At 42.9% G+C, this 288,358-nt stretch overlaps 11 protein-coding genes and 2 pseudogenes across 35 annotated transcripts; 6 read left to right on the top strand and 7 right to left on the bottom strand.

Annotated features, from left to right (window-relative positions):
• The first annotated feature begins 8,234 nt into the window (after positions 1–8,234).
• On the top strand, positions 8,235–19,667 carry LOC129825762 (centrosomal protein POC5-like; annotated as a pseudogene).
• An 89-nt stretch (positions 19,668–19,756) lies between these two features.
• LOC129826468 (ankyrin repeat and death domain-containing protein 1A-like) lies at positions 19,757–29,946 on the bottom strand. The gene is made up of 15 exons (XM_055887230.1): positions 29,617–29,946; positions 28,586–28,686; positions 28,328–28,426; positions 28,101–28,199; positions 24,499–24,603; positions 24,265–24,369; positions 24,037–24,135; positions 23,687–23,785; positions 23,431–23,529; positions 23,179–23,277; positions 22,825–22,923; positions 22,618–22,713; positions 21,904–22,105; positions 21,479–21,610; positions 19,757–21,381 (listed from the first exon to the last, which is right to left on the bottom strand). The coding sequence occupies exons 1-15, from the start codon at positions 29,780–29,782 to the stop codon at positions 21,326–21,328; spliced, it is 1,656 nt and encodes a 551-aa protein (XP_055743205.1). The 5' UTR covers positions 29,783–29,946; the 3' UTR covers positions 19,757–21,325.
• Positions 29,947–30,280: 334 nt separating this feature from the next.
• On the bottom strand, positions 30,281–47,499 carry LOC129826467 (DNA polymerase kappa-like; annotated as a pseudogene).
• A 2,764-nt stretch (positions 47,500–50,263) lies between these two features.
• Positions 50,264–96,078, top strand: LOC129826464 (ceramide transfer protein-like). 2 transcript variants are annotated; one of them, XM_055887222.1, is made up of 19 exons: positions 50,264–50,373; positions 51,023–51,148; positions 51,890–52,024; positions 67,299–67,415; positions 74,626–74,733; positions 77,293–77,428; positions 77,714–77,800; positions 78,098–78,255; positions 86,354–86,446; positions 86,792–86,878; positions 87,125–87,217; positions 90,934–91,005; positions 92,710–92,805; positions 93,020–93,152; positions 93,282–93,352; positions 93,462–93,590; positions 93,714–93,843; positions 94,160–94,297; positions 94,768–96,078. In XM_055887222.1, the coding sequence occupies exons 2-18, from the start codon at positions 51,056–51,058 to the stop codon at positions 94,285–94,287; spliced, it is 1,866 nt and encodes a 621-aa protein (XP_055743197.1). In that variant the 5' UTR covers positions 50,264–50,373; positions 51,023–51,055; the 3' UTR covers positions 94,288–94,297; positions 94,768–96,078. The 2 variants fall into 2 exon arrangements, with proteins under 2 accessions (XP_055743197.1, XP_055743199.1); XM_055887224.1 differs by lacking the exons at positions 50,264–50,373; positions 90,934–91,005 and having other exon boundaries at positions 50,400–51,148.
• Positions 96,079–96,234: 156 nt separating this feature from the next.
• Positions 96,235–180,339, bottom strand: LOC129826466 (phosphatidylinositol 4-phosphate 5-kinase type-1 beta-like). Of its 5 annotated transcripts, none has more exons than XM_055887227.1 (16): positions 180,082–180,338; positions 177,317–177,415; positions 135,006–135,106; positions 130,508–130,576; positions 129,570–129,700; positions 124,402–124,519; positions 118,761–118,913; positions 118,183–118,479; positions 111,632–111,834; positions 111,263–111,346; positions 110,528–110,576; positions 110,318–110,402; positions 108,946–109,101; positions 108,237–108,354; positions 102,938–103,067; positions 96,235–97,318 (listed from the first exon to the last, which is right to left on the bottom strand). In XM_055887227.1, exons 4-16 carry the CDS (start codon positions 130,574–130,576, stop codon positions 97,316–97,318), a joined length of 1,596 nt encoding a protein of 531 aa, XP_055743202.1. In that variant the 5' UTR covers positions 135,006–135,106; positions 177,317–177,415; positions 180,082–180,338; the 3' UTR covers positions 96,235–97,315. The 5 variants fall into 5 exon arrangements, with proteins under 5 accessions (XP_055743202.1, XP_055743201.1, XP_055743200.1 ...); XM_055887226.1 differs by lacking the exon at positions 177,317–177,415 and adding an exon at positions 164,257–164,443; XM_055887225.1 differs by lacking the exon at positions 177,317–177,415.
• Positions 180,340–181,417: 1,078 nt separating this feature from the next.
• Positions 181,418–197,730, top strand: LOC129826463 (protein unc-45 homolog B-like). Of its 2 annotated transcripts, none has more exons than XM_055887221.1 (20): positions 181,418–181,517; positions 182,325–182,495; positions 182,627–182,663; positions 182,836–183,011; positions 183,152–183,241; positions 183,390–183,557; positions 183,758–183,923; positions 184,131–184,301; positions 184,509–184,680; positions 184,933–185,233; positions 185,318–185,412; positions 187,049–187,190; positions 187,321–187,461; positions 187,718–187,845; positions 188,689–188,755; positions 189,213–189,326; positions 189,565–189,680; positions 189,977–190,094; positions 190,223–190,378; positions 196,866–197,730. In XM_055887221.1, the coding sequence occupies exons 2-20, from the start codon at positions 182,325–182,327 to the stop codon at positions 197,136–197,138; spliced, it is 2,802 nt and encodes a 933-aa protein (XP_055743196.1). In that variant the 5' UTR covers positions 181,418–181,517; the 3' UTR covers positions 197,139–197,730. The 2 variants fall into 2 exon arrangements, with proteins under 2 accessions (XP_055743196.1, XP_055743195.1); XM_055887220.1 differs by lacking the exon at positions 181,418–181,517 and adding an exon at positions 181,737–181,816.
• A 2,026-nt stretch (positions 197,731–199,756) lies between these two features.
• Positions 199,757–214,648, top strand: LOC129826462 (uncharacterized). 8 transcript variants are annotated; one of them, XR_008755037.1, is made up of 12 exons: positions 199,757–200,070; positions 204,449–204,532; positions 205,038–205,768; positions 211,446–211,517; positions 211,611–211,850; positions 211,945–211,983; positions 212,121–212,153; positions 212,314–212,352; positions 212,989–213,029; positions 213,425–213,454; positions 213,534–213,599; positions 213,987–214,011. XR_008755037.1 is itself a non-coding variant. In XM_055887216.1 (12 exons), exons 2-10 carry the CDS (start codon positions 204,456–204,458, stop codon positions 213,271–213,273), a joined length of 1,311 nt encoding a protein of 436 aa, XP_055743191.1. In that variant the 5' UTR covers positions 199,757–200,070; positions 204,449–204,455; the 3' UTR covers positions 213,274–213,277; positions 213,425–213,454; positions 213,534–213,591. The 8 variants fall into 8 exon arrangements, 7 of the variants coding, with proteins under 7 accessions (XP_055743191.1, XP_055743192.1, XP_055743193.1 ...); XM_055887216.1 differs by lacking the exon at positions 213,987–214,011 and adding an exon at positions 213,235–213,277 and having other exon boundaries at positions 213,534–213,591; XM_055887217.1 differs by lacking the exon at positions 213,987–214,011 and adding an exon at positions 213,235–213,277 and having other exon boundaries at positions 199,758–200,070; positions 211,945–211,974; positions 213,534–213,591.
• An 890-nt stretch (positions 214,649–215,538) lies between these two features.
• On the top strand, positions 215,539–254,492 carry LOC129826459 (kinesin-like protein KIF2A). 8 transcript variants are annotated; one of them, XM_055887204.1, is made up of 22 exons: positions 215,539–215,718; positions 236,783–236,877; positions 237,495–237,617; positions 238,022–238,076; positions 238,203–238,322; positions 238,544–238,588; positions 239,528–239,628; positions 239,841–239,936; positions 240,036–240,090; positions 241,442–241,604; positions 241,847–241,937; positions 242,121–242,184; positions 242,295–242,386; positions 243,320–243,462; positions 243,613–243,817; positions 244,145–244,255; positions 245,550–245,617; positions 246,093–246,215; positions 247,497–247,641; positions 247,856–247,957; positions 248,218–248,353; positions 253,651–254,492. In XM_055887204.1, the coding sequence occupies exons 1-22, from the start codon at positions 215,658–215,660 to the stop codon at positions 253,737–253,739; spliced, it is 2,283 nt and encodes a 760-aa protein (XP_055743179.1). In that variant the 5' UTR covers positions 215,539–215,657; the 3' UTR covers positions 253,740–254,492. The 8 variants fall into 8 exon arrangements, with proteins under 8 accessions (XP_055743179.1, XP_055743180.1, XP_055743178.1 ...); XM_055887205.1 differs by having other exon boundaries at positions 238,019–238,076; positions 246,093–246,185; XM_055887203.1 differs by having other exon boundaries at positions 238,019–238,076.
• Positions 254,493–255,165: 673 nt separating this feature from the next.
• dimt1l (DIM1 dimethyladenosine transferase 1-like (S. cerevisiae)) lies at positions 255,166–259,014 on the bottom strand. The gene is made up of 12 exons (XM_055887211.1): positions 258,826–259,014; positions 257,934–258,007; positions 257,647–257,733; positions 257,486–257,547; positions 257,287–257,380; positions 257,135–257,184; positions 256,684–256,807; positions 256,387–256,479; positions 256,189–256,253; positions 256,024–256,087; positions 255,799–255,905; positions 255,166–255,684 (listed from the first exon to the last, which is right to left on the bottom strand). Exons 1-12 carry the CDS (start codon positions 258,881–258,883, stop codon positions 255,642–255,644), a joined length of 921 nt encoding a protein of 306 aa, XP_055743186.1. The 5' UTR covers positions 258,884–259,014; the 3' UTR covers positions 255,166–255,641.
• A 168-nt stretch (positions 259,015–259,182) lies between these two features.
• cenph (centromere protein H) lies at positions 259,183–263,489 on the bottom strand. 2 transcript variants are annotated; one of them, XM_055887197.1, is made up of 10 exons: positions 263,392–263,489; positions 262,198–262,332; positions 261,502–261,557; positions 261,356–261,404; positions 261,173–261,241; positions 260,932–260,988; positions 260,458–260,521; positions 260,199–260,250; positions 259,803–259,963; positions 259,183–259,486 (listed from the first exon to the last, which is right to left on the bottom strand). In XM_055887197.1, exons 2-10 carry the CDS (start codon positions 262,317–262,319, stop codon positions 259,391–259,393), a joined length of 726 nt encoding a protein of 241 aa, XP_055743172.1. In that variant the 5' UTR covers positions 262,320–262,332; positions 263,392–263,489; the 3' UTR covers positions 259,183–259,390. The 2 variants fall into 2 exon arrangements, with proteins under 2 accessions (XP_055743172.1, XP_055743171.1); XM_055887196.1 differs by lacking the exon at positions 263,392–263,489 and adding an exon at positions 262,653–262,761.
• Positions 262,886–265,926, top strand: mrps36 (mitochondrial ribosomal protein S36). Of its 4 annotated transcripts, XM_055887200.1 has the most exons (6): positions 262,886–262,954; positions 263,134–263,253; positions 263,469–263,615; positions 264,184–264,247; positions 264,843–265,036; positions 265,292–265,926. In XM_055887200.1, the coding sequence occupies exons 3-6, from the start codon at positions 263,511–263,513 to the stop codon at positions 265,307–265,309; spliced, it is 381 nt and encodes a 126-aa protein (XP_055743175.1). In that variant the 5' UTR covers positions 262,886–262,954; positions 263,134–263,253; positions 263,469–263,510; the 3' UTR covers positions 265,310–265,926. The 4 variants fall into 4 exon arrangements, with proteins under 4 accessions (XP_055743175.1, XP_055743177.1, XP_055743173.1 ...); XM_055887202.1 differs by having other exon boundaries at positions 262,908–263,253; positions 263,469–263,561; XM_055887198.1 differs by having other exon boundaries at positions 262,908–263,253.
• A 161-nt stretch (positions 265,927–266,087) lies between these two features.
• Positions 266,088–268,293, bottom strand: LOC129826455 (chronophin-like). The gene is made up of 2 exons (XM_055887195.1): positions 267,226–268,293; positions 266,088–267,087 (listed from the first exon to the last, which is right to left on the bottom strand). Exons 1-2 carry the CDS (start codon positions 267,827–267,829, stop codon positions 266,762–266,764), a joined length of 930 nt encoding a protein of 309 aa, XP_055743170.1. The 5' UTR covers positions 267,830–268,293; the 3' UTR covers positions 266,088–266,761.
• Positions 268,294–271,020: 2,727 nt separating this feature from the next.
• On the bottom strand, positions 271,021–280,361 carry mier3b (mesoderm induction early response 1, family member 3 b). Its single transcript, XM_055887194.1, has 13 exons — positions 280,292–280,361; positions 279,524–279,548; positions 279,097–279,242; positions 277,993–278,127; positions 277,570–277,693; positions 276,027–276,100; positions 275,716–275,788; positions 275,426–275,574; positions 275,244–275,325; positions 275,067–275,161; positions 274,770–274,897; positions 274,375–274,547; positions 271,021–274,134 (listed from the first exon to the last, which is right to left on the bottom strand). Exons 1-13 carry the CDS (start codon positions 280,298–280,300, stop codon positions 273,587–273,589), a joined length of 1,761 nt encoding a protein of 586 aa, XP_055743169.1. The 5' UTR covers positions 280,301–280,361; the 3' UTR covers positions 271,021–273,586.
• Between the last annotated feature and the right edge of the window lie 7,997 nt (positions 280,362–288,358).

The raw sequence follows: 288,358 nt of genomic DNA, 5'->3' as shown, positions 1-288,358 counted from the left end.
CAGGAGACACCGTGCGCTCTACTGCGTAACACGGCATATGCCTGTACTCCCGTTCTCCACGGTTAGCCTGGGAAGTGGGCGCAGGTCTCCTACCTGCCCTTGGCCCACTACCTCTTAGCCCCCCCCCCCCCCCCCCCCCCCCCCAAGAAATTTTTGGGTGGTACTCACGGGCTTTTCGGGCTTCCGTGCTAGACGCGTCCCCTCATAACTCCGGTTCCCTTCTCCGGTTGCCTCTGCTCTTCTCAGTGCCTCCAGCTGTTCCCATGGGAGGCGATCCCTTCCAGCCAGGATCTCCTCCCATGTGTAGCAACCTTTACCGTCCAAAACATCGTCCCAAGTCCATTCCTCCTTCTTGCGCTGTCCCTTCCTCTGATTACACCGCTGCTTGATTCTGGATTGGTGGGTGGGTCTGTGACCATGGTCGGGGGCGAGGGTCGCCACTCAAGGGACGCCAAGGAGGTGGACAAAGACAATGGTGGAGTGGTGCCCTCGTCCACCGCCGGAGCCGCCACCGCGGACAGATGCCCACCCAGACCCTCCCCTTGAGTTTTAGGGGTGCGCCCGGAGTTCGCACCTTGAGGGGGGGGGTTCTGTCACGTTCCTGACCTGTTTTCTGTTGTTTTGTATGTGTTTAGTTGGTCAGGACGTGAGCTGGGTGGGAATTCTATGTTGTGTGTCTAGTTTGTCTGTTTCTATGTCAGCCTAGTGTGGGTTCTCAATCAGAGACAGATGGTAGTCGTTGTCTCTGATTGAGACTCATATATAGGAGGCTTGTTTTGTGTTGGGGGTTTGTGGGTGTTTGTTTCCTGTCTCTGTGATTGTCTGCACCAGATAGGTCTGTGTCGGTTTTTGCACATTTGTTATTTTGTATTGTTGTTTGTAGTGTTTCACTTATTCGTTATTAAACATGTTTAACACTAGCCGCGCTGCACTTTGGTCCTCTCCTTCACCCCTGGAAGAAAACCGTCACAGCTATTGACAGAGCTCAATTTTATGGGGACAAGATTAGTACTAACAATACCTCTCTGCATGTGAGTAGTATTCGCAATACGGTGATTGGACAATAAACTAGGAATTGCAGAAAGGTTGTTAACTGTAGTTTGTTCCATATTTGCAATTGAGGAACTAATTAATGAAACTGGGAGAGGAGCATTGAACATAGTCTGATAGGGGAGCGTACAATCCCGAAAGTCAACCCCCGAGAATACACAACGTCAGGTATCAAAGGCTCTACATGAGGCAAGAGTAAGAGACATGTTGGTGGAGAGGATGCTGGAGCCATACCTGTTAAGATGTAAATTGTCCCGAAGAAATAGACCTGGTCGGTCTGTAAACGCTGCAAAGTTATCCACAAAAGGAATTCCCATTGTGCAGCAGTATCCCTTAAGCCAGGTGTGTAATTGGCGTATACGACTAAAAACCATATCCGTGTAGCGTGGGGATGGAAATGGACCGGAAACAACACACTGCTTCCCAGATTCCAGCAGCGTATTTATCAATGTTTTAAAATCGTCTCTCAATTTCTCTGACTGCTGGAGTAATGTAATTTGACCCAACATGGACAATGACAGTTGAAGCGGCGGAGTGCTTGCTAATAAGTAGCGGTAGCATGGAATCTAGGTCAGAGATCCTAGCGCCAGGGTAGCAGAAGGTCTCAGCTTTCTGGATTGAAACGTTTCGGACCATGGATGAACCCACCACGAGAACGGAAGGACTACAGATGGGTTTATTGGGTAAATGACGGGGCCTCTCCCGGGTGATCTGCCTCCTAGCAGGTTGAGGGGGGCTAGCAGCTGAGACTGACGACCTAGTGGCAGGCAAGGAGCGCAGATGAGTGTGCTTGGGCACTTCCACCTGAGAGTGAGATGGCAGCAGTAGAGATGAAGCGGAGGGACCCTGTACAGTATGATTGGAATGCACTTCCAGGTCTTCCAGGACCTTGAATCTCCTCCCCAATTGTAGCACCTCCGAAACATTTGATGGATTCCGTTTACTGGAGTGCTTTACTCCCCGGACAGCAATCCAGGCATCCTGAGGCGGAGTAGAAGGGGTGGAACAGACCAGGCCCTTCGGTTTGCTCCTAGTCTGGGCCATGGCTCATTTAAGGGAACCGAATGGAGTTTCACAGTTACAGGCTCCCCAGAAGTGGAGGTGTCGAGCCAGGGACAGGTGACGTCGTCGATTTTGGAGGTGGTTTGTATAACCATGGAGTCCAGGAGTTCTTCGTCCTCCTTGATCTGGCGCAAGACAGATACTCTCCCCTCCAGCTCAGCGACTCTCTGGCTCAGGTACTGGCAGGTGGTACATCCAGGGGCGAGCGAAGCCATGAGAGACAGGTGGGTTTGGGCCCGGAGGCTAGCAGTTAGCAGTTTGTTTTTAGCCTAAAGCCAGCTTTTTGCCGAACTTTTCCAGAGAGAAAAAACACTTTCCATCCACCGTGGAGCGAGATTCCGGGACAAGAGAGAGTGGTCCTAGCTGGTAAAAGTTAACCGCGATGCGGAATCCATGCATAAACACGTTCGGTATTTATGATTAACAAAGATTGGTTATGTTTTAGTTAAAAATAACAAACCGAGTTTTTCCAGCATACAGTGTTCAGAAGCGCACTCTGATGACGTATTGCTGATGCATGCGACCAAGGCCGCTGTGGAATGGGTAAGGGGTGTAGCTTCCCTCTGGGCAGGTGCCTAGGAGCCTTACACTGAGCGCACACCGAGCAGGAGGAAACATAAACCCTCATATCCTTGGCCAAGGTAGGCCACCAGTACTTCCCAACCAAACAGCGCACCGTCCGACCGATCCCAGGATGACCAGAGGAGGGTGACGTGTGGGCCCAATAGATCAACCGGTCACGGACAGCAGACGAAACGTACAGACGCCCAGCGGGACACTGGAGGGGAGCGGGCTCTGCACGTAACGCCTTATCAATGTACGCGTCCAGCTCCCACACTACCAGCGCCACCAGGCAGGAGGCCGGGAGTATGGGAGTGGGATCCATGGGCCACTCCTTTGTATCATACAGTCGGGACAGTGCATCTGCCTTCACGTTTTGGGAACATGGTCTGTAGGAAAGGGAAAAAACAAAACGGGTGAAAAACATGGCCCACCTTGCCTGGCGATGGTTCAGTCTCCTCGCTGCCCGGATGTATTCCAGTTTGCGGTGGTCAGTCCAGATGAGAAAAGGGTGTTTAGCCCCCTCAAGCAAATGTCTCCACGCCTTCAGAGCCTTGACGACAGCCAACAGCTCCCGGTCCCCCACGTCTTAGTTTTGCTCCGCCGGGCTGAGCTACTTCGAGAAGAAGGCACAGGGGCGGAGCTTCGGTGGCGTACCCGAGCGCTGAGAGAGCATGGCTCCTATCCCAGCCTCGGACGCGTCCACCTCCACTATGAAGGCCAAAGAGGGATCCGGATGGGCCAGCACGGGAACCGAGGTAAACAGAGCCCTCAGGTGACCAAAAGCCCTGTCCGCTTCAACCGACCACTGCAAACGTACCAGCCCCCCCCTCAGCAGTGAGGTAATTGGAGCCGCTACCTGACCAAAACCCTGGATAAACCTCCGGTAGTAATTGGCAATCCCTAGGAACCGCTGCACTTCCTTTACCGTGGTGGGAGTCGGCCAATTACGCACGGCTGAAATGCGGTCACTCTCCATCTCCACTGCCGAGGTGGAAATGCGGCACCCTAGGAAGGAGACGGACTGCTGGAAGAACAGGCATTTCTCAGCCTTGACGTACAGGTCATGCTCCAACAGTCGACCAAGCACCCTGCGCACCAGGGACACATGCTCGGCGCGTGTAGCAGTGTATATCAGAATGTCATCCATATACACCACTACACCCTGCCCGTGCAGGTCCCTGAAAATCTTGTCTACAAAGGCTTGGAAGACTGATGGAGCATTCATCAACCCGTATGGCATGACGAGGTACTCATAATGCCCTGACGTCATGCGGAACGCCGTCTTCCACTCGTCTCCCTCCCGGATACGCACCAGGTTGTAAGCACTCCTGAGATCTAGTTTTGTGAAGAAGCGCGCCCCGTGCATTGACTCAATCGCCGTGGCGATAAGAGATAGCGGGTAACTGTACCTCACCGTGATCTCATTTAGGCCTCGGTAGTCAATACACGGGCGCAGACCTCCCTCCTTCTTCTTCACAAAAAAGAAACTCGAGGAGGCGGGTGAAGTGGAGGACTAAATGTACCCCTGACGCAGGGATTCGGAGACATATGTTTCCATAGCCTCCGTCTCCGCCTGTGAGAGGGGATACACGTGACTCCTGGGAAGTGCAGCGTCTACCAGGAGATTTATCGCACAATCTCCCAGTCGATGGGGTGGTAATTGACACGCCTTCTTTTTGGAGAAGGTGAGAGCCAAATCGGCATATTCAGGGGGAATGCGCGCGGTGGAGACCTGGTCTGGACTTTCCACCGTAGTAGCACCAACAGAAACCCCTATACACCTCCCCGAGCACTCTCACGGCCATCCCGTGAGAGCCCTTTGTTGCCAAGAAACAGTGGGGTCATGACAAGCTAACCAGGGTAGGCCTAGCACCACGGGAAACGCAGGAGAGTCAATGAGGAAGAGACTGATTCTCTCCTTGTGACCCCCCTTCCGTCACCATACCCAGAGGAGCGGTGGCCTCCCTAACCAACCCTGGCCCTAATGGTCGACCATTTAAGGCGTGAAGGGGGAAGGGCACAGCCACTGGAACAATGGGGATCCCTAAACTAAGGGCAAACGATCTGTCTATAAAATTGCCAGCCGCGCCTGAATCGACGAGAGCCTTATGCTGGGAATGCGGGGAAAAGTCAGGAAAAATAACATACAAAAACATGTGTGCAACAGAGGGCTCTGGGTGAGAAGTATGCCGGCTCACCTGGGATGATGCCAGAGTGTCCTGCATGCTGCCTCGATCCCCAGAAGAACCAACCCGGCACCATCGGCAGTGTGACCTCCAAACTTTTGGTCCTGGGCAGATCGCTGGGACAGGATGGCCCCCACTCCAACATCAGAAGCAGCAACCTCTACCACAAATTTACGGGACGGGTCCGGATGGACGAGAATGGGTGGTTTGGTGAACCGATGTTTCAGGTCCACAAAGGCTCTGTCGACAGCTGGAAACCATGGCAACAGTATTTTGGGAGAGTTGAGTGCAGAGCAGAACCCCAGGAAACGTTGTAACTGCACCCTGGACGTAGGCCAATCTACCAATGCTTTCACGTTTTCAGGATCTGTTTGGATATTTCCATCACTGATGACATATCCCAGAAAGGAGATTGTAGAGCGGTGAAACTCACACTTCTCGGCTTTCACGTACAATTGGTTCTCCAGGAGGCGCTGAAGGACCAGTCTGACATGAAGAACATGTTGTCAAGGTAGGCGACAAAAAAACAGGATGTCGTAAATCTCCAGTCTCCCTACACACGGCACCTCCCAGCTCTATGGGCACCGGAGCGGTGGTGCTGGGGGATGGAACCGACAGAACCCGATCTGGACGCCCGCGGGTAGCCAGCAGTTTATCCAGCCGAATGGACAGGTCCACCAGCTGGTCGAAGGTGAGGGTGGTGTCCCTGCAGGCCAACGACCGACGGACGTCCTCGCGCAAACTGCAGCGATAGTGGTCGATCAGGGCCCTATCGTTCCATCCCGCGCCAGCGGCTAGGGTCCGAAAATCCATGGCGAACTCCTGGGCGCTCCTCCTGGGCGCTCCACCCACCCGAGGATAGAGCGGTGGGTGAAATCCTCGAAATGGTTCAGCGCCGCATCTCCTTCTCCCCACACGGCATTGGCCCACTCCAAGGCTTTCCCAGAGAGGCACGAGATGAGGGCGGACACCTTCTCACAACCTGAAGGAGCCTGGTAGAGGTCGAGCTGCAACAGGAAACCCTGGCAGCGTGCAGCCGTTCCGTCATACTCCCGGGGAAGGGCGAGACGAATCCCACTGGGACCGGGTGAAGGGGGGCGAGTAGTGGAGACCCTGGTTGTGCTGGTGGAGGCGCTGGAGGAACTCCCTGTCTCTCCCAGCGGTCCATAGTTTGGACAACGCGGTCCATGGCGGTGCCGAGATGGTGGAGCATCGCCGCGTGCTCCCGGATGCGCTCCTCTACCCCATTCCAGGGGCACCTGCTCCTGCTGACTCCATATGTTGCGGTGTGGGATTCTGTAGCGGGGTGTGTAATTGGCAGAAGAGAAGTCAGGCGCAGGAGAGCAGAACTGGGTAATAACTGGAGATGTATTAAGCAAAACCAACAGCATCCAGAATAACAAGATCACGGGGAACGTGGGAACGTGCACGCTCACAGGGAACGTGCACAAGCACTACAATAAACAATCCCACACAAAGACATGGGGGGAACAGAGGGTTAAATACACAACAAGTAAATGAGGGATATGAAACCAGGTGTGTGGAAAAACAAGACAAAACAAATGGAAAATGAAAAGTGGATAGACGATGGCTAGAAGACCGGCGACGTCGACCGCCGCCTGAACAAGGAGAGGACCCGACTTCGGCGGAAGTCGTGACAGTGTGTCCAAACTTTTGTCTAGTACTTTATAAACAAAGGTCTGTATTTTTTGTCAAGATTAATAATTAAACAATCAAACATCAGCAATATACTGACAAAAACTTGAAGAATAATTTTTTGCTTTTTCCAACTCAATCAGCTTTAGCCCAGAACATTATTCTCTCATTTCTGTCCTGTCTACCATTTCAAGGTTCTGAATAGTCTTACATACCTGAGCTAAAATGCCAGGGAGAGGAAAGTCAAACAGATTGTGATTATTGTCCTGGAACAGATTAAACTTCTTACAGGCTAGGAGAGAAGGATGTGAGCTGCATCCCATTTCAACACAGGCTCAGTTGCATTTACTCTTTTTAAAACTAAGGAGCTATTTACAAAGTGGATCTAGTGAGGGGGTTGGGGAGTAATACACTGTTTAATCTCACCCCTATCAACAGTCGTTTATAACCTCTTTCCACTACAAGAATTAAAGAGTTTTAAGATCCAAACACAGCAATTACCATTGATTTGTTGAAGGGAAAAGATATCAATCATTCCATGTGTAAAAATATATGTGCACCACAGGAACAGTGAATAATAGTGATCAATATTTGGATATTGTTTGACCCACACACAGAACCACACACACTTGCTTACTGGTAGACCATCGTATCCAATGATGACTTGTGTGTTTTAGTGTGGCTGTAGAGTCCAATCCTGAACCACATTGTCTGTTGGAGACAGGCCATACAGTCTTGGATTGGGAAGGAGGTGGAGGGGAATTTACGGCTTCATATCTCTTGTAATTTTGACATTGTGTTTCTTGTGACACTTTATTTTCCTTAGTTCACTCTTGCCACACACACACACACGCACACACACGCACACTGTAAGGATTATTTTATCATGTACCCATGCCTTGTTTTGTTATGATATTTTACCAAAGCATAACAAATGAGCAGTTGCTCACTAATGCTATCATAAAGGGCAGGGAAGCTGCCAAAGCAAGCTCTGGTGACAATATCATCTTCCAAGAGAAATTGTGAGAAACATATCCCTTTAAAATGTATAAATATGGTGCATATGTGGAATGGAAATAGGTAATCTGTGTGAAGCTACACAGTTCTGTCATTCATCAGAACATGATGCACTCCCCTCAGTGCAACAGGGATTATCCTCTCCGTGCATCCAGACAGGTTAAAACCCAGTTGTTGCTGTCATACTGTCAAGATGCATAATGATGAAATCATATCTATGTGGTTTCATTGCATACGTCACCATGTTTTATTGCCTTATTTTCTTGTAACAAAAGACATATCTTAAACAATATGTTATAGTGAACTGAAATCCACACTTCTTCCTCAACTGGAGTAGCCTATGCTATGCCAGGGGATCGGTTGTTAAGCTGCTTTTTGGCACTAGTGTTCGTCCTTGGCAGAATAGCCCAGTTTAAGATGTCAGTTTAATCTCAGTGGAGAGCATTACACTGACACAGACACATTTGGCATTACACAGTGTTTTCCCTCGTGTATCTAATTCAAAGAAATGCCAAGTCTCATATCAATGCTGCTAGCATCGTGCCTGATAGTGCCATAGCAGCCTATTCCCTGCACATCCAGGTGGTAAGGAGGTCCTAGTCCAAGAGCAACACAGGCATTTCTGCCATGGCCAAGAGGGACCATATGTCTCTGCTGTCTGTCCCGCCTCCGTTCCAGTCTGCCAGGCCTCTGCCACATATGGGGTTTAATGCCATTAAGCACGAGGTTCAAGACCTCAAAGACGTTTCTGTCTTAGCTTGTACGGGTAATGAACCTAGCTATGTGTCAGCAGTTGCCCAACTGACACGAACACTATAATGTCTAAAGGTAGGTTCTCAGGATGGTGGTATTCACCAAAGACGTATACCTACTTCAGACGGATAAGTATTTGATTGTTTTAATTAATGCATTAACCATCACAATGGTCTGCTGTGGGCTTCAAAAAAACAGCAGTAAGTAGTGCTGCTGCCACTAACTGTCATACGCTATCAAACAAGAATGTACACACACACCCAAGGTGTTTTTCCCTGCTTAATGGCAAATGATAAAGGAGCGTTGACAAATCAATTTAAACTTGCAACACTAGCTAACGTTACAGTGCAAGATGTTTACTTGCTGGAATTAAATATAACAGTAGACTAACATTACATCTGGTCAGCTAATTATACCAGTAGCAGTACTAAAGATAGCTAAAATTACAGCATGACCACTTGGATCATCTTAGATGACATGTAGTCGAAGATGGTGGACAAAGTAATATACACTGCTCAAAAAAATAAAGGGAACACTTAAACAACACAATGTAACTCCAAGTCCATAGGAACTGAGAAGTGGTCTGTGGTCACCACCTGCAGAATCACTCCTGTTTTGGGGGGTGTCTTGCTAATTGCCTATAATTTCCATATTTTGTCTATTCCATTTGCACAACAGCATGTGAAATTTATTGTCAATCAGTGTTGCTTCCTAAGTGGACAGTTTGATTTCACAGAAGTGTGATTGACTTGGAGTTACATTGTGTTGTTTAAGTGTTCCCTTTATTTTTTTGAGCAGTGTAGTTCACTCAGGCCGTTTGGGGCAGTGGTTTGGTTTGGGTAATATGGCTTCCGCCTCTGTTTGAGTTCAGTGTTGTTTCTGCCTACTGTTACCAACGAAACGCACTGCTCAATCAAAAGTACTGTAGTAAGGACCTTCGACCCAGTAACCAATCTAATCGCGCCTTGTTCTAAAGTTAGCCAGTTTGAAACGCATGGCAAGCGATTTGAAACTGTCAAATTCAACAAATTACAAACAAACAAACGCAAGACGAAGCCAGTTCGAGATACTCTAAAAAGCAGTAATTGAATAACGTTATCTAGCTACTTTTGAAAATGATGACATGATACAAGACAATTGTTTCAAAGCTGCAGTGTGTGTTTTCGCGCTAGCTACGTTACTAACGTTTGTTAGCTAGCTATATCATGTTGAACATAGTTTAGCAGTCTGCTGCTACTCATTACAAGTTGATCCAATCTATCGTTGTTTTTTTCCCCAGTCAATCACCTGCTCTTTGAACATTTGTTTGGTGAAATAATCACTGGAAATATAGCCTAAACTTTGTGCCATCACCTGACGAATCACCAAAATAGATTTTGTAGGATGGCCTTGCGAGACTACCCTCGCCGTAGCTACCTTATAAATTCGACCTGTCCACTTCTAGGCAAAATCTTTGATTAAAGTATAATAGTTTTCTTTTACATGTTAATTAACTATTTAGTATTTGTCATCATGCTATCTGACTTCATCAGCACGGGACCATTCCAAGTGCTGTTCCTAGTAAAATAACATTTTTTTGTTGTATTTTAATCTTTCCTCAGATGAAGGGGATTCGAGCAGTCCAGTTCTACCAGGGGACTGCGATCGGGGCAGCTCGGTCTCATCTGAGCTGCAGGTAACAAAGCACTTCCTTTTACAGATTTGTGGAGGGGTCTTCAAAAAGATAAATACAATTCTTCATGTAAAAAAAACTCATCAGTTGACTGTTTTGAGTGATCATTTGAAGTTGCAATGGAGACATGCAGTATCTATACAGAACTTTATTCAGGATTCAATGTCTCACTCTCTTCTTTCATTATGGACAGGATGAATATGAAGAACTTCTCCACCATGCAGTGGTCAGTCCTAAGTATGAGCCGCAGCCCAGTGCCCAACTGCAGCTTCTGAACACATCACAACTGTCTGCAGATGAACAGAGTTCCCGTGGAAACTATGACGCTAGGCCCTAACACTAAGCAGGTACAGTGGGCTGCTGCTCAACCACACACACTCGTTACACTAAGCCATTCTGACAGACACACAGCTTGACGCCCTCCACATCGCTCCCTTCAAATGATCAATTGACATAAAGGATTTGGGTTTCAAGAATTTATCCTCTGTTGTAGTTTTTTTAACCCCAGGCCCACATAGACTCGAATGCACCAAGTCCAACAAGCTGTTAAATGTTCCATGTGTATTTCACAAGCACCCAAACACTTGACATGGAGAAATGAACAGCTTGATGATAGCCAATACCTGTCCCTAAACACAGACTGAGAGGCACGTTAATCATATAACTGACAATATCAGACCATAAATGACAGGTGTGTATTGTATTTTTTTATTTTTATTATGGATCCCCATTGGCAGCAGCTACTCTTCCCTGGGTCCAGCAAAATTAAGGCAGTTTATACTATTTTAAAAACATTACAATACATGGCCCCTACTCCACCACATATCTACAGTACTAAATCCATGTGTATGTATAGTGCGTATGTTATTGTGTGTGTATGCATGTGTCTGTGCCAATGTTTGTGTTGCTTCACAGTCCCCGCTGTTCCCTAAGGTGTTTTTTTAAATCTGTTTTTTTAAATCAAATTTTACTGCTGGCATGAGTTACTTGATGTGGAATAGAGTTCCATGTAGTCATGGCTTCATGTAGTACTGTGTGCCTCCCATAGTCTGTTCTGGACTTGGGGACTGTGAAGAGACCTCTTGTGGAATGTGTTGTGGGGTATGCATGCATGGGTGTCCGAGCTGTGTGCCAGTTTAGACAGACAGCTCGGTGCATTCAACATGTCAATACCTCTCATAAATAAAAGTAGCAATGAAGTCAATCTCTCCTCCACTTTCAGCCAGAAGAGATTGACATGCATATTATTATTAGCTCTCTGTGTACATCCAAGGGCCAGCCATGCTGCCCTGTTCTGAGCCAATTGCAATTTTCCTAAGGCCTTTTTTGTGGCACCTGACCACACGACTGAACAGTAGTCAAGGTGCGACAAAACTAGGGCCTGTAGGACCTGCCTTGTTGATAGTGTTGTTAAGGCAGAGCATCGTTTTATTATAGACAGACTTCTCCCCATCTTAGCTACTAACTGCATCAATACATTTTGACCATGACAGTTTACAATCTAGGGTTACTCCAAGCAGTTTAGTCATCTCAACTTGCTCAATTTCCACATTATTTATTACAAGATTTAGTTGTCTGAGGTACTCTATTTAATATCAGAAGAACCATTCATTCTGTTACCTACCACAAGCAAGCTTAAACCAAGCTTACACCTGGTCTCAGTCTTTTCTCCAGACTGTGGCATTCTTAGTTGCGTTGTAGAGCTTAAACTGTCATGGAGTAGTGCACTGGGATGTAAAAAGCAGGCAGGATTTTGTGCGCCTGATTTGTAATGATATGCTGGCATCATGCCCAAACGGCTCTTTAGAGTGCTTTTTTCTTCCTTCTTCCGGATTTAATTAAGATATTGACATAAATGCATTTCTGGATCAGGAACCAGTCTTACTTAGCATTCTTACGGTCACACTTAGTCTCTCCGGCTCTCTCTGCCTCCCAGGCTGTTTCTGAAGCTGAAGATGGGAGATGCTCTATCAGGGGGGTGGGGTCAGCAGCAAGGGCTTCCCTTGTTATAGTAGAGCCCAGGGCACACTAATGCACATCTGAGGGTAATCACACACAGCCAAAGCAGACAGCTATATGCTTTCTATTTAGTCCAATAAAAATCATTTTTATAAAGACCATGAGACTGAACAGGCTTTAGGATATATAAAACTATAATATACTATTTTGATGCTCCCAGAGTTCTAATCAAACATTATATATATTTTTTTAAGTACCCCCTTATTCTCCCCAATTTCGTGGTATCCAATTGGTAGTAGTTACTGTCTTGTCTCATCGCTGCAACTCCCGTACGGACTCGGGATAGGCGAAGGTCGAGAGCCATGCGTCCTCCGAAACACAACCCACGCAATGCACATCCAACCCAAAAGACAGCCGCATCAATGTGTCCGTACACCTGGCGACCTGGTCAGTGTGCACTGCGTCCGGCCCGCCACAGGAGTCGCTAGTGCGGACAAACCCTCCCTAACCCGGACGACGCTGTGCCAATTGTGCCCAGCCCCATGGGCCTCCCGGCTGCGACAGAGCCTGGGCTCGAACCCAGAATCTCAGCCTTAGACAACTGCACCACCTGGGATCAAACATTATTTTGTTTATCAGGTTTGTGTGCAGAAAATAAAGCCAATCTCTTGACATCCAGGTAATGAAAAGATGGCCGGTAGGTCGTCTGTTGTCTGACAGACTGCAGACGCCGTTTGAGAGGCGCAGACACAGCAGCCTAGACCACCTGGTTACCATGGTGACTGAGATATTTATCTCTGAGGAGAACATGAACAAGATGGAGAACATCCATGACACCTGGAGCGACAGCCTCTAGTTTAGCCTGCCCTGCTTCTTTATTGTCTATCTATTCAATGTCTGGAGATTTATTTTAGCTTGGAGATGAACATCATAATATATTAAAATAACATAAAATTGATCAGAAATAGTGTAGACATTGTTAATGTTGTAAATGACTATTGTAGCTGGAAACTGTAGATTTATATTAAAAAAAAAATGGAATAACTATATAGGCGTACAGAGGCCCATTATCAGCAAGTACATTAGAGTGTCTAGTTTGAGAAACAAACACCTCACAGGTCCTCAACTGGCAGCTTCATTAAATAGTACCCACAAAACACCAGTCTCAACATAAACAGCGAAGAGGTGACTCCGGGATGCTGGTCTTTTAGCCAGAGCTGCAAAGAAAAAGCCATATCTCAGACTGGCCAATAAAAAGAAAAGATTAAGATGGGCAAAAGGACAGACACTGGACAGAGGAACGCTGCCTAGAAGGCCAGCATCCCGGTGTCGCCTCTTCACTGTTGACGTTGAGACTGGTGTTTTGCGGGTACTATTTAATGAAGCTGCCAGTTGAGGACTTGTGAGCCGTCTGTTTCTCAAACTGTGACAATTACAGTATTTAATACATCTTTCACTAAATATCTGAAAAGTAGAAAATCAAAGTTGTTTTTTGTTAATTTGTGGGTTTGAACCCTGCGTAGTTGAGTCTTTCTAAACATTTCTCCTCCTGTCCCTGGTCTATCCTGCTTTCCCCCGTGTCCCCTACCTTCTCTCCAGGCCCACAGTGCCCGGCTGGCAGAGCAGCACTACAGTCTGCAGCTGAAGAGGAAGGTGTGGGCAGGCTGGCATGCCCTGGTCCAGGGGAGGTGGAAGATGTGCCGCGCCCGGGCAGAGGTCTATGTGCACCTGTCAGCTGACTACGAGGACAAGATGGCAGAGGTAAGGAGGGAAGAGCTGCACACACTACACACGTACAGGTTGCTGCATACAGTAGGCCGATACAGTTCCAACCATGGAAACAGAGATCATATGTAATTCTAACACTCTGAAATGTGAATTTATTGTTTTTGTTGGGTGTTCTGTACTAAAATAATACAATTTACCCAGAGTTTCACATGAGCACAGGACAGTAGCTAGCTACACTAACTGGACAAACATTGTCTTATATAAATAGTTGTCACTCACCATACTGCACAGTTCCGCAGACCTGACAGCTTTTTAAATGGCAAATACACATTTTTGAAGGTTTGTCTGTAAACCAGGTTTTGTGGAGAGGTTAATGACATTGCTTTACTTCAGCAGTTATTCATCAATCACAGTGAGTGAGCTTGATTGACTAAACATGTAATTGATGGAGGCTGAAAGCCCAGTGAAAGAGAGGAGCTAGAGCAGTGATTGAGCCATAGACATGAAGTAGAGCAGTCCTAGCAGAAAGGGAGGGAGGGGGGTATTGGAATGGAATCGGCTAGAGTTATTGGCAGTACCATAGACGTGAAGAGAAAGAATGGAGCTAGAACAGAACACAGGCCTAGCTCAGAGTGAGGGAGAGCTGGTTATTACTGTGAGTGAGAGAAGAGAGGAAATGGAGCATAGACATTGCAGAGAGATTGTGGTCAGTTCAGAGTTAGTGATTTGAAACATGCTTCCCTTTAACCTTTATTCCTCAGTAACAATCTAGCCTCATGTTTTCCACAATGTTACCTTTGAATTTGAATTACAGTACGGTTAACAACAATGATACATTAATTAATCCCTCTCTCTCCTCCTTCCCCACACACTCTTTCTCATCCCTCTTCTCTCCTTCTTTTCCCTCTCCTGGTTAGTAGCACGTGGCAGCGGTGGATGCGGCCCAGGCTGAGATCCAGAGCCTGCAGGCAGAGAGGGAGCATTATGAGGAGTCCATGAAGAAGGCTTTTATGAGGGGTGCGTGTCCTCAACATGGAGGGCCTCAGCATGTTCCACACTGGAAAGGGACGCACGGTGCACAACCTGCACGGTTAGTAACACACACGGCTCTGTCAAGAAACTTCTGTTCCTGACATTTTCATTCATAGAACAGATTCTTTAAAAAATAAGTGTATAATACTACCTTTCCCAGTCCATATGATCAACCCACACATGGTTTATTAGCCTATGCTACAGTAAAACAGACACTAGTTGTCCAATAGAGTGCAGTCTGCTACTATTGACACTTTGATAGTATAGATTTATGTGGAGAGGGGGACGTTTTTCTTTCCTCTGGCTCATTCATTGGATGGCGTGATGATGCTAAATCTTTGAATGTGCTGACTGAGTGGTGCTCTTTGTGGAGGTTGTAACCTTGGTCTGGCATTGACTGATGGGCAATGACTTTTTCTGATTGTGTTTGTGTGTGGTCATCATGCGTATGCATGTATAAGACATTGTAGGGTTCAGCATAAAGTAAGAGTATTAGTGTTTCTTGTTGCTGTTTCATTTATCTGTGTAATAATTGAGCTTTGTAGGTTGTTTTAGGGGGGGACCTGGAATGTCATACAGTCATTTGTCTCATTTTACAACTGACAATGTGATTTATGTTGGTCAGATTTGATCATATTGGGCTTATTTGTTTGTCATCTTTGACCTGTCCAGTCATGAAGCTGACTTCAGGACATAAACCTGTGTACTAGAGGTCGACCGATTAATTAGGGCCCGCCTGTTACGCGAATGCTAGCTAGCATTAAACTTATCTTATAAAAAACAATCAATCATAATCACTAGTTATAACTACACATGGTTGATGATATTACTAGTTGATCTAGCGCAGGGGTGTCAAACTCAAATACCCAGTGGGCCAAAATGTAAAACCTGAACAAAGTCACGGGCCAACATTGAACAAATGAACCTTTTAATATGGACCCGAACCTTTTAATATGGACCCAAACAAGTTTTGCTTTAACATTGCATATGGAACAAGCATCGCTTATTACCATACAATATATAATTTAATAGTGGAGACATGCAAAATCGAATTTCAAATGAAAAAACACATCAATGGCATTCATTTATTAAATAAATAAAATGTAAATAAAAATGTATGCCTCTTTTCTATTTGCAGCCTTCTGATTTAAATACCAAAATAAACTTTTTCCACTGGCTAATAATTTTACAAATAAAATGATAATAAATCAATCAACCATTCAAGCCCATGCCTTGTAGCAAGAAAAAATGCACAAAGAAAACGTTAATTATTGCACACTGATCTAATCTGATGTGCCCAAGCCACATACCTGGCATCTCTTCTTGGATGCTAGTTTATCAATCTCTGGGCTCAGGCTCTGAGCTGAAGAAATCCTCAGTATCGAGTGAAGGTGTTCATCAGTCAGACGTCTCCTGTGAGTTGTTTTGGTCATCTTCATCGAGGAGAAAAGTTGCTCGCATAGATAAGTGCTGCCGAACATGGAGAGCATCTGAGCAGCTTGGGTGCGGAGCTGAGGCATTGTGTCAGGGATGAACCGTGGAAACTGTGCGGCGCCCACAGCATCATACTGTAATGAAACAGGCAGGGAGCAGGTCTCGAACCCTCGACCTTCTAGCCCGAGGTCCGGCGCGCTATCGACTGTGCCGCAAAAGCATGCTCAAGCGGCAGAGTCGATTTCCGCGCTAATAAACCCAGGGTCGTTACAATACTTTGACTTCAGCGTGTCGTTGCACTGGAGTTCAGTCAGCTCCATTTGGATGTTGGTTGGTGCATTTTCCAAATCAACTGCGAAGGGGTTACTAAGCAGTTCAAACCTACATTTCTGGACATCGAAGTCGGCAAATCGCCGGCTAAACTCAGCGGCGAGAACACTGAGTTTTTCAGCAAACTGTGCTCATGGGAACACGGCGGTAAAGATCTGCGCTTTTATGGTTTGGCAGCAGGGAAAATGGCAAGGGTTTCCTTGCAGAATCTGATTCTCCCACAGGCACAGTTTAGTTTTAAAGGCCCTCACTGCAGCGTACATGTCTGTGATGCCTTTCTTTTCGCAATTTTTGGGAAGCGATAGCGCGCTGACAGTTGTAGCGTCTATGTTGCTATGACTACTGTCACAGAGGAGAGGATGTTTCTGGGTCCTGTCCTGATTGGCGCGCGAAAACAACAGCAGAGCATTATGGGATTCGTAGTATTAGCAGTGAATGCGCTGTATAATACCGGCGGGCCAGCTCTAGTAGTAATTTGGTATTGTCTCGCGGGCCAAATATAATTACCCCGCTTGACACCCATGATCTAGCGTGTCCTGCGTTGCATATAATCGATGCAGTGCGCATTTGCGAAAAAGGACTGTCGTTGCTCCAACGTGTACCTAACCATAAACATCAATGCCTTTCTTAAAATCAATACACAGAAGTCAATATTTTTAAACCTCCATATTTATCTAACAGAAATCCAGGTTAGCAGGTGAAATTGTGTCACTTCTCTTGCGTTCATTGCACGCAGAGTCAGGGTATATGCAACAGTTTGGGCCGCCTGGCTCATTGCAAACTAATTTGCCAGAATTTTACGTAATTATGACATAACATTGAAGGTTGTGCAATGTAACAGGAATATTTAGACTTATGGATGCCACCCGTTAGATAAAATACAGAACGGTTCCGTATTTCACTGAAAGAAAACGTTTTGTTTTCGAGATGAGTTTCTGGATTCGACCATATTAATGACCTAAGGCTCGTATTTCTGTGTTATGTTATAATTAAGTCTATGATTTGATAGAGCAGTCTGACTGAGCGATGGTAGGCACCAGCAGGCTCATAAGCATTCATTCAAACAGCACTTTCGTGCGTTTTGCCAGCAGCTCTTCGCAATGCTTCAAGCATTAGGCTGGTGTAACCGATGTGAAATGGCTAGCTAGTTAGCGGGGTGTGCGCTAATAGCGTTTCAAACGTCACTCGCTCTGAGACTTGGAGTGGTTGTTCCCCTTGCTCTGCATGGGTAACGCTGCTTCGAGGGTGGCTGTTGTCGATGTGTTCCTGGTTCTAGCCCAGGTAGCGGCGAGGAGAGGGATGGAAGCTATACTGTTACACTGGCAATACTAAAGTGCCTATAAGAACATCCAATAGTCAAAGGTATATGAAATACAAATTGTAGAGAGAGAAATAGTGCTATAATTCCTATAATAACTACAACCTAAAACTTCTTACCTGGGAATATTGAAGACTCATGTTAAAAGGAACCACCAGCTTTCATATGTTCTCATGTTCTGAGCAAGGAACTTAAACGTTAGCTTTCTCACATGGCACATATTGCACTTTTACTTTCTTCTCCAACACTTTATATATTTTTTGTATCGGTGTTGAAAAATCATAAATCGGTCAACCTCTACTGTGTACACATTATATGACTGATCTTATTGGTCTTCCCTTCACAGATGCTCCACCCCTCCAGCACGATCCTGGCTCAGGCTCATTGGCCCGCCGCCTCTGTTCAGCCCACTCCACTTTGACCCCCCCGTACCATCGTCCCAGAGTGACAGAGACAGTGAGACTCACACACCCTGGTTACGGTGCATGCAACAGTTTTCACTATTACGGATCAGGTTCCGCCATCATTAAACATATCGTCACATTTCCTGCCGTTGTATCTATTCTTTCTCAAGGCTTAACATTTTCTCATTAACAGTATTTCATATGGGTGTAATTGTCACTACACAATACTGACTCCTCAAACACCCACTGTGATACATTGGATAGGCCTGTTATATTTACAGTGGATCAGTTTGTCTAATTTCTTCATCTCCTCTATGTATGGGCTTCTACGATCACTCTTAACATCTGCCCACTCACTCGCTCTCAGGTGGGTTCCAGGGCAGAGGTGTTCCACAGCACCCTACCACCAGGGGGTACTGCAAGCTCCCACAGACAGGTTTAGTGGCTTTGCAATCTCCCACAGAGCACAGACCGGTTCATACTGACATTGATCTATGGCACTGTGAGCTTATCGTGGCTATGTCCCAATTCGCTACCCCTCTCCCACTTTGTCATGGATCTACAATCATTGGATTGGTGTTATCATTGTTAAATCCATGATGAGAAGTGTTTGGGAAAAGGGTGTCAGCCACTGTCTCTGGTTACTGTTACCGTTTTCCTCACCATTTGTCAAACAAAGTGAAAGGTCCCGTATTTATTGACTGTTCCTTAATGATCATAATCTGTATCAGGTCAGTACACGGGTGATCACAGCGAGTCAACAGAAAGCCTCCAAAACCTTGACCGCATGCATCACGGCACGCTCCGACCTCTGCGCACACAGCTTCGTCCGCACTCCCAGCAACCTATAAGTCATGGGTGTGGCTCCTCCCATGACCGCTATCGTGGAGCGCCAACACCCCGTCACACAGGTACACCATCAGCACCAAACATGTCTATTTTACAATGAATCAAAATCACCAAAACAAGTAGATTAATGATCTGTAGAAACACACCTTTGCTGGATGGACCTCACCCTGTCTCCCTTTCTCTCTCCCAGCGGGTCAGGCCACCGCAGCTTCTCCTCCTCCAATCAGCAGGGCCAGAGTTCCTCCAGAACACACTCAGCCTACCACATACACTATCAAAGTGGTTGAGTAAACACACACAAACAAAACCATATCGCATAGGAACATTCCACCCACCTGCTATGCAAATACAGTCTTCCTATACATGACTTAGTCAAGCTGATACGTTTGAATATTCCCAAATATTTTAGACATATGCTACACCTACACCTGATATTTCTAACACTCCGGAATGGAAAATAGAATGGCGACTGATGGAACCATCTTGTTATTTAAATGATGACCATTTCACTAGTAGTTTTACCCAGGGACACAAACCGGTGAGGGCCCAAAAAGGTGACACTTTTTCTTTCTCCACCAAAACATGCAAAAAATCCATGCTGGGGTGAAATGCAGGTTAACTAATTAAACAACAAATATGATCGTCATGATCAGTCTGTGTAAAATAAAAAGTGGTTAATGTGAACCTAACTCACAACTAAAAAAAGTAAAGAAAGCAATCCAATGTTATTTGTTGCCAAGACTTTACTGCAAATGACACTCAAGTCTTGACAGAATAATACACTAATATTGCAGTTAGCCATGACAGCCTTTATAATAGAATGGTTGTGACCACACACATCTAAATAAAACAAAGTAGAAATAGAATTACTTGTTACTTTTATCATCTCTTATGCGTATTTTTTGAAACTGCATTGTTGGTTCGGGGCTCGTAAGTAAGCATTTTACTGCTACACCTGTTGTCTTCGGCGCATGTGACTAATCAAATTTGATTGAAAAACAGGCATTCTATTTTTGCTCTATTATAGTGGCCACTATAGTAGACATCGAGCAAGTGCACATGGCTGTGTGCAAAAATGTTCACCGAGTAAAACATGTAATAATCCCCCCTCACTCACACGTTACTGTCACATTCAACACAACAATAGCTATCTTTGGGCTACACATTATTACATTGTACACATGTTCTACAATGTGCCAGCAGAGCATGATACCCTTTGTTTGCATAATTGATCTTTCAGGCAGAGAATACACCTGGCATACCCCACAAGTGTGTGGTGTTCCTTTCACCTCTATGGTGGCATCCAGTTTAAGCCAGGCCAAGCTACACTTCATCCCTGCCTCATGTTCATCTAATTCTTTAAATTAACCACACAACGTTACTTTTGATAGTTAACATTTCACACAGCTTGCCAGGGTCCAGTAAGCAACTAACGCGTTATAACTTGAGGGAAGGCAAGGAGTAGTATACCAGTTAATACTATAGCGAATTGGTTAGGTTAGTAACGTTAGCGCATCTGATGTTGTAACGTTAGCTGTCTAATTTTCACACCATAACTGATCAAATAATTGAGTTTAAATTGGCTAATGTTGCTCAACATTTCTCTGGCTTGCTAAATTATAATTCGATTCAGCTAGCAAGATACGTAACAATACTTGTTCCACACTTTCCAAATGCCAGCTGTTTTTCGGTTACAGCTCATGAAGTAAGCTTCATCTCCTTGACCCCGTCTCGGTGGTCAGGCCTCTCAGCTACCTCTTTCCACTCTCCCGCTGTATTTCCAGAGCACGCGCTGATGCTGTAACTAGCAAGTTGGTTGTCTCTTATCTCTTAAGTCGCGTGCTGCATTCTGTCGTTATGTGAACGACTGGCTTGGCTTAGCCTTGGATACAGCCAGTATTGCTCCTAACGCGCATCACTCGTTCACTTAAAGCTAGTAGTGATCCAAAGCCCCTCCCTTCCAAACTTTTCTCATCGGATCTACATGAATCACATTTTGGATTCAAAACGGCGAATTTCGCATAAGGTGACTAGTTTTCATCCCAGGTTTAACCTAAAATTGTTGATGTGTGGAAAACACCTGTGTTCAAATTTTCAGGATTATATCAAAGCCATATGTTTATGTTTTAGCCACATTCTGCACCGTAAACCCTTAATGTAAATTGCTGGAATGATGGGACATGAATAAAACATGAATTGGAAGAAAATGGGCTCATAGAATAATAAACCATTCACTAAATATATACATAAAGATCAATTGAAAAAAGAATCTTGTTGACTCAACATATGCCCATGTCATTTTTTTCCACCTTTATGAAAGGATGCATTTCTTCATGTCTCCTTCCTCTCTGTCCATTCGTATTTTATCTGTAAAACAACAAAACACCCATCTGTAATTTGCTGTTATGACTTAAACATAAATGTTATATTTTCCTATGAGGTAAGGGTCATGGACACCCCATACCTGCTATGGTCTTGTTGCCTATGGCAAGCAGGCCCTGGTACAGCTCTTTAGCAGGACTCCTTTGGGCCAGCTCTACCCCATGAAGCCAGATCAACAGCATTCTGTTCCCATGTTCCTGGTAGCTCTGCTGCCCTATATATACACACACACACACACAGAAAGCAAACACATTCAATTAGATTATGTTCTGAGTCCACTTCCCTGGCAAAATAAAAGTTAAATTACTTAGTGTAGGTAAGGCTTTCCTTGGTAATGTCACCCAAGTGGCTTGTTTTTGGAACAATGTCAAATGAGTACAGAATCCCTCTTACCGATTTATATATTTTATCTTTACACTTGGTATTGATAAATGAATGAGTTTCAATTGATATTCCTGTGAATGATTATCCCCTGCGCTACACTGTGAGCCAAAGGTGTTGTGTCACCTGTCCACTGCTCCTCAATGGCAGCCACCTGCTGCTCAGTGAAATGCCAGTGCAGCGCCAGCCTCTTCCAGTCGCCTGGCTTCAGCAGGCGGTAGGCCAGGTGCCAGGCGCTGCCGCGGGTCTGTTTGCTCTCCGTGCGGTGGTCTAATTTAAACGTCAGCGGAGTCTGGCTGTGAAGGTTCTCATTAAGCTCAGTGTTGGCCTGGAAGGGTAATCACATCTAGTCACCTGAGAAAGGACAAGCTTCACAAACTGACAGCAGTGAGTGTCCAGAGATAAGCACACATAGTCCCATGCTTATTGAATGCCAGAGCCACTTGCTTTGACTGTCAGGTTGGGTATGGAAGATATGCTGAATCAAATTGACACTGAAATTGATTGTCAAGCATTTCAGGTCCATAAATAATGTTCCCACTGCCAGCGTTAATGGTATTACAGGGATTCATCTGGAGTTGTGACTTTAGGAAATTAATAATCTGTGATGACTGTAATCATTGATTTCCAGCTCCAGTAAATTGATTAGCAGATGACTTCTGCTACATATTAGTCTCTGATTGAATTTACCGCATTTGATCATACAGTACAGCTATATCACTTATAGGGAGGTCTCACACAACAGTAGTCTACACGTTCTACATTCATTCACAATTATAGAGGATAAACAAACACACAATGAAGTTAGTTATTTCCATTGTGGTCCTCTGTTAACATTACCATCCTCCATGTCAAATATCTCTCTGCCTTGATGATCATGTCCACGATGATGACCTCGTCTGCTCGGGCTGCCACACCCAGTGCTGTCTTACCCTGCTGCTCAAAACAGAAACAGTTGTGTGTTGAGTGGGAAGTTGCCGTGAAGAGGAGAGGGGTCAAATGAGCCTATTCATGGTTAGATCATCATTCTCGGTGTCCATGTTTCACCTTGTCTTGGAGGACTAGGTCCATCCCAGCTTTCAGAAGCATCTCAACAGTGTCCACTCTGGCAAGCTCTGCAGCTACATGCAGGACAGTCTGGGACCTCTTAGGAGGACAGACAGGAGCTCAAGATATAAGTTTCCCTTAACCACAGATCTAGGGTCAGATTACCAAACCCATAACTTCAACCATTACAATGTCTCTGTCCTACATAGTGCACTAATTTTGACAGGACCCGGGACTAGTAATGCACTATGCAGAGAATAGGGTGCCATTTGGGACGCAACTAATTCATTATAACATTAATGTGGACTGAGTATACTCTTTTACAAGTGGACTGAGTGCACGTGTTGTACGTACGTGATCAGTGACGTTGATGTTGCAGCCAGCCTCGAGCAGTGTGTGGATGACAGGGATGTGACAGTTTTTCACTGCCAGGTAGAGAGGAGCCTGGAGGTGCTGCCAATGGAGACAACCAAAATGGACCATTATATAGAAACTCTCTCTGATGTCAGGTCATACTACAGACTACTGAGTAATTACACAGATAACGGGTTGGCTTTATTCATGGTTGACAAAGACGTAGGACCAGTTCACTATGCTCACTCTCACCTGGTTTTGTAAGTCCACCTGGGCCGAGTTCTCTATGAGGAGTCTCACCAACGATGTGTTGCCTTTCTCAGAGACAGGGTGTAGAGCACTGCTTTGGTCCTAAGAGAGGAGAGGTTCCCATTGAATGAGAGGTCTAGGAGTCTATTAGTAGGTAAAGTACTGAAGTAGAATAAACTGGGTGTGATTTAGTAACTATGCCTGGTGGCGACCACTTTAGTGAATAGTTGGAGGGTGTGGTTTATGTTTACAGGCCTACCATGGTGACAATGTTTGGGTCACAGCCTGCCTCCAACAGAGCCTGGACGCAGTCCTCATGGGCAGCGGCAGCAGCCAGGTATAGAGCCGTCTCCCCAGCCTGCCACGAATACATCAGTCATTTATCAGCCATTGACCTAAAGCAGCTACTGCAAGGTGTAGCCATTGAGCACACACCATCATACATGCTGGCAATCAAACAGCTCCATTGAAAAGGAAAATGCGCAGCACTCGCTCACCATTAAAGATTATTTTTTACATTTAAGCAAAGTTAAAATATGAACATTTTGGCCTTCAATGGCCATTATCAGAATCAAACCGCTCCAGACAGCGTTTACAGTGGGACTTTACCGTATTGACTTCATTGCGAGTTTCAAAGCTCTTCAGCAGTAGCTGGACGACATCCAAGTGGCCATTGCTGGCAGCCAAATGCAGAGGTGTGTTCCCATTCTAGCATTTAGAGAAAGAGGAAAAGCAGGAGGAAATGAGGAAGGGAGAGAAAGACAGTGAACAGGAAGGGGAGATATAGGAATAAACAGTCCTACAGCCCCCTGATAGGTGTGACACACACACACACACCTGGTCTTCCTCCATGGTGGCCATATTGTACGTCTCCTCCATCAACATCTGCAGCATCTCCACAGAGCCATGCTCTGCTGCCAAAGCAAACGCTCTGTGTCCAGACTGAGCGAGATTGGGGTGGGGGGGGGGTTAGGAGATGAAGAAAAAGGGTCAGCTTATTGAACTAATTCAGCCCAATCAATATTTGAAATGGATGCAATGGTTACTGATACTGTATGTCTATGTAGTTACCAGGTCCTCTTTGTCCAGTTCTTTCATCATCAGGTCGTAGATGATGAATGTCATTATGTCAGTGTGGTTGTTGATGGCAGCACAGTGCATGATGTTCATTCCCAGCTGAGAAGTGAGAATACAACTCATCATCTCCATACAGGGCCTTCGGAAAGTATTCAGACCCCTTGACTTTTTCCACATTTTGTTACGCTACAGCCTTATTTATTAAAATAGAATACATTTAAACAAATCCTCAGCAATCTACACATAATACCCCACAATGACAAATCGAAACAGGTTCTTAGACATTTTTGAAAATGTATAAAAAATAAAAACTGAAATACCTTATTTACATAGAGTTGAAGTCGGTTTACATACACCTTAGCCAAATACATTTAAACTGAGTTTTTCACAATTCCTGACATTTCTAGTTAAAATCCTAGTAAAAAATTCCCTGTCTTAGGTCAGTTAGGATCACTACTTTATTTTAAGAATGTGAAATGTCAGAATAATAGTAGAGATAATGATATTTCAGCTTTTATTTCTTTCATCACCATTCCCAGTGGGTCAGAAGTTTACATACACTCAATTAGTATTTGGTAGCAGTGCCTTTAAATTGTTTAACTTGGGTCAAACGTTTCAGGTAGCCTTCCACAAGCTTCCCACAATAATTTGGGTGAATTTTGGCCCATTCCTCCTGACAGAGCTGGTGTAACTGAGTCAGGTGTGTAGGCCTCCTTACTCGCACACGCTTTTTCAATTCTGCCCACACATTTCCTATAGGATGAGGTGATGGCCACTCCAATACCTTGACTTTGTTGTCCTTAAGCCATTTTGCCACAACTTTGGAAGTATGCTTGGGGTCATTGTCCATTTGGAAGACCCAGTTGCGACCAAACTTTAACTTCCTGACTGATGTTTTGAGATGTTGCTTCAATATATCCACATAATGTTCCTCCTGCAGCAAAGCACCCCCACAACATGATGCTGCCACCCCCGTGCTTCACGGATGGGATGGTGTTCTTCGGCTTGAAAGCCTCCCCCTTTTCCCTCCAAACATAACGATGGTCAATATGGTCTAACAGTTCTATTTTTCTTTCATCAGACCAGAGGACATTTCTCCAAAAGTACGATCTTTGTACCCATGTGCAGTTGCAAACCGTAGTCTGGGTTTTTTATGGCAGTTTGGAGCAGTGGCTTCTTCCTTGCTGAGCGGCCTTTCAGGTTATGTCGATATAGGACTCGTTTTACTGTGGATATAGATACTTTTGGGCCTCCCGGGTGGCGCAGTGGTCTAGGGGTGGTCTAGGGCACTGCATCGCAGTGCTAGCTGCGCCACCAGAGTCTCTGGGTTTGCGCCCAGGCTCTGTCGCAGCCGGCCGCGACCGGGAGGTCCGTGGGGCGACGCACAATTGGCATAGCGTCGTCCGGGTTAGGGAGGGTTTGGCCGGTAGGGATATCCTTGTCTCATCGCGCTCCAGCGACTCCTGTGGCGGGCCGGGCGCAGTGTGCGCTAACCAAGGGGGCCAGGTACACGGTGTTTCCTCCAACACATTGGTGCGGCTGGCTTCCGGGTTGGAGGCGCGCTGTGTTAAGAAGCAGTGCGGCTTGGTTGTGCTTCGGAGGACGCATATCTTTCGACCTTCGTCTCTCCCGAGCCCGTACGGGAGTTGTAGCGATGAGACAAGATAGTAATTACTAGCGATTGGATACCACGAAAATTGGGGAGAAAATGGGATAAAAATAAATAAAATAAATTTAATAAAAGATAGATACTTTTGTATTGCACTCTTTGGGGGATTTGCACTTTTCACAGCAAAGTACGTTCATCTCTAGGAGACAAAACGCGTCTCTTTCCTGAGCGGTATGACGACTGCGTGGTCCAATGGTGTTTATACTTGAATACTATTGTTTGTACAGATGAATGTGGTACCTTCAGGCATTTGGAAATTGCTCCCAAGGATGAACCAGACTTGTGGAGGTTTACAATTATTTTTCTGAGGTCTTGGCTGATTTCTTTTGATTTCCCCATGGTGTCAAGCAAAGAGGCACTGAGTTTGAAGGTAGGCCTTGAAATACATCCACAGGTACACCTCCAATTGACTCAAATGATCAGAAGCTTCTAAAGGCATGACATCATTTTCTGGAATTTTCCAAGCTGTTTAAAGGCACAGTCAACTTAGTGTATGTAAACATCTGACCCACTAGAATTGTGATACAGTGAATGATTTGTGAAATAATCTGTCTGTAAACAATTTTTGGAAAAATTACTTGTGGCATGCACAAAGTAGATATCCTCACCGACTTGCCAAAACTATAGTTTGTTAACAAGACATTTGTGGAGTGGTTGAAAAACTAGTTTTAATGACTCCAACCTAAGTGTATCTAAACTTCCGACTTCAACTGTAAGTATTCAGACTCTTTGCTATGAGATTTGAAATTGAGCTCAGGCACATCCTGTTTACATTGATCATCCTTGATGTTTCTACAACTTGATTGGAGTCCACCTGTGGTAAATTCAATTGATTGGACATGATTAGGAAAGGCACACACCTGTTTGTATAAGGTCCCACAGTTAACAGTGCATGTCAGAGCAAAAACCAACCCATATAGTCAAAGGAATTGTCCGTAGAGCTCCGTGAAAGGATTGTGTCGAGGCACAGATCTGGGGAAGGGTACAACAAAAATGTCTGCAGCATTGAAGGTCCCCAAGAACACAGTGGCCTCCATCATTCTTAAATTGAAGATGTTTGGAACCACCAAGACTCTTCCGAGAGCTGGCCGCCCGGCCAAACTGAGCAATCGGAGGAGAAGGGCCTTGGTCTGGGGGGTGTTTTTCAGCGGCAGGGACTAGGAGACTAGTCAGGGTCGAGGCAAAGATGAACAGAGAAAAGTACAGAGAGATCCTTGATGAAAACCTGCTCCAGAGAGATCAGGACCTCAGACTGGGGTGAAGATTCACCTTCCATCAGGACAATGACCCTGAGCACACAGCCAAGACAACGCAGGAGTGGCTTCGGGACAAGTCTCTGCATGTCCTTGAGTGGCCCAGCCAGAGCCCGGACTTGAACCTGATCGAACATCTCTGGAGAGACCTGAAAATAGCTGTGCAGCAACACTCCACATCCAACCTGACAGAGCTTGACAGGATCTGCAAAGTAAAATGGGAGAAACTCCCCAAATATAGGTGTGTCAAGTTTGTAGCGTCATACGCAAGAAGGTCTGAATACTTATGTAAATGTGATATTATTTATATATATTTTTTTTATAAATTAGCAAATTTAAATTAACAAAAGTTTTTGCTTTGTCATTGTGGGGTATTGTATGTACATTGAGGGGGAAAAAACAAATACATTTTAGAATAAGGCTATAACCTAACAAAATGTGGAAAAAGTCAAAGGGTCTGAATACTTTCCAAAGGCACTGTACATGACAAGAGAACTTGACATTTTGTATTCTCAAATGGTTATGGAGAAATTGTGTTGATGGTTGATTATTGTAATTGATATCCTAGATGGCTGAGATGTCAGAGAACAGCTTAGGTCTGACCAGCAGATCGAGTAAAGGGATTTCTGAGAAATATTCAAGGCCTTCCCTGAATAGGAACAGAGGTTCCCTACCGCATTCTCAACCTTCTGATCAGCACCACCCTGCACAAGCAACTTCAGGATGGGAAGACTCCCAAACCAGGCAGCCAGGTGGATGGCTGTCACTCCATGCTGTGTGAGTTTGTATGAAAGAGATAGCTTAATTTTGACAAACCATGGCCATTCTCTCCTGAGTTTGTTGAAGAGGAGAAGCTTTAAAAGTCACCATCAGTAACACCGGAAAAGTGATGTCTTCCTACCTTGTCCTCTTGATTGATATTTGCTCTGCGCTGGAGAAGGACTTGGACGGCCTCTATGTTTTTTCCAGCAACTGCATAGTGCAGGGCAGTGCGATCATGCTAGGGTCAATGCATGGGACAAGTTATTCTAACAAGTGACACAGAACAGAATACATGGTTCTAATAAAGAAGTAACAGCAATAGTACATGAAAGTCTCATGTAGTCCCACTAACTGCAGTGCGGAGATGATGTTCCTATGGATATGAGGACTGACTCACCAAGTTCTTTGCGTCAACCTTGACTGCCCTTCCCAGAATCTTCATGGTCTGTACATCATTTATCTTTGCTGCTTCAATGTACTCCTTCTCTAGCTCCAGCACTGCAAACACATAAGACTCACCAGGTGCTTCACAATAAGTAATACATCAATATGCATGTTTTTCTTTTGAGAACATGGGGGTGTGAAATTTCAATTATTATGACTAGTATGAGGGTGGAATTGGTAAGGTGTGTGTGGGTGTGTGTGGCTAATACAAACACAGCTCTTTGCACACTGGATGTTCACATCCAGTCAAACCATTACCCATGACAGATACATGGTAACACACCTAAGGTTTTCCAACATGGATTCAACCATAAAAATGATCAGGGATTTGGTCAAGAGCATTATCATTTCTACAGTATATTATCATAACATAATCTTTGCACAGTGATTATAATTAAGAGGTTAAGGATATTCATTGCTTGCTTTGGTCTACAAAATAATTTGTTAGCATTGAATGAATATTCACCAATGTTTCTCAACATTTAATACCATAATTACAAGAACACAATTTCCGATCCTGTTAAACAGGGCAGAAGTAAGGCTCTGTTGCCTCAGGCTATTATTCTTACTGTTAAATGTGACTTTGGGACAATTCCACTGTGACAGATGATGCTGAGACACTTTAAAATGTATGTCAAACAAAAACCAGTGATTGCAAAGTTAAACAAACCCTACAACTATATGCACAAAGACTACTTTTAACAATTTCCACCTAAAAATTTTCAAAAACACATTCACTTGAATAACAGTGCAGAAGGCACAAACAGCACAAACCCTCATTCTGTTACCAAACTTTGCATCTCCACTGCATTTCAAGTAAATGTTTTTTTGTTAACGTTCAGTGTTTACTCAAGTTATGTTGAATAAAACGTCTAATGATGTTTTTGATCAAATAAAACAAATCTAAACAGGGCTTAGGTGTTACCCATTTACATGCTCACGGACACACGTTCACACTGGCACACACACATACCTGGTACTCACACATTTCTTTGTTATTGTAACTGTTGGTCTCCTCTGTCTCCATGTTCTGTATAAAGTCAGTGAACCCCTTGACTGCTTTTTTTGTGTTTTTTGGTTTTTTAGGGTTCAGGTTCAGCTCCTTCATCAGCTGCGCCCCCATCCTCTCCTTCAAGGACATTCTCTCCATGGTGAATATCTGGTGACTTCTCCCTGTATCCTGGGCTGGATCCCAGTCGGTCTCTGTTTAATACTTGTCTTGCCAAACAACCATGTAGCATTACTGAATGAATGCAGAAAGTCTGGTCAGGAACTGGACCTTTTCACTGAAGCAGATACAGAGGTTCTTACTGCATAAGGAATACAAAGTGGTGTGGAAATGGAGCAGTGTATGTACATTACCAGGGCTGGAAGGCTGACCCCTGTTTACTCTAGAAGCCCACACCCTTCACAGACTCGCTTCTGGTCAAAGTGAGTGCATAATAATACCTGCACTGCCTTATCTACACTCTAAGCCTGGAGTAGTGAGCTGTATGAGTGCAGATTTATGACAGACTCTAGTCATTCATGTGTATTTGATTATTGAGCTACTATATGTACAGTATACTATTATTATGAATCTATGCTCCAATCAAAACTCCGAAAGTAGTTGAGGCCTTAGGTGTGTTTAAATGGATTTATACTACACACATTAAATACTCATATACATTGACACAGAGACTTTACAAAGTTTAACAAGGAGAATAATTGATTGCCAACTCAGTTCATTCAGCAAATGTCAACATGGTGGTAACTTTGTGCAATATTCTTGTGGAAACAATCTTAAATACCAAATGCACATTTACATATAATCTTAAACAATTTAGATATTTAAGTTTCCTTTTGCAAAACTATAATACACTGAACAAAAATATAAACTTAACATGCAACAATTTCACAGATTTTACTGAGTTACCGTTCATATAAGGAAATCAGTCAATTTAAATCAATAAATTAGGCCCTAGTCTATGGATTTCACATGACTGGGAATACAGATATGCATCTGTTGGTGACAGAACTTTTTTTTTAAAGGTAGGGGCATGGATCAGAAAATCAGTCAGTATATGGTGTAACCACCATTTGCCTCATGCAGCGCATAGAGTTGATCAGGCTGTTGTCCCACTCCTCTTCAATGTTGCTTGAAGTTGCTCGATATTGGCGGGAACTGGAACACGCTGTCGTACACGTTGATCTAGAGCATCCCAAACATGCTCAATGGGTGACATATCTGAAGAGTATGCAGGCCATGAAGAACTGGGACATTTTCAGCTTCCAGGAATTGTGTACAGATCCATGCGACATGGGGCCGTGCATTATCATGCTGAAACATGAGGTGATGTAGGTGGATAAATGGCACAACAATGGGCCTCAGGATCTCGTCACGGTATCTCTGTGTATTCAAATTGCCATCGATAAAATGCAAGTGTGTTCATTATCCGTAGCTAGAGAATTTGCCAGAGAACACCAAGATTGGCAAATTCGCCACTGGCGCCCTGTGCTCTTCACAGATGAAAGCAGGTTCACACTGAGCACATGTGACAGACGTGACAGAGTCTGGAGACGCCGTGGAGAACGTTCTGCTGCCTGCAATATCCTCCAGCATGACCGGTTTGGCGGTGGGTCAGTCATGGTGTGGGGTGCCATTTCTTTGTGGGGCCGCACAGCCCTCCATGTGCTCGCCAGAGGTAGCCTGACTGCCATTAGGTACCGAGATGAGACACTCAGACCCCTTGTGAGACCATATGCTGACACATGCACATTTGTGGCCTGCTGGAGGTCATTTTGCAGGGCTCTGGCAGTGCACCTCCTTGCACAAAGGCGGAGGTAGCGGTCCTGCTGCTGGGTTGTTGCCCTCCTACGGCCTCCTCCACGTCTCCTGATGTACTGGCCTGTCTCCTGGTAGCGCCTCTATGCTCTGGACACTACGCTGACAGACACAGCAAACCTTTTTGCCACAGCTCGCATTGATGTGCCATCCTGGATGAACTGCACTACCTGAGCCACTTGTGTGGGTTGTAGACTCCGTCTCACGCTACCACTAGAGTGAGAGCACCGCCAGCATTCAAAAGTGACCAAAACATCAGCCAGGAAGCATAGGAACTGAGAAGTGGTCTGTGGTCACCACCTGCAGAACCACTCCTTTATTGGGGGTGTCTTGCTAATTGCCTATAATTTACACCTTTTGTCTATTCCATTTGCACAACAGCATGTGAAATTTATTGTCAATCAGTGTTGCTTCCTAAGTGGACAGTTTGATTTCATAGAAGTGTGATTGACTTGGAGTTACATTGTGTTGTTTAAGTGTTCACTTTATTTTTTTGAGCAGTGTATTTTTGTTCAGTGTATTTAAAAAATGTAATCTTATACTGTTTAGTTATTTTAACCCCTATTCTTCACATCCATCGTGCACCTTCTTTACATCTAAAATGGTGCGAAACACAAGATGCAAAAACACAGAGTCCCCTCGATTTAGCAGCAGCTAGTACATGATCAAGTAGAGCAGTACAATAAATAAATCAAGCAATTTATGACCATTATGACATTAGAGAATGAACAAAATAAATAAAAACTAACATTATAGAAATAAGAAAGTGCATCTTCAATTCTTGAGTAAGCAATCCAAATGCCCAGCAATCTAAGAAGTACTAGGTAGGTCGGTATGTTTTCTATTGAGGTCACCAGCACTCCATTCACCTGAGATCCAGGTAACAGTCAGTCTTCAGCACCGTCTGAGAATAAGATGCCATCCTCTTGGTCTTCGTGTGTGTTGTCACCTAAGGTGTGTCACCTAAAGAACTTGTCGATGGTGTTCCGAACTGGGCCCAGGGCTTTGGCCTTCTTAGATGGGGGCGGGGGAGACGAGCCTGTCCTGGAAAAGTAGCCAGAACGAAACACAGCACATTATTTAATGGCGTCAGACCGAGGCTCTGCATCTGTCCTCGTGCTCCTAGACCTTAGTGCTGCTTTTGATACCATCGATCACCACGTTCTTTTGGAGATTGGAAACCCAAATTGGTCTACACAGACAAGTTCTGGCCTGGTTTAGATATTATCTGTCGGAAAGATATCAGTTTGTCTCTGTGGATGGTTTGTCCTCTGACAAATCAACTGTGCATTTCGGTGTTCCTCAAGGTTCCGTTTTAGGACCACTATCGTTTTCACTATATATTTTACCTCTTGGGGATGTCATTCGAAAACATAATGTTAACTTTCACTGCTATGTGGATGACACACAGCTGTACATTTCGATGAAACATGGTGAAGCCCCAAAATTGCCCTCGCTGGAAGCCTGTGTTTCAGACATAAGGAAGTGGATGGCTGCAAACGTTCTACTTTTAAACTCAGACAAAACAGAGATGCTTGTTCTAGGTCCCAAGAAACAAAGAGATCTTCTGTTGAATCTGACAATTAATCTTGATGGTTGTACAGTCGTCTCAAATAAAACTGTGAAAGACCTTGGCGTTACTTTGGACCCTGATCTCTCTTTTGACGAACATATCAAGACTGTTTCAAGGACAGCTTTTTTCCATCTACGTAACATTGCAAAAATCTGAAATTTTCTGTCCAAAAATTATGCAAAAAAATGTATCCATGCTTTTGTTACTTCTAGGTTAGACTACTGCAATGCTCTACTTTCCGACTACCTGGATAAAGCACTAAATAAACTTCAGTTAGTGCTAAATACGGCTGCTAGAATCCTGACTAGAACCCCAAAATTTGATCATATTACTCCAGTGCTAGCCTCCCTACACTGGCTTCCTGTTAAGGCAAGGGCTGTTTTCAAGGTTTTACTGCTAACCTACAAAGCATTACATGGGCTTGCTCCTACCTATCTTTACGATTTGGTCCTGCCGTACATACCTACACTACGGTCACAAGACGCAGGCCTCCTAATTGTCCCAAGAATTTCTAAGCAAACAGCTGGAGGCAGTGCTTTCTCTTATAGAGCTCCATTTTTATGGAATGGTCTGCCTACCCATGTGAGAGACGCAGACTCGGTCTCAACCTTTAAGTCTTTATTGAAGACTCATCTCTTCAGTAGGTCCTATGATTGAGTGTAGTCTGGCCCAGGAGTGTGAAGGTGAACGGAAAGGCACTGGAGCAACGAACCGCCCTTGCTGTCTCTGCCTGGCCGGGTCCCCTCTCCCCCTCTCTCCACTGGGATTCTCTGCCTCTAACCCTATTACAGGGGCTGAGTCACTGGCTTACTGGTGCTCTTCCATGCCGTCCCTAGGAAGGGTGCATCACTTGAGTGGGTTGAGTCGCTGACGTGGTCTTCCTGTCTGGGTTGGCGCCCCCCCTTGGGTTGTGCCGTGGCGGAGATCTTTGTGGGCTATACTCGGCCTCGTCTCAGGATGGTAAGTTGGTGGTTGAAGATATCCCTCTAGTGGTGTGGGGGCTGTGCTTTGGCAAAGTGGGTGGGGTTATATCCTGCCTGTTTGGCCCTGTCCGGGGGTATCATCGGATGGGGGCACAGTGTCTCCTGACCCCTCCTGTCTCAGCCTCCAGTATTTATGCTGCAGTAGTTTATGTGTCGGGGGGCTACGGTCAGTCTGTTATATCTGGAGTATTTCTCCTGTCTTATACGGTGTCCTGTGTGAATTTAAGTATGATGTCTCTAATTCTCTCTTTCTCTCTCTCGGAGGACCTGAGCCCTAGGACCATGCCCCAGGACTACCTGGCATGATGACTCCTTGCTGTCCCCAGTCCACCTGGCCGTGCTGCTGCTCCAGTTTCAACATGTTCACCGGACGTGCTACCTGTCCCAGACCTGCTGTTTTCAACTCTCTAGAGACAGCAGGAGCGGTAGAGATACTCTCAATGATCGGCTATGAAAAGCCAACTGACATTTACTCCTGAGGTGCTGACCTGTTGCACCTTCGACAACTACTGTGATTATTATTATTTGACCATGCTGGTCATTTATGAACATTTGAACATCTTGGCCATGTTCTGTTATGATCTCCACCTGGCACAGCCAGAAGAGGACTGGCCACCCCTCATAGTCTGGTTCTTCTCTAGGTTTCTTCCTAGGTTTTGGCCTTTCTAGGGAGTTTTTCCTAGCCACCGTGCTTCTACACCTGCATTGCTTGCTGTTTGGGGTTTTAGGCTGGGTTTCTGTACAGCACTTTGAGATATCAGCTGATGTAAGAAGGGCTATATAAATACATTTGATTTGATTTTACTGCACAATTCTCACTGTCTTCACCAGTATCTGGAACCTTCTTGTCAACTTCTGGTCAATGTTTTAATCTACCATTTACATTACATTTTACATTTTAGTCATTTAGCAGACGCTCTTATCCAGAGCGACTTACAGTAGAGTGCATACATTTTATTACATTTTACATACTGAGACAAGGATATCCCTACCGGCCAAACCCTCCCTAACCCGGACGACGCTATGCCAATTGTGCGTCGCCCCACGGACCTCCCGGTTGCGGCCGGCTGCGACAGAGCCTGGGCGCGAACCCAGAGACTCTGGTGGCGCAGCTAGCACTGCGATGCAGTGCCCTAGACCACTGCGCCACCCGGGAGGTTACCACACAACATTTGTGTTTAATTAAGTCCATTGTGAATGTGCTGACTTTCAAGTCAATTGACAACGTTAATTGATCAATTCAAAGCTAGGGTGTCCCTAACACGATGAGTCAGTAACCATGGGTACATCTAATCAATTCTCTCTCTCCTCTCTGAGTGACACTCCAATCTCTGATATATACATCCTGAGTCAGAGATATGTCTAAGAAGATGTAGCTAGTCTCACCTTTTGCTCTTGCCTTTCTGTGGCGCTCTCCGCAGGGGCTGCTCTCGCTCTGTGGAGGGAAACAGGAAAAGCCATTAGGAAAAAAAGAATGACAACTGTCTAGGTTCGACAAGCAATTTAGTCATTTGTGTTCTTTTCAAAGCTATACAGACTGCAACCTCATAGGCAAGTTAGTTAAGAGGAAACTGGAAGAGACTTTCTTTCCATTGTCAGGATTGAATGGGTGAAGAAGTGATTTACCAGAGGCAGTGAGAAGGGCAGGGGAGGCCCCACAGTGTGAAATGAGATGTCTTCTCTCTGTCAAAGGAAATCAATACACAGCCCCCACAATACCATGTCACTGAGACAGACAGACAGACTGGCCTCACAGTGGCCAAACAAATTCTTCTAGTTTCACCCTTAGACCAGGTCAGTTTCACTCTTTCTTGGAAGAAAATATACTCAACCTCAATTCACAATCTCCTGGATTACATATGGAGTAAAAACAGGCAGAAACAGGACCCATGTAAACACTGGGGATGTGACAGACATTGGAAGCGCATTGAAAACAGGGTGGGAAAGTTCTTGGTCTATTTTAATGACAATTTGGTATTTTATTAGGATCCCCATTAGCTGTTGCAAAAGCAGCAGCTACTCTTCCTGGGGTCGTCACACAAAACATGACATCATACAGCACATTAATAGACAAGAACAGTTCAAGGACAGAACTACATGTTTATGGGATGTGTTTTTCCTATTCATATTAATACACTTTAAATTTAGCCTTGTATAAGAACTACAAGACACACATTCATGAACAATGTGCAACAACAGATCAGAACAGCCGTAGTTATAGTCCATACTGTCATTTGCAAAACTAACATGGATTGAATTGTTTTTTCCCTCATCGATCTGCACACGGTGCCCCATGGTGACATGTAATGTGTGATCAATTATTAAATAAAACATCTCTGAAACACTGACCTTTGTGGGCAGCAGGTGTTGCATTGAGGGTGGTGCGGTCCACAGACGCCAGTCCTTCAAGCTCATGCAAGACCTCCTGGTTTAGACAGAGGTTAAAGAGGGTGAGGTTATCGGTGTCCTGTGTCACCTGACACACTGGGCAGGTGAGGGCGGGTTCTCTGGGGTCATGTGACTCAACCTTGGGCGTAGTCATTGGCCGAGGGCCACCTGGGGACAACGGACGAACACGAGGGTCACTTTGAGATGAACCCTTCAGGATGTTAGGGTCTGTAACTCTAGGTATAGACACACCTCCATTTGGACAAGTGTTAAGGCAGACAGGGTTCAGGCCCACAGCGTTTAGTGAAATATTATTTGTACTAGTCTCATACAGAAGTAGTCCTTTATGATCACCTGCACTAGAGTCCAATCGAAGGCCCAATGAGTCCAACATGCACCTACTGAGTGGGTCCCTACCTTTCTCCATCAACCCCTCCTCCTTTCCCCTTCAGCTATCTCTTTCTCCTCTTGCCTCTCTTTCGCCACCTCCTCCTCACAGACACTGGAGCCTCTCTCTAGTTCTGTGTCTGTGTGAATATTGTGCTCCATAGGAATCCCACTGAGACACTGGTCAACATGTCTGTTGAAGAATGGGTGTCCTGACTCTCTGAGGTCATTAAAGATCCCATGGCACTTATCGTAAGAGTAGGGGTGTTAACCCCGGTGTCCTGGCTAAATTCCCAATCTGGCCCTCAAACCATCATGGCCACCTAATCATCCCCAGCTTACAATTGGCTCATTCATCCCCCTCCTCTCCCCTGTAACTATTCCCCAGGTCGTTGCTGCAAATGAGAACGTGTTCTCAGTCAACTTACCTGGTAAAATAACGGTAAAATAAATAAAATAAAAAAAGACTGTCAGGTCTGTGGTGTTCACCTCCCTGAAGCACACAGGGCAGGTCAGACTGTCTGTCCCTGGCTCTGTGGACCAGCACAATGAAGTAGACACATGGGCCTCTGTGCTGTTGGCTGTAGGTGCATGTGTCATGTTGTCAGAAGCTGTCAATGCACTCATAGAGAAGTGTGTCTCTGCTGATGTATTTGGATTATTCTGAATGGGTGTCTGTGTCTGTTTGGGCTTGGTGGCTGATGAGGCTGGGCCCAGTCTGGTCTCTAAGACGTTCCACTTTCCATCCTCTGGTGGGTCCTCTCTCTCAGCTTGCAGCCGCAGCCTCTGGGCGCAAGTTTTTTGGAAGAAGGACTGCTGCTGCTCCCCAGTCCTCCCCACCTCCACAGCTGGGTACCCAGGGGTGATCCTCCTGCCCCTGGCTCTGCTGTAACAGGGAAGGGCAGGGAAAGGTCTGGGTCAGGCCTGGAGGCTTAGGTTGATGCTCTTTCACAGGCTTGTGGTAGGAGATCTGTGAGGAGCTACTGGAGTCAGCCCTGCCTTGCTGGAGGAATCCCACAATGCTGTTTTGCAGGGGTTTCTTGTCGTCAGCGCTGACAAAGCTGGAAACTTGAATGCCTGCAGACACGCAAGGGTTGATTTTAATTAAAGATAAGAATTAATAACAGAATCAGTAGAAAGTACTTCATATATTATTGATATATACAACATACATGAATGGTGATATTAACTTCTTATGGCTGCAGGGGCAGTATTGAGTAGCTTGGATGAAAGGTGCACAGAGGTGCCCATAGTAAACTGCCTGCTCCTCAGTCCCAGTTGCTAATATATGCATATTATTATTTGTATTGAATAGAAAACACTGAAGTTTCTAAAACAGTTTGAATTATGTCTGTGAGTATAACAGAACCTATATGGCAGGCAAAAACCTGAGAAGTTCCACTTCCTGTTTGGATTTTTTCTGAGGTGGCAGATTTTCAACTAAGCTCTCATTGAAATTACAGCGAGATATTGATGAGTTTTCACTTCCTACGGCTTCCACTAGATGTCAACAGTCAATAGAACTTTGTCTGATGACTCTAATGTGAAGGGGGGCCGAAGGAGACAGGAATTAGTCACCACTGCCTCAAGCTGACCATGCTTTCACCATGCGCGTTCAAATGAGGAGGACCTCCGTTCCACCGCTCATGTAATTCTCCGGTTGGAACGTTATTCAAGATGTATGTTAACAACATTCTAAAGATTGATTCAGTACATCGTTTGACATGTTTCTACTGACTGTTACGGAACTTTTGGACATTTCGTCACGTTATAGTGGACGCGCTTTGTGACTTAGGAATTGTTTACCAAACGCTCTAACCAAAGTAGCTAATTGGACATAAATAACAGACATTATCGAACAAATCAAGCATTTATTGTGGACCTGGGATTCCTAGGACTGCATTATGATGAAGTTCATCGAAGGTAAGGAAACATTTATCATGTATTTTCTGGTTTCTGTTGACTCCAAAATGGCAGCTAATTTTATTATATTTCTGAGCGCCGTCTCAGATTATTGCATGGGTTGCTTTTTCCGTAAAGTTTTTTTAAAATCTGACACAGCGGTTGCATTAAGGAGAGGTATATCTATAATTCCATGTGTATAACTTGTATTATCATCTACATTTATGATGAGTATTTCTGTTGAAACGATGTGGCTATGCAAAATCACTTGATGTTTTTGGAAGTAGTGAATGTAACGCGCCAATGTAAACTCAGATTTTTATATATAAATATGAACTTTATCAAACAAAACATGCATGTATTGTGTAACATGAAGTCCTATGAGTGTCAACTGATGAAGATAATCAAAGGTTAGTGATTAATTGTATCTCTTTCTGGTTTTGTAACTGCTATATTTCGCTGGAAAAATGGCTGTGCTTATTGTGGTTTGGTGGTGACCTAACATAATCGTTTGTAGTGCTGTCGCTGAAAAGCATTTTTGAAATAGGACACTTTGGTGGGATTAACAACAAGATTACATTTAAAATTATATAAGACACATGTATGTTTGAGGAATTTTAATTATGAGATTTCTGTTGTTTGAATTTGGCGCCCTGCACTTTCACTGGCTGTTGTCATATCGATCCCGGTAGCGGGATGCAGCCATATTAAGTATTTTTTTCCAATGGTATACTCCATTTAAACCAGTGAGAGAAGGTAAATTAAGATTACCCATGAGCCTCAGTCTCAGTGGCTGGGGGCTGACGTTGTCAATCTCAGTCTTCAGCAAGTCCTTAGCGACAGCAAAGAGCTCGTCACTCGTAGCAACGGCACACGGCAATGTCCACGCTCTGGTTTTCATCTCAAAGTTGACATTTTTAAGCTTCAACGTCACCGTCTTGCCCTGGAAGAAAACAGAGCAATGACATGGTGAATTACAGGATACATCTGGTTGAAACTCGCGATGGATTCAAAGGACAAAACAGACATTGACTTGACTGATAAATGACACTAAGTGAAAAAGGGTCAAAGACATTTTCCTAAGACCGTGACGATCATCCCCAAGCAGCCTAATCCCCAGGCTGAGGATCACACTGGTCCCTGGTTTTCTCCATAATGGCTTTCTATTTCCTCCAGGTATCAAAAGAACATTAGGGCTCAGCCAGGGGGTGATGGCCGTGCCAAGGCAGCTCTCTCTATCGATTGGGAGGGGAACAGACGCTCTAGTAATTGTTTGAGATGCTTCTTAGAGACAGATTGATTCTGGGATCCAACACTGGTACTGTGATGTTCTACGACCCCAAAATACCCTCTCAATACCCTCTCTGAGGAAATATCCTTTCTGTTCCAAGAACACAGAGAAAAAATAGGCAGCCAGACAATGGCTGTTCACAATGGTGCTGAATACTAACACCGGCCATTACACAGTTCCATGTACTGGAGAACGGTTTTGTATCACATAATAGCCACAAAAAGCCAAATACTAGGGAATCGTTTTTTGATTTCAAACATTTTTACTATGAATCCAAGTGAATTTGTGTTTAAGTAAATATACTCTAAGCGAGGAGAAATGTGCTACACAACTGCACTCTATTCTAGTAATAACCTATACTATTACTAAAAGTGTACTGTAATGAACCGAGCTGTACTTTTCAAACCTCTCCTCGGGGACCCCCAGTCGTTCCATGTATTTGAACTATTCCACATCTAGCACAACTGATTCAACTTGTCAACTAATCATCAAGCCTCTGAAAAGGTGAAACAGGTGAGCTAGTTCAGGGCTACAACAACATTGTGAAACGTCTGGGGGGTCCCCGAGGAGAGGGTTGAAAACTACTGCTGTGGAGTACCTTGAGAGCCTCCTTCTGCAGGTCCTGAGCCAGGTCTTGACACAGCTGCCTGCACAGAGAGAACTGCTCCTCTAATGCACTCATCTCTCCAAAAGTCCTGACAGAAAATGAAGGAGATAGAGAAACATGTTGGATGTGTGGAGAGTATTAGAGTATGTCCATTATTTATCTATTTCACATATACAGTAAGGTCCAAAAGTATTTGGACAGTGACATTTTTTGTAATTCTGTCTCTGAACTGGATATGTGAAATAAATAAATGCATTTTAACTGAAACAATGACTATGAGGTTAAAGCGCAGACTGTCAGCTTTAATTTAAGGGGATTTTCATCCATATCGGTAGCCTAGCAAGCCACCTGATCTCGCAAGCTTACATGAATGTTCACTGCACAGCGGCAATCAGTCTGGTTATTATGAGGCGATCACATTGGGTGAACCGTTTCGAAATTACAGAACTTTTTGTACATAGTCCCCCCTGTTTTATAGCCTGACAACTCACACCAAATTCTTCCGCTGGTCTGTCGTTCGCTACATACTTTAGTCTGAGAATGCCATCATTGAAGTCGATTGTGGTGACGAGGGGTGTTGTATAAAACAAAGTCAGCAATTAGATTGTTTCTAACTAATCAGAGTATCAAAGCCAATGACGGATTTTAAAACCACCACTTTACACACGTGTTCTGGCTCAACCCATCGGGTTCTGGACTATTCAGACGGCCCCGAATGTGTTTGCATTCGGTGAAAGGTCGGGGAGGTACTCAGATCCAGACTCATTGCGGAGAAGAAACTAACGTCCGTAGGCGTGGCGTTGCGTTTGGCTGGAGCAAGGAGTCAGGGTAGCCAGGCAACCCAAATTAACTTGCGTATGTAAGTAGTCAAAAATGTAGCATTTGGTCACATATTCCTAGCACGCAATAACTACATCAAGCTTGTGACTCTACAGTTTGTTTTGGTTGCGTTTCAGATTATTTTGTGCCAAATAGAAATTAATGGTAGATAAGGTACTGATGAGTGAGAAAGTTACCCACCCAAAATGGCTAACCTCCCATTATTGGTAATGGTGAGAGGCCTCAAACTTTCTCACTCATAGTTATTCACGATTCATCCATTATTATCCATAATCATGGTAGCATCAATATTAATGTAGAAGTGTTCAGAAATAAGTATTCTATTCTTATTTAGAATAAAAGTGACTCCAAAATGACAAATTATTTACCATTAATTTCTATTCGGCACAAAATAATCTGAAACACAACAAAAACAAACTGCAACAGCATTCACCAAGTTTTTAGTCATAAGCTTGATGTAATCATTACGTGCTAAGAATATGGAACAAAATACTAAACCCTTGACTACTTTAATACACATAAGTGAATTTGTCAAAATACTTTTAGTTCCCTAAAATGGGGAGACTATGTACAAAAAGTTCTGTCAGTTCTAAACGGTTCACCCAATATGGATATAATAACCTCAAATTAAAGCTGACAGTCTGCACTTTAACCTCATAGTCACTGTCATTTCAAATCCTATGTGCTTGAGTACAGAGCCAAAACAACAAACATGTCACTGTGCAAATACTTTTGGAGCTCACTGTATGTTGCCAGAAAAGAAAAACAACTACCTCTGTGCTCATGCTTTTTCTCTCCCCGTCCCTGTAAGTAAATAAAAAACAGACAGACTCAAGTCAGATGACTTGAACTCATTTGAAGGATTCATCTACTGTATAGTTGCCCCTCTCTGCCCTGCCCACCCCTTCTGCCTGCCCGGCCAGCACCTCTCAATGTGTGTGGAGCCCAAGCCCAGGGAGATGTCGAGGAAGTGGTGCCAGGATGTCTCAGAGAACAGCAAGGCCAGCAACGCCATCTCCTGGCCAAGATGGATACAGCTGGTGATACCTAGAGCTCCCAGCATCTTCTCTGTCACTTTCCCAATGTCTGATACCTGTCACACCAAAATACCATATTTTACGCATCTTTATTTGTAGGCCATCAGCTTGCAACACGATCCATAAAAAATATCCTTAAGTAAGCATCCCTTAATAGGCTGTCTAGGTTTGGGGCTGAGGTTAGGTGTATAGCAGCCTACCTTCCGGACTGGCAGGTCCTGTATGAATACCATGACAGCCTGTCGGTTAGAGGGAGTCTGTACTGGCCGTTGGGTTTGTTCTTATCACTACACACCTTGGCCAGCATCATGTTTGGGGCAATGCCTAGAAGAATGACCAATAAAAGACACATGGCAAATGTGTTACAAGCTTGATGTGACTACATACAGAATAGGATGATGAAGTTAGACTAGGATAGTAACATATGAAATGTTCCCTGAGGTATTTTCACACAACTATGTAACCCTCAGCTCTGTTCCAATAGACACTTCATAGGGAATTTGGGCTCCCGAGTGGCGCAGCGGTCTAAGGCACTGCATCGAAGTGCTGGAGGCGTCATTACAGACCCTGGTTCGATACTGGCCTGTATCACAACCGGCTGTGATTAGGAGTCCCATAGGGAGGCGCACAATTGGCCCAGTGTCGTCCGGGTTAGGGGAGGGTTTGGCCAGTGTAGGCCGTCATTGTAAATAAGAATTTGTTCTTAACTGACTTAACTTAACTGACTAGTTAAATAAAGGTTCAATTAAAATCTAAATAGGGTGCTATCTGGGACTCAGACAATGTGTCCTCTGAGGAAAATGAACACACAGCGTCTCTCTCACCTGCGCTGGTAGTAAGGGTGGTTTTCTGCTCGATGCGGAAGAGCATCTCTCTCACCGCCTCCTCGGCACAGGCCCCAAACACCATCACATCTCCCCCAGCCCCGCCCCCAGGAGCATCCTGCAGAAAGGGGGAGGAGCTGGGGCTGTCCTCAAACAGGACAGGAGACAGACCCTCTACTGTCTCCTGTAGGCCATCACCCTGCTCTTCAACTAGAGAGAGAGAGAGGTGTGAGATGAGAGATGATTCACAGCCTCCAATTGCTCTTAAATACAAGTAAAACTAAATGCATGCTCTTCAACCGATCGCTGCCTGCACCTGCCCGCCTGTCCAGCATCACTACTCTGGACGGCTCTGACTTAGAATATGTGGACAACTACAAATACCTAGGTGTCTGGTTAGACTGTAAACTCTCCTTCCAGACTCACATCAAGCATCTCCAATCCAAAGTTAAATCTAGAATCGGCTTCCTATTCCGCAACAAAGCATCCTTCACTCATGCTGCCAAACATACCCTTGTAAAACTGACCATCCTACCAATCCTCGACTTTGGTGATGTCATTTACAAAATAGCCTCCAAAACCCTACTCAATAAATTGGATGCAGTCTATCACAGTGCCATCCGTTTTGTCACCAAAGCCCCATATACTACCCACCACTGCGACCTGTACGCTCTCGTTGGCTGGCCCTCGCTTCACACTCGTCGCCAAACCCACTGGCTCCAGGTCATCTACAAGACCCTGCTAGGTAAAGTCCCCCCTTATCTCAGCTCGCTGGTCACCATAGCAACGCCCACCCGTAGCACGCGCTCCAGCAGGTATATCTCTCTGGTCACCCCCAAAACCAATTCTTCCTTTGGCCGCCTCTCCTTCCAGTTCTCTGCTGCCAATGACTGGAACGAACTACAAAAATCTCTGAAACTGGAAACACTTATCTCCCTCACTAGCTTTAAGCACCAGCTGTCAGAGCAGCTCATAGATTACTGCACCTGTACATAGCCCATCTATAATTTAGCCCAAACAACTACCTCTTTACCTACTGTATTTATTTATTTTGCTCCTTTGCACCCCATTATTTCTATCTCTACTTTGCACCTTCTTCCACTGCAAACCAACCATTCCAGTGTTCTTTTTTTACTTGCTATATTGTATTTACTTCGCCACCATGGCCTTTTTATATATTTTTTATTTTTTTATTTATATATATATTTTGTTTGCCTTCACCTCCCTTATCTCACCTCACTTGCTCATATTGTATATAGACTTATTTTCACTGTATTATTGACTGTATGTTTGTTTTACTCCATGTGTAACTATGTGTTGTTGTATGTGTCGAACTGCTTTGCTTTATCTTGGCCAGGTCGCAATTGTAAATGAGAACGTGTTCTCAATTTGCCTACCTGGTTAAATAAAGGTGAAAAAAAAACAGCTGTGTGTCCATGTCTCTTATCTTCTGACCCCCTTGTCACTTGTTATACTTGACAGGTGACAAAAGTGAACTAGATAAGAGAAAGCGAGAGGGACTACACATACATAGTTCCAATCCCTTCTAATTTAATTTCTGTCAGGCAGAAAATGAAGGAAGAATTAGATGAGGCTTATGCTATTAAGCTCTTAATAACCCTCTTTCCTTTTGTTATATCTACCATAGAACATTTATCTGCCTTTGTATCGCATTCGAACTACTTACAATTGACTCTCACAGTTGTCTTACAAATGACAACTTTATCACAGTATGTAACCTATAACTGCAAAATGGGTTTAAAAAAGGAATCCAACAGTGTAACAAATGAACATGACACATTTATTACACAGTAATCCACTGTATTTAGACACCGACTCCTGACCTGGCACTGACACGGATGTAGCTGTCCCAGTGTCGTTGGCCCGGAGACGGTGGGTACGCAGGGCCTCTGGCCAGACCCTCCTCTGCTCCAGGTGCCCTCTGATGTCCAGGTAGGCCTCGTCCAGACTCATGGGAAGGAAGTGAGGGTCATAGTCTGCAAAGATCTCCCAGACCTAGCAGAGGAATAGGATGATTAGTGACCCATATGTCTGTTTGGGGAGGATTTATACATATAGTAAAAGCCTCACTGGCCACTGAAACACTGTGTGTGTGTGTGTCAGATCCTTACTTCAGCACTCACTGCTCTGTATTTGTCAAAGTCGGTTGGAACAATAACCAGGTTTGGACAGAGCTTCTTCGCGATGAAGCCAGGCATGGCGGCACGGACCCCAAACTTCCTTGCATGGTAGTTGGAAGTTGTCTGAGGAGAGTGGAAAAAACAGATACAAGTTGTAGACATAACCTGGGGCTCAATATGAGGTAATTGTTGTAGTGCAATAATGGGCCATCTTTTAGATCCAGTTAGAACACCATAAACTAGTTCATACATGAAAGAGAACCAGTGAGAAAGATCGCCAGATAGGAACCTCCCTCTGGGTAGCGAGGATGACTAAGTCAACAGGCTTGGCTTTCTTATTTTAACATCACATAACAAACTATATAATAATAATAATATATAATTATACATTATTTTGCTTGTCTCCATAGTCTTGCATGGCCAGCCTTCCAAATCCTGTCTCGCTCACGAGAAGCCTGGGCTTATACACTACATGAGTGTATGTATGGCCAAAAGTATGTGGACACCTGCTCGTCAAACATCTCCTTCCAAAATCATGGGCATTAATATGGAGTTGGTCCCCCTTTTGCTGCTATAACAGCCTCCACTCTTCTGGGAAGGCTTTTCACTAGATGTTGGAACATTGCTGCGGGGACTTGCTTACATTCAGCTACAAGAGAATTTGTGAAGAGAATCCAATTCATCTCAAAGGTGTTTGATGGGGTAGAGGTCAGAGCTCTGTGCTGGCCAGTCAAGTTCTTCCACATCAATCTCAGCAAACCATTTCTGTATGGACCTTTTAGAGTTAACATTTTCCTTCACTGGAACTAAGGGGCCTAGCCCAAACCATGAAAAACAGCCCAGCCAAACCCAGATTCGTCTGTCGGACTGCCAGATGGTGAAGCGTGATTCATCACTCCAGAGAGTTCAATGGCGGTGAGCTTTACACCACTCCAGCCGATACTTGACATCGCGCATTGTGATATTAGGCTTGTGTGCGGCTGCTCAGCCAGGGAAACCCATTTCAGTAAGTTCCCGACGTACAGTTATTGTGCTGATGTTGCTTCCAGAGGCAGTTTTCAACTCGGTAGTGAGAGTTACAATCAATGACAAACGATTTTCACTCGTTATGCGCTTCAGCACCTGCCGCTCCCGTTCTGTGAGCTTGTGTGGCCTACCACTTTGCGGCTGAGCCGTTGTTGCTCCTAGACGTTTCCACTTCACAATAACAGCACTTACAGTTGACCGGGGCAGCTCTAGCAGAGCAGAAATTTTACGAACTGACTTGTTGGAAAGGTAGCATCCTATGATGGTGCCATGTTGAAAGTCACTGAGCTCTTCAGTACGGGCCATTCTACTCCCAATGTTTGTCTATGGAGAATGCATGGCTGTGTGCTCGATTTTGTACACTTGTCAGCAACGGGTGTGGCTGAAATAGCCAAATTCCATAATATGAAGAGGTGTCCACATACTTTAGGCCATGTAGTGTAGGTTGCTAGCAAATTAACAGTCCTGTATAAAATCTCACCAGCATGCTCATAGAGCCCACGGCCATGGGTTTGTCCTTCAGGTCAGGATAGTGATGTGTGCTTTCTGCAGCATCATCCTCTCAATGCGCTGGTTCACCTGCTGTTCCTTTTTCATCTCGTTCTCATAGAACCTGGAGCCCTGTAGAAGAGGAAGGTAAACACAGAGGCTGATGACCTCCAGTAACTGGCCATGTTACACTGTGAGAAGAGAACACACTGGGCCTCAACACAAGTGGGTTTTTCAGTTCCTGTGCCATTACATTACAGTAAGGTAACTAACTAGGGTATTAACTCAGAGTCTAGGCGAGTGTTAGTTTGGGTGTTTGGATACAGACAAAAGTTCTCAACATGGTACCTTGGAGGACTTCATGATGATATTGTTTATCTTGTCCCTGTCAAGGCCCTCCATTCCAGCCTTGTTGTTGTTGAGGGCCATTCTGGAAAGGAAGCCCTCCCCACTGGAGGAGGTCCCCCCAGTCTCCATCCTTTACCTCAAGTGAGACCCTGCATTTAATACATAAAGTTAAAGTTAAACCAAGCAAGACTAATTATGGTAACTAAGTTAACAAGCTAGCTACCACAATATGTACCAAAAGTTGGTTAAAAATATTCTAAACAGCTAGTAACGTTTGAAGCAAGTTTCCAACTATCAATGACAAAAACAAAATTATATTTTGTTTGTGTACTGGCCGAATTTAGCGCCGTTATAAGTATCTTCTTTGCCGGTGCATCCTGTCTTCGGTCTTCACTCCTGAGTTTTGAATTTGCTTTCGCATGCTAGTGTAACGGATGTGAAATGGCTAGCTAGTTAGCGGGTACGCGCTAGTAGCATTTCAATCAGTTACGTCACTTGCTCTGAGACTTAAGTAGTGTTGCCCCTTGCTTTGCAAGGGCCGTGGCTTTTGTGGAGCGATGGGTAACGCTGCTTCGTGGGTGACTGTTGTCGATGTGTGCAGAGGGTCCCTGGTTCGCGCCCGTGTCGGGGCGAGGGGACGGTTTAAAGTTATACTGTTACATTGGTGCCGTGACCCGGATATACTGTTACACTAGCAACGTCATTAATGGGCAGGACCGGAGGTGCAGTCAGAGAGGAAGAGGTAAAGAGAGAGGCCCAACTCGACGGAAAATCTGTCTCCCTCCAGCAGGTGGCGTTTTAATCTCTTTGCACACCAAGCAAGGAGTTTTTGTGTGTAGATCAATGAGTTTAGAATTTGGTAAAACATTAAATGAAAGACCTATTTGCAACGTGAGGTTTATTTGATTGAATATAATTTTCTTAATGCTTAATTTGTTACGCGTGTACTGATATAAAGGTACAATATAAGTAGGACACATGACATCCCCGCAAAAAACTTTATATCAGAGTTGTCTCGAGATGGCTATGCATATTCATGACATGAGGCTAGTAGCATAGCATCTCTCCATTGAGTTCAGCACAGGTGGCAGCTGAGGGAGAAAGGCTCAATTGGAACGGCCGGAACCGAGCAAATGCAATGGCATCAAACACCTGGAAACCATGTGTTTGATGTATTTGTTACCATTCCATCTACTCCACTCGTCATTACAGCGAGATCGTTCTCCCCAATTAAGGTGACACCAACCTCCTGTGGAATACAGGTGGTTGAAGTCAACAACCCTCATCAAATATTCAAAAATGTTGGAAAATAATTAGATCCACAAATCCAAAGAAAGGATATACGGGAGCTAGACAGCCTGCTGTGCTGCTTTGTGGACAACTACTCCAATTGTTAGGGCGGAGAGACAAGTATCTTGTCTCTATAGAAGTAGAAAGAGTTGTTCCTGCAGGAATGCCCGGCGGGTAGAGAGGCCAATTGATGAAGAAGAAGCTGGAAGCATGGATTTTGTGGGGACGGTTGAGTGGGAAAAGGCTACAGAGACAAGCGGGAACCACAATAACTTTTGTTATGAATGTGGGGACCTACTGCCTCTACCTAAGCTGGAGGAGACAGTCTTCTGTTTCAGCTGTGATGAAGGAAAGAGGAAAAGGGGGAAGAAGGCGTCGAAGAGAATGAGGAAAGCGGAGGTTGAGGTTGAATTTGATGAAGATGGCAATAGAAAGGGAGATGGGGAGGCGAAGAAGACTGGTGGCAAGTACAAGCAGAGCAAGGAGTATGCCAGGTCAAGTGCTGGAGGTGAAATAGAAATGAGTGAGAGCGAGTTAAATGGAGTGGAAGCTGTGGTGAAGAGCTCGGAGCCCGAGCCTTTCATCAATGGACATGATAAAGAACAATCTCATCCAGTAGGAGTAACATTTTTTGAGAAAGTGAATCCTTGCCTTGGCTGATCCATTTGTGGTTTCAGGGTGGGTGGGAAAGGAGTTGGGTGCAGCTGAGTCATTGAAGGTAACACGTAGTGGGCTTGTGATATTTGTGTATGTTTCTTCTGCCCAGAGGGAGCGAGATCGGTTTATTGCTTTGCTCTTAGGAATAGGGCGCCATTGAAAGGAGTGATTACTGGGGTAGAGGTAAATGTGAAGGTGGACCAGCTGAAGGGGAAGATTCCCGGTGTTTGTGATGCTTGTCGTTTGGTGCGATGCAGACTGGGTGGCATGACTGGTGAGAGTCATTGCCTGTTCTTTTGAGTTTTGATGTTGTCTTTGCCCGATAAAGGGATGTTAGAATATTTCAGTTATCCCGTACAAGGTTTTGTGCTGAACCCATTACGTTGTTACAGGTGTCAAGTTTTTGGGCATGTGGCAGCAATGTGTGAGACGTGTGCAGAAGGGCATGAGACAAAAGGAATGTGCAGTATTGGGGAAAGAAGCATATGTGTTAATTGTAGAGGTGGCCATGGTGCTGGGGATCAGAAAGAAGTGTCCGGTGCGAGAGAGGCAGGTTGAGGTTACCAGGGTTAGAGTAGTGCAGAGGGTGTCATATGCTGACACACTGGAAAAAAGTAGAGGAAGATGGGTCAGGGTGAGGGATCCTGATAAGATTAACGTTCATAGCTATGGTTATCAACTGTACAGCAGAGATGGAACATAGGTCACAGAAACTAGATGTTGTGGTGGCAGAGAAGTTTTTTGGGGTACCAGATTTGACTTCAGAAGAGTTACAGGGTGTGTTGGGTGGTGGTGTCCTGTTGGCCTGGGGAAAAGAGCCAGATGGGTTTAAATAATGGAATAGGGTTGTGTGTTTTAATGAGTATAAGGTTAATGTAGGGTAATTGTTGATATCATTTTTTCTCCATTTTGTTTTGTGGATCAAAGTATAATGGATTTATACCCCGGTCAAGTTGTTGGTGGTAATGCATCATAATTTGTATGCCAACCGCTGTTAAACCTAACTCAAGAAGAAGATGCAGGAATGCCCAACATCCAGGAACGCCCCGAATTGCGACCGCAATTGCAACCTTCTCTACAGCGCTGATAAACAAAACCTTGACAATACATGTCCATCTACCTAAACTTTAACAGGTGAGCCAGTGTTATTGATTTATTAATATGATCTCTCTACGTAACGTGATTAATTTACTCAAACAATGGAATATCACATCGTAGCAAGTGATTTTGATATAGAGCTCATATATTTTGCGCAGTTTCTGCATAGCGGCGATGATACCGAACAACCACAGGCGGAGGCAAACAGGTTTGGGTCGTCCGGTTCATGACAGCGTACTACAGATTCGCGGGGAGGCTAGCTATCGTACTGTAGGTTCGCGGAGTCTGAGGGCGTCTCTGAAAGGATTTGCCCTGTGTAATTGATCGTAGAGGATATGGCGCATTTAAACAGAAGGACTATTTTGACTGCTGCGTTTTGACTGGATTGCTAGCCAGCTAACTAGCTTTAGCTAAATGCATTGCATTTGCTTCTAGCTAACTTGAGATAGCAAACGTTACGTCGTGTTGCTATCGAAACATATAGCCTGCAAGAAGTTGTGGATTTAACGCTACGTTAGTTAGCTAACCATGCAATTATTGCATGCCAGAGACAATCAGGAGTGGCTTGCTTAGATATACTGTCTCATGTTTTGCTACAACGTTTGCCCTCTAACCGATTTGGCAACACTCGCTAGGCCAAGTGTTATCAATTTGTGTATTTTAATTTGCTCGTGGTAAACGCTAGCCTCTAGGTAACTACCAACAACTTGGTTGTTAAATGTCGGAGAAGAGTTCGAACTCGTCGGGCTCAGATGAAGATGTGGATCCCGAATCTGGGCAGCCTGTTGAACTCGGTGGCGTTCTAAGCAAGGTAAGTCAAACAACAAACAATGTATCTTTATTCAAATAGATAATTAGGACTTGATCCTCTAAAAAAAAAACACTATGATACAACTACAATAACTAAATACCTGCTAGCTTTTATTCAAAGTTTGATGTGCCCATTGTACACTTCCCTATGGTGTACAATGGTTGGGTCAGATTGACAATCTAAATTACTATCAGCCAATAGGTACAACAAACAAACGGCCGCTGTTACTAATAACAAGCTGCCTGGGCCAAATTGCAATCAGGGATTGACATTAAAGTCTTAAAGACACTTGCCCAGTATTTTTTGGGGTTGCTCGAGGATTATGATCAGTTGAAAATGTAAATGAGCTATTTATACACAGAAGTGCCATATCGCCTGCCTTTCATCTACACATGGGGAGGAATCAAAGATTCCTTTTAGGCTACTGGAATTCTTTGCAGTTTGGTTGTTATTTTATTTGATCACATGCCCAATGGGACAACATCAAAGCAGGCTCCACTGCTCAGTTCACTTGCCTCAAGCAATATGGTGACCTTTAATGTCAATCCCTGGCCATTAATGGCATCCTTTTGTGGGACATGCAACACCCACTTCTCTTTCAATTAATCAGGAAATTAATTTAACCAATCATTGTTATCTATAGTGATTGTGTGAAACTAAATACATGACCCCTGTCCTACTGTAAGTACACCGCTAGTAGAGTTGTAGGCTTGAATATCTGCTCTTATGTTTTGTTGACAGTGGACCAACTACATTCACGGATGGCAGGACCGGTGGGTAGTGTTGAAGAACAACACTCTGAGCTACTATAAGTCAGAGGATGAGCGGGAGTACGGCTGCAGGGGCTCTCTGTGTCTCAGCAAAGCTATCATCACTGTAAGTAAGAGGAAATGTTCATTTCCTCTCAGAAAGCAGCATTATGGCACATTTTGTCAAAAAGGTTTGTTCAGACACTGAAATGGTTTAAGAGAAATCGCCCAGTTATGAGGCTGTTAGTTCACAGTAGGGGATAGAGAGCAGTTATTTATTAGACAAGGGCATACTGACACTACAAGGAGCACCAGTTGTAAACACATATACATTGTTCTTTATTAGGCATCTGAAATCCTGATTCTGTATTGTAATCTCTGTTATCCGTTGTGTGCCATGCTTCTGTTTCTAGCCAGTTGACACTTTATTCTCCTCAGGCAGGCCTCCTGTTGGTTAGATAAACTGAAATCCAACTCCCTGGTTAAACATTCTATTTTCTTTCTGAAATACCATGGTTCAGTACAGAGGCCCAACAAATGGTGTTACTGCTATTTGTGCAATAGGATTAAATGACTGAAATCAGATTAAAACCATAATATGGCTTGTTGTAACTTCCAATGCAGCTGTTTTTATCTCAATATTAAATATAATTTCTGAATAACAACTAAGTAACAATTAAATACCTTACAGTGATTGTTTTCAATTAAATGGTCAAAAAGAAACAAAAATTGCTTCTTAGCAAAGAGCAATTTCTCATGCAAGAATTTTGCTAGGGCTCTCTGGGAGTGGTCTGAGTTGGGAGGGGAAAATGACAAATTAGCTGTTATTGGCAGAGAGGTTTGGAACTCTTTCTCATTGGTCTATTAACTCATTTACCATCTGGTAATGTCACCAGGCAGGCCAAAAATCCATCTCACCAAAACAGGCTGAAATTTCAAGCAGTTGTTTCTAACAGCTCTCACACTAAGGGAAGGGAAAGGTACAACTGAGTAGTTATTACCAACTGAATGCATTCAACTGAAAAGTGTCTATCGCATTTAACCCAACCCCTCTGAATCAGAGAGGTGCGGGTGGCTGCCTTAATCAACATCCACGTCATCGGCTCCCAGGGAACAGTGGGTTAACTGCCTTGCACAGGGGCAGAATGACAGATTTTTACCTTGTCAGCTCGGGGATTAGATCCAGCAAACTTTCGGTTACTGGCCCAACGCTCCTACCCGCCAGGCTACCTAAAGGACATTATCATAATTTACACAGTATTATTCCAACCTCATAGTGTAGATATATACAGTACCAGTCAAAAGTTTGGACACACCTACTCATTCAAGGGTTTTTCTTTATTTTGACTATTTTATACATTGTAGAATAATAATGAAGACATCAACTATGAATGATCAACATGGAATCATGTAGTAACCAGAAAAGTGTTAAACAAATCTAAATATATTTTATATTCTTCAAATTGCCACCCTGTGCCTTGATGACAGCTTTGCACACTCTTGGCATTCTCTCAACCAGCTTCATGAGGTAGTCACCAGGAATGCATTTCAATGCAAGAACAGCTCAAATAAGCAAAGAGAAATGACAGTCCATCATTACTTTAAGACATGAAGTCAGTCAATCCGGAAAATTTCAAGAACTTTGAACGTTTCTTCAAATGCAGTCGCAAAAACCATCAAGCACTATGGTGAAACTAGCTCCCATGAGTGCCACAGGAAAGGAAGACCCAGAGTTACCTCTGCTGCAGAGGATAAGTTATATAGAGTTGTCAGCCTCAGAAATTGCAGCCCAAATAAATGCTTCACAGAGTTCAAGTAACAGACACATCTCAACATCAACTGTTCAGAGGAGACTGCGTGAATCAGGCCTTCGTGGTCAAATTGGTGCAAAGAAACCACTACTAAAGGACACCAATAATAAGAAGAGACTTGCTTGGGCCAAGAAACTAGATCAATGGACATTAGACCAGTGGAAATCTGTCCTTTGGTCTGATGAGTCCAGATTTTTGGTTCCAACTGCCGTGTCTTTGTGAGACGCAGAGAAGGCTAACTGAGGATCTCTGCATGTGAGGTTCCCACCGTGAAGAATGGAGGAGGTGGTGTTATGGTGTGGGGATGCTTTGCTGGTGACGCTCTCTGTCATTTATTTAGAATTGAAGGCACACTTAATCAGCATGGCTACCACAGCGTTCTGCAGCGCTACTCCATCCCATCTGCGCTTAGTGTGACTGTCATTTGTTTTTCAACAGGACAATGACCAAGAAGGAGAGTGATGGTGCTACATCATGACCTGGCCTCTACAATCACTCGACCTCAACCTAATTGAGATGTTTGGGATGAGTTGGACCGCAGAGTGAAGGAAAAGCAGCCAAGAAGTGCTCAGCATATGTGGGAACTCCTTCAAGACTTTTGGAAAAGCATTCCTCATGAAGCTGGTTGAGAGAATGCCACGATTGTGCAAAGCTGTCAAGGCAAAGGGTGGCTACCTTGAAGAATCTAACATATATTTTGATTTGTTTAACACTTTTTTGGTTACTACATGATTCCATATTTCCTAGTTTTGATGTCTTCACTATTATTCTACAATGTAGAAAATAGTACAAATAAAATAAAAACCCTTGTAGGTGTGTCCAAATGTTTAACTGGTACTGTATAACACAGTATTTTTTTTATTGTATTGGGCATTCAGGTGAATGGTGTCTTTGTGCTTCTAAGAGAGCATTAGTTCCTTTTTTCTATGTAAATGCAACAGACTACAAGGTTTTAACTACTAGCACCACACCTACACAGTCAGTGGCACTCAGTCTGTTGATAATGAATGCAGAAACTAGCCATTGGCAGTGTTTGGAAAGCTACTCTGAAAATAGTTTACCAAGCTACCAGTCACTTAACACTGGAAGAAGTTAAGCTACACTTAAGCTAACCTTACGAGTAATATAAACTCAGCAAAAAAAGAAATGTCCCTTTTTCAGGACCCTGTCTTTCAAAGATAATTCGTATAAATCCAAAACTTCTTCATTGTAAAGGGTTTAAACGCTGTTTCCCATGCTTGTTCAATGAACCATAAACAATTAATGAACATGCACCTGTGGAACGGTCGTTAAGACGCTGACAGCTTACAGATGGTAGGCAATTAAGGTCACAGCTACGAAAACTTAGGACACTAAAGAGGTCTTTCTACTGACTCTGAAAAACACCAAAAGAAAGATGCTCAGGGTCCCTGTGCATCTGCGTGAATGTGCCTCAGGCATGCTGCAAGGAGGCATGAGGACTGCAGATGTGGCAAGGGCAATAAATTGCAAGGTCAGTACTGTGAGACGCGTAAGACAGCGCTACAGGGAGACAGGACGGACAGATGATCATCCACGCAGTGGCAGACCACGTGTAACAACACCTGCACAGGATCGGTACATCTGAACATCACACCTGCGGGACAGGTACAGGATGGCAACAACAACTGCCTGAGTTACACCAGGAACGCACAAGGTCCTCACCAGACATCACCGGCAACAACGTCGCCTATTGTTGTCGTCCACCGTTGCTGGACCAGACAGGACTGGCAAAAAGTGCTCTTCACTGACGAGTTGCGGTTTTGTCTCACCAGGGGTGATTGTCGGATTTGCGTTTATCGTAGAAGGAATGAGCGTTATACCGAGGCCTGTACTCTGGAGCGGGATCGATTTGGAGGTGGAGGGTCCATCATGGTCTGGGGCGGTGTGTCACAGCATCATCAGACTGAGCTTGTTGTCATTGCAGGCAATCTCAACTCTGTGCGTTACAGGGAAGACATCCTTCTCCCTCATGTGGTACCCTTCCTGCAGGCTCATCCTGACATGACCCTCCAGCATGACAATGCCACCAGCCATACTGCTCGTTCTGTGCGTGATTTCATGCAGGACAGGAATGTCAGTGTTCTGCCATGGCCAGGGAAGAGCCCGGATCTCAATCCGATTGATCACGTTTGGGACCTGTTGGATCGCAGGGCTAGGGCCATTCCCCCCCCACACACACACAGAAATGTCTGGGAACTTGCAGGTGCCTTGGTGGAAGAGTGGGGTAACATCTCACAGCAAGAACTGTCAAATCTGGTGCAGTCCATGAGGAGATGCACTGCAGTACTTAATGCAGCTGGTGCCCAGACCAGATACTGACTGTTACTTTCGATTTTGACCCCTCCCCCCCACCCCTTTGCTCAGGGACACATTATTCCATTTCTGTTAGTCACATGTCTGTGGAACTTGTTCAGTTCATGTCTGTCTGTTGAATCTTATGTTCACACAAATATTTACACATTTCTTTTTTTGCTGAGTTTAGTTTACATAAAGTAATTTTGAAAAAGTAGTTCACTACATCATTATTATTTATCGCGAAATAGCTAGATCTAAATCTGAAATATCATAGACCTCAAATTACATGAACAGATCACTCTGGAGTTGTGTTAACAAAGTTTGTGTTTAATAGGCTAAATTAAAACGATGTTTCAAGTGAGAATTAGGAAGGTCTGAAGCCAAAAAATGAAATTCTTTCCTACTACTCATATTTTATTTTTGTAGGTCCAGTAGTTGGATACATGGTAAATAGTAATTAAATACAAAAAATACTACCAAGATCTGAATTTAGTTCAACTAGCACCAAGCTACTGCAAAATGTTGTTAAATTATTAGTTGAACTACATGTAGTTCACTACTCTCCAACACTGGCCATCGGTTAATGTCTTGCTCAATAGAGGCCAGCTTCACTTTTAGGATGTACACCATAGACTCGGTACAGTACGCTCACCTCACGCTCACTGTAGATACAGTATTTGTGCAGAAAATGCAAGTCTGATAATTCCGCCTCAGGCTATGGCTCAACCTCATGCTGTGTCACAACACCGCAGGCTATTGTTTACACATCGCTCTCAGAAGTATCTGCTGCATTTGTTCAGTATCCTGTGCTTCTTCCAAGAGGGATGGAAATCATACACTGCTCTTTTCATGCAGTATGTGTGTGTTTGTCAGATGTATTAGGTTTTGTATTCTCTGTTATGTTTATTTTCACGCACAAGGTAAAATATCTTCACATTAGAGTTGATAATGATGGTAATACTGGTACTAACTACTAGTGATGCACCGATATGACATTTTTGGCCGATACGATATTTTCCTTGCCAAAAAAAACAATACTGATAACCGATACTTAAAATTTTAGCGTCCTTTTAAGCATTCTAGTACAGTTAAATAGGTAACGCACACATGGATGCAGCGGTCTAAGGTACTGCATCTCAGTGCAAGAGGCGTCACTACAGTCCCTGGTTCGAATCCAGGCTGTATCACATCTGGCCGTGATTGGGAGTCCCATAAGGCGACGCACAATTGGCCCAGCATCGTCCGGCCCATCATTGTAAATAAGAATTTGTTCTTAACTGACTTGCCTAGATAAAGGTTACACACACACCACACTGACCGAAAAGTTATTTTGTTGGCATTTACGTATGTCCCCATTACCAGTAAAACATAATCAAAACCTATTTCTTTCACTTACTTGCTGTGCTGTTTCGTTGTTCAGTCGTTTCATTCTCAACCAGGATTTCTTTGGAACGCCGTTTGGGTTTTTGCGTGCCAAAAAAGATACTTGACGTGTCAAATAACACAACGCAATCTGTTTCAGTAGCTATATAGTTAGCTAGCTAACTATATAGCTAGGTGTCTTCTAAAATAACCCTAATTTATGGTCGGACCCATCTGTGAAGCTAGCCACAATAAGGATTAGCCACAATAGTGGACTTAGCAGTTAGCCTTCAAAATAAAACTATTGCATAATTTTACTATTTGGTAATTTGCATCAGTCAATGACATACTTTTATTTTGAAGGCGAACCGTAAATTCCACTAGTGCCTAATCCTTATTGTGGCTAGCTTCAAAATACACAACCCGGTCCGGTCGACCATCACTAGGCAGATGAAGCTAGCTGGCTGCTTATAACGTTAGCTTTGGGCAACAGGGTTAAGTAGCTGGCTAGCTATTTATTTTCATGAACTGAAGTTCAATTTCAGTAGGCGAACAACAAGTGGCAACCTAGCTAATACTTACTCACAAGGATTCCTAAGAATAATGAAAATGACTGCAGTTTCCACTGGTCATTGTTTTCAGGCTGGTTGTATTGGTGCTAGCTAGGTACCAAGCTAAAGCTAGCTACCCCAGAAGTTGCGGTCGAACAAATGCTTTATTACCAACGCGGTATTGTGAACACATTGTACGTGTTTGCTTGTTTGCAGACTTTTTTGTACAGCTTTGACAGTGCTATTGTATCTTTTCTGACACGCAAAGACCCAAACGTCGTTCTGTAGTATGCATGTTGTGAAGCTAATAGCAGTGACACTATTACTGTGTAACTCCGGTAGGGCAACATCTGAAAAATAGCGCACTTGGTAGTGTGTACTGGTGCTCGACCAGTCGGCGAAAGCCAACATCACCCACGACAGAACGGTTGATTGTCAAGGGCAATGAATTCCATTATCTTGGCTTAAATGGATTTCGCCTTTTGAGTTGTCTCGCTGAAATGTTGTTACTCTTTCAAATGACTGCTGGACTTGTTGGCTGCTTGATCCACACAGCAGACATTGTGTGGGGTAGGTTAGGATTTTACGTGGCGTTATTACGTCATGCACCTACTTCATAGGTGCACGGTAGTTTTGACATCGGTTTTTAACATCGGCGTTAAACTAGACATACCAATGTTGGCATTTTTAGCTAATATCGTCCGATTCCGATATGCTTACCAATATATTGTGCATCCCTACTAACTACTATAGATAATGTCAACAATACATTTTTATTTATTTTTTAACAACAAAGGATAAAAGCGAAGCAACTGCAACATCCCAAGGATACAAGCGAAGCAACTGCAGCATTGGCAGCTACAGTGTTCTCAATCAGATCTCTCCACACACACGGATAGGGATAGATTGCAGCACACTGTGCTCCTGGAGAAGGAGCGAAAATAAATAAAGCCAGGCTTTATGGTCTGTGTCTGATACAGCCTTGTGCCAGTGGACTTAATGGTTCTTCTGAGTCACACAGACAGCAGAGAGGTTCTTAAGGACATGCTTGATAGGAGTAGGGTGAAGCTACCCTTAGAAACTGATCTAAGGTCAGATTTGTTTTTCTTTACAATGGATAGTGTTTCGGGGAGGGGTAATCTGGTTACAGATCTCTGTTCAATGACAACTTCTACCCAGTACTAGTTGGTACATGAGGTTAAAGAGAAATCAGAAGTTGAAACTAACTTATGAAATGGAACACATAGGGATTGTTTTAGCTTTATGATTTAACAAGCTCAATACAATTTTGTGAAATTTTGCATTCATTACATGTATGTTCTAGATACTGTGTGGTGTGGGGGCTCAGCAGTTTTTTGTCAAAGGTTACAGGAAATAAAACGAGGAGCTTTATTAATAGTTAAGGCCCTACAAAATTTGCGATGCAGGGAATGTGGACGGAATCCAGACATTAAAACATAATTCAACAATATTTAATCATGTCTTGAACTTAGTAGGAAATCAATTAATTTGCCAAAGATTATGATGTCATGAACGAAATGCGTAGCCTAAGTGATTCGTATTTTTCTTCAACTTTCTGAAGAGGCAACTGCTCGTGAATCCCCATGTTTGTGCGCGTTTGTCTACCACTTTGTGTAGCCGTTAGCGAGGATGCTAATGACAACTGCCTTCTGGTAGATGGAAAGGGTTTCATTAAAACCTTCTCAATTAAATGTTAACTACAAAGTAGTCTGTGCCTACCTGGCAGAATGAGATCATGATTATTTGCATCAATCCAGTAGGGATTTGTTTAGCTAACTCAGCAATCACGTGTGCTACAGAAACACTGCTAGCCAAGCAAGTGTCTTGCTGGTGCACACTTGAATGAAAGGTTATCTACACCCAAAAATGAAAATTTCTTAGGTTTTCCCTAGATCTCAAAAGTGGTCTCAAATTGTTGTTTTTCTATTAAAAATGTGTGATTTTTTAAAAGAGAACATTAAAATCGGGGGGAAAAAGCTGAAACCTGGGAAAACTAAATGGAGAAACTAATAAGTTTATTAAACTGGGGCAACATCAGCTGGCATCAACAGGCCATTTCTACTGGAAGAGGAGCTCGAAGTCAGAAAATGTGGAGAAAAAGGCCTTTGCTGTCTTTAAGGAACAGATTCCAAACCCAGGTTATTGGTGTAGCCGGTTCGAATCCCCAAGCTGCCAAGGTGGACAAATCTGTCTTTCTGCCCTTGAGGAAGGCAGTTAACCCCCAACAACTGTTCCCCGGGCACCGTGGACGTCACTTTAAGGCAGCCCCCCGCACCTCTCTGATTCAGAGGGGTTGGGTTAAATGCGGAAGACATTTCAGTTGAATACATTCAGTTGCGCAACTGTTTTCCCTTTCATTAACTTTGATCACTTATACTTTAATAACAACAACAAAAATCTAGAAATGTATGTCCATTAGTTTCTAGTGGATAGACCATATGGACCAAAATAAAATACCCAAATTATCTCTTCCAACAATTTTTTTTTTAACAACTGCCACCAGTTTTGGAACCAATGATTTACATATTGACGTAGCCTTTACTTTTTTTACATATATTTATTTTACTATTTCACGCTGAAACTCTCATGTTAAACACCAATGGTATTGTTAGTAGTTGATGTTATTCTTTAACACAGACCCCAATGCAAATCAGGGGGAGGAAATATGTTTATTCAAAGAGGATAAATCATAGATGTTATGCTGAGAGGTAGATAGATGGTCATTCTCCCCTGTCCTTAGTGATGCTTTACTGTGGTTCTCTCCCAGTTCTCCACAGAACAAAGGGACAGCATGTCGTTTTATAACCCAGGCCTAGCCAATTAGAATTCCTTGCAATAAAACTGGGCCAAATAACAAGTATCCTATTTCAGGCTCACTGTATAGACAAATCCCTCCCATACCCATTGCCACCTGTGGACGTCGGGCCCTCATACCACCCTCATGGAGTCTGTTTCTCACCGTTTGAGCAGACACATGCACATTTGTGGCCTGCTGGAGGTAATTTTGCAGGGCGCTGGCAGTGCACCTCTTTGCACAAAGGCGGAGGTAGCGGTCCTGCTGCTGGGTTGTTGCCCTCCTACGGCCTCCTCCACGTCTCCTGATGTACTGGCCTCTCTCCTGGTAGCGCCTCCATGCTCTGGACACTACGCTGACAGACACAGCAAACCTTTTTGCCACAGCTCGCATTGATGTGCCATCCTGGATGAACTGCACTAACTGAGCCACTTGTGTGGGTTGTAGACTCCGTCTCATGCTACCACTAACCACTAGTGAGAGCACCGCCAGCATTCAAAAGTGACCAAAACATCAGCCAGGAAGCATAGGAACTGAGAAGTGGTCTGTGGTCACCACCTGCAGAATCACTCCTTTTTTGGGGGTGGCTTGCTAATTGCCTATAATTTCCACCTTATGTCTATTCCATTTGCACAACAGCATGTGAAATTTATTGTCAATCAGTGTTGCTTCCTTAGTGGACAGTTTGATTTCACAGAAGTGTGATTGACTTGGAGTTACATTGTGTTGTTTAAGTGTTCCCTTTATTTTTTTGAGCAGTGTACTTAAAATGTATTTTTTGAAAATGACAATAGAAACATGAAAATACAGTATAAAAAACATTAGCACTAAGCATAAAATAATTTACATTAAACACCTTGCATTTCTATAGAACTCAAAGGGCGTATTGTACTTGCTGTTACAATAAGAAATAGATTCAACCAAAGTTATAGAAAATAGGTATTAACAGGTGTAATTAGGATGTCCCTTACAATTCCTACCACATTCTGTATTGTGAGAACTCACAACAACAAAAAACATTTCTACAAGACAATATTCAATCGTCCTATTGGAAAGGTAATCATTCACCAAGTCCTTTAAGTGACCAGCTCTTCCACACTGGTATCAGTCCCACATTGTCAGAACATCATTTCTAATAGTTATCAGTCTGCCAGTAGTGAGAAATTCTTCTTCTGTTCCACTGGTTAAGGACTCATGTAATGAACACTTCACCGGTGATCTTGTATCATTTCAAGTACAGTCCTTGGATCAAGGGATATTGCTTCAGCTTCAGACGGTAGATTCTCACAACCTGTAACGAAGGAAACAAAAAAGTGAAAGTAACATGTCCTGGTTTCAAGAGAAATTTCACATAGCTTTCCCTAAGTAAGCATGTCCCGATTTTCAGGAAAAGTTGGACATTTCACCTAGATATCCCGAATATGATGACTGCGGTGTACAACATAGAAGCTTATCACATTCTGATCATCTTACTATGCTTCTTCACCTGAGATTGGCCCCCGATTGCTAATCAATCAGTTCTTTATTCTCCAGGCTCCCCTGTGTCATCAAAATGGACAACCTTGCAATGAGTGACATGTATCCATTGTGATTTTCCCTGGACTTTTACTGCTGACCTCGTTATGAGCAAACCTTGATAAGGACCTTCTCATTTTGGCGCTAGCATCTCTGTTACATATTTTTTTACCATCACCCGCTGTCCTGGTACTATGTCATGTTCCCCCTTGGGAGTTATTCCCCACGCCTCTTTAACTTGTCTGTCTGCTTCTCCTATGTGTTAGAGAGTTGTATGCAATAGTTAAGCATTGTGTCACTCAAAGTGAAACAGTGCTTTTCTCAAATCTAACGTGCCTGGTAGTGACATGGGTCGACCTGTGATGACCTCAAATGGACTCAACCCTGTGGTTTTGTTATGTGTTGCCCTTTAATACATAATACCGTAGGCAATGCATCTGGCCATGCTATCCCTTCTTGATGCAACTTTGAAAGTCTTTCAAAACTTGATTTGTGTTTTCTACCTGTCCACTCGATTGAGGATGATAAGGGCAGTGTAGTTGCCAGTCTATGTTCAGAAGACGAGCTACCTCCTGACACACTTTTCCTGTGAAATTAGTGCCTTGGTCGGAATTTAATTGTTCTGGAAATCCCCATCTGGGAATGATTTGTCGAATAGAATTTTAGCTGTGTGTTGTGCAGTTCCTTTCTTAGTAGTGTAGGCTTCAACCCATCGTGAGAAACTATCAACAACAACCAGCACATCTTCATGTCCTTTACATTTGGGCGGCGTGATGTAATCAAGCTGTAGATGTCTGAAGGGTCCTGGTAGGGCAGGTGCTCGTCGTGTCTGTACTTTTACTCGTCCCTTGGTGGTGTTTTCCATACAAATGTTGCAATTCGCCACAACAGCCTCCGCCTCTTTCCACACACCAGGATTCCACCATTTGCCCACAAAACGATAAGCTGTCTTGTCCACACCAATGTGTCCCAAAGAGTGGATCTGTGTCACCAAGTAGGGTAAGAGTGCATTTGGCGCTACACATCTCAGGTTGTATTTCCACACACCTTGATTGAGTTTGCATCCTGCAGCCATTCATTACCACACTTCATTGTTCGCATATCTCTAATGTGTTGCAATGTATCCAAGGTGTATCTCCTAATCAGTTTAGCTGACAGAGGTTTTCTCTTGGCAGCCGCCTTAGTAGCTCTGTCAGCCAAATCATTACTTTTGTCTAAAGATTCTTCCATGTGCTTTCATTTTCAAAATTGCAACTTGTCCAGGTAACTGGAGAGCATTCAGTAGAGCCATCACCTCTGGTCCGTTCTTCAAAGGAGCTCCCAGTGATGTCATGAATCTTCTGTTTTTCCATATTTTTCCAAAATAATGGGTAACACCAAAAGCAGACCTTGAGTCTGTGTAGATATTAGTTTTCCTTCAGCTTGTTTACATGCTTCTGTCAAGCCACCAATTCCGCCACCTCTGCTGATGTTCCTGCAGGTAACGTGTCTGTCACTATCACATTGTCCGTTGTAGTAACTGCCCAGCCTTCCTTCCTCACCCCCCCACCCATTTAATTTGTTTTACATTTTAGTCATTTAGCAGACGCTCTTATCCAGAGCGACTTACAGTAGAGTGCATACATTTTTATTACATTTTTTACATACTGAGACAAGGATATCCCTACCGGCCTAACCCGGACGACGCTATGCCAATTGTGCGTCGCCCCACGGACCTCCCGGTTGCGGCCGGCTGCGACAGAGCCTGGGCGCGAACCCAGCCCAGCCTGGGCGCGAACCCAGAGACTCTGGTGGCGCAGCTAGCACTGCGATGCAGTGCCCTAGACCACTGCGCCACCCGGGAAGTGGCGCAGTGCTTGAACTGTCTGTTTAAGATAAACTCACGGTTTTCCAAAGAATGACTCTAAACTTATCAGAGAGCTGATCCGAAACCAATTCACACCAGTCGTGTTCAAGTACTGTGGTATCTGGAGGATACATGAGAGTAGCCGGATTACATGGTGTCTTTTCAACTATACACATGTCCCATAGATCTTTAATCACTACTTTAGTGGAGTCCATAGCTTCCTTGCTAATGGGATATTGTTTTGTGCAAGGTGGAGCAACACCTGTAAAGCACACTGGTTCCTTATCCAAAGTTCCACACTCATTTTTCTTTGTAGTCCAAATAGGATAGTTCTGAACTGTAGAGCCCTGCAGTTGTCTAATTTGCCACATCACCTTTCCTTCAGAAATATTCAATGTAGTCAAGTTGCATAATAACATCAATACCTAAAATAGGCTGTTCAAATGAGCCTATCCACATTCCTGCATCAACCTTCATTGGACCAAGAGAAATTGATAATGGTTTGTTTCATATCTGTCTTTGTCCACCCCCACTCCTGTCGCTCTCATGTTCTTGCCTGTGTACTGAGGACATATGTTTTGCATAAGATATGGGCAATACAGTGACTTCAGCACCTGTGTCTACGAAAGAAAATGTACTGCAAAGTTGTTAACCATCATGTTCACATATATTTCATTCGATTTCATATGTACACCAGCTGAGATGGGACATAATAGGGGGTCTGTTAGTGTACCTCCACATCATCCAGAAAACTCTGCTGCTGAGCCGGAGAGGGCTTCTTAAATTTCTGCATCAGCGTTGGGGCTGTTGCCTTGAGTCCTGTTTCACTTAGACGGACCCTGCTTATCCTAGCCACTTCTCATAAAATCAAGCTTTCTTTTCCGACATTGTCGTTGCCAGTGACCAGAAATCCCACAATAATGACACACCAGGTTTCTCTTCTGCTGAATGGATATTGTTGTTGGTTTCACTCGGAACCTGCACAACTCTGATAACAGACGGTTTATTATGTTGATTGATGTCTCTGTCCAGTCGTGACCGTCTGTCTGATGTTGCCGTAGTTTTGTCTCTCCCAGTCATTAATTGTGTGGAACAAATGTTTTTCGCAAATATTGTATGGATCAGCTGATGAGTGATTACACTCAATTCCTCCAAAAATGAGGCATCCATGTCGGTTAACCCACTGTGTCTAATTACAGAATGAGAGAATTAGGTGAAAACAAGTGGATTCAGGGATCAAGTGTAGCTGAAGCTGGGACTGGCTTATGCTGGAGGCCAATAGAGATGAAAGAAATGCCACACACTTTCCCTCTTTCAATACAGTGGATAAAAAGGGGTATGCCAAGTGTACTCTCTGCCTGAAAGAGATCAATTATGCCAACAAAGGGTATCATGCTCTGCTGGCACATTGTAGAACAGATGTCCACAGGCAGAAAGTGAACAATGTAATAACGTGCAGTGTAGCCCAAAGATATTGTTTTCGTTGTGTTGAATTTGACAGTAACACTTGTTTGTGAGTGAGGGGGATTATTACATTTTTTTACTTAATGAGTGTTATTTTTGCACACAGTCTTGTGCACTTGATCAATGTCTACTATAGTGGCAACTATAATAGAGCAAAAATAGAATGCCTGTTTGTTTCATTCATATTTTACTTTAAGATGTTTTTTCCCCCAATTGCAATATTCATGTGTGTGGTCACAAGCGTTCTATTATAAAGGCTGTCATGGCTAACTGCAATATTAGTGTATTATTCTGTCAAGACTTGAGTGTCATTTGCAGTAAAGTCTTGGCAACAAATAACTTTGGATTGCTTTACTTACATTTTTTAGCTGTGAGTTAGGTTCACATTAACCACTTATTTTACACACAGAGACTGATCATGTAGCTCATATTTGTGGTTTAATTAGTTAACCTGCATTTACCGCAAGCAGGAATCTTTTTTTTTTTTTTGACATGTTTCAGTGCAGTCACCTTTTTGGGCCCTCACCGGTTTGTATCCCTGTGTTGAGGACTTACGTTAACCACACGTGTAAAAATTGCTACTCAACTAGCAACTTACTTCTATGCAACAAGAAGGTTTCACAAAAGAAAGGACTCTAACCCCTAACCGAGCAAGACAAAACTCTGTAATAGAACAAAGGACTTGAACCCTTATACATCACAGATACTTTTCACTCATTGCATGCACTAATTTTAACCTGATTGGGTTCTTTTAAAATTATATTGGTCTAGACTCACTCAGCACTGATGGCCATCAATCAGGAGATTAAGAGTTGATTCTCCTCTGGATCAACACACAGCTGTTACGTTTTCTTGTTGTTCAGACCAATTCATCCCGGTCACGGCACCAAATGTTAGCAGTTGATGTTATTCTTTAATAGCACAGACCCCAAAGCAAATCAGGGGAAGGAAATATGTTTATTCAAAGAGGATAAATCACAGATGTTATGCTGAGAGGTAGATAGATGGTCATTCTCCCCTGTCCTCAGTGATGCTCTTCTGTGGTTCTCTCCCAGTTCTCCACAGAACAAAGGGACAGCATATCGTTTTATAAACCAGCCCTAACCTGTGGTTGACCAATTAGAATTCCTTGCAATAAAACTGGGCCAAATAACAAGTATCCTATTTCAGGTCACTGTATAGACAAATCCCTCCCATACCCATTGCTCATTAATCCCCTATTACAGAAAAACTACAATTTCCATTGATTGTTAGTACTCTATTAACCTCTTGTCCTCTGCATTGTGTATTTATCTTCAAAATATTCTTACAGTATTCACCAAGTTGGTTTATATTAAGATAATGTTTTAGAGGGCCAGAGATACACCTGTGATGATAATCTGAATTCCCCAAAAAGGCCACTAGATGTCATATGATAAAATTCTGGTAGTTTACTGGTAAACTTCAAAAGTTTAAAGTAGTATACCCTTTGCACCTCTAGTCAGAACCACATCCCTCCTACAACCAACATGTTGATTGGAATAAGCCCTGCATAATAATATAGCCTAGTGTTGGGTGTTTGGGCCTTGTTGAGTTGATTCTGAAAGAGGAATCTATTGACCACTCATGTTTGTTTTTTAAAGCGGTCGACGCACTGCTTTTCCCAAAGTACTTTCTGCTGTAGGGTTTGACGTCTCCTGTATAGGCCGAGTCACTCATGTCTCCACTCTCTCTCCCTGCAGCCCCACGAATTTGACGAGTGTCGTTTTGACATTAGTGTCAACGACAGTGTGTGGTACCTACGGGCAGAGGACCCAGAGCACCGGCACCAATGGATTGACTCCATCGAACTACACAAGGTAAGACTGAAGGATCTCTTTCTCTCTTGTACACAGAAGTGACATACCAGAGATATTCCCCTTGGCATGTGCAATTTACATTTATCCTCCAATACTTTAAGATCTACACAAAAGTGCACCAGCCTAGTGGTTGTTTTGGAATAGAACGAGAGGTAGAGGTAGTCAAGACTAGAGGTTAGAGAGGCAGCCAGTAGCCAGAAAGTTTCTAGTTCAAGTCTCGGGCCAAGAAATACAAACAAGTGAGAGATGGTGGCAACCGGAAGCATGGTGATTTCAGATCCCATATTTACAGTATGCTACCATTCCCAGGAATTGACATGTTGCAACATGACTGCTTCTTAGTGGAACTGGTCGACTGGTTGGTGACAGTGGGACGAACAGGAAAAACTTGGTGTGTGTGTGTTAGGGCCAGGATGATACCACAGATAGAACAATGAGGAGTTATTTCACCAGATGTATACATGTGAAGCATCTGCTTGGTGTTTCCTTCCACTCACTACCAAATATGGTAGTGAGAGGAAGCCCAGTGGTCGGCAGGTTGTTGAAGTGTGTGTGTGTGTTGCTCAGAGGCAGTACATTCATTGTCGTCAGTTCTATAAAACAGTGCCAATTTTCACTGTCACTAAATATGATCATATTTATTTTACAGTTATAAGGCAGGTGAAATGTAATGGCTGTGAGTCCCTAAACTGATTATTCCTATATGTAGATATTTAAACTTAGCATACTTCATGCCCTATTCACCCACTTTTCTTGAATAGGAACTCATTTTCCCCTCAGAGGTTATCAGCAAAGTCGGTGCTAGTAGGAAAAGACGAGTGCATGTTTTTTTTTGGGGGGGGGGGGGGGGTGTAAGACTGAGATGTCTCATTTTAAGATACTCTTAGACGAGGTAAGGTACTTCAGCTTGTCGTCAAAAGTGAGCACGTCTTAGCAATAAATAACTTTTTTTTTACCAGAAAGGTGAGTTATACACTGAGTATACCAAACATTAGGAACACCTGAGTTGCACCAGCCTTTTTGCCCTCAGAACAGCCTCAATTCGTCTGGCATTGACTCTACAAGGTGTGAAGCGTTCCACAGAGATGCTGGCCTATGTTGACACAGATGCTTCCCACAGTTGTGTAAAGTTGGCTGGATTATCCTTTAGTTGGAGGACCATTCTTGATACACACGGGAAACTGTTGAGCGTGGAAAAACCCAGCAGCGTTGCAGTTCTTGACACAAACCGGTCCGCCTGGCACCTACCTTGTTCAAAGGCACTTAAATATTTTGTCTTGGTCATTCACCCTCTGAATGGCACACATCTACACTGATTTGAAGTGGATTTAAGTGACCTCAAAAAAGGATCATAGCTTTCACCTGGATTCACCTTTATTTTATTTATTTATTTTTATTTAACCTTTATTTAACCAGGTAGGCAAATTGAGAACACGTTCTCATTTACAATTGCGACCTGGCCAAGATAAAGCAAAGCAGTTCGACACATACAACAACACATAGTTACACATGGAGTAAAAACAAACATATAGTCAATAATACAGTGAAAAAAATAAAAAAAATAAGTCTATATACAATGTGAGCAAGTGAGGTGAGATAAGGGAGGTGAAGGCAAACAGATATATGTATAAATAAATAAAAATATAAAAAGGCCATGGAGGCGAAGTGAGTACAACACAGCAAGTAAAATAAAAACTAAAAAAAACACTGGAATGGTTGGTTTGCATTGGAAGAAAGTGCAAAGTAGAGAGAAATAATGGGGTGCAAAGGAGCAAAATAAATTAATAAATAAGTACAGTAGGTAAAGAGGTAGTTGTTTGGGCTAAATTGTAGATGGGTTATGTACAGGTGCAGTAATCTATGAGCTGCTCTGACAGCTGGTGCTTAAAGCTAGTGAGGGAGATAGGTGTTTCCAGTTTCAGAGATTTTTGTAGTTCGTTCCAGTCATTGGCAGCAGAGAACTGGAAGGAGAGGCGTCCAAAGGAAGAATTGGTTTTGGGGGTGACTAGAGAGATATACCTGCTGGAGCGCGTGCTACGGGTAGGTGCTGCTATGGTGACCAGCGAGCTGAGATAAGGGGGGACTTTACCTAGCAGGGTCTTGTAGATGACCTGGAACCAGTGGGTTTGGCGACGAGTGTGAAGCGAGGGCCAGCCAACGAGAGTGTACAGGTCGCAGTGGTGGGTAGTATATGGGGCTTTGGTGACAAAACGGATGGCACTGTGATAGACTGCATCCAATTTATTGAGTAGGGTTTTGGAGGCTATTTTGTAAATGACATCACCGAAGTCGAGGATTGGTAGGATGGTCAGTTTTACAAGGGTATGTTTGGCAGCATGAGTAAAGGATGCTTTGTTGCGGAATAGGAAGCCAATTCTAGATTTGACTTTTGGATTGGAGATGTTTGATGTGGGTCTGGAAGGAGAGTTTACAGTCTAACCAGACACCTAGGTATTTGTAGTTGTCCACATATTCTAAGTCAGAGCCGTCCAAAGTAGTGATGTTGGACAGGCGGGCAGGAGCAGGCAGCGATCGGTTGAAGAGCATGCATTTGGTTTTACTTGTATTTAAGAGCAGTTGGAGGCCACGGAAGGAGAGTTGTATGGCATTGAAGCTCGCCTGGAGGGTTGTTAACACAGTGTCAAAAGAAGGGCCAGAAGTATACAGAATAGTGTCGTCTGCGTAGAGGTGGATCAGAGAATCACCAGCAGCAAGAGCGACATCATTGATGTAAACAGAGAAGAGAGTCGGTCCAAGAATTGAACCCTGTGGCACCCCCATAGAGACTGCCAGAGGCCCGGACAACAGACCCTCCGATTTGACACACTGAACTCTATCGGAGAAGTAGTTGGTGAACCAGGCGAGGCAATCATTAGAGAAACCAAGGCTGTCGAGTCTGCCAATGAGGATGTGGTGATTGACAGAGTCAAAAGCCTTGGCCAGGTCAATGAATACGGCTGCACAGTATTGTTTCCTATCGATGGCGGTTACGATATCGTTTATGACCTTGAGCGTGGCTGAGGTGCACCCATGACCAGCTCTGAAACCAGATTGCATAGCGGAGAAGGTGTGGTGTGATTCGAAATGGTTGGTAATCTGTTTGTTGACTTGGCTTTCGAAGACCTTAGAAAGGCAGGGTAGGATAGATATAGGTCTGTAGCAGTTAGGGTCAAGGGTGTCCCCCCCTTTGAAGAGGGGGATAACCGCAGCTGCTTTCCAATCTTTGGGGATCTCAGACGACACGAAAGAGAGGTTGAAGAGGCTAGTAATAGGGGTGGCAACAATTTCAGCAGATAGTTTTAGAAAGAAAGGGTCCAGATTATCTAGCCCGGCTGATTTGTAAGGGTCCAGATTTTGCAGCTCATTAAGAACATCAGCTGACTGTATTTGGGAGAAAGAGAAATGGGGAAGGCTTGGGCGAGTAGCAGAGGGGAGGGCAGTGCTGTTGTCCGGGGTAGGGGTAGCCAGGTGGAAAGCATGGCCAGCCGTAGAAAAATGCTTATTGAAATTCTCAATTATAGTGGATTTGTCGGTGGTGACAGTGTTTCCTATCTTCAGAGCGGTTGGAAGCTGGGAGGAGGTGTTCTTATTCTCCATGGACTTTACGGTGTCCCAGAACTTTTTTGAATTTGTGTTGCAGGAAGCAAATTTCTGCTTGAAAAAGCTAGCCTTGGCTGTTCTAACTGCCTGTGTATATTGGTTTCTGGCTTCCCTGAAAAGTTGCATATCACGGGGGCTGTTCGATGCTAATGCAGAACGCCATAGGATGTTTTTCTGTTGGTTAAGGGCAGTCAGGTCAGGAGAGAACCAAGGGCTATATTTGTTCCTGGTTCTAAATTTCTTGAATGGGGCATGCTTATTCAAGATGGTGAGGAAGGCATTTTAAAAAAATGACCAGGCATCCTCTACTGACGGGATGAGATCAATATCCTTCCAGGATACCCCGGCCAGGTCAATTAGGAAGGCCTGCTCGCTGAAGTGTTTCAGGGAGCGTTTGACAGTGATGAGTGGAGGTCTTTTGACCGCTGACCCATTACGGATGCAGGCAATGAGGCAGTGATCGCTGAGATCTTGGTTGAAAACAGCAGAGGTGTATTTGGAGGGCAAGTTTGTTAGGATGATATCTATGAGGGTACCCGTGTTTACGGAATTGGGGTGGTACCTGGTAGGTTCATTAATAATTTGTGTGAGATTGAGGGCATCAAGCTTAGATTGTAGGGTGGCTGGGGTGTTGAGCATGTTCAAATTTAGGTCGCCTAGCAGCACGAGCTCTGAAGATAGATGGGGGGCAATCAGTTCACATATAGTGTCCAGAGCACAGCTGGGGGCAGAGGGTGGTCTATAGCAGGCGGCAACGGTGAGAGACTTGTTTTTAGAGAGGTGGATTTTTAAAAGTAGAAGTTCAAATTGTTTGGGAACAGACCTGGATAGTATAACAGAACTCTGCAGGCAGTCTTTGCAGTAGATTGCAACACCGCCCCCTTTGGCCGTTCTATCTTGTCTGAAAATATTGTAATTGGGGATAAAAATGTCAGAATTTTTGGTGGTCTTTCTAAGCCAGGATTCAGACACGGCTAAAACATCCGGGTTGGTAGAGTGTGCTAAAGCAGTGAACAAAACAAACTTAGGGAGGAGGCTCCTAATGTTAACATGCATGAAGCCAAGGCTATTACGGTTACAGAAGTCATCAAAAGAGAGCGCCTGGGGAATAGGAGTGGAGCCAGGTACTGCAGGGCCTGGATTCACCTCTACATCACCAGAGGAACAGAGGAGAAGTAGGATAATGGTACGGCTAAAAGCTATGAGAATTGGTCGCCTAGAGCTACTAGAGCAGAGAGTAAAAGGAAGTTTCTGGGGGCGATAAAATAGTTTAAAGGAATAATGTACAGACAAAGGTATGGTAGGATGTGAATACAGTGGAGGTAAACCTAGGTATTGAGTGATGATGAGAGAGATCTTGTCTCTAGAAACATCATTGAAACCAGGTGATGTCATCGCATATGTGGGTGGTGGAACTGCAGGGTTGGATATGGTATAGAGAGCAGGGCTAGAATCTCTACAGTGAAATAAGCCAATAAACACTAACCAGAACAGCAATGGACAAGGCATATTTACATTAAGGAGAGGCAAGCTTAATCGAGTGATCAATAAGGGTCCAGTGAGTAGAGGTTGGTTGGGGTCGTGGCGATCCAGACAGCTGGCCGGGTATATGGCTATCGGTAGCAGCATAGGATGGAGGTCTGTTTGTAGATACCTCGTGCGTTTCCGTCGGTAGGTTCCGTGTAGTGGGGTTTTGTTCAGATAGCAGCCGATAAGACAGCTAACGATTAGCGGGCCTCAGATGAGCGTTCAGGTAACGTCGGGACGGAGGTGCCGGTTGGATAAATCCCTCGGGCAGATAACGTCGGCAGTCAGTCGTGAAGGCCCGGTGGGGTTCCGTATCTGCAGCAGCAACAAAGAAACGGGTCCGGATGGTGATGGAACTCCTCAGCTGGCTAGCTCCAGCATGATTTGAGTTAGCTCCGGGGTCGACGTAAGCCAATAGTCCCACGTTATGCAGCTAGCTAGCTGCGAAATCAAGGTGCAAGTGTCCAGAGCCTGCGGTTGGATTCCGGGGAAACTGAGAGAAAAAAAGTCCCGGAATGCTCCGGTCCGAGTCGCGTTGCACAAAAGTGCCGGTAGATTATCGAGCTAAAGGAATAGCTGATGACCGCAAAACGTGGGCAGCTGAAACACCAACGCTAGCCAGCAAACCGGCTAATTTCGGGGCAGCTACAGATTAGCTTCTGGCTAGCTATCGGAGTAGCTTCTGGTTAGCTTTCAGGCTAGCTTCTGAATTAGCCCCTGGCTATCTTCCACGATGGATTTTCAGATTGAGGTAAATAATACTTATTGTAATTGGTGAAGCGGGTTGCAGGAAAGCTTTTGCAGGAAAGCTTTTGTAGTTGAGTTCTTGGATAATAAAATAAATAAAAGGTATGTGAAGAAAAGGTGTAAATATATATATATATATACAGGACACGACACGACAATACGGAAAAAGACGTCTGAACTGCTAAGCCACCTTGGACCTGGTTAGTTTGTCATGGAAATGTTCTTAATGTTTTGTATACTCAGTGTATTTATGGCACTATGCAGCATTACTAGTTACTGTTTATGACAATCTGACTACTTTGCGTATATGTATTTGCTGTAGGCCATTTCAATAAATAAGAAAGCAAGGGGAGAATGTAGGCTAGACACAGCGGACAATTCCACTAAAGCAGCTCAATGTCCTGTCAGGAAATATACTTTCTCTTGTTGTTCGCTTGTTGTTTTTGTCTGCCAATCAGAGTTGACCAAGCGACACTACAGTCCACAAGAAGCAACATGTGTAGCAAGTGAAGTGAGAGCTAATGCAAGGTCATATTACACTGGCTGAAGCACGAGAGGCACGTCTCTGGTCCCTCTCCCTTGCATCCTGTGGGCACCACACACACACACACACACACACAAGCCTGTTACATACTGAAGCTGCCTACACCAGCCAGGAATATTAGAAAATATTTTCCTCTACATAGCCTCTGTCCAGGCTTTCAGAAACATTAACTTTGATTGTGATTATAGCCTAACGGTGGTTATAGCTGAGGTTTTAAATATTTTTTTTGCAAAAAAAAGTGGTTGGCCAATAGGGGTCGATACCATCGTATATCACAATGTTTTTTGAGTATATAATCATGATAGGACAAATGTTGACATCTCCATACCCAAGCATACAATGCACCGTACCAAGCCTCCTATAGGCCTCCAAACCTATTGGGTCACAAGCTGGCGTAGTCCGTGTTCCTGTTCCCCCTTCAATAGATCCCAATGGACTAAAGGCAATCCTTGTGCTTTCCTGTAGTGTACCTGTTTCTCAGGGTTTGATTCTGTATTTCACTGGGGGAATAATGTATTTTTGGCTGGGGGAATAATGTATTTCTTACTCTGGAGACTGGTCGAACACCATGTTCCCCAACTTCATTCATCGAGTACACCCAACAGCACGCACTTTTTGTTGTAGCCCAGGAACAAACACATCTAATTCAACTTGTCATGGGCTTGATGATTCGTTAAAAAGTAGAATCAGGTGTGCTTTTCCAGGGCCACAACAAAAATATGTACTGTTGGGGGTGCGTGAAGACCGGAGTTGAGAACACTGGTCTAACGTATTCTCCCCCCACCCCTCCAGGCGGAGTCGGGGTATGGTTCAGAGTCCAGTCTGAGGCATCATGGCTCCATGCTGTCTCTCACCTCTGCTGCCAGTGGCTTCTCTGCCACCTCCACTTCCTCCTTCAAGGTAAACCACCACAACACTCACAACAAATTTCCAGGGAAATTCCATGGGAAAGTCAACCTGCACATGCCAAAATAGTTAGTCACTTCCAAATTAAACCACATTTATAATTATCCTTAAGGTCTACATGTTGGAGTTCAGGCTTTATTTGAAAAGTTTAAGTAGGAAATTGTATGAATTATGTCCATTTAAGAGTAGCAAGCCAAGTCTCGAAGGCTTTTCAGTCAATCATATTTCATGGCTTTTTGAAAGAGCTCACAGTGCTTATTTCTCCACTCACAGCTGTCCCCCAGTGCTGGTTATGAAGATGTGATGTTAATGAAGCAGTATAGACCAAATTGAAGTGTTGTGAGTTTTGTTTGCGTGTTCTACAGTCTTGTAAAGATAGCCAACACCCCTATGTCACATCCATAATGTTTTTTAGGAAAAGTTTTCTAAAACATGCACATAACATCAGTCACAGCCTGTAAAGATAACTTTTATCAAGGTTTTATATGGTCTATAAATGCTTTCTATCTCTTCATTGCCCGTATCCTTTTTCAGTGTTATGATATCCGTAACATCTATTTTAATCATTGAGCAGACGCTCTTATCCAGAGTAACATCACATCCACAACGGTTGTAGATGTGATTGATATTGATGTATCATGTCTTAGCTTGTGCATTCACCACATTTTGTGTGGTTGTTCTGAGATGTATTCTTCAGACTTTTAAAGAAGCAATTATTAATATCTTGAAAATGATATGTTCCGTCTAGCTAATGTTATCTTGGAAAATATGAGCTGAAATGCATTTCTCATACATGGTAGTAATGTTTTAAAGGATAGAAAGATAAGAGTGCTTATCAACAATCTGAATAGTCCTGGAGGGAGTGTCCTTTTCAAATGAAAGTACCCCAAAATATACCAACTTAATCCAGTGTCCAGAAAAGTGGATTGACAGTATAGGCACATGTACTCGGGAAGTATTCAGATCCCTTGACATTTTCCACATTTTGTTAAGTTACAGCCTTATTCTAAAATGGATTAAATATTTTTTCCCCCCTAATCAGTCCCTCCAGGATTTTGCGGGGAAAAATTGTGATTTCTGCGACCAAAGATTTTGCTGCAGCTATTCTGAAATTCTGCAATACATTTTGCAATTCAGTCATGGTGATCTGCCGCTGCTGTGGGAACTGTTCTGTCATTCTCTTATGCTTTGCTGATTCGAAGTGACTGTTGATTGTCGACTTTCTCTAGTTTCCAAAAACATTTGGAAATTGTTTCGCATGGACGTTAGCTGTTATTTTCGTTGGCAAATGAGGGATTTTTGGATTGGGCCATTTTCCACGGTAAAAGTGCGGGAATTGGTCAACATTGCGACCTCTCACCTAATATGCGCTGATTGGTTGATTTTGCGATCGCGGAATTCTGGAGAGACTGCCTAAGCAATCTACACACAATACCCCATAATGACGGAGCGAAAAACGTTTTTTAAAAAATCACATTTTTTAAAATAAAAAACAGGTACTCATTTACATACGTATTCAGACCCAGGTGCATCCTGTTTTCATTGAACATCCTTGAGCTGTTTCTACAACTTGGAGTCCACCTGTGGTAAATTCAATTGATTGGACATAATTTGGAAAGGCATACACCTGTCTATTTAAGGCCCCACAGTTGACATGTCAGAACAAAAACCAAGCCATGAGGTCGAAGGAATTGTTCGTAGAGCTTCGAGAGAGGATTGTGTCGAGGCACAGATCTGGGGAAGGGTACCAAAATATTGAAGGTCCCCAAATACAGTGGCCTCCATTATTCTTAAATGGAAGAAATTTGGAACCACCAAGACTCTTCCTAGAGCTGGCCGCCCGGCCAAACTGAGCAAGTGGGGGAGAAGGGCCTTGGTCAGAGAGGTGACAAAGAACTTTCCAGACGGCACTGTATATGCATAAATAGAATGTTAGAGTACTAATTGGCCTTGTATACTATTCAGGCTATCTGTAATTATGCAATATGCTTTCCGCTGACCTTTTTTAAAAACATTCCAAATGACAACAAATGTGTTATGATAGATTTTGATCACAATCTTTAAGATTCTGTAACATGCATACATACGTTTGTCATTTCCATGATTACTTTAGAGGACAGTCTTTTCAGTATTGTTGTTTTTGTGTACAGCCTTTCCTTCGAAATGGCTATCCATATTTTGACCTAAGACTTGCAAATTCACAACTTTTGCTAATATGTTCAGTCTCCCCAAAAAGCTTGTCCATTTCATGTAACCACATAACGCTTTTTATTTGCTTTATTTCGCCAACGTGCCAGAAGTCTGCTTTCTTGGTATACACCCCCCCAAGCGGAGTTTGTACATTTTATGAGCCATTTAAATTGTTATTTTGCATACGCAGGAATTGCTCCTGGACAATACAGCCCCTGGAAAGATGTAGCTAGGCCTTTTGTTTAATTCATTCATTACCAAGGGACAAACCTTAACTTGGTGCAGACGTCCCGTTGATACCCAATGCATGATTGTTTAATTATGTTAAGATCTAACAGTGTGTTTGTGTTGTTGGACCTGAAGGGCCACAGCCTGCCGGAGAAGCTGGCGGAGATGGAGACGTTCAGAGACATCCTCTGCAGACAGGTGGACACGCTGCAGAAGTACTTTGATGGTTGCGCAGATGGCATCTCCAAGGACGAGTTCCAGAGAGACAGAGGTAGACCTAATGTAGCTGGTTAACATGGAGGGAGAGGGACTGTGGACTCCAGGAAGAGTAGCTCCTGCAAAAGCTAATGGGGATCAAAATAAACAAATAAGCTAACATGGAGGGAGAGGGACAGTCAGAGGCACTGAAGAATACCTGGAAGGGGCTTTGGGGGCTTTCTGTGGGTTTTACAGTTCCATATTGAACTGGCCATGTAAATTGTAATAACCACACTTGCAACAGAACATGGAATGGCAACCCAGGTAGATCAATGATGGAGGCTTGTCTCCTTTCCAGTGGTGGAGGAGGATGAAGACGACTTTCCCTCGAGCACACGGCCCGATGGCGACTGCCTTTACAACAACAACGGCAGCAAAGAGAAGCGTGAGGATCAGTGTGTAAATTCACACTTATACTATTACTAAAGTTGCTACTACTTGCAGCAATATGAGTGTTTGTGTCCTTGAGCAAGGCACTTAACCCCTAAAATAGCTCCAGGTGCGCTGCACTGTAGATAACACAGCGATCCGCCCAAATGTGTGTTTGTGTTGAATATGTTTGTTGTGGAAGCAGATCAGAAAACAAATTTCAGTTTCATCACCCCTAAAGCACAGTTATGTGTAGAATGGTGGCATGTGACATTAGAACCATGTCATCTAACAGTGTGTCTCTCTCTCCCAGTGTTTCCCCCTGCTAATCCTAAGGGCATGAATGGGATCGACTTTAAGGGCGAGGCCATCACGTTTAAGGCCACTACAGCTGGGATCCTGTCCACCCTTTCCCACTGCATCGAACTCATGGTGAAGAGAGAGGACAGCTGGCAGAAGAGACTTGACAAGGTATGGCACAGCCCACTGCTGTCACAGCTAATCACAAGTATTCTTTAGCTACCAACAGGGTCATTCAACCCCTCACCTCTCTCATGGGACACTTCCCCAGTCAGGTTGTTGTTGCAGAAGAGAACGAGTTATCATTTCTAATCGAACATGGCTTGTAAAATAGAAGTGGACTGGTGTGTTTTATGGTTTAAGCCAGTGAGAGGAGACCGTACACAACTCCTGGTTCAGCAGAGGCTTTGTCTAACCTGAGGTGGCAGATCCAGTCTAATATGTGTGTGTGTGGAGGTGATTGGTGCATCTGGTCACCTCAATGCCCCACCCCGCCTTAATTGGCTTAGTTTCATTATGCCTGACTGTTGTGTGTTTGGAAAGAATCTCTCTCAGGTAGTAAGTCCAACAGTTGTGCAATAGGCATGTAAAACATTCAACTCTTCAGGGAAGACAATAGTGAGTTTGCATTCTATTAGAACTATTAAAACATGGTTAGATTACAAAGTTCTTTCAGACAGAATGTCAATGACGGCACATGTTAACCTGTCTAGGATCAGCGTGGCGCTAGCGGCACACCCCCCCCCCCCCCACTGAAAAACCAGTGCCGCGAAATTCAAAAAAAATATTTTTTTAAAATATTTAACTTTCACACATTAAAGTCCAATACAGCTAATGATAGACACAGATCTTGTGAATCCAGTCAACATGTCCGATTTTTAAAATGTTTTACAGGGAAGACACAATATGTAAAGATGTACATCTATTACCTAAAAACACATTAGCATAATCCACCATCTTTTATTTGTCCACCAACACCAGTAGCCATCACCAATTCGGCTAAACTAAGATATTTATAGCCCCTAACCAACAAAAAAACTCATTAGATGACAGTCTGATAACATATTTATGGGATAGGTTTTGTTAGAACAAAGTGCATATTTCAGGTAGATGGCATAGGTTACAATTGCACCCACCGTCACAAATGGAATAGAAAAACTACTTAGAGCAACGTGTTTACCTGCTTACTAATCATCAAACATTTCGTAAAAATACACAGCATACACGAATCGAAAGACACAGATCCTGTGAATACAGACAATATTTCAGATTTTCTAAGTGTCTTACAGCGAAAACACAATAAATCGTTATATTAGCATAGCACATAGCACATAGCAGCCCAGCATTGATTCTAGCCAAAGTGAGCGATAACGTCAACATCGCCAAAAATATATTAATTTTTTCACTAACCTTCTCAGAATTCTTCAGATGACACTCCTGTAACATCATATTACACAATCCATATAGAGTTTGATCGCAAATGTTTATATTTAGCCACCAAAATCATGGTTAGACAATGTGAAATGTAGACAAGCTGGTCAGAAAATGTCCTTGCGCCACTTAGACAGTGATCTACTCTTATACATAAATACTCATAAACGTGACTAAAAAATATAGGGTGGACAGGGATTGATAGACAATTTAATTCTTAATACAATTGCGGAATTACATTTTTTAATTTATCCTTACTTTTCAATACAGTTTGCGCCAAGCGAAGCTACGTCAAAAAACATGGCGTCCTAAGCCACTAAAATGTTTCGACAGAAACACGATTTATCATAATAAAAATGTCCTACCTTGAGCTGTTCTTCCATCAGTATCTTGGGCAAAGGATCCTTTCTTGGGAGTAATCGTCTTTTGGTAGAAAGCTGTCCTCTTGCCATGTGGAAATGCCAACTGCGTTCGGGATGAACTGAAAAGCGTGTCCAGCTATTCACATCGTTTCAAAAATAAATGTCCCAAAATCGCACTAAACGGATATAAATTGCTATAAAACGCTTTAAATTAACTGCCTTATGATGTTTTTAGCTCCTATAACGAGTGAAAAGATGACCGGAGAAATATAACAGGCTAAACTAACGCTTGGAACAGGAGCGGGTCGGTGTCCAGCACGCGCGTTACGCAGCAAGGAAAGACTTGCTAGCTACAGGGTTTTTTAATTTATAGGGCCTGTGAACGCGCAATCGACCCCATTGGAATCGTCATCACGTAAAGGCATCCAGGGGAAGACGTAAGAAGTGTCCGTATAGTCATAGCAATGACAGTGCCCTTTTAACTGACTTCAGAACAGTGGCCAACATTTCTCAAATCTGACTCCATGTCAGGGAAATTGCTGTAGAATGGGCTCTGTTCCACTTAGAGACAAAATTTCAACTCCTATAGAAACTATAGACTGTTTTCTATCCAATAATAATAATAATATGCATATTGTACGATCAAGGATTTTGTGGGAAGCCGTTTCAAAAATTACCCAATTAGCATAAATAGTCTAAACAGCGCCCCCATCCCCAACAGGTTAAACACCTTTCAAGACAATCCTGCTTTTGAAGGTAGAGGGGTTCTTTTCATTTTCATCATGTGAAATAAACCACACTTCATCTGCATTTCTGTAAAGTCACATTTGAATGGTTTAATTGTTTGAATGGTTTAGTGGTGATTTGAGTGGATTAAGAATTGAGAATTTCCTTTGTAGATACTGCAGTCTGTAGGTATTCACCTCCCTACTTTGCGTCAGACACATGACAAAGCTTCACATCCTTGCTCTGCTCAGCTGTTGAAAACCAGTTCTTCCATTTTTTTCCCCAAGGCAAGTTGCCCAACCCAAGAAAGGGAGGTAGGAGTAGCCTGCAGTTGGTTTCGACTACCAGCGTGGCTGGGTGTGTGTATCTTGAGTGTAGCCTATGTTGATCAGGGAGAGAGCTTCACAGGACACACACTCCAACACACAAACTGGAGTAAGTAGTAGGATGACTGCTCGGACATCGTGGTACCTTCTGTCTTCCTGGAAGCCCTCGCTACACAAGAGGGCCGACATACTGAAATACGAAAGCCAGAGATGGATCCCACTACAGACTTGCAGCCGCTTCTTTACAGTACGTATTATAGTGTAGGCATTGGATGAAGCAAATCAACTTGAATGGGGGAAACCACACTCCCAGCCTCTCGTTATGAGCCGTCCGACCCTTACCGAGAACCACATACCAGAATTTAACAGGCTTGTTAGCAATTGAGCTTTAAGAGTATTTTCTGCGCCTACATAGCCTAGCTTGTATCAGTTAGATTAAAACAAGACTAGTGTTCATAAAGTGACCATTGGACTTAAAAAATTGCGGATTGACTACGTTTGCAGGCGCAACAGTTCATTTATTTATCGCTCTCACATGCTCATTTTCTGTCCCTTAAGAACCAACGATGTGCTACTTTTTTGTAGCATTTCTGACAATGCTAAAATTGGGACCAACAACTCGGGTTGCTGCATAGCTAGCTAACACCAGGCACATGAGAAGCAAGACCAACCTTCATTTCCATTTCCCCTAACCCTTTCTTAACCTAATTCTCCTACAGATACTGATAGGATCGAAAGAAAAGCAGCACTGCTCTTGGCTCAGCGCTCTCCATTCAAAACGTACCTTAACATTAGATGCTGACAATGGTTCAGCTCCTAGAAAGAAATGATCAAATATTGAGGAAGCTTATTCTAATGCTTAGGGTATGCACTAAATTCAATATTTGTCACATTGCACACATTGTTAGGCCTACACTATGAAAATAGAACTCAATTGATTTCAATGTGATTATAGGCCTACTGTATTTCTTTCAATGCAGTCATCTGTTTTCATTTGAAGCAGCGTTTTACCCTTTGCTTGTTTATAACAATTGCGAAGACATTGGCAACTTTGTGTTGTAGTCAACTTCGTTCTGAAGTTATCGGCAGTCACAGAGCGACAGATAAAATAAATGTTTGTTTAGCTGAGATCCTCTGTGTATAACTCCTTCAAGACTGTTGGAAAAGCATTCCTCTTGAAGCTAGTTGAGTATCAAGACTGTTGGAAAAGCATTCCTCTTGAAGCTAGTTGAGTGTCAAGAGTGCAAAGCTGTCATCAAGGCAAAGGGTGGCTACTTTGAATAATCTCAGATATAAAATATATTTTCATTTGTTTTGGTTACTACATGATTCCATATGTGTTATTTCATAGTTTTGATGTCTTCTATTATTCTACAATGCAGAAAATAGTCAAAATAAACCCTGGAATGAGTAGGTGTGTCAACTTTTGACTGGTACTGCATATACCCTTCAAATTAGACAATTCAGCTATTTCAGCCACACCCGTTGTATAAAATCGAGCACACAGCCATGCTACTCGGCGCTCTCGCTCTGTGAGCTTGTGTGGCCTACCACTTTGTGGTTGAGCCGGTGTTGCTCCTAAACGTTTCTACTTTACAAGAACAGCACTTACAGTTGACCTGGGCAGCTCTAACAGGGCAGACATTTGACAAACTGACTTGTTGGAAAGGTCGCATCCTGTGATGATGCCATGTTGAAAGTCATTGAGCTCTTCTGTACGGGCCATTCTACTGCCTATGTTTGTCTATGGAGATCGCATGGCGGTGTGCTCAATTTTATACACCTGTCAGCAACGTGCGCCATTCGCCACCGGTTTGGCGGTGGGTCAGTCATGGTGTGGGGTGGCATTTCTTTGGGGGGCCGCACAGCCCTCCATGGGCTCGCCAGAGGTAGCCTGACTGCCATTAGTTACCGAGATGAGATCCTCAGACCCCTTGTGAGACCATATGCTGGTGCGGTTGGCCCTGGGTTCCTCCTAATGCAAGACAATGCTAGACCTCATGTGGCTGGAGTGTGTCAGCAGTTCCTGCAAGAGGAAGGCATTGATGCTATGGACTGGCCCGCCCGTTCCCCAGACCTGAATCCAATTGAGCACATCTGGGACATCATGTCTCGCTCCATCCACCAACGCCACGTTGCATCACAGACTGTCCAGGAGTTGGCAGTCTCCTCATCGGGAGCATCCTCAGGCATTGTAGGGAGGTCATACAGGCACGTGGAGGCCACACACAGTACTGAGCCTCATTTTGACTTGTTTTAAGGACATTACATCAAAGTTGGATCAGCCTGTAGTGTGGTTTTCCACTTTAATTTTGAGTGTGACTCCAAATCCAGACCTCCATGGGTTGATAAATTTGATTTACATTGATAATTTTTGTGTGATTTTGTTGTCAGCACATTCAACTATGTAAAGATTAAAGTATTTAATAAGAATATTTCATTAATTCAGATCTAGGATGTGTTATTTTAGTGTTCCCTTTATTTTTTTGAGCAGTGTACTTTTGGCCATGTAGTGTAGCTACTGTAGTAGGTCAAAGCTGTGTGCTGGAAAACCTTAGTAGAGCATGGGTGGAGTAGGCATCATGTGAATTTCCTTCTGCTTCAGACCAATGGCTACTTCTCACTTAGCTTTTTTCTTTAATAGGCCTAGGTCTCAGCGATGGCTGCTTCCAACACACCACAGCAGATTGGAATACGCTCTAAATTGAAACCAAAACCGACTGTTGTACCTCAGTTTTCTACTTCCCTCATTTTTTCTAGTCAATATTTGGACTAGTATTTGGTTCAATTTCCAGTATGTTGTAGTTGTTTGATAATAGGGTTTAGTCACTAGTTTGACAGATCTGTTAGTTGGAATTTGAGTTAGTTTCGAGTTGGAGATTATCCTAATCCAAAGGTGTACTGTCTTTCTATCCTTAGTCATTACAATTGTAATGGACCTGTGGTAGAGATGTAGGCAGCAGCACCGTTCAGTAGTGTCCTGTTCCATCTTGTAAAAGTTTGTTTTTAATCCTGTGTGACATTTAATCTGCTTCATGTTGTTATTGGAATTCTGTGTCTTTGAAGTAGGTGTGCCTACTGTTCCGTTTAGTGTTTGTTGTGGATTTCATTGTGCGAAGCGGCACTTCGTTCTCTTTGTACTTTGTGACAGCCCTCAAGCCAGTCAGCCAGGTTTAGTGCACCTAAGTGGGGCATCATGAGCAAGGAAGCACCTCCCTCCTGCTATTGGAAGACAAGTCTTAGAGGTTGCCAGACAAAGACCAGCCTCATTTGTCTTGAGTCAGTTTAATTACCTCTGGTGGAGCATGAGACTGGAATTGAAACTATTTTGAGCAGAGTGGCCTAGCGTAGAATACTGCATAGAATCGGCTTGCCTTTTTCTCCAAACGTAACAATGGTCATTATGGCCAAACAGTTATATTTTTGTTTCATCAGATCAGAGGACATTTCTCCAAAAAGTACGATCTTTGTCCCCATGTGCAGTTGCAAGCCAGGGTCTGTCTTTTTTATGGAGGTTTTGGAACAGTGGCTTCTTCCTTGCATTGCGGCCTTTCAGGTTATGTTGATATAGGACTGGTTTTACTGTGGATATAGATACTTTTGTACCTGTTTCCTTCAGCGTCTTCACAAGGTCCTTTGCTGCTGTTCTGGGATTGATTTGCACCTTTCACACCAAAGTATGCTCATTTCTAGGAGACAGAACGCGTCTTCTTCCTGCGTCTTCTTCCTGAGCGATATGATGGCTGCGTGGTCCCATGGTGTTTATACTTGCATACTATTGTTTGTGAAGATGAACGTGGTACCTTAAGGCATTTGGAAATTGCTCCCAAAGATGAACCAGACTTGTGGAGGTTTACCATTTGTTTCTGAGGTCTTAGCTGATTTCTTTTGATTTCCCATGATGTCAAAGAGGCACTGAGTTTGAAGGTAGGCCTTGAAATACATCCACAGGTACACCTCCAATTGACTCAAATGATGTCAATTAGCCTATCAGAAGCTTCTAAAGCCATGACATAATTTTCTGGAATTCTCCAAGCTGTTTAAAGGCACAGTCAACTTAGTGTATGTAAACTTCTGACCCCCTGGAATTGTGATACAGTGAAATAATCTGTAAACAATTGTTGGAAAAATGACTTGTCATGCACAAAGTAGATGTCCTAACCAACTTGCCAAAACTATAGTTTGTTAACAATAAATTTGTAGAGTGGTTGAAAAATGAGTTTTAATGACTCCAACCTAAGTGTATGTAAACTTCCGACTTCAACTGTGTGTGTGTGTGTATATATATGTGTGTGTGTGATATATATATATATATATATATATATATATATATATATATATATATATATATATATATATATATATATATATATCTATATCTATATCTATAAGATGTGTATATATATATGTTATAAAAAGATATTCAGTTGAATTTAAGCAACAGCTGCTAGTCTCAGCTACTAGCTTTGACCTTGACTTTCATGAGCATATCATGTGGCAGCAGTAATCAGCCTGCCGCATCCCCTATCAGTCCTCACTCGCCTGTTTCTCTCACTCGCCTGTTTCTCTTTCTCTCTTCTCTCTCTGTATATATATGTATATATATGTATGAGCCATGTGTCCTTTGAAACACAACCCTGCCAAGCCGCAGTGTTTCTTGACACACTGCTCGCTTAACCCGTAAGCCAGCCGCACCAACGTGTTGGAGGAAACACCGTACGCCTGGTGACCGTGTCAGCGTGCACTGCACCCGGACCGCCGCAGGAGTCGCTAGTGCGCGATGGGACAAGGACATCCCTGCCGGCCAAACCCTCCCCTAACCCGGACGACGCTGGGCCAATTGTGCGCCGTCTCCCGGGTGCGGCCGGCTGCGACACAGCCCGGGTTCGAACCCGGATCTGTAGTAACGCTTCAAGCACTGCGATGGAGTGCCTTAGAACAAATGTATAAATCTAACAGAAGACTCATCAGGGGTCTGCAACCCCGCTCACCATCATGACTACATTACATTTAAACTGATGGAGGAACAGATGTGCAGGAAGAGCGAACAGAGAGAAACAGGCGAGTGAGGACTGATAGGGGATGCGGCAGGCTGATTACTGCTGCCACATGATATGCTCATGAAAGTCAAGGTCAAAGCTAGTAGCTGAGACTAGTAGCTGTTGCTTAAATTCAACTGAATATCTTTTTATAACAGGTGCCAGAAGGTTCTTTTAGATCGGTATGGCTGAAAAATGTGGTAGCATAATATGAAACGGTACCATGATATTCGAAAAAGTATCATGACGTTTTTGTACCATGTTTCCAGTATACTGTTGCAACACATTGAGAGTTAGATTTGAGATGGCGATTTATCTTACCACAAGCTTAAAGCCTCTTCATTAACAATATTCCTTCCAGTTGACCCATTGACTGTGTGTTCAGGAGCTGGAGAAGAGGAGAAGGGTGGAGGATGCCTACAAGTCGGCCTTGAGTGAACTGAAGAAGAAATCTCACTATGGAGGCCCCGACTACGAGGTAAGAGTTCCAAACCTTTCAAACTGTCCTGACACTTCCACCTGTAGTGACAATGAATACTGGAACCAATCCACATGAGTTATCATAGGTATCTGACTTAGTAATGACTCAGGAAATGAGAAGAGACAAGAATGCAAAATATTTATTTCCACTTATGAGTATAGATACTATAGAATGTACATTATAGCTCATGGTTATGCCATTGTATTAGTCATAGTGGGTATATACCAGTCAGATTGCGGGGCATTGATTCCTGTTGCATGACATTGGCTACTAGATTGCACATCCTGAAAACAGTACATCTGTCGTAATGAGTTGTACCTTGTTATGGTGTTGTTTCTACAGGAGGGTCCTAATAGCCTCATAAATGAGGATGAGTTCTTTGATGCGGTGGAAGCTGCCCTGGACAGACAAGACAAGATAGAGGAGCAGGTACGTTACTATTTTACTCTGCTCGCTAGTTCCCACCTGCCGGGATTCTGTATAGATCTGAAACGTCTGTGTGGCGGATTTTCCTTCCTTGCATAACCAAGAGAACATGTCCTTTCCTTTCAGATCCAGAGTCTAGATATTGGACCTACAGGTGTGATCGTTTTGGGATTACATAACTGAGTGTATTATGAGAGCGTATTGTGAGAGTAATTAGAGTTGTCTGTGGTGTTGTGTGTACCTTCTCAGTGTCAATCAGACAAGGTGAGGAAACCCAGACTGACCCCAGTCCCTCCTGGAGACACATACTCCACCATCGGAACCCACCGCTTCGCCGAACAGGTACACACGCAAACATAGGGTTGTGACGATTATTGAAATTCGGGTAACAAATAATTGTCATTTATATAGGCTGGGTTTTTGAATAGCACTTTGTGACATCGGCTGATGTAAAAAGGGCTTTATAAATCAGTTTGATGGATGTACAGTGCATTCGGAAAGTATTCAGATCCCTTGACTTTTTCAACATTATGTTACAACCTTATTCTAAAATTGATTCTATTGTTTTTTTCCCTTATCAATCTACACACAAGACCTCCGTAATGACAAAGCAAAAACAGGTTTTTAGGAATGTAAAAATATATAAAATTTACATAATTATTCAGACCCCTTACCCTTTGTTGAAGCACCTTTGGCAGCGATTACAACCTCAAGTCTTCTTGGGTATGATGCTACAAGCTTGGCACACATGTATTTGTGGAGTTTCTCCCATTCTTCTCTGCAGATCCTCTCAAGCTCTGTCAGGTTGGATGGGGAGCGTCGCTGCACAGCTATTTTAAGGTCTCTCCAGAGATGTTTGATCAGGTTCAAGTCCGGGGTCTGGCTGGGCCACTCAAGGACATTCAGAGACTTGTCCCGAAGCCACTCCTGCGTTGTCTTGGCTGTGTGCTTAGGGTCGTTGTCCTGTTGGAAGGGGAACCTTCGGCCCAGTTTGAGGTCCTGAGTGCTCTGGAGCAGTTTTTCATCAAGGATCTCTCTGACCTTTGCTTTGTTTATTGTTTTATCTTTCCCTCGATCCTGACTATTCTCCCAGTCCCTGTCTCTGAAAAACATCCCCACAGCATGATGCTGCCACCACCATGCTTCACTCTAGGGATGGTGCCAGGTTTCCTCCAGACGTGACACTTGCCATTCAGGCCAAAGAGTTCAATCTTGTCTTCATCAGACCGGAGACTCTAGTTTCTCATGGGCTGTCATGTGCCTTTTACTGAAGAGTGGCTTCCATCTGGCCACTCTACCATAAAGGCCTGATTTGGTGGAGTGCTTCAGAGGTGGTTGTCCTTCTGGTAGGTTCTCCCATCTTCACAGAGGAACTCTTGAGCTCTGTCAGAGTGACCATCGGGTTCTAGGTCACCTCCCTGACCAATGCCCTTCTCCCTCGATTGCTCAGTTTGGATGGGCGGCCAGCTCTAGGAAGAGTCTTGGTGGTTCCAAACTTCTTCCATTTAAGAATGATGGAGGTCAGTCTGTTCTTGGGGACCTTCAATGCTGCAGAATTTTTGGTACTCTTCCCCAGAACTGTGCCTTGACAAAATCCTGTCTCGGAGCTCTATGGATAATTCCTTCAACCTCATCGCTTGGTTTTTGCTCTGACATGCACGGTCAAATGTGGAACTTTATATAGACAGGTGTGTGCCTTTCCAAATCATGTCCAATCAATTGAATTGACCACAGGTGGACTCCAATCAAGTTGTAGAAACAACTCATGGAAACAGGATGCACCTGAGTTCAATTTTGAGGCTCATAACAAATAGTCTGAATACTTATGTAAATACGGTATTATTATATATTTTTTAACTGTTTTCGCTTTGTCATTAGGGGGTATTGTGTGTAGATTGAGAAATGTTTTATTTAATTAATGTTAGAATAAGGTTGTAACTAGGAAAGTCAAGGTGTCTGAATACTTTCCCAATGCACTGTAAATGGCCACGGTTATTTTCATAATTGTAGATTGTTGATATTATTATTTTTTTTGCCTGTTTGAAAATGACCTACTACATAATGAATACAACAGTTTTGGTAACCCCACTTGTCTTAATAACAAATGGTTTTGACCACTTAACTTTTGGAAATGAGTTTTCTCCTCCCGACTGGCATTCTGCTTGTAAAATGATTATCAACTTCACTCACTTCATGTAAAAATAGACTGCTATTGGGTGAACTCTTATCTACTTAAATACAAAGTTGAATTGCCCCTTCTCCTGAAATGAATGTATACTGAACAAAAATATAAACGCAACATGTAGGTTTCATGGGCTCCGGAGTGGCGCTGTGGTCTAAGACACTGCATGTCAGTGCAAGAGGCGTCACTACAGTCCCTGGTTCGAATTCTGGCTGTATCAAATCCGGCTGTGATTGTGTGCGCAGCCGGATTAGCCCAGCGTCGGCCATCATTGTAAATTAGTATTTGTTCTTAACTGACTTACCTAGTTAAATAAAGGTTACAAAAAGAAAAATGAGCTAAAATAGAAGATCCCAGAAATGTTCCATACGCACAAAAAACATATTTCTCTCAAATGTTGGGCACTAATGTGTTTACATCACTGTTAGTGAGCATTTCTCCTTTACCAAGATAATCCAGCCACTGGACAGCTGTGGCATATCAAGAAGCTGATTAAACAGCATGATCATTACACAGGTGCCGGGGGCAATAAAAGGCCAGTTTAAAATGTGCAGTTTTGTCACAGAACACAATGCTACAGATTTCTCAAGTTTTGAGGAAGTGTGCAATTGGCATGCTGACATCGTCTTCACCAGGGTCTTGACCTGACTGCAGTTCGGCGTCGTAACCGACATCCGTGGACAAATGCTCACCTTGGATGGCCGCTGGCACGCTGGAGAAGTGTGCTCTTCACGGATGAATCCCAGTTTCAACTGTACCGGGCAGATGGCAGACAGCTTGTATGGCATTGTGTGGGTGAGCAGTTTGCTGACGTCAACGTTGTGCACATCGCTCTGTGTCCATGGCGGCATACTCATACAGATATGTCACCCATTGAGCATGTTTTGGGATGCTCTGGATCGATGTGTACGACAGCGTGTTCCACTTTCCGCCAATATCCAGTAACTTCGCACAGCCATTGAAGAGGAGTGGGACAACATTCCACAGGCCAAAATCAACGGCCTGATCAACTCTATGCGTTGGAGATCTGTCGTGCTGCATGAGGCAAATGGTGGTCACTGGTTTTCCCGATCCACGGCCCTAACTTTTTAAAAATGATCTGTGACCAACAGATGCATGTCTGTATTCCCAGTCATGTGAAATCCATAGATTAGGGCCTAATTTATTTCAATTTGACTGATTTTCCTTATGTGAACATAAAGACACCACCATAAAACAACCTGTCAGGAGAGCAGAGACACACGCACGCAAGAGAGCAAGTAGATCAGCAAGAATACCCATGTTGGAGTCCCAAACCAACACACACACACACACACACACACACACACACACATGATCTCAGGTGTCTCTCTTATGTAGCCTACAGATGAGATCAGAAGGCTCCAATAGTACTGGCAGGTTTGTTACACTGAAACAGCATGCTAACTATGGCATGTGCTGTATGTATCGGTGACAGTCATATTTAAGTGTGTGTGTGTAGGTAGGGCTGGCACAATTATTGTATAACTGATAATTATGGATGACAACTGAACTACTGGGGAGAAAATGCAGTATAAACGCTACATGCAACAATTTCAAAGATTTTACTGAGTTACAGTGATCGCTCGTAATGATTTAGTCTGTTTGATTTGCGTAATCCCTTTCATGTAGTGAAGGGTGGTAATCCCTCTATGCTCATCTTTCATGTGTGGTGGCATGCCTGGTCTCATTCCCTGGATGTTTTTCTACCTTTCCCCTCTTTCACTCGCCTGTTTTATTTCTCTTTCTCTCTCCGTTTGTCCTCTTTCTCTCCCCCTACCTCCCCTTTCTCTTTCCTCATTCCTATCTCTCACTTCCCCCCACACTCTTTCTCCCATCCTCACCCTCTGCTGCATAGCCCCATAGCTACTTTTCCCTGTTCTCCGTTGCACTAGTCAGTGCCTCAGATATTCACAGATTCAGCGTGCAGGTACCGTATGTGTTGAGAACAGAGTGCCACCTGCCTTCTGGGAATGCACATTACACTGCACTCTACTGGCTGAAACTGACTGCATGTGAATGACTAGGAACTGTAATACATACATTATTCTGGACTGTGTTTACCTTCTTCCACACTGTCTGATGACCTGTCCTATACCCATTGTCGTTCCATCTCTTTCTGATGCACTCATGTGTTCCCTTCCCTCCCTTCGAAACCTGTCTTTACACTGTCCAGAGCTGCCCTGAATGGATCCATTTTCATCAACATTCCACTTGCAAAATCATTAGGAGTCGAATTTATCAATGCACACAGTTTGGCAAGCTGAGCTACAATGCAGCTTAGATACAATAATTCAATAAAACTATGCAACAACAAAATTATGGAGATTTAACTATAGACCTTTTTTGTAACGTAAACAAACACATTTAGAATGCGCGGCCCCATTATACATCCTGCTAGCTAGCTGCCCCAGAGAACTCAACATGTCAAAAAAGGAAAAGTAAACAACGTCTACTTATAAAGACGGACACAGTCTTACATGTAACTTAGTGTATAGAGAAGTCCCATACACTGATTAAGCTACATGTAAGCCCGATTTTCCCCGAGTGGCACAGCAGTCTAAGGCACTGCATCTCAGTGCTAGAGGGGTCACGACAGACCCTAGTTCGATCCCGGGCTGTATCACAACCGGTCGTCCCATAGGGCGGTGCACAAAAGTCAGGTAAGAACAAATTATTATTTACAATAACGGGAAGGGGAGCTTGCTACAACCACTAGCTATAACTTGATGGCGCTCTCTACAATCAAAACAAAAACACTTGCGCCATGCAACGGGTGGTCAGGGGCCGAGATTAAATAATCAACAGTTCTAGAATTTTCGTCCAAGGTTTTCGTCCAAGGGACCTCGCCAGTGGTCTAAGGAATGGCATCACAGTGCTAGTTGTGCCAGTAGAGATCCTGGTTTGAGTCCAGGCTCTGTCGCAGCTGACCGGGAGACCTATTGGGTGGCGTACAATTGGCCTAGCGTCATCTGGGTTAGGGGATGGTTTGGTCGACCGGGATGTCGTTGTCCCATCGCGCTCAAGCGACTCCTGTCGCGGGCCGGGCACATGCACGCTGACACTGTTGCCAGATGTACAGAGCTGACACTGACTTCTGACACATTGGTGCGGCTGGCTTCCCGGGTTAAGCGGGCATTGTGTCAAGAAGCAGTGTCTGGGTTGTTTCGTAGGATGCACGGCTCTCGACCTTCGCCTCTCCCGAGTCCATACGGGAGTTGCAGCGATGGGACAGGACTGTAACTACCAACTGGATACCACGAAATTGGGGAGAAAAAGGGGTAAAAAAAAACAAGGCCGTGTTTCCTTGAGGAGCTATGTGCCAGTATTCAGTTAGCCACAGCATTAAAAAGAGTAAAGCTGAGACCAGGCCCCTGATCACCATCCATTGTTTGTTTTGTTTGATCTGAGCTCAGCAGATGCTGCAATGCATGACTGGATTCCTGTTGTAACCCCTTTCTCCCTCCCTTCCTCTCCCCCTTTTTCCCTCCCACTTTCTCTGCATGAGCAGGCATGGGACCCCAGTGTACTGAATATACTGTACCTTACATTCTCCCTGGCAGCCTGTAGTACAGACTGTTACAGTAAAATACAGTGACTCAAGGCCCTGCTACATGTGATGTGTCTGTCTCAGGTGGAGGAGGTGGTCCAGAATCACATGACTTACTCCCTGCAGGACATGGGTGGAGACGCCAACTGGCAGCTGGTGGTGGAGGAGGGTGAGATGAAGGTGAGGATGAGGATATAGACGACCATAACTAGATGCTACAGTAGACACACTGTCCCCTGCATGCCTAGTATAGAAGACTATACCTATAGTGATGAGTTTAACATGCTCTGCTCACTCGCACTGTAGACAGTGCAGTGTGTATGGGTCCAATATGGCTACTGTAGGCTTGAATGGGTCTATAATGGCTAATGCATGTGACTGTCTGCTATCTCAGGTGTACAGGAGAGAGGTGGAGGAGAATGGCATCGTCCTGGACCCTCTGAAGGCCACCCATGCAGTGAAGGGTGTGACAGGACACGAGTTATGCCACTACTTCTGGGACACGGACGTACGCAACGACTGGGAGAGTGAGTCTATCTTCATCCATCGTCATCAGATTATTTTTAGACTAGAGTCATTTTATTTTGTTACTTTGCACACAATCAATGTCTTGCATTGTTGTTGATTTGTCTAGTCTTGGTCTGTTTCTCTTTCAGCCACCATTGAAAACTTCAACGTGGTGGAGACGCTCTCAGACAATGCTGTTATAGTCTACCAGACACACAAGGTAATCATACCTCTGGAGTTCAGGTTCACCCTAGTGTGTCAGGCTCTTGTACATGTGGGTTGTCTTTGGACTGGTCATGTTTGACTGACAGCCAATGGTTGTGTTTCAGAGAGTATGGCCCGCCTCTCAGAGGGACGTTCTCTACCTATCAGCTATCAGGAAGATCCTGGCGACCAATGAGAGTGACCCAGACACGTGGCTGGTCTGCAACTTCTCTGTGGATCATGACAACGCCCAGGTGAGTTCCACAGACACAAGGGCTTATTGCCATACATGCTCTTAATGTATGATGGCATAGAGCTAGGGATCAATGTTGAATTGGAAGGGGGGGAACCTTCATCAACTCCCTTTCTTTCTGTAGCCCACCAACCGGTGTGTCCGTGCGAAAATCAATGTGGCCATGATCTGCCAGACCCTTGTGAGCCCTCCAGAGGGCAACAAAGAGATCAGCAGGGACAACATCCTCTGTAAGATCACCTACGTGGCCAACGGTAAGTACAGCAGCCCAAGTTCTTTCAGGTCCCCACTAGGTGAGGACTTCATGGTTGTCATACGAGCCTGGTCAAGTTTATCCACCTACATGTCATTGTTTTTTTTCTTCCTGTTTTCTTCTGTTTTCCCTATTGGACCATGTACAAATACAAGCTGCTCTTGTATTTTGAGCTTTATGGCAGAGCTTTGTGTGGGTGGATAATGGAAGTTAAATGTTGATTAATGGTTTGGTATAGTGATTCTATCACACCATGTAGGCTCACTGTTTGTATGTGTGTGTGTATATATAGTGACTGAGTGGTTGTTTTTCCCTAGTAAATCCTGGAGGCTGGGCCCCTGCCTCAGTCCTCAGAGCTGTGGCCAAGAGGGAGTACCCCAAGTTCCTCAAACGCTTCACCGGCTACGTCCAGGAGAAGACCAGTGGGAAACCTATCCTCTTTTAAACCTCTACAGGTAGCGGCGAACTCAAACCTACTCTTAAATGCTTTGCATGGTCAATCTGCGATACGGCCTCTGTAGAAGTCAGGGCATTTATACTTCTTGCGCTTCGTAGATCTGTTGTCAAGGTAGTGAGTTTGTTTATACAGGACCTCCCGTCCCCACCTACCATCACCCAATCATGTCAATGTGGAGCTATACGGAGCCCTCCGCATTGTTACATAAATTGGGAAGTGCACAACGTCGCTGTACGGAGCTCGATTTGGCCTCTGGAGGCTCTGAAATTGGGTCACAGCCTCCATACGCCGCCTCCAGACAGCATTACTGGATCAAGCATAAATCAGATATTATCCTCAGGCACAAGCCTAAAGACATCTATATAGACCATAGATATTTAATTACACTCTACCACTCAATGTTGTGTATCATTGTGCCATATTAGTTTTTTGTTATTTTTGGTAACTTTCCATCTCCTTTTCTCTCAGGCGGAACACATTTTGTCCTGAAGAGACATGGTTACATTTCCGATCATTCAAGGGGCTCCCGCAGACTACATTACCCATATTAATCCGTCAACCAGAATGTCTCCAAACTATATTACCCATGATGAAATATCTGTATCAAATGAGTAGAAACTGGTTTAGGGCTTTATTCTACCAGTAGTTGCTAGCCACCTGAGACACAAAAACAACCAAACATTGTCAAACTGGATATGTATTTGTATATAAATTCAAGAATTTCTATGGCAATATTTTGAATCAATTGAACCAACTTTTTGCTTTTTGTAAATTGTTTTGTAAATTTCGAATTATTACATTTTTGACTATACTTTGTTTGCATTAACCACTGATCGTTTTCATGCTGCTAATTTTACTACAAAAAGAATGCAAGTAGACAGACGGAGAGCAGTGTGTTGAGTCTGGCTAGCCTTTGTCTTGTCCTCCCCTAGTGACGACCTGCCCTGGAGTCTAATGGGGGGAAGGAGTCTAAAGCTTTGTACACAATTTCTATATCTGTAGATCATTATACAGTAGCTGTAAAGGAACACTATGGATGTGATGTATTGTACGGAGACATTAGTTTTACCAGTGTATGTAATGTAAAGGATGTTGGCAAACGAATTGGAAGAACTACATAACTAGTCTGTTTTCAAAGGAAGGTGATCTTTATGATAAAACTGAATGTATGGTATAGATGGATAAGATTGAAGTCATTTGTTGAATGTGACCCATAAACACTAAGGTATCAATAGTTGGTATCCACTGTTGACCCCCCCCCCCCCCCAATGTGCACGTAACATGCTGATGTACAGTCTACCACAGCATTGGGTGTTCAGATGGACCTCTTCATTCGCTTCAAAGGCTTTGAGCAGATGGGGTGGCCATTTTTTTCCCACATCCCTCGTTAATCTGTCATGCCTTAAACACCAAGATGAGCCCTGAAAGAAGTCTGTTACAGTATCATACGACCAGAGACGCTACACTGGGGTCAGCATTTCACATGATTTCTTACCTCATTTTTATTTGTTTACTTTCATTTAAAGTTGTGATTTTGCCATCGACAAGGCTGTCAGAATCCTCCACTCAGCTTGAGGTGTCATAGAATCCATGGGGAAACAACATTGTCATGACGGTCAGAGGAGTGACATCAGCTGAAGAATGCATTAAGCCTTTCATTTTGTCTGAGGAATTGACACGCTTTGTATATTTCTGTTGTACGTCTGAAGTGTTATCATTTGCTCTAAATGCAATTGGGCAATGTTCTGTAAATTAAAATTGTTACACTACAGAAATGAAGACTTAAATTTCTACTTAGTCATTACTCTACAGCAATGAGCAGCAGTTGTGAGGATGAAGTGGCAGTGTGCTGGGAAATGGAGAGCACCTCAATTATTATTTTTTTTAAACAAAGCATCGTCTGCAACTGATTTAAGATTTTTTTCGGGAAAGAAACAAGTGGAACCCATTTTATTGATAGGATTCTTCTATAGTCTTTACATTCAGTGATTAAAATATTTATCTTCAGCAAACTATATATTTAATAAATTATAATCATAGAATTTGTGTCTAAAATGGAGGAAAACTACTGGTTAGTTAACAATACAGAGGACACACTTGTTCTTCAGTATCATAGGATATCCTGAGAAATCTTCAGTTGACACCCCTCCATATAAAATTAGTTTCTGTGCATCAGAAAATTCTACCATTGTCCTTGTCTGTGCACTTGTACTTATGACATACATAGGTGTGCATAATATAAAAATGTGCATATTCCACTAATCCAAAACCCAACGTTCATCAAGGAAAAATAGTCATTACAATCATAACTAACATCCAAAGTGCCATTTTGACGCCGTCCTCTTCAATGAAGCTGAAGATCCAAGAAGATTGACCGGGTCTCTCCTCTCAGGTCAACAGCAGCCCTTAATCTGCTGCCTTCAAACTGTTACTTTAGTCCTGTCTGATTGGAATGAATAGCAATGTGTTGGTTGGTTTGGTACCTTCAACATACCAGCCAATGAGTCTTTAGTTTGGCCTTGGCGGTTTCAGAATGTATATACTATCTGTTCTTTTTACAGCATAATGAGTCCAGGCTCATCCATATTGGCCTTGTGTGTTTTCCATGTCACTGTTACACTTCTGCAATGGCCAAGATGTCACTAAATGTTCATTATCCAACCAGCTACTACAAAGAAAGTGTAATAACTTCTGGTCAGCAGGAAAATGAACACATTCAAATGAATGTATATTTCTATATATGCTTTTTCTTTATAGGCAATGAAAGAAAATATTTGAGGGACTTCACTGACATGCTCTAACAAACATCACTTGGTAAGGTCTGACATGTAATTCCATTTGTGTCTTGTTTTAGTTCATCAGCCTAGAAGGTGTGAGCATCCCAGTACTTTGTGTTTGGCAAAGTGGCAGAGTGGATTTAGCAGCGCTGGGGGTGGAGTCAAAGGGGCCCTGTCCAATGGAGTGTAGCGATTGTCAGACGATTGACAAAATCGTAGTAGTCTGTAAGCCTCCCCTTTCACTGAAACAGAAGAGAGTGCAGTGTGAGTAAATAGTATAAATACAGCTTATTATATCCATTTGACAGATATGCTCCTACAGGAGGGATGTTCTAGTCAGAGCCCTATGGGCCCCTGGTCAAAAGTAGTGCACTATATATTGAATAGGGCCCTGGTCAAAAGTAGTACACTATATAGGGATATTTATTTGATTGTATTTTATCAGGGAGTCATAGAGACCATGGTGTCTTTTACAGATGAGCCCTGAAATATGATTGAAAAACAATTAAATCCATTTTAGAATAAGGCTGCAACGTAAAAAAAAATGTGGATAAAGTCAAATGGTCTGAATACTTTCTGATGTTCTGTATGCTTAAATCAGACTTATTTTTATGTGCTCTAGAGAACAACATATACAGTTTTACCTGCATTCAGTACTAATTTCAGGTCCAAATTTTTTTTCTGTAATACAATGAAGGCAGACTGTAGTTCAGATAGAGCCTGGTCAACCGTGGAGGCAATAGCATACACAACAGTATCATCAGCATACAGTACAAGTGCAGGTTCCAATTTCTTACAGACAAGTTGATATTGTTAATGCAAACAGAAAGTACAGGACCCAGAATCAACCCCTTTCGTAATATCCAGGAAACCTGATTCAACAAAATCAGTAGATATACATTGAGTTATATCTGTCAAGTCATTTTTAAACCAGTTACATGCAGCCTGGTCTAGGCCAATTGAGGAAAGCCTCTTAATTAGAGGTGAGTGATCAATAGTATCGAAAGCCTTTGACAGGTCAATGAAAAGGGCAGCACAATGTTGCCTTTTATACATACAGTTAACCACAACATTTATAACTAGTGACCTGGTGCTATGACCTGGTCTGAAACCCGACTGATGTACATTTAGAACACATTTCAAAGGTAAAAAAAGATAGCTGAGAATGAATCAAGGATTGTAATATTTTAGTTGGCAAGAAAGTTTAGAAATAGGGTGATAATTATTTAGGTCACAAGGGTCACCACCTTTGTGAAGGAGGAGTACATGGGCCGCCTTCCAAACCTTGGGGAGAGTACCAGATATAATCATCAGGTTAAAAATATGGGTTAATGATTCAGCAATCAGGGGGGCAGAGAGCTGCAGCAAAAATGGATCAAGTATATCAGCCCCAGTGGATTTTTTTTCCATCAATCCAGGCATCTTGCACATCACAGGTAGTAAATTGTTGAAATGAAAACAAAGATTCACTAGAAGTTGACGGGTTAACCATCGAGTCAGCTAGAGGCTGGCAGTGGGAATAGCAGTCGATTGACTGACCAGGGTCAACTACACCACCGTATCTCTCAAATAAAAAGCCTGCCAAGATAAAAACATGACTAAAAGTATCACTTATCCCATTCTTCTCAGTTATGATGCCAGAGTCAGACAAAACTTGCTTAGGCAGGGAAGAACAGGAATTTGAACACTTCAGGTCATTTACTGTTTCCCAAAATGTAGAAGGATCACCACCTGAGTCAGAGATAGAGCTTAAAAAATGGTTTGATTTAGCTTTTTTAAAATCGAGATAGTACAAAGGTTTCTCAATTGTCTGAAAGATTGCCAGTCCACTACAGAGTCAGTTTTCCTTGATTTGGCCCAAGCCTGATTTATCATCTGAATTAGCTCAGATAACTCAGGAGAAACTCCAAGAACACTAAGGTAACTTGCCTAAATGACTACTGATCCGTAGCACTCACGTCTGTAGCCATGAAGTTGCCTTGAAAGGCTGGTCATTGCTCACATCAACACCATTATCCCAGAAACACTACACCCACTCCAATTTGCATACAGATCCACAAATGATGCAATTTCTATTGCACTCAACACTACCCTTTCCCACCTGGACAAAAGGAACACCTATTTGAGAATGCCATTAATTGACTACAGCTCAGCATTCAACACCATAGTGCCCTCAAAGCTCATCAGTAAGCTAAGGACCTTGGGACTAAACAACTCCCTCTGCAACTGGATTCTGGGCCGCCCCCAGGTGGTAAGGCTAGGTAACAACATATCCGCCACGCTGATCCTCAACAAGGGGGCCCCTCAGGGGTGCGTGCACATTCCCCTCCTGTACTCCCTGTTCACTCATGACTGCATGGCCAGGCACGACTCAAACACCATCATCAAGTTTGCCAATGACACAACAGTGGTAGGCCTGATCACGACAACAATGAAACAGCCTATAGGGAGGAGGTCAGAGACCTGGCTGAGTGGTGCCAGGACAACAACCTCTACCTCAACGTGATCAAGACAAAAGACATGATTGTGGACTACAGGAAAAGGAGGACCGAGCACGCCCACATTCTCATCGACAGGGCTGTAGTGGAGCAAGTTGATAGCTTCAAGTTCCTTGGTGTCCACATCACCAACAAACTATCATGGTCCAAACACATTAAGACAGTCGTAAAGAGGGAACGACAAAGCCTATTCCCCCTCAGGAGACTGAAAAGATTTGGCATTGGTCCTCAGATCCTCAAAAGGTTCTACAGCTGCACCATCGAGAGCATTCTGACTGGTTGCATCACTGCCTGGTATGGAAACTGCTCGGCCTCCGACCACAAGGCACTACAGAGGGTAGTGCGTATGGCCCAGTACATCACTGGGGCCAAGCTTCCTACCATCCAGGGCCCCTATACCAGGCGGTGTCAGAGGAAGGCCCTAAAAACTGTCAAAGACTCTAGCCATCCTAGTCATAGACTGTTCTCTCTGCTACCGCACGGCAAGCGGTACCGGAGTAGAGGTCGACTGATTAATCGGAATGGCCTATTTAATTAGGGCCGATTTCAAGTTTTCATAACAATCGGAAATCGGTATTTTTGGACACCGATTTGGCCGATTTTTTAAAAATATATATATATATATATATATTTTTACACCTTTATTTAACTAGGCAAGTCAGTTAAGAACACATTCTTATTTTCAATGACGGCCTAGGAACGGTTGGTTAACTGTCTTGTTCAGGGGCAGAACGACAGATTTTTACCTTGTCAGCTCGTTTTTGCAACCTTCCGGTTACCAGTCCAACGCTCTAACCACCTGCCTTACATTGCACTCCACGAGGAGCCTGCGTGGCAGGCTGACTACCTGTTACGCGAGGGCAGCAAGAAGCCAAGGTAAGTTGCTAGCTAGCATTAAACTTATCTTATAAAAAACAATCAATCTTAACATAATCACTAGTTAACTACACATTGTTGATGATATTACTAGTTTATCTAGCGTGTCCTGCGTTGCATATAATCGATGCGGTGCCTGTTAATTTCTCATCGAATCACAGCCTACTTGATTTAGCACTGTCGTTGCACCAAACCTAACCATAAACATCCATGCCAACTCTTTAAAATCAATACACAAGTATATATTTTTAAACCTGCATATTTAGTTAATATTGCCTGCTAACATGAATTTCTTATAATTAGGGAAATTGTGTCACTTCTCTTGCGTTCCGTGCAAGCAGTCAAGGCATATGCAGCAGTTTGGGCCACCTGGCTCGTTGCGAACTGTGTGAAGTCCATTTATTCCTAACAAAGACCGTAATTAATTTGCCAGAATTGTACATAATTATGACATAACATTGAAGGTTGTACAATGTAACAGCAATATTTAGACTAACGGGATGCCACCCGTTAGATAAAATACGGAACGGTTCCGTATTTCACTGAAAGAATAAACCTTTTGTTTTTTAAATGATAGTTTCCGGATTCGACCATATTAATGACCAAAGGCTCGTATTTCTGTGTGCTATGTTATAATTAAGTCTATGATTTGATATTTGATAGAGCAGTCTGACTGAGCGATGGTAGGCAGCAGCAGGCTCGTAAGCATTCATTCAAACAGCACTTTCGTGCGTTTGACAGCAGCTCTTCGCAATGCTTCAAGCATTGAGCTGTTTATGACTTCAAGCCTATCAACTCCCGAGATTAGGCTGGTGTAACCGATGTGAAATGGCTAGCTAGTTAGCGGGGTGTGCTCTAATAGCGTATCAATCGGTGACGTCACTTGCTCTGAGACTTGGAGTAGTTGTTCCCCTTGCTTTGCAAGGGCCGTGGCTTTTGTGGAGCGATGGGTAACGATGCTTCGAGGGTGGCTGTTGTCGATGTGTTCCTTGTTCGAGCCCAGGTAGGGGCGAGGAGAGGGACGAAAGCTATACTGTTACACTGGCAATACTAAAGTGCCTATAAGAACATCCAATAGTCAAAGGTATATGAAATTACAAATCGTATAGAGAGAAATAGTCCTATAATTCCTATAATAATTACAACCTAAAACTTCTTACCTGGGAATATTGAAGACTCATGTTAAAAGGAACCACCAGCTTTCATATGTTCTCATGTACTGAGCAAGGAACTTAAACGTTAGCTTTTTTACATGGCACATATTGCACTTTTACTTTCTTCTCCAACACTTTGTTTTTGCATTATTTAAAACAAATTTAACATATTTCATTATTTATTTGAGGCTAAATTGATTTTATTGATGTATTATATTAAGTTAAAATAAGTGTTCATTCAGTATTGTTGTAACTGTCATTATTATTTTTTAAATAAAAATAAATACATGTAAAAAAAAAAAATCCCCCCTCTTTTTTTTTTTTTATTTATTTTTTTTTTTTAAATCGGCCATTTAATCGGTATCGGCTTTTTTGGTCATCCAATTATCAGTATTGGTATCGGCGTTGAAAAATCATAATCGGTCGACCTCTATACCGGAGCGCCATGTCTAGGTCCAAAAGGCTTCATAACAGCTTCTACCCCCAAGCCATAAGGCTCCTGAACTGCTAATCAAAGGGCTACTCAGACTATTTGCATTGCCTTCCCCCTTTTACACTGCTGCTACACTCTGTTTATTATTTATGCATAGTCACTTTAACTCTACCCACATTTACATATTACCTCAACTAACCGGTGTCCCAGCACATTGACTCTGTACCGGTACCCCCTGTAAATAGCCTCACTATTGTTATTTTACTGCTGCTGTTTACGTAATTATTTGATCTATTTTCTACTTAACACTTATTTTTCTTAAAACTGCATTGTTGGTTAAGGGCTTGTAAGTAAGCATTTCACTGTTGTATTCGGCGCATGTGACAAATTTGATTTGAAAACCAAGGGTTTCATCTACATTATCTTTGATTAAAAGGGGTGTGTTTATCTGCCAGATGAATAAATATGGAGGATACATTTTCTAGAGCCCACTCAGGGTCAGGAATACAGGAGACAGTGGCTAAATCAGAGTAGAACATGTCATGTTGGGGTGGCAAGTAGCCTAGTGGTTAGAGCGTTGGACTAGTAACCTAAAGGTTGCAAGATCGAATCCCCGAGCTGAGAAGGTAAAAATCTGTTGATCTGCCCCTGAACAAGACAGTTAACCCACTGTTCCTAGGCCTTCATTGAAAATAAGAATTTGTTCTTAACTGACTTGCCTAGATAAATAAAAAAATAAAATTTAATAATGTAAAAACCCTTGAGCAGAAACATTTTTTAAAGTTATCTTCTTATCGGGAATAGGGTGTTGAGCAGAGCCCTTTGGGCCCTGGTCAAAAGTAGTGCACTATGTAGGGAATAGGGTGTAATTTGGGACACATCCAGTGAGTGAGTACTCACTAAGTAGACATCGAGCACTGAGCCATCATCCCGGTCCATGTCCACCTCTACGTCCATGGTGCTCTGCTCTGACGTCAGACAGATGGCGCTGTCCTCCAGGGTGAATGTTGAGCTGGACGCCATTTCATCTCTGATGGGAAACAGGAGAACAAGAAACACACATAAGTAGATATAGAAAATAAGAGTCCCAAACGGCACCCTATTCCCTACATAGCTCCCTTCTTTTGACCATAGTGCACGATTAACTGCTTGGCAAATCAAAGAATCCAACATGAAAATGACAGGCAGGTGAAACCCCCTTCAGGGAAACAGAGGAAAACCAGTCTGGCTGTGTGTCTGATGTCTGGCTGTAGACTATAGGTCTCTCTAGGGGAAGTTAATGTCTAAGAACTTACAAAAAGGGATAAGTTAATTTAAGGAAGGGAATTCTGGGACATTATGTTTTATGTGGAACTCCTTTACTGGGTTATGGACCTCGAAAAAGAGTCCCAAATAATCAGGGAAAATAAACGTCCTTTAAAACACAGCATCACGTGAACAGCAGGGGGCAGGTGTACATCTGAAACAGGCCATTTCCTTGATGCATGTCAGCTGACTCCTGACTTTGCTTAAATTCAGGAATGTGTTTACCATTTTATGGCATGTTATTGCCTACCCCTCTTAAAGGTGACATGCAGGCACACACACACCTCAGAAAAGGGATTATGTACATACATAGAAAAAGTCACCCTGTCAGAAAATTACACTCTCTCTACTAACAATGCCTCTTAACCAGACCTTCTGAAAGCCTTGAGTCAAATATTCATGAAACACACTATAGACAAATTTAGGGCAACAGACAGGTGCCTGAGAAGGGAACAAGACCAGGCAGGCATCACAATGGAGACTTCCAGTTAGGGTTAGAACCTGATACTACTGAACAGAAACAGACAGAGAGAGAGCTGGGGGGAGAGATGAGAGGAAAATAAACAGTTCTTTCTAGAGGGAGGTTAGAATTTAAAGTCCATGGTTTATGGCCTGCACACTGCATCTGAACTGGATGTTAGTTGAGCACTGTGAATAAATGTCCAGTGAGGGCTTTCCTGGCTCTTCCAGGGAATCTCTCTCTAGTGTATAACATACTGTCACAAAGCCTGAGGACTCTGAGTCACCTGTTCCATGTGGCTTGTCATCACAACAGGTGAGTCCTATGTTTTCCATCTGGCCTCCCAGGTAGCTCAGTGATTTCACCGGTTATTATTTACATTGTGCTCTCCACCCTCACACTCTTTCTGTCACACTCTCCCCTCAGGGGAATCCCTATGGCAGGCAGGGCTGGTCAACTCAGGGGACCTGCTGGTGATCTGATCTGCAGGGTTAGTTGGTTTAGTCACTGATTAGCTCAATCGCTTACTCACCTGGTGTCCCAGGTCAAAATCGTTGTTGCCAATATTTACACAAGTGTGTAAATATAACTGATTAGAATTGGGACTTTGAGAGGACAGGTAGAAGTGGAAGGGGTCCTGAGATAGAGGGATGGAGGAGATAGAGTCTCCAGGTAGAGGGATGGAGGGGATAGAGAGACTCCATGTAGAGGGATGGAGGAGATTCTCTGCCTCTAACCCTGTTACTGGGGCTGAGTCACTGGCTTGCTGGTGCTCTTTCATGCCGTCCCTAGGAGGGGTGCGTCACTTGAGTGGGTTGAGTTACTGACGTGAACTTCCTGTCTGGGTTGGCGCCCCCCCTTGGTTGTGCTGTGGTGGAGACCTTTGTGGGCTATACTCGGCCTTGTCTCAGGATTGTAAGTTGGTGGTTGAGGATATCCCTCTAGTGGTGTGGGGGCTGTGCTTTGGCAGAGTGGGTGGGGTTATATCCTTCCTGTTTGGCCCTGTCCGGGGGTTTCTTCGGATGGGGCCACAGTGTCTCCTGACCGCTCCTGTCTCAGCCTCCAGTATTTATGCTGCAGTAGTTTATGTGTCGGGGGGCTAGGGTCAGTTGGTTATACCTGGAGTACTTCTCCTGTCTTATCCAGTGTCCTGTGTGAATTTAAGTATGCTCTCTCTAATTCTCTCGTTCTCTCTTTCTCTCTGAGAACCTGAGCCCTAGGACCATACGTCAGGACTACCGGGCATGCTGACACCTTGCTCTCCCCAGTCCGCCCGGCCTTGCTGCTATTCCAGTTTCAACTGTTTCTGCCTGCGGTTACGAAACACCTACCTGTCCCAGACCTGCTGTTTTCAACTCTTAATGATCGGCTATGAAAAGCCAACTGAGATTTATTCCTGATTATTATTTGACCATGCTTGTCATTTATGAACATTTTGAAAATCTTGGCTCTCTCTAATTTTCTCCTTCTCTCTTTCTTTCTCTCGGAGGACCTGGGCCCTAGGACCATGCGTCGGGACTGCCGCCCGTGGTGACTCCTTGCTGTCCCCAGTCCGCCTGGCCTTGCTGCTATTCCAGTTTCAGCTGTTCTGCCTGCGGTTATGGAACCGCCACCTGTCCCAGACCTGTTGTTTTTCAACTCTTAATGATCAGCTATGAAAAGCCAACTGAAAATTATTCATGATTATTATTTGACCATGCTTGTCACTTATGAACATTTTTGAACATCTTGGCATAGTTCTGTTATAATCTCCACCCGGCACAGCCAGAAGAGGACTGGCCACCCCTCATAGCCTGGTTCCTCTCTAGGTTTCTTCCTAGGTTTTGGCCTTTCTAGGGAGTTTTTCCTAGCCACCGTGCTTCTACACCTGCATTCTAGCTGTTTGGGGTTTTAGGCTGGGTTTCTGTACAGCACTTCGAGATATTATCTGATGTACGAAGGGCTATATAAAATAAAATTGATTGAATTGATTGATTGAGATAGAGTCTCCAGGTAGAGGGATGGAGGAGATAGAGTCTCCAGGTAGAGGGATGGAGGGGATAGAGTCTCCAGGTAGAGGGATGGAGGGGATAGAGAGACTCCAGGTAGAGGGATGGAGGGGATAAAGAGACTCCAGGTAGAGGGATGGAGGGGATAGAGAGACTCCAGGTAGAGGGATGGAGGGGATAGAGAGACTCCAGGTAGAGGGATGGAGGGGATAGAGAGACTCCAGGTGGAGGGATGGAGGGGATAGAGAGACTCCAGGTGGAGGGATGGAGGGAACAGAGTCTCCAGGTAGAGGGATGGAGGGAACAGAGTCTCCAGGTAGAGGGATGGAGGGAACAGAGTCTCCAGGTAGAGGGATGGAGAGAACAGAGTCTCCAGGTAGAGGGATGGAGGGAACAGAGTCTCCAGGTAGAGGGATGGAGGGAACAGAGTCTCCAGATAGAGGGATGGAGGGAACAGAGTCTCCAGGTAGAGGGGATAGAGGGGATAGAGGACTCCAGGTAGAGGGATGGAGGGGATAAAGAGACTCCAGGTAGAGGGATGGAGGGGATAGAGAGACTCCAGGTAGAGGGATGGAGGGGATAGAGAGACTCCAGGTATAGGGATGGAGGGGATAGAGAGACTCCAGGTATAGGGATGGAGGGGATAGAGAGACTCCAGGTAGAGGGATGGAGGGAACAGAGTCTCCAGGTAGAGGGATGGAGGGAACAGAGTCTCCAGGTAGAGGGATGGAGGGAACAGAGTCTCCAGGTAGAGGGATGGAGAGAACAGAGTCTCCAGGTAGAGGGATGGAGGGAACAGAGTCTCCAGGTAGAGGGATGGAGGGAACAGAGTCTCCAGATAGAGGGATGGAGGGAACAGAGTCTCCAGGTAGAGGGGATAGAGGGGATAGAGGACTCCAGGTAGAGGGATGGAGGGGATAAAGAGACTCCAGGTAGAGGGATGGAGGGGATAGAGAGACTCCAGGTAGAGGGATGGAGGGGATAGAGAGACTCCAGGTATAGGGATGGAGGGGATAGAGAGACTCCAGGTATAGGGATGGAGGGGATAGAGAGACTCCAGGTAGAGGGATGGAGGGAACAGAGTCTCCAGGTAGAGGGATGGAGGGAACAGAGTCTCCAGGTAGAGGGATGGAGGGAACAGAGTCTCCAGGTAGAGGGATGGAGGGAACAGAGTCTCCAGGTAGAGGGATGGAGGGAACAGAGTCTCCAGGTAGAGGGATGGAGGAGATAGAGAGACTCCAGGTAGAGGGATGGAGGGAACAGAGTCTCCAGGTAGAGGGATGGAGGGGATAGAGAGACTCCAGGTAGAGGGATGGAGAGAACAGAGTCTCCAGGTAGAGGGATGGAGGGAACAGAGTCTCCAGGTAGAGGGATGGAGGGAACAGAGTCTCCAGGTAGAGGGATGGAGAGAACAGAGTCTCCAGGTAGAGGGATGGAGGGAACAGAGTCTCCAGGTAGAGGGATGGAGGGAACAGAGTCTCCAGGTAGAGGGATGGAGAGAACAGAGTCTCCAGGTAGAGGGATGGAGGGAACAGAGTCTCCAGGTAGAGGGGATAGAGGGAACAGAGTCTCCAGGTAGAGGGATGGAGGGAACAGTCTCCCCAGGTAGAGGGATGGAGGGAACAGAGTCTCCAGATAGAGGGATGGAGGGAACAGAGTCTCCAGGTAGAGGGATGAGGGAACAGAGTCTCCAGGTAGAGGGATGGAGGGAACAGAGTCTCCAGGTAGAGGGATGGAGGAGATAGAGTCTCCAGGTAGAGGGATGGAGGAGATAGAGAGTCTCCAGGTAGAGGGATGGAGGAGATAGAGAGACTCCAGGTAGAGGGATGGAGGAGATAGAGTCTCCAGGTAGAGGGATGGAGGAGATAGAGATTCTCCAGGTAGAGGGATGGAGGGGATAGATTCTCCAGGTAGAGGGATGGAGGGGATAGAGAGACTCCAGGTAGAGGGATGGAGGGGATAGAGAGACTCCAGCGAGAGGAATGGAGGGGATAGAGAGACTCCAGGTAGAGGGATGGAGGAGATAGAGAGACTCCAGGTAGAGGGATGGAGGGGATAGAGAGACTCCAGGTAGAGGGATGGAGGGGATAGAGAGACTCCAGCGAGAGGGATGGAGGGGATAGAGAGACTCCAGGTAGAGGGATGGAGGGGATAGAGAGACTCCAGGTAGAGGGGATGGAGGAGATAGAGTCTCCAGGTAGAGGGAAGGAAGGGATAGAGTCTCCAGGTAGAGGGAAGGAAGGGATAGAGTCTCCAGGTAGAGGGATGGAGGGGATAGAGTCTCCAGGTAGAGGGATGGAGGGGATAGAGTCTCCAGGTGGAAGGAAGGAAGGAAGGAAGGAAGGAGACAAGGAGGGGAGACAAGGAGGGGAGACAAGGAGGGGAGACAAGGAGGGGAGACAAGGAGGGGAGACAAGGAGGGGAGACAAGGAGGGGAGAGAGGTACCTGTCTTCAGACTGGTTCTCCAGGTTGATGGAGGAGGAGGAGATGGTTCCCATGGAGGAGCCCTCGTAGGAAGACGGGGTGTCAGGGACTAGGTCAGGACGCAGGTAGGAGCCAAACACTGGGAGAAACACACAAAGCCATGAGCTCACAGAGATACACACAAAGCCATGAGCTCACAGAGATACACACAAAGCCATGAGCTCACAGAGATACACACAAAGCCATGAGCTCACTGAGAGATACACACAGCCATGAGCTCACTGAGAGATACACACAAAGCCATGAGCTCACTGGGAGAAACACACAAAGCCATGAGCTCACTGAGAGATACACATAAAGCCATGACCTTACTGAGAGATACACACAAAGCCATGACCTCACTGATAATGCCTTCAGTCAGTCGATGTATTATTAACTGTATTTGTATAACAGCAACCTGGGCCTAAAGTTGTTAATAACAGGATATAGACTGTTTTCTTTTCGGTGAGGCAACATTTCAGTGGGGGCTGGAGGTGGAGACACTATGGCACTACTGAAGGACTAGTTTATGGGGACCAAGTGGTTTTCGAAGGGCCATCGATCCAGACATAACGAGAGGTATGGTCTACATGACAGATCTGGGAAGTGTAAGTGATTTCTCTCTGGTGCATTTTTTTTTTTTTTACAACACATGAATGTGTGGATGATTGATAATAGTGTGCTGGTCTACCTTGTCCGTCTAGACTGGCCAGACTGCGTGCTCCTCCCAGCCTCTGCCTCCTCTCCTCCTCCTTCTCTTCCTTCTGAGAAGACAGGATCTCCTGAGAGGACGACTTCAGAGCAGGGATGGATGTACGAGTCCTCTTAGAAGGGGAGGAGCGAATGGCTGCAGAGAGACAGAGAGAGAGAGAAAGAGAGGGAGAAGGGAGTGGGATGGGGAGAGAGGTAAAAGAGAGAGGGAGACAGAAACGAGTGGTGGGGGAAGAGAAAAGGGGAGCAGAGGGAAGGGAGAGAGGAAGATAAGGAGAGAGAGGGAGCAAGAGGAAAGAGGGGGTTGGGGAGAGTGTGAGGGGGTAGGAATGAGAGTGAAGGGGTAGAGCAAAAGAGATAGGGTAGAGCAAGAGAGAAAGAGGGAGAGATGGAGGGAACAGATTACCCTGATTGCAACCATTGTCGTTCATAATCAAGCTTGAAGTGTCTGTCCCAAAGTAGCAGTAAAATGATCAAACTGTTAACGCATAATGATCATTACGCAACTGTCCCCCGACGTTCCACTCTGACTCCCAAGCAAAGCATGAAATCCCTCCTCATTGTATCTAACTGTGCAGTAGCATTGCCATAATAATACCAGCATCTAAATCCCAAACCATCTTCCTTAAATCAGCATTGCACACTGATTTATTTAATCTTAACATGAAACATTCCACAAGTCAAAACCCTGAAGTGAGAGGGGCTTCAGCCACTGGGGTGGGTTCCTAAATTACCCCCACTGTGGGACTGGCATGGCCACCACCCAAACAGAGGACAACCATAGACTCCTGTTAATAGGGAGAAACTGATAACAATATATTTCTGGGGAAAGAGCTAAAGGCAGAACAGAACTAGTAAAATATGCAACTACATAAATGTATGCATGGGCGCATTACCGTAAGTCGCTTTTGTCAAGAATCTATATCAGTATGTCAGCGTAAGCTGAAAGCACAGCGAGAGGAGCTGAGGGAGGGTTTGAAACCTGACCTATTTAATTGACTGACAACAGTGTATGTGTCACTGGATCCTCCACACAACAAACTGGTAAAACACAATCACGTCCTCTCACAGGAGAAATGTATACTTTACATCAACACAGCTGTGTTGTTGCCTTCAACACAGCAGGTCACTAACAAATCAATCTGTACAAACATTTCCAATGGTTTAAAGTTGACTAAACTGTACGTGACACACCGACATAGTGTTATTGTAGTCTCAGTCTTAGCCCTCATACCCCTTTTACCATTACACTTGTTTTCCGATCCCAGTGCCTGGCATGTGTGACAGCTTAAGTCCTAACATTAATGTATCCCTGTCATAGGGGACTGAGGAACAGAAGCCAGCAGACTTACTCTGAGTCTTCCGGAACACAGAAGTGCTCATGAACTTGAGGAATCGGTTGGCATAGAAACCAGGCCGGTGCACCGAGACAGAGTCCTGAGGACAGAACAGAAGACAATACAGGCTTTTATCAGAGAGGGCTATTTGAGATCAATAAGAATGGAACCTATGAACGGTGTGTGTTCAGAAGGACACACGTATTAGGCAGCATATCAACTTACACCATCGTAGACCAGGGCCTTCCATGAGTGTTCCAACTTCTTAATGAATCTGAGGGGGAAACAAGAAGTCTTGTCACAAACAGAGCTTGTTATGCAACAAACCCAACCCCATCACCCAAAACCTGAGATGCTTCCCGTTGACACCAAAGACAGAACAGGAACCACAGCAATATTACATTTTATGTTACATAATATGCTCCCATTCTAGTTACATTTGACACTGCAATTGATGGACTGAGTCAAGCAAACAGTTGGCAAGGGAAGAGGATTAATATGAAAAGATATATGGGGAATGATACCATTATGTAACTCCCCAGCCAAGACACTGACAGACAGGTCCTGAGGTCAGCTTAGAGATGCTGAGATATGGACAAGCGAACAAGCTTTAGGGACACTTCTGTCTCTCTGGCCCTCGAGGCTTGTCACACTGAGGAGCTTCTCTCTTTCTCTCCCTCTCACTACCTCTTCTCTCTCCCTTACCCCCTGCATTGGGACAGAAAATCAATGCTTCACCAGAGTGAATAGGAAAGACTGATAGCTACAGAACCCTTATTAACAGAGTTGGATAGAAAGGGATGCTTTAAGGACCCAGGAGAGTGGCTGCTTGATATCCAATCAATCAGAATATGTAATGCTAACTAGTCTGTGGGCGTAGCAACGAACCCTCCATGTTACAGAACATTATAGTATGTTATTATGCTATATAATATAGCATGTTATGAAGTCATGTTAAACCTGTAGGACTGCAGGATGTCGATGATGCCCAGGAAAATAAGCAGCTTCTCTTCTTTGTGTGACTTGGCAGGAATTCCACCCATCCTGAAATACAGCCCAGTAAATACAGCCCAGTAAATACAGCCCAGTAAATACAGCCCAGTAAATACAGCCCAGTAAATACAGGTCCAGTCACAGAATTTAGTCAGGTCAGGAAACACATTAAAGGTTTTGATCATTGTAAGTGTTTGTAAGAGTTTTGCCATGTATTTTTCAGTGTATGTGTACGTGTAAATGTCATCAAACTATTAAGGTGTATATGATTGTGTACTGTACGTGTGGTTGTCTTTGAATGTGTCTGGGCAGTATGACTGAGGTGAGCTGACTCACGTGTCGTCTGTGGTGTGGGCCTCGGCAGCCTTGCCGTCCCCCTGGATAGACTCCATGGCTGTGGAGTAGAGGACCCTCTGGGCCACGGGCCGCTTGCCATCCCCCACTGCCTGGCCTGGCTCGCCGCCCTCCTTCGGGCTGTGGTCCAGGACATGCACGGCCAGAAGCAGACTGTAGTCCATGATCTTAAAGCTCTCCAACACCTGTAGCACACAACATGAAACCACACAGTTAATTACCATGATCTGAAACAACATCAAAACAACCCGTAGTCCAGCAAAGAGTGGAAAAACAGTTGGAGCGGTGTTGGCCTTGGTCCGGAAAGTCCGGAATCTGACCAGTACCACACACAAATGTGTGCATTTTAAACAAAAATTGTGTTTTTTTTATCATCGGTTATTGAAGTGTGACCCATATTTCTGTGTGACCAAAGATAAATAGGCAATAGTGATATGATATGTGGAAAGTCATCCTTTTTATAGTTCCTTCTGCCATAATAAGATTATCAAATTAGCATGATTTTCCATCATTGGACCACGGGAATCGTCTCATTCTAAGCATTATTGTACCAATCCCCGAAACATCCAAGAATAGCACTGTCATGGTAATTCCTACAATCTGCTCTCAGTTGGATTCCGTAAACAGTATTCCCAACATTGGGAACTTCCAAACTTGCCATAACGGACTCAGCCATCATCATCCGTTATATGGAACTGGCTAGTAGAAACAGGCTGAGTAAAAGGACCACAACAGAACCTGTTCATTTGCCTTTTGAGACATAATCTAAGAAATGTGAACTAATATGTCCAGAATGAGGATCTTTGATGATAAAGACTAACACAAACACACCCTTACTAAGAGCGGACAGTAGGCTGGATATAGGTGAGCAAAGATGGCCTTTAGATATGTTATCATACCACTGATGTATCTATAGAACTAGAATCCATTGCACCATGACTGAGCACAGCCACAATAAGATTATAGAACAGCTATTTCCAGGATATCCCCATGGTAAATGTGTCTTTATTCGTGCTTTATTGTTGGTGGTTTAATCATGGTTAATTAGTTCTGTAGTGTCCTTTTAAGACTAATGCAAATCATGAACATGTGGTACCGTGTGGCTCAGTTGGTAGAGCATGGCGCTTGCAACGCCAGGGTTGTGGGTTCAATTCCCACGGGGGGACCAGGATGAATATGTATGAACTTTCCAATTTGTAAGTCGCTCTGGATAAGAGCGTCTGCTAAATGACTTTAATGTAATGTAATGTAACAAGCATACAGCCACGCGCGCACACCACCCACACATACACACAAACATTCAGAATAAACACTTGCGCTCTTGTTCGAGCTTTGTCTTTTCCATGTCTCTGATTTGCATCCCTTCCTCTTGACTCCCCCGTCCTACTCAAAGGCAACCATTTTGAATAGAGCCACACACCAACCTGCCCGGAAAAGGCTAGAAGGACACTCCTGACCTGCAAACCAATATTTAATTTCAGAATTGGTTAAAATCAGGTTACGGTTAGGTTTAGGGTTTGGTTAAGGTAAGGTCAGTTTTAGATTTTGGTTGGTCGTTAGAGGTCAGGAGTGTCCATAAAATAATTACAATTCTCAGCTTTTACATTGACATTTGATGGAATGTCTCCATTCCATTTGAATGACATTCCATATGTTTTTATGTTAGGCGTGCATAGTGGCTAGATCCAGCTGTAGCACTGCATGGGGAATAGGGTGTCATTTGAGATCTGCCGTGGTTTGATTGGCTTTGTGAGAGAGGGCATTGTTGTCCCCGTCATCTTCCAATGGAATGACAGAATCACATGACATGGCAGGAGGAGAGGGGGACAACATGACATGGCAGGAGGAAAGGGGGACAACATGACATGGCAGGAGGAAAGGGGGACAACATGACATGGCAGGAGGAAAGGGGGACAACATGACATGGCAGGAAGAAAGGGGGACAACATGACATGGCAGGAGGAGAGGGGGACAACATGACATGGCAGGAGGAGAGGGGGACAACATGACATGGCAGGAGGAAAGGGGGACAACATGACATGGCAGGAGGAAAGGGGGACAACATGACATGGCAGGAGGAAAGGGGGACAACATGACATGGCAGGAGGAGAGGGGGACAACATGAAATGGCAGGAGGAGAGGGGGACAACATGACCCGCCACGAGTTCTATAACAATAATGAGAAGAAAACAAATCCCAACCATTCTGTGTGTTTGTGCAGGGCAGGATTAAGAAATCACTAAGACCCATTTATGTTGGTGTTTCCTTTATTTGGCAGATACCCAAATGTTATTGTGATAAAACTTAATCCACATTTATTTTTTATAAACTATTGATCTTCTGTCGCTAAATTATGCTCTCTGTTGTATTTTGAACATTGCCTCGTGGGCCTAGCCCCTGACTCACACAATTGACCAGTCACATTATGCAGTTATTATACAGTTTATTATATACAGTTTATATTTCCTTATTACCGGGGCTGAAACTGCATTAATCCGGCCTCTTTGTGTGTGTGTGTGTGTGGCGCTGTGTGTGTTTGTGTGTGCGTGCATGTGAGCATACGTGTTTGTTTCCGTCTCAAATATATAGGGGCATTCCCAGACAAAAACCTTTTCAGATATCAAGTTAAATGCCACTCCATGTCCCTCTTCCCTAGTCACAAACAGACCTCAGCACTCATGATTGGCAACCCCTTACAAAACATTGTACCCTTCGCTAAACTGTCATTCCATTTTACATCGTCATCCTCTCAACATCTCAGAGCCCTGCCATGCAGTGACAATTACATTGCTCTCTGTTACAACAATGGCTCCCAAGCAGTGTCTGTCTGTATGCATCCCTCCCTCCCCCCGCTCCCCTCTCCAGTCATAGACCTGGGCATGTTTTATTAATGTTCTTAGTTTGTTGTGAGATGGAGAGAGGAGAGGAAGGAAAAACATACTACTCTACATTTCCCTCAGTGACCCACATTCAGCAGCAGACACTTCCTGGTCTCCCTCTCTCATCTCACCCCTTACATCCCCTCCATACCTTGGCTGAATCTCCTTCCCCCCTCACCCATGTCTGTCACGTGCCTCTCGATCCCCCTCCTGTTTTTCGGTGCTGCAGCAGGCTCTGGGGCTAGGTGTTTACTGCTTACTCATGGAAACGGACAGAGATTCTGCTTAGGGGGCGCTTTGCTTACCGCTCAGAAGGGGAAGGCAGGAAGCCGTGACAATAACAAACTAGCTACAGTCCAGTCACTTACAGTACAACCACTGCTCAGACGTACACACAGCTCACTGGCGTTAAACATTTCAAGAAGTTTGAACTTCTGTTCTGGGTTACAGTTACAGAATGTATTTTTGTCTCTTAACAACTCTCCCTACTGGACAAAAGAAGAAGACATTTACACAAGGAGGCGCTTCAAAACAAACATTGTGTCAGAATCATGACGTCAAAGACACTGTGCCCCCCCCCCCCCCCCCAGACACAGCCCCCCGCCCCAGACATACACAAACAAACAGTCATTATGAAACCTGGGCCTGGCACATTAATGACCTGCATGAAACACTGTTCCCTTTATACTTTGAAGTACAAAGGAAGTGAGAGAAGAGAGATGGGGAGGGACAGAGAGACAGAGGTCCTCTAAAAGACTTCAAACAAGAGGCCATCTGAGTGTCTGTGAATAGGGCTGGCACAATTACTGAATAACTGTGTAACCAACGGTTACGATGAAGACCATCATGAAACGGTTATTACCATGACCACGGTCATTTGGCTGGCCCATTACCGTCACCCAAAATTCCATGACCGTCACAGCCCTATCTGTAAACCACTGTTATCCTTTCTCCACCATTCTGAGCTAATAGAAAGTCAACATTGAGGAGTGTGTGAGTTTAGTTAACAAACACAAGGAGAGCAGAGGAGATGAATCAGCCAGCTATAGCAGCCAAAGTCATCGAGGCGTGACTCCAGGCGGTGTCCCAAAGGAGAGTCATCAGAAACACACAGGACTGCCTGTTACCAAACAGGCCTATATATACCCACAACACCGTGCTACTCATGCAGACTAACTCCATTCATTAAGTCACCACTTGTCGTTTGCTGTTGAAAAACAGCTCAGTCTCTGATACAATGAAAGTGGTTAAACCTGGTTCACAGAAGCCATGACGTTGTTATGGAGGAGTAAAACAAATGTCCTTGACAATCACATCGTAGGCTATAACATTTCCAAGTTTTCAAAGGTTGGATACCTTAAACAGGAAGTGTGTCTTCCTTCCTGTTCCTGGTCTACTTCCTGATGTCTACATCCTGGTTGGAGACAGAGTGAAGCACCCTGTGCCATCAGACAGAGACAGACAGACACTACCATGCTCTCTCTGTCAGGGACAACACCCACACAGTTACAACACAGGCCTAACAGCCTCTGGTTTAAAGTTGTCCTTAGGGGCACAGATCTAGGATAAGCTAACCCTCCACATATACTAACTAACTTAACTGTTGAAAATACTAAACTGACCTTAGATCAGTGCCTAGGGGCAACTTCATTCTTCTCCCACATGAGATATTTCCCTTCATCCCTTCAGAGCTAGCCAAGAAGGCCAGGGTTATGTACAGTACATAGGGTTATGTAAGAACTATATTGTATAATAATAGCTGAATAAGACTATTCACCATTGTCAGTCGTTATGTGATCACCATCCATATGATCTATGACAGTCCACATTATGATTGATTACGTGTTTTCAATCAATCAACCAATTATCTATTCACAAACGGGTAGTGTAGGTCTGAGCAGAGCACAATGACAACAGAGGGAGATAAGACAGATATACACTGAGTATACCAAACATTAGGAACACCTTCCTAATATTGAGTCCCTGTCCCCACCCCCCCCCCCCCCTTTGCCCTCAGAACAGCCTCATTTCATCGAGACATGGACTCTACAAGGTGTCGGAAGCGTTCCACAGAGATGCTGGCCCATGACTCCAATGTTTCCCACAGTTGTGTCAAGTTGGCTGGATGTCCTTTAGGTGGTGGACCATTCTTGATACACATGGGAAACAGTTGAGCGTGAAAAACCGAGCAGCGTTGCAGTTCTTGACACAAACCGGTGCGCCTGGCACCTACTACCATACCACCTTTAAATGCACTTACATTTTATGAATCGCCCATTTCAGCCTCTGAATGGCACACATACACAATCCATGTCTCAATTGTCTCAAGGCTTAAAAATACTTCTTTAACCTGTCTCCTCTCCTCCATCTACATGTATTGAAGTGGATTTAACAGGGGACATCAATAAGGGATCATAGCTTTCACCTGGATTCACCTGGTCAGTCTGTGTCATGGAAAGAGCAGGTGTTCTTAATGTTCTGTACACTCAGTGTACAGCATAGTAATGCTGTAGGCCTATAGATCTCCAGCTTGACTTGTTGTGGTCCTGTTTGTTCTATGTACATTTTAGGTGTGGGAAAGTAGCTCCTTGCTCAGAGCAGAGTTGTGGTGTTCTCTCTCTGTTGAACAATAGCTCGGATCCCACTACTTCACTAGATTAGACAGGCTAATCTGGTGGCTACTGCTCTGAAATAGACAGGAATGCAGCCTCAGATTGGACTCCTATCTTTAGGCTGGTGCGCTCTCTTACTTTCTCGCTCTCACGCTGCTGGGAACATTTCTTAATCACATTCAGTGTTTGGAGAGCTGTCATGGAACTGAACAGAGCTCAGAGCTCCCAATGAACCCACAGTGGAAACACACAGTCCCAGTGCCAAACGCTGCAGAAACACACAGTTCCCTTTCTCAAAACACTCTGTCCAACCCTACAATCACACACACTGTTCTAGGTTTGGATACAATGTGGCAGAGTATGAAGTGGAAAAGTGGAGAGCGAGTGTGTGTGGGTGTGGCGCACGTGCATGCGTGCGTGCATACTTGCATTAGTATACATGCGTGTGTGTACGTGTATGCAGTGTATACTATTTGAGCGTGTGTACTGAGTGCAGAGTATCCTGTTTGAATGAGAGAGGTTGCTGATTTCACAGAGACAGAGGGAGTCCAACTACAAATACAATCTGTGCCCTTTCCTACTTCTGGCATCTGACCCAATGTCCAAGGGATGACATCACGAGGAGTTTGGCAATTTAAGTCCAGAGTTTGGGAATGAAAACAGCAGACCGTAGAGATGAGCGTACAGATAGTGCTGTAAACTGAGCCGTCTCATCTGATATTACTTCATAGTTTCTAATTCTAGCATGACTGGAAAAGCCAGAACGACTCTCCATAATCTGCATACAATACTGAAAGAATGTGAGGAATCTGCTTTGTTTTGTTAAATTGCTTCTGCCATGTGTTTGCTGAGATGCGTTGCAATACTGGGATGACTCAGCAAGTTGAAATGACATAACATTCAAACCAGCTGTATAATCTGCTTTTCTTGGTACTCAAGACAGTGTTGTAGCACAGCTTCGCCAGGCCCTACCACACGGTCAGAGTTCGAGCCGACAGACAGACAGACACACACACACACACCTGTCCCAGTCCACACCTACCAGGCAGTCTCTCTGTAGGGTCTTCATCAGGGCATTGTAGGTGTCAGCGTCAAAGTAGAGCCCTTCATGCATGTCCTGGAAGTCCAAGTCCTTGTAGACGGGACATGCCTTCTCCCTCTCCTTCCTGGAGGCACGTCTCTTGTAGGTGGAGCCCTTCAGATCGTACTTGTAGTTCATCTTGACAGAGCGCGGCAGCACGTTGTTCATCACCACCAGCCGGATGTTGACGCCTCCAGACTGGATGCAGTATAGGCCGTAGAACTTAGGCAACAGCGTGCGTGGGTTCTGGTTCAGGTTCTGTGTGTGGATGTGGGGAGAGAGGTGGATTGCAGTTAGTAGATTATTAAGGTTCTGGATTGGTTAGAGTTCATATAGCTCTGAATACTCAGTTAACCATTAATCCCAAAAGTTCAACCTCAGTATTATTCCACTGTTTAAAAGGCCTAAGACTAGGTTTTCAACCTAAATTGAACCCTAAATCCTATATAGTGCACTACTTTTAAACAGAGCCCTATGGGCCCTGGTCAAAAGTAGTGCACTACATAGGGAACGCAGACCAGATTGGGTAAGTTCCTCACCATGTAGTAACCTGGGAGTAGTTTCTGGAGAAACTCTGCCTCTTTGTGCTGGACGGTTTTGATGATAAACTCGTCATCGCTGGTCAGGTAGAACAGAGAGCCGCTGGCCCCGGGATTGGACAGCTCAATCAGAGGCTCATTACAGATGGAGTACTGAGGAGAAAAACAACAAAACATAACTGGTTTAATATGCCTGTAAAAACAACAAAACATAACTGGTTTAACATGCCTGTAAAAACAACAAAACATAACTGGTTTAACATGCCTGTAAAAACAACAAAACTGGTTTAACATGCCTGTAAAAACAACAAAACATAACTGGTTTTATATGCCTGTAAAAACAACAAAACATAACTGGTTTAACATGCCTGTAAAAACAACAACACATAACTGGTTTAACATGCCTGTAAAAACAACAACACATAACTGGTTTAACATGCCTGTAAAAACAACAAAACATAACTGGTTTAACATGCCTGTAAAAACAACAAAACTGGTTTAATATGCCTGTAAAAACAACAACACGTAACTGGATTAACATGCCTGTAAAAACAACAAAACATAACTGGTTTAATATGCCTGTAAAAACAACATAACTGGTTTAATATGCCTGTAAAAACAACATAACTGGTTTAACATGCCTGTAAAAACAACAACACATAACTGGTTTAACATGCCTGTAAAAACAACAAAACTGGTTTAATATGCCTGTAAAAACAACAAAACATAACTGGTTTAATATGCCTGTAAAAACAACAAAACATAACTGGTTTAATATGCCTGTAAAAACAACAAAACATAACTGGTTTAATATGCCTGTAAAAACAACAAAACATAACTGGTTTAATATGCCTGTAAAAACAACAACACATAACTGGTTTAATATGCCTGTAAAAACAATAAAACTGGTTTAACATGCCTGTAAAAACAACAAAACATAACTAGTTTAACATGCCTGTAAAAACAACAAAACATAACTGGTTTAACATGCCTGTAAAAACAACAAAACTGGTTTAACATGCCTGTAAAAACAACAACACATAACTGGTTTAATATGCCTGTAAAAACAACAAAACTGGTTTAATATGCCTGTAAAAACAACATAACTGGTTTAACATGCCTGTAAAAACAACAACACGTAACTGGTTTAACATGCCTGTAAAAACAACAAAACTGGTTTAATATGCCTGTAAAAACAACATAACTGGTTTAATATGCCTGTAAAAACAACATAACTGGTTTAATATGCCTGTAAAAACAACAAAACTGGTTTAATATGCCTGTAAAAACAACAACACATAACTGGATTAACATGCCTGTAAAAACAACAATACATAACTGGTTTAATATGCCTGTAAAAACAACAAAACATAACTGGATTAACATGCCTGTAAAAAAAAAAAAAAAAAAAAACAACTGGTGAGGTACAGTATGCCTGTACAACCATAACCTAGTCACAGATCTGTTTGTGCTGCCTCAATCAAGTCCTGTTGTCATTGAACGAGCTGCCTAATCCTGGGAAACATCCTCATGAAAACAGGGTTCTCGCCTGATTTATAAAGCACAACTTATTCCATGGACAAACACCAAACAAACCGCCCGTTGTTAATTGTGTGGTTAAAAAAATAAGTTGTATTCCAATTGGTGTGGTCTGGAACACAAACATACTGTTTCCTTCATTCAAAGATGCTTGTGTGGCTTTTCTAGCACGGTATTTCATTAACATTCACCCACGCACACCCTCCCCCTTACCTCACCCCCCTACCTCTCACACACACTTACCTCACACACACACACATCCCCCTACTGCACACACACACACCCAACCTCTCTCTCACACACCCTACCTCACACACACACCCTACCTCACACACACACCCTACCTCACACACACACTACCACACACACACACTACCACACACACACCCCCTACCTCACACACACACACCCCCTACCACACACACACACACCATGTAAGGCCAGCAATAAGCCTCAGGGCACGGGTGAATGTATTGTTTCCACCAGCATGTGTGTGTGTTTATCAGTTGTACCTTCACAAACAAAGCCCATGTCTGTACACACAATAACATTTCCAGTTTAGTTTACATGAGATGAGCCTCTGGCAATAGAGCCCACATACAACAACCGTTCCAAGAGCATATTTTGTGTTGTTCTCCATATGAACAGAAAAGCCCTAGTCTAACAGAACCCCTTCTGTGAGGTAGGGTGTGTGTGTGAGGTAGGGGGTGTGTGTGAGGTAGGGGGTGTGTGTGAGGTAGGGGGTGTGTGTGAGGAAATCAAAGGAATAGGGGAAGTCAGTGAGGAAAGGCAGTAGTGCTGTGTCCATTAAACACTAGCGTTTAATGATAAGTGCAGTAGAAGGGGAACAGCACTGTGTATTCTGATGGAGAGAGAGCGAGAGACGGCATGGGGTTCTCCACAGACTGATGGCAGTCTCCAATCACGTTGAGCCCACAGCATAAACACATCCGCAATTTATCTGCATTTGCATTCAGGAGCCTGAGGGGTAGTGTGTGTGTGTGTGTGTGTGTCTTAATTAAGCTGATTTGTTGCTCCGGTCTCTGAATAAATGCATAATCAACAAAAGGACACACATTAAGACAGTGTTTGTGTCACCCTTCAGTCTCTCTCCCACTTCCAGTCTGCCCCTCTCTGGCTTTCACTCTTTCTCTGCCTGTCGTGTAGCCTTTTGTCTGCTAGCAATGATTACAGATCATAAATGCAGAACGTGGCAGGGCATTCATAAGAGCTGTGGTGAGGCTGGGTGCAACAGCCTTGAAGTAAAAGAATGGTAGAAAATAATTTCAAATGACAAGTAATGTGTGAGTGGAATAATATATACAGTGGGGAGAACAAGTATTTGATACACTGCCGATTTTGCAGGTTTTCCTACTTACAAAGCATGTAGAGGTCTGTCATTTTTATCATAGGTACACGTCAACTGTGAGAGACGGAATCTAAAACAAAAATTCAGAAAATCACATTTTTAAGTAAATAATTTGCATTTTATTGCATGACATAAGTACTTGATACATCAGAAAAGCAGAACTTAATATTTGGTACAGAAACCTTTGTTTGCAATTACAGAGATCATACGTTTCCTGTAGTTCTTGACCAGGTTTGCACACACTGCAGCAGGGATTTTGGCCCACTCCTCCATACAGACCTTCTCCAGATCCTTCAGGTTTCGGGGCTGTCGCTGGGCAATACGGACTTTCAGCTCCCTCCAAAATGTTCTACTGGGTTCAGGTCTGGAGACTGGCTAGGCCACTCCAGGACCTTGAGATGCTTCTTACGGAGCCACTCCTTAGTTGCCCTGGCTGTGTGTTTCGGGTCGTTGTCATGCTGGAAGACCCAGCCACGACCCATCTTCAATGCTCTTACTGAGGGAAGGAGGTTGTTGGCCAAGATCTCGCGATACATGGCCCCATCCATCCTCCCCTCAATACGGTGCAGTCGTCCTGCCCCCTTTGCAGAAAAGCATCCCCAAAGAATGATGTTTCCACCTCCATGCTTCACGGTTGGGATGGTGTTCTTGGGGTTGTACTCATCCTTCTTCCTCCAAACACGGCGATTGGAGTTTAGACCAAAAAGCTCTATTTTTGTCTCATCAGACCACATGACCTTCTCCCATTCCTCCTCTGGATCATCCAGATGGTCATTGGCAAACTTCAGACGGGCTTGGACATGCGCTGGCTTGAGCAGGGGGACCTTGCGTGCGCTGCAGGATTTTAATCCAAGACGGCGTAGTGTGTTACTAATGGTTTTCTTTGAGACTGTGGTCCCAGCTCTCTTCAGGTCATTGACCAGGTCCTGCCGTGTAGTTCTGGGCTGATCCCTCACCTTCCTCATGATCATTGATGCCCCACGAGGTGAGATCTTGCATGGAGCCCCAGACCGAGGGTGATTGACCGTCATCTTGAACTTCTTCCATTTTCGAATAATTGCGCCAACAGTTGTTGCCTTCTCACCAAGCTGCTTGCCTATTGTCCTGTAGCCCATCCCAGCCTTGTGCAGGTCTACAATTTTATCCCTGATGTCCTTACACAGCTCTCTGGTCTTGGCCATTGTGGAGAGGTTGGAGTCTGTTTGATTGAGTGTGTGGACAGGTGTCTTTTATACAGGTAACGAGTTCAAACAGGTACAGGTAATGAGTGAAAAACAGGAGGGCTTCTTAAAGAAAAACTAACAGGTCTCAGAGCCGGAATTCTTACTGGTTGGTAGGTGATCAAATACTTATGTCATGCAATAAAATGCAAATTAATTACTTAAAAATCATACAATGTCATTTTCTGGATTTTTGTTTTAGATTCCGTCTCTCACAGTTGAAGTGTACCTATGATAAAGATTACAGACCTCTACATGCTTTGTAAGTAGGAAAACCTGCAAAATCCGCAGTGTATCAAATACTTGTTCTCCCCACTGTAGATAACAGATCATGCAGTGAATAGCTGGGCCTGCTCCTGCATACAGTGTGATATATGTATATATACTGTATGGTAGTGCTGCATATTGAAACTATGGTGTATTCTCCTCTGCTCTACCTATTCCAGTGATAATGACAGCAGAATATACTAGAGAGTGGTAATGACTTCGACCTGAAGGGCCTCTCTCTGACATGCCTCCTGAGTTGGATCGGTCCGCAAGGGGTTAACTCCTGATACACGCACACCCTCTGGGATATTACAGCCTCATTTCATCTCAATATGCAGGGGATACAATTAAACCCATCATAATGAAAGCATGCTCAATTAGCATGACCATTATCTCACCCCAGCCTAACCCCAATCACCACCACCACAGCTGGACATGTAGAACGGGGTAAAACCACTGCACTCAGAGGGTGGCAGGTATACTAGCGGTTAAGAGCTTGATGTGGAAATTCTTACACAGGGACACTCAAAGTCAATCTTAATTGAATCCTCCTTTATTTGTCAGGGCGCTGGAGAGATTCCAACAAACTTAATGCACCATAGTAAATGTCTGTCAGAAGCTCAACTGCCCCAGCAGTTGTCTTATATACGGCTATACACAGACAAGTTATATTTGTATGATTTAGCATAATTAATTAATCATTACCGTTTTGTTTCATTCATATCACCGACCAATACTGGTTTGTGACAGACCAACACCTCACAAGGCTTCTTCTCTCTAAGCTGAGACCTTGAAACTGAAATATATTTCGTTCTCAAAACAAGGTCTGGGCGTACTGACAAATTACAGCTGCTGATAGTGAGGATTCGTTCAGTCAGCCACTTGCATGAACACAGAAATTGGTTTATAGAACAGCACATGAATAGAACACAGTTATAAGAAAAGCACATGTATAAAATGTCATCACAAGCTCAACAGGTCGCTGGTTCGAATCCCCGAGCCGACTAGGTGAAAAAAATCTGTCGATGTGCCCTTGAGCAAGGCACTTAACTGTAATTGCTCCGGTAAGTCGCTCTGGATAAAAGCATCTGATAAATTACTAAAATGTTTACATGTAAATGTATAAAATACACTTTGGTCACCACTGATCCCAATGGATTTATTGTAGAAAGCTACTGTACATGATAGGTAGGATGAACTCTAACCTATGGGATGTGTCTCGATCAGGTAAAGTGCTTAGACCTACCAGGTAGTCATCTGGTTTGATCCCGAAGAGCTCTCGGAAGTAGCGGAATGCCAGCGGGGCGTAGGTTTTGAAGCGGAAGTCTGGGTAGTGGTGCGCCGGTGTCAGGTTGCTCCCTTCACTGATGGAAACAAGACCAACCGGACAACATAGACACAGAACAGTTAGTTAGAATATCCTCACAAACACAAGCAAGTAAGTTTGGACAAAGCCTTACAAAGAAATCTCAGCTGATCAGTTTACTAATGTAGAAAACTATCACTATTACTGATCTAGACTGACATTTTGCAAACAAATATCACACAGTCTCAGCAAAAGGGGGGGGGGGGGGGGGGGCTATAACTAGAACACAATCTTAATGTCAGAGCATTCAGCCCAGTCAGTTCCATTCAGCGTGGCATGAAGTAACACGACACACCTCTGTGTGTATTGACGTTAATACAGTAACCCATGATGGCAATCCAGATGAACTGGTATTCCAGTGGCACACAGCCCTGTTTAGCGGTCAGAGCCTAGAGAGCGAGAACAGCTCTGATTACCCTAAACAATACTCATACAACACCTTACAACACCACACAACACCAGACCTTATGACACCACAACATAAAACACCTTACAACACTACACAATACCTTACAACACAAAACCCCACCACAACATAAAACACCTTACAACACCATAAAACACCTTACAACACAACACCATACAACACCACACCTTACAACATCACACCATAAAACACCTTACAACACCACACCATCTTACAACACCACACCATAAAACACAATACCACACCATAAAACACAATACCACACCATAAAACATCGTACAACACTATACCTTATAACACAACACCTTACAACACCACACAACAAAACACCTTGCAACACACCACACAATACCACACCATAAAACACAATACCACACCATAAAACACCGTACAACACTATACCTTATAACACAACACCTTACAACACAATACAACACCACACCTTACAACACAATTCAACACACCTTACAACACAATACAACACCACACCTTACAACACAATACAACACCACACCTTACAACACCACACCTTACAACACAATACAACACCACACCTTACAACACAATACCTTACAACACAATACAACACACCTTACAACACAATACAACACCACACAAGAGACTAGCACTATGATGATATGAGCTGTGTCCAATGAAAGAGAGAGAGACTACATAAGACACAGTTCTGTTTTCCTTTCTTCCTCTCTCTACTATATGAGATACTGGCATGGCTCACATAAAGACTGACCCAGTTTAACATGAGCCTGTAGCTGTGCCAGGTGGAACAGAACACAGGGGGTCTGCTGGGTGATTAGCTTAGCTCCAGATGCTCCTAGAAATCTTTTAGAGAATAACAACTCCCCAAATGTACACTGCACCCTAAATCCATTAACAGTGGGTTAACAAGGCTGTGTTTTCCAGGGCATCTCAACGCCAAGCTGCTTTTGAAACCATGTTTTTGGACTCGGACTTGGCTAAGATGTTGAGCCGTACCTCAGTGCTATCACTCAGCAACAGGATAAGCTACAACCTGGCTCTGCTGTGTAACACAATAGTGGTGATTATCAGCGTACCCCTGAATGAAATCACACTGCTCATGTAGTGTGTGTGGGCAGCAAGGAGAATGACCTCCAGCTGCACAGAGCAATGTGCTGCCTGCTGTGAGTGCAAGGCCTCATATTAGAACCATTTAGACTAAGGAGAACTGCACACAGCTATGACAGTGTCTTTCATAGCGTACTTTTAGAGAAAATACGACTAGACAAGTTACACCAGATAAACAATGTGAGAGTCAGAAAATGTCTGAGAAATACAAGCATCCAAAGCCTGTATTTGCAGGCATCCAAAGCCATCCTGGGGCACCCAAGTGGCGCAGCGGTCTAAGGCACTGCCTCTCAGGGCATCTCAGGGCGTCACTACAGACCCTGGTTCGATTCCAGGCTGTATCACAACCGGCCGTGATTGGGACTCCCATAGGGCGGCGCATTATTGGCCCAGCATCGTCTGGGTTAGGGTTTGGACGGGGTAGGCCATCATTTTAAATAATAATTTGTTCGTAACTGACTTGCCTAGTTAAATAAAAATAAAATAAAACAAGTAGAGTGAAGGGAACCCCTGGAGATGAGGGAAGTGGAGGAGGACCACCTCTTAGCGCTCTCTGTCGCTCACTCAGTCCTGTGTCTCTCAGTGGAGAGAGAGCGATAGAGGGGGAGGTAAAGAGAGAAAGAGATTGAGTCAATAACTACGGCTGTTACTGTATGTGTGTAGTCACGTTGCCTGTAGTCACATCATGGCTTAACCTTCCTCCACTGGTTTTGTTCTGTTTGTTTTTCCTCCCTGGAGAGTCTGTTGTCTCTTCTAGTGGGGGTTAAAACATATGGTCTCTCCGGTGTTGTTATTGTCACCTGCCCTCTCAGTCAAAAGATGCCCATGAAGAGAAAATTACAACATATTACACGCTCTCTGTATGTTTGGCAAAACTCATTAATTTCAACATTCTGGGGTAGCTATTGCACCTGGGTCCAGTAGAGTCATTTACGTTACCCTGCAGTACATACACTGAGTATACAAAACATTAAGGACACCTGCTCTTTCCATAACATAGACTGACCAGGTGAATTCAGGTGAAAGCTATGATCCCTTATTGATGTCACTTTTTAAATCCACTTCAATCAGTGTAGATGAAGGGGATGAGACAGATTGAAGGACTTTTAAGCCTTGAGACAGATTGTGTAGATGGGTGCCATTCAGAGGGTGAATGGGCAAGACAAAATATTTAAGTTTCTTTGAACAGGGTATAGTAGTAGGTGCCAGGTGCAGAAGATTGTCAAGAACTGCAACGCTGCTGGGTTTTTCACACTGAACAGTTTCCTGTATGTATCAAGAATGGTCCACCACCCAAAGGACATCCAGGCAACTTGACACAACTGTGTGAAGCATTGGAGTCAACATGGGGTGCAACTCAATTTTAGGAAAGTGTTCCTAATATTTGGTGTACTCAGTGTATATTGAAATTAGCATAATGATGGTGAAACTCAGTCTGTGAGTATTAACTGACAGCATGTTTGAATATAGTTTCTACTGAAGGACAACATTTGCATGTCCTGATGTGCCATTTGGAAAGTGACACACAGAAAGCATTTCCTAGTCCACGTCTCCACAGGGCTTGGAAGGGAAAGAGGCTGGCCAATCAAGAGGTTGAAATTCTTTGTTGATTTACTGTTTTTCATTCGGGGAGAGGTTTGTAGAATTTTTTGATCATTTTGTTCAGGAACAGATTCTCTAGATCAGGAGTGTCAAACATATGGCCCGCGGGCCGGATCAGGTCCAATCCGGCACACGGGTGGATTGAGTAAAAATACATAATAAAAATAATATTTTGGGGGGAGGGGTAAACAAAATCTGTATACTTTAAAATGATTAAAAACTAATCGAAACTGTGTAAACATTTTTATGGACTTACATTCATACAGCATCTTGACTGTATCCAGCTCGCTAAGAATCACCGAAATGAAAGCTAGACAGTCCGGGAGCATCTAAAATTCCAAAAACGATGGATAGAGGACTATTTCCATACACATTTTGACATAGATTAAATAATGACACATTTTCAGTGTGGCACTCCGGACCTCGTGGAAGACCAAATGTGGCCCCCGGGCAAAATGAGTTTTGACACCCCTGCTCTAGATCTTGAGCAAAATGTGTGAGACATAAACGAGAAGCTTATTCAAACAGTGCATGACCAAGTGACGTGGTCTGATGGCACTAATGATATCATCTCTTACACGCTGTGTGTGTGCGTTTGTGCACGTTTGTGTGCTTGCGTGTGTTTGTATGCATGTGTGTGTGTGTGTGTACGTGTTCATTCCTAGGTGTGTGCTGGGTTAGATAAGGTGTTTCTTTAAGCTGATGATGTAATTATTAAGATAGAGGATTGTATGGCCCAAGCACGGCACGTAGTACGTTTTGCACTCTAGCATTAAGAGACACAGTAAGCAGATTCCCACGGTATTGGGTATTCAACCCACTAGAGAGACTGGGTTTGCACACCATGACTTCAACTAGCTGATTCATTCTCATGTTAAATGATAGATGCCTTTTTCTATTATTTGGGATATGAACCCTGGGAATCCATCTCTCTCCGTGCATCAACACTGCTTAAGGAGAACGCCTCCTACCTCTTGTCTCATGAAGTGATCCAGACATGAAGCTATCCTATTTCAGCTAGCAGACAGATTGAGCTCAACCTATGTTCCTCTTTTCATTCACAGGCTCACTGCAGAAAGGCAATGAGTCACTTCACAGCAGCACCCACATATATGTTGTAGTGTTTCTAATGGACCTATTATTATGGTTTATCTACTGAGGATGTAAAGCATGCTTTTGTGTGAAAGCATACGGAAATACAATATATGTGACTCGTTTCTGGAAACTAGGATTGTGTCACGTGTCACTACTTCACAAGTTTTTTTGGCAGAAATTCCTTCTGGAACATGTCAACTTTCATGTGCCTTAATAACAAACTTGTATGCCATCTGTAAATATGAATACAACCTTTTAATTACGAGCCTAGTTGGTTTAGCCATGGAAAGACAGGAACCTTCCAGCTAGCCATGATTGGCTGAGATAATGGATGGGCTGGACATGCCGAGAGAGTTCGGATTGGTCTGCCATGTAGCATGCTTCTGTCTATAACAAGAGCTGCTCAGTGTGTGTAGATAATCCTTTCTACCGCAGCTTTTTGGAAAGATATCATGAAGAACTGCAAAAGTGTTGCTAATGCTCTCCACTTTCTGGAGGACCGAATTTTGAAACCAGTCGAATGACCGGTGGAAGCAGAGTATGATAGCTAAGGAGATGGATCAAATTCCTACGTTTGATTCCATATATGCGGAGGGGGCCGAAAAGAGAACACACAGAAGGCTGTTGTATAGAAAACCTGCCTCTGGATTACATCTTCAAACAAGGTGGAAATTATTTCAGAAGCCTTTTTAAACCTCAAATACACTTCTAGTTTTATATTTCCTGCATTGCAGTGAAGTTCTCCTGCAACAAGGTGATCAAATTAAGATCCTACATCTGTAGCATCACTATAGTCATCAGTAATGTCCCTGCTCCTCACCTGGGCAGGAAGACACTCTCCACAACGTAGAAATCCTGCATGAGAACATCTCTGTCAGGTTTGGAGGTCAAGTTTCCCACTGTGTAGCCGATGCCCAACTGGATGGCCCCCTTCAGGGCCGACGACGTGGTCTGAAGGTGAGGGACAACCAAACACACCAATCAACACATCAATCAACCAATCAACAAATCAATCAAGCAATCAACCAATACATTTATCAATTACATGTTTATTTGTATGGTGCTTTTTACAAAGATTTTTTCACAGTGCTAAAAAGGAAAGTAAACTAGGCATAAACTCCAAAGGGCAAGAAGGTAGCAAATTCCCTAGAACAGAATGGTACTAAAATCTAAGAGATACTGTACTGAGAACTCTTTTAGAGGCATGTCTTGTAAAGGAGGCAAATGTAAGATGGGTGTTCGGAAACATAAAATACAGTCAGAAAACAATGTCAGATTCTCTGAAACAAGCACGTTACAGTAATGACATTGAAAGCCAGCTGATGCCAAGATGGCTGGTTATTTTTTACAAATTACACTGTTACATAGCGTCAATAGTTCTGAAAATATCAAATAAATAACCTAGATGTTTCAAATAGCCTGCACTTTTTGCAATAAGCCCTGTTACATTGTGTGTGCCCAAATCCCATCACCACCAGTGATGTCTAATCCAAATGAAAATACAGTAAAGCAGCAAATGGACTGTGAGCTTCCCAGGCATGCTACTTCTGAAAGGTCAGGACATCATGTACCAACTGTGTAGAAGCAGGACATTACAGGGAAATCAAAAGTGAAAGCTTCTTGGACTTCATCCTAGCGATGAATGGGAATTCATTCCAACAACACTCACTGTGAAACCTCCCTTCATGGTTCTCATAAAAGGCCAATCAAATCCTGCCAGAGAGAGCAGTGAGGAAGTGTGGGGGGATGAAACTTTACCTTCTTGTATGTTTTCTCTCCGCTTGTGTTCCGATACCCTCCCACTCCATTTTCTGTGGTCGTTGACATCTGATGAGAGGAGAGCAGAAGATGAAGGAACTCACTGGTCACAAGATTAGTATGAAATAAACAGTCTTTTCAGGTGCTAAGTCAGTGGTACAGGAATACAGTCAATTCACCCTGACTGAGTGGGAATACATTCATCTTGGATTATTGAATAATGTCAACTCAAGACACAGCTCACAAAGACAGTTTTTTCCACAACCGTTTTTTCTCAGTCCAGACTAGACGAACACAGAGGCCTTCAAGTTTTACCATGTAGATTGATGAGGTACGCGTTTTTAATCTAAAGAGAAATTGGAGTGCTCAGCTCCTACGTTTGTAGTGACAAAATGTCATCGGGTGCCGGGTTCAAAAAGCATATAGTGAAGAGTTGAGCTATTGTTTATTAGGCTTGAGCGGTATACCGTATATACCGGGGTATTTGCAAATAGCCACGGGATGGCTTTTCAATACCGTTGAAACTATTTCTTTCAAGTTTTTCAATAAATAAATATATTATATATGTAGCTACTTTTTAAGTAAATACAGTTGGAAGTTTACATACACCTTAGCCAAATACATTTAAACTTAGTTTTTCACAATTCCTGACATTTAATCCGAGTAAAATTCCCTGTCTTAGGTCAGTTAGGATCACCACTTGATTTTAAGAATGTGAAATGTCAGAATAATAGTAGAGAGAATTATTTATTTCATTCATCACATTCCCAGTGGGTCAGAAGTTTACATACACTCAATTAGTATTTGGTAGCATTGCCTTTACATTGTTTAACTTGGGTCAAACATTTAGGGTAGCCTTCCACAAGCTTCCCACAATAAGTTGGGTGAATTTTGGCCCATTCCTACTGACAGAGTTGGTGTAACTGAGTCAGTTTTGTAGGCCTCCTTGCCCGCACACGCTTTTTCAGTTCTGCCTTACACATTTTCTATAGGACTGAGTTCAGGGCTTTGTGATGGCCACTCCAATACCTTGACTTTGTTGTCCTTAAGCCATTTTGCTACAACTTTGGAAGTATGCTTGGGGTCATCGTCCATTTGGAAGACCCATTTGCGACCTACTTCCTTACTGATGTCTTGAGATGTTGCTTCAATATATCAAAATACATTTTCCTACCTCATGATGCCATCTATTTTGTGAAGTGCACCAGTACCTCCTGCAGCAAAGCACCCCCACAACATGATGCTGCCACCCCCGTGCTTCACGGTTGAGATGGTGTTCTTCGGCTTGCAAGCCTCCCCCTTTTCCTCCAAACATAACGATGGTTATTATGGCCAAACAGTTCTATTTTTGTTTCATCAGACCAGAGGACATTTCTCCAAAAAGTACAATCTTTGTCCCCATGCGCAGTTGCAAACTGTAGTCTTGCTTTTTTATGGCGGTTTTGGAGCAATGGCTTCTTCCTTGCTAAGTGGCCTTTCACGTTATGTCGATATAGGAATCGTTTTACTGTGGATATAGATACTTTGTACCTGCTTCCTCCAGCATCTTCACAAGGTCGTTTGCTGTTGTTCTGGGATTGATTTGCACTTTTCGCACCAAAGTATGTTCATCTCCAGGAGACAGAACGCTTCTCCTTCCTGAGCGGTACGACGGCTGCATGGTTCCATGGTGTTTATACTTGCGTACTATTGTTTGTACAGATGATCGTGGTACCTTCATGCATTTGGAAATTGCTCCCAAGGATGAACCAGACTTGTGGAGGTCTACAATTCTTTTCTGAGGTCTTGGCTGATTTATTTTTATTTTCTCATGATGTCAAACAAAGATGTGCCGAGTTTGAAGGTAGGCCTTGAAATACATTCACAGGTACACCTCCAATTGACTCAAATGATGTCAATTAGCCTATCAGAAGCTTCTAAAGCCATGACATCATTTTCTGGAATTTTCCAAGCTGTTTAAAGGCACAGTCAACTTAGTGTATGTAAACTTCTGACCCACTGGAATTGTGATACAGTGAATTATAAGTGAAATAATCTGTTTGTAAACAATTGTTGGAAAAATTACTTGTGTCATGCACAAAGTAGATGTCCTAACCGACTTGCCAAAACTATAGTTTGTTAACAAGAAATTTGTGGAGTGGTTGAAAAACAAGTTTTAATGACTCCAACCTAAGCGTATGTAAACTTCCGACTTCAACTGTACCTGCAGTCAACTTGTGCAATACATAATATGAAGCAGATCACGTTCTTCATTTCACCCGTCACATCATTTTACATTATGAAGCGTACTGTAGTTCCCCAGAACAGTCACGTGTTTGTAAATGACATAACTGGAGAAAGAGGGAGCAGGTGATTACAGCTGTGTATTGACAGGGGTCGTGTTTTATATTGAAAGTCAAGTATTTTTTTGCTTAAATACAGTGATCAGGGACATGCAACTATAGTTTTTCTTCACATAAAATATGTTAGTGCAACACATTCGGCAGAAAAGAACTTCATTGTTATCAGATGACAACATAAGTCAAACGCTATTTGGCTGGCAGCCACACAAGAAAATGAGTTTACGATTAAAAAGCACGGTCTTTTTTCCAAAAACGATCCATGGCCATCATAATTCCAATGTTTATCATAAAAAGAATGTAGCTAGCTTCATTTTCTAATGTTTTGTGTAAAGGTAATCTTGCAATTTACTGGCCACACTGAGAAAGTACCAGAAAAAGGAGCTACACAGTCAGAACTGTGTCTGCTAATACATGATAGAATGTCCAATCCTGAATTCTCATCTGAGTGGAGAAGTGCAACTGAAGCACAAAATTAGTTTGATGCTGAGCAGAAATGACAATAATAAGCATTTTAGATCTGAGTTTACAAAACGCAGCAAGGTTTTATTATGCATTTAATCTTTTTTTCCTGCATGAATTCTGCGTTAACGTGACCTCTAAGTTTAACTTGCTAGTTATCTAAGTAAATGGCTAAATTAATAAGGTGACGGATCATCATATTGTGTTAGCTTTATACTGCTTTTGAGAAGTCAAAGCCATTTGGATGAGTTACACTACATCCTCGTCGAACATCTCATTCCACTCATTCCAAAATCATGGACATTAATATGAAGTTGGTCCCCCCTTTGCTGCTATAACAGCCTCCACTCTTTTGGGAAGGCTTTCCACTAGTTTTTTGAACATTGCTGCAGGGACTTGCTTCCATTCAGCCACAAGAGCATTAGTGAGGTTGGGCACGGATGTTGGGCGATTAGGCCTGACTCACAGTCGGCGTTCCAATTCATCCCAAAGGTGTACGGTGGGGTTGAGGTCAGGGCTCTGTGCAGGCCAGTCAGGTATGGGGTAAGTTGAGTCGTGGGACAGGGTAAGTTAAGCCGCCTACAAACAAAATTCTGTACTGAATTAAATATTTCCACTACCTTTTTAAAACCATGTCTATCTTTATTTCCCAAACACAATTCCGTTTTTTGTCTTTTAATCATTTTAATCATATTTTAACACAGGCTTAACACCTAACAAACACTTTGTACTTTTTTAACATAGGCCATGCCCGGTTGATACTTCATATCCCAGTGATAACGCTTTGCATTATGCCTGGGAAGAAAACACTTCAATTTGCTCAACTTACCCAAACATTTTTATTTTATTATTATTATTTTTTATTTTCTCCCCTTTTCTCCCCAATTTTTCGTGGTATCCAATCGCTAATAATTACTATCTTGTCTCATCGCTACAACTCCCGTACGGGCTCGGGAGAGACGAAGGTCAAAAGCCATGCGTCCTCCGAAGCACAACCCAACCAAGCCGCACTGCTTCTTAACACAGCGCGCATCCAACCCGGAAGCCAGCCGCACCAATGTGTCGGAGGAAACACCGTGCACCCGCCCCCCTCGGTTAGCGCGCACTGCGCCCGGCCCGCCACAGGAGTCGCTGGAGCGCGATGAGACAAGGATATCCCTACCGGCCAAACCCTCCCTAACCCGGACGACGCTAAGCCAATTGTGCGTCGCCTCACGGACCTACCGGTCGCGGCCGGCTGCGACAGAGCCTGGGCGCGAACCCAGAGACTCTGGTGGCGCAGCTAGCACTGCGATGCAGTGCTGTAGACCACTGCGCCACCCGGGAGGCCCTTACCCAAACATTTTGACTGTATTAGCCCACACCGCTACAGGGGTGCACTTTCATGCTAGGTTTAGGACCTCATATCGAAGTTTATAGTGACCCCAACTGATGTATAGAACAATCTTAGATACGAGCATCATAAAACCTCTAACACAATAAAGGAATTTGACTTGGTGAAAATCTGTTTTTTTGGACCTACAGTATACTAGACATTCAGTCATGCTGAATTGCTCCTTAAAGCTTAACTCTTAAGAGGTTAACTTAATATGAAGATGTAAAGCTAACACAGAGTATCTACAGTATCTGGACGTGATGTTGATCAATAGGACCCTGCAGATAAGAGTGTCAGTGTGAAGTAGGTATAATGAGCCCACCTTGCTTAGTGAAAAGCTCTGCCAGTGGAATAATGATCACGACCACATCTCTTAGTCATCAGGCCCTGAGTCATGGAGGTATTTCAATCCACAGAGACCCTCTGGAAGAGGAAAGAGGACATAGAGAAAATTATCCATTACATTACTATCATTACAGAGTAAAAGAACAGTAGAAGAATGCCCTCCGCTTCAATATTAAGCTGCTCCTCTTTCATCTTTGAATAGAAACTTGGAAAAATGTCCACCAGCAAATATTTTTTCATTAACAGGGACATTCTGGCAGATATGCCTGTTTTCTTATTGGAATTATTTTTCAAGTGGCCTCTGAAAACATTAATTTCATTTTTTTTTTTTTTACATTTCCACCAGTTATCAAATGGATTTAATCTAGTTCAAAAAACGAAATGATGAACAATTCTGCAGAAAATGATCTATTCTTTGAGACGGCTAGACTAGGTCTCTCAGTGTATTTATTAGTGAGTTTGCATGGTGTGTGTATTTGTGTGTTTCCTCCCCAGCCCTACTGGCTCCCTGCTGTTGTTCAGGAGCAGAGAAACAATGGTCTCCCTGCTGTCAGTCACTCCACAAATCACCCTCCACACACAGCCATAACAAGATATGATGCTGCAGTCATAACATCAGTCAAACCTCCATAACATCACTCACACCTCCCCTCTTGTCCCACAAAGAGGAGCTCTGCTGTGGGGGTAGAGAACGGGTGTGAGCAGCCATGCCTGCTGCACTAACTGTGCTGGATAAATGACTCCTCGTAAAGCACAGAGACAGACTGCAGACCCTCAGAGTGTACTGTATGAGAACTAATGGCGCCCCAGGCAGGGCCAACACACAGTCAGACCTGCAGCACAAAGAAGCTCTTATTCACCATTCAGCCACACCATCAGAGTGTGTGTGTGTCCCTAATGTGAACATGTCAGCAAGTGTAACGTGAGTCTTGTTGTTTAAAACCTCTTAAGGACCCACTCTTTTTTTCCAAATTTCTACATAAAATGACATACCCAAATCTAACTGCCTGTAGCTCAGCACCTGAAACAAGGATATGCATATTCTTGATACCATTTGAAAGGAATGTAGGAAAATAACACATTAGATCTGGAAAAAAATTATACAAAGAAAAAAACCATGTGGTTTTTTTGTACCATCATCTTTGAAATGCAAGAGAAAGGCCATAATATACACTGCTCAAAAAAATAAAGGGAACACTTAAACAACACAATGTAACTCCAAGTCAATCACACTTCTGTGAAATCAAACTGTCCACTTAGGAAGCAACACTGATTGACAATAAATTTCACATGCTGTTGTGCAAATAGAATAGACAAAAGGTGGAAATTATAGGCAATTAGCAAGACACCCCCAATAAAGGAGTGATTCTGCAGGTGGTGACCACAGACCACTTCTCAGTTCCTATGCTTCCTGGCTGATGTTTTGGTCACTTTTGAATGCTGGCGGTGCTCTCACTCTAGTGGTAGCATGAGATGGAGTCTACAACCCACACAAGTGGCTCAGGTAGTGCAGCTCATCCAGGATGGCACATCAATGCGAGCTGTGGCAAGAAGGTTTGCTGTGTCTGTCAGCGTAGTGTTCAGAGCATGGAGGCGCTACCAGGAGACAGGCCAGTACATCAGGAGACGTGGAGGAGGCCGTAGGAGGGCAACAACCCAGCAGCAGGACCGCTACCTCCGCCTTTGTGCAAGGAGGAGCACTACCAGAGCCCTGCAAAATGACCTCCAGCAGGCCACAAATGTGCATGTGTCTGCTCAAACGGTCAGAAACAGACTCCATGAGGGTGGTATGAGGGCCCGACGTCCACAGGTGGGGGTTGTGCTTACAGCCCAACACCGTGCAGGACGTTTGGCATTTGCCAGAGAACACCAATATTGGCAAATTCGCCTTTGGCGCCCTGTGCTCTTCACAGATGAGAGCAGGTTCACACTGAGCACATGTGACAGACGTGACAGAGTCTGGAGACGCCGTGGAGAACGTTCTGCTGCCTGCACCATCCTCCAGCATGACTGGTTTGGCGGTGGGTCAGTCATGGTGTGGGGTGGCATTTCTTTGTGGGGCCGCACAGGCCTCCATGTGCTCGCCAGAGGTAGCCTGACTGCCATTAGGTACCGAGATGAGATCCTCAGAGCCCTTGTGAGACCATATGCTGACACATGCACATTTGTGGCCTGCTGGAGGTCATTTTGCAGGGCTCTGGTAGTGCTCCTCCTTGCACAAAGGCGGAGGTAGCGGTCCTGCTGCTGGGTTGTTGCCCTCCTACGGCCTCCTCCACGTCTCCTGATGTACTGGCCTGTCTCCTGGTAGCGCCTCCATGCTCTGAACACTACGCTGACAGACAGAGCAAACCTTGCCACAGCTCGCATTGATGTGCCATCCTGGATGAGCTGCACTACCTGAGCCACTTGTGTGGGTTGTAGACTCCATCTCATGCTACCACTAGAGTGAGAGCACCGCCAGCATTCAAAAGTGACCAAAACATCAGCCAGGAAGCATAGGGACTGAGAAGTGGTCTGTGGTCACCACCTGCAGAATCACTCCTTTATTGGGGGTGTCTTGCTAATTGCCTATAATTTCCGCCTTTTGTCTATTCCATTTGCACAACAGCATGTGAAATTTATTGTCAATCAGTGTTGCTTCCTAAGTGGACAGTTTGATTTCACAGAAGTGTGATTGACTTGGAGTTACATTGTGTTGTTTAAGTGTTCCCTTTATTTTTTTGAGCAGTGTATTATTCCAGCCCAGGCACACTTGCAATTTTGGCCACTAGATGGCAGCAGTGTATGTGCAAACTTTTAGACTGATCCAATGAACCATTGCATTTCTGTTCAAAATGTTGTTCCATACTCTTCCGGAACAGAAACTTTATTTTAAAAGCATGGGACCCGGTTAATACGTTTATTTTAAGTTAGAGACATTTTTTCGAGTCCCACACAAAAATGCAACAAAGCACCTATGCAAAGCCCTGACTCTGTCACTCAGAAATGTATTCCAGTGGCTGCCTGCGTCCCAGATGAAAATCTTTGCCGGTGTGTGTTTAGAATACCTGCCCCTCTCCCTCCAAAGCATAGGCTACTGTACTGACGTTGCGAGCTTGCTAGCCAAAAGAACATTCAAAGTTCAAATCATAGAATCCGCTCCCCCTAGGTATAATTCTGTGGACCTAATTCAGATAATGCATGTCATAACAAGATGTCCAGCACTTTAAGCCTCCTCCTCAACCCTCTCTCGCTCTCTCCCCCACCCGCAAAATTTCCGTCGTATTGCATCATAGGCTACACTTGTCTGTCCATCACGCATGTAAACAACTACCTTACCTGCTCTATCCGCACTGATTGCTGAAGTAATTTAATGAGCTAAATGTAAAAAATGGTTGATTTCACAAGTTAAAAAAGAACAGAAAGGTACAATATAAACCAGTACTTTTTTAGGGTTCGAACCGGTTCAGAACTTTATTTTGCTGGTCAGAACAGTGGAACGGAAAAAGAAATGGTGGTTCTGTTCAGAACGAAAGATAATTTCAATTCCAATCCCTGCTAGTAGATATCTGTGAGGAAGTGTATCAGCCTTAAAACAACTATGGGAAAGATATAGTAGGGATGGGATTTTGAAAGAAAGTGTGTTCGAGTACTCTCATGAAAATAATGTTGAGTATTCACAAGTTAGTGTGAAACGGGGCTAAAGGCAAGAAAGTATGAGGTATGCTATTGGTTTTTCCAATTACTGGTTGTTCTGATATACAACTGAAAACAAAATTTAACATATTTTTGCTGCACTTGACATAATCCCAATGTAACGGATGTGAAATGGCTAGCTAGTTAGCGGGTGCGCGCTAGTAGCATTTCAATCAGTTACGTCACTTGCTCTGAGACATTAAGTAGGGTTGCCCCTTGCTCTGCAAGGGCCGCGGCCTTTGTGGAGCGATGGGTAACGATGCTTTGTGGGCGACAGTTGTTGATGTGTGCAGAGGGTCCCTGGTTCGCGCCCGGGTCGGGGCGAGGGGACGCCGTAAAGTTATACTGTTACTTCAATCTTTTTATTGTTGGTGTGTTTGACATTTTTTCAGAGCATATACATTTTACCTGCTAAATAGTCTTTCAATTCTATGTGTCACGTCATCTCGTTATATGCCAATGATATCTTACTTTATCTAGACAATGTATCTCAATCCCTCCCATGCTCCAATATTTCACAATAATGCCTTGCGATAGGCCTCCCGAGTGGCGCAGTGGTCTAAGGCACTGAGCTAGCCAATAAAAAAAATATGATCCACAGATCTAAGTGAATCTGAACAACGCTTTAACTGGAACAGAATATGGAAAAATATGACATTGGCCTCCCGTAATCCGAACCATCAATTTATACATTTTACATTTGTTCTCAGACTGTATTTAACACTAAAGAAACTTTTCATAATACAATTGGCCCCAACTCACAACTGTTCCTTCATATGATGTGGGAGTGCCCTGCAGTTAAATACTTTTGGGACATGACTATGTTACTGAACGATGATAGCTCCTTGAATCTCTCAATACATCAGAGATTTCGCTAGAGACACACTTATTTTTTTCCCTCCATACTACATTTATTGTTACTTTCTGGCTCTGTGGTATGATCATGGTGATCAATGCTTTGTACTTGTGTACTTTTTAAAGTGGGTCGATGTGAGATTACATCAATGTGTGTATGGTGCCTGTAACCCCCCCCCCCCCAACAAGAAATGTACAATATTAATAAAGATTTGGTGACAATCTTTTTTTTTTTTTGCATTTGTGGATTTCAAGATTATTAAGATTAAGATTCTTATTATTAGTAATCGAATACAAACCTTTAAACGCGTACTCATGCCCGTCCCTAATAAATACTGTATTCTCATTGACTGTGGAATAATCTGTTGTTTTATGATGAGCACAACATTCAGTCTGGTTTAACCAGGCTAGACTTATCCATGCATACATAAAGTCATGGCCAAAAGTTTTGAGAATGACACAAATATTAATTTTCACAAAGTCTGCTCCCTCAGTGTCTTCAGATATTTTTGTCAGATGTTACTATGGAATTGTCACGTTCCTGACCTGTTTTCTGCTGTTTTTGTATGTGTTTAGTTGGTCAGGGCGTGAGTTGGGGTGGGTAGTCTATGTTATGTGTTTCTATGTTGGATTAATGTGTTGCCTGATATGGTTCTCAATTAGAGGCAGGTGTTTGACGTTTCCTCTGATTGAGAACCATATTAAGGTAGGCTGTTCTCACTGTTTGTTTGTGGGTGATTGTTGCTGTGTCTGTTTGTGCACCACACGGTACTGTTTCGTTTTGTTTAGTCTGTTCATGCGTTCTTCGTTTTATGTTAGTTCGCATGTTCAGGTCTGTTGACGTCGTTTGTTGTTTTGTATTTTCGTATTCGTTATTATAATTAAATTCATTATGTCTACATACCTCGCTGCGTGTTGGTCCGATCCATGCTCCTCCTCGTCTGAGGAGGAGAACGACTTCGACAGCCGTTACAGGAATACTGAAGTATAATTACAAGCTTTTCATAAGTGTCAAAGGCTTTTATTGACATTTATATAAAGTTGATGCAGAGAGTCAATATTTGCAGTGTTGACCCTTCTTTTTCAAGACCTCTGCAATCCACCCTGGCATGCTGTCAATTAACTTCTGGGCCACATCCTGACTGATGGCAGCCCATTCTTGCATAATCAATGCTTGGAGTTTGTCATAATTTGTGGGGTTTTGTTTGTCCACCCGCCTCTTGAGGATTGACCACATGTTCTCAATGGGATTAAGGTCTGGGGAGTTTCCTGGCCATTGTCACGATCGTGTGGAGGAGAGACGGACCAAAACGCAGCATGTGGAAAATAAGCCATCTTCTTTTATTATTGAAGAAGGCCAAACGAAACAAAACACTTTCAAACTAACAAAACAACAAACGACCGTGAAGCTACAAAACGTAGCGCACATACACAGGCTACAAACGTTCACCATAGACAATTCCCCACAACAAACTAAAGCCTATGGCTACCTTAAATATGGCTCCCAATCAGAGACAACAGAAACCAGCTGTCTCTAATTGGGAACCCATTCAGGCAACCATAGACTTTCCTAGACAACTATACACAACATAGACACAGCTAGACAACTATACTAAACATAAACCCAACTACTCTAAATAAACCCCCTAAACCTTACAATCACCCTGGACACTACAAAACCCACATAAATTACCCATGTCACACCCTGACCTAACTAAAATAATAAAGAAAACAAAGAATAATAAGGCTAGGGCGTGACAGCCATGGACCCAAAATATCAATGTTTTGCTCCCCGAGCCACTTAGTTATCCCTTTTGCCTTATGGCAAGGCGCTCCATCATGCTGGAAAAGGCATTGTTCGTCACCAAACTGTTCCTGGATGATTGGGAGAAGTTTCTCTCGGAGGATGTGTTGGTACCATTCTTTATTCATGGCTGTGTTCTTAGGCCAAATTGTGAGTGAGCCCACTCCCTTGGCTGAGAAGCAACCCCACACATGAATGGTCTCAGGATGCTTTACTGTTGGCATGACACAGGACTGATGGTAGCGCTCACCTTGTCTTCTCTGGACAAGCTTTTTTCCGGTTGTCCCAAACAATCGGAAAGGGGATTCAGAGAAAAGGACTTCAACCCAGTCCTCAGCAGTCCAATCCCAGTACCTTTTGCAGAATATCAGTCTGTCCCTGATGTTTTTCCTGGAGAGAAGTGGCATCTTTGCTGCCCTCTGACACCAGGCAATCCTCCAAAAGTCTTCGCCTCACTGTGCGTGCAGATGCACTCACATCTGCCTGCTGCCATTCATGAGCAAGCTCTGTACTGGTGGTGCCCCGATCCCGCAGCTGAATCAACTTTAGGAAATGGTCCTGGCGCTTGCTGGACTTTCTTGGGCACTCTGAAGCCTTCTTCACAACACTTGAACCGCTCTCCTTGAAGTTCTTGATGATCCGATAAATGGTTGATTTAGGTGCAATCTTACTGGCAGCAATATCCTTGCCTGTGAAGCCCTTTTTTTGCAAAGCAATGATGACGGCACGTGTTTCCTTGCAGGTAACCATGGTTGACAGAGGAAGAACAATGATTCCAAGCACCACCCTCCTTTTGAAGCTTCCAGTCTGTTATTCGAACTCAATCAGCATGACAGAGTGATCTCCAGCCTTGTCCTCGTCAACACTCACACCTGTGTTAATGGAAGAATCACTGACATGATGTCAGCTGGTCCTTTTGTGGCAGGGCTGAAATGCAGTGGAAATGTTTTTGGGGGATTCAGTTCATTTCCATGGCATAGAGGGACTTTGCAATTAGTTGCAATTCATCTGATCACTCTTCATAACATTCTGGAGTACATGCAAATTGCAATCATACAAACTGAGGCAAAATTGAAGATTCATATTTGTGTCATTCTCAAAACTTTTGGCCACGACTGTACAGATGAAGTCGGAAGTTTACATACACTTAGGTTGGAGTCATTAAAACTTGTTTTTCAACCACTCCACAAATGTCTTGTTAACAAACTATGGTTTTGTCAAGTCGGTTAGGACATCTACTTTGTGCATGACACAAGTAAAATGTTTCAAACAATTGTTTACAGGTAGATTATTTCACTGTATCACAATTCCAGTGGGTCAGAAGTTTACATACACTAAGTTGACGGTGCTTTTTAACAGCTTTAGAAGCTTCTGATTGTTTAATTGACATCATTTGAGTCAATTGGAGGTGTACCTGTGGATGTATTTCAAGGCCTACCTTCAAACTCAGTGCCTCTTTGCTTGACATCATGGGGAAATCAAAAGAAATCAGCCAAGACCTCAGAAAAAAAATTGTAGACCTCTACAAGTCTGGTTCATCCTTGGGAGCAATTTCCAAATGCCTGAAGGTACCACGTTCATTTGTACAAACAATAGTACGCAAGTATAAACACCATGGGACCACACAGCCGTCATACCGCTCAGGAAGGAGACACGTTCTGTCTCCTAGAGATGAACGTACTTTGGTGCGAAAAGTGCAAATGAATCCCAGAACAATAGCAAAGGACCTTGTGAAGATGCTGGAGGAAACAGGTACAAAAGTATCTATATCCACAGTAAAACGAGTCCTGTATCGACATAACCTGAAAGGCCGCTCAGAAAGGAACTGCACATGGGGACAAAGATCGTACTTTTTGGAGAAACGTCCTCTGGTCTGATGAAACAAACATAGAACTGTTTGGCCATTATGATCATTGTTATGTTTGGAGGAAAAAGGGGGAGGCTTGCAAGCCATAGAACACCACCCCAACCGTGAAGCACGGGGGTGGCAGCATCATGTTGTGGGGGTGCTTTGCTGCAGGAGGGACTGGTGCACGTCACAAAACAGATGGCATCATGAGGTAGGAAAATTATGTGGATATATTGAGGCAACATCTCAAGACATCAGTCAGGAAGTTAAAGCTTGGTCGCAAATGGGTATTCCCAATGGACAATGATCCCAAGCATTCTTCCAAAGTTGTGGCAAAATGGCTTACAGACAACAAAGTCAAGGTATTGGAGTGGCCATCACAAAGCCCTGACCTCAATCACATAGAAAATGTGTGAGCAGAACTGAAAAAGCGTGTGTGAGCAAGGAGGCCTACAAACCTACACCAGCTCTGTCAGGAGGAATGGGCCAAAATTCACCCAACTTATTGTGGGAAGCTTGTGGACGGCTACCCAAAACGTTTGACCCAAGTTAAACAATTTAAAGGCAATGCTACCAAATACTAATTGAGTGCATGTAAACTTCTGACCCACTGGGAATGTGATGAAAGAACTAAAAGCTGAAATAAATAATTCTCTCTACTATTATTCTGACATTTCACATTCTTAAAATAAAGTGGTGATCCTAACTGACCTAAGACAGGGAATTCTCACTCGGATTAAATGTCAGGAATTGTGAAGAACTGATTTTAAATGTATTTGGCTAAGGTGTATGTAAACCTCCGACTTCAACTGTACTGAGAACATCATAACATTTACATTTAACATTTAAGTCATTTAGCAGACGCTCTTATCCAGAGCGACTTACAAATTGGTGCATTCACCTTATGACATCCAGTGGAACAGCCACTTTACAATAGTGCATCTAGATCTTTTAAGGGGGGGGGGGGGGGGGGGGGGCAGAAGGATTGCTTTATCCTAGGTATTCCTTGAAGAGGTGGGGTTTCAGGTGTCTCCGGAAGGTGGTGATTGACTCCGCTGTCCTGGCGTCGTGAGGGAGTTTGTTCCACCATTGGGGTGCCAGAGCAGCGAACAGTTTTGACTGGGCTGAGCGGGAACTGTACTTCCTCAGTGGTAGGGAGGCGAGCAGGCCAGAGGTGGATGAACGCAGTGCCCTTGTTTGGGTGTAGGGCCTGATCAGAGCCTGAAGGTACTGAGGTGCCGTTCCCCTCACAGCTCCGTAGGCAAGCACCATGGTCTTGTAGCGGATGCGAGCTTCAACTGGAAGCCAGTGGAGAGAGCGGAGGAGCGGGGTGACGTGAGAGAACTTGGGAAGGTTGAACACCAGCCGGGCTGCGGCGTTCTGGATGAGTTGTAGGGGTTTAATGGCACAGGCAGGGAGCCCAGCCAACAGCGAGTTGCAGTAATCCAGACGGGAGATGACAAGTGCCTGGATTAGGACCTGCGCCGCTTCCTGTGTGAGGCAGGGTCGTACTCTGCGGATGTTGTAGAGCATGAACCTACAGGAACGGGCCACCGCCTTGATGTTGGTGGAGAACGACAGGGTGTTGTCCAGGATCACGCCAAGGTTCTTAGCGCTCTGGGAGGAGGACACAATGGAGTTGTCAACCGTGATGGCGAGATCATGGAACGGACAGTCCTTCCCCGGGAGGAAGAGCAGCTCCGTCTTGCCGAGGTTCAGCTTGAGGTGGTGATCCGTCATCCACACTGATATGTCTGCCAGACATGCAGAGATGCGATTCGCCACCTGGTCATCAGAAGGGGGAAAGGAGAAGATTAATTGTGTGTCGTCTGCATAGCAATGATAGGAGAGACCATGTGAGGTTATGACAGAGCCAAGTGACTTGGTGTATAGCGAGAATAGGAGAGGGCCTAGAACAGAGCCCTGGGGGACACCAGTGGTGAGAGCGCGTGGTGAGGAGACAGATTCTCGCCACGCCACCTGGTAGGAGCGACCTGTCAGGTAGGACGCAATCCAAGCGTGGGCCGCGCCGGAGATGCCCAACTCGGAGAGGGTGGAGAGGAGGATCTGATGGTTCACAGTATCGAAGGCAGCCGATAGGTCTAGAAGGATGAGAGCAGAGGAGAGAGAGTTAGCTTTAGCAGTGCGGAGCGCCTCCGTGATACAGAGAAGAGCAGTCTCAGTTGAGTGACTAGTCTTGAAACCTGACTGATTTGGATCAAGAAGGTCATTCTGAGAGAGATAGCAGGAGAGCTGGCCAAGGACGGCACGTTCAAGAGTTTTGGAGAGAAAAGAAAGAAGGGATACTGGTCTGTAGTTGTTGACATCGGAGGGATCGAGTGTAGGTTTTTTCAGAAGGGGTGCAACTCTCGCTCTCTTGAAGACGGAAGGGACGTAGCCAGCGGTCAAGGATGAGTTGATGAGCGAGGTGAGGTAAGGTAGAAGGTCTCCGGAAATGGTCTGGAGGAGAGAGGAGGGGATAGGGTCAAGCGGGCAGGTTGTTGGGCGGCCGGCCGTCACAAGACGCGAGATTTCATCTGGAGAGAGAGGGGAGAAAGAGGTCAAAGCACAGGGTTGGGCAGTGTGAGCAGAACCAGCGGTGTCGTTTGACTTAGCAAACGAGGATCGGATGTCGTCGACCTTCTTTTCAAAATGGTTGACGAAGTCGTCTGCAGAGAGGGAGGAGGGGGGGGGAGGGGGAGGAGGATTCAGGAGGGAGGAGAAGGTGGCAAAGAGCTTCCTAGGGTTAGAGGCAGATGCTTGGAATTTAGAGTGGTAGAAAGTGGCTTTAGCAGCAGAGACAGAAGAGGAAAATGTAGAGAGGAGGGAGTGAAAGGATGCCAGGTCCGCAGGGAGGCGAGTTTTCCTCCATTTCCGCTCGGCTGCCCGGAGCCCTGTTCTGTGAGCTCGCAATGAGTCGTCGAGCCACGGAGCGGGAGGGGAGGACCGAGCCGGCCCAGAACTGTGAGAGGTGAGCCGTCCTCAGGAAAGGAGCTTATCAAGGCATCAAGCTCATTGATGAACTCTCCAAGGGAACCTGGAGGGCGATAAATGATAAGGATGTTAAGCTTGAAAGGGCTGGTAACTGTGACAGCATGGAATTCAAAGGAGGCGATAGACAGATGGGTAAGGGGAGAAAGAGAGAATGACCACTTGGGAGAGATGAGGATCCCGGTGCCACCACCCCGCTGACCAGAAGGTCTCGGGGTGTGCGAGAACACATGGGCAGACGAAGAGAGAGCAGTAGGAGTAGCAGTGTTATCTGTGGTGAGCCATGTTTCCGTCAGTGCCAGGAAGTCGAGGGACTGGAGGGACGCATAGGCTGAGATGAGCTCTGCCTTGTTGGCCGCAGATCGGCAGTTCCAGAGGCCACCGGAGACCTGGAACTCCACGTGGGTCGTGCGGGCTGGGACCACCAGGTTAGGGTGGGCGCGGCCACGCGGTGTGAAGCGTTTGTATGGTCTGTGCAGAGAGGAGAGAACAGGGATAGACAGACACATGGTTGACAGGCTACAGAAGAGGCTACGCTAATGCAATGGAGATTAGAATGACAAGTGGGCTACACGTCTCGAATGTTCAGAAAGTTAAGCTTACGTTGCAAAAAATAAAAATAAAATACAAGATCTTATTGACTAAAATGATATAGTACTGCTGGCTGGTGAAGTAGCCTGGCTAGCAGTGGCTACGTTGTTGAAAGTGAAGCTGGCTAGGTAACCTCGACAATTTCACTAAATTTCTCTAAACTACACAATTATCATGGATACAAGGACAGCAAAGACAACTAGCTAACACTACGCTAATCAAGTCGTCCCGTTGTAGTGTAAGTTTCTACAGTGCTGCTATTCGGTAGAAGTTGGCTAGCTAGCAGTGTTGGCTAGGTAGGAGGACGGCAGCGCGGCAGGCGAAAAATAGCTGGCTAGCTAACCGATAATTACTCAAAGCTACACAATTATCTTAGATAAAAAGATAGCAAAGAAAACTATGTAGCTAGCTAACACTACACAAGTCAAGTCGTTCCGTTGTAATGTAATCGTTTCTACCGTGCTGCTAATCGGTGGCTAGCTGGCTAGTTAGCAGGGTTGACTACGTTACGTTACGTTAGGGCGAGAATACCTGGCTAGCGAACCTCAGCGAACCTTGATAACTACACAAGTATCACCGATACAAAGACGGCTATGGAGCCAGCTAAGTAGCTAGCTAAGATCGAACAAATACAAATCAAAGATAGCAAAGACAACTGTGTAGTCAGCCAACACTACACTGATCAAGTCGTTCCGTTGTAATGCACTCGTTTCTACAATGCTGCTATTCGGTGGCAAGCTGGCTAGCTAGCAGTGTTTGCTACGTTGCGTTACGTTAGGGCGAAAATAGCTGGCTGGCGAACCTCAATAACTACACAATTATGTTTGATGCAAAGACGGCTATGTAGCTAGCTAAGATCAAACAAATCAAACCGTTGTACTGTAGTGAAAATGAAAATCAGACCGTTGTACTATAATGAAATGTAATGAAAAGTTTATACTACTATTCGGTGGACGTTTGCTAGCTGCTGGGCAGATAAGTGTGGACTACGATAGACGACGGAATACGATAATAACGCAATTATCTTTTATACACAGACGGCTAAGTAGCTAGCTAAGAAGAAATTGCTAAGGTTAGACAAATTAAACCGTTGTACTATAATGAAATGTAATGAAATGTAATGAAAATGAAATGAAAAGTTATACTACCTGCAGAGCGAATGCAAATGCGACCGCTCGCTCCAAACCGGATGTTAACAATATACACTGAACAAAATAAACAGTTAGTGATGTCATAGATAGGGTTGTTGTGTGTAGGGTTGCAAAAGGAGGGTATATTACTTGAAACGTTCAATAAACTGCCAGAATGATGGTATTCTTCAAGGATTTTATGTAATCTATCACAAGATATCTAATGGCCCTTTTGAGTACTTCAGATTATCACAGGTGTTAGTAATTATCTCTGGCCCTCTGTGTGGCCTTATCACATGTAAAATATATTAAACAATTAAATACAATAATAGAATGACAAAGCTGCAAAACATTATCCTAAATCACTGGCGGTCAGTGCTGATAATTTTTTTATGAGCATGGCCTTATTTCTATTACAGCATATTGAATGACTGTCAATCAAATTCCATTCACCCAGCGCAATGTAACATTGATAGGTTTAGGCTACTACGAATGAAAGTTTACAACATAGGTGCACAGGTCGAGAGAATTTTGAACAATCAAGGTGACAGGCAGTGACACATTCAATACCGCCTTGCACACACTCTTGTCTGCATCTAGCTGATCTAGGGTGTAATCATTAGTTAAACAGCTGCAAATGTATGTATGTATGGACAAACTCAGGTATGTTTATCCCCGTTACGTTCCTTATAAGAAACGTTTTTTAATAATATGCATGTCAATCTCTCCTGGCTGAAAGTGGAGGAGAGATTGACTTCATCACTACTTTTATTTATGAGAGGTATTGGCATGTTGAATGCACCAAGCTGTCAGTCTAAACTACTGGCACACAGCTCGGACACCCATGCATACCCCACAAGACATGCCACAAGAGGTCTCTTCACAGTCCCCAAGTCCAGAACAGACTATGGGAGGCACACAGTACTACATAGAGCCATAACTATTCCATGTAGTTATGGCTCTATGTAGTACTGTGTGCCTCCCATACTGTGTGCCTCCCCTCTATTCCACATCAAGTAACTGACGCAAGCAGTAAAATTAGATTTTAAAAAACACCTTATGGAACAGCGGGGACTGTGAAGCAACACAAACATTGGCACAGACACACGCATACACACACGATAACATACGCACTACACATACACATGGACTTAGTACTGTAGATATTTGGTAGTGGTGGAGTAGGGGCCTGAGGGCATACAGTGTGTTGTGAAATCTGTGAATGTATTATAATGATTCTAAAATTGTATAAACTGCCTTAATTTTGCTGGACCCCAGGAAGAGTGGGTGTATCCATAATAAATACAAATAGGCAAAATGAATACACCCCTGATCACACGCAAACAGTTCACTTTCATAGCCACCACATAAAAACAGCATGATTTGCTTGTTTGCTCGTTGTAAATACCAGGCAAAAAAAAATAACTTTCCAAGCCAATCCTTCATATCAATAAATTATCAAAACCAAAGCTTACCTTGACTTGGAAGAGTTCCAGTGTTGGATAGCCATAGTCAGCTAGCTAACATAGCATTCCTTTCTGTTTGAGCAGGGTGTTTGAGTAAGTGAAACTAGCTAGCTGCATTTGCTAGCTAAGTGAAAGTTTTAAAAAAATCATCTAAAATACAACCAAATATAGCTCTCTTCCCCTTCATTTTGGAAGCAATTAATTTGTTCAAAACTGTTCAACAATCATCTTTCTCTCTCTGAGTCAACTACTCACCACATTGTATGCACTGCAGTGCTAGCTACTTGTAGCTTATGCTTTCAGTACTAGATTAATTCTCTGATCTTGATTGGGTGGACAACATGTCAGTTCATGCTGCAAGATCTCTGATAGGTTGGAGGACGTTCTCCGGAAGTTGTCATAATTATTGTGTAAATATATGGAAGGGCTGAGAACCATGAGCCTCATAGGTTTTGTATTAAAGTCAATGTACCCAGGGGAGGACAAAAGCTACACCATGGGGCTACCCTACAGAGTGCTGCTGAGGCTACTGTAGACCATCGCAAAAGTGTTTTAATAAATTATTTGGTGAAGTGAATATATTATAGTATAGTTTTATCTAAAAATAATAACCTTCACTAATTTACATTTTTATTAAATTCACTGAGGAGGATGGTCCTCCCCTTCTTATTCTGAGGACCCTCCACTGCCCTAAATATAAACCATCAACTTAGTGAATACCATTGGTGTTAAATATGAGGGTTTCAGCATGAAATAGCTTTTATTTATTTTTTATAAACATTTATTTATTTGACTGTCAATATGAATTTGTTGTCCATGTTTTGGCGTCAAACTGGTGGCAGTTTAGTTGGAAGAGTCAATAGTTGGAAGAGTTGCAGAGTTAACTGAAAATAATGCCATATTTCATTCAAAGCTTTTTTCACTAATTAGGCTATTTTCTCTTGAACCATCTACTAGAAACTCATAGACAATATGGACAGATATAAAAAAGGAATACTATATATGAATACATTTTGTATAAATTACCAAAGTTACAATAGATTGGCATAGATTTTCTGTTAGTTACCAATATTACTGAAGATTACGGTAACTTTGCAACCCTGGTTGTGTGTCGGTCTGCACCTGAACAAAACACTGGCTGACATTAAGTGCGGCATGTAGCAGAGAGACACTCTGTGTTTATCTCCAGACTGAAGCCTTATCTGTACACCAGCTCTCCCGTTGCTATAGCAACACAGCAGCAGCACACAGGGTAAATACTATTTGACTTGGGGCTGATGTCTGTGCTGTAGGCCAGGTAAGGAAAGACTGTCTCTCGCTCTGTGTGTGAGTGTTCTCTCTGTGGTGTGTGTGTGTGTGTGTGTGTGTGTGTGTGTGTGTGTGTGTGTGTGTGTGTGTGTGTGTGTGTGTGTGTGTGTGTGTGTGTGTGTGTGTGTGTGTGTGTGTGAGACCATTGGCTGTTCAACCTTCAGGGGCAACATTGAGTCATAACATGTTTATTCAAATGCAAATTGCAAATGAAAATATCATGTATATTACATATAGTCACCGATATTGCATAACATGTATAAAGAACATAATTCACAGCCACACAGTCATTTCTCCAGGATCCTAGTCAAGAAATCACAACTGTGTATTGTCTAACATTATTATTATTGCTGCTGTACAGTCTGTTGGCCACTCAGACCTGAGCTAACCTGGATAATCATAATAAGTCATGTTTTCTGGTGCTGGGTCTGTCTGTATGGACACTGAACATGAGGAATGTTAATTAGCCAGTCAGTCATTGGGAAGGGGACGCTGACGGTGCCTCACTCCCACTCTACCTCACTCCTACTCTCGCTCTCTCTACCCCCTCCTCCTCTCTCTACCCCCCTATCCCCACATATCTCCCTCTATCCCCCTCTCTCTCACTCTAACCCCTCTCCCTATCCCTCTACCCCCCCCCCCCTCTGTCTCTAAGCCACCTGACCTGTGACCTACCCAGCCAGCCATTGCTCCCTCTATCAGACCTTTTCCAGAACAATCCATGAGAGGCCCACAGCTGCAGAGCTGTTGTTCCCAGCTAAACAAAGAGAGATGGATGGATGGCCCTTTTTCAAACAGAACACTCATCTCATCCTCTGGTGCTACAGTACAACAGCTGTTGAAGCTCACTAACACATTCAACGCATAGCCATATATAGTACAGCGTACAAGCACATGGATCTGATCTCTCTTAAGGACACTGTATGTGGTACATGAACTTAATAAGAACGTTGCCAGAACACATGGAAAATGCTGTGGACAAAAGTGATGGGAACTTCCTGAGGCGAGGCCCTGACACTATTCCTGAACTAGCTAGTGTAGCAGGGGGAATGGGATGGGCTGCTGGGGTTTGGATTAGAATCAAAACAGGTAAAAGGAGCGGAATCAATATTGAATTACAGACTCAGTCCTTTACTGTAAAGACTCAATAAAATAATCCCTAGTCTACAAGGGCCAACAAGAACACAGTATCAAATGGAACAGCTCTGCTGCGTAAAGTATCCTTCTCCAATGTGTGTTTGTGTGTGCGTGTCCATATAAGTGCACACGAGAGAAACACAGATAGAAAGATAAAAAATGAGAGAACGAGGGGAAGGGAGTCAACGCAAAGCTCAGGAGACTAGCTACATCATTAGGGAAATCTAAAGTTGGTTCTGCCCTGTGAGTGGTGTGGGATGAGACAAACTGAAGCCCCCCTCAGTCTGCATGGCATTGTAGATCCTCAGTGTGTCTTCATGTCTTATTACACAATCTCCATTTCACACAACACTCAAGCAGGGAATTCACATGCACGCACATGCACACAAACAAACACACCTCAGATACTCTGAACATTGGCACATGTAAGTGTTTGTCTGCAGAACTCGTGAGAACCTTTTCAGCTAAAACGTTTCTTAGCAAGCTTCACACAACTGTACAGCTTCACACAGCTCTATAGCTTCACACACAGAGCACATGCTGAACTGACTGAGATGTGTTTGGATACGGCCGGCAGGTCTCATGCACTGGAGGTTTGACACAGTGAGTCTTGCTGTGTAAATGTGAGTGAGTGAGTGTGTGTGAGATTATGTTAGACACACTGAGGTGTGGCTGTGCTCTCACGGTCTCCATAGCTCCAGGAGTTTATTTGCCCATCCCCTCCACTCTATTCCCTCTCTCCTCCACTCAATCTCTCTCTCCTCCTGTAGACTGAAACTTCAACTCCCTGAGAGCAAACAGAGAGCCGAGTGCAGATCTAACACCAGGGCTGTATCCCAAATGGAACCCTATTCCCTATATACAGTTGAAGTCGGAAGTTCACATACACCTTCGCCAAATACATTTAAACTCAGTTTTTCACAATTCCTAACATTTAATCATAGTACAAATTCCCTGTCTTAGGTCAGTTAGGGTCACCACTTTATTTTAAGAATGTGAAATGTCAGAATAATAGAGAGAATTATTCAGTTCAGCTTTTATTTCTTTCATCACATTCCCAGTGGGTCAGAAGTGTACATACACTCAATTCGTATTTGGTAGCATTGCCTTTACATTGTTTAACTTGTGTCAAACGTTTAGGGTAGCCATCCACAAGCTTCCCACAATTAGTTGGGTGAATGTTGGCTCATTCCTCCTGACAGAGCTGGTGTAACTGAGTCAGGTTTGTAGGCCTCCTTGCTCGCACATTGAGGTCAGGGCTTGTGATGGCCACTCCAATACCTTGACTGTGTTACATTTACATTTAAGTCATTTAGCAGACGCTCTTATCCAGAGCGACTTACAAATTGGTGCATTCACCTTATGGCATCCGGTGGAACAGCCACTTTACAATAGTGCATCAGATCTTTTAAGGGGGGGGGGGGGGGGGGCAGAAGGATTGCTTTATCCTAGGTATTCCTTGAAGAGGTGGGGTTTCAGGTGTCTCCGGAAGGTGGTGATTGACTCCGCTGTCCTGGCGTCGTGAGGGAGTTTGTTCCACCATTGGGGGGCCAGAGCAGCGAACAGTTTTGACTGGGCTGAGCGGGAACTGTACTTCCTCAGTGGTAGGGAGGCGAGCAGGCCAGAGGTGGATGAACGCAGTGCCCTTGTTTGGGTGTAGGGCCTGATCAGAGCCTGAAGGTACTGAGGTGCCGTTCCCCTCACAGCTCCGTAGGCAAGCACCATGGTCTTGTAGCGGATGCGAGCTTCAACTGGAAGCCAGTGGAGAGAGCGGAGGAGCGGGGTGACGTGAGAGAACTTGGGAAGGTTGAACACCAGACGGGCTGCGGCGTTCTGGATGAGTTGTAGGGGTTTAATGGCACAGGCAGGGAGCCCAGCCAGCAGCGAGTTGCAGTAATCCAGACGGGAGATGACGAGTGCCTGGATTAGGACCTGCGCCGCTTCCTGTGTGAGGCAGGGTCGTACTCTGCGGATGTTGTAGAGCATGAACCTACAGGAACGGGCCACCGCCTTGATGTTGGTGGAGAACGACAGGGTGTTGTCCAGGATCACGCCAAGGTTCTTAGCGCTCTGGGAGGAGGACACAATGGAGTTGTCAACCGTGATGGCGAGATCATGGAACGGACAGTCCTTCCCCGGGAGGAAGAGCAGCTCCGTCTTGCCGAGGTTCAGCTTGAGGTGGTGATCCGTCATCCACACTGATATGTCTGCCAGACATGCAGAGATGCGATTCGCCACCTGGTCATCAGAAGGGGGAAAGGAGAAGATTAATTGTGTGTCGTCTGCATAGCAATGATAGGAGAGACCATGTGAGGTTATGACAGAGCCAAGTGACTTGGTGTATAGCGAGAATAGGAGAGGGCCTAGAACAGAGCCCTGGGGGACACCAGTGGTGAGAGCGCGTGGTGAGGAGACAGATTCTCGCCACGCCACCTGGTAGGAGCGACCTGTCAGGTAGGACGCAATCCAAGCGTGGGCCGCGCCGGAGATGCCCAACTCGGAGAGGGTGGAGAGGAGGATCTGATGGTTCACAGTATCGAAGGCAGCCGATAGGTCTAGAAGGATGAGAGCAGAGGAGAGAGAGTTAGCTTTAGCAGTGCGGAGCGCCTCCGTGATACAGAGAAGAGCAGTCTTGTCCTCAGTGTTGTCCTTAAGCCATTTTGCCACAACTTTGGAAGAATGCTTGGGGTCATTGTCAATTTGGAAGACCCATTTGTGACCAAGCTTTAACTTCCTGACTGATGTCTTGAGATGTTGCTTCAATATATCCACATAATTTTCCTCCCTAATGATGCCATCTATTTTGTGAAGTCCACCAGTCCCTCCTGCAGCAAAGCACCCCTACAACATGATGCTGCCACCCCCGTGCTTCATGGTTGGGATGGTGTTCTTCGGGCTTGCAAGCCTCCCCCTTTTTCCTCCAAACATAACGATGGTCGTTATGGCCAAACAGTTCTATTTTTGTTTCATCAGACCAGAGGACATTTCTCCAAGAAGTATGATCTTTGTCCCCATGTGCAGTTGCAAACCGTAGTCTGGCTTTTTTATGGCGGTTGTGGAGCAGTGGCTGTTTCCTTGCTGAGTGGCCTTTCCGGTTATGTCGATATAGGACTCGTTTTACTGTGGATATAGATACTTTGTACATGTTTCCTCCAGCATCTTCACAAGGTTCTTTGCTGTTGTTCTGGGTGTAACGGCTCTCGTTGGTGGTAGAAAGAGTAGACCAAGGCGCAGCGTGGAAAGTGTTCATGATTTTAATTCAAAAAACACTCAAACAAAATAACAAAATCGAAAACGCACAGTTCCGTCAGGCAACAGTAACTAAACAGAAAACAAGATCCCACAACCTAATGGTGGGAAAAGGGGCTGCCTAAGTATGATCCCCAATCAGAGACAACGATAGACAGCTGCCTCTGATTGGGAACCACACTCGGCCAAAAACAAAGAAACAGAAAACATAGAATTTTCCACCCGAGTCACACCCTGACCTAACCAAACATAGAGAATAATAAGGATCTCTAAGGTCAGGGCGTGATGCTGGGAGTGATTTGCACTTTTCGCAGCAAAGTACATTAATCTCTATGAGACAGAACGCTGCGGCTGCGTGGTCCCAGGATGTTTATACTTGCGTACTATTGTTTGTACAGATGAACGTTGTACCTTCAGGTGTTTGGGAATTGCTCCCAAGGATGAACCAGACTTGTGGAAGCATACAATTTTTTTTCTGAAGTCTTGGCTGATTTCTTTTGATTTTCCCATGATGTCAAGCAAAGGGGCACTGAGTTTGAAAGGTAGGCCTTGAAATACATCCACAGGTACACCTCCAATTGACTCAAATTATGTCAATTAGCCTATCAGAAGCTTCTAAAGCCATGACATAATTTTCTGGAATTTTCCAAGCTGTTTAAAGGCACAGTCAACATAGTGTATGTAAACTTCTGACCCACTGGAATTGTGATAGATTATTTCACTGTATGTAAACAATTGTTGGAAAAATTACTTGTGTCATGCACAAAGTAGATGTCCTAACCGAGTTGCCAATACTCTAGTTTGTTAACAAGAAATTTATGGAGTGGTTGAAAAACAAGTTTTAATGACTCCAATCTAAGTGTATGTAAACTTCCGACTTCAACTGTAGTGCACTACTTTTGACAAGGACCATTAGCGCTCTGGTCAAAAGTAGTGCACTATGAAGGGAATACAGTGCCTTGCAAAAGTATTCATCCTCCTTGGCGTTTTTCCTATTTTGTTGCATTACAACCTGTAATTTAAATAGATTTTTTTATGTCATGTAATGGACACACACAAAATAGTCCAAATTGGTTAAGTAAAATGAAAAAAAAATAGCTTGGTTCCAAAATGTAAAAAAATTACACATTGAAAAGTCGTGCATGCATATGTATTCATCCCCTTTGCTTTGAAGCCCCTAAATAATATCTGGCGCAACCAATTACCTTCAGAAGTCACATAATTAGTTAAATGAAGTCCACCTGTGTGCAATCTAAGTGTCACATGATTTGGTCAGATGAGGTACTCTAGTCAGATGAGACTAAAATTGAGCTTTTTGGTCATCAAGGAAAACGCTATGTCTGGCGCAAACCCAACACCTAATCACCCCGAGAACATCATCCCCACAGTGAAGCAAAGTGGTGGCAGCATCATGCTGTGGGGATGTTTTTCCATCGGCAGGGACAGGGAAACTGGTCAGAATTGAAGGAATAATGGATGGCGCTAAATACAGGGAAATTCTTGAGGGAAACCTGTTTCAGTCTTCCAGAGATTTGAGACTGGGACGGAGGTTAACCTTCCAGCTGGGCAATAACCCTAAGCATACTGCTAAAGCAACACTCGAGTGGTTTGAGGGGAAACATTTAAATGTCTTGGAATGGCCTAGTCAAAGCCCAGACCTCAATTCAATTGAGAAACTGTGGTATGACTTAAAGATTGCTCTATACCAGCAGAACCCATCCAACTTGAAGGAGCTGGAGCAGTTTTGCCTTGAAGAATGGGCAAAAATCCCAGTGGCTAGATGTGCCAAGCTTATAGAGACATACCCCAAAAGACTTGCAGCTGTAATTACTGCAAAAGGTGGCTCTACTAAGTATTGACTTGCGGGGGTGAATAGTTATGCACGCTCAAGTTCTGTTTTTTTTGGTGTTTTTTGTTGTTTGTTTCACAATAAAAAATATTTTGCATCTTCAAAGTGGAGGCATGTTGTGTAAATCAAAACGATACAAACCTCCCAAAAAAAATTGATTTTAATTCCAGGTTGTAAGACAACAAAATAGGACAAATGCCAAAGGGGGTAAATATTTTCGCAAGCCACTGTATGGTGCCTTTTGGGATGCTCTTGTGTCATACCTCTTCCTCCCCCCTACTTACATTAGCCCAGGTGCCAGGCTCAGGCTGCTCCTGCTGCAGCCAAATTGGCATTTTCTGGCCTAACAGTTTCACAATGCAACGTTGTAAAGTTGTTCAATGCAGAAACAGTCAGGTCCCCAAGCTGTGAGAACAGAGACTAGCCAGAGAATGCATTCAACCCTTAACCCTTTGACGTGTATGATCACATATTTGTGATTATTGTTGTGTACTCCCTGCAGCATACCATCGCAAATATGTGATTGGAACAATAGCAACAGAGCGTATGAAGCAACAAACACGTCTAAACAGCATTGTTGTCTGAAAAGGATCTAAAATGTTTTGTACTGATGGGAAATAAAAAGGTAATCACAACTTTATTCCTCAATTTCACCTTTTATTGTAAAAGAAAAATGCGAAATTCATCTAAGCATCATACGGAACACATCCACAGCCAAACTCATTCCATAAACCAGTCTAAATAACAGGTTGCGGTGACAGAAAAACAAAACAAGTTAGCGACCTAACAGCTAGACTTGTCTACAATGCACGACATCTCTAGTGAGCACAAGGGAGAAAAGAGATGCTGTTAGCTTAGCTGAGACGCAGCTAAATTCTTTATGATGGCAGCCATGTTTGTTTTGTTTGACAAGCGAAAACTCCCTAATCCCAGAACGCCATTCACTATAAAACGCAAACTAACAAACAAAGTCGGCTGTGCCCATTGCCCGAAAAATATTAACTTAGATTGCCACCTGACAAGTCGTTTACAGTTTTTGACAAATCACAAAGCAAATCACACAGATCATTACCCCTAGTACAAGCCTACTGCCTAGCCTAACAGTAGCGTGAACACTAAACAGGGTTGCCAGATTTGGATTAAACCATTTTAGGGGGTTTGTGGGAGGGTGGGCGGGGGGTAGAAATGGGAGAAGGGATGATGCAGGAAATATTACTATGATGAGGGATTTATCAATAAATTGGGGCAAACACGGGAGAATAAAAAATAAAACCCCTGGAAAGGGGGGTCTGAGCTGGCAACCATGAGTAATGATAGTTACAATCTAAGTCAGTCGAGTGAACCATCCCTTTAACTCGTTTTGTTATAACATATATTTGGTCTGACAGACATTTACATGACAACATGAATGCAATCTATGCAAGAATCAGAATGCATGATGTCACCAGTACTTGAAAAGGTAAATACATTATTGTTAGTGGAATTAAATAATTCTTCTAATGTACTCATTAATTAAATTCAATCTGTCTATTTATAAGAATTTGTAAGATACTTATTAACATAAAATAGACAGGATACAGTCTTATTAAAATTAGATAATAGTGTTTATTCTCGGAGCACGCTGCCATTTGATCATAAACACAGGTTTATATACAAGATATGACGTCATAGGTTACAGAATTAAGTCTCATTGTCCTGACAAATAGAAAACAGGCTCAAAAGTTCATTCCAACTTCACAGGGCACTCACATGATAATCATTTATCCTGAAGGCTCACTATAATTTATTACCACTTTAGCAGACAACTCAAGATAATGGAAGACCTAAAAAGTTACCCACAGCCTTATCTAACACCTCAGGGCTAAGTTGGGTCAGTTCAACCATAGTTTAACAACCCTTTCTGCTTATTTTATGACCCACAACACAAATCTCTTTTCACCAGGCATGCAGAGTTCAATTAGTTATAGTTTTATCTAAAGCTAGAATTTGTTGTAACTATTTATTAACAAAATTCCTAACAATTATGCTCCATACATACATAACGGCGTGTAACAGTAGAAACAACACCACGATATACAGAAACTATAATGATAATGTAATAAGGCACTTACTTTGATAGTAACGCACACATGTCCAAAGTTTTATCAGTAAGGAAAACAGCAATGAAGGCAAAGCGGGTGCCAGCTGGAAAATGTGCCAGGGGGAAAGTTTTGTGCAAGTTATTTTCTGAGTGGAGATGCAAATGTCTGCATACTTGATCTGGGGAAACACTGGGAAAGTGCTTGGGGTCTCCTCGAAGAGAGATGTTTGTCCAGCTCAGTAAAGTCTTAAACATAAATTGTCCTTAACAGTGAAATGGGCTAATTCTACATGAATTAATGAGGACATGGAACACACCTCAATTAAAACTGTTGTTAGAAAACGACATGTTAGAAAATCATTTGAAATTGACAAGTTGAAACATAGCCTATAGATAATTAGCAGGTAGCATTCCTTGGTTTGAGCGCCTCGCGGGTTAACTGTCATGTTCCGTAACAATCACATTATGGAACAGTGAGTGCACTGACATCACACGCATTAAAAAAAACAAAAAACCCATGCTGGAGCGTCCGTTACAGAAATTTGGAACTCACGCGTGAAAAGGTTAACATTGCTTAATCAAATCAAACCTGGTAATACTCAACATTAAAAGGTACCATCTAGGCCTACGAAGTTCATAAAGGCTAGTTACAAAAGTAATTCAGTTCATTTATAGAATCCCTTCATGGAACTACTGTATATACAGAGGTCAAAGAATAAACTAAAACCACATGATTGTGTAATTGAACAGACGCGTTATTGACTAAGAATCATGTCTGTCTCTTTTCTCAGTAGTACACACACCTACGCGCACACACACAGTTTGGGGTTTACCTTGAAACATTGAAATGCTATTAGCGCGCACCACCGCTAACTAGCTAACCATTTCACATCGGTTACACAGGCTAGACCCAGAGACCATCCTTTTAATTTAAATAGACCCTCCTTTAATTTTAAATAGACCCTCCTTTTATTTTAAATAGACCCTCCTTTTCATTTCATTTAAAACAACCTTGAACCAACACATTATCTCCACTAGATATCTCCATGGAGGGATACTACAGAGCAGCTCAGCAGAGAGAGAGAAAGAGAGAGAGCGGCTAGCTCTGTTTATCCTCAGTCCCCACAGACACTATTGGATTACTGCAGCAGATAGAAGACATAAGGGCTAATCAATAGTGTGGCAGCAACGTAGAGAGCTGAAGACTGCCAGGCTTCCTTGACATTAAGCCTTCACAACCCAGACTGAGGGATGTTAAACAAGCCCAGAAGATTTCTGGCAGGACAAAGTGAGTGGGAAACATGAAGAGGCAGCTTAGCTCCAGGGATCTACATATTAAGATACTCAATTGCAGCAATTGCTGCCTTTCTTGGCTAGGACACACCTGAGATTGAAAGAGATTCAAATATTGCTGGAACTGCCATGGTAAAATAAAGAATAGATACAATTACCTCCAGTTTGTTTATATTGGCTTTATAAAATATCACTTTAGGTATCTTCCAGATATGTTGTCTGAACCCCGAAACAAATCGTATACGTCCGTTTTCTTTGTAAGGAGATGGAGTTCAATCCATTAAACACCAGCTCATCACAGCCCATGATGCTTTGCCAAACAGAATGCAGAACCACCGCAGCTCTGTCCTGACTTCATCCTTCTGAGTAACTACAGTACATCACTATCATCACTCATAGAGACCACTAGGGATTAGTATATTCACGATGAAGGAAAAAGGAAATCTACCAAATTTCAATACCTACTGCAAAAATCTGAAAATCTGATATTTAGTAATGATGGAGTAACTTTCGGCAATGACATTGTTGCTTCACAGGCCGTTCATAAATTCTGAGAGTTATCATGTTCCTCAATTAATTCTGTGCATTTCAGCAGTAGCCCTGGGCTTTGTCGACACATCGCACTCAGTACGCACCCAGTGTAAACTATAGAGTTGTCGAATCACACAAACGTTGAAACAAAATTTAAATTACCAAAGTTGCAAATCTTGCAAGATAAACTCCTACGAATGACAGAATATATCCTACTTGGCAAAATATAGTTTATGATTATACAGATCGCAAATCAGCTCATGAATAACGGAGAGATGATGAGAGGAAATTGTTTAAATATCAAGGTATTTTAACCAGGACCAACTCTGTTAAAAAAAATCCATATCTACTATCATACCGTTTGTTGATCACACATTCTTCACCAAAGCTCTCATATGGGCAGCAATACGAGATAGCGCAGATAAGCGGGGGAAATGTTATAGCGGTATTTTGACAAACATATAGGCGAGACGTGCTTTGATAATGCAAACTATGGATTACAGTATAAAGTTAAGCATTTTCATGCGAGACAGGAGTCAGGATTTGGGGTTTCAGTGGGATTGGGACGACAGGAAAATAGACTAGGCTTTATATAAAGCTATATAAGGCTACATTGTGAGTCAATAAATAAATAATACTGTTGATTAAGGCTACATTATTGCATGCTAAATATTTCTGCTCAGTGATAGATGAGCAAACTAATAAATGAGCTACCACTTCCACTTGTCCAGCCGAAGATCAATTAACCACATATATACATAGACTCAGTTAAACAAAATCACAATGACGTATTATCAGACAAGTCACAGGCTTTTGGTCGGGAGTAGGACAGGCTGAAGAGTAAAATCCACTTGTATAACATGTTAGCAAAATGTTCTGATCAGCTAATATTTGAGCAAACTAGAATAAAGATGATCATTAGCACTCACCTCAATTTAGCTAACATTTCCCCAGCCTAATAGTTACCAAATACCAAACGGAGATAAGGTGGAAAAAAATATCTGACATTGATTGATTTATCTAGACGAGTCCCCCACGGTTGTCTCAAAGCAGCGCGATGGCGCTGTCCCAATCAAAACGGTGCGTGTGGTTTTATTTATGGCGACTTTGTGGGAAGTAAATACGGTAGGTTAAAGGCTTCCATGCGACAACCTGTTTGGATGATGTGCAATTAGATTTTTTGCCAATCTGCTGCTGCACATGTGTATTTTGTGGAATTGCATTAGTGTGATATCAGACGACAATTTTGTCATTTCCCGTGTCTTGTCATTAAATTTTTTCGGGAAATGTGAAGTTATCTTGGGACAGTCCCAGGATCCCGGTTACCAGTGTTAATCCCTAGAGATCACGCAAGACACCACAACACAGCTCATCCAGTCAAAACAGCTTGAAAGAGAGCAAGAGAGAGAAAGGAGAAATCACAAACCTGAACTGCAAAAATCTACTGCATCCATCTCTACACTACCTACACCGCCCCAGTGTCCCACACATCTCTACACTACCTACACCGCCCCAGTGTCCCACACATCTCTACACTACCTACACCGCCCCACTGTCCCACACATCTCTACACTACCTACACCGCCCCACTGTCCCACACAACTCTACACTACCTACACCGCCCCACTGTCCCACACAACTCTACACTACCTACACCGCCCCAGTGTCCCACACAACTCTACACTACCTACACCGCCCCAGTGTCCCACACATCTCTACACTACCTACACCGCCCCAGGGTCCCACACAACTCTACATAAGTGGAGCATTGAACAATGAGCAGGTAAAGTTACGGACAGTTGTGTAAGTGTTCAACATTCTGCTACAGACAGTAAGAGCCTGCCTGTGGATCCTCTGGGACGCTCCTACATACACCAGACCTCTGCGAGAGGAACAGAGCTGCAGGCTAACTGTTTAGAATAGTCCACTGCACCTGGACACAACAGAGTCCTACCACGCAGAGCTAAAGTCGAAACACAGACACTGCTGTTCAATTGAACAGAGAGCAGGAGATACAGTATAAAACATTAGCAGCACAGAAAAAGGAAGAGCACTCTATTGAACTGTGGTTCACCTCCAGTATCATTATGTGGATATCTATACATACATTTTCAACTATTCAATTGCCTCTGCTCCATAGAATAGAGTACATGGGTGTCCTTTCTAAGCAGATAGACTAAAGTATATAATTGGCAGATACACATAACTCATTATGATGCCATCATATGACTTTTTACCATTGGCATACAGGGCCAGAGTGAGAAAGGGAGGATGAGTGAGAGAAAGAGTGTCAGTGAGAGAACACTTTAAAAGTCTCTCTGTTTAATGGCTACAGATATTATCTTTCAGACGTGTAGTGAAGAAAGAGAAGGATAGAAATAGAGAGAGAAAGACAAAGAGAAATAAATGAAGATAGAGAGAAGATGGAACAAGATGAGGAGAGAGGGAGAGAGGGAGAGAGCACTGTAGAGGAATGTGTGTGTGTGTGTTTGTTATTCAGGGAATGTCTCTGTCTCTCCAGATGCACTGTGCAGCAGAGGGGAGGGAGAGGAGTGGATCACTCTTTGTGCCCACAGAATCACATGGCCCCAACGGTAGAGAGGGAGAAGGGTGAGAAACACAGAGGGGGATAGAGAGAGGGACAGAGGCAGTGTAGCAGCAACAAGAGGGAATAGGGAGAGTGAGAATGCAAATGAAAGAGGGATAGAAAGTGAAACAGAAACCGCTGTCGAAAGAATGAGAGGGGATAGAAAGAGGGAGAATGGTTTATTAAAGTGAGGAAAGAGAGAATGAGAGAGAGGTAGAGGGCAAGCTAGATAACTTCCTTTGAGACCATTGCCTATACAGCTCCAGTCCTCTCATATAACCTGGTGTTTGTTTGCACAGTGGTTTCTATGACCGTGCTCTTGTCTTATGATGTTCTGGTAGGCAGGGAGAGGAATGTCCAACCAGCCTAACTGACGTTTGCATGTGGACTGGGAGACAATAGAGGGTTTGATGAGCTAGAATCAACATAGACATTTACTTGACAGAAAGGTCAATACAATATGAAGCTGCTTGGGAAAGCCCTGCAATCAAACCAAAATAAATGCTTAGCGTATAGGGTCTGACAGAGACAACTATAGCTATAGACAGTGATATGGCAAGTGATAAGGATATGGCATAGAGGCTAAAACATATGCATGAGCACCAGTGTTCTCCTTGTCTCATTCAGCAGCCATACTGTTATAGGAGAGCTCTAAAATTGCTGGCAAACTAACAATGTCCACACATTAGCCTACACTCCAAACCATAATAGTCCACCCACTGTCAACAAAAACATGACACTCAGAGAGAATGAAGCTTAATGAAGCCTAATCCAGCCCAGTCAAGCCCTGACACGGAGTGCAAGGTCCTCTCCCTTAACCAGCAATGTCTTACCAAGAATCAAAACGTGGCACTGATGTTATTATATTCCTTCTGTGCAGCACCTTGTGAGATGTGACTACTAGAGGTGTTGAGAGAGGTGACACGGTCATAATGATGCATGTGGTTGCCACATGGGACGATCAGGCGTGGTGGCCGACGGGACAGGGTCACCCTCCCATCACTGATCTTGGGTCAGGAGCTGAAGGACAGAAAGAATAAAGAAAGAAAGACACAGAGACAGACAGAGAGAAAGAAAGAGAAAGAGGGAAAGCACAGAGGGCTTTCTTTGTAACTACCAACATGTACACACACACTCCCTCTACCTCCTAGCCTCACCCTTTCCTCATGCACACTCACAACATGTCTTTCTTTCACTCTCTTTCACTTGCTCTCCTATTCTCCCTCTCTTCATCAGTTTTCCTTTCAGTCTCTCTATCCAGGCCCCATTGTGGGCCTCTCCTAGTCTTTCCCTTGCCAGGACAGAGAAGAGGGAGAGTGGGAGCTCACCAGGACCAAAACAACAACAACAACATGACCTACCGCTACAGTCAATCGGAATCCCAAGAGTCAAATAACAACGAACCAATTCCTGGGCAGAGAATCAAACACCAGCCAATCTCGATCTGATGATTTGACAGCCTATGCCTATGTAGCTCTGGTGGCCTTCTTAGGGAGTTTGCACCATCTCGGTGGCTGCCAAAGAAACTGTGGGGCCGGGAAAGGGAGATAAGTCATTTGGAGGTCATTAAGATGAAACAGATGAAAAAGGGCATTTCTCCATCTAGATTCATCTGCTGTTATACAACCAAGAGGATGCAGAGTTTTTAAACAGTCCCTCACATTAGGCTCTCCTCACTGATAAACACATTTCCTTAGTGTTGCCAATGAGAGTGAATGCCACATGTTGAATCAGAGCTATGGAGAACTTGCAGTGAAAGAATCCCCCAAAATGTACAGTAATACATGTTTAAGGGGAAGTAGGTCATTTCAGAAACATGTAGATTCCTTACTTACAAACCACAGCTGCTAATCCCAATAAAACTACATAATGTTTTGAAGTTGACTTTCCTTGCTTTGCTAGTAATGTGTTCTCTCTCTTTCCTAAACAAACAAACCAAAGCACATTTAAACAATGTTTTGACTGAAACACTTCCCCTGAGTATACATGCTTCCTGTGATGTTGTGGTGTTCTGAGAACAGCTTTTTAAAGGGTTGTTCAGAGATATTCAACAGTGAAGCTGGTTTATTAAGCCCATCATGGCCATCTGATCTAACTTGGATCTTATTGGACCACATCAAACCCAATACTTTCAAATTAATTTTAGTACATAATATGCATTTCCTAGAGAAACACCAATTAGATGTAACATGCACGTTAAATGACTACTTTAGAGTTGTTCTATGCATCAGTGGATCTGAGAAATAGAGCATGTAAACACAGGATTATGGGTAAAGGTTTCAACCCTCCACAGCAGCAGAACTGCCTATTGCCTATACTGTATGTACTGTACATGTATATTTACTGTGAACCGCAAGGCCAATTGCAGCCATTGCACATTCCTTTAGCTTTCATTACGGTCATGTCAAACAGATGCTGAGAAACAGAGTTTTAATGAAGCAGAGAAACCTAGCTGAGCCAAGGGAGATATGACTAGGGATATTTTCATGTAAAAGGGCCCATGAGCACCAACATGGGAAGTTCAGAGGAGCAGATCAAATGAAAGCTACCGTGCCTTGCAAAAGTATTCATCCCCCTTGGCGTTTTTTCCTATTTTGCATTACAACCTGCAATTTCAATAGATTTTTATTTGGATTTCATGTAATGGACATACACAAAATAGTCCAAATTGGTAAAGTGAAAAAAATAACTTGTTTAAAAAAATTCAAAAAAATAAAAAACTGAAAAGTGATGCGTGCATATGTATTCACCCCTTGGCTATGAAGCCCCTAAATAAGATCTGGTGGAACCAATTACCTTCAGAAGTCACATAATTAGTTAAATAAAGTCCACCTGTGTGCAATCTAAGTGTCACATGATCTGTCGCATAATCTCAGTATATATATATATATATATATATATACACACTGCTCAAAAAAATAAAGGGAACACTTAAACAACACAATGTAACTCCAAGTCAATCACACTTCTGTGAAATCAAACTGTCCACTTAGGAAGCAACACTGATTGACAATAAATTTCACATGCTGTTGTGCAAATGGAATAGACAAAAGGTGGAAGTTATAGGCAATTAGTAAGACACCCCCAAAAAGGGAATGGTTCTGCAGGTGGTGGCCACACACCACTTCTCAGTTCCTATGCTTCCTGGCTGATGTTTTGGTCACTTTTGAATGCTGGCGGTGCTGTCACTCTAGTGGTAGCATGAGACGGAGTCTACAACCCACACAAGTGGCTCAGGTAGTGCAGCTCATCCAGGATGGCACATCAATGCGAGCTGTGGCAAAAAGGTTTGCTGTGTCTGTCAGCGTAGTGTCCAGAGCATGGAGGCGCTACCAGGAGACAGGCCAGTACATCAGGAGACGTGGAGGAGGCCGTAGGAGGGCAACAACCCAGCAGCAGGACCGCTACCTCCGCCTTTGTGCAAGGAGGTGCACTGCCAGAGCCCTGCAAAATGACCTCCAGCAGGCCACAAATGTGCATCTCCCATTAAACGGCACTGGTGGTCAGTGCCGTTTAAGATGAGGGAGGACAATTATATTTTTCATGAACATGACCTTATTTCTATGACAGCATATTGGATGACTGTCATTCATATTCAATTCACCCAGTTCAATGTAACAGCGATAAGTTTAGGCTACTACATGACTCAAATTTTCCCTATACCCATCATGAGTTTGCTACAACATCATGAGTTTGCTACAGCCTATGAATGAAAGTTTACAACATAGGTGCACACACGGCGAGAGACAAATTTGAGGTGACACAGTGACAGAAAGTAACACATTCAGTACCACCTTGCACACTCTTGCATGCATCTAGCTGATATAGGGTGTAATCATTGGTCCAACAGTGGCAAACAAATGTTTCTATTGGACAAATTCAGGTATGTTTATCCCCATTTTGTTCCGTTTAAGAAATATTTGAACAGCATCGCCGGAATGAATACACCACTGATCACACAAACACAGTTCACTTTCATAGCAGCCACGTTGTATTCCTTCTTACATCTATGCGCTCTCCTCCTCTCACCTTTTCCCTTCGCTTGTGGACTTCAATGCACAACAATTCAACTAGGTGACCAGGTGAAAAAAACTTTCCAAGCCAAACCGTATCATAACCGCTACACACAGCCTACATCGTTGTCACCATATTAGCTAATGTAACGACATAGTCAAAATAGCTAATGAAACTAATGGGTTAGTAAACCTGCTACAATCATGCAGTAACGTTACAGTGTACAGTCAGTAAGCAGTTTAGCACTTACACCGGCGGCCCTGGTGGCAATAAATTAGTCAAACCAAAAGCTTACCTTGACTTGGAAGAGTTCCAGTGTTGTGTTGGATAGTCATAGCCAGTTAGCTAACATAGCATCTCTTTGTTGGAGCAGGGTGTTTGAGTAGGCTAAACTAGCTAGCTGCATTTGTTAGCTAAGTAAGGGAAACTGAAAATAAATGACACTATCTTGCATCTACTTAATTTTGGAAGAAATGAATTTGTTCAAAACTGTTAAACTATTGTCTTTCTCTCTTTTTGAGTCAACTACTAACCACATTTTATGCACTGCACTGCTAGCTAGCTTATGCTTTCAGTACTAGCTTCATTCTCTGATCCTTTGATTGAGTGAACAACACGTCAGTTCATGCTGCAAGAGCTCTGATAGGTTGGAGGACGTCCTCCGGAAGTTGCAATAAATACTGTAAGTCTATGGAAGGGAGTGAGAACCATGAACCTCCTAGGTTTTGTATTGAAGTCAATGTGCCCAGAGGAGGACGGAAGCTAGCCATCCTCTGGCTACACCATGGTTATACCCTACAGAGTGATGTTGAGGCTATTGTAGACCTTCATTGCAAAATAATGTGTTTTAATCAATTATATTTAGTATAATTTTTATCTTAAAAAGGATAATTTTTTGGTGTTTCACTGAGGAACACAGTCCTCCCCTTCCTTTTCTGAAGATCCTCCCCTTCCTTCTATGAAGACCCTCCACTTATGTCATTGTATGCTGTAGCGTTAAGATTTCTCTTCACTGGAACTAAGGGGCTAGCCCGAAGAATGAAAAACAGCTCTAGACCATTATTCCTCCTCCACCAAACTTTACAGTTGGCACTATGCATTCGGGCAGGTAGCGTTCTCCTGGCATCCGCCAAACCCAGATTTGTTCGTCAGACTGCCAGATGGTGAAGCGGGATTCATCACTCCAGAAAATGCATTCCCAGTGCTCCAGAGTCCAACGGCGGCGAAACTTACACCACTCCAGCCGATGCTTGGCATTGCATATGGTGATCTTAGGCTTGGAAACCCATTTCCTGAAGCTCCCGATGAACAGTTCTTGTGCTGACGTTGCGTCCAGAGGCAATTTGGAACTCGGTAGTGAGTGTTGCATTCGAGGACAGACGATTTTTACGCGCTACTCTTCAGCGCTCTCATTCTGTGAACATGTGTGGCCTACCACTTTGTGGCTGAGCCGTTGTTGCTCCAAAACATTTCCACTTCACAATAGCAGCACTTACAGTTAGTTGACCGGGGCAGCTCTAGCAGGGCAGACATTTTAGGAACTGACTTGTTAGATGGGTGGAATCCTATGGCGGTGCCACATTGAAAGTTACTGAGCTCTTCAGTAAGACCATTCTACTGCCAATGTGGAGATGTCTCTGGAGATTGCATTGCTGTGTGCTCAATTTTACACAGCTGTCAGCAACGGGTGTGGTTGAAATAACCAAATCCATTCATTTGAAGGGGTGTCCACATATTTTGTATATTTAGTGTATAAACCTTGTGGTGCACCACTGATAAGTTGAAAATAATGTTCAAATGCACAGAAGGCAGCAAAGAAGATGAAATTAAAAAAAGAAAAAGAGAGAAAAAGAGAAACAGCTCAGAGGGAGGATGACTGATATGAAGAAGGGTCACACAAAACACAAAAACAGTCAGGAGCAAAGTGCAAGATTTCATTATGAAAACTCAAAATTGCTAGCTCTATACCAGGACATCTAAAGCCAATGTTCCACCTCTTCAACTGCCACATAAGGACAAGGCACGCCAGTCACCCAACCAACCAGCCAGCCAGTCAGCCAGCCAGCCAGCCAGCCAGCCAGCCAGCCAGCAAGCCAGTCAGCAAGCCAGTCAGCAAGCCAGTCAGATAGTAAGAGTCACAGACAGCAGTGGTTTAAGTGCTGAGACCTTCAGTGTCCCCATGTGTTATGTAATCGTGTTTCAAATGAGACTCACACCACTGCTATTATGACCCTAACTTATCTATCCATCAGTCCTCCAGTATGGAGTAGTACAGTGTGACTGTCTAACGATGCTCTCTGACCCAGGAGTACACTCAAACCCTTAAAACCTGTTGAGGATAGAGGGCGCTATTTACACTTTGGGGGAAAATCGTGCCCAATTTAAACGGCCTCGTACTCTATTCTTGCTCGTACAATATGCATATTATTATTACTATTGGATAGAAAACACTCTCTAGTTTCTAAAACCGTTTGAATTTGTCTGTGAGTAAAACAGAACTCATTTGGCAGCACACTTTCTGACCAGGAAGTGGAAAGTCTGAAAATTATGCTCTGTTCAAGGGCCTGCCTATAAATGGGCATGACACGTATGAGTATACATGCACGTCATACACCTTCCCCTAGATGTCAAGAGGAAGTGAGAGAAGAAATGAAGTGTTTATCTTGGTCTGAGGTGGAATATATCCTCTTGGCACGACGAGTCATCCATTTCCTGTTTTCTGGAAAGCGCGAAGATGGACCTGGAATTGCCTTCTGAAAAGCCGTCGTTATAGGCGACTACTATCTCCGGCTTTGATTTTATTTGATACATGTCACAATATCATCGTAAAGTATGTTTTTTCAATATAGTTTTATTAGATTTTTGAAATTTATTCGGGACGTTAGGCGTGTTGCGTTGTGTGCCTTTGTTCAGAAAGGAGAGCTTCGCGCCACTTGGCCAGTGTGCTTGCTAATTCAAGAGGGAAAAACAATGTTCTAAATCCAAACAACGACTGTTCTGGACAAAGGACCCCTTGTCCAACATTCTGATGGAAGATCACCAAAAGTAGGACCCATTTTGTGATGCTATTTCATATATCTGTCGAACTGTATACTAGTAGTTTTGCGCCCAGGTTTTGGCCACTCTCTCGCTATAACATAAGCTTTATGTCGTAATGAAGATATTTTTAGAATTCTAACACTGCGATTGCATTAAGAACTAGTGTATCTATCATTTCCTATACAACATGTATTTTTTTGTAATGTTTATGAATAGCTATTTGGTCAGAATAGGTGAGAGTCTAATAGAAATATCCGCACATTCTGGGAAAAAGAAGCTACGTTAGCATAATGGATAACCACTGATTTCAGCTCTAAATATGCACATTTTCGAACAAAACATAAGTGTATGTATAACCTGATGTTATAGAACTGTCATCTGAGGAAGGTTTATGAAGGTTAGTGAAAATTAATATCTTTTGCTGGTTTATTCGCTAACGCTAACGTGCCTATTGCTATCGCTAACGTGCCTTGAATGAATGCGGTAGTTTGATAGGCTATTGTAGTAAGCTAATATAATGCTATATTGTGTTTTCGCTGTAAAACACTTAAAAAATCTGAAATATTGGCTGGATTCACAAGATGCTTGTCTTTCATTTGCTGTACACGATGCATTTTTCAGAAATGTTTTATGATGAGTATTTAGGTATTCCACGTTGGTCTCTATAATTACTCTGGCTGCTTCGGTGCTATTTTTGACGGCAGCTGTGATGGTAGCTGCAATGTAAAACTGATTTATACCTCAAATATGCACATTTTTCGAACAAAACAGATTTATTGTGTAACATGTTATAAGACTGTCATCTGATGAAGTTGTTTCTTGGTTAGTTTGGTTGGTTCTTGGTTAGTTAGGTTGGCTTTGTGCATGCTACCTGTGCTGTGAAAAATGTCTGTCCTTCTTTGTATTTGGTGGTGAGCTAACATAAATATAGTGCTGTTTTCGCTGTAAAACATTGAAAAAAAAATCGGACATGTTGACTGGATTCACAAGATGTGTATCTTTCATTTGCTGTATTGGACTTGTTAATGTGTGAAAATTAAATATTTCAAAAAAATATTTTTGGAATTTCGTGCTCTGCCTTTTCAGTGGAATGTGGGAGGAGTTCCGCTAGCAGAACGCCTGGGCCAGACAGGTTAAGGCTGCGGATTGCAGAAATATTTTATTGATTGTAACTGTCCACCTATTCTTCCTGCATACAGGCAGAATTCAGACCAGTCACTCGTCAATGTCTAAAGTAAGAATAGTCTTTGGATCTCTCATGCCTATTACAACTAAATGTTCCCTCTAAGCTGCACATGCCAGACATTTGAAATATCAGCGCGCAGAGAGAAGTACGAGATTGAACTTCATTGAACTTTCTAGTTTTCCCCGTTAGTTAACACTATCAATGTTTCCATTGTAATCGAATCAATGCAATATTAGACACTTTCAATGCAACATACTGAAACAAAACTAACTGTGCCAGAGATTTTGTTGGGCAGAACGCAGAGTAGGATTCTATTGCATTGACAGGCACGACTCATACTCTACACAAATCGTTGCGCCATAACCAATCAGAGCTGCAGTAGGTCTATATGCAAATAGACCATTGCCATACAGTGCATTCGGAAAGTATTCAGACCCATTTACTTTTTCCACATTTTGTTACGTTACAGCCTTATTCTAAAATGGATTAAATTGCTTTTTTCTTCTCATCAATCTACACACAATACCCCATAATGGCAAAGTGAAAAAACTGAAATATCACATTTACATAAGTATTCAGACCCTTTACTCAGTACTTTGTTGAAGCTCCTTTGGCAGTGATTACAGCCTCGAGTCTTCTTGGATATGACGCTACAAGCTTGGCACACCTGTATTTGGAGAGTTTCTCCCATTCTTCTCTGCAGATCCTCTGAAACTCTGCCAGGTTGGATGGGGAGTGTTGCTGCATAGCTATTTTCAGGTCTCTCCAGAGATGTTTGATCGGGTTCAAGTCCGACATGTAGAGACTTGTCCCGAAGCACTCCTGTGTTGTCTAGACTGTGTGCTTAGGGTCGTTGTAATGTTGGAAGATAAACCTTCGTCCCAGTCTGAGCGCACTGGAGCATGCTTTCATCAAGGATCTCTCTGTAGGGCCTCCCGGGTGGCGCAGTGGTCTAGGGAACTGCATCGCAGCGCTAGCTGTGCCACCAGAGACTCTGGATTCGCGCCCAGGCTCTGTCGCAGCCAGCCGCGACCGGGAGGTCCGTGGGGCGATGCACAATTGGCCTAGCGTCGTCCGGGTTAGGGAGGGTTTGGCCGGTAGGGATATCCTTGTCTCATCGCGGACCAGTGACTCCTGTGGCGGGCCGGGCGCAGTGCGCACTAACCAAGGTAGCCAGGTGCACGGTGTTTCCTCCGACAAATTGGTGCGGCTGGCTTCCGGGTTGGAGGCTGTGTTAAGAAGCAGTGCAGCTTGGTTGGGTTGTGTTTCGGAGGACGCATGGCTTTCGACCTTCGTCTCTCCCGAGCCCGTACGGGAGTTGTAGCGATGAGACAAGATAGTAATTACTAACAATTGGATACCACGAAATTGGGGAGAAAAGGGGGTAAAATTAAAATAAAAAAATAAATAAAAAAGGATCTCTCTGTATATTGCGCCGTTCATCTGTCCTTTGATCCTGACTAGTCTCCCAGTCCCTGCCCATGAAAAACATCCGCACAGCATGATGCTGCCACAACCATGCTTCACAGTAGGGATGGTGCCAGGTTTCCTCCAGACGTGATGCTTAGCATTCAGGCCAAAGAGTTCAATCTTGGTTTCATCAGACCAGAGAATCTTGTTTCTCATGGTCTGAGAGTCCTTTAGGTGCCTTTTGGCAAACTCCAAGTGGGATGTCATATGCCTTTTAATGAGGAGTGGCTTCTGTCTGGCTACTCTTCCATAAAGGCCTGATTGGTGGAGTGCTGCAAAGATGTGAGAACCTACCAGAAGGACAACCATCTCCACAGAGGAACTCTGCAACTCTGTCAGATTGACTATCGGGTTCTTGGTCACCTCCCTGACCAAGGCCCTTCTCCCCTGATTGCTCAATTTGGCTGGGCGGCCAGCTCTGGGAAGAGTCTTGGTGGTTCAAAACGCCTTCCATTTAAGAATGATGGAGGCCACTGTGTTCTTGGGGACCTTCAATGCTGCATACATTTTTTGGCAGCCTTGCCCAGATCTGTGCCGACACAATCCTGTCTCTGGGCTCTATGGACAATTCCTCCGACCTCATGGCTTGGTCTTTTCTCTGACATGCACTGTCAACTGTGTGACCTTATATAGACAGGTGTGTGCCTTTCCAAATCATGTCCAATCAATTGAATTTACCACAGGTGGACTCCAATCAAGTTGTAAAAACATCTCAAGGGTGATAAATGGAAACAGGACACACCTGAGCTCAATTTCAAGTCTCATAGCAAAGGTTCTAACTACCTATGTAAATAAGGTATCTGTTTTTTATTCTTTATACATTTGCAAAAATGCTTAAAAAACTGATTTCACATTTTTCATGATGAGGTATTGTGTGTAAATTGATGAAGCAAAAAACGTACTTAATCCATTTTAGAGTAAGGTTGTTACGTAACAAAATGTGGAAAAGGGAAGGGGTCTGAATACTTTACAAATCCACTGAATGTGGTAGCAATTGAGCTGGGGACAAGGTTAGACAGAATAAGTCATATGAGTCTGTGGGAACACGTACATGCCACTCCAGTCCCGTTCCAGCTGGAAAATATGACATAATGTCTCAGGGAGGCCTGACTCTGCTATGAAGAGCCTTATATCAGAATGAGGACAGGGACAGAACTAGAAGGCACACGGTGTTGCTTTGGCGATAATTTGTCGAAGGGGACAAGATTTGCATGAGCTACTTTCCCATTCAAACCCACAGTGGCACGCTAACCTTGAGCTGGCCAACTCCACCTCACAGTCAAATCAGCAGGAAACAGGAAGCTCATCAGGACTCATGGACCCAATTTTCTCCATGACACCGCATTCCTTTTCCAGTGTAAGGTTTCCATAATTAATCATTTTTTCTCCATGACACCATGTGACTGTTCCAAAGCAGTGTAAGGTGTCTATGATGAGAGGGGCAGAGTGATTGTGTTTCCAAAACATCTTGTCATCAGTTTTGCGTGGGCTATGCTAAACGCTAAGCTAATGTTCAGAGCTTGTTCAACAAACCTGCTTAAACCAGATGAGTTCTAAGACATCCAATTTGTGGAAAACATCTCCCGACACTGTTTATTTGAACCTAGCCTCATGTAATGAATGTGGAACGGTAAATCAGGCCTGTGTGATGAGTAATCTTGCCTGAGACCTGAAGACTGGTTTTCGCTCCTTGAGCTAATGACTAGGCTTTAGCTCAGCGGGCTAGCAGTCTAGTGGTATACAGTTGAGCCGGGTTCCACCCCCACCAGTCACATACGGTTGCTGGAGACACGGATTCCAGGTAGTTCACTGTTGACTAGAAGAAACCCGTAGAGGAAACCCAACACCCTGTTGAGCTGTTTATGTTCCCCCTCTATGCCCACAACAAAGAGACCAACAAGTCTATGTGGTCTTGTCTGCTTCCTTGAGGGCTGAATCGAAGCCCTTGCCTTGCACAGAGTCTTCCAGCTAACCTTCCTACAGCATGATCACATCCTCTGTGTGTGTGTGTGCAGATCTGTGTATGTATGTATGTATGTATGTATGTATGTATGTATGTATGTATGTATGCATGCATGCATGTATGCATGTATGCATGTATGTATGTATGTCACTCAGAGGGTAAATGGGAAGACAAAATATTTAAGTGCCTTTAAACGAGGTATGGTAGTAGGTGCCAAGCGCACCGGTTTGAGTGTGTCAACAACTGCAAAGCTGCTGGGTTTTCATGATCAAGTTTCCCCTATGTATCAAGAATGGTGCACCACCCAAAGGACTTCCAGCCAACGGCAGGCCAGTGGTCGAAAACAGGTCATTGATGAAAGAGGACAAAGGAGGCTGACACGAACTGTGCATAGTAACAGACAGGCTACATAGTCAACTGTCTGTCCAGTACAACATTGGTGCCCAAAGACGTGCATAAAAGAATGCATAACTCGTTGTACCTTGACACGAATGGGGTATGGCAGCCGACGACCTAACAGAGTTGCACTTCTTTCCCAGTTCCTGCTGTTTCACATGAGTACATGCATCCATCATGCTGCGTGTCAACATTGCAGGCTGGTGGTGTGATGGTGTGGGTTGTGTTTTCATGGCACACATGGGCCCTTTGATAAAATTGGAGTAACGTTTGAATGCCACAGGACATCTGAACATCATTGCCAATCAGGTGCATCCCTTCCTGGAGGCAGTGTATCCATCTGCAAATTCATTTTTAACAGGATAATGCATCATGCCACAAGGCTAGGATTGTCCAGAAATGGTTCCACGAACATGACAGTGAATTCAGCTTACTGCCATGTCACCAGATCTCAATCCAACTGAGCATCTGTGGGATGAGATGGAACAAGCTAATCAGAGTAGAGATCCTCTCCCAGTCAACTTGACGCAGCTGTGGGAAGCAATGGAGTCAACATGGGCTAGCATCCCTGTGGAACGCTTTCAATGTCTTGTAGAGTCCATGCCCTGACGAATTGAGGCTGTTCTGAGGGCAAAAGGGGGTGCAACTCACTATTAGGAAGGTGCTTCTAATGTTTTGTACATTCAGTGTATTATCTTATCCCATTCCAATGGTTTAGATATTAAATTGCTATAATTTATGCCCTGCTGTTTTTGTTTGTTGCTTAAAGTTGCACTATGCAGATATTACTCTGTCATTTCCTGTTCGCAAAACTCTAATAGTTAGCCTAATTTCAGTATGTGACAAAATAAGATAGTCTAGTGTGGAGAATCATTGTACCATTTAAACCGCTGAAGTTAATTTTCCATAACCAAAAATGTTGTTGCTTCTGCTGTTTGAAGCTGGTGTACAAAACCAAAACTAAAAGATGCAAAAACACAACTTAAGAACGGGAAGCATAGAAATAGAGCACATAAAACAGATCTACCGCTTCCTAGACTTGCTTTCAAGAAGAATGATAGATCTATAGAGAACCACAGTATGAGTCAAAATACCCCAAAAACCAAGCGATCAAACAAGGAAATGGTTCCAATCGTTTTTCCATCATTCATTTTTCCCATAGGAAATTTTACAAACACTTAATAATAAGGACTGTGTTTCATGTAGGCGTACCCTGTATTTAACCCTGTCACGACTTCTATCGAAGTCGATGCCTGTCCTTGTTCGGGCGGTGCTCGGCAGTCGACGGTCTTCTAGCCATCGCCGATCCATTTTTCGTTTTCCATTTGTCTTGTCTTGTTTTCCCACACACCTGGTTTTCATTTCCCTCATGTGTTGTGTATTTAACCCTCTGTTTCCCCCATGTCTTTGTGTGGTACTGTTTGTTCTATTTCATGTTATGCGCACATTAGTCTGTTGCGCTGGGTTATGTTAACCCGTATTGTTATTTCGTGTTCACTTTGCCGTGTGTTTTTGGTTCGCCTAAATAAAAGGCTCCGTTGGCTACCCAATATATGCTCTCCTGCACCTGACTCCCTTACAGCCATTTACGCATACCTGGCAAACCCCTCAAAATGATATGCTAATTAACTGCTAATGTGGCTATCATAAAGAACTACAAATGCCATGATAATCTGGACGAGACTGCTGAATCGATGCAAAGGTAAGAATTTCTGGATCAACTATCTAATGTTAGCTCAATTTAGTAATGAATAAATTGGCTAAATTTCTTTAAATTGACAATTCTGTGAACTGTCTTGTGCAAATGTTTTTATTGACACAATACCTGTTAGCAAAGGTGTCAGCTAGAGTTGACGTGCAGGAGCTTGCAGGGATTTGTAGTCTTGCATGATGTCTACTTTCATGCTAATTAGCATTTTTGAATCTGAGAGTAAATAGAGACGAATATATTGATAAGTCACCTTATAAATAGATTTACATGGTTATCAAAACATCCCACCAGAGTAAACCTACACAAAACACAGCCCTTATTTTAAGTGTTTCTAAGTTTCCCTATGGAAAAAACATTTCCATGTTTGACCGCTAGGTAGTATAGGTAGTACACCTCCAGCCTGGGGTTCACATAAACTCACATTTATTTGTGAATTTGGTCAGGTTGCCCAAAAACTTACATATTACCACTTTCATATGGATTGAAGAGATGGACATGATAAGTCACACACAATAGGTCATGTCCATGTGGTCCCCTGGGACTCCCAATGTTCATGTGAAACCTGGTCTGGTCCAGCAGCATATGTGCTCACAAGGCAACTTTCTCTGAGTCACGATTCCATTTGCTTTCCCCCTTGACTCTACTGTACAATACTGGCCAGATATCTCCATCGCTCAGTATTCTAACAGAGGTATTTCACACATCCAGCCCCGTGTTTTCGGTGACATGGCGGTAAGCTGAATTCCCTGTCATGTTCGTAGAACCATTCCCGCTGTAGATGAGGCAGGTTGAGGGGATGGTCGGCCAGCTAACAGCTCTCAGCACAGGGGCTGAATGTAGCACACTATTGCAAAGAGCACTGGTATTGTGCTGGACAGTGAGGCTACTTTATTCTTGGTAAATGTAGCATGCTGCTTTGTGGATAATTGGAGTGAGGCTATATGTTTAGCATAACTAGGAGTTGTTCCTGACCATGTGACCTTACCAGGAAAAACTATCTTAGTAATAAGCTTGGCTAGGGCCTAGTTATAGGCTTTAGTATACTTGGACCCTGAGCTTTTCCTGCTCTGGCTATGTCAGGAAAAACTCAGGAACCTGCATATAACACAGTCAAGACTGCGGAGTCTGTGCTAGGCTAATGTAGTGTGTCACTGTAGTAATTGTAGACTACTATTATGTGTACTGCTGATGAGTAATTCTATAGTAGGCTACAGCGCACGTTATTCCTTATGGTTTGCGAAGCTCACAGCAAGAAACAAACAAAAATAAACATTGAAGAAATTAGACTGGGGCCCATCGCAGCAGCCAACCTCACAGTTTTTCAAACACACACCTTAACACTACACTCCCATTTATACTGAGATGCTGGCTCAATGAGCCCACAACAGTAAAGTAGCTAGCTACTTTATATAATCTAGAATAGCTGTTAATAACAGCTTTGATAGAGTTAGTAATAGTAGGACAGTTTTTCAGTAGCCTTTTGCATTTTGATGTTACATAGAAAGCATTGTGTTCATTTTTTGGTACAGATCCTTTCAAAGGAAATTGAATCAGGTAGTAAAAGAACGGGCATTGCTCAAATTCTGTGGTGATTATTTTCAGAGAAATCAAAAGGAGTGTCTGTAACAAAAAGTTCCCTGTTGTTCAAGTTCAATAGCCTACTGTAAATAAAACAAATCACATCATAAAGGTGACCTACTAAGTATTTCACAGAGCAGTGTGTGAAGTCTTCACAAGAATAGTAAACAAACAAACATTTGACCAACTGGGGACCTTTTGTTAGTCCCCACGAGGAAAAGGGCTATTTCTAGGGGGTTTAGAGTTAAGGTTACAATTAGTGTTAGGTTAGGGGTTAAAAGTTAGATTTAAGGTTTTGGGGTTAAGGTTAGGGAAAGGTCTAGGGGTTAGGAAAAATAAGATTTTGAATGGGAATCAATTGTTTGTCGCCACAAGATTAGTTAAACAAGACTGTAAGTGTGTGTGTGTGTGTCCCTGAGGACGCCAGGTGTTGAAATGCCCCAGGCTTCTCAGAGTCCTTGTCCTTGGAACAATGAGAAAGGTCTCCAACCCAGCCAATGTTGATAAAATAATTGGTCTCAATAAATTGGTAGGCTTATTTTCCAGAAATCAACAACAGAAATGGGCTATTCAGGCAATTCCATGTTAAGAGTGTTGCTGAGACTCATATTTTTTACTTTAAAATGTATGTCAAACAAAAAGCTATTATTACAAGGTTAAACAAACCATGCAACTACTTTGAACCATTTCCACGGAAACGTTTACAGAAACACATTTACGTGCAGAAGGAAAGTTGGGTAAAATTATGGTTTGTGCTGTCATTCTGTTAGCATCACTTTAACCGTGGAATTGCACCAGTCTAGCCAATTTATCACCAATGGTAATTTGTCAACTGCACTGTGTTCAAGAACTGACCACTTTCATGTCGCAAACTCCCAATATTTCAAGTTAACCCCAAGCTAGGTGCCACTTCCCCGCAATATTACGTCATTTCACTTCCCTGAATAAACTGTGTTTCTCAAAATAGTGCGAGGATGTTGATGAGAACATAGCACCAGAAAACTTAATTGCCAATAGCCTGCACAAGCAAACACTTCGGTGCACCCCGATTACCTTGAATACAGTTGCAGTCTGGCAAGGTTTACTGCCAGCTCTTGACTTGAGGTAGCAGCGTATTCTGTTATTAATATTAATACAAATTAGTCCGACAGATTCTTCGACTGAGAAAAACACCTTCGCCAAGCAATTGCTGAAACGTCATCCCCATGTCACCTGACCAATATTCTCAATTTCAAATCGATAGCTCAATGGGCAGGTAAATATCCTAATTCTCATCATCATGAATAACACCTCAATCTTACCAGCTGTTCGCCCTCGTTTGTGAAGCGAAGTACACCGATTGATTGACGTTGATCTTGTCTTTCCGTGGGATTACAGGGAGTATTCCAGTCCCGGATAGCAATATTTACGAGAGAGCAATTGTGAGTGCGGCTCCCTGTGTAACCTAGTTTATGCTGTAGCCTACTGACAGAGAGTGGTAGGTTTGGTTACACAAGTCTTATTCTCTGCCTCTCAGCATAACCAGACATTGTGCACCAACCTACTCTGCTGTGATGCAGAACTAGAATCAGCAAGCCATCTACAGGGCAGTGATGGTAATGTTAGGCTGCAAAATATTTGATTCTCACCACTGATCTGCCACTTGCGGGTAGGTAGGTGTACGGTGCATTTATTATGGCAAATAACGCTTTTTAGTGTCTGAGAACGTCAGTTACATTTGTCTGCTAGCAAAGTTGTACAATTCAATGGCTGTCATTTCCATAACCCAACTAAAACCCACAGAGAATATGCATAGGCACAGTTGACAAGGACAAACTCCCTAGGTCAGAAGAAACCTTTAGAAGAATCAGACTGAGGGGGAGACAGTTGCTTGTTGTTGACATCTGCCTGCTGTTTGTTTTTGATAAACGGATGTGTATTTTTTTAATGACAGATGAGCTTATACACAGTCTTTCTATTTCCCCCCTTCAATATTCTACACGAAACAGCTCTAAATACACCAGTCAGGACTGGAGTTCACCTTCAAGTAGATCCAGAAAGTTGTAGAAAATGCCTCACACACACACACACACACACACACACACACACACACACACACACACACACACACACACACACACACACACACACACACACACACACACACACACACACGAGAGAGCTTTCTCTTTCTAGAAGCTGCCAGGTCATTCTGTGTGTTCCTACAGCTGTCAGTGGCTGCCAGACACCCCACTCCGCCCCACGCTTCACTAGAGCTGTAGAGGCATTTGCTGATGAGTTCTCAGCTGTCATCGAACCTATTCCTTAAATAGACCATATCAGGAACAGACCATGTTTCAAGGGGGTTACCTGTGTCATTATGTACAAATAGAGAACAAAAAGAGGAACTACTATGCAGTTATTCTAAAGATTCTCCATTGGAATGTTGTCATAAAAGCAATGAGGCATTGTAACAAACCCAAACCAATGCTAAATGTGGGAATTCAGTGTAGAGTTCTCCCGGCAAGTGTCTGTTCTGTGGAGAGTAGACCCCCATCCCTTATTTAAAATATATCCACCCTGCTTCTGGCCCACCTCATTGAGATTCAGTATAAATATAAATTGTGACGTTGGGGGAGTTGCATTACTACAAAAAAAGTTGACAGCGCAGCAATCAGGCAGTGAAGCTCAACACTAGACAACCCAAGCAAGGGAAGAGAAGAGAAGAGAGGAGTTGACACAATCACACAATCCAAAGGTACCGTATGGCTCAAAGGGACACATGTCTTCAGTGTACAAGGTCTTGAGTGACATGCTTGCCTGCCAGGGGCTCTCGGGCCAGGGGAGAGGGGCATGGTGATTGTCTATCAGGAGTGGTGGAGTGGCAGGGAGCTGTCTGTCCATTAGGATGGTCGTATCAGTGGTAAGGCCCCCACTGGGGTGCAGAATGATGCCCAAATAAGGCATGAGGGGAGGCCATTTCAAGTTAGAGATCACATGTGCTGGGCCATTTGCTAAAGGGGACTCGGGTCAGAAGGAGACATTATAGTGAACATGGTAAGAAGAGTAACAGTTTTTCATAGAATGTTATATTTTCTGTAATTTGTTTGTCATTTTTAGGAAATGTGGTACATCTGAGCGATGTACCATATTTCCTAAAAATGACAAACAAATTCGAGTTATGCTGTGAATATATTTATTTTGCTGAATTCACAGTGAATGGAAACCTTGTCAAAATTATCATGTTTTAGCTGGCATTGTTCTTGACTTGTTTCCTTTAAAGTTAAACAATCTACCAGGAACAGGGTTATATTTGGTAACATTATTATTCTTCCAGATTTGGAATGGGCTGCAATTTGTTCTAAAGTTCATTCATGTGTTATTAAGTATATATAGCCACTGTACATGTTCAATGTATAGTGTTAGAAAAGTAATGGAATATTCCAGAAACGTGCTGTTTACTTTGTAAGTACCAGTGACACCGAAACCTGAAGTAAAAAAATCCAACTGAATTCTAACCAAAATATTTAGGATTTTAAGCTACAACTTCTCCTCTCCTCACCAGATGGGTGAGATGGCAGATCCAATCCAGTTCAAAGATGAGGGGAACAAGCATTTCCAAGCCGGTGAGGTGGACAAGGCCATTGAGTGTTACACTAAAGCCATCAAGTTGTGCAAGGACAAAAAGGTTCTCGCCGTAGTCTACAGGAACAGATCAGCCTGTTTTTTGAAAAAGGTAAACACCTCACCTAAACCACAAGCCTTCATCAAGCAAAAACTGAATAGTTTTATAATTATTCATAATTATCCCTGGGTGTGATTTCCTGATCCTCTGATGTTTTTGAATGCTCTTTGTTTCCTTCTCAGGAAAGCTACACCAATGCAGCCTCCGATGCCTCCAAAGGTACGGTACAGTCTACCAAATGTTTAGTACATTAACAAGAATCAAAACACAGCCAGTTATGGTTTTTGCTCACTCACTGTCACATAACATGACAAATAATGTATTATGCTCATGCCACAGTGATATTTTCACTTCAACCCAGACACTTGTATACTTCTCTGCTCTCCGACAGCCATTGACGTGGATGCAGCAGACGTCAAAGCCCTGTTCCGGCGCTGCCAGGCTCTGGAGAAGCTGGGCAAGCTGGACATGGCCTTTAAAGACGTCCAGAGGTGTTCCACCATCGAGCCCAAAAACAAGACCTTCCTGGAGACCCTCAGGAGGCTGGGGGCTGAGATCCAAGCCAAGGTCTGCTACCCTCTGGGATAGTTTAGACACAATCCATTGGTCTACTTACAGAGGACTATGTGATTATAATATTTTATTGACTTATGAACTAGACATAAAAAAACACATCCTGATACTTCTGTCTCGCTCTCTGTCTACAGCTGAAGACAACCTTCTCCACAGACTCACGGGTTCAGAACATGTTTGACGTTCTGCTTGATGAGGAGATGGACAAGGACAAGAAGGAAATGGTTTGTATGACACCATAGTAGAGATCAGTTCCATTGATTCAACTGTAATAAGCATGATGCTGTGGTCTTTAATATTTTTAAAGTCTGATATCAAATGCAATGTGTGTAACTTTAATGGCAATATGAATAATATTTTCTTCCCATGTAGGCTGCTAACAACCTGGTGGTTCTGGCCAGAGAAGAAGCTGGCGCAGAGAGAATCTTCCAGAACAATGGAGTGCCTCTGCTACTGGATTTGCTTGAGACTGGAAAAGTAGAGATGGTCCTGGCTGCTATCCGCACCTTCGCTGGAATGTGCACTGGACACAAAGCTCGGGTGAGGTGCAGGGAAGACAGAGGTGCATAAGAGGTTCTGTGAGAAGGGGATAAACGGGGAGCCAAACCTCAAGTAGTTCTGATCCTCACAACTCCTGGTCCTTCCAGCCAGATATGGATAATTTTCAAAGTTGCTATTGTAATGTCAAGCAATAGTTCCCTTTTGGACACTCAGTTGACCTGTATGTTGTCTCTGAACAGGCCATGGCCATTATCCACCTGGTGGGCATAGACAAGTTGTGCAGCATCATGGCCGTCGACAACGAGGACATTGCCTTGGCAACCTGTGACCTGTTCCAGTGCATCAACGACTCCCTCACTGGAGGAGACCGGAGGATTTATGGGAAGGAGGAAGCCCTGGTTTTGGGTGAGACATCCACTCACATTCCTGATTTCCTAAGCTGTTTCAGTCAAAAGCCCTAAATGTATATACATTTATGTAGTGCTTTTTACCAAACTTGAAATGCCTCTGAATAGCATCATCAGCTATATAAACAGATTTTGAAGGTCTCGTCATTCTAATCTTGTTTGTGTTTTATAAAATGGGTCTGACACTTTCTATGCTCCCCTGCAGATGCAAGCAAGGACTTGAAGAGCATCCTGATGGCCCTGCTGGAGATGGTTGCCAGTAAGAAGGTTTCAGGACATGGCAGAGACCAGGCCCTGAACCTGCTGACCAGAAACGTGCCTCGCAAGGACAAGAAAGACCCTGACCACTCCAAGAGCCTCTTTACTATCGACCACGGTGAGTGGGTTACTGTATCTTTGACCATGATCTGTGAAGTAGGCCTATGATATAGTTCTTCACTGTTTATTTCAGTTGTGGGTTTATGTCTTGTTCTTGAGAAACATTATTTTATGGTTTGTATTGAAAAATTAAATATGGAGTACTGAGAGTGTCAACTTAATGTAGGAAAGTTGCCATTCATCTTGCTTTGTGAAACCCCCCCAGGTCTGAAGAAGATCCTGAAGGTGTGTGGCCAGATACCTGACCTCCCAGACCAGCTGCCCATGACAGAGAACACTCAGCTCATCGCCAGCGTGCTCCTCGACAAGCTCTGGGACGACCTGCGCTGCGACCCCGAGAGAGACAACTATAGGGAAGTCTGTGACGAGTACATCAAGTGAGTTACACATTAGTAACATAACAGCAACATTCGAGTACCATATCTAATGCCAATAACATCATACAGACATTAAGAGATATGTGATGCACGCATACATCATGAGTAATGTTACAACAGGGGAAGTATCTAACAGCACCATAGAGTTGATGGTGGGGATAAGTACTAAATTAACTGACTAACATTTATCCCTGACCTCCTCCCTCATCTAATCCTTAACCCCGCTCCACCTGACCATGTCCCGTTCCACAGAGGCAAATTTGACCCCAACGACATGGACAGGAACATCCACGCCATCAATGCTCTGTCAGGCCTGCTGCAGGGCCCCTTCGAGGTGGGAAACCAGCTGGTGGGTCGCCAGGGCATCATGGAGATGATGGTGGCGCTGTGCGGCTCCGAGCGTGAGGTGGACCAGATGGTCGCCGTGGAAGCACTGATCCACTCCTCGACCAAGATGAGCCGCGCCTCCTTCATCATCACCAACGGTGTGTCGCTGCTCAAAGACATCTACAAGAAGACCAAGAACGAAAAGATCAAAATCCGTGCGCTGGTGGTGAGCGAGCTTTAGACTCTTCAGATTTATCTAACCTTACAAGTTCACGAACTCAATATTGTGTGTGTGGTTCCCTTTCCCCAGGGTCTGTGTAAGCTGGGCTCAGCAGGTGGAGATGACTATAGTATGAGGCAGTTTGCTGAAGGCTCCACTGAGAAATTGGCCAAGCAGTGTAGGAAGTAAGTGGTTTTGTGGCTCTGATTATGTACAGTGGCAAGAAAAAGTAAATGAACCCTTTGGAATTACCTCGATTTCTGCATAAATTGGTCAACTAAGTCACAACAATAGACAAACACAGTCTGCTTAAACTAATAACACAAACAATTATCCATTTAAATGTCTTTTATTAACACTAAACATTCACAGTGTAGGGTGGAAAAAGTATGTGAACCCTTGGCTTTAATAACTGGTTGACCCTCCTTTGGCAGCAATAACCTCATCCAAATGTTTTCTGTAGTTGCGGTTCAGACCTGCACAACGATCAGGAGGAATTTTGGACCATTCCTCTTTAAAAATCTGTTTCAGTTCAGCAATATTCTTGGGATGTCCTGGTGTGAACCGTTGTCTTGATGTCATGCCACAGCATTTCAATCGGGTTGAGTTCAGGACTGACTGGGCCACTCCAGAAGGCAAATTTTCTTCTGTTGAAGCTATTCTGTTGTTGATTTACTTCTGTGTTTTAGGTTGTTGTCTTGTTGCATCACTCAACTTCTGTTGAGCTTCAATTGGCGGGCAGATAGCCTAACATTCTCCTGCAAAATGTCTTGATAAACTTGGGAATTCATTTTTCCGTCATTGATAGCTAGCTGTCCAGGCCCTGAGGCAGCAAAGCAGCCCCAAACCATGATGCTCCCTCCACCATCATTTACAGTTGTGATGAGGTTTTGATGTTGGTGTGCTGTGCCTTTTTTTCTCCACACATAGTGTTGTGTGTTCCTTCCAAACAACTCAACTTTAGTTTAACCTCATTGAGTATTCTGCGCTGTGCTCTTGAAGTCGTCTTTGCAGGTCGGCCACTCCTAGTAGCAACAGTGCTGAATTTTTTCAATTTATAGACAATTTGTCTTAGCGTGGACTGATGAAGATCAAGGCTTTTAGAGAAACTTTTGTAAGCCTTTCCAGCTTTATGCAAGTCAACAATTCTTAATCTTAAGTCTTCTGTGATCTCTTTTGTTCGAGGCATGGTTCACATCAGGCAATGCTTCTTCTGAATAGCAAACTAAAATGTTGTGAGTGTTTTTTATAGGGAAGGGCAGCTCTAACCATCTCCAATCTCGTCTCATTGATTGGACTCCAGGTTAGCTGACTCCTGACTTCAATTAGCTTTTGGAGAAGTCATTAGCCTAGGGGTTCACATACTTTTTCCAACCTACACTGTGAATGTTTAAATTATGTATTCAATATAGACAAGAAAAATTAAATAATTTGTGTGTTATTAGTTTAAGCACCCTGTGTTTCTCTATTGTTGTGACTTAGATGAAGATCAGATCAAATTTGATGACCAATTTATGCAGAAATCCAGGTAATTCCAAAGGGTTCACATACTTTTTCTTGCAACTGTAGCTGTTGTGTAACTTTTTGGTGTTAATTCTCAATGAAGTATTAATAGATAGACAGTCCATCACAGGCTTTTTTTCAAAAGTATTATGAACAAACAATATCAGGAGTAATAGATTGTGTACAGAGCTGTAACCTTATGTTCATTATATTCCCGCTGAGTGATTTTGAAATAGCTTCCCATGATCATAATCTCAAGATGGAGGACCATTTCCTGTTATCCCTGTTCCCTGTTAACACTCTTCCTGTGTGTATCAGGTGGTTGTGTAACTCAGCCATGGACACGAGGACCAGGAAGTGGGCTATAGAAGGTTTGGCCTACTTAACCCAAGACGCAGATGTAAAGGATGACTTTGTTGAGGACGATCCTGCCATGAAAGCCATGTTTGACCTGGCCAAGGTAGGTACTGTATTATTGAAGACAGAGGATAGACACCACTCATAGCACATACCATGAGCATACTGGCATTAAATATGCAACCTGTAGGAGAGTATTAAACTTCCCTCTAACCTGTTTCCCTGTAACACAGTCTAAAGATAAGACCATCCTGTATGCTGTGGCCTGTACTCTAGTCAACTGCACCAACAGCTATGAGAAGAAAGATATCATGCCTGAGCTGGTTCAGCTGGCCAAGTTCTCCAAGCAGCACGTCCCTGAGCAGCACCCCAAGGTAAGTTAAGAGCAGGCCTCCCTCTGTCTGTCCGGTGGTTAGAACTGTACAACAAGTCATCCTTATGTCAAGACAGAACATAACTAGTCACTCTAATTCTGTTATCAAGCACTGTAAACTAAACTAGTATAAAGTATATATAAACGGGACTATGCTGCTCTGTACTGTAAGCAAAGTTATATTTTTTATTGTGAGGCCCTAGGTACTGTATATTATCTGAGGGAGGTGCTGACAATACACACTTCTCTGCCCTTAGGACAAGAAAGATTTCATCCAGAAGAGAGTGAAGAGGATGCTAAAGGGAGGGGTCATCTCAGCTCTCACTGTCATGGTGAAAGCTGACAACCTTCTCCTGACTGACCAGACCAAAGAGATGCTGGCAAGGTGAGCAACCTGGAACTGTACTAGGCTCGAGCGTTTAGCTATGTCACAGACATTCTTATAAACTGAGTATTCCAAACATTAGGAACAACTTCCTAATATTGAGTTGCATCTCCTTTTGCCCTCAGAATAGCCTCAAAGCGTTTCACAGGGATGCTGGCCCATGTTCACTCCAATGCTTCCCACAGTTGTGTCAAGTTGGCTAGAGGTCCTTTGGGTGGTGGACCATTCTTGATACACACAGGAAACTGTTGAGCGTGAAAAACCCAGCAGCATTGCAGTTCTTGACACAAACTGGTGCGCCTGGCACCTACTACCATACCCAGTTCAAAGGCACTTAAATATTTTGTCTTGCCCATTCTCCCTCAATAAGGGATCATAGCTTTCACCTGGATTCACCTGGTCAGTCTATGTCATGGAAAGAGCAGGTATTCTTTATGTTTTGTATACTCAGTGTATATGCATATGTACTGATATATGTATGCGTGTAACTGATAGATGCTACTGAATGTGTATGGAATATATGAGAAGGGAAATGTAATAATACAATGTATTTGTATGTAGGCCTAGAGTAATGGGTCTCTCTGTTTCTCTGTGTTGTGTCAGCAGAACCTTTTTTGGTTCTATTGTTCTTAATTTAATTGTGTGTAGTTCTGTCTTTGAGCTGTTCTTGTCTATTAATGTTCTGTATTATGTAATGTTTTGTGTGAACCCCAGGAAGAGTAGCTGCTGCTTCAGCAACAGCTAATGGGGATCCTAATAAAATACTAATAGTTATCCAGTCAGTACGTGCAATACTGCAGAACAAATAAGATTCAAATAATTGGTATTTGCTTTGATTTGCAGGGTGTTCCTTGCCTTGGCAGATGATCCCAAAGACCGTGGCACCATTTGCGCCCATGGAGGGGGCAAGGTGAGTGACAGACATAACAAGATTTTCCATTCTAGTATAATCTATAACACAGTCTAAATGTACATTTGATTTATTACCTTTATTTAACCAGTAGTTTTCTGACTCTATAGAGAAAATGGTATCTTTTCAAAATAACAATGATGTGTCATAGTTAAAACTAAACTGTGGTTCGAGCATGGATCAGTCATAGTCGCATGTAGGCTAGAGCAGGGGTAGGCAGTCCTGGAGTGCCGCAGGCACTTCATGTTTTTGATTTAACCAAGGTGGAAGACCAGGTGTGTTGAATAAATTAGCTCAGTTGGTCTGGCGTGGTAAATAGTTCGGACAATATCCTGCAATACCTGCATCACTCAGGAACAGGGTTGCCTACCCCTGGGCTAGAGTATGTTATAATGTCACAATAAAAGTTGAAGGTGTGTGTGTCTGAAGCTCTGATCTCTTGCTGTGTGATCCCCAGGCTCTGATCCCATTGGCTCTGGAGGGATCAGCTATAGGGAAAGTAAGGGCCGCACACGCCCTGGCCAAGATTGCTGCTGTCTCCAACCCAGAGATCGCTTTCCCGGGAGAGAGGGTAAGAACCTGTCTGACCACTTCATGTTACATGGGAGAAAGATGTGGGCTGGTTTGGGGAAGGGAATTGACTCATACGTATTTTAGTTGTCTTGCATTCAGTAAAACACACACTTTTTAAACTCAACTTTATTCTTCTTTCTCTGTCCTTCATATCGTTTTTTACTATGTACCTCTCTTTTGGCTTGCTCTCTTTTACCCTCCCTCCCTCACCATGCCTTGTCATCTCTCTCTGACAGATCTACGAGGTGGTGCGTCCTCTGGTCAGCCTGTTGCACCCCGAGAGAGATGGGGTGCAGAACTACGAGGCACTTCTGAGTCTCACCAATTTGGCTGGTCTCAACGACAAACTGAGGTGAGGCCTGTTAGTTTACCAATCACAGCACAGTATGTATAACCCAACAAAACACCAGACTATTTCAGATTAATTACACAATTCAACAATATATTTAAGGTAATAGAGAGGTGTGAGGGTGTGTGTTTCTTCATATGGCACTAAACAGGAAACAGCCATGGGCTAAGATATTCTCCGGGGACATTCCAGAGTTAATTTGGTTTGTCTTTCACTTTTGCTGCCAGACCGTTTCGAGTAGAGGAGATGAGATGGTTGCCTGATTCATTAACTCTTTCTTCCCATCCTCCGCTGCACAGAGTGAAGATCCTGAAAGAGAAGGCTCTCCCTGAGATTGAGCAGTACATGTTTGAGGACCATGACCATATCAGACAGGCAGCCACAGAGTGCATGTGCAACCTGGTGACGTGCAAAGAGGTAAGAGGGAACCCCATCACTCTTAAGAACATTGTCATCACATACAGTGTGTGTGTGTGGGTGTGTGTGTGTATGTAACAAACTTGTCACCCAGGGTAACGTCATCATTATGTGTGTGTGTATTCCAGGTGCAGGATCGGTACCTGGAGGATGGGAATGATAGGCTGAAGCTGCTGGTGCTGATGTGTGTTGAGGACAATGAAAAGCTCCAGAGAGCTGCAGCTGGAGGCCTGGCCATGCTTACTGCTGCCCAGAAGAAGCTGTGCACCAAGATGACCCTGGTGGTACGTCTTGTCTGGTTGCATTCACACTACACTCACCTTGGGGTGACCCAAGGGCAGTTCCTTTGCAAAGATCCTAACCGAATTGAACTACCCAGCTGTCCAAATCAATCACAACAATGAATCAGCACAACACTGATTATAGTTATATATATTACCTGATTAATATGTATTATCACAAGACTGAATATAGTTATTTATTACTTAATCAAAACCAGTGGAGGCTGCTGAGGGGAGGACGGCTCATAATGGCTGGAACGGCGCAAATGGAATGGCATCAAACATGGAAACCATGTATTTGATACCGTTCCATTCATTCCGCTTCTGCCCAATTAAGGTGCCACCAACCTCCTGTGATCAATACAGTATGTTTCATCACAACACTGAATATAGTTATATATTACCTCATCAGTATGTATCATCACAACACTGAATATACACTCAATGGACAGTTGATTAGATAGACCATCTAGTACTGGGTCGGACCCCCTTTGCCTCCAGAACAGCATGAATTCTTCATTGCTCAATTGGTATCAAGGGACCTAATGTGTGCCAGGACAACATTCCCCACACCATTACACCCCCGCCACAAGCCTGTACTGTTGACACCAGGCAGGCTGGGTCCATGGACTCATGTTGCTTACGACAAATCCTGACTCTGCCATCAGCATGACGCAACAGGAACTGGGATTCGTTGGATAAGGCAATGTTTTTCCACTCCTCAGTTGTCCAGTGTTGGGAATCTGCCTTCCACTGGAGACGTTTTTTTTTGTTTTTTTAGCTGATAGGAGTGTACCCCGGTGTGTTCATCTACTACAATAGCCCATCCCTGATAAGGATCGATGAGTTGTGTGTTCCGAGATGCCCACCACTGTGCTGAGCCGTTAATTATCCGTTTGTGGCAAGTGTATGATTCTTGCCATTCTTTTTCGACCTCATCAATGAGCCGTTTTAGCCCACAGGACTGCCGCTGACTGGATTTTTTTTAGTTTGTTGTACCATTCTCTGTAAACCTTAGGCACTGTCGTGCGTGAAAAGCCCAGGAAGGGTGGCCGTTTCTGAGATGCTGGCTCCAACGCGCCTGGCACCGACGATCATACTACGCTCAGTCGCTTAGGTCACTCGTTTTGCCCCTTCTAACGTTCAATCGAACAGTAACAATGCCTCGATGCCTGTCTACCTGCTTTATATAGGTTGCCACGGCCACATGACTCACTGTCTGTAGGAGCAATCCATTTTTGTGAATGGTCTGGTGTATTTAATAAACTGGCCACTGAGTACTTAATCAAATCAAAATAAAATAAAATGTTATTTGTCACATGCTTCCTAAACAACAGATATGGACTAACAGTGAAATGTTTATAGGCCCTTCCCAACAATGCAGAGAGAAAGAAAATAAATAAGTTATAGAAAAGTTAAACAAGTAATAAAAGATACACAATGAGTAATGATGACTTGGCTATATACAAAGGTACCAGCACTGAGTAGATGTTGAGGGGTACAATGTAATTGAGGTAGATATGTACATAAACTCAGCAAAAAAATAAATGTCCTCTCACTGTCAACTGAGTTTATTTTCAGCAAACTTAACATGTGTAAATATTTGTAAGAACATAACAAGACTCAACAACGGAGACATAAACTGAACAAGTTCCAAAGACATCTGACAAACAGAAATGGAATAATGTGTCCCTGAACAAAGGGGGGGTTCAAAATCAAAAGTAACAGTCAGTATCTGGTGTGGCCACCAGCTGCATTAAGTACTGCAGTGCATCTCCTCCTCATGGACTGCACCAGATTTGCCAGTTCTTGCTGTGAGATGTTACCCCACTCTTCCACCAAGGCACCTGCAAGTTCCTGGACATTTCTGGGGGGAATGGACCTAGCCCTCACCTTCCGATCCAACAGGTCCCAGACGTGCTCAATGAGATTGAGATCTGGGCTCTTCGCTGGCCATGGCAGAACACTGACATTCCTGTCTTGCAGGAAATTACGCACAGAACGAGCAGTATGGCTGGTGACATTGTCATGCTGGAGGGTCATGTCAGGATGAGCCTGCAGGAAGCGTACCACATGAGGGAGGAGGATGTCTTCCCTGTAACGCACAGTGTTGAGATTGCCTGCAGTGACAACAAGCTCAGTCCGATGATGCTGTGACACACCGCCCCCAGACCATGACGGATCCTCCCGCTCCAGAGTACAGGCCTCGGTGTAACGCTCATTCCTTCGACGATAAGCGCAAATCCGACCATCAACCCTGGTGAGACAATACCGCAACTCGTCAGTGAAGAGCACTTTTTGCCAGTCCTGTCTGGTCCAGCAACGGTGGGTTTGTGCCCATAGGCGACATTGTTGCCGGTGATTTCTGGTGAGGACCTGCCTTACAACAGGCCTACAAGCGCTCTGTCCAGCCTCTCAGCCTATTGTGGACACTCCGAGCACTGATGGAGGGATTGTGCGTTCCTGGTGTAACTCAGGCAGTTGTTGTTGCCATCCTGTACCTGCCCCGTAGGTGTGATGTTCGGATGTACTGATCAAGTGCAGGTGTTGTTACACGTGGTCTGCCACTGTGAGGACGATCAGCTGTCCGTCCTGTCTCCCTGTAGCGCTGTCTTAGGCGTCTCACAGTACGGACATTGCAATTTATTGCCCTGGCCACATCTGCAGTCCTCATGCCTCCTTGCAGCATGCCTAAGGCACGTTCACGCAGATGCGCAGGGACCCTGGGCATCTTTCTTTTGGTGTTTTTCAGAGTAAGTAGAAAGGCCTCTTTAGTGTCCTAAGTTTTCATAACTGTGACCTTAATTGCCTACCGTCTGTAAGCTGTTAGTGTCTTAACGACCGTTCCACAGGTGCATGTTCATTAATTGTTTATGGTTCATTGAACAAGCATCGGAAACCGTGTTTAAACCCTTTACAATGAAGATCTGTGGAATTATTTGGATTTTTACCAATTATCTTTGAAAGACAGGGTCCTGAAAAAGGGACGTTTCTTTTTTTGCTGAGTTTATAACTAGGAATAAACTGAGATGGTAAACTGTAGCAGCAGCGTATGTGATGAGTCCAAAAAGGGTCAATGCAGGTAGTTAAATAGTTAACCAAATAGCTACCCGTACTAACTATTTAGATACTGTACATTAATATCTATCATCGAAAGACTAAATATATACTGAGTATAACAAACATTTGATGATATTGAGTTGCACCCCACCCCTCCCCTTTGCCCTCATAAGAAGCTAAATGATTTGGGGCATGGACTCTACAAGGTGTCGAAAGCGTTCCACAGGGATGCTGGCTCCAATGCTTCAGACAGTTGTCAAGTTGGCTGGATGTCCTTTGGTTGGTGGACCATTCTTGATACACACGGAAACTGCTGAGCGTGAACAATCCAGCAGCATTGCAGTTCTTGACACAAAGTTATGCGCCTGTGACTTACTACCATACCCTGTTCAAAGGTACTAAAATATTTTGTCTTGTCCATTCACCCTCTTTTTTAATATTTGTATTTATTTAACCAGGTTGAGAACAAGGTCTCATTTACAACTGCGACCTGGCCAAGATAAAGTAAAGCAGTGTGACATAAACAACAACACAGAGTTACACATGGAATAAACAAGCGTACAGTCAATAACACAAAATAAAAAAAAGAGTCTATATACAGTGTGTGCAAATGACGTGAGGAGGTAAGGCAATTGTCACGGTCGTCTTGTGGTGAATGAGTGGACCAAGGCGCAGCGTGTGAAAAATACATCTTCTTTTATTAGGAAGACAAAAACGAACGAAAACAAAACAACAACCGGACGAACGTGAAGCTATGAAAGACTAAGTGCTAACATGCAACATAGACAATTACCCACAAACACCTAAAGCCTATGGCTGCCTTAAATATGGCTCCCAATCAGAGACAACAACAAACAGCTGTCTCTGATTGAGAACCAAACCAACAACCATAGACTTTCCTAAACACCTACACTGAACACAACCCCATACATTCTACAAAACCCCCCTAAACAATACACACACCCTAAACTAGACAAAACACACAAACATTCCCCATGTCACACCCTGACCTAACTAAACTAATAAAGAAAATCAATATAACAGAGGCCAGGGTGTGACCGCAATAAATAGGTCATAGTAGCGAAGTAATTACAATTTAGCAAATTAACACTGGAGCGATAGATGTGCAGATGATGATGTGCAAGTAGAAATACTGGTGTGCAGAAAAGTAAATAAAAACAATATGGGGATGAGGTAGGTAGATAGGATGGGCTATTTACAGATGGGCTATGTACAGCAGCAGCGATCGGTTAGCTGCTCAGATAGCTGATGTTTAAAGTTAGTGAGGGAAATATAAGTCTCTAGCTTCAGCGATTTTTGCAATTCGTTCCAGTTATTGGCAGCAGAGAACTGGAAGGAAAGGCGGCCAAAGTAGGTGTTGGCTTTGGGGATGACCAGTGAGATATACCTGCTGGAGCGCGTGCTACGGATGGGTGTTGTTATCGTGACCAGTGAGCTGAGATAAGGCAGAGCTTTACCTAGCAAAGACTTATAGATGACCTGGAGCCAGTGGGTCTGGCGACGAATTTGAAGCAAGGGCCAGCCAACGAGAGCATACAGGTCGCAGTGGTAGGTGGTATATGGGGCTTTTGTGACAAAACGGATGGCACTGTGATAGCAAACTGGATGCAGTCTGAGTAGAGTGTTGGAGGCTATTTTGTAAATGACATCGCCAAAGTCAAGGATTGGTAGGATAGTCAGTTTTACTAGGGTATGTTTGGCAGCATGAGTGAAGGAGGCTTTGTTGCGAAAAAAAGCTGATTCTAGATTTAATTTTGGATTGGAGATGTGAGAAACCAAGGCAGTTGAGTCTGCCGATAAGAATACGGTGATTGACAGAGTCGAAAGCCTTGGACAGGTTTATGAAGATGGCTGCACAGTACAATATTTTATCGATGGCGGTTATGATATCGTTTAGGACCTTGAGCGTGGCTGAGGTGCACCCGTGACCAGCTCAAACCGAATTGCACAGCGGAGAAGGTACGGTGGGATTCGAAATGGTAAGTGATCTGTTTATTAACTTGGCTTTCGAAGACTTTAGAAAGGCAGGACAGGATGGATATAGGTCTATAACAGTTTGGGTCTAGAGATTCACCCCCTTTGAAGAGGGGGATGACTGCAGCAGCTTTCCAATCTTTAGGGATCTCGGATCATACGAAAGAGAGGTTGAACAGACTGGTACTAGGGGTTGCAACAATGGCGGCGGATCATTTTAGAAAGAGAGGGTCCAAATTGTCTAGCCCAGCTGATTTGTACAGGTCCAGGTTTTGCAGCTCTTTCAGAACATCTCCTATCTGGATTTGGATGAAGGAGAAGCTGGGGAGGCTTGGGCAAGTAGCTGTGGGGGGTGCGGAGCTGTTGGCCAGGGTTGGGGTAGCCAGGAGGAAAGCATGGCCAGCCGTAGAGAAATGCTTATTGACATTCTCGATTATCGTGGATTTATCGGTGGTGACAGTGTTACCTAGCCTCAGTGCAGTGGGCAGCTGGGAGGAGGTGCTCTTGTTCTCCATGGACTTTAGTGTCCCAAAACTTTTTGAAGTTAGAGCTACAGAATGCAAATTTCTGTTTGAAAAAGCTAGCCTTTGCTTTCCTGACTGACTGCGTGTATTGGTTCCTGACTTCCCTGAAAAGTTGCATATCGCGGGGACTATTCAATGCTATTGCTGTCTGCCACAGGATGTTTTTGTGCTGGTCGAGGGCAGTCAGGTCTGGAGTGAACCAAGGGCTATATCTGTTCTTAGTTCTACATTTTTTGAAAGGGGCATGCTTATTTAAGATGGTGAGGAAATTACTTTTAAAGAACGACCAGGCATCCTCGACTGACGGGATAAGGTCAATATCCTTCCAGGATACCCAGGCCAGGTCGATTAGAAAGGCCTGCTCGCAGAAGTGTTTTAGGAAGCGTTTGACAGTGATGAGGGGTGGTCGTTTGACCGCGGACCCATAGCGGAGGCAGGCAATGAGGCAGTGATTGCTGAGATCCTGATTGAAAACAGCAGAGGTGTATTTGGAGGGCAAGTTGGTCAGGATAATATCTATGAGGGTGCCCATGTTTACGGATTTAGGGTTGTACCTGGTAGGTTCATTGATAATTTGTGAGATTGAGGGCATCTAGCTTCACCTCTGAACGGCACACATATACGATCCTTGTCTCAATTGCCTCAAGGTTTAAAAATCATTCTTTAACCTGTCTCCTCCCCTTCATCTACAGTGATTTAAGTGGATTTAACAAGTGACCTCAATAAGGGATCATAGCGTTCACCTGCATTCACCTGGTCAGTCTCTGTTCTTAATGTTTTGTACACTCAATGTATATTACTTAATCAATATGTATCATCATTGAGGCCTCATCCACTTCATTACTTGTCAGATGTAAAGCGTGTGCAATCATTAGACTGAGTGACCAATATTTTCTCGGTTCTCTCCACAGACGTTGCAGTGGATGGAGATCCTTCAGAGGCTGATTCTCCATGATCAGCCCCAGATCCAGCACAGAGGCCTTGTGATCGTGTACAACATGCTGAACTCGGACGACAATGAGCTGGCCAAGAAGCTGATGGAGAGCGAGATCCTGGAGATCCTGACAGTGATTGGCAAAGCAATGGACAACCCGAAGAGGCAGATTGTGATCGATGTGGCACGCACCTGCCTGGTCAAGGCCATGGACCTCGGCCTCATCAAGCCCTTCACAACCGCATCATAAAGCAGTGTATCTCAACTTCTCAACCAAGGTTTGGGAACCAGGGAAGGGCATGCAAACGTGTTTCTCCTCCTTCATGGACTACTTAAATCTAAACTAGAACATGAGAACTGGTTAAATCTGCTGCTGGAAAGGTCAGTAACATCCTAAGGACTGGTGCTGGTCCACGGAAGGGTTGAGAGGGAGGCAGGGAGATGAGATTGTTCCACATAACGGTTAGCCTGGTCTGAGATCTGCATTTAGCCAACCCCTCTGACTATCATTGATTTGTTGGACATACCCAAACATAGTCCAAGGAATTGGCTAAAGCACACAGATGTGGTCACAGATTGTCTGAGGTGGATGGGGGGAGGGCGCAACAGAGATAAAGCAGGGTCTGCTCTCTGTGAAATAAAGAACTGAATCTGAATAAGGATTAATGCCTTTATGATAATTAGATCTGTACGTTTGTATTCTGTTTATTTGTTTGGAGATTGTTTTAAACCAATATAATAAGCTTTTACAGCTGGATGATGTTTGATGCTGTTTTAGCACATTTCCGTTTAGTTATTTATATTTTACTCAATGATAAATAAATGGACTTTTGGAAAATAAATGTTGTAATATAGTTTAACACTTTTTATATGTTATTATAATAGTAATTGTCGAGTCACATGGGGTTTATAACGCCTAGATCATTGGTCTGGCTTCAGCAGATACCCCTCAAAGAAAGTTGGTCTGTGTGATTTAGTCAATGAGATTTGGTTCACAGATCGTCTCTCAGCTTTGCGACATATGTTATCTATTTGTTCACCATGGGTGCGTTCAGTTCGCCTCAGCGTTCGCTACGTTGCGTGACGATGTGTACTGAACGACACGTTTCCCCAAAACGGTGCGTGCCATTCTTCTGACTTTGAGGTACGTTTTCTCCCATTTGTTGAGTGTGGCAAGTTGTGGCCTGATAAATATGGGTGTGACAAATACCAAAACTTGTGCAGCACAGTACATCCAATGAGCACACTATCTGGCAGTGGTGGAAAACATACCCAATTGTTATACTTGAGTAAAAGTAAAGAAGTTCTTTGTTTCTGGCAATTTTGAGCCTGTAATCGAACCCACAAATGCTGATGCTGCAGATACTCAACTAGTCTAAAGAAGGCCAGTTGTATTTGTTCTTTAAAATCAGGACAACAGTTTTCAGCTGTGCTAACATAATTGCAAAAGGGGTTTCTAACAATCAATTAGCCTTTTAAAATGATAAACTTGGATTAGCTAACACAACGTGCCCTTGAAACACAGTGATGGTTGCTGATAATGTGCCTCTGTACACCTATGTGTAACGCTCGTCCTCTTCCTTGTCTGAGGAGGAGCAAGGATCGGACCAAAATGCAGCGTATTGAGAAGACAATCTCGTTTATTTAAACGAAGAACACTTGAACAACTACAAAATAACAAACGACGTGAACAGACCTGAACTTGAGAACAAAACACATGAACGAAACGAAACAGTCCCATGTGGTACTGACACAGGAACAATCACCCACAAACAAACAGTGCGAACAGCCTACCTTAATATGGTTCTCAATCAGAGGAAACGTAAAACACCTGCCCCTAATTGAGAACCATATCAGGCTAATACGTTGAACCCAACATAGAAACACATAACATAGAATGCCCACCCCAACTCACGCCCTGACCATACTAAACAAAGACAAAATAAAGGAAATAAGGTCAGGAACGTGACACTATGTAGATATTCCATAAAAAAAGATGCAGTTTCCAGCTACAATAGTCATTTACAACATTAACAATGTCTAAATTGTATTTCTGATCAATTTGAAGTTATTTAAAATGGACAAAAAATTAGCTTTTCTTTCAAAAATAAGGATATTTCTAAGTGACCCCAAACTTTTGAACGGTAGTATACATAGAAAATGACTCAAGTAAAAGTCAGTCACCCAGTAAAATACTACTTGAATAAGTCTTAAAGTATTTGGTTTTAAATATCCTTATATCTAAAGTATATGTAATTGCTAAAACATACTTAAGTATAAAATGTAAAAGTATAAATCATGTAAAATTCCTTATATTAAGCAAACCAGACGACACAATAAAAACGGATAGCCAGGGGCACTCTCCAACACTCAGACATTTACAAAAGAAGCATTTGTGTTTTGTGAGTCTGCCAGATCAGAGGCAGTAGGGATGACCAGGGATGTTCTCTTGATTAGCGTGTGAATTGGACCATTTTCCTGTCCTGCTAAGCATTCAAAATTTAACCAATACTTTTGGGTGTTAGGGAAAATGTATGGGGTAAAAAAAAATTTTTTTTAAAGGAATGTAGTAAAAATAATACGAAATCATAAAGTACAGATACCCCAAAAAATAAGCAGTAGGCCTACTTTAAAGTATTTGTACTTAAGTACTGTAATGAAACAGCAGGGAGCAGGTCTCGAACCCTCGACCTCCTAGCCCGAGGTCCGGCGCGCTATCAACTGTGCCGCAAAAGCATGCTCGAGCGGCAGAGTCGATTTCCGCGCTTATAAACCCAGGGTCGTTACACTACTTTACATCACTGCTTTGTGGTAACTGCCCTCTGGGCAACCATAATCACAACGTTTTTCAACTGGTCGTTCATTAATACCGTAAAGTCTCTCCTGCGCGTGAGATACCTCTGCCCTGTATTCTTGCACGGTAGTCTACTACATACAGTAAGGGTGTAGGCTTTTCACTAGGAACTAAATTGAACTATTTTATTTTGTCCAATAGAAACTCTCATTTTCCGTTTCTACATTGTAGCTATGAATTCACCCTACATAAATTGGCTTTAGCGGACGTTGTTAGTCACGCACCCACCGGCAACTGAAAAAGTAACGTTAGCCTACTCCAGCACTTCAAAAGTTGTAGCTGTTTCTCGCAAAGATTTACAACGTCCAGGAACCGAGATTACACACAGGTATGTCTTGAAGAGAAAGGATGTCAATAAAAAAACTACAGTTAAATAAATCGGACTAAATGTAATTTGTGCATGCAAACTCGTCGCCTTTCGTCGTAAAAAAAAAAAAAAAAGAGCGAAGTTTATATTCCTCAAAGTTATTGGAAAAGTTACGTTTTTTCCGATTCTAAGACAAAGGTTCATAAAATGGAATTCTTGAAAATAAAGTTTTAGGATTTCTTCTTGGAAATGTACATGGCTGTCCTAAAGGTAACGTTAAACCCTTGTCTTGACTGGATAACGTTACTTGTCGTAACCGTTAACGTTTTACTTGCGCCACTACCACATACACACAGTTGGCTACCTGACATTTAAATACAGCAAGAAAACTAATTCAACGCGCATAGCTAGCTAGTAATTAACTATATATTACAATATTATAGAAGTGTTAAATAGCTAGCGTCAGCTCGTCAATTTGCAAAGAGGAACTTGGCTAACGTCGTTAGCTATGTTGGCTAATGTCGTTACGCGTTAGCTGTGCATGCTAACTTAGTCTCTCTACCACGGTCTCCTATAATGCACAACACTTTCTCATCCAGCTGGTTCACATGACTAGTCTATACATTTCCTTGGTTATCCGTTTTCAATATAGCTAGTCGGATGGCTATAATGTGTGATAATTACTTTGTTTTTTTTTGTATAAAGGATTCGCGAGTAAACAAAAAATAAATATTCTCGAGACCAAGCAGATAAATAAAATGGAACACTTTATTATAATGGGCCAAATCCTATCATCCCTGTGACACAGGTTTATTGATTCTGGCAGGGGGGAGATGTTCGACACAGCACCGGTCCCTGGTATGCTGGTAGCGCGATTGCGGATGATTTGTTTTCAAAATAAGAGTTGCCCTGCAAAGACATGCTACATTTATATATTATAATTTATATATTTCTCTGCTAAAGAAAGCAGAGAAATAGCAGTGCAAGTCAACTGTTTTTCACAGCATTGCAACCACATTTTATATATATATATAGATAGTATTAAATGTCAGGAATTGTGAAAAACTGAGTTGAAATGTATTTGGCTAAGGTGTATGTAAACTTCCGACTTCAACTGCATAAACTCGGCAAAAAAAGAAACGTCCCTTTTTCACGACTCTATCTTTCCTTTCAAAGATAATTTGTAAAAATCCAAAAACTCCACAGATCTTCATTGTAAAGAGTTTAAACACCGTTTCCCATTCTTGTTCAATGACCCATAAACAATGAATGAACATGCACCTGCGGAATGGTCGTTAAGACAGTAACAGCTTACAGACGGTAGGCTATTAAGGTCACAGTTATGAAAACGTAGGACACTAAAGAGGCCTTTCTACTGACTCTGAAAAACAAAGAAATATGCATGCCAGCAAAGCCACAACACTAAACAATACATTAATTGCACTATAACGGTGACAAACGGTGCCCACAAACTGTTAGGGCCTACATGAAGCTGTCCCAACACCTTACCACTGCTACACTTGGCTTTCAGCGGAGCCTTGTTTGGCAGCACAACAGTTCATTCTGCCTTTTAAAAAAACACAGCTGATATGGCAGACTTGCTTAAGCAAATGTGGTTTCTAATGACATTTGAGATATACAAACTATGGCATAAGGGGACGATAAGAGGCCATCCGTAATTGGATTAAGATATTAATGAGCGTGCGACAGACGTAGTCATTTTCTTTGATTAGCACTTGAAATGTACAGCAACAATTCAGAACATGGGCGTTCTTACAGTGTACTCCCTGTACAACAAGTCAGAACCGTAGGATAAATAAAGGGGCATATAAACAGACAATGAAAGCTCTTACACTATTCAATGATTACATTTCTCTAAAACAGTTAATAGGCTACATGTGCACCACCAAGCTAGAACAGTAGGTGAAATTAAGAGGTGAAACTAGACCAAATAATTATTAGGGTGAGGCACGTTGAACACCGTTTGGGTCTTTGCATGTCAAAAAAGATACGTCAACATTATTTTAAGCGTTTAAATAAGCTTTTAATTTGACACGTCAAATAACACTGTTCTATTATAGAATTGTGTGTGTGTGCTGAATTTTCACGTAAGCCAAGAGCCACCACTATCAGTAGCGCTGTCAAAGTTGTACAAAAAAAGCTAGCAAACAAGCACACACCGGCCACGAACGATGTGTTTACAATGCCGCGTTGGTGAAAATGGACTACATTTTTAGGGTGAGGCACATGGGTCACTAACAGCTTACGACACAATACACATTACTTTCTTAGCTACAGTATACATATCTCCCTTGCATATTGCATTTTATGCAGCAGCATATAAGACATTTTTGGACTCACCTTGTGAAGGTGAAGGTGAAGGTGTGGTCCTTTTGTGGGCTAATTGTCATCAGTCTGGCATTCTCTGGATTTATGGTGGGAACTAAAAAAAAACACAGCCACTCCATTTCAGACCCCTTGACTTTTTCCACATTTTGTTAGTTTCCAGCCTTACTCTAAAATTGATACTTTTTTTTGTTCATCAATCTACGCACAACACCCCATAATGACAATGTAAAAACAGGTTTAGAATTTTTTTGCCATGTAGAAATAAAACAAACTTTGAGGCATCTTTGGCAGCAATTAGTCTTGAGGTTTCTTGGGTATGATGCTACAAGCTTGGCACACCTGTATTTGGGGAGTTTCTGCCATTCTTCTCTGCAGATCCTTTATATAGACAGGTCTTTCCAAATCATGTCCAGTCAATTGAATTTACCACAGGTGGACTCCAAGTTGTAACAACATCTCAAGGATGATCAATGGAAATCGGATGCACCTGAGCTCAATTTTGAGTCTCATAGCAATTGGTCTCAATAGTTATTTACATAAGGTATTTCAGTTTTTATTTGTAATACATTTGCAAAAAATTCTACACCCGTCTTCACTTTGTCATTATGGGGTATTGTGTGTAGAATATGGGGTATTGTTGAGTTACAGACTTATTCTACTCACAATGTGGAAAAAGTCAAGGGGCACTAATTCAAATCCAATATCTAAATGATTCATAGTATGACCATCTTAAAACAATTCCATATGTTAGCTTAGCTTCCGCCCCAAGTATTACACTCTAAAGTATGTCACAGAGGTCTATTGCAAGAAAAAAACTACATTTTTCAGTTAATATCCATTATCGCCAATTGAGATCCTTCACTTCGGACAAGGGCATTTCCAAGCATAGAGGCGACATGGAAATTAATAATATTGAAAGTATTGTGAAAATCCCAAAACAAATATTTTCCTTATTAAATTCCCCTAAATGTTAAGCTCAGATATAAAGCAACAAAATACAAAAATGTAAACTATAAAAGTAGTGTCCCTGCCTGACAAGGATTGTCCCGAATTTCAAGAATCTCTGAGCGAACTTCCTGCTATTCTACACATTTTGCCATGAGGCTGAGAGAAAATGTTGCAATTGTAAAGCTAATTTCCTGTAATAAAACACTTAATCATGGCTTATGACGTGTTCATATACTATCTGGGGGGCCCGACCTCTGGTGGGTTTGGGGCCCCCCTAAAGCTCGTAGGCTCCCCAACTTTGTGTGCGAGGTGGGCTTCTTCCAGTGAAAATGGTTAATGACGCATAAGTAGTTAGAACTGCCCACGATATGGTTTATGATTGAATGTAAAATGCGATCCATATAGGAAGATAATCTTGTACCGGTAATATGGGTCAGCTTTATTGACCTGGTTGGGCGAGAAGCAAACAGTTTTGCTGTAGTAATGGTGCAACCATGACTCTATCGAATCTGCACTTGCTTTTTTTTCTATAGCGCACTCGGAAACAACGGTACAGCTACGCTTTATTACAACAAGTATTATCTGGGAGACTTTCTTTCCTAGCCGCACAGTGCTCCCAAAATAAAATTTCTGGTCTCACACCTAAGTATTTTGTTGCATATGCGATCAAATGGGTCACACTTTAGAGCCCTGCAGCCAAGTATTCTTTTCAATGGGAATATGCCATAGTAGGTCTTCCAGTTATAGACCTATCTTAGATCTACAGTAGGCTAGGTATCTTATTTTCCAATTAGGCCTAGGTCATATAATCTCCCATTTATTTTTTTAAAGAATGTGTATATTCAACCAGCAGAAGTAAATATTTTAGTTTAAAATTCATTTTTTGTCATAAATGTTGCAAGAGGAAGTATACATTAGTTTGTTGTTACCTAAAACCAGATATACCTGGTCTATCAGAGCCTACAGGGCTTTTTATCCATTTAGAATGCATATTCTTTCAATAAAACTGACAAACCTGGGTGGCCAACCGGGGGACTATGTACTGTATACTATGATATCTGCATGCCATCACAGTTTGAGTTTCATTTGTTATCTTTTATAGATTATCCATGGCACGTGGTGGTACTGAATGCGATAGCCCTGTGGTGCATAGGGAGAGGGAATGCCATACCATGCAGAAACTCAAGTAAGTGTGTGTTCCATGTATTAAAAAACATTGAGTTGGGATTGGGAACAACTCCAGGGCTTTGGATAAGTGGAACATATGGTTTTTACTTGTCCAATTGACAATTATTTAACAAAGCACTCGTGTGACTAAGGCTCAATTAATTTCTCCCAATCTGTTTGCTACAGCCAACGCACTGGACATTTTCACATAGCATAGTGATAGATGGCGCCACCGTAATTTAAATTCAGAAATTGGGAGTTGAGTGCACCACATCAAATCTGGAGGCCACTTAAAAATTAAAAATAAAGGTTTTATAATAAAATAAAAAAATCTAGTTCTGATCAGAGTCATTTTTGATGTTGTGAGTTATTTATTCGCTTTTTACTTGCCGCGGACAAGCCTTGATGTCCAGCCCTGAACCCCATAGAAAGACAAGCGCTAACATGGCAAATAGTTATAATATTAGTTAATATAATTATTAAATATTCATTTGTTTCCCTTTCTTTTTTTTTCTTTTTTTTAGATATGCACAGGAAACGAGTACATTGCCTAAAAAGAGCCATGCGTTGCCGACCTGCACCAATGATGATGGCCCTATAGTTTGGGGGTTTTCTGAAGAACGACCCATAAATAAAATAGGAAAATCAACAAATAAAAAATGGTATATCAATGCAGAGCTAAAGCAGAGCCTTAGGGAGACTGGGTTGGAGAAAGGTGTAGAGGAAAAGGCAAGCACTGCAAATGGGGAAAGTAGTGGAGGGAATGTTGAAGAGTTGAAGGGGGATATAGCTGAAAATGAACAGGAGGAAAAGAGTGATGCTTTAGTTGTACAAGTAGAGTATGTGGGTGACAAAGCCAGTGTGGAGTACAGAGAGGGAGATGGTCTTGCCCCAGGGGGAGTAGAGGAGGTGACTGAGATGGCTGCTGAGGTGGAGTTTGAAGATGGGATGAGAGCTGAGATGAAAGGGGGAAAGGGGACAGACCGTTATGAGTCAGGGGAGGAGGTCATCGCTGAGAGGGCTGTGAAGAGAGCGATTGAAGAGAAAGATACAGAGGGAAAACGCATCCTAGAGAAAGAACACAAGGTGGCTCCCAAGAGGAAGAATATAAGGAAACGCAGACGATCAGCCAAACCTCAACGTGACAAAGAGGCAAATTCCAGTGCTTCCTTTGTAGAGACCGTTCTCTTATGGCTGTTGACAGTTTTCCTATGGTGGCAGGCCTTCTCGTCAAGGAAGTTCCCTTTGTCCGTATGTAAGTTGTAAGATACACTGCATTCGGAAAGTATTCAGACCCCTTTTTCCACCTAATGTTACGTTACAGCCTTGTTCTAAAATGGATGTCATTTTTTTCTCAAATCTACACACAATACCCCATAATGACAAAGCAAAAACAGGTTTTGAGATTTTTTTATGTGCAAATTTCTGAAGAAAAAAAACGTAGCACATTTACTTAAGTATTCTGACCCTTTACTCAGTACTTTGTTGAAGCACCTTCGTTCCAGCCTGAGGTCCTGAGATCTCTGAGGTCATCAAGGATCTCTCTGTACTTTGCTCCGTTCATCTTTCCCTCTATCCTGACTCTGAGTGGACTTCTAGTCCGACTCAGGGGCGTGCACACCACCCACTGCTTCCGAGCATATTACTCGCTAATGTTCAGTCTCTCGATAATAAATTTGACGAGCTCAAGGCGAGGATTTCCTTCCAGAGAGACATCAGGGATTGTAACATACTCTTTTTCATGGAAACATGGCTCTCTTGGGATATACTGTCTGAGTCTGTACAGCCAGTTGGGTTCTCAGTTCATCGCGCAGACAGGAGTAAAGAACTCTCCGGGAAGAAGAAAGGCGGGGGTGTATGCTTCATGATTAACTACTCATGGTGTGATAACATACAGGAACTCAAGTCCTTTTGTTCACCCGACCTAAAATACCTCAATCAAATGCCGACCGTATTACCTCCCAAGGGAATTCTCTTCGGTTATAGTCACAGCCGTGTATATTCCCCCTCAAGCTGATTCCACAACAGCCCTCAAAGAACTTCACTGGACTTTATGCAAACTGGAAAGCACATTTATTGTAGCTGGGGATTTTAACAAAGCAGATTTGAGGAAAACGCTACTGAAGTTATATCAACAAATTTTTTGAAGTACTTGTGCTGCTAAAACACTCGACCATTGCTACTCCGACTTCCAGGATGCCTACAAGGCCCTCCCTTTACCTCCTGCAAATCTGATCCTGCCTTCCTCCCTTCCTATAGGCAGAAACTCAAACAGGAAGTACCTGTGCTAAGGACTATTCAACGCTGGTCTGAACAATTGTAATCCATGCTTCAAGATTGTTTTGATCACGTGGACTGGGATATGTTCCAGGGTAGCCTCTGAGAATAACAGCCGAATATACTGATATGGTGACTGAGTTTATCAGGAAGTGTATATTAGATATTGTACCCACTGTGACTATTAAAACCTACCCTAACCAGAAACTGTGGATAGATGGCACCATTCGCGCAAAACTGAAAGCGTGAACCACCGTTTTTAACCATGGCAAGGTGACTGAGAATATGGCCGAATACAAACAGTTGTTCCCTCCTTAAGGCAATCAAACAGACAAAACATCATTATAGAGACAAAGTGGAGTCACAATTCAACGGCTCAGACACGAGACGTCTGTGGCAGGGTCTATAGACAATCACAGACTACAAAGGGAAAACCAGCCACGTTGCGGATAACACTGTGCCACCGACGCGGCCCGCTACTAAGGTTCTCCTTCTCCATGGCTGACGTGAGTAAGACATTTAAACATGTTAACCCTTGCAAGGCTACTGGCCCAGACGGCATCCCTAGCCTCATCCTTAGAGCATGCGCAGACCAGCTGGCTGGAATGTTTACGGACATATTCAATCTCTCCCTATCCCAATCTGCTGTCCCCACATGCTTCAAGATGTCCACCATTGTTCCTGTACCCAAGAAATCAAAGGTAACTGAACTGACTATCGCCACCGTAGCACTCACTTCTGTCATCATGAAGTGCTTTGAGAGACTAGTCAAGGATCATATCAACTCCACCTTACCTGTCACCCTAAACCCTCTAAAATGTACTTACCACCCCAATAGATCCACAGACGATGCTATCGTCATCACACTGCCCTATCCCATCTGGACAAGAGGAATACCTATGTATGAATGCTGTTCATTGACTATAGCTCAGCATTCAACACCATTGTACTAGAGGTCGACCGATTATGATTTTTCGATTCCGATTATTGGAGGACCAAAAAAAGCCGATACCGATTAATTGGCCGATTTAGTTTTTTGTGTGTTTTTATTCTCTCTTTTTTCTTTAAAAAATAATAATATTTGTAATAATGACGATTACAACAATACTGAATTAACACTTATTTTAACTTAATATAATACATCAATAAAATCTATTTAGTCTCAAATAAATAATGAAACATGTTCAATTTGGTTTAAATAATGCAAAAACAAAGTGTTGGAGAAGAAAGTAAAAGTGCAATATGTGCCATGTAAAAAAGCTAACGTTTAAGTTCCTTGCTCAGAACATATGAAAGCTGGTGGTTCCTTTTAACATGAGTCTTCAATATTCTCATGTAAGAAGTTTTAGGTTGTAGTTATTATAGGACTATTTCTCTCTATACCATTCGTATTTCATATACCTTTGACTATTAGATGTTCTAATAGGTACTTTAGAATTGCCAGCCTAATCTTGGGAGTTGATAGGCATGAAGTCATAAACAGCGCAATGCTTGAAGCACAGCGAAGATCTGCTGGCAAATGCAGGAAAGTGCTGTTTGAATGAATGCTTACGAGCCTGCTGCTGCCTACCACCGCTCAGTCAGACTGCTCAATCAAATCATCGACTTAATTATAATATAATAACACACAGAAATACGAGCTTTAGGTCAATAAAATGGTAAAATCTGGAAACTATCATTTAGAAAACAAAACGTTTATTCTTTCAGTGAAATACGGAACCGTTCTGTATTTTATCGAACGGGTGGCATCCCTAAGTCTAAATATAGCTGTTACATTGCACAACCATCAATGTTATGTCATAATTATTATGGCAAATTAATTACGGTCTTTGTTAGGAAGAAATGGTCTTCTCACAGTTCGCAACGAGCCAGGCGGCCCAAACTGCTGCATATACCCTGACTCTGCTTGCACAGAACGCAAGAGAAATGACACAATTTCCCTAGTTAAAAGAAATTCATGTTAGCAGGCAATATTAACTAAATATGCAGGTTTAAAAATATACACTTGTGTATTGATTTTAAGAAAGGCATTGATGTTTATTGTTAGGTACACATTGGCACGCGAATGCACTTGTTAAATCACCCGTTTGGCGAAGTAGGCTGTGATTCAATGATAAATTAACAGGCACCGCATCGATTATATGCAACGCAGGACAAACTAGTAATATCATCAACCATGTGTAGTTAACTAGTGATTATGTTAAGATTGATTGTTTTTTATAAGATAAGTTTAATGCTAGATAGCACCTTACCTTGGCTCCTTGTGGAGTGCAATGTAATCGGTCATAATCGGTGTCCAAAAATGCAGATTACCAATTGTTATGAAAATTTGAAATCGGCCCTAATTAATCGGTCGACCTCTACATAGTACCCTCCAAGCTCATCATTAAGCTCGGGGCCTGTCATGCCAAATGTACCCTGCCAAATAGTGTACCCTGCCCTCTACGTCACAATGGGATTCGATAAAATATTAGCGTCCGTTGCTATTTCAACGTTGTGATGACCTAATGATTAGAATTTTGGAGATCATTACAGCCTAAATGTTATTTTTATCATCACTATGCAAACCAGGCTGATTTCAATAACATGGGCTGGATCAGTGGTTCCGTCATAGTACTCCGCCTTGTTGGAAAGATCAGATCAAATCAAATCTCCTTGAGGGATGCCATTTAAAGTGCAAGCTTCATACAAACAGAAAGCAGCTACAATAGCAGTTAGTTAGCTAACTTAGATAACATTAGCTAATTAAAACTGTCTGGCTGAGTTAAATGAGTAGCTAGCAATATCAATATAAAAACAGCTTAAATTATTTATGTTTAACAATATTTTCTTATATGAAGACAAATATATGGTAAAGAAAGTGTTCTCTTTACAGTCTTTTGGGTCCTCTGAAGCAGCAGGTTGTCACTGTCAAGAACAACGTTCTTGGAGAGCAATTCTGAGGAAATAATTTTGCGCGGACTGAGCGAGCGCTTCTGAGGTGAAATAGAATTAGAACTGCCGGCGTCCTCCTTCTTTCGACTGCTATGAGGTAACCAAGCAACAAGCTTAGTAACATGTTGGTTCATTACGTAATCTGGTTAGAATGTTGCAAATTCTAGCAACAGAAGTTAGAACTCATAGAATCCCATTGTGACAGAGGTAACAATATTTGACCAGGGGACATTATTTGGCATGCCAGGCCCTGGATCTGAACCCCGCCCTGTGCAACTGGGTCCTGGACTTCCTGACGGGCCGCCCCCAGGTGGTGAAGAGAGGAAACATCTCCACTTAGCTGATCCTCAACACGGGCCCCACAAGGATGTGTGCTCAGCCCCCTTCTGCACTCCCTGTTCACCCATGACTGCGTGGCCACGCACGCCTCCAACTCAATCAAGTTTGCAGATGACACAACAGTAGTAGGCCTGAATGGCAACAATGATGAGACAGCCTACAGGGAGGAGGTGAGGGCCCTGGGAGTGTGTTGCCAGGAAAACAACCTCTCACTAAACGTCAACAAAACAAAGGAGATGATTGTGGAAACAGCAGAGGGAGCACCCCCCCATCCACATCGACAGGACCGCAGTGGAGAAAGTGGAAAGCTTCAAGTTCCTTTGTGTATATATCACTGACAAACTGAAATGGTCCACCCACATAGACAGCGTAGAAGGCGCAACAGTTCCTCTTCGTCTTCAGGAGGCTGAAGAAATTTGGCTTGAAAAACCCTCACAAACTTTTACAATTGAGAGCAGTCTGTCGGGCCCCGCAACCACAGGGCTCTCCAGAGGGTGGTGCAGTCTTCTCAACGTATCGGGGGCAAACGACCTGCCTCCAGGACACTTACAGCACCCGATGTCGCAGGAAGGCCAAAAGGTAATCAAGGACAACAACCACCTGAGCCACAGCCTGTTCACCCCACTATCATATAGAAGGCTGTCAGTACAGGTGCATCAAAGCTGGAACCGAGAGAAGCTGTTTTTCAGTCTATCAAGGCCATCAGACTGTTAAATAGCCATCAGTAGCACCTTAGAGGCTGTTGCCCTATATACATAAACTTGAAATCACTGGCCACTTTAAAAATGTTTACAAGTTTTGTATTATTCATCTCATATGTATATATTCTACTGTATCTTAGTCTATGCCGCTGCGACATTGCACGTCCAAATATTTATATATTCTTAATTCCATTCCTTTACTTTGGATTTGTGTGTATATTGAATTTACCACAGGTGGAACATCTCAAGGATGATCAATGGAAACAGGATGCACTTGAGATCAATTTTGAGTATAATAGCAAAGGGTCTGAATACCTATGTAAATAAAGTATTTGTTTTTTACATTTTTTATAAATTTGCAAAAATGTCTAAGCCTGTTTTTGCTTTGTCATTGTGTGTGTGTGAATTTTTATTTGATCCATTTAGAACAAGGCTGTAATGTAACAAAAAGGGAAGGGGTCTGAATACTTTGCAAATGCGTTGTATGTACATGTAAGATGTTCATCTTTATGTGAGCCATGGTCTGGGTCAATTCTATTTGAATTTAGGAAGTAAACTGAAATTCTAATTCAACATTTTCTCAGAGAAGCATTGAGAATTGTAATTTCAGTTTACTTTCTGAATTCAAATGATGTGATCCATATGCTATAGATATGCCTGTAATATTTTGTTTCACTGTAGGGATTGTATTTTTGATATTCATGTCCAGGATGGCATGTGGCGTTGAGGGTCTCTTTATTGATACAAGCAACGGTGAGGATTTTTTTTTTTTTAGCAATACTTAATTGTTTTGTATATTTAGCCGAACAGGTATTTGTTGTGCCTTGTCTTTGTGTGCCATTGTAGATCACTGGAATGTGTCATGCATTGCATGTAAGAGTCCTGGGTGTGCTGCTGCTGTGAATAAGATATGGTGTGGGGAGGATGAGCTGTTGAAGGGTTTACCGATTCCACTCTGCACAAGCATTCCTCAAAAGCCGAAGACTGCTTGCCACCATGATGGTCGGGCATTTGTGCTTATGGTTAAGGAGGTCCACGAGTGTAATATGGAATATTTGGATAACTATGTCTCCTCTGAGAAGACAGGTATTGACTTCAACTGAAGACATTTTTAACCATGTCCATGGTGAGCCTTGATGTTTTTAAATGTTTAACATTTCTGCAACTTATTATGTTTCAGAGTGTCCACCATTGTTGGAGGCTATTCAAGGTATAAACAGTGAGTTTCTGTGCAAGGCAATGTCTCTGTCCATAGGGTCTGTCTGTGTGCAACAAAAACATGTTTGAGTTAACCTCGTTTTAGGGTTTGTGAGTATTATTTTGTCTATTGTAACTCTCCCCTTGTTCTTTACACAGGCAACAACACGTTGTCACCCCCACCTCTCAATGGTGAGCTACATTAAAACAGAAGGGTTAGGTTTTAACTGTTTTATTCTGAATTATAGCATGATTAACCTCAATCTCTGGTCTTCAACAGCTGAAGACCAGAGATTGCGTTTAAACGGCCCTGTTTGTACAATTAAACAATTGCGATTTTCTTTTCCCATAGGTTCATCGTCTGTAGGCGTCATTGTCGCATCAGTTCTTAGTAAGTTACACTGAATGGCCCCTTCTATCTATCCTATCCTGTCCTACATCTTAAATGGGATTCCTTTTTTTGGGGGGGGGGGGCAAGCCTTTTGCTCCCTTGCTTTTTGCCGATGGAATGCTCTCCCTTACCCTCTGAGAGCCCCTCCACCAATCCAAACGTTTAAAATGGGCCTTAAAAACCCACTTTTACAGACTATTTCTCATAGGCCTAGTCCTAATCTGAAGTATTTTTAGCTATTGCAATAAAATGTTTTTGCCTAAGTAGAGCCTTGAGAAGAATTCTGTAATGAAAAGCACTATCCACGTTATGTTTATTGTAAATAATTGAGGGCTCTGCTACTGTTTTTCCTGTTGCCGCTGGCATGGCTGGGGTTATTCCTTTGCTAGTATTGCTACAGTACTTACATTTTACATGTTAGTCATTTAGCAACATTTTACATTTTAGTCATTTAGCAGACGCTCTTATCCAGAGCGACTTACAGTATACGTCATGAATTTGTATATTTTGTGAAGCTGGTCTGGCCGGCATAACTAATAACAATGATTGCTTGAGGGTTAAGCTTTCATGCTGCTGTATCTGCTTCTGCTCTTGCCATGGTCTCCTGTATTCTTCTGCTTATTTCCTGGGCTTGAGTGCATGACCCTGCAGGGATTATCCTGTTACGAGGTGATATGGTGAGATATTAGTTTCTTTAGAATATCTTCCACATTATATTCACGTGATACTTACTCAGTTCCATGTTGAAATTATTGCTTCATCTATAGTTCCAGGTGCAGTTTAGTACCATTAGAGCCTGCATGACTCCTCTCTAATGCTAGGATCACAGTATTAAGTCTTTGAAAGTAATGTTTTTGATTAATTGGCACTCATCTCTGTCAGGCTTTGTTGGTGTCATTGGTGTCGTTGCAATCTATTTGATCAGGTATGTTCTGTTAAAGTTGTTCTTAGTCGCGCTTAGACACACACACAGATATTCATACTAGAACTTTCATAAAATATTCACTGTCTTTTAGAATAAGCTCTTATTCTCTCCATTACAAGTTAAAACACTGCATCTGTCTCCCTACAGGCAAAAGCATCAGGGTGCCAGTAGAAACCAGTAAGTCTAATATTTATGATTTTAATCATAATCAGATGTAAGATATATTGAGTGATCACTGCTGCATGTTTTGCTGCAGAGATGAAGAGACTGAGATGAGTGGTCTGAACAACGGTACCAATCAGAATGGAGGTCCTGCCAATAGGTATAGTAGAGAACAATATTTGCCTACCTGGGGTGCGTTCAGTATGACCGAACGGTGTGCAAGGCTGAATTCAATGGAAACTATACTGTACTTAAAGACCAATTGAAAAACATAGTGATTATGATGACCCAGAGGGCGATTTCAAATGGTCACACCCATATTGATCAGGCTACAACACGCCGCACCCACCCAACGGGAGCAAACGTTCACCAAAGGTTGTTGAAGATTGCGCACCGTTTTGGAGAAACGTGCTGTTCAGTATGCACCATCACGCAACATAGCAAAAGTTGAAGCGAACTGAACACATCCCAGGTAATAGTAATGATATGGTATTTTGCTACTCAACATTGATTTGCCATGTCAATGACATGTATCTTGTTCCTTTAGAGACAATAATGAAGAGGTGGCTGTGAACATGCTTGAGAGCCCCCTGAGCCATCGCCAGCAATGAGGGCCCGTGGAGCTGTCTCTGGCAGCATGGTTAGCATAGAGACTATGCTACTGATTGTCCTTGCTCGTCTATGAAGTGTTTTTTTTTCTGTTCATGTCCAAAATGTGGCACATCTTACATTTTCATTTCAACAGATAGTGCGTGTTTGTGTAACTTGTGTTTTCAACATATTTCAGTGCGGAACATAGATGGCATAAGACCCTGATTTTATTGATCAGGGAAAAGGGAATGCAAATTATTAAGGGAACTGCTTTGGGGCTTCACATTTTTTTTTCATCTTACTTGTTCAAATAAATAAAATAATGAATGACAGTAGCCTAATTGTTGATCAATCAACCCTTATGTTAATTGCAGCAATTATATATTAATTATTCTACTTTTAATTGTAGCCTTCAAGATTTTGAGTGAACTCTGATTTGGTTTTCACATGCATTTTTTTATCCTCGCTAGCAGATTTGGAAAGTTTTATGTTGATACTTCACTTTAATAGCTGTAGAGACACGTGGCCTTATACATTTTTGATCATTATGTAAACGTTTTAGTAAGTTTGAGGAAATCCCCTTGTAACCTGTCAATGATAAAACCTCATAACACAAAATATGTGTGTTTAACATTCATTAAACCCTACCAGCTGTTCTTCGTTGACTGCTTTAGGAGGAGAAACTTTAATGCACCATTCACATTGGCGTTTGAAGTGGAATGACACCCTGGTGCAGCGATCAAGAGTGTCCCAACAGCAGTACAGGGGGAAGGTCTTGTCGGTGAGGTGTGGGAATAGGTTCTCTGACTTTAGTACAACACCAATCAAGAGGTTAGGTTCTCCCCTTGTCGCCTAAAATATGTTTTACTTAGGTAGGCCTACTTTTTGGGGGCCGGGCATTTGTATTTTCTTGACTGCATAATTATTTAGTCACTGACTGTCTGTCTGACTTAGTGGTGGGGACACTACTCTGAAAATAGTTTAACAATCTACCAATTACTTCACACTGGAAACACCTGAGCTACAGTAAAGAGAAGCAGTTTACTTTGAAAAAGTACCTGAAGAATTATATCTGAAATGGCATGTGCCTGAAACATGATTGCAAGAACAAATCACTCTAGACTGGGGTCAGATGTTAACAGAATGAATGCCTGTGCATAGTCTGTGTGCTATCATGCCAACTTGTGATGCCAAACAAACACAGCAATGGAGTTGGTATTGGCGAGAACACATTGATCTTGGACCAGGCTATGTTATGTGCAGCAGTATGGATGGCGAAATTGTCTGCTTGACACTTCATAAAGTATTTATATTTTATTAACAATTTGACTATGTGCATACACGTTCGGTCACTTATTTCTGATCGTCACTAGTAAAAAATTTAAAACGTCCGTTTCTACAATTTATCGTCTTAAAATGTGATTTTAAACCTAACCCTAAAGGAATACTAAAAATATAATTTTAGTTTTCTATTTTTACTATGTATCCAACTCGGACTTTGTGGCTGTGGTAACTATTGAAATCCCGTATTTCTCTGGCTGGCTGCTCCATGCATCTTCCGGTCAAAGTAAATGTATTTCAAACACAAAAAGTCAACATCTTTCAGGATACTCTACACTAATGAAGAATGGTGGGTCGTTTTGGGAAAATCGTCGTCGGCGTGTACGTTGAAATAAAGCGAAGCGATGGTAAGTTACGTTCGTATGTCATTTATCATGTCTGTATTGGTTTTTCCCTCGCTATGAGTTGTTTTGAGAAGCTTTGTGTTGCTGTGAACACACTGCAACCGTTGAAGCCGAGTAGCAGCCGCAAAGTTGGGGTGGCTGTGCTTGCTAGCCAACTTGACCGATGTAGATTTAACTAGCTGACTACCTAAACGACAAATGCACATTCTAACTGGCTAGTTAACAACCAGTTAAAATGGGTTCTTGGATTAACTAGTGTAGTTAGTCAGTTAAAGCAGCTAACGCTAACTAGCTTCTTGACGCTTTACAGTAACTACAGTATGCACAGCTCTGGTTACCACACTAGCTAGTTAACGTTAGTTTAGCAGCTAACAAACTAGCTAACCAAAGCCACCCGCTAGTTAAGTAACGTTAGGTTGTGAAAGGTACCGCGAAATACGTGTTCTGGTTAGTTGGCAAAGGTAAGCTATCAGGTGTCCTTGTTTGCTTCAGAATACTGAAGTGGCTAGGTAACTGGCTAACGATACTGGCTAGATAGAGGTTAACGTTAGCTAAAAGTATATTTAATTACATTTCTAGCTAGTTAACTAACTTTGATAATGTGTTTTTTAAATAATTTTTTTGGGGGGTGAGAAGGCTGGCTGTTAAACTTATTGTCAAGTTAGCATTGTGTCATACTAACGTTACGACTAGCTACATAAGTTACATAGGTCGTTTGGTGGGTATTATCAACCAGGGTTTTGAGATCTCCCAATAACGTTGCAATATCTAGCTACTGCAGATAATTGTTGGGCGGGTAGTAGCTAGCTGACTGAACTTCACGGTGAAGGAAGTTGTGGAGTTCATCAGAAAGTCCCTTCACTGTGGAGTTTGGTCAGCTAGGCAAGTACTGTAACGTTACAGATGGTCTGAAACTGAGGCACTTAGTTAGCTATCTACCTACCCATGTATGTTAGAGGTATAGCATGCAGCTGTCAGAAAAAAGAACCATGACAACCAGGCTAATGGCCTCTATATATATTTTTTTTAGGAGTACCACCATACACATTGACTAGCACTCACAGCTTTTATATTCAGATCAACTTGATCTGGTAGTTTTGCAGTGCACCCAAGATAAGCTTGACTGATTTGTTATAAGGGAGAGGAAGGGGCTGCTTTTGCCAGTCAATGGATACCTGCATCAGCGCCATAGTCTGCTGTGCTTAGTCCAGGCAGCCAAACCGGGTAAACACTCCTAGGAGACAGATCCCTATAGCACCGCAACAAAAACCATCATATCCTTCTGATTACTATAAACTAGGGGTAAAGACTTTTCTTTAAAAAAGTGTTTTGTGTAAATTGAGTTATGGACTACGTGGGTGTTTTAATGTTTACTGGTGCATGATGTATGGGAAGTGGGTCCTATCTAGTGTCCGTAGGTAGTGCAAGCTGTCTGTGTCATCGTGGGTAGGGAGAACTCTCTGGGGGGGTGGCGGCTGGCGAAGCCCGATTCAACCTATTAACCACCACCCCCTCATCTGTTGCAGGCAGCTCTCTGGAATATACCAGGAGTACTCTCCTCCCTCAGCCTCTAGTCCTCCCATTAGCCAAGCACTGATGTGCTCTGCGATGAATGGAGGCATCACTCAACCACAGAATAGCCTACTGTGTGCCATGATAGCAGACTATCATAAGGACTTGAGAGGAAAAGTGGTAAAAGTATAGCAGTTAGATGAGGCTTTAAGCCTCTATCTATTATTACATTTTATCTATTTTTTTTAAATATATGTTTTAATATCAGCTAATTTCACTTTTGACATTGTCATTTACACTACAGTCTAGTCTACTAGAACTTTAACTGAGCAGGGTGTATCTGGCACCAGCATTCCTTTTAATCCCAGCTGGGACAGGAAACACTTTTTGCCCTCTTTCAATGGCATAAGAGAGAGGCCTATTTAATCTTTAGTGTGGATTATCAACTGTATTGTACTAATTTCTGCATGAAATTATCCCCATTCAGTGTCTTTCAAAGTAGATGCCATGGAGACACTTTGGACCAACTGACAGCAGTCCGTTAAGTAAGGAGTCAGTTAAGTAAGGAAGCGGCAGGTAGCTTAGTGGTTAAGAGTGTTGGGCCAGTAAACAAAAGGTCGCTGGTTCGAATCCCAGCGCTTACTAAGCAAAATATTGGTGTGTGCCTTTTGAGCAAGGCACTTAACCCTAATTGCTCCTTTAAGTCGCTCTAACTTGATGTGTTCAGTGTAACTGCCCCCTCTGTCCACTGCTGAACATATGGGAGGTGTCAATTAGAGGTCAATCGATTATGATTTTTCAACGCCGATACCGATTTATTGGAGGACCAAAAAAAGCCGATACCGATTAATCAGCCGATTTTTTTTTTAAACTTTTTTTTATATACAGTGGGGAGAACAAGTATTTGATACACTGCCGATTTTGCAGGTTTTCCTACTTACAAAGCATGTACAGGTCTGTAATTTTTATCATAGGTACACTTCAACTGTGAGAGATGGAATCTAAAACAAAAAATCCAGAAAATCACATTGTATGATTTTTAAGTAATTTATTTGCATTTTATATATATAAACCAATTTAATCTCAAATAAATTATGAAACATGTACAATTTGGTTTAAATAATGCAAAAACATAGTGTTGGAGAAAAGTAAAAGTGCAATATGTGCCATGTTAAAAAGCTAACGTTTAAGTTCCTTGCTCAGAACATATGAAAGCTGGTGGTTCCTTTTAACATGAGTCTTCAATATTCCCAGTTAAGAAGTTTTAGGTTGTAGTAGTTATAGGAATTTTTAGGACTATTTCTCTCTCTACCATTTTGTTTTCATATACCTTTGACTATTGGATGTTGTTATAGGCACTGTAGTATTGCCAGCCAAATCTCAGGAGTTGATAGGCTTGAAGTCATAAACGGCGCTGTGCTTCAAGCATTGCGAAGAGCTGCTGACAAACGCAGGAAAGTGATGTCTGAATGAATGCTTATGAGCCTGCTGCTGTGAAATACGGAACCGTTTCGTATTTTATCGAACGGGTGGCATCCATAAGTCTACATATTGCTGTTACATTGCTCAACCTTCAATGTTATGTCATAATTATGTACAATTCTGGTAAATTAATTACGGTCTTTGTTAGGAAGAAGTGGGGGGTCGGGGGGGGTCTGCCGGGCATTGGGATGACAACTCAACTCGAGATGGGGGCTTTTGGCGGGTGGAATAGTGGGGACCAATTGGAGGTTTGCTTAGTGGAGATGCAAATGTCATGGTACAACTATATAGACACTCAATCATTATGTTACTTTTTAATAGGACGTTTACAAACATATATTTTGATAAAAATAATTGAAAGGTGTGTCTCATTATGGTAAGTGGTGAAATAAGTATAGCAAGTTACAATTGTAATGGCTTAGCAGATAATAAGAAAAGACGATCAGTATTTACCTGGCTAAAAGAGAAGGATTATAATATCTACTGTTTACAGGAAACCCATTCGACAGTTTTAGATGAAGTTTTGTGGAAAAAGAACTGGGGGGGCAAAATATATTTCTCCCATGGGCAAAGAAATTCAAAAGGGGTGATGGTTTTAATTAATAATAACTTTGATCCAAATGTGCAACTTGTCCAAACAGATCCTCAAGGTAGATGGATTATTTTAAATATGTTATTGGACAATAAACATATATGGCTTATTAACCTATACGGTCCGAATAATGATGATCCAAGCTTCTTTGACAATATATATAAGAATGTATCAACTCTACAAGCAACACTAGACTCTATTATTATAGTGGGAGATTTTAATACGGTCTTAAATACCTCTATGGACCGGAAAGGAAATCACACTACAAACTATCACCCTCAGGCACTTAAGGAAATCAGGAATGTCATGGATGTATTGGAATTAGTGGATATATGGAGACTTAAATACCCTGACCTAGTGAGATATACATGGCGGAGGCTTAATCAAGCTAGTCGCCTTGACTACTTTCTTATATCATTCTCTCTGGCACCAAAAGTTAAAAAGTGTTTGATAGGGGACAGAATGCGGTCGGACCATCACATAATTGGCATATATATTACTCTTACAGAATTTCCACGTGGCCGAGGATATTGGAAATTTAATCAAAGCCTACTAGATGATAAATTGTTTAGAACTAGGACAGAAGAATTTATAACTGACTTTTTTAGACATAACATAGGTACAGCAGATCCCCATATTGTATGGGACACTTAAGTGTGCCTTTAGAGGCCATGCAATTCAGTACTCATCTATAAAACAAAAGCAATTTCGATCAAAAGAGTCCATATTAACAAAGGAAATTGAAGGACTAACAGTACAGTTAGATAACAATAAAAACGGTACCATAGAGGCACAGAATAAGTTAGAGGAAAAACAAAAAGAAATGGAGGAACTTATTCAAGAAAGATCCAGTGTAATATATTACAAAAATAAAGCGAACTGGATGGAATATGGGGAAAAATGCACCAAATTCTTTTTCAATCGTCAATATAGAAATGCTACCAAAAAAAACGTATTAAAACTTGTTACAAATGATGGAGTCACGCATGATTCACCAAATGATATTTTGAAAGAGGAAGTAAAGTACTTTAAGAATATATTTTCGTTTCAGGCTCCTCCATCTCCACTAACTGAAACTAATTGTATGGATTTTTTCCCTAATAATAATGTAAAATTAACATCTGTACAGAAAGACTCATGTGAAGGCCTAATTACAGAGGAGGAACTACTTGATGCAATTGGGGCCTTTAAGGATGGGAAAACTCCAGGACTGGATGGCATACCAGTGGAAGTATACAAACATTTTTTTGATATACTCAAAGGACCATTATTAGCTTGTTTTAACCACTCCTATATAAATTATAGATTATCAGACACGCAACAAGAAGGTGTGATATCATTATTACTGAAACAGGACCCAAGTGGTATATATAAAGATCCAGTCCATTTAAAAAATTGGAGACCTCTTACACTTCAGTGTTGTGATGCAAAAATCCTAGCAAAATGCTTGGCGCATAGAATAAAAAAAGTTTTGTCAGATATTATTCATCCTAATCAGACAGGTTTTTTACATGGACGATACATTGGAGATAATATAAGGCAAGTACTGGAAACAATGGAACACTATGAAATATCGGGGACACCAGGCCTGGTTTTCATAGCTGATTTTGAAAAGGCTTTTGATAAAGTACGACTGGAGTTTATATATAAATGCCTAGAATATTTCAATTTTGGGGAATCTCTTATAAAATGGGTAAAAATTATGTATAGTAACCCTAGGTGTAAAATAGTAAATAATGGCTACATCTCAGAAAGTTTTAAACTATCTAGAGGAGTAAAACAAGGTTGTCCACTATCGGTATATCTATTTATTATTGCCATCGAAATGTTAGCTGTTAAAATTAGATCAAACATTAATATTAAGGGATTAGAAATCCAGGGCCTAAAAACGAAGGTGTCATTGTACGCTGATGATTCATGTTTTCTTTTAAAACCACAACTAGAAACTCTCCACGGCCTCTTAGAGGATCTAGATACATTTGCTATCCTCTCTGGATTAAAACCAAATTATGATAAATGTACCATATTACGTATTGGATCACTAAAAAATACACATTTTACATTGCCATGTAGTTTACCAATTAAATGGTCTGACGGTGATGTGGACATACTCGGTATACAAATCCCAAAAGAAAGAAATGATCTCACTCCAATAAATTTTTATAGAAAGTTAGCAAAAATAGATAAGATCTTGCTACCATGGAAAGGAAAATACCTGTCTATTTGTGGGAAAATCACCCTGATTAACTCTTTAATCATATCACAGTTTACCTATTTGCTTATGGTTTTGCCTACACCTAGTGACCTGCTTTTTAAATTATATGAACAAAAAATATTCAATTTTATTTGGAACGGCAAGCCAGATAAAATTAAAAGGGCCTATTTATATAACGAATATGAATTCGGAGGACAGAAATTATTAAATATTAAAGCATTAGACCTCTCACTAAAGGCATCAGTCATACAAAAGTTATACTTAAATCCAAACTGGTTCTCTAGTAGATTAGGATGAGACATTCGTACCAATGTTCAAGAAGGGCCTTTTTCCCTTTATTCAGATTACACCTGCTCACTTTCGGTTGCTTGAAAAGGAAATAATTTCCAAAATATCTTTATTTTTTAAACAAGCCTTAGAAAGTTGGTTTTCAGTTTCAATTTCAGTTTAATCCACCTGAAAGGACGGAACAAATAGTACAACAAATCTTGTGGTTAAATTCAAATATAGTAATTGATAAAAAAAACTGAATTTATCGAAGAAATGTTTAAAAAAAGTATAATTTTTGTGAATGATATCATAAATAGGACTGGTGGAGTAATGTCACACATGCAGCTAACACAGACATATGGAAATGTCTGCTCTACCCAAAATTACAACCAATTAATTGCGGCATTACCACAAAAATGGAAGAGGCAGGTGGAAGGGGATAAAAGTAAAGAACTTGTATGTCGGCCTTATATTAAAGAACATAAATGGTTAAAGAAAAGTGTGATAAATGAAAACATATACCAATTTCATTTAAGGACCAAAAAACTTACAGCTGTGCCATATAAATTGCTAAATAGTTGGGAAGAGATTTTCGATGTACCCATTCCATGGCACATGGTTTATGAATTGATACGCTATACAACGCCGGATTCAAAACTTCGAATTTTTCAATTTAAATTATTGTACAAAATTCTTGCAACTAATAGAATGTTATATATATGGGGGATACAATCTTCCCAGCTCTGTAGATTCTGCTGTGAGGAGGCAGAGTCATTAGACCATTTATTTTGGTATTGTCCACATGTAGCTCGTTTTTGGTCACAGGTCCAGGAATGGTTGAAGAATTGCAACATTTGCGTAGAACTAACGCTACAGATAGCAATACTGGGGGATTTGAAAAGCCATAATCAATCAATAATATAATAATTATTTGAGCAAAAATGTTTATTTTTAATTTACAATCCGTGGAAGCTATGAGAATAGGAAGATTCAAATCTTTTGTGAAGCATCACAGCACAGTTGAAAAATATATGGCAAATAAAAATCCGAAATGGATGATGTTGGAAGATAGATGGGAAAGGTTGAGTGGAGCTGAAGGGTGGGACTAATAACAAGATAAACAATGTAGGGCATACGTGATCTGTGAAATGTGTATAGGTGCGGAGCTATTGTGAAATAGCACAGTTACAAGTGGAAATCAAACTGGATGGACAACAGAAATAGAGGAAGGACTAAGAACAAACAAGAGAGAACTATTATAAAGTAGACTGTGTCTGTAAAATGTGTATAAGATGTATAAATTGAAGGTAAAAACAGAAATGTTTATCAGTTTACTCCAATTGGGGGATCGGTGGTAGGGTTTGCGGGGAATAATAATAAAGGTATACTCTTTAAAAAAAGTATGTATGTCTATGTAGGTATGTGTATGTATATATGTGTATATGTATGCATACGTGAATGGATATATATATTTACCCCAAAAAATATGGGGGATTGGAAATGATGCAGACAATTACATTGGAAGCAACATTCTTTCCGCAATATTAAGCTGATCCACACCCCCAAAAAAATAAATAAATAAAGAAGTGGTCTTCACACGTAACGAGCGGCTGCATATACCCTGACTCTGCTTGCACAGAACGCAAGAGAAGTGACACAATTTCCCTAGTTAATATTGCCTCCAAACATTAATTTCTTTGAACTAAATATGCAGTTTAAAAAATATATACTTGTGTATTCATTTTAAGGAAGCCATTGATGTTTATGGTTAGGTACATTGGTGCATGACAGTGCATTTTTTGCGAATGCGTTTGTTAAATCATCACCCGCTTGGCGAAGTAGGCTGTGATTCAATGATAAATTAACAGGCACCGCATCGATTATATACAACGCAGGACAAGCTAGATAAACTGGTAATATCATCAACCATGTGTAGTTAACTAGTGATTATGTTAAGATTTATTGTTTTTTTTATAAGATAAGTTTAATGCTAGCTAGCACCTTACCTTGGCTCCTTGCTGCACTCGCGTAACAGGTGGTTAGCCTGCCACACAGTCTTTTGTGGAGTGCAATGTAATCGGCCATAATCTGCGTCCAAAAATGCAGATTACTGATTGTTATGAAAACTTGAAATCGGCCCTAATTAATCGGACAAGCCGATTTAATCGGTCGCCCTCTAGTGTCAACACACCCACTCAGCCAGGTTTCAGCACCAAAGTGGGCCACCCATGGTAAACAATGTCTACTCTTTAAGCCCACTTTAGATCATCTGCTTTGAGGCAGTTGGAGAGAAAGCAGGATTATTCTCTCCTGCAGTACTATAAAGTTGTGCTCATTGGGAATAGGGAAGGGCGGAAAGGGGATAACTAGTCAGTTGCACAACTGAATGCATTCAACCGAAATGTGACTTCCGTATTTAACCCAACCCCTGAATCAGAGATGTGCCTTAATCGATGTCCACATCATCGGCGCCCAGGAGCAGTTGTTGTAGGGGGGTTAACCTTCTTGCTCAAAAATGGATGAGTCATGTTTGAGCTACCCTATATTGTACTGTATCATCATCATCTAATTGGAACAACAAAAACTATGGATACGTAAGTCCATAGACTATAATGTAACAGACTGGCCTCTCTGCATGCTTATTGTTGTGTGATGCAACCAGTTAGAGTTCCAGAAGTGTTCTTAGAGATGAGTGTATTTGACAGACCGGATGCTCCATTCACGGAAAACGTAGTGTTAGGCCATTTGTCACATTTAAACCTACAGTATTTGAGCTAATCTGTTACCCTATGATTCTTCCTCCTAGTCAGTGACGGGTTCTTTCTGACAGCTTCACCAAATCGGCTCTGCACGTGAATGTTGATTTTGTCTCTCCCCACCAGACGCTTTCATGACACGCAGGTTAAAATGCCAAAAACCAACTGCGAACCAACTATATTCATTTGTGGTCAGGTCGAAACACGCAAAATTCATGGACATTTACTTAGCTTGTTGTTGCTGACTAATTTGTCCTGGGAAGAAAACATTTGTTTTACTTTGAATGCAGATCATTTTTTTGTTGCTGGATCTTTCTAGAATTTTGATCAATTTTTTGTCATACAAAATCGTGTGTTCTCTACTCTGACAATTAATCCACAGTTAAAAGGGGAAATTTAGTTATTCTTTTTTTCTTTTTATTAATCTAGGGCTGTCCCCAACACCCCAAAAATCTTTGTCTACCAAGAGTTGTCTGTTATTTTGAGAAATCGATTGGTCAAAATGTTTAAAAGGGTATTTATCCACATGTAGAAACATGCTATGTGTTTTAGTCAAATCAACTACACTGCTCAAAAAAATAAAGGGAACACTTAAACAACACAATGTAACTCCAAGTCAATCACACTTCTGTGAAATCAAACTGTCCACTTAGGAAGCAACACTGATTGACAATAAATTTCACATGCTGTTGTGCAAATGGAATAGACAAAAGGTGGAAATTATAGGCAATTAACAAGACACCCCCAAAAAAGGAGTGATTCTGCAGGTGGTGACCACAGACCACTTCTCAGTTCCTATGCTTCCTGGCTGATGTTTCGGTCACTTTTGAATGCTGGCGGTGCTCACTCTAGTGGTAGCATGAGACGGAGTCTACAACCCACACAAGTGGCTCAGGTAGTGCAGTTCATCCAGTGATTGCTGCTGGGTTGTTGCCCTCCTACGGCCTCCTCCACGTCTCCTGATGTACTGGCCTGTCTCCTGGTAGCGCCTCCATGCTCTGGACACTACGCTGACAGACACAGCAAACCTTTTTGCCACAGCTCGCATTGATGTGCCATCCTGGATGAACTGCACTACCTGAGCCACTTGTGTGGGTTGTAGACTCTATCTCATGCTACCACTAGAGTGAGAGCACCGCCAGCATTCAAAAGTGACAAAAACATCAGCCAGGAAGCATAGGAACTGAGAAGTGGTCTGTGGTCACCACCTGCAGAATCACTCCTTTTTTGGGGGTGTCTTGCTAATTGCCTATAATTTCCACCTTTTGTCTATTCCATTTGCACAACAGCATGTGAAATTTATTGTCAATCAGTGTTGCTTCCTAAGTGGACAGTTTAATTTCACAGAAGTGTGATTGACTTGGAGTTACATTGTGTTGTTTAAGTGTTCCCTTTATTTTTTTGAGCAGTGTATATTCACTGAGCTTGTCTGATGCTTTAAGCACACTGTTTGATTAAATAGTTAAGATACACAAATGACTAGAGGGAGTCCGACCAGCAATTGATTTGATTGTGCCTGGCCAGGCTGACTTGCTACGCTGTCTTAAAAAAAAAAAAGACAGCGAGTGACTGTGACAAGCACCCGTTTTCTTTCTCCACCATGGTGTTTATTGCGCTGTACGTGTTGCTGAAGCTGCAACATAATTTCAGCCATTTCTGACTGAAGAGTTCTGTTACCGAAATCCCTAATTTTGTTTAGGAAAAACATTCCCTCAACCCTTACTGTCTTTACGTGACATGTATGCATCGCATGCATGTGACCAATAGGGCCTGACCTACACTGTATAGCATATCATAATCACATCAATAAATTGGTTATAATAAACTCTGAACACCAAAATGGGTGCAGTCTACTGGTTGCTCATGAGGTAAAGGGGAAGTCCGATGTGTGGAATTAATTTGACTAGTTGTAGAAAATACTGGAGATCAAGAAAAATAAGTAGCAAGCTCTGCATGCATATTATGTGTGCCAAACAGGTGCTGTTACATTACAATATCATTTTTCTGACTGTTTGGAACAACACTAACTTTTATAAGTGTACCAGAGAGTCTGTTGTAATGTTTTTTTGCTATGCCTTTATATCAAAGACTAAAAACAGTCGCATTCATTCGTGAATACAATTTCTGAAATGGAACGGTTTATTTATTGTCTAAGCTAATTATTCAAGGCTCACTTTATTTTATTTTAAAACAAATGCTTGATTGCATTTCAAATCATGAATGATTTCGTATGCTGTGTGATGACGTGAACGATTGAATGACTGATACAGTAACCTATGAGTGTTGAAATATAGGCCTAAGTACGTTACCGTATTAAGACTCTGGAGAAAGACAACGGGATGCGCTCTTAGGTCTACAGCTCAATGGTGGTTATACAAGGCTGCTGTACTAAGCCTACTAATAATAATGACATTATTATTATAATGATGATCATAATAGTAATAATGAGATCAAGAAAAAGGAGCATTATTAGTATTTTTATTTTCCGGACAATTTGGAACAGTGTTAATAACACTAAATAAATCTTAAATAATACCAGAGGCTGTTTTTTTTTTTACGAAAAAAAAAGGTGTAAAGCCTTTATTACAGCAAAGCAAAGATTAAAAACTGCCTCATCCAGAGGCGGTGCTCCTAGTGGCCGGGGACTTTAATGCAGGGAAACTTAAATCCATTTGACCTAATTTCTACCAGCATTTTACATGTGCAACCAGAGAGAAAAAAATTACACCACCTTTGCTATACACACAGAGACATACGTACAAAGCTCTCCCTCACCCTCCATTTGGCAAATCTGACCATAATTCTATCCTCCTTATTCCTACTTAGCAGATAAAACTAAAGCAGGAATCACCAGTTACTCGGTCAATAATAAGTGGTCAGAAGACGGAGATGCTAAGCTACAGGACTGTTTTGCTAGCACAGATGACGTCGTCCCCACAGTGACCGTACATGCATACATACCCCAACCAGAAGCCATGGATTACAGGCAACATCCACACTGGGTTAAAGGGTAGAGCTGTTGCATTCAAGGAGCGTGACTCTGACCCTCCGGGACTCTAACTGCTAGCAGTTTATGTTACTCTTCAATAACACAGACCCCAAAGAAAATCAGGGGAGTAAAATGGGTTTATTCAAAGATGACAAATCATGTGGGGAGGTATATGTTTATTCTCCCCTGTCCTCAGTGATTCTCTCCTGTGATTCTGTCCACAGAACAAAGGGATGGGATGTTCTTTATAACTTAGCCCTAGCCTGTGGTTGACCAATTAGAATTCCTTGCAATAAAACTGGGCCAATGGCCAAATATCAAGTATCCTGTTTCAGGTTCAATGTATAAACAATTTGGACCAATGAGAACTTGCCATGTAGCTATGAGTCCCAGACTGAAATTCCTCCCATGTCTCTGACCCATTGATCATTAATTCCCTATTACAGAAAAAACACTATTTCCATTAATCGTTAGTACTCTATTGACTTTTAGTCCTCTTCACCTTTAGTTCTATTGACTTTTAGTCCTCTACGTTGTGTATTTATCTTTGAAAATATTCTTACACTTATAAGAAATCCTGCGATGCACTCAGACGAACCATCAAACAGGCAAAGCGTTTGATGGTTCGTCTGAGGACTAAGATTGAATCGTACTACACCGGCTCCGACTCTCGTCGAATGTGGCAGGGCCTGCGAACTATTACAGACTACAAAGGGAAGCACAGCCACAAGCTGCCCAGTGACACGAGCTTACCAGATGAGCTAAATTACTTCTATGCTCGCTTCGAGGCAAGCAACACTGAAACATGCATGAGAGCACCAGCTGTTCCAGATGACTGTGTGATCACGCTCTTTGTATCCGATGTAAGACCTTTTAAACAGGTCAACATTCACAAGGCCATGGGGCCAAACGGATTACCAGGATGTTTCCCCCGAGCATGCGCTGACCAACTGGCAAGTGAGATCACTGACATTTTCATCCTGTCCCTGTCCGAGTCTGTAATACCAACATGTTTTAAGCAGACTACCATAGGTCCCTGTGCCCAAGATACTAAGGATAAATGACTACTGACCCGTAGCACTCACGTCTGTAGCCATGAAGTGCTTTGAAAGGCTGGTCATGGCTCACATCAACACCATTATCCCAGTAACCCAAGACCCGCTCCAATTTGCATACCGCCCCAACAGATCCACAGATGATGCAATCGCAATTGCACTGCCCTTTTTCCACCTGGACAAAAAGAACACCTACGTGAGAATGCTATTCATTGTTCAACACCATAGTGTTCAACACCATAGTTCCCTCAAAGCATATCACTAAGCTAAGGACCCTGGGACTCAATACCTCCCTCTGCAACTGGATCCTGGACTTCCTGATGGGCCGCCCCCAGGTGGTAAGGGTAGGTAACAACACATCTGCCACACTGATCCTCAACAAGGGGACCCCTCCTATACTCCCTGTTCACCCATGACTGCATAGCCAAGCACGACTCCAACACCATCATTAAGTTTGCAGACGACACAACAGTGGTAGGCTTGATCACCTACAACGATGAAACAGCCTAAAGGGAGGAGGTCAGAGACCTGGTTGTGTGGTGCCAGGTTACAACCTCTCCCTCAACGTGATCAAGACAAAGGAGATGATTGTGGACTACAGGAAAAGGATGACCGAGCACACCCCCATTCTCATCGACTGGGCTGTAGTGGAGCAGGTTGAGAGCTTCAAGTTCCTTGGTGTCCACATCACCAACAAACCCTCATGGTCCAAACACATTAAGACAGTCGTGAAGAGGGCATGACAACGCCTATTCCCCATCGGGAGACTGAAAAGATTTGGCATGGGTCCTCAGATCTTCAAAGTTTTACAGCTGCATCATCGAGAGCATCTTGACCGGTTGCATCGCTGCCTGGTATGGCAACTGCTCGGCCTCCGACCGCAAGGCACTACAGAGGGTAATGCGTAGAGCCCAGTACCTCACTGGGGCCAAGCTTCCTGCCATCCAGGGCCTCTATGCCAGGCGGTGTCAGAGGAAGGCCCTAAAAATTGTCAGACTCCAGCCACCCTAGTCATCGACTGTTCTCTCTGCTACCACACGCCAAGTGGTACCAGAGCACCAAGTCTTGGTCCAAAATGCTTCTTGACATCTTCCAAGCCATAAGAGTCCTGAACAGCTAATCAAATGCTTACCCAGACTATTTGCATTGTCATGTACATGTTATCTCAATTACCTCGACTAACTGGTGCCCCCTCACATTGTACCTCTGCTGTTATTTTACTGCTGCTCTTAAACAGTTTATTTTTGTATCTATTTTTTTAATTAACACATTTCTCTTAACTGCTTTGTTGGTTAAGTGCTTGTAATTGTATTCGGCGCATGTGACAAACTTTGATTTTGTATAGTCTTGAATGATGCAGAGGTTGTTGATTCGGCTCCTGTGGATTTCATATGGTGGTTGGCAACCAACTTTGGCGATGCATTAGCGCCATCAACTGGAGTGGAGTGTGGACCTCATTAATCTTTCAATCACCCACATGGGTTAGCATGCTCGTTAAAAACCAACAAGTAGATGGATAGAAGAGGCTGGACTTTAACTCCTGGCTACGCAGACGCGCGCAAGCAGTTTAGATTAAATTATTGAATAACGTGTGTACATTTATATTTTGCAATGCTCGCAAACACAATTAGGCTGGTTAGCTGAACCAAACAAGTGTGCTCAAGTGTGCCCTTAATTGATATTTGCTTGAAAAACTAGAAAAAAACATAATTAGTACTGGCCGTAGCCAGTATACACTTCCTCAAAATAGTAATAATTAATCGAAGATGCAGTGCATTCAGAAAGTATTCAGACTACTTCACTTTTTCCACATTTTGTTACGTTATAGCTTTGTTCTAAAATGTATTAAATTGTTTTTTCCCCCTCAATCTACAAACAATACCCCATAATGACAAAGGGAAAAGTTTTTAAAAATGTTCTCGTGCCCACTTCACGACTGTCTTGGTGTGTTTGGACCATGATGTGGCAGGGTAGCCTAGTGGTTAGAGCGTTGGGCTAGCAACAGAAAGGTTGCAAATTCGAATCCCCGAGCTGAGAATGTAAAAGTAAGTTGTTCTGCCCATGAACAAGGCAATTAACCCACTGTTCCTAGGCCGTCATTGTAAATAAGAATTTGTTCATAACTGACTTGCCTACTTAAAAAAAGTTAAAAGAAAATAGGCAGTCTCATCGTTGTTAGTGCGTGTTTGGCCACGCAGTCGTGGGAGTACACGAGGGGACTAAGCACACACCCCTGAGGGCCCCAGTGTTGAGGATCAGCGTGTCAGACGTGTTGTTGCCTACCCTTACCACCTGGGGTGGCCCATCAGGAGGTCCCAGGATCCAGTTGCAGAGGGAGTTGTTTTGTCCCAGGGTCCTTAGCTTTGTGGGCACTATGGTTTTGAACTCTGAGCTGAGGTCAATGAATAGCATTCTCATGTAGGTGTTCCTTTTGTCCAGGTGGATAAGGGCAGTGTGGAGTGCGATTGAGATCTGTTGGGGCGGTATGCGAATTGGAGTGTGTCTAGGTTTACCCGGGATGATACTGTTGTGAGCCATGACCAGCCTTTCTAAGCACTTCATGGCTACCGACGTGAGTGCTACAGCGCGGTAATCATTTAGGCACGTTACCTTCGCTTCCTAGGGCTCGGTGACTATGGTGGTCTGCTTGGAACATGTACAGTTGAAGTCGGAAGTTTACATACACCTTAGCCAAATACATCACAATTTCTGACATTTAATCCGTGTAAAAATTCCCTGTCTTAGGTCAGTTAGGATCACCACTTTTATTTTAAGAATGTGAAATGTCAGAATAATAGAACAAATTATTTACTTCAGCTTTTATTTCTTTCATCACATTCCCAGTGGGTCAGAAGTTTACATACACTCAATTAGTATTTGGTAGCATTGCCTTTAAATGGTTTAACTTGAGTCAAACGTTTCGGGTAGCCTTCCACAAGCTTCCCACAATAAGTTGGGTGAATGTTGGCCCATTCCTCCTGACAGAGCTGGTGTAAGTGAGTCAGGTTTGTAAGGCCTTTTTGCTTGCACATGCTTTTTCAGTTCTGACCACAAATTTTCTATGGGATTGAGGTCAGGGCTTTGTGATGGCCACTCCAATACCTTGACTTTGTTGTCCTTAAGCCATTTTGCCACAACTTTGGAAGTATGCTTGGGCTCATTGTCCATTTGGAAGACCCATTTGCGACCAAGCTTTAACTTCCTGACTGATGTCTTGATGTTGCTTCAATATATCCACATAATTTTCCTCCCTCATGATGTCATCTATTTTGTGAAGTGCACCAGTCCCTCCTGCAGCAAAGCACCCCCACAACATGATGCTGCCACCCCCGTGCTTCACGGTTGGGATGGTGTTCTTCGGGCTTGCAAGCCTCCCCATTTTTCCTCCAAACATAACGATGGTCATTATGGCCAAACAGTTCTATTTTTGTTTAATCAGATCAGAGAACATTTTTCCAAAAAAGTATGATCTTTGTCCCTTTGTGGAGTTGTAAACCGTAGTCTGGCTTTTTTATGGCGGTTTTGGAGCAGTGGCTTCTTCCTTGCTGAGAGGCCTTTCGAGTTATGTCGATTATAGGACTCGTTTTGCTGTGGATATAGATACTTTTGTACCTGTTTCCTCCAGCACCTTCACAAGGTCTCCCAAGTGACTAAAATGTTGTCATAGCCTATCAGAAGCTTCTAAAGCCATGACATAATTTTCCGGAATTTTTCAAGCTGTTTAAAGGCACAGTCAACTTAGTGTATGTAAACTTCTGACCAACTGGAATTGTGATACAGTGAAATAATCTGTCTGTAAACAATTGTTGGACAAATTACTTGTGTCATGCACAAAGTAGATGTCCTAACCGACTTGCCAAAACTATAGTTTGTTAATTAACATGAAAGTTGTGGAGTGTTTGAAAAACAAATTGCACAACCTTCAATGTTGTGTTATAATTATGTAAAATTCTGTCAAATGAATTTCGGTCTTTGTTAGGAAGAAATGGTCTTCACACAGTTCTCAACGAGCCAGGCGAACTGAGTTTAAATGTGTTTGGCTAAGGTGTATGTAAACTTCCGTCTTTAACTGTATTGCACTGAGAAATTTGTGGCGCGGATGGAAAACGAGTTTAAATGACTCCAACCTAAGTGTGTGTGAACTTCCGACTTCAACTGTAGGTATTTTAGACTCAGTCAGGGAGAGGTTGAAAATGTCAGTGAAGACACTTGCCAGTTGACGTCCTGGTAATCCGTCTGGCCCCGTGGCTACGGAGAGCGTTATCACACTTTTGTCCGTAACAGATTGTGCTCTCATGCATACTCCTGTGTTGCTTGCCTCGAAACGAGCATAAAAGGGGTTAAACTCTCCTGGTAGGCTCACGTCACTGTGCAGCTCGCAGCTGGGTTTCCCTTTGTAATCCATAATCGTTTTCAAGCCCTGCCACATCCGACGAGTGCCAGAGCCGGTATAGTAGGATTCAATCTTAATCCTGTATTGATGCTTTGCCTGTTTGATGGTTCGTCTGAGGGCATAGGGGGATTTCTTAGCATCCGGATTAGCGTCCGGCTCCTTGAAAGTGGCAGCTCTAGCCTTTAGCGCGATGCGGATGTTGCCTATAATCTATGGCTTCTGGTTGGGATATGTACATACGGTCACTGTGGGGACGACGTCGTCGATGCACTTATTGATTGAGCCAATGCCTGAGGTGGAATACTCCTCAATGCCATTGGATGAATCCCGGAACATATTCCAGTCTGTGCTAGAAAAACAGTCCCTTAGCGTAGCATCCGCGTCATCCGTCACTCCCATCGTATTGTGGGAGTAACTGGTGCTTCCTGCCTTAGTTTTTGCTTGTAAGCAGGAATCAGGAGGATTATGGTCAGATTTGCCAAGTGGAGGTCGAGGGGGAGCTTTGTACGTGTCTCTGTGTGTGGAGTAAAGGTGGTCTAGAGTTTTTTATTTTTTATTTAAATGTATTATTATTTTTAATTTTTTTATCTTCTGGTTGCACATGTGTCATGCTGGTAGAAATGAAGTAAAATGGATTTAAGTTTCACTGCATTAAAGTCCCTGGCCACTAAGAGCGCTGCCTCTGGATGAACATTTTCTTGTTTTCTTATGGCCTTATACAGCTGGTCGAGTGCGGTCTTCGTGCCAGCATCGGTTTGTGGTTGTAAATAGACGGCTATGAATAATATAGATGTGAACTCTCTTGGTAGATATTGTGGTCTACAGTTTATCATAAGGTACTCTACCTCAGGCAAGCAATACCTCGACTTCTTAAATATTAGACATCACTCACCAGCTGTTATTGACAAATGGACACAGACCCCCAACCCTCATCTTACCAGACGTTGCTTCTCTGTCCTGCCGATGCATGGAAAATCCCACCAGCTCTATATTATCCGTGTCGTCGTTCAGCTACGACTCTGTAAAACATAAGACATTCGGTTTTAATGTCCTGTTGGTAGGATAATCTTGATATATTATTTCAAAGTTTTGATGTCTTCTATTATTCTACAATGTAAAAAATAAAAACCCTTGAATGAGTAGGTGTGTCCAAACTTTTGACTGGTACTGTATGCACGAACTCTAACGAACTGCTTTGGCTGGGAAGCATGCGGATGCTTTTAGTCACCTTAGATTAGTATTTTAGAACAAAGGGCTAGAGTATGGCACTGCAGTCAGTGCACACAGATAGGGTACCATTCACATGTTTACAGATGAACTGGATGCATGTGTTGTGTAAGTTTCTTTACACACAGAATACACAATACAGATTCTGTTGGCATGTAGTGCTGTTTGAGGAGTGTGTGGGTAAAGCTGCTGAGATTGTGTGGTGGTTGGTTGGTCTGTACAAAGAAGTTCTTGGAGAACCAGGGCATTCTCTATTCTTAGTGATTCAATTGCATCAGGTCTTGCAAGCCTGAGTGCCAGTCTGTTCAGTATCATGTCAACTCCTTTTTACTCATTGTCAATGGTTGGCATGTTCTCCCCGCAAGCCAGCCTATATCCACTGTTATTCTGGTGAATGTGCGCTTGTTTTACTATAACTAGTGACTAATAGACTCTTGATTCGCCTGCTGGCTGTTGCCCTTGCTCCCTCCATAATGGCAAGCGGTTACCTTTCCTAAGTTGCGCCTGTGTGTCCTCATCTAATCCTCCTGAACACACTGGGCTCTGTCACCTCCCATGTGTCCCTGTTCTTGAGTAGTGCTGTCTGTCTGCCATTGCGTGTCTATGTAACGGATGTGAAATGGCTAGCTAGTTAGCGGGTGCGCGCTAGTAGCATTTCAATCAGTTACGTCACTTGCTCTGAGACTTTAGTAGTGTTGCCCCTTGCTTTGCAAGGGCCTCGGCCTTTGTGGAGCGATGGGTAACGACCGTGCTTCGTGGGCAACCGTTGTTGATGTGTGCAGAGGTTCCCTGGTTCGCGCCCGTGTCGGGGCGAGGGGACGACGTAAAGTTATACTGTTACATTGATGCTGTTGACCCGGATCACTGGTTGCTGCGGAAAAAGGAGGAGGTTGAAAGGGGGGTGAGTGTAACGGATGTGAAATGGCTAGCTAGTTAGCGGGTGCGCGCTAGTAGCATTTCAATCAGTTACGTCACTTGCTCTGAGACTTTAGTAGTGTTGCCCCTTGCTTTGCAAGGGCCGTGGCCTTTGTGGAGCGATGGGTAACGATGCTTCGTGGGCGACCGTCGTTGATGTGTGCAGAGGGTCCCTGGTTCGCGCCCGTGTCGGGGCGAGGGGATGGTTTAAAGTTATACTGTTACATCTACAGTCACCTGCTGTTGCCAGGGTAGCTTGCAACCAAACCTGCTGATCCAAGATGGGATTTAACTGCCAGCTAGCTTGGCGCTAGTCCAGCCCTAGCGTAAAGATCTCTGACAGCTCTCAGAATCACACACACACAGTCTCTATGCAGCAAGTTCTACTTCAGCAAGTTGTATTTCTTCAAGTCAGTGTAATGGTGCATAGGCTCACTAAGACACACACATCAGTTGGTGTGTTCCTCTTGACCAGAAGCAGGGTTTTCTAGAGCAGATCTGCCAAAGAAGAGAGAGAGACATCATGGTGGAGTGACATGCATATGGACTCATGACACAGGCATCTGACCGCCTGTTCCGCATTTCACTTGTCACCTCTCTCTTTTTACATCACTGTCTGACACTATTACTATCTGAGATTTTCCCAATGAAAGTCAGCCAAAGGGATTCGTATTCTGTTACTGAGTCATTTAAGTTGGCTTAATTGCTGTGCGCTGTAGAATCATTACTTGGGTAGAACTCAGCAGAGAACACTAAAAGCATCCATAAAGCTCTGCTCTAAACAATGAATGCCGGGAACATGTCCCCCCCGCTTCCCCCCCTGACAGTGATCAGCCAGGGGATGTAGTGTGTCATAGACCAGGGTTAGGCACAGGAAGCTGCTGGTAATAATGGAGCAGGCTCAGCTCAGGCTGCCTGTGAAGTGTGTATTTAGACCAGCAGTAGATGGGAGGGAGGACAGGGAAAGGGTAACTCCATGTATATTGACTACATGCTTCCTAACTTGTTTGACATGGCTTTATGTCTCAGTTGGTAGAGCATGGTGATTGCACCACCAGGGTTGTGGGTTTGATTCCCAGGGCCACCCATATTTAAAATGTATGCATGCATGACAGTAACTTGCTTTGGATAAAAGCGTCTGCTAAATGCCATATCTGTAGCTGAAGTTTAGATAGACCACCTCTCTTGTCTTCACACACTTCTGTTGAGTAACATCCTGGAGAAACTAGTTTGGAATGTTTTAAGGCCAATTATTTTCTAGTATTCTGTACTGTATTGTCAGGCTGGCATAGCCGTACGGTTTCAGAGAGCATGTTGAAGTGTGTGTGCTGCAGGTATCTGTGTACTCCAGCTTCATTGTAGTAGTTTAATGTCCCTATGCATTTCTCCAGTTGGGTAGCTACGTCTTCCCTGCTGACTGATTCCCTGGGGAAAGTCCTCCCACTCCCGCCCTTACGATAAAGATGTGTCATGCAGTCAGTCATCCCTAATGGCTGTAGTGCACTGTGAGTAGTGTAGGCCAGAGTTAGGACAGTACTGTGCAACAGTTTTAAGGAAATAACAAATTTGTTACCTTTCAGAGAACTCCCCTTTAGTCTTCCAACTTCTCTGTGCTGTGGGTGTTTGTCAGATAATGAACAACCACACGTATTTTGTTACAGGACGAATACACCAAGCCTTGGTCACGTCGTTGAATGAAGACAACGAGAGCGTCACCGTGGAGTGGATGGAAAATGGAGACACCAAAGGGAAAGAGGTAAACAAGCCTAGCTAGAAGCTTAGCACGACAGCCGGCGTCCGCTCAGCTCTTAGGCATATTGAGCCCTATGAATAATACATCTGAAGACATTCTACAGTTTTGGAGATTACACAATCCTTCTGCATGTTCTACAGTTCTGCCAGACATCACTCTCTGCCCTGAATATACATAAGTTTAGAGAGCCTTACAGCAGTCATATTTCCTGAGCTTTGCTGTTGAATACAGATTTGTCCTACTGCTCTCTGCTCCTCTGAGCTACACGGATATACCTCTCTGCTCTCCATATACTAACATATAAGGTACATATTAACTGAGTATATTTGCACCTCATCTCTTCTGCATATTGATGTGTGGAGTATATTGTGTTAGATCTGTTGAATATTGACTTGAAAAGTATGGCTCGAAGAACCATTAAAAAGGGCACCAATTGGTTGTGGCCTCTGTTAGAAGGTGTGGTAATGATGAATAGTAGGAGATGTACAGTTAACACATTTATTGCCACACCACACACAGACACACACAAGAAGGGCAAAGAGAAGGGACTAGTGGAATTGTTCAGGAGCGACTGTATGGGTTAGGTACAATTACAGTGACACACTCTTCTCTCTGTCCAGATTGACTTTGAGAGTATATTTGCACTAAACCCAGATGTGGCCCCAGAAGAGGAGATCGCCCCCAGCCCAGAGACCCCGCCCCCACCAACGCCCACCTCTGTGAAAGTCAACAAGATCACCAAGGTGCCATCACCATCGTCGCTTCATGCGACGGAGTTTAGTTATGGAATGCTAGTATAACTACCGCAGGGTGAAGTCTGCCTGTGTAGTGCATAGATATAGAACGGGATATATTGCCTATGGTGCAGTGTGTGGCCTCAGAGGCCCACTGCTGGAGTGGCAAAAAAAAACACAGAACAGATGCGAACAAAGGAAGCTCCAGTAATCTGATTCTCAATATTTGTCCATTTTTATAACCCTTATTTTGCAGTCATGGGAGTGAGAAGTGTTGTATTCTTCAGGGTTGTGTTCTAGTGATCTGCTGGGTAAAATCATTTCGTAAACCATGATTATGGTTTAATCCTCATGGCTTCAATTATTTTTGTCAATGCATTTATCTTATCTCCCTCTTTTGTGTTCCTTAGCAGAACCGGCGAACAATAGCGCCCACTAAGAATGGCACTCCGTCCAGGGATAACAGAGGTGTTTGTGTACTTGTTTTTGATCATTGACAGTTGAACATTGTCTTGAAATGTTCATGGGTACCATGTCGCTTAATTCACTTGAAACAGGCCCTCTTGATAACTCTCTGTGTTGTGGGTTCCACAGTGGTGTCGACCCGGGCCAGACCAGCTCCACCCCAGCAGCTAGAGCCTTCCCCTCCTCCTCCTCCCGCCCAGCAGCCAGCCCAGCCCACTCAGGCCCAGACAGCCCAACAGTTAGCCAACGGTAGGAACATCACGGCTATATCCATCTATCTAGGAGTTACATTTTGACATATTTACTCATTCCGGAAATCTGAATGTTCTGTCATTTTCACCATCCTAAGCATTCCCCGGAAATATTATTTGTTATTCCATTTCATGTCGTGTATTTGTTACGATAACATTTGACCAAAAGACTTGATGTTCCTGATTTTCTATGTTTTGTCGATCACATGTGTGTCACAGAAGCGTCATTGCATCAGCTAAGCAGAAAGGAGTTTGGACAGCTTTGTATGTATCAACTCACCCAACCACCCCAATGCTTAATGTTATCTTAGAGCCCTGTCGCTTTCCTTTGGAGAACCTTTAGTTTGTGATTATTACTCGCCTAAAAGGCTTCCGCTATATTCAAAGCTGTGATGCCCCCCCCCCCCCCCCCCCACCACCAATGGAATCAGAGACAGAGAGAGACATCCTCGTAGCTCTCTCTCTATTTCCTGCTGGCCAGCCTGGCTCTTGTTCTGACCTGGCCCTGCTCCCCCAGATTACTGCAGATTATTAATCACCGCTCTCTGCTCTGAATGACGAGCCTGCAGGCCTTCAGATGGGGCTGTATGCTGCTCAGCTGGATATCTTGGGGTCTGGTGGAAATGGGCTACTGACACTCACTTTATACTCTCCTCTCTCTTATAATAGGATTTTCAAATTATGAATTGGGTTTCTAAATGGTACTAACTGTTTTTTAGTTTTTTAAATGTATTATTATTATTTATTTTTTTAATCTTCTGGTTGCATATGTGTCATGTTGGTAGAAATTAGGTGATGTGATGCATCACATGTGATGCAGGATTTATGTAACTTTTGAGGAACCTAGACTGAAGTCCCCTATGTACTCATATCTCTGCTTTCCCAGTCAGCATTTGACTGTTGTTGGATCAGTGGTTGGTCAAGAGCCCTATAGTAGTGTATTGTAACAGTAGTGTATTGTAATAGGAATAGAAGGGTTACCAGGGTAAGGTTTGTGCCAGCTGCTGTAGCCTGCCCTCAGGCCTGTATAAAGTTGCTGTTCCTTTGGATGCTAGCTAGGCCCAGTCCCCAGCCAGGCACCACTCTGTCTGGACAACCCTATAGTAGGGAAACACCAGCAGAGGAAGAGATCCCTTTCAGAAAGGTTGAGTGTGAAAGGCAGCGTTTGTGACTTCCTGTTCCTTTGCCGGGGTTTCCTGGCAGCGAGGAGGAAGTCCAACTGTGTGAAGGAAGTGGAGAAACTGCAGGAGAAGAGAGAGAGACGACGGATACAGCAACAGGAGCTGAGGGAGAAGAAGGCACAGGTACAGGGTTACTCTCCTCCTTCCATCCTCTGCCCCCCATCTCTTCTCTAATATCTGGGTTTTTAAAATGAGGATAAAATAAGATAATTGACTCACATATTTAATTGACTCACTATAGCCATGTTAGTCATTGAACACATTTTCTTTAGTGATAATAACTTGCTAATTGAATTCAAGTATAAATTGAACAGTGACCTAACAACTGTTCTCAGGAGGTGGACACCACTGTCCCTAACTATGAGATCCTGTATATGATCAGAGACTTCCGTGCCAGTCTGGACTACCGGCCGCTGTCCACCACAGATCTGGTGAGTACAGACAACACCCTGCTCTCTCTCCCTCTCCCTGCTTTCTCTACCTCTGTCCCAATACAATGGCCTGATCAATGTGTGTTTTTATTTTGTCAGATTGAAGAGCACAGAATATGTGTTTGTGTGAGGAAACGTCCACTCAACAAGAAAGGTAAGGAGGACATCCAACAGAGCCTTTAATCATAATGAGGAACCAGTCACGAGTTGACCTACTATGAGCTTTTGGACAGTCATAATCAGTCATGTTCAGGTATTTTCTTATGGCCTGTAATCAGGGAAACTACACTACATGACCAAAGGTATGTTGACACCTGCTCGTCTGAACATCATTCCAATATCATGGGCATTCATATGGAGTTGGTCCCCCCTTTGTTGCTATAACAGCCTCCACTCTTCTGGGAAGGCTTTTCACTAGATGTTGGAACATTGCTGCGGGGACTTGCTTACATTCAGCCACAAGAGCATTAGTAAGGTCGGGCACTGATGTTGGCCGATAAGGCCTGGCGCCCAGTTGAATTTCCAATTCATCACAAAGGTGTTCGATGGAGTTGAGATCAGGGCTCTGTGCGGGCCAGTCAAGTTCTTCCACACCGATCTCGACAAACTATTTCTGTATGGACCTTGCTTTGTGCACAGGGGCATTGTCATGTTGAAACAGGAAAGGGCCTTCCCCAAACTGTTGCCATGAAGTTGGAAGCACAGAATCATCTAGAATGTCATTGTACGCTGTAGCGTTAACATTTCCCTTCACCTGAACTAAGGGGCCTAGTCCAAACCATGAAAAACAGCCCCAGACCATTATTCCTCCTCCACTAAACTTTACAGTTTGCACTATGCATTTGGGAAGGTAGCGTTCTCCTTGCATCCGCCAAACCCAGATTAATCCGTCAGACTGCCAGATGGTGAAGCGTGATTCATCACTCAAGAGAACGCGTTTCCACTGCACCAGAGTCCAATGGCGGTGAGCTTTACACCACTCTAGCCAACACTTGGCATTGCGCATGTTAGTTTCATGAAGCTGTCGACGAACAGTTCTTGTGCTGACGTTGCTTCCAGAGGCAGTTTGGAACTTGGTAGTGAGTGTTGCAACCGAGGACAGACTATATTTTTACGCACTTCAGCACACGCCGGTCCCGTTCTGTGAGCTTGTGTGGTCTTCCAATTTGCGGCTGAGCAGTTGTTTCTCCTAGACATTTCAACTTCTCAATAACAGCACTTACAGTTGACCGGAGCAGCTCTAGCAGGGCAGAAATTTGACAAACTGACTTGTTGGAAAGGTGGCATCCTATGACGGTGCAACGTTGAACGTCACTGAACTCTTCAGTAAGGCCAATGTTTGTCTATGGAGATTGCAAGTCTGTGTGCTCAATTTTATACACCTGTCAGCAACGAGTGTGGCTGAAATAGCTGAAGTTGCTAATTTGAAGGGGTGTCCATATACTTTTGTGTATATAGTTTATCTTCTCTGTATACTTTCATTAACATGGCTGTGTGTATTCCAGAGCTGACTATAAGGGACCTGGATGTGATTACCATCCCCAGTAAGGATGTGGTGATGGTTCATGAACCCAAGCAGAAGGTGGACCTGACACGCTACCTGGAGAACCAGACCTTCCGCTTCGACTACGCCTTTGATGACAGCACCACTAATGAAATGGTTTACAGGTCAGACAGAGAGCAGTCGGTTGTTGCAGTAAAACAACTGTTTTGTTTGACGTGTCAGCTGTATGTTTTTACTGGAATTAAATCCAGGAGGACTGCTTGCATTGGATTTGTGTGTGTGTAGAATGTATTTTGATGGCGTGTGTATGTTAGGCTGTTGTGATGGAATGTGTGCAAGTTTGTGTTTTGTTAGTGTGTGTGAATGCACACACACTGATGAGTGGATTTGTGTGTTTCCACTACAGGTTTACTGCCAGGCCCCTGGTAGAGACCATCTTTGAGAGGGGCATGGCCACGTGCTTCGCCTATGGACAGACTGGTAGTGGCAAAACACATGTGAGTCGCACACACACCAGCCTCCTCGTCCTCTTCTGCTGATGCATGTCAGTTATTAAACACTAACTTAACAATAACATCAGTGACATCGAGGTTCAATGTGTACAAGCGTTGTTGCATTTTCATTTCAATTTATGTTTCACCCACAATCAGAACTGTGAATATTGCCATCTTTTGTTTCAGACTATGGGTGGAGATTTTTCTGGAAAGAACCAGGATTGTTCTAAAGGGATTTATGCATTAGCTGGTAAGTGATTCTTAGTGGATTCTTAGTATTGTTGTTGGTGCTGTAATGCTCAGAACCTATTAGAATTGTAAAACTTTCTATTAGTCTCTTTCCCCTTTGTCCTCATGCAGCTCGGGATGTGTTTGTCATGTTGAAGAAACCCTGCTACAAGAAGTTAGATCTTCAGGTGTACGCAACCTTCTTTGAAATCTACAGTGGAAAGGCAAGTGATTAATGACTCGTTTATACAGCATCAACTTGTGGTTTTGGTTGTAGGCAATGTTCCTTCTAAGCTGCGCGCGTGCGTGGTCACACATCTCCTCCAGGACTGCCAGGGCAGAAGACGCAAGAGATTGAGTTTCACTATCAACATTTTTCTCTAATGTGATCGAATCAACATTATCAGCCCCTTTTCAATGCAACAAACCAAAACAAATCTAACTTTGCAAGATTGAGTCTTTAATTAAAGGGTCCGTGTTGCATATAAGCTAATGGGCAGAGTGTAGCCTACATTGTCTAATTCTCTTTATTAACTGGGTGGTTCGAGCCCTGAATGCTGGTTGGCTGAAAGCCGTGGTATATCAGCTCGTATGACAAAAAATGTATTTATACTGCTCTAATTATGTTGTTATCCAGTTTATAATAGCAATAAGGCACCTCGGGGGTTTGTGATATATGGCCAATATACCACACCTAAGGGCTGTGTCCCATGGTATACCCATGGTATACCCATGGTATACGGTCTGATACACCACAGCTGTCAGCCAATGAGCATTCAGGGCTCGAACCACACAGTTTATTTTGCATTAAATAACACATTACAATGCAATTTGCAATGACCTATTTGGTCCATGATGTTGAACATTTTTTTTTTTTTTTAAGTCTCATGGAATGTAGGCCTATCATAGAATTCTCACAAGGTTCAAGTTTCTGCTTCCAAGACCTCAATTGGTCAGTGCCCCAAAATAATGGAGGGAACTTGGTTGTAAGTGTTTAACTCGGACTGTAAGGGGAAGCGGTGTATTGCTCCCGTGGGTGATTATGTTGACAGACTGGTTTTAAGTTGCGGTCCTATATGTGTTGGACCTGACAGTTTAACCTGACTGCGTGTTTGGTTGTATAGGTATTTGACCTGATTGTTGTGTGTGTCTTCTAGGTGTTTGACCTGCTGAATGGTAAGGCTAAGCTCCGGGTGCTGGAGGATGGGAAGCAGCAGGTGCAGGTGGTGGGGTTGCATGAGAGAGATGTCAAATGCACAGAGAATGTCCTCAAACTCATAGAAGTGGGAAACAGCTGCAGGTAAGGCAACGGAGTGGAAGGTATTTGTAGCAACATCCCACAGTTGCCCTAACTAATGACATAAACGGTGATCTTTAAAACGTTATTGTGCATTACATTTAAATGCTCTCCTTCCTGCTTTCTTTCTCCCTCTCTGTCCCTCTCTCTCAGAACGTCAGGGCAGACCTCGGCCAACGCCCACTCGTCCCGTAGCCACGCCGTGTTCCAGATCATTCTGAGGAGGAAGGGGAAGATGCATGGCAAGTTCTCCCTGATCGACCTGGCGGGGAACGAGAGGGGGGCCGACACATCCAGCGCTGACCGCCAGACACGCCTGGAGGGAGCTGAGATCAACAAGAGCCTTCTGGCACTAAAGGTCAGAGGGGAGAGATCAGAGGGCAGCTGCAGAGCATTCTGACAGGGACACTCGGTAGAAAGTCAGCAGATGTTTAGTCTGATAGTTCAAGTAAAAGTTTATTAATCTTAAAGGGATTTACAGGATTTGACATGAATACAGCTCTGATAGTGTGCTGTCTGAGATGCATTTTCCTCCAGTTGAACAGAACTAGCAGTCTTAGTTGGACATAACGTAATCTTATAGAAATGGACAACTGTATTTTTCCTGTCCCATCTCTCTCAGAATGTATATCAGTCAGCAGGCAGACAAACTGTAGCTCATTGTATCGTTCTATAACTCTACCAGGAGTGCATCAGGGCGCTGGGACGGAACAAACCACACACTCCATTCAGGGCCAGCAAGCTCACACAGGTCCTCCGAGACTCCTTCATAGGGGAGAACTCCCGCACATGCATGGTGAGTTCATCATTAGTCACTGCTAGTGGGATTGGTAATTGGTGAATTCTTTCCTCACTGGCAATAGGGTTCAGTCATCTCTGATTTTCTTAAAAATTACTATTTTTAAGACACCTGGCCCATGGTCTAGGCCAGTGGTCACCAAGGTATTCCTAGTCGATCGCCAAACATTTCTCTTAAAAAAACAACGATAAAGCCTTGAGTTTCTATTTTTATTTATTTGTATCGCGCCGTTGGCTGGGTAGGCGAAGTGTTCCCATTTTGAACCATTTCATGTATCTGAAGGTACATACTCTGCCTTCCCGTCGGGCCCAGAGAGCAAATCAAGCACACTATAGGCCTACTGCTGGCCAATCGGATGTCTCAGATTACCATGTCTGCGATAACGTAGCAGGCTTAAAATAAATCTAAAGCAAAGTTGATACTGTGAGCTTAAAACGTTTAAAACCATGACTAGAGACAGACTGTCAATGAATACAGCAAAGAGCTGCTGTTTTTATGACTGAGTTCATGTTTAAGTTCTTACTCAGCACTGTCAATACTTTTTATTCAACTCTTTCATAAGCCATTTAATGGGTGTTCTTCCACTTGTGCTACAACCAGCACGGCAGCTGTAATGAATGAGAAGGAAAGTGTATCGATAGGCTTGTCTTGTTATTATTAGCGGCTTGGGAATATTTCACTTTCTCTGTTCACAGGAATAACAACATCAATTTGTGCATGAGACAGAAATAATTTGGTGACTCAAGTTTCGCTATCAGCTAGAAGACGGTGTTCCTTTTTTGGTCAGTGGAGGAAAGGGAGAGTGGAGGGATGTTGAGAGGCGGACCCTCAGTCTGCTGTTCTCTCCCTCTGCTGAGATTGACCATCAGATGCAGGCAGCATCAATCAGCCCAGAAAAAGAAAAAGCTAATTATTTAAATGTATGTTCACTCAGCTGTGCCTCACAAGTAATACAACAACTGATCTATTACCGGTGTGATCATATAGACTACCTAAAAAAAGTATATAATTTTCAGGGAAATTCAACCGTAGCCAATATGCAGTGATAATGTGTTGGGCCTATAACCTTCTTTACGAACCTCAATGCTACAGAACTGTTTTGAATTGGTTAATGTTGCATAGACTTATGTTTTTGAAGTGATCTTGACTCAGAAAGGTTGGTGACCACTGGTCTCGACCCTGTAGCTTTTAAGTAAACACACTTTCTGCAAAGAACAGGCCACCTTACTTGGTCTTTGTACTGGCCTTACCTTACCTCCACTGAGTTTCTCCTCACCTCTGTCCTATCCAGATAGCCACCATCTCTCCTGGCATGACATCCTGTGAGAACACCCTCAACACGCTACGCTACGCTAACAGGTGGGCACACGTGTTACAGCTGGCCATGGGAAACTGTGTCTCCTACAATTGTGCTTTCCATCTGTGATCAGCAGAGAAGTGTCTGAGAAAAGGAATATAGGAACCTCTTCTTTGACCACGCTCCCTTTAGGTTTCTATGGACCTTGAGCTCTTCACTGTGCTCGTTCACACAGCATTTTTGTGCTTAGAAATAGGTAGAGGATGCTTCTGAGCCTCAATAGGCAGATATAATGATGTAAAGAAAGGGCTCTCTATGATCATACAAGTATTTGAATTGGGAATATCTGCCTGCAGCAGTTTGATCAGATGTAGGCTACATGTGAAAGACTGAATGAGTGCCACTTTGGCAGGCAGGTCATGGGGAAAGGAAAATGCCTATTTCTCTCTCTAGTTTTGTGTGTCCTCACCCTCGTCCCCTCTCTCTTGTGGTCCCTGCTCTTCTGCTCTGGGCCTGGTGCTGTGCTCTGCTCTGCAGAGTAAAGGAGTTTGGGATCAGTCCCTCAGACATCCCCTTCTCCCAGGGCGGTGGAAGTCGCTCGGAGTTCTCGGAGCTCTCGCCCACCCATGAGTACGATGACTTTGCTACTTCTCCCTGCAGGTCAAGCACCTTCCCATTGTGTGCACACACATACAAATACCTTTTTGGTTGTCAAAGTATACACTTACCTGCATGCTTTTCCTGTATGCATACATTAGTTGTAAAATACAAACAACACACTCTGTTCTTTTGGTCTTTGTTCCATCGTTCTCACCGGTCTCTCTGGAGGACTTGTCCACACGTCTTATTCCTCATTTCCTTCCCTTTTTATTCCATCTCCATTAAACATTCTTTCATCCTTTTCTCCATCCTTGGCATGTGCCCTGCGATCATCTTTTGCTGTGCTGAGTTTGTGTTAACTTGTGAAAGCTGTTGTTCTCCTCATATCTTCTTATGGACAATAACGTGTACATGTGTGTGTGTGCATTTTATCACATTTCCTTGTGATGTGGCATTTGGTTCCAAATCTTTGTTTATGGTGTCATGTAGCATAACCAGTCAGTCAGGCCTATTAGTTAACACCTAATATTTGACTGGTCATTTTATACTGTGCTAGTTAGAGGATAATTCCTTGGCTAAGTACCTGCAATTATTGCCAAAGGTGCAGTGAGACCAGCCTGTGTTTGTTCCATCTCCAACTGCTACAGAAATTCCTGTCACCACCCAGTCAGTCAGTGGGTCAGACACAAGTCAATAAGGTTAGGCTGTACGGGACCATATCAGCTCAGTCACACCTCATTAAACATACACGAGATGCCAGAAGTATAGACAGTCCTGGCCGTATGTTTGTGCTATCACGCCAACTCATTGTCGCTCATTGTCATGCCAAACATGGCTAACATGCAAGGGCCCTGTTGAAACACACAGCTTCTACAGTTCTATAGCATCATCATTTAAAGCTGCTTTAGTGGGGAACAACTAATCTAGCACTCTGAATTTGATTAACTGATTATTCTTATATTGCTTAATTCGGTTTTATCGACTGAAAAAATAAAACATTTTATTTTAAAGATACCATATCACTGTAACTTAAAATGGATTGTAAAGCAAGTTGCAACAAATAAGAGCACAGATGAAGGACCCATTGGCTGCACATGGTGTCACTGGTGTTGTGATGGTTTCTGGGTATCTATTCAATGGGCCAAAACATTCAGTCAAATGTATTGCATAGAACTGACGAGACTTAATATTCTGAGTCACAGTCATATCCAAGTAATACATTTCTATCTGCAATATCCTGACTGTTTGTCCCTACTGAATAAGGCCCATCATGTGGAGTGTATTTAACTGGGCTGTGCAGCACTGTCAGCTGACCGGAGGATGGTGTTGATTGACACACAGAGTGAAGGAGTTGACGGTGGACGCTAACCAGGTGACCGAGGGGGTCCATCCCAACATCCATGTGGTGGACCTGCTGGACAATGACTGGGACCACCTGGGCAGCTCCCCCCAGAGAGACGACCTCAAACTGCTCTGTGAGCAGAACGTAAGCAACACTCTTATAATACACTCTTAATGCACTTTTATGCTCACTCAGCTTGTATCCTAGATGGTTTTCTCACTGTGTGGGTCTGTGTGCGCACGTGTTTGTGTGCATGAGTTTGTGCATGAGACCCAGCTCTTCCTTCCTTGAGGCCATTTATTCAAAAGAGGTGATGCTGGTGTGTGTGTGTGTTACTCTGACTGTTGTCTGTCTCCAGGAGGAGGAGGTGTCACCCCAGCTCTTTAACTTCCATGAGGCTGTGTCTCAGATGGTGGAGATGGAGGAACAGGTGCTGGAGGACCACAGAGCTGTCTTCCAGGTCAGACCACATTAACAGATGGCTCCTCTTAGATCCTTTCACATATGGTTAGGAGGTTCCACCTCTGTGTTGAATTAATCTGCAAGATTAATGTCCTGTGGAGCTACTATCCATGAAATTCTCTAAATCATCCACTTATTCAAGCTAATGTGATACTGACTTGATGGGCGCAAAGTCATTGATTTGAATCATTTGTTTGTCAGTAGGAAGATGAGATGACTGTTATTGGTGAGATGTTAATGTGTGTCTTTTGTGAGCAGGAGTCTATCCGGTGGCTGGAGGATGAGAAGGTTCTGCTGGAAATGACTGAGGAGGTGGACTATGACGTGGACTCCTACGCCACTCAGCTAGAGCAGATACTGGATCAGAAGATTGATATCCTCACTGAGCTCAGAGGTAAGCAGCCTAGACATGTATTATTACAGTGACATGGTACCGTTTCAGTCAGATGGAAGAACATCTCTAAGGAATGAGGTGTGGTAAAAGTATGCTCACCTGGAAAATCTAATCCCAAAATCATAGGCATTAACATGGAGTTGGTCCTCCCTTTGCTGCTATAACAGCCTCTACTCTTCTGGGAAGGCTTTCCACTAGATGTTGGAACATTGCTGCAGGGACTTGCTTCGATTCAGCCACGAGCATTAGTGAGGTTGGGCGATTATGCCTGGTTCGCAGTTGGCGTTCCAATTCATCCCGAAGGTGTTCGATGGGGTTGAGGTCAGGGCTCTGTGCAGGCCACTCAAGTTCTTCCACAACGATCTCAACAAACCATTTCTGTATGGGCCTCGCTTTGTGCATGGGGCATTGTCATGCTGAAACAGGAAAGGACCTTCCCCAAACTGTTGCCACGAAGTTTGAAGCACAGACTCGTCTAGAATGTCATTATATGCTGTAGCATTAAGATTTCCCTTCAACTGAACTAAGGGGCCTAGTCCAAACCATGAAAAAGAAGCCCCAGACCATTATTCCTCCTCCACCAAACTTCACATTTGGCACTATTAATTTGTGCAGGTAGTGTTCTCCTGGAATCCGCCAAACCCAGATTTGTCCGTCGGACTGCCAGATGGTGAAACGTGAGAGAACGCATATCCACTACTCCAGAGTCCAATGGTGGCGAGCTTTACACCACTCCAGCCGACGCTTGGTATTGTGCATGGTGACCTTAGGCTTGTGTGCGTGCGGGTGCTCGGCCATGGAAATCCATTTCATGAAGCTGCCGACAAAGGTATTGTGCTGCTGTTGCTTCCAGAGACAGTTTGGAACTCGGTAGTGAGTGTTGCAACTAGGGTTGCAAAGGGTCGGAAACTTTCCGGGAAATTTCCGATGCGAAGTTAAGCCTGGGAATTTGGGGAAATTTGTTTAAATTCATCAAAAAAGTTATCTTATATAACAGTGAACCTTTTTGTGGGATACACATAAGACTATTCTAGGTCTTGTGGCATATTTTGGTTAAACTATCCCCAATTCAATGGAATTGAAACCCTCTGCATGCACAGTGCATTCTTCCATCACATGTACAGCTGATTCTCAAGATCTTGCATACTAATGAGATGCTATTGAGCCCACACTACTACACTGTCTGAGCCAAGGACTACATGCTTTCTGGTAAGTTTTGATTACAATACTGGGTGAGGGGAATATATTTTATATAACATATGATTTTTTTGTAAATAGTAGTCTACACAAAAGTGTGATTTAAATAATTTCTAACTTAATAATTTCTGCTAGTTAGTTTTTGCTACCATGTAGGTTTTAGCTTGCTTGAACCTGCTAACTGAGGAGTTTTAATTCACCTGTTTCCATACATGTTTCATTTTTAAAACATGTATATTACAAAGGAGTTGTTTAATCTAACTGCTTAACTATTTATCTGTTAGTTTTTTTACCAAAAAAATCGAATCTTTGCAGGAAAATGCCACGGGCACTATCTGATGTATGGAGACATTTCACTGCAGCTAATGTAGAAGGAAAAGCTGTGTACATTTGCAACAAAGATGCAGAATCATCTGGCCAAGTGCATAAAGTTCCCTCAGCGCTCACAACAAGTAACCTCTGACAAAAGTCCCTCTACTTCTATTCACCAATTCTCAACCAGACATGCTTTATCTCCTCATTTGCTAGATGCAAAGTTCAACAGAGTTCAAGTGAAGGTCAAGCAAATCGTAGAGAAAGCAGACTGTATTGCAATCATCTCTGATGGGTGGTTGAATGTTCATGGGCAAGGAATAATTAACTACATCATCTCCACCCCTCAACCAGTATTCTACAAGAGCACAGACACAAGGGACAGCAGACACACCAGTCTCTACATTGCAGATGAGCTGACGGCAGTCATCAATGACCTTGTACCACAGAAGGTATTTGCACTGGTGACAGACAATGCTGCGAACATGAATGCTGCTTGGTCTAAAGTCGAGGAGTCCTACCCTCACATCACACCCATTGGCTGTGCTGCTCATGTATTGAATCTGCTCCTCAAGGACATCATGGCACTGACAACAATGGATACAATCTACAAGAGAGCCAAGGAAATGGTTAGGTATGTGAAGGGTCATCATGTAATAGCAGCAATCTACCTCACCAAGCAAAGTGAGAAGATTAAGAGCACCACATTGAAGCTGCCCAACAACACCTGTTGGGGTGGTGTAGTCATCATATGTGACAGTCGCCTGTAGGGGAAGGAGTCTCTCCAAGAAATGGCCGTATCACAGTGTGCCGATATAGACAGGCACATCAAGAGGATCCTCCTGGATTATATATTTTGGGAGAGAGTGGTAAGCAGCCTGAAACTTCTGAAACCTATAGCAGTAACCATTGCACTGATTGAGGGAGACAATGCCATCTTGTCTGATGATCAGACTCTGCTTGCAGATGTAAGAAAAGGAATTCATACTGTCCTGCCCACTTCAAATTTATTTTATATAGCCCTTCGTACATCAGCTAATATCTCGAAGTGCTGTACAGAAACCCAGCCTAAAACTCCAAACAGCAAGCAATGCAGGTGTAGAACCACTTCACTGTTGCGCCAAGCAGAGGAAACTGCAGTTCTGAAATACATCAAAAAGTGTGGAGACTTCTGCCTGAAGCCCATACATACTGGAGCGTACATGTTGGACCCCAAGTATGCTGGCAAGAGCATTCTTTCTGGTGCAGATATCAACAAGGCCTATGGTGTCATCACTACCGTGTCTCGCCACCTTGGCCTGGATGAGGGCAAGGTTCTTGGCAGTCTGGCAAAGTACACTTCCAAGCAAAGGCTTTGGGATGGAGATGCAATATGGCAGTCGTTCCAACATATCTCATTTATTTATTTTTATTTAACCTTTATTTAATTAGCCAATTCAGTTAATTAAGAACAAATTCTCATTTACATTGACGGCCTACCTGGGAACAGTGCCTTGTTCAGGGGCAGAACGACAGATTTTTACCTTGTCAGCTCTTGGATTCGATCCAGCAACCTTTCGGTTACTGGCCCAACGCTCTAACCACTAGGCTACCTGGTGAAAGGGAATTTGTGGATCTGAGCGCAACTGGTCCTTGTTTGGGAACACACACACCAAAGCACGGAACAGGCTGACCAATACAAGGGTTGAAAAATTAGTGGCCATCCGGGCGTATTTGAGGCTTTTTGAGCCTGATAACGAGCCATCCTCAACAAGGTTGGAAAGTAACAGTGAAGCTTCAAAGTCTGATGTTCAAGAGATGGACATTGAGGATGTCCAGGGAGAAGACATGGAAGCCTGAGAGGAAGAAAATCAAAGCTTTAGTTTCTAGACTATAATTTTACAGATGTTGAAAATGTTTTTGGGAGATGCGATGGATCATTGGGGATCATTCAATATTCCCTTTTTGTTGTTCAGTGAAATCATCTCATGTGAAGAGTCAACTCAATTAAAGTTCAATTTGTAACTTTTTTGTTTTTAAAAATGTATATTGGAAGATTTAATCATTTGAAATTTTTCTACTTATGATAAGGTAAAATGTTTGTTTCTGTCTCCATATGATATGGTAAATATATCCAATGCAAAAAATATTAATATTATATAATATTAATATTAATTTGCATATATTTGCATTAATTCCCATATATTCCTTTTAATTCCAACGGAAAGTTTCCACCTTTGAATATTCCCCAAAATGTGCAACCCTAGTTGCAACCGAGGACAGACGATTTTTACGCACTACACGCATCAGCGATCATGTTCTATGAGCCACTTTGCAGCTGTTGCTCCTAGATGTTTCGACTTCACAATAACAGCACTTAGTTGACCGGGGCAGATCTATCAGGGCAGAAATTTGGCATCCTACGATGGTGCCATGTTGAAGGTCACTGAGCTCTTCAGTACGGGCCATTCTTCTGCCAATGTTTTCCTATGGAGATTGCATGGCCGTGTACTCGATTTTATACACCTGTCTGCAACGTGTGTGGCTGAAATAGCCAAATCCACTAATTTGAAGGGGTGTCCACATGCTCAAAATTAGCGCTTTATTTTTACTCCTCGCGTATGCATGCCAGGATATTTGGAATATTCTCCACCTCTTTCATTCTTTTGTTGATTTTGGTCTCTGCATGTATCACGTTGACATTCAGTAGTAGGTTTCACTTTTATTAACATGAATCATCGTATTCTTTTAACTTCTTTGGGATAGGGGGCAGCATTTTCACGTCCGGATGAAAAGCGTGCCCAGAGTAAACGGCCTGTTACTCAGGCCCAGAAGCTAGGATATGCATATAATTGGTCGATTTAGATAGAAAACATTCTAAAGTTTCTAAAACTGTTAAAATTATGTCTGTGAGTATAACAGAACTGATATGGCAGGTGAAACCCCAAGGACAAACCACCCCCCCCCCCCCCCAAAACAAATTCAGTTTACCACTATTTTCAATGGTTAGTACTATAATTATAAGCCCAAGTCCTCCCAAATTGCAGTTCCTAGGGCTTCCACTGGATGTCAAGTCTTTAGAAAGAGTTTCAGGCTGGTTTTTGGAAAAATTACCCAGAAATTGAAGTTTTTCTAGGTGGCTCCCATTTTGGCTGTAGTTTTTCCAAGCGCGTTCTTTCTTATCTCCGGTAATGAACATACTATTCTCCATCTTAAATTGTATCATTTATTTGCGTATTAGGATACCTAAGGTTTGATTATAAATGTTGTTTGACTTGTTTGGATAAGTTTATTAGTAACGTTTGGGATTCATTTTGATGGAGGGAAACTGGATGGATTATTGACTGAAGCGGGCCAGCTAAACTGAGTTTTTATGGATATAAAGGACATTATCGAACAAAGGGACCATTTGTGAGGTAACTGGGACCTTTTGGAGTGCCAACAGAAGAAGATCATCAAAGGTAAGGAATTTTTTTATATCGCTATTTCTGACTTTCGTGTCGCGCCTGGTTGAAATATGTTCTTCATGTGTTGGTATGCGGGGCGCTGTCCTCAGATAATCGCATGGTTTGCTTTCACCGTAAAGCCTTTTTGAAACCTGACACGGCGGCTGGATTAACAACAAGTTAAGCTTTATTTTGATGTATTACACTTGTGATTTTATGAAAATTAAATATTTATAGTAATTTGAATTTGGCTCTCTACAATTTTACCAGATGTTGTCGAGGTGTCCCGCTAGCAGCACGCCTTTCCCAAACAGTTAATAAGCAGTAATATCTAATCCACTCTTTCTGCTCCATTCTTTTCAGATAAAGTGAAGTCGTTCCGCTCGTCGCTCCAAGAAGAGGAACAAGCCAGTAAGCAGATCAATCCTAAGAGGCCACGTGCCCTGCTGTAGACCAGACCTGACCGGGGGGGGCTGTGTGTGTGGAGTGGGCAGTGGCACATACAGGAACATGACCACTATAAAAATGTGGCACAGCTGTCACAACCACCTGTGAAAATGCAAAGAAACAGACTCATCTGTTTTTTAATCAGGCCCACGGATGTCATCAGAAATAACAGGAGGGGAATGCAACCTTGGATCTTTTATAGCTGATTTTACATTTTCACCCTTTTTTTTGCCCTGTTCTATTTTGTTTATTAACTTTTTTACTTGTTTGTACTTTAAATTGAACAGCTGTTGACTTGTCTTCATCAGAGACCTCCATGTTGGTTGTGCTTTTGGGTTCTACAACACCAGTGTTGTGAATTCTGGTAGGTCTGATTGACATGTATGCATGTGCAACTCTCTGTTGGCCTCCAACGAGTATGGTTGGTTCCCTGCTCAGTTGGCACTGTACAGAAGACATTCCTCTGTAGGGCCAGTCTTTCTTTCCCTCTTCAATTTCCTGAGTTGAGAGGAAGTCAAATCTAGTTGTGATTCTTCTCATGTCTTACCAGTCCTTGTCTATAGTTTGAGTGTTTTGTGCCATACCCAGTTTTTGTTCTCCCTGTTATTTAATACTGTAAAAGGTAGTTTTTCACCCATTTAACTTTGTAAAGATAAATGTATAGTAAATACCACTGACCTAGTGTTGCGTATGTTTCTCACAGATGTAACTCTGGCGGAAGTAATAAAGGGGATACCTAATCAGTGGTACAACTGAAATGTGTCTTCCGCATTTAACCCAACCCCTCTGAATCAGTTGCAGCCTTAAATCGACAATCACCTCTTCATCTCCCGGGGAACACATTTTTACTTTGTCAGCTCGGGGATTCAATCCAGCAACCTTTCGGTTACTGGCCCAACGCTCTAAGAGTATCCCGTTTGATTTGACCCGCACCACTGAAATGTCATCCACACTTAGGGCATTAACTCTTGATGTGCCATTAGAACCTCTCAATAGTCTCCTTAACTGACAAATGCACATGCAGTCAAAATATAACCTGGAATTTACAGGGCTGAGTAACACGGTGTATGATGAAGATCCGTTACGATTGGAATTTCCGATTGCACCGAAATGCAGGGTTTACCGTCAATTGAGCTATGACACAGATTGATTAATTTCCAGTCTTCATAGGTAGGAAAACCTCTAGTTTACCGATAGGATGTACAGGTGTTTGCGTAGTAAGCAGTGTGATGTCCTTTGTTTGTAGGACCCAGAGACAGTGGTGACTCTGGCCGTGTCACCAGCACCACCTAGAGGCAGACTTCATAGGGAGACGGGGCCTGTGCAGCAATGCCTGTTTGAATATTCCCAAATTCTGTCATTATATATATTTTGCATACCTTATCAGCAGGATAATTGTAGCTATGTCTTTCAGATGGAGAAGAGGTAAGGTCAGAATATCATGTTTTTTTATAATGGTAAAGCAGTCAGAAATTGCATGAATTCATGATTATCTCAAGGCTCCTCACATAACAAACATGAGTCAGACATCTGACAAAGTATATTTTTCAACCTATCCAAGCACCTACTGTAGGGCTGACCAACTATACTTTCTAGTGCATAGAACACACTTCAACTATACCTGTTACCGCTTAGTAAATATGTACATTTCAGCAAGACAAACTATTTCACTTATAACCAGCTTTCATGTTCATATAAAAGGCATGATGAAGGTAGTCCAGGGGGTGAGTCTGAGGTGTCTTGCTGCATTCCTCAAGCCAGTGAGAGTAGTTATCATCCAATCAATCACGTGATCTCAATCCATAAAAGGTTCCAGTTTCTGTTCTTTAAAGAACACTGGAGGTTTAACAACTGGATAGGTTTCCACCATATTGCGCTGCTGTACAGTCTAGCCGTCTACTGTTCGGTTAGGAAAAGTGGATCCCAGCAGAGTTGAACGCATGGAGAAGTCTGGACAGAAGACAGATTATGAAAGTTATGACATGAAGAATCTCAAATAAACCAAGTTAACATTAAAGGGGAAAAAAACTGCAAACGTAAGTAGAATAGTCCAGCTCCACTTACACCATGAAGTCATCTATGTCCATGCTCCTGGCTCGCTTCTCACTAAACTCAGCCTCCTGCAGAACACTCTCAATCTTCTTGGTGATGCTGAAGTCTGCTGGGATTTCCTGTTCCAGAAACAAACAAATGTAATGACTCACGTTAACTAGTAATAAATCACCCAACCACATCCAGAATGTGAAAATACAGACTGCATAAGAGGAATATTGGTATGTGTGTGCTTACCACGTTGTGTACTGAACAGTGAATCCTGTAGTTCTTCTCCAACAGCTGCTCAACTGCAGTGGACCTGGAAAGAACCATCTTCAGTCTATAGCTTGTCACATAACCATTTGAGGCTGACAGGATATGACCAAGAATGATTTGAATATGCTTTGTTTTGGTACTCACTTGAAACCTGCGTTGAGGGTTTTGTTTTTCCTCACAAATGCAATTCTGACCAGACCATCCCATTCCTGTTGGAGGCAAGATTACATACTCGATCACAAGAACTACTGTGCAGCAGAACATTTTAACTCCTAGCTTTCCCATGTAGGTGACAGTAAACCATGTCTCTTATACAATCACCTTCACAGAACTAACACTTACCTGGAAGTTAACAGGAGGTGGTGGGTTCTTAGGCTCTATTCTGACAACACTCGACTCCACTTTAGGAGGAGGACGGAAGTTATTCTTCCCCACCTGAGCAAAAGATAAATGAAAATTAAGAATGAAGCAACGGTAGTAACATAGCTGAGAAACACAACAGTCCGCCTGCACAATGCCAGTTTCATGGCTGAGTCAATGGTTGTGTCCCAAAATGTAAATGGCATCCTATTCCCTATTATATAGTGCACTACTTTTGACAAGAGCCTATTTGGGACGCAAGCAAGAGATCCCACTGACCTTCATGAGGTGGTCTACTCGAGCCAGCAGCTGAGTGTTGATGGATAGCCTGCAGTACAGCTTGTCTCCAGGCTTGGCAACCAGACGCATGGCAAACTCTCTCTGGAACATCAGCACTGCACATCTGACAAGACATCAAATCAAACGGTTTTAGCCGTTGTTTAAGTTGCACTGTTTATGAGGAGAGCTTGCGAGTAAGTATGTCATTGTACTGTGTACACTACACTGTATCCTCTGCATATCCCAGTTTGAGGTCCATGCATATCACTCAAACGTCCCTAAATATCTCACATTGATAATAATGCATGATTTACACAACAGTCTGGTCTACCCATGCCTGTTTGAAGTTCACATTTGGCCCCCAAGTGTACTAATGGATGTGGGGAAAAAATCAGATAGTATCAGGGGAGTTTTGCAGCTCTGGAACCAGCCAGCTTCTCTTGTCTCTTACCTAAAGAAAGGCCTGTGCAGAAGTAACTTGAAGACAAAGGGTGACGAAATCTGCAAAACAACAATGAAACATGTTTCCGTAGGTATGTATTATTGTCAGAATTATGTTACTGAACTGGGTAAGTGTTGGTTACTGAGGGTGATGAGTTTTACCTGGTAAGGTAAATTGGCAACACAGACATCAAAGAAAGGCAGCTCTGTTTTCAGGACATCCCCCACTAAGATCTGTAGTTTAGTTTGCATGGGCCTATTACATACAATGAACACAGATGTCACTATCACACTTTCAACTTGCCTCCTTTTTAAGGAATTGTAAATGTATCTCAGTAGCTAAGTTATGGCAAGTACTCACGTGCACTGCACTCTCTTCTGGAGCTCAGCAACCAGCCTACCATCCAACTCACAGGCCACTACCTTCAGACAAGGGGAAGATGAAAGCAACAATAGGTATCAGAAGCCTCAAATAAGCCTTTAGCTACAAACATTCACTGACAGTAGGAACGCATCTCTCACCTTTTTGGCTTTCTCAAGCAGTTTGACAGTCATGTTTCCTGTGCCAGGTCCCACCTCCAACACCACATCTGTCGGCCTGAGAGCAGCCTGCCAAAATGGATATCGGAATCGGAACATGTCAGTCAGTGAACTGTCCTATCAATATCATGTAATATTGACCAGAGAGGGTACAGCTGCTTGAAAATGTGAAGGCATTTCTGTGCATACTTATGAAAATCGTAGAAGGGGTGGTTGTGATCCTTGACCTTTACCAATGGTAAACAAAGTGGTTACAACCAGTACATTACCTTTTCAATGATTCCATTGACTACCAGTGGGTTTTTCAAGATGTGTTGACCAAGGCTAGTGTTGAACATGACACCTAGAATACATTTACATAAACAGTTGTTTTATTTTTTAAATTCAACTACGCAAGTCAGTTAAGAACAAATTCTTATTTTACAATAACGGCCTACTCAGGCCAAACTCTCCCCTAACCCGGACGACGCTGGGCCAATTGTGCCGCCTTATGGGACTTCCGATCACGGCCAGTTGTGATACAGACTGGGATCGAACCAGGGTCTCTAGCACGGAGATGCACTGCCTTAGACCGCAACGCCACCTTATCATTTTTTTTTTATTTTACCGTTATTTTACCAGGTAAATTGACTGAGAACACGTTCTCATTTGCAGCAACGACCTGGGGAATAGTTACAGGGGAGAGGAGGGGGATGAATGAGCCAATTGTAAACTGGGGATTATTAGGTGACCATGATGGTGTGAGGGCCAGATTGGGAATTTAGCCAGGACACCGGGGTTAACACCCCTACTCTTACGATAAGTGCCATGGGATCTTTAATGACCTCAGAGTCAGGACACCCGTTTAACGTCCCATCCGAAAGACGGCACCCTACACAGGGCAGTGTCCCCAATCACTGCTGGCATGATGCTGTTAACATAATGAACTAGCTAACTTAGCTAATATCTATCTGGCGTGATTTAGTAGATACTAACGCACGGTTGACTAATAAATCACGCCAGATCAATAATGATATTGTATCTTCTTTCTAGCCTATAGATAGCCATAACAGACTGGCTAGCTAACGTTCGCTAAAAACGTATCTGCCACTGGCTGGCTCCGACTCGCACTAAGCTACTGCTAACGTTAGCTGCTAGATACTAGAAACAGCTGAAACAAACCTTGGTTTTTAACCTGTTGGTGTTGTCTGGTTTTCCTTTCTGCCCTTACTTTTGGCATTTTCAATCGACGTTGAGACACTCCCAAAGAAACTAATTACACAAAAATTGTTCCAGTCGCAAAAAATATTTTCGACACGTGCAAATAACCTAAATATCCTGACTCATGACGTCTGCAGGAAATGTGCTGCCGTGGTTAGAATGGTAGAAACCGTTGCCGATTGGTGCGTACCGCCATCTACTGGCAGAGCCATACACTTGTGGTTCATCGTGCATCAAATTTCTTTCCCATCATTTCACTAGAACATTTACTACATTTCAAAACTGGTGAACAGCAGTTTTATTCATAAAAACACATGGTCAATACAAATATGCTTTTTATTGTAAAAACAACTAATGGTTTATTACAAAATTGTGTCCATCTCAGTAAAGTGTGTAAAACACTGCATCGAAGTGCTCTTAACATCAGTTAATGTTATCTCTCTCTCTCCCCCTCTCTACCTTGATAACTGAACATATTATACATTTAAACAATGTCACAGAAATGTTTCCCTTCCATGCGGAAAGCTCATTCCTCAGAGATGGGAATGTCCTCCAGCGTCATGGCGATGTCTCTCAATTTGGGGTCGTCTCTCCAGTTCACTTTACTGGCAATGATGATCCCCTGGAGAAAAAAAACATAGCATCATGAGTTCTGACATTATTAACAGAACAGGTAAAATGATATCATCCTCTTGGCACCAAGGCTCTGTCCCAATTAAATCTCCTTCTTCCCAAGTGTGCACTTGTTCACTTCCCTTTACTGATTTGGAAGGAAATTACTGGTACAAGAAATATCATGGACATTCCCACGAGTCCACAGCTTTCATATTTGTGAGACGAAGTAATCAAGTGCACATTTCAGAAGAAATTAGATATTATTGGGACACACCCTAAGAATAAAGAGCTGTATTCTTAAAGATATAAACAGTGCAATTTACCCGCAGGACATTCTGTGTGATGGTGGCCATCTTCTGGTACTTCTCCAGGTGAGACTGGCCTTTCTGCAGGACATTTCTGTACTTCTCTGCCTCTGGGTGCTCCCTCTTCCTCTTCAGTTCATCCATCTCCTTCATCTTCTCATGAGTGAGACGCTTTAGATCTGCAGAAAAATAAATAAAACATATGTCAAAGAATAAAATATGCTTGAGGGATTTTATTTATGTCACTTCTCCTGAACTACAAGGCAAAGTACAAAAACATTCACTAAAAAAGTGATTGTTCATCTTCATTAAAATTGAGTGAATTCTTACACCCTCATAAGAGTAGGTTCAAACAATACATTTGAACTTTCCTATACATCCTTGGTAAAGCAGTAAGTGTGGGTGATGTAATACCTAGCCTCTGCTTTTTAACATCTGTGATTTGGTCCTGCAGTTCACATGATTCCTTTTGACAAAGCAAACAAGAGGTCAGAAAGAGCATTCCATAAATCTGCAACAATTGGTGACACCGCAGCAGAGCCAAGCCAATGACTGCACCATTTTTCTGATGAAAACAATAAACATTCTGTTCTCATTTATAAAACGGTTGGATAACAAGCACACCATCAGATTGTTGAAAACTTCCAACCATATTGAAAACAGATGCACCCACCTGCTGAAGTGTCTTTATCTTTGAACAAAGGTCTAGGCTACAACTGGTCAGTCCCCTCATTGCTCTGGAATAAAAATATACAGGCCCCACACTACATCAAGTAGTGCTAAAAATATATAGTTACATGTTTTTAAATTGGTAACGTTAGTTATGTACAGTATAGGCAGGTAAAGTGTAATAACAATGTCGGTAGGTAAACAGCTGATAACTATGTGGTTTGTGTAATTGACATTTTTACAAACAATGCAAACAAATTCAAATCAATTCCAAAGTATATCAATGGTAGTGTTAATAATATTTTTATTCTCAAAGGCAAGTTTAGGAGGAACTGCTATTAATAAGACGGTCTATTTCCTGGCACCCTATTTCCTCTATAGTAAATAGGGCTCTGGTAAACAGTAGTGGACTATATAGGGAATTGGGTGCCATTTGGGACGCAAACAGGCTGTTAAAATCTGCTCCTGTTGGACTTACACAGCCTCTGGATCACTCTGTTTCAGTTTCTCAGAGATGGCATGCCACACCTGCATCCTGACAAATACAACACAATGTATAATCAGTTAAAAAAATTAACTGTCCAAATGGAACTGATGCTCCAAACTTCGACTTAAAGGGTTTGCAAGCAACAAATGACTATTATCATAACTAATGCACTAGTAATTAATGGATTGAAAGACCATTACTTTACATATCAATACAGAAATGTGATAGTTACCTGTGTAAGGCCAATGTCTTGTTAAAATGAATGATTTTTGCTTCCTCCAAAGTATTTGCATAATCATGCCTGTGGATTATCCAGAGACAAAGAAATCCACATTTTCAAAATGAGTTGAGAAAATATTCCTTTTGGTTATGGATAGGCCTACATGAGATGATATTGCAAACAAAAGACACTCACAAGTCTTTCTCAGCATCAGATGCACTGCAAGAAGATCTTTTGCTTTTTCCTGTTAAAGAACATTTGAAATGGCTAAATAATTACAGTCTTATTGTCACATAGTATATCAGCATACCAAATTCAGTAATAAAGGTAATGTAACTTACCTGCTTGGAGCTTCACTGCCATCTCAAAACATTGATTTGACATCTGTTCTTTCATCCTGAGGAGAGAAACACTCATAAATGTAGAATTTAATACCAAGTATTGTTAAGAAGTGTCAGCTATATTCATAGGTAACTGCCAAACTAAAGGAAACACCAACATAAAGTCTCTTAATAGGGCGTTGGTCCTCCACGAGCCAGAACAGCTTCAATGCACCTTGCCAGAAGATACCAACCATTCCGAGCTGCATTGAGATCGTAAAGCAGTCATGGTTACATTAAGAAACCATGGAGCCGGCACGAGATATTGGTCGAGAAAGCGTACCTCAATGCAGGGATGGGATATGCCACTGTGCCTTTATCCACACTGCTCCACTGAGAAGATCGAAAATACTGCTAACTTTCCAGGAAAACTGCCCTTTTCGTTCTCATGCTGGAGTACAGTGGCATATCCCATCCCTGCATTGAGGCACGTTTCCCGACGAACCCCACCTGGATGGAAGCACCTGATTCAGTATACTTTGCATCCCTCATTTACTCAAGTGTTTCCATTATTTTGGAAGTTACCTGTATTACATACTCTATGACAGATGGGTTGGTTAAATTGTAATTCTGAATGATACATATTCATCTGAAAGTATTCCAGAATGATTGAATCCTATTCTTATCTAATCCTATAGATAATAATTGTGGAGAAACCTTAGTATCTCTGCAGGTGAGCTGTCCTTCTGTCCATTGTCAGCCGTAGTAGCCTGAAAACCATTCGATGCCACGGTCTCAAGACTTGAGGCAAGGTTCTCCAGTCTATCCAAGGGCTCCATGTTCAATTATTGCCTGGAAAATGAAATAGTGTGTCAGTGTGTTCACCACCAACGTCAACAGAACCATAGAAAAGAACAATCAACCCAAGGAAAGGACATTTAGCTACGATTTTCTGTAATTGCTTAACTCTGCAATCACCTTTCCATCTAACGTTAAGTCAGTGAAACCAGAGATGATCAGTGAACGACTTTGATAAAGGCAAGCAGACAACCCCAGCTAACGTTAGCTAGCCAGCTAAATGACAGGAATGTCGGGCAAGAACTTGAAAGCAACTAATTAATTAACACTAACCAAAATATAATATATTATACAGACATTTATATAGTACGTACCCTTTTCTTAGTTTTCAATACACAAACAATGTATGGATTCCTTTTAGCAGTTAACCAGCAAACCAATCCAACATTTCTACTCAACTGAAGTGAGAAGTCTAATCCTATTGGACAAGTTATTTTAACAATTTCCGTAATAATATTTCCATTGGTTAAACGTCACGTCCTTTAAAATTCGACTCGGTGATAGGCTCTTGGAGCAATATTGAATATACCGCCAGGAAATTAAGACTAACCACGTGACCAAGTAATGCTTCAGTATCCCCCCGTTTTTTTCTAGGCTGAGTAAAATGAAATGACCGGTAGGTTATTTTCCTTTGCTAACCGCGTTTGTCATTGCTTATACTCTATAGTGATTATTTGAACATATGTTAACAATGTTAATGTTCAATGGACCCCACGTAGCTCAATGTGGTCGATTGAATTTGTCTGCTACCAGCATTTTGATCGATTAAGAGGATTTTCCTTGTGTTATTCTTAGAAATCAAGTTGGTGCAAGCAAAAGTCACGTTTGACAGTAATGGCATGAGAAACTGACCTGAACGTTTACTGTTTTTTCGAATAATAAAGCCTATTTTCAGCTGACTGCATCTATACAAAGGTAAGAAATTCTGAAGGGTTTGGAGTCCGTACATAGATAATGTTTTATTCTGGATTTGACTCTGAATGTGACGGTGTTATCCTCCGGTGACCCGTTAGCTTTTTGGCAGCTCACATTCGCATCACATCCCATCCATACCGTTGTTCTCAACCTATGGTTTCCATACAGTGGACTTGGTTATTTTCACATGACAAATGCTCTCTGGTACTTTTTAGGAACTGCGAATTGTTTTCAACCGGAAGAAGACCCGTGAGGTCATGGGGGGCAAAGTCAGTAGCAAAATGGCGGCTGTTGGGCGGGTTGTACAGGTACGCTTGTCTAACTGGGTAATTTATCGCTCTGCAACAACTCTTGTCACTCAAGTGAGTACATTTAAAAGCTGAATAGTTAATGTAAAAAGTTACGGTTTCAAGGTCAGAAATCAGCGACAGTTCTGTTTTTGCTGTGCATCCCCAAAGCTAACGAGCAAGCTACCCGTGCTAATGCCCTTGTTGGTCTGCATGAAATTCCAAAAGGTTAGCATGTAGTTAACTAGTATGTAGATGAAAGTAAAAGTTGACTAACTAACTAGCTCCACTCTAACTGGCATAAGTGTAACATGATTTATGTGGTTTGGCGTTGAACTAAGGCTATAAATAGCAAGTTCATTGATCAGTAGTTCTTCCTGTCAAATTGTTTACTCTAGCTAACTAATTTATCTTGTCCAGTAGCTAGCTGGCTAGTAATCTCCATGCAGCTTCTCAGTATGCAGTTTATTCAAGTAATGATAAACATGTGTAGGCCTACAATACAATAATGCTATGAAGTGACAATAATGCCATAAACAGTATATAGGACTGGCTGGCTGCAAAAGACAAGTGTGTCATAATAACTACTTTTAATTTAAGTGTTTGATTTTAATTTGTCTGGTTTCATTTGATTACCTTTCAGGCTGTGAAACCTCATGCTCCACTAATCAAGTTTCCCAACAGAGAGGGGGTACCCAGGCCGAATGGTGAGTAGCAACTTGTCAGTTTGATGTTGCACTAGCTATTGTTTTCTTTTTGTCCGTGCATAGTGCTAACCCTATTGAAGAGGACATTCCACCCTTTGACTATTCAGGGAGACGGCTACTGTATGCAATTATGCTTTGTTTGTCAACATGTAGCCTATTGCATGTCAATGTGTTGGTTGCATGTTGATTAGTTGCATCAACTTGAACATGATAGGCAGTATGAATTGCGTCAAACAATGTTCTATTGTAATATTACTTTGTAGCTCTCCGCATTAAAGTGTCCTCTATTAGTTTGACATTATGTTGGCCAACCTGGGTATTGTTTTGAGGTTCTTTTCAAATAAAAGGGGAAACACTGACTTGATATTCCATTTAAAAAACACTTCAACGACTGTGTGTAATTTAAGAAGAGGTTCTTTTAGTCCTTTCCAATTTCATTATAGAAACAGTGCTATGAATGTGCTAATCAAACCAGAAGTAATAAAAGCGATGAATTAAAATAACATAAAACACAAAGGATGTTTAAAACAATAAAATCACTGATTTTAAAAGCTACATGAATATATATATATTTTTTTTAATTCCTCTGTTTCAGTCCAAGAGGCTCTTAAAACATTAGCAGTCAGCTCTCCTAGTCCACCTCCACTTGTAGTTCAGCTGCCGTTATCAAGACCCCCTAGACCTCTCGCTCGACTCCCTGGAACCCCCGACAGCTTGGCCACAGTGAAGAAACTCCCCCAAAGATACCGCAGGAGAGCACTGGAAGCAGAAGAGATGGACTATATTCAGGTTAATGCCTATCTGTGGCACTGAAGAAGTGCTGTAATTGTGTGGTATTGTTGATTTTTAAAAGTAACAGGTTTATACAAATCATTTAGGGGGTGGTAACATACGGCTACACTCATGGGTATGATCTGTGCTTTGAATTCAGCCCGTAGTGTTACAGAAGGCATCCCGGGTACACAAAGTGCATTAACTGTTACCTTAGTGTTGTAATACAGTTAAGATCTCACTAACCACCAACTCTTCTGGTTTATTTTTCAGCGTGGTGGACCAGAGTGAAGTTGAGTGACTCAGTGAATGCAAACCAAGGTCCTTATCTGTGGAAATCAGTTTCTTTGCCCAATTTTGTTCCTCAACAAGAGGACCTGCTGCAACACCTCATTAGACGTCATGCAGAATAAAGATTTTATTCATGTTGAAATTGTACATATAAAGTTTATTTTTAAAGATGTGACTGTGAAGATATTTTTTGCTTGATTTTAACTTAATTTCAATGGGTACATTTTAATTGTTCTTTTAGAAAAAAAGCCATTACAGTAAATCTTCCAATTATAAAATGATTTGTTCACCACCCACCTCATTCATTGCTCACTATTTTACACCTTCACTTAATTCAATCCTTGAAGGTTAATGTTAACGTTGGCATCAACAGTACATCTGTACCATTGACCAGCCCGTTCTCACATCTCTACACTACATTGTTGTCGATAGTTGCATATTTCTATGACAAGGACCAGACTGAATGCCACAAAACTGAAGAAAATGAAGGGCTCATTTCTCATGGCCCAGATTAACATGGATTAATCTGGTGCAAGTCTGTTGGGGTACAAAGCAAGTAGGATACATAATGGATTTGGTTTGATATTGGACATGAATGATTAAAATGGTTACTGTGATATTGTCTTTTTTTAATGTAAGATGGCATGTGTGCCAGTGGGTAAACCAATGGACCTTAACACACGTGTACTCTTATACATATTAGATAATTAACATCTAACTTGGTTTTATGTCTGGTGTTGAGTATTTAGAGAATGATTAATTGAGACAGGATCATTGATAAAATAAAATATACATTTATTGGATCTGACAATACATGTCAAACACCACACCCAAGGGAAATAGTAGGCTAATATGAATGTCAAATCTCACATTTCAGTCTTCCAGCAAAGGAGTTCACAACAGGGATAGTTCAGCTGACAGTACTGGCACCAGTTGTATTAGATGACTTACAAGATCATAATACACTGAAAAGACAAATAGTCATTATCTCAAAGCTTTTCTTCAAATGTTTTCAGTGTTCTCCGATACTATTTGTGTATTGATTGCCTCAAGCCTCGCATATCAATGTGGTAAGTCTGCAACGGTCACAGGCCATTCAGAAATATGGATCTTCACATGTTCTTCTAAAACCCATAAGGGGTATCTGGAACACAGACAGCATATCATATTTACACCACTATACACAAAAAAAATGCATTGGGATATTTACAGTAGGCCTACATGCACTGCCAAAAATGTCAACATTGAGACCTGATTGCTAGAACCTTTAATGTTAACAAACGGCATTACCTGGGATGAGTAGTTCTTACAGCCAATACTGGAATATAGAAGTAACATTTCACTCATGATCCTACAACTGTCTTAAACTCAGTATTACTTTGAACAGTCAGTTATAACAGCAGAGTCACTCAACACTGGTGAACCGACAACACCACCATCTGAAACACAAAGTCAGTTCTCAAAAGCAGGTAAGAAGTCAGCAATAGTATCAACTACATAGTCTGGTACAAAGCTCTGATTTGTGGAGTGATCACTGTCTCTGTACTCCTGGGCTGTCTTCATCTGAGAGATCCCTGTGAGTGTAAGCATGGTATCCAGGCCACAGTTGGCCCCAAACAGCATGTCTGTCTCCAGGCGGTCACCCACCATCAGGCACTGGGCTGGGTCCACTCTGAACTGGCTGGAGATGCACTCAAACATGAAGGGGCTGGGCTTGCCTATCACCATGGCCTTCCGACCTGTGGCCACTTCCAGCGCTGCTGTCAGACATCCAGAACCTGACAGAGAGAGATGGGGGTTGGAAATAGAGAACATGTTATTTTATTTTTTCTCTAGTTCTGTTCCTCTCTTCCACACGCACACCAGTCGGTTAGTTTACTAGCTAGGTTAGTTAGTGCACAGCATCAGTACCATACCTGGCAATATCCTTCCATCTTGCAGCGGGTGCCAGGGGTCCACATCAGTGGCCAAAAACAGACACTCTGGATCCCGCAAATAGCAGGAGGCTTTGGCCAATTTAAGGAAGGTAAACTTGTCATCATGTCCAACAAGGACCGCTTTGACATCCGAGGCCAATGCGCAGTTAAATATAGTGCCGTCAGGCGCGTCTTCGTCACCAACGAAAGGAATGCCAGCCTGTAACAGTTCATTACGCACTCCCTCGCCGCCGATGACAAACACCTTACCTTGCACCTTAGCGACATTTCTCAGGTAAAGCGCCGAACAATACGAGGAGCTGAATATCTGCTCTTGCATAACATCAGTAAAGCCCAGACGGAGGAACTTGTTCAAGTAATTCTCACGTGGCCTAGTGCAATTGTTTGTAACGAATAACACGTTTTTGCCGTGTTTGATCAAAGAACTCACCACCTTAGGGGCACCAGTTATTGCCTTTTCTCCGTGCCATATCACGCCATCGCAATCGAAAAGGAAGAAATCTTTTGCATTAAGCAGATTTCTTATTTGAGAGCCTCCAATCTTCCGACATTCCTTGAAGCCGAAGGCGCGTGCGCCGGCCATTCTTAACGTTAGATAGCCAATTTCTCACCTTTTCATATGCCAAAACATACTGCAATGTCATAGGTTTCAACCATCATTTGACGTTTTATGTATCGATGACGTTGACATTTCATAATCAACAGAATAAACAAGATTTAACCACGCCTTTCTGTAATGATAAACCAATGAAACTGCAGCGCTCGCATTGTATCCGACGTTGTTACAATGGGCGGATTCGATTATGCTCAGCCGCGGGGCACCGGGCCCGTCTCACAGCAACGGGTAAAAACGGGGAGGGAGGAGGAGGGCACTTCTCAAATCGAACGGTAATCTGTGTGTAACCGGCATGAAATTACTAGCTAGTTAGCGGGGTGCACACTAATATCGTTTCGATCGGTGACGTCACTCGCGCTGAGACCTTGAAGTAGTTGTTCATGTAGCTTGCTCTGAAAGGGTTGTGGCTTTTGTGGAGCGATAGGTAACGATGCTTCGAGGGCATTAGTTCTTGAGGTGTGCAGAGGGTCCCTGGTTCGAGCCCAGGTAGGAGTGAGGAGAGTGAAAGAAGGAAGAGACTATTACATGTGACGCTCGGTCAATATGTCAACAAGGCAGCAGCACAGTGCATCGTAATTTGTCATGAAATTAATGTTTGAATTTTCTAAATATTTTTAATTGGGAAGACAGATACAGCCTTTTTATCAAAAGCAATCACTTTTGCATAGATAAACGCAGAATCCTACTAATTACTACACATGCTTAATTACGTCACTTTTGTTTTGAGACAATTTCGCCGTGGGCTTTGAACCGCACCTGGCGCACGTCCGGGAGGCAGCCCGGTTCCAAATCGAATGCAATCGATTTCCAACCGAAACACGCCTACACGGGCGCCCGGGCGACTTTAATCGATCCCCTTCAATGTAACCAGAGTTCTGTTGTAACATGGACACTCTTTTCACCGCATTTCTCCCAGTGGGCGTAGATTTCAACAGCACACTGCATCGAGAACGAGCCGAGTACTCGCCCAAATCCGGATTGTTGACAAAATGTATTGAATTTACATTTTATTTAAATGTTGCATAATCTGAAAATTGGTAAAGCAAAACAAATTCTAAATCCCTGTAAAAAAAGTTTTTGTATACCCCTGTGTATAAAGTTTGTCTGTATTAGTTGGTATACTGTTTTGTAAGATACTTTGTATATTGTGTTATGAGTTGTTAATCAAATAAAAGGCCATATAGTGGAATCTTTTTCAACACATCTAACTACAGTAATGGTTGTTACCATTTTATCATGGAGGTAAATTATAAAGATGAAGTAATGTCATCGCAGAATTATTTTATTTTTTACCTTTATTTAACTAGGGAAGTCAGTTGAGAACAAATTCTTATTTACAATGACGGCCTAGGAACTATGGGTTAACTGCCTTGTTCAGAGGCAGAACGACAGATTTTTACCTTGTCAACTCGGGGATTCGATCTTGCAACCTTTCGGTTACTAGTCCAACGCGCTCTAACCGGGGCGGCAGGTAGCCTAATTCAGATTATGTTTGCTATTTCATACAGCCACAAAATATAACATTTTGTATTCGGATTTCGCATTGCTTAACCTACTAAACTAGGCATAATATTGTATACTGCGCTCAAAGTACATTTTGGTTTCAAAACTTTAAGTCCTACTAACACATTCTTAGTACTGTTAGAAAAGTAAAAATTGATTAACAGTGCCAGAAACTATGTGACTACTACAGAACCCGAGATACAGCATGCCAAAACCCCCTGAAATGTAGTTTTGTTAGTTTTTTCTTCGGAACACATAGTAAACATGTCATCCTTGGGCCAATCAGTGTAATTTTGTAAACGACGTCTCTTTCTGGCAAGAGCATCATTCACTCAACTTTCATCAAAATGTCTGCGATATCACGTGGGTTAGCTAGACTCATTTCCCTGAGCACGTGTGCCAAATTTCAGTACACAAGTCAAACAGATCAAGAGATGTAAACATGTCTGTTATAGTGCCACTGTGGTTGATGTCTTGAAAGTGTTTTAAACACATACCAAACTGTGTTACAATGCGAATATCCTTAACGGATTTATATGTATTTATGTTCCTGACCACACCTACGTAAATGTTTATTGGTAATAGTCTGGAAAATATTGCATTGAGAGACCTTTGTCCATAGATGCCACAGTTTCATGCAGATCGGTCATTCGGTACCAGAAGAGTAGCGTTTTTTACAAAATTCTAAATGGCAGAAAATCCATCACGGCAGACCTAAGGCAAATGTGTTCCTTGTGAGAGGGCTATTTGTACCAACTTTCATGTTTTAGGTCAAACAAGGTGAGGGGTGTGACCTTTCAAAGTTAGCATTTCCAGTCTTTTATAGCACCACCATCTGGCCAATCAGTGTAATTTTGTAAATGCTGGATCTCTATGGAATGAGATCATTCACCGATGTTTCTTCAAAATCAGGCCTTTGCTGTCTGAGATATCCCATGTGAGTGTAACAGATGTGAAATGGCTAGCTAGTTAGCGGTGGTGCGCGCTAATAGCGTTTCAATCGGTTACGTTACTCGCTTTGAGACCTTGAAGTAGTGGTTCCCCTTGCTCTGCAAGGGCCGTGGCTTTTGTGGAGCGATGGGTAACGTGGGTGACTGTTGTTGATGTGTGCAGAGGGTCCCTGGTTCGTGCCCATGTCGGGGCGAGGGGACGGACTAAAGTTAAACTGTTACATTGGTGCCGTGACCCGGATCACTGGTTGCTGCGGAAAAGGAGGAGGTTGAAAGGGGGGTGAGTGTAACGGATGTGAAATGGCTAGCTAGTTAGCGGTGGTGCGCGCTAATAACGTTTCAATCGGTTACGTCACTCGCTTTGAGACTTTGAAGTAGTGGTTCCCCTTGCTCTGCAAGGGCCGCGGCTTTTGTGGAGCGATGGGTAACGATGCTTTGTGGGTGACTTGTTGTGTGCAGAGGGTCCCTGGTTCGCGCCCGTGTCGGGGCGAGGGGACGGACTAAAGTTAAACTGTTACATGACTAACGTATGAACAGACGGAGATCCACAGTCCTCTCCCCAATTTAATTGTGGGGGCAACTATAAAGTATAGACCCACCATAGTGATGTCAGTGAAGAAGTTGGGGACGGGTAACACATTTTAGGGAAAGATCCACCACAAAATCACAATTGTGCTGTCACACAAGTCAAAGCAAGAGTCTTGAGACATTTCCCAGATCTTTTTTTCTGGATCCATACACCATGTATTAAAGAACAGAAAATACAAAATGTTTAAAACCAAAAGAAAAAAAACAATTCAGTGTCTATGTACAATTCTTATAAACAATAAAGATTTTCTTAACATTTGATTGTAAATGTGTTGATTGTCTATTTCTGGATACACGTTTTGCAGGTTTTATTCACAGAACTAGATTTTTTTATATATATATCTGCTATAATCACCCCCCTTAACTTCAAAACACAATACAAAATATAAAAGGAATTGGTTTAGTGCTTTCTTACACACAAGTCTCAATGAAATCACGAGATTTCAGCACAGGGTTGTAAAATCTAAATATTAATCTACTAGTCAATGGCCTTTACATTCAGACAGTATTTCCGAGTCTTTGTACAAACCATTGGGTGAAAAATATATCCCTGCACTTCTAAAGCTAGAGAGCACCTGGACACACCCACTGCATCTGCACTTTGTATGATGGTGAGCAACAATAATTTGGTACATCTCCCTAGGCACTTGATGTATCTGTTAGTATTTGTTGGGTATAAGCAATATGGTATACCATTTTTGGTTATATTTATCCAACCATACCAGATCTATGCAAGTACCTAAGGGATAGGGACAAGGGCTTGATTCTGGACTAGACCCATCTCTCAAAATAGGGACTACAGAAGCAATCCCTTTATCACCAAGACAAAGACAGCAATGTGAAAATAAAATGATAAAAGAGAAACAAAATGGGATTTGTACGTATGATTGCAGACAACAGAACACAAAATGCGACATTGAATAATATATTAATAAGTCTTAGGTAAAGCCTTTTTGTGGTACATTTAAGAACTGTCACACAGCTAGCATGCATTGTCCCCCCAAAGTATCCAAACACAAAGTCCATCAGTAAAACGTAAGAACATGTCATGTCTGTACATATCTACACATTGCCTTTTTACAAGGAATACAATTTCAAGTCTTTGTATCAACACAGATTCACAAGTTTAAGATGTCAATGAAGCCATTTTCAAGGCTATTAGCTAATTATTTACATGAAACTGTCCACATTTGGGGAAACAATGCAAGGTGAACAAACAGTTGTCTCCAATGTTTGCCATAGAAACAGTGACTAGATAACACCTACCTAGGTAAAACCAATGATCATATGCAAGAAACCCAACAGGACACACTCAGGATAGTGAATTATTGGATGGTACATTTTATGTAAAAATCTATGGACTTCTGTGTCTGACATTCAGAATTAAATACCCCCAAAATGAACTAATTATCCAACTCACAATGCATAGTTAAATTAAGTAAACACTTTTACTGCACTCATTAACACAGTGATGACTCCACGACAATCAACAATTCACAATTAGTTAGTTCAGTCAAGAGAAATAGAAGTAGGCTGTTGTTAGACTGCAACTGGACATTCATTTATGGACCGGATAATAAAAGGCATCCTCCAGTCAGTACTGTGGAAGTTACATAAAAGTGTTTTTAAATAAGGAAATAATACTTCTAACAATCTTACGCAGGCTGTTTTAGTTTCATTATAGAGGGATACAATTTAGAATAATGTGCTTTTGCTCTTTTTTTTTTTTTGCCGAGTGGTCAAGCTCAACAAACTCCATGATAAACATGCAAACAGCACAACTTGCCTGGGCCAAATAGATTTGTGTTGTGCCAAGAGTATAGGGTAGAAACTATATACATTACTGTAACTGAACACATGACATCTCAAAGCAACACTAATACCAATCCAAAAAACGCTTTCCTTAATAAAGTAAAATATTGATATTATATAGGCTAATTTCTGGGGCAATAAGAGCGATTTTTAAGGGCACGTTTCAGACAATCCGATGGACAGATAAAGCTGCTCTGATTATTGGGGTGTTAGATTCAGCCTTATAGTCTCTAAACTTAAAAATGTGTTGACCTGTCACAACTCACGAGAATGAACAATGAGAAATGATCATATAATATACTGTTACATTTCTAGAACATTCTCCTCTGGTTTGGCCACTTTGGACTGTTACGATCTGAGAAAAGCAGGTTGAGTACAAAATAAGCTTCCACAGGAGAAAAAAACTAAGGCAGAGAGGGAGGTTATAACGAGTTATAACCTACAACGCCTCGACAACAATGAGTATTGTTGCATTAAATACAAACCCCAGACTCATCTCAGACAAAATAACATTTGCCCAAGCCTGGATACTATAATTACCTGTAAACACTGATATTCAATCAAAAGTACCACTTTAACAATGAACAAACTACATTTGAAACCAGAACAAAGATGTTTTGGCAGCTGACTATGAGTGACAGGATAACTTTGGGGGGGGGGGCACACAAACAACTGTCTATCCGCAGCCTCGGGCCGGACCCCACTCTACACAAACATGGACATTAAACATCTCAGGACCAGAGAAAATAAATGGCTATATAAACTCTTGAGAAATCAAGATTTTTAGTTCTATACGATAAAGACATCACTGATGTCATATTTCACAAATGAAATAAATGTATATTCATATATATAATTATTAAATACAAATCTAATTCTCCAGCGAGTGAGTCTTATGTACACAAGGGAGGGTGGTTTTAAAAGTGGAACTCTGGGGGCGGGGCGGTGGGAGGTCACTCTGACTGGAGCGCCGTGCTGTGCTGTGCGTGATGCCGTGTGTGTGCTCCCATAAGTCCGTTGGGCTCCCCGCCAAACTCCCAAAGTCTGTGACGGACACTGCCATCTTGGTGCCAGTAATACGGTGGTGTGTCATTTTCCGCCGCCCCTCAAAGTCCACTCCGAGGTTTCCCACAGAAACATCGTTGATGAAGGAGTCGGGCAGTGCCAACTTGAGCCTCTTAGAGGGCCGCTCGCATTCCTTGGCCCCGCACACCCCACCCAGCTGGCCCACGTCCGAGTGGTAGAAGCCAGCATCCAGCATGTTGAGACAGTTGGGGTCTCCTCCGTTGGATGGAAAGCCCAGGGGCTCGTCGTGGGCCAGGGACCCCCGGTGGAGGCTCTCCAGAGGGGGGAAACTGTATGAGTCCAGGCAGCTCACCTCCGCTGGGCTGCACACTGTGGCCACGCTGTTACTCAGGGCTGAGGGAGGGGGACACATATATAAACTACTTGGTTATCTGTGGATTTCATATGTATTGTTTTTAGGACTTATGTAGATTGTATAAAGTTGTATTGTTGTGTATAATATGTGTACTGTAAGTTCATACTGAATACTAGATCTGAAGTCAGGCCTGTGAAAAATATAGTTACCCTGTCAAGGATGATGGGGTCAGTTTGTGCTACATGCAGTGTGGAACATCTGAGACCCTGTTGACTAACCTGTGAGGTCGCTGGCAGTGATGGAGTTGAGCAGGCTGAGCTGCTGCTCTGTGGTGGGCTCCATCCTCACCCCTCCTCCTCCTCCTCCTCCTCCTCCTCCACCTGAGCACACAGAGGAGGAGCTGTCTACTGCCAGGCCATCCGCCTCGTCCACCAGCCGGTCCATCAGGTCCCTGCAGGCAGAGGGAAGATACACCAGGTTAACACACACTCAGCCATAGACACATTCTCATTTAATAACCATGAGCCACTCCTTTCATGTAGTTGCAAGCACAATAAAATAAAATCTGCAAACACAGGCTTTCATCATATTCAGAGGGAACTCTGTCTACATACATTTGTCAATGAATTCAGACCTCAGTTACTACTGTTGAGCAGAATGAACAATCACTTACGTTACACCAGGATAGCTGCTATACTTCTTCTTGCCAAAGCGGTTCTGCTGGACGAAGAAATCAAAGCGCTCCGACTTCTTCCACATGTAATAAAATGCCACACATTCAGCTACAGTCCGTGTCTTCACCTGATGAAGGGCAGAAATACATGATAAAGAGAAAAGTTCTACAACACAGGAAGTTAGTGTCACAGGCTTTTTAAAGAAAGGCTAAATAAAAAGTGTCCATATCCTTACAGAAGCTATCAACATTATGATAATTTCTCCACCCTTTAATCAGTAACAGAGAGAGTCCCACCTTGTGTTTCTGTATGAGGTGAAAGTTCTTATCGTATATCTGTAGTGCATGTTCAAAGTTTCTGCATTCATCTTCAGACCATGGCGGAGATTCCTCTGTAAAAATCACAAGGAGTCATTTTCCCTCACAATAGAGTGACATTTATGAGTCTACTAATCATTCAAAATGGTAACTTACCCTTTGAGGATTTCACATTACTGCAATACCGCTCCAATGCTTTGTGGGTATTGTAGTTGCATTTCACAAGCTCATACAGAGCCTACAGGGAGACGACAGAGGAATAGGTGAACAACTTTGAGATGGCAGCAGGAGCATATCTAATGTTATGACATCCAGTGAGTCTTAAAGTGATGACTGACCTGCTCATTGTCTCTCACATGAGCTCCTGCTGTGTCACTTCTTGTCCTCTCGTCAGTTGCCCGTGACAACTCCTCACACAGGAAGTCCCTGACCTTACTCTCTGACAACACGTCCGGGGTCCATAGCAACTGGTCATCATCTTCGTATACTGTACGAAAATGGCAGATGACAATCACAATGTTAGACACTATGCAATATTACACTTGGAAACACTTCTAAATATCTGACTGTCAAATGCAACTTTGACAATAGGTTTATGGGTTAACCTCGTAAGAAAGCCTCCACTCACCCTTCTCATCAACACCATAGTGACAGAGGTGAGTGGGGACCTCTGCTTGGTGCTGCGACCCCACCATTATTTCCTGTGAAATACAAACAGACTTACCCCTCAAAACAGAACATGCAGCACTATGTTTCCACCATCGGCCTATTTTAGGTTGAAGCCCAAATGCAGGTCTAGGTTCAGTTAACCAAAATAAGGTTACTAAACAACTGTAACCATTGGAAAGTAAAATAACTGACCTCCAATTAGTGCTTATGGGAAACATCATCTTGTATCCTCTTCAAATCAAGTCACCTTTAAAAGAACAGGATTCTTACCTTTCTGGAGTCCTCGGGGCTTGGCCCATCCTCCTCACACTCTGACTCCTTATCACCGTCGTAGATAGTGTTAGCTGACAATGCAAAGACAGAAAGGGCACGCCCCATTAAAATTCTTGCTATACGAATGGCGTCCTGTGCTTATCAACTCATCACGTGACAAGATAAGGTCATATTAAAAGATGGTATGAATGTTTGGGAGGGGATTAATGCTGACAAAACACAAGATAAATAAGTTACTGTGCTTTTGCTTATAATGACACCTGCACTTGACAGTATTTTTGCCATTATGAGTTTTCAATGAAGCATACTGCTAGCTAAAATTGGGAAACATTAAGATGCACTATGCAGAAATCGCGGTGACATTTTCTGGTTGCTAAAATTCTAATAGTTTGCCTAATTTCAATGTGTGTGACAAAACAAGCAAGTATAGTGTAGAGAATCATTGTACCATCGAAACCACTGTGAAATATATTTTCCATAAGCAAAAATATTGAATTTTCAGCTGTTTGAAGCTGGTGTACAAAACCGAAAGTAAAAGATGCAAAACTTAACAGGAAGCATAGAAATAGCTCACATAGAACATATCTACTGTTTCTTAGACTTGCATTCAATGAGAATGACAAATAACAAAGATAAGCAACATTTTAAAATTTTTTTTTTTTTTTTAAATAAAACATAATAAAAATTGTGTTTGAATGACACTGAGGGGCAGTATTTTTTACAACTAATGCCAGTTTGCCTGAGGCTGATGCCATGCAGGTGTTTGTACACATACATATACACACACACTCTCATTCAAATAAACGCATACAAGAACACACACATACATGTAATAGTGCCAGACATGCACACAAACATATACAGTTGGCATTGCTGTTATGATTTTAGTTGTCCTTTGTTTTAAATGTATTTATTTATTTAATACTTCTTTTGCATTGTTGTTTGCTGTTTTCGTCTCTCTTTTTCTTTTTCCTCATTAGTTAATTCTCTTGGTCGTTGGTGCATTGGGGGGGGGGGATTCTTGGGGGTGGGGAATGGAATTAATTGTATTTTTAAAATTTTCTTCTTGGATCTTGGAAGGGGTCTCGAATGGTTGAGGGACAGCTATTGGGGAACTGTGGGGGGGATCTTGGAAGGTTTGGGTTCACGTTTTTTGGCCTGGTGGGAGATCAGTCAACGTGCCCTTGAGCAGGGCATTGACCCTGGATGCTTCTGTGTGTCGCTCTGAATGGGAGTCTGTTGGATGACTGGTATGATGTAGTTGTTGAGCGGCTTCACTGCAAGTATATTGTATGTTTTGGATATTCACATTTTTTTTAAACAAACAAAAAACATAAGATTTCTATGTGAATTTGGTTGGGTCGCCCAAAAAGTTATATTGCAGCTTTAATAAATAAAATATTGCAGTTACTTATAACTTTTACACTATAAAGCACTATATGAATCTGCCTTTTGTAATTGCTCTCTCTTGAGCTCTGACAATGTCTTATTTATACCTGAGGTGTCCTAATAAAGTTGCAATTGAAGTGAATTAACTTACATCTGAGTGTTCTGGGGAAGAAGTCGGTGGCCTCGTGGGAAGTGACTGAAGGAGTAAGGTCATCAGCGGAGGACTGTGTCTCCTCCTCATAGTCTCCTGATAGCAGGTCTTTAGCAATCTCCTCCTGTGGAAGAACACAATCACCATTTGTAACGTTAGAAGGTAACACGCCAAGGATCAATTGATCCTAAAAATTCCAAGTTTGTTTTGTTTCATATCTGTCGTAACCACATCTTGGAGGTAATACAAAAGTAAGACACGTATAACGTAATAATAGTTGGGATAGATGGCCTACTGATGATATAACAAATACATTTGACTGAAAACCTCTTTCAATATCCACAAATTTGTCTATACAGTACATGGTGACATTTTTTAAATATTCCCTTTACCAAATCTGATATTGGACTGAATTTTGCTCACCTTGTCCAAAGTCATGTCTGGCAGTTCATCCGTCAGCTCCCCAGAAGAGCTGTCCATGCTGGATCCTGCAGCCGTACTGACAGACGCCTCGTAGCGGTAGATGGCCAGCAGTTCCTCCAAGGGCATGTTCCCCTCCTGTTACAACAAATAGAAATCATATTAGACCATGTCTTTACAATCAAAATCATAATATTTAATGTCTGCTATGTGAAGAATGGTTAGCCAAAAAGTTCCATGACACAGTGTCTGTTTCCATAATAACACAGAACATAGTCATGTATACATTATGCTTCCCCCCCAGCCTATAACATGTTATTAATTGAAGTAGGGAAGTAAGTGGTAATTCAAGCATAGACAGAATTACAAATATTCCAATAAAAATGACAACTACAATGCCTGTCTAAAAGAAAGGAAACAGTACATTCATTTATATTATTAGCCAACCTAGCTACAGATTGTAACACCAGATAATGTGATTTAATGGGGAAAAGATGTGTACCATTATGCTGGTAATTACAGGTGTGGATATTAAAAAACATTATCAGAGATTTTTCCAACTAACCTGGTATTGGCGATACCATCTTTGTCCTCGATTCGTGGAAAAAGGAGTCTCATAAAATGCCTGTGTCCAGTTGCAGTGGGTCCGTTTGAATTCAGAAAATGCTCTATTAAAATAAATAAAATATTTTTGTTCATGAAGTAATCCAATAATGTGTATGCCGCCATCTTGTCCATTTCAAGTCTTTTCACATTGATCGAGACAGGGCCGTCTGTCATGCAGCACTTTGGGGGTGGACACACCTGTCTCAATTAATGAGAGAAGACTTGAAATGGACAAGGTGGCGACGTACACATTGTTGGATTACTTAATGATCAACATTATTTTAATAGCAGAGCATTTTCTCAAATCAAACAGACCCCGTGCAACTGGATGCATCCATTTTACGAGACTCCTGTTTCCACCAATCGCTAATACAAGCAAGGTTAGTTAATCTCTGCTGATGTTTTGTATAGTCACACCTGTAACTACCAGTATAATGGTAAAAAAAAGTTGGGTTAAATCACATTATCTGGTGTTACAATCTGGAGCTATAGCCAACCGACCTTCTCTAGATCGGCTATCTCTGAGTTGAAGTTTTTCTCGCCCTCAAATGACTCTTCCTCCTCCAAAGTCCTCTCATCGTCATATTCATGAACAAGCATCTCGGCTGACGGATCGAAGTCATGATCTTCCGACGACAAAGAGCCAACTGTGGAGTGAAAATTATTTTAGAATGCAGTTTAAAGGCACGGTTACAAGGACAACCGCAAATAAATTAAGATACTCTTGGCAAAACTGGCAATGCCACTGCTTGTCAATACCATTGGCGCACCCACAGCATAATTCAATTAATTACATAATTTACAATAATTACTTTCTTAATAAATATTTTATACATATGGTATCAAAACATTAACTGAATATAAAATGGACATGTCATATTCATAATTTCACATTCAAATTCAAGTTAAAAAATTATTCCGACATTACCTGGGCTCGAACTCCCGAAGGAAGCCTGTTTAGAAGAACAAAAATATAATAGCACCAATTAAGCAATTTCAAATCTGTGAATATTACTGTTACACGTTCGAAAATCTTTTTTTTTTTTTTACAGCAGACGTTGTCAATAATATCCACCAGGATAAATAAATAAACAGAGCAGCATTTTTCCGCAACCTGAAAACACATACCGAACGCACAGCGGTTTATTTAATGTTATAGAATTTGAATATTAAGTAGCAATATGATACCATTTGGATGTGGCACGCAAAATAACATCAAGGCCCCTATATCCAGTTTTGTGTAGTGCCAATGCTCTGAAATTAGCGTTAAAGCTAACCTTATTGACAATAAAAAACAATTATTGTTTAGCCTCTGTACACGGTAACCTAAAAATGTGAACAATTCACCAGTTATAGGCGATGTTTTTGTTTTTACACAAGAACCGAAAAACACAATCGCAATTAATTGCAAATCAAGTCTATTTATTTTTCTTCCCACATCAAATTGGCGTTTGAGTCTGCCCAGTAGACGTTAGCAAAGCAGCTGAGAGCGAACAGGCCTTGTCGTGAAGGATCGGTGTATACATTCAAACATATTTTAGAGGGATATTTGCGGCAATTTTGACACAAAACCACAAATATAGAACAAAAACATCTTAATCTATGTAATTGATTACATTTAAATAGAAAGTTAGCAACACACATTTTCTAAACATCGATTTAAAATCTGATGCTTCTCCCCTGTTTTCTCTCTTACCTCCGCCATATTGGTACCTTTAGCTCGTTCCAGCGCAGTACCCGGATAGAGTCTCTGAACCAATCAGAGATCCAGGTAACAGTAGTCGTGACGTCTTTCAAACTAAAGACTGGTAGGCTAACTACAGTCAAAATCTAGCCAGGAATGTTACTGTAAAAATTGACTGGGATAAAAATGTACTGATTGGCAAACGTTCAATTGGTTTGTATTAATTTGAGATCCGTCAGAAACCACTATCCAAGCAGATACTGTTGAATAACTACTGAAATTACTATTCATAATGTTGAATTTCCTTTTCCTTGAATAGATGAAAATCATGCAATTTACTAAATGCACTACAACTAAATCAGACAATGTCAATTCAGGTAAACCAGTTAACAGGCCATTTCCATAGTCCCTACCCTTTGCAGACCCAAATTACAAAACCAGCAGGGGGCACAGCTGAACTACTATAGATCAGTCTCTCTCTCTCTCTCTCTCTCTCTCTCTCTCTCTCTCTCTCTCTCTCTCTCTCTCTCTCTCTCTCTCTCTCTCTCTCTCTCTCTCTCTCTCTCTCTCTCTCTCTCTCTCTCTCTCTCTCTCTCTCTCTCTCTCTCTCTCTCTCTCTCTCTCTCTCTCTCTCTCTCTCTCTCTCTCTCTCTCTCTCAATTCAATTCAATTCAATTCAATTCAATTCAATTCAAGGGGCTTTATTGGCATGGGAAACATGTGTTAACATTGCCAAAGCAAGTGAGGTAGATAATATACAAAAGTCAAATAAACAATAAAAATGAACAGTAAACATTACACATACAGAAGTTTCAAAACAATAAAGACATTACAAATGTCATATTATATATATGCAGTGTTGTAACAATGTACAAATGGTTAAAGCACACAAGTTAAAATAAATAAACATAAATATGGGTTGTATTTACAATGGTGTTTGTTCTTCACTGGTTGCCCTTTTCTGGTGGCAACAGGTCACAAATCTTGCTGCTGTGATGGCACACTGTGGAATTTCGCCCAGTAGATATGGGAGTTTATCAAAATTGGATTTGTTTTCGAATTCTTTGTGGATCTGTGTAATCTGAGGGAAATATGTCTCTCTAATATGGTCATACATTGGGCAGGAGGTTAGGAAGTGCAGCTCAGTTTCCACCTCATTTTGTGGGCAGTGAGCACATAGCCTGTCTTCTCTTGAGAGCCATGTCTGCCTACGGCGGCCTTTCTCAATAGCAAGGCTATGCTCACTGAGTCTGTACATAGTCAAAGCTTTCCTTAAGTTTGGGTCAGTCACAGTAGTCAGGTATTCTGCCACTGTGTACTCTCTGTTTAGGGCCAAATAGCATTCTAGTTTGCTCTGTTTTTTTGTTAATTCTTTCCAATGTGTCAAGTAATTATCTTTTTGTTTTCTCATGATTTGGTTGGGTCTAATTGTGCTGTTGTCCTGGGGCTCTGTGGGGTGTGTTTGTGTTTGTGAACAGAGCCCTAGGACCAGCTTGCTTAGGGGACTCTTCTCCAGGTTCATCTCTCTGTAGGTGATGGCTTTGTTATGGAAGGTTTGGGAATCGCTTCCTTTTAGGTGGTTGTAGAATTTAACGGCTCTTTTCTGGATTTTGATAATTAGTGGGTATCGGCCTAATTCTGCTCTGCATGCATTATTTGGTGTTCTACGTTGTACACGGAGGATATTTTTGCAGAATTCTGCATGCAGAGTCTCAATTTGGTGTTTGTCCCATTTTGTGAAATCTTGGTTGGTGAGCGGACCCCAGACCTCACAACCATAAAGGGCAATGGGCTCTATGACTGATTCAAGTATTTTTAGCCAGATCCTAATTGGTATGTTGAAATTTATGTTCCTTTTGATGGCATAGAATGCCCTTCTTGCCTTGTCTCTCAGATCGTTCACAGCTTTGTGGAAGTTACCTGTGGTGCTGATGTTTAGGCCGAGGTATGTATAGTTTTTTGTGTGCTCTAGGGCAACGGTGTCTAGATGGAATTTGTGGTCCTGGCGACTGGACCTTTTTTGGAACACCATTATTTTGGTCTTACTGAGATTTACTGTCAGGGCCCAGGTCTGACAGAATCTGTGCAGAAGATCTAGGTGCTGCTGTAGGCCCTCCTTGGTTGGTGACAGAAGCACCAGATCATCAGCAAACAGTAGACATTTGACTTCGGATTCTAGTAGGGTGAGACCGGGTGCTGCAGACTGTTCTAGTGCCCGCGCCAATTCGTTGATATATATGTTGAAGAGGGTGGGGCTTAAGCTGCATCCCTGTCTCACCCCACGACCCTGTGTGAAGAAATGTGTGTGTTTTTTGCCAATTTTAACCGCACACTTGTTGTTTGTGTACATGGATTTTATAATGTCGTATGTTTTACCCCCAACACCACTTTCCATCAATTTGTATAGCAGACCCTCATGCCAAATTGAGTCGAAGGCTTTTTTGAAATCAACAAAGCATGAGAAGACTTTGCCTTTGTTTTGGTTTGTTTGGTTGTCAATTAGGGTGTGTAGGGTGAATACATGGTCTGTTGTACGGTAATTTGGTAAAAAGCCAATTTGACATTTGCTCAGTACATTGTGTTCATTGAGGAAATGTACGAGTCTGCTGTTAATGATAATGCAGAGTATTTTACCAAGGTTACTGTTGACGCATATTCCACGGTAGTTATTGGGGTCAAATTTGTCTCCACTTTTGTGGATTGGGGTGATCAGTCCTTGGTTCCAAATATTGGGGAAGATGCCAGAGCTAAGGACGATGTTAAAGAGTTTTAGTATAGCCAATTGGAATTTGTTGTCTGTATATTTGATAATTTCATTAAGGATGCCATCAACACCACAGGCCTTTTTGGGTTGGAGGGTTTTTATGTTGTCCTGTAACTCATTCAAGGTAATTGGAGAATCCAGTGGGTTCTGGTAGCTTTTAATAGTTGATTCTAGTATTTGTATTTGATCATGTATATGTTTTTGCTCTTTATTCTTTGTTATAGAGCCAAAAAGATTGGAGAAGTGGTTTACCCATACATCTCCATTTTGGAAAGATAATTCTTCGTGTTGTTGTTTGTTTAGTGTTTTCCAATTTTCCCAGAATTGGTTAGAGTCTATGGATTCTTCAATTACATTGAGCTGATTTCTGACATGCTATTCCTTCTTTTTCCGTAGTGTATTTCTGTATTGTTTTAGTGATTCACCATAGTGAAGGCGTAGACTCAGGTTTTCCGGGTCTCTATGTTTTTGGTTGGACAGGTTTCTCAATTTATTTCTTAGATTTTTGCATTCTTCATCAAACCATTTGTCATTGTTGTTCATTTTCTTCGGTTTTCTATTTGAGATTTTTAGATTTGATAGGGAAGCTGAGAGGTCAAATATACTGTTAAGATTTTCTACTGCCAAGTTTACACCTTCACTATTGCAGTGGAACGTTTTACCCAGGAAGTTGTCTAAAAGGGATTGGATTTGCTGTTGCCTAATTGTTTTTTGGTAGGTTTCCAAACTGCATTCCTTCCATCTATAGCATTTCTTAATGTTACTCAGTTCCTTTGGCTTTGATGCCTCATGATTGAGTATTGCTCTGTTCTCTCTCTCTCTCTCTCTCTCTCTCTCTCTCTCTCAATTCAATTCAATTCAATTCAAGGGGCTTTATTGGCATGGGAAACATGTGAAAGCAAGTGAGGTAGACAATACACAAAAGTGAAACAAACAATACAAATTAACAGTAAACATTACACATACAGAAGTTTCAAAACAATAAAGACATTACAAATGTCATATTATATATATACAGTGTTGTAACAATCCACAAATGGTTAAAGCACGCAAGTTAAAATAAGTAAGCATAAATATGGGTTGTATTTACAATGGTGTTTGTTCTTCACTGGTTGCCCTTTTCTTGTGGCAACAGGTCACAAATCTTGCTGCTGTGATGGCACACTGTGGAATTTCACCCAGTAGATATGGGAGTTTATCAAAATTGGATTTGTTTTCAAATTATTTGTGGGTCTGTGTAATCTGAGGGAAATGTGTGTCTCTAATATGGTCATACATTGGGCAGGAGGTTAGGAATTGCAGCTCAGTTTCCACCTCATTTTGTGGGCAGTATGCACATAGCCTGTCTTCTCTTGAGAGCCAGGTCTACTTTTGGAGGCTTTTCTCAATAGGAATGCTATGCTCACTGAGTCGTTCCTTAATTTTGGGTCAGACCCGGTGGTCAGGTGTTCTGCCACTGTGTACTCTCTGTTTAGGGCCAAATAGCATTCTAGTTTGCTTGTTTTTTTTGTTAATTCTTTCCAATGTGTCAAGTAATTATCTTTCTTTTTTCTCATGATTTGGTTGGATCTCTCTGTAGGTGATGGCTTTGTTAAGGATGGTTTGGGAATCGCTTCCTTTTCGGTGGCTGTAGAATTGAATGGCTCTTTTCTGGATTTTGATAATAAAAGGGTATCGGTCTAATTTTATTCTGCATGCCTTATTTGGTGTTTTACGTTGTACACTGATGTTTTTGCAGGATTCTGCATGCAGAGTCTCAATTTGGTGTTTGTCCCATTTTGTGAATTCTTGGTTGATGAGCGGACCGCAGACCTCACAACTATAAAGGGCAATGGGTTCTGATTCAAGGATTTTTTAGCCAGATCCTAATTGGGATCTCAAATTTTGTGTTCCTTTTGATAGTGTAGAAGGCCCTTCTTGCCTTGTCTCTTAGATTGTTCACACCATTATGGAAGTTACCTGTTGGTGCTGATGTTTAGGGCTACCGACGTTAAGGGCTACCGACGTTAAGGCTAATCTGAAGATGGTGCTGGCTAAAGCTAAAACTGGCGAGTGTAGAGAGTATAGGAATATTGTTATCCACGTCGGTGTAACGGATGTGAAATGGATAGCTAGTTAGCGGGTGCGCGCTAGTAGCATTTCAATCAGTTACGTCACTTGCTCTGAGACTTAAGTAGTGTTGCCCCTTGCTTTGCAAGGGCCGTGGCCTTTGTGGAGCGATGGGTAACGATGCTTCGTGGGCGACCGTCGTTGATGTGTGCAGAGAGTCCCTGGTTCGCGCCCGTGTCGGGGCGAGGGGACGGTTTAAAGTTATACTGTTACATTGATGCTGTTGACCCGGATCACTGGTTGCTGCGGAAAAAGGAGGAGGTTGAAAGGGGGGTGAGTGTAACGGATGTGAAATGGCTAGCTAGTTAGCGGGTGCGCGCTAGTAGCATTTCAATCAGTTACGTCACTTGCTCTGAGACTTAAGTAGTGTTGCCCCTTGCTTTGCAAGGGCCGTGGCCTTTGTGGAGCAATGGGTAACGACGCTTCGTGGTTGACTGTTGTTGATGTGTGCAGAGGGTCCCTGGTTCGCGCCCGTGTCGGGGCGAGGGGACGCCGTAAAGTTATACTGTTACATCGGCACCAACGATGTTAGGATGAAACAGTCAGAGTTCACCAAGCGCAACATAGCTTCAGCGTGTAAATCAGCTAGAAAGATGTCGGCATTGAGTAATTGTCTCTGGCCCCCTCCCAGTTAGGGGGAGTGATGAGCTCTACAGCAGAGTCTCACAACTCAATCGCTGGTTGAAAACTGTTTTCTGCCCCTCCCAAAAAATAGAATTTGTAGATAATTGTCCCTCTTTCTGAGACTCACCCACAAAAAGGACCAAGCCTGGCCTGTTGAGGAGTGATGGACTCCATCCTAGCTGGAGGGGTGCTCTCATCTTATCTACGAACATAGACAGGACTCTAACTCCCCTAGCTCCACAATGAAATAGAGTGCAGGCCAGGCAGCAGGCTGTTAGCCAGCCTGCCAGCTTAGTGGAGTCTGCCACTAGCACAGTCGGTGTAGTCAGCTCAGCTATCTCCATTGAGACCGTGTCTGTGCCTCGACCTAGGTTGGGCAAAACTAAACATGGCGGTGTTTGCCTTAGGAATCTCACTGGAATAAAGACCTCCTCCATTCCTGCCATTATTGAAAGAGATTGTGATACCTCACATCTCAATATAGGGCTAATTAATGTTAGATCCCTCACTTCCAAGGCAGTTATAGTCAATTAACTAATCACTGATCATAATCTTGATGTGATTGGCCTGACTAAAACATGGCTTAAGCCTGATGAATTTACTGTGTTAAATGAGGCCTCACCTCCTGGTTACACTAGTGAGCATATGACCTAGTGACCAGTGACCGGTGTTGCTAACATTTACGATAGCAAATTTAAATTTACAAACAAAAAACAGACGTTTTTGTCTTTTGAGCTTCTAGTCATGAAATCTATGCAACCTACTCAATCACTTTTTATAGCTACTGTTTACAGGCCTCCAGACTTTAATATTCACATGGAAAAGTCCACAGACCCACTCCAAAAGGCTTTCGGAGCCATCATCGACTCAGTGGGTTTTGTCCAACATGTCTCCGGACCTACTCACTGCCACAGTCATACTCTGGACCTAGTTTTGTCCCATGGAATAAATGTTGTGGATCTTAATGTTTTTCCTCATAATCCTGGACTATCGGACCACCATTTTATTACGATTGCAATCGCAACAAATAATCTGCTCAGACCCCAACCAAGGATCATCAAAAGTCGTGCTATAAATTATCAGACAACCCAAAGATTCCTTGATGCCTTGATGCCCTTCCAGACTCCCTCTGCCTACCTAAGGACAAACATCAGTTAACCTTTTCTCAATAGGGGGTGCTGTTTGCACTTGTAATAATTTCGTTCCCAAATTAAACTGCCTCGTACTCAATTCTTGCTCATACAATATGCATATTATTATTACTATTGGATAGAAAACACTCTCTAGTTTCTAAAACCGTTTGAATTATATCTGTGAGTAAAACAGAACTCGAGTTGCAGCAATTTTCCTATGAGGAAGTGAGAAATCTGAAATCTGCAGGCTGTTCTGAGGTCGGTTTATTAATTTGCATGTCTTCTATTGGTTGAGATGCACTGCATACGCCTTTCCCTGGATGTCAGCAAATAGTTAGAATTGAAATGGAGTTGCTAGACAGATCTGAGGCCTTATAAATGGGCTGGCAACGTGGGGTCCTCTCTTTCTTTCCTTTGCCATGACGCAAGACAGACCTCAGGATGGCGTTCTAGAAAGCTCCCGTTATAGCCCCTAGATATATCCGGCTCTGATTTTATTCGATATAGGTGTTAAAGACATCATAATGTTGTTATTTTAAACCATGTTATATCAGTTTATATCAGTATATTGCGATTTTCGGGTATTTATTTGTGCTGCGTTCTAGTGAGTTGGGCACGTCTGGCCCACATGGCTAATGTTTACTGCTAATTCCAAAGTTGAAGACGACAATCTATAACCGAGCAAAGATTCTTTTGGAAAAAGGACAACTTGCCCAAGATTCTGATGGGAGCTCATCAAAAAGTAAGAACTATTTATGATGTTAATTCGTTGTTCTGTTGAAAAATGTAAAACTCATATTCCGCCATTCATTTCGGTGCGGTCTCGCTTTAACGCACGCTGTATGTCGTAGTAACATTAATTTTAAAAATCTAACACAGCGATTCCATTAAGAACTAATGTATCTTTCATTTGCTGTCCAACCTGTATTTTTTAGTCAAGTATAAATTTAGTTACTGACTAGATTAGGTGCCTCTCCCAAGATTTCTCCCGACATATTGTTGGCAGCTTGGCTACTATTCTCATTGTATAACCACAATTTGTGCCGCTAAATATGCACATTTTCGAACAAACTCTATATGTATTGTGTAATATGATGTTATAGGACTGTCATCTGAAGAAGTTTGAGAAGGTTAGTGAAAAAATTTATATCTTTTGCTGGTTTATTCGTTATCGCTATTGTTGGCTTGAATCAATGCTGTTGTGTGGTTGGCTATTGTAGTAAGCTAATATAATGCTATATTGTGTTTTCGCTGTAAAACACTTAAAAAATCTGAAACATTGGCTGGATTCACATGATCTTTGTCTTTCATTTGCTGTACGCTGTGTATTTTTCATAAATGTTTTATGATGAGTATTTAAGTAATTCACGTTGGTCTCTGTAGTTATTCTAGTTGCTTTGGTGAGAGTTGTGATGGTGGCTGCAATGGTAAACTATGATTTATACCTGA

The sequence above is a fragment of the Salvelinus fontinalis genome, chromosome 28, assembly GCF_029448725.1.
Source record: "Salvelinus fontinalis isolate EN_2023a chromosome 28, ASM2944872v1, whole genome shotgun sequence".
Taxonomy (NCBI): Eukaryota; Metazoa; Chordata; class Actinopteri; order Salmoniformes; family Salmonidae; genus Salvelinus; species Salvelinus fontinalis.
This window is presented reverse-complemented; position numbering and strand designations above follow the sequence as displayed.

Coding starts and splice junctions, on each gene's coding strand:
- dimt1l (XM_055887211.1), bottom strand. CDS start 258,883: ATGCCAAAAGTAAGGGCAGAAAGGAAAACCAGACAACACCAACAGGTT. Junction 257,734..257,933: donor TCAATGGAATCATTGAAAAG/GTAATGTACTGG, acceptor CCATTTTGGCAG/GCTGCTCTCAGGCCGACAGA. Junction 257,381..257,485: donor CAGAAGAGAGTGCAGTGCAC/GTGAGTACTTGC, acceptor TGTATGTAATAG/GCCCATGCAAACTAAACTAC.
- mier3b (XM_055887194.1), bottom strand. Junction 275,789..276,026: donor GCCCCGAGGACTCCAGAAAG/GTAAGAATCCTG, acceptor TGTATTTCACAG/GAAATAATGGTGGGGTCGCA. Junction 274,135..274,374: donor CACTGCCAGCGACCTCACAG/GTTAGTCAACAG, acceptor CCCCTCCCTCAG/CCCTGAGTAACAGCGTGGCC.
- LOC129826468 (XM_055887230.1), bottom strand. CDS start 29,782: ATGGAGAGAATGTCCTTGAAGGAGAGGATGGGGGCGCAGCTGATGAAG. Junction 28,687..29,616: donor TTACAATAACAAAGAAATGT/GTGAGTACCAGG, acceptor ATGTGTTTGCAG/TGCTGGAGCTAGAGAAGGAG. Junction 24,370..24,498: donor AACTGGACAAAGAGGACCTG/GTAACTACATAG, acceptor AATCTCGCTCAG/TCTGGACACAGAGCGTTTGC.
- LOC129826459 (XM_055887203.1), top strand. CDS start 215,658: ATGGTGGGTCGTTTTGGGAAAATCGTCGTCGGCGTGTACGTTGAAATA. Junction 239,937..240,035: donor CGCTGTCCACCACAGATCTG/GTGAGTACAGAC, acceptor TTATTTTGTCAG/ATTGAAGAGCACAGAATATG. Junction 242,185..242,294: donor AGGGATTTATGCATTAGCTG/GTAAGTGATTCT, acceptor GTCCTCATGCAG/CTCGGGATGTGTTTGTCATG.
- LOC129826464 (XM_055887222.1), top strand. CDS start 51,056: ATGTCGGAGAAGAGTTCGAACTCGTCGGGCTCAGATGAAGATGTGGAT. Junction 77,429..77,713: donor CGAGTTCCAGAGAGACAGAG/GTAGACCTAATG, acceptor TCTCCTTTCCAG/TGGTGGAGGAGGATGAAGAC. Junction 93,153..93,281: donor CGTACGCAACGACTGGGAGA/GTGAGTCTATCT, acceptor TTTCTCTTTCAG/CCACCATTGAAAACTTCAAC.
- LOC129826466 (XM_055887229.1), bottom strand. CDS start 130,576: ATGTCAACGACCACAGAAAATGGAGTGGGAGGGTATCGGAACACAAGC. Junction 111,347..111,631: donor GCCCACACCACAGACGACAC/GTGAGTCAGCTC, acceptor GCTGTATTTCAG/GATGGGTGGAATTCCTGCCA. Junction 110,577..111,262: donor GACATCCTGCAGTCCTACAG/GTTTAACATGAC, acceptor TTTCCCCCTCAG/ATTCATTAAGAAGTTGGAAC.
- cenph (XM_055887197.1), bottom strand. CDS start 262,319: ATGGAGCCCTTGGATAGACTGGAGAACCTTGCCTCAAGTCTTGAGACC. Junction 260,522..260,931: donor CAGAGTGATCCAGAGGCTGT/GTAAGTCCAACA, acceptor TTTTTATTCCAG/AGCAATGAGGGGACTGACCA. Junction 259,487..259,802: donor TCACACAGAATGTCCTGCGG/GTAAATTGCACT, acceptor TTTTTTCTCCAG/GGGATCATCATTGCCAGTAA.
- LOC129826462 (XM_055887212.1), top strand. CDS start 204,456: ATGGCACGTGGTGGTACTGAATGCGATAGCCCTGTGGTGCATAGGGAG. Junction 205,769..211,445: donor GAAGTTCCCTTTGTCCGTAT/GTAAGTTGTAAG, acceptor GTTTCACTGTAG/GGATTGTATTTTTGATATTC. Junction 211,851..211,944: donor TGTCTCCTCTGAGAAGACAG/GTATTGACTTCA, acceptor ATTATGTTTCAG/AGTGTCCACCATTGTTGGAG.
- mrps36 (XM_055887200.1), top strand. CDS start 263,511: ATGGGGGGCAAAGTCAGTAGCAAAATGGCGGCTGTTGGGCGGGTTGTA. Junction 263,616..264,183: donor CAACAACTCTTGTCACTCAA/GTGAGTACATTT, acceptor ATTACCTTTCAG/GCTGTGAAACCTCATGCTCC. Junction 264,248..264,842: donor GGGGGTACCCAGGCCGAATG/GTGAGTAGCAAC, acceptor CCTCTGTTTCAG/TCCAAGAGGCTCTTAAAACA.
- LOC129826455 (XM_055887195.1), bottom strand. CDS start 267,829: ATGGCCGGCGCACGCGCCTTCGGCTTCAAGGAATGTCGGAAGATTGGA. Junction 267,088..267,225: donor AGATGGAAGGATATTGCCAG/GTATGGTACTGA, acceptor TCTCTCTGTCAG/GTTCTGGATGTCTGACAGCA.
- LOC129826463 (XM_055887220.1), top strand. Junction 185,413..187,048: donor TTGGCCAAGCAGTGTAGGAA/GTAAGTGGTTTT, acceptor TGTGTGTATCAG/GTGGTTGTGTAACTCAGCCA. Junction 188,756..189,212: donor GCGCCCATGGAGGGGGCAAG/GTGAGTGACAGA, acceptor TGTGATCCCCAG/GCTCTGATCCCATTGGCTCT.